At 43.6% G+C, this 260,893-nt stretch overlaps 5 protein-coding genes and 1 long non-coding RNA gene across 17 annotated transcripts; 3 read left to right on the top strand and 3 right to left on the bottom strand.

The window, feature by feature from the left end:
- The first annotated feature begins 5,113 nt into the window (after positions 1-5,113).
- On the top strand, positions 5,114-128,630 carry GIGYF2 (GRB10 interacting GYF protein 2). 7 transcript variants are annotated; one of them, XM_084891747.1, is made up of 30 exons: positions 5,114-5,205; positions 8,905-8,966; positions 11,046-11,111; positions 23,374-23,455; positions 32,428-32,557; positions 36,016-36,111; positions 49,979-50,087; positions 55,392-55,503; positions 56,503-56,543; positions 80,637-80,816; positions 84,207-84,406; positions 84,499-84,661; positions 84,746-84,934; positions 88,028-88,224; positions 89,175-89,334; positions 91,685-91,851; positions 95,908-95,999; positions 97,255-97,362; positions 98,357-98,457; positions 100,008-100,108; positions 102,420-102,581; positions 105,507-105,665; positions 106,764-107,000; positions 111,642-111,764; positions 114,223-114,441; positions 114,566-114,768; positions 115,834-115,988; positions 117,420-117,619; positions 122,115-122,262; positions 127,593-128,630. In XM_084891747.1, exons 4-30 carry the CDS (start codon positions 23,415-23,417, stop codon positions 127,658-127,660), a joined length of 3,861 nt encoding a protein of 1,286 aa, XP_084747873.1. In that variant the 5' UTR covers positions 5,114-5,205; positions 8,905-8,966; positions 11,046-11,111; positions 23,374-23,414; the 3' UTR covers positions 127,661-128,630. The 7 variants fall into 7 exon arrangements, with proteins under 7 accessions (XP_084747873.1, XP_084747872.1, XP_084747871.1 ...); XM_084891746.1 differs by having other exon boundaries at positions 114,220-114,441; XM_084891745.1 differs by having other exon boundaries at positions 84,189-84,406.
- KCNJ13 (potassium inwardly rectifying channel subfamily J member 13) lies at positions 61,918-71,825 on the bottom strand. The gene is made up of 3 exons (XM_084891848.1): positions 71,715-71,825; positions 66,047-66,520; positions 61,918-64,312 (listed from the first exon to the last, which is right to left on the bottom strand). The coding sequence occupies exons 2-3, from the start codon at positions 66,504-66,506 to the stop codon at positions 63,690-63,692; spliced, it is 1,083 nt and encodes a 360-aa protein (XP_084747974.1). The 5' UTR covers positions 66,507-66,520; positions 71,715-71,825; the 3' UTR covers positions 61,918-63,689.
- An 11,809-nt stretch (positions 128,631-140,439) lies between the features above and the next one.
- SNORC (secondary ossification center associated regulator of chondrocyte maturation) lies at positions 140,440-147,039 on the top strand. The gene is made up of 3 exons (XM_084892470.1): positions 140,440-140,618; positions 146,503-146,688; positions 146,874-147,039. Exons 1-3 carry the CDS (start codon positions 140,546-140,548, stop codon positions 146,981-146,983), a joined length of 369 nt encoding a protein of 122 aa, XP_084748596.1. The 5' UTR covers positions 140,440-140,545; the 3' UTR covers positions 146,984-147,039.
- Positions 147,040-148,736: 1,697 nt separating this feature from the next.
- NGEF (neuronal guanine nucleotide exchange factor) lies at positions 148,737-241,581 on the bottom strand. Of its 2 annotated transcripts, XM_084891815.1 has the most exons (15): positions 241,235-241,581; positions 217,589-217,911; positions 213,342-213,456; positions 175,960-176,102; positions 170,143-170,444; positions 161,556-161,716; positions 159,968-160,120; positions 158,490-158,619; positions 157,816-157,890; positions 154,983-155,072; positions 153,582-153,745; positions 152,901-153,056; positions 151,860-151,939; positions 151,117-151,221; positions 148,737-149,706 (listed from the first exon to the last, which is right to left on the bottom strand). In XM_084891815.1, the coding sequence occupies exons 2-15, from the start codon at positions 217,833-217,835 to the stop codon at positions 149,516-149,518; spliced, it is 2,112 nt and encodes a 703-aa protein (XP_084747941.1). In that variant the 5' UTR covers positions 217,836-217,911; positions 241,235-241,581; the 3' UTR covers positions 148,737-149,515. The 2 variants fall into 2 exon arrangements, with proteins under 2 accessions (XP_084747941.1, XP_084747942.1); XM_084891816.1 differs by lacking the exons at positions 213,342-213,456; positions 217,589-217,911; positions 241,235-241,581 and adding an exon at positions 176,752-177,539.
- Positions 198,975-200,202, bottom strand: LOC311626476. Its single transcript, XR_014795692.1, has 2 exons — positions 199,160-200,202; positions 198,975-199,122 (listed from the first exon to the last, which is right to left on the bottom strand). It is a non-coding gene; the product is annotated as an uncharacterized lncRNA (long non-coding RNA).
- Positions 241,582-246,931: 5,350 nt separating the features above from the next.
- NEU2 (neuraminidase 2) lies at positions 246,932-259,623 on the top strand. 5 transcript variants are annotated; one of them, XM_084891844.1, is made up of 5 exons: positions 246,932-247,153; positions 249,755-250,224; positions 254,438-254,590; positions 255,376-255,581; positions 256,962-259,623. In XM_084891844.1, the coding sequence occupies exons 4-5, from the start codon at positions 255,381-255,383 to the stop codon at positions 257,904-257,906; spliced, it is 1,146 nt and encodes a 381-aa protein (XP_084747970.1). In that variant the 5' UTR covers positions 246,932-247,153; positions 249,755-250,224; positions 254,438-254,590; positions 255,376-255,380; the 3' UTR covers positions 257,907-259,623. The 5 variants fall into 5 exon arrangements, with proteins under 5 accessions (XP_084747970.1, XP_084747972.1, XP_084747969.1 ...); XM_084891846.1 differs by lacking the exon at positions 246,932-247,153 and adding an exon at positions 247,811-248,472 and having other exon boundaries at positions 249,758-250,224; XM_084891843.1 differs by lacking the exon at positions 246,932-247,153 and adding an exon at positions 247,811-248,472.
- Positions 259,624-260,893: the final 1,270 nt, after the last annotated feature.

The raw sequence follows: 260,893 nt of genomic DNA, 5'->3' as shown, positions 1-260,893 counted from the left end.
TGAGGTTGGGATGCCAATATGTCTTTTGGAGGGATGCAATCCAATCCATAAAGAGGATGTTCAAATTGCTGTGTAACAAATTACCCCAAAATGTAGTGGTTTAAAGCAACCATTTCATTATCCTCATAGATTTAGTGAATCAGGAATTCAGACACAGCACAATGAGGAAGTTTGTCCTTGCTTCATGATGTCTTGGGCATGTACCTGGGTTGCAGGTTTGATCCTCAGCTCAAGTTGGGATGTGTGTGGGAGGCTACCAATTGATATGTCTCTCTCCCATCCATGTTTCTCTCTCTCCTCCTTCCCTGCTTCCTTCTCTCCCTGCATCCCTCCCTCCCTCTCCTTCCCTTCTACTCTGTCTTTTAAAAAAATCAGTGGAAAAAATATCCTCAGGTGAGGATTAACAAAAAAATAAAATAGACTGAGCAGACAAGGTGGAAGCTCTACCCTCTTTATGATCTAGCATTGGAAGTCATCTTGTTTTTCTTCTAGCACATTCTATAGGTTACAAGGGTCCAAGGGAAGGGGAATTATACTCTATGTCTAGAAAGGATAATTACAAGGTTTTAGAGGAGTACAAGGCATGGAATACATTGTTGCTGCCATCTTTAGAAAAACAATCTCCCGTAGCTGGTTTGGCTCAGTGGATAGAGCGTCAGCCTGTGGATTGAAGGGTCCCAGGTTTGATTCCGGTCAAGGGCGCATGCTCGGGTTGCCAGCTTGATCCCCAGTAGGGGTCGTGCAGGAGGCAGCCGATCAATGATTCTCTTTCATCATTGATGTTTCTATCTCCTCTTTCCTTTCTCCTCTGAAATCAATAAAAATATATTAAAAAACGAAAAAACACAATCTGCTACAATTGATCAACCTGTGTTTGTTACAAATTAAACTTGTTTCGGACTAAACTCCTTACTTCCCTCTCCTCCTAATGATCTGCTAGTCTCAATTTCTGTTTCTATCACTGATACAACAAATCTGAAACTGTTATCTCTGACTAGGGCAGGAATAATCTGCGGTTAACTTTAAAAACCACTATTTAACAAAACATTGGAGAGACAGAAAATTAAATGAGAAGAGAAAAGCACCCTTCCTGAGGAGTATAAGAAAAAATTTATTGATTCTATAGGTATTTATTGAGTGTCTGCTGTGTGCTGGGACAATGCCAGCTGCTGAGGAAACAAAGTCAAAGAATGCAGCATGTGTAATGGTTAAAAGCAAGGGATGTTGTTAGCTTTCACCACCACCACCACCACCACCACCACCACCACCACCAGATCATCATCATCACTTGGATTCAGTTCCTGCTCTCTGGCTTATATTTTTGGGCTAAAAATATGGCTAAGGTACTCTGAAAAACAACTTGGCAGTTTCTAATAAAGTTAAGCAAACATCACATAACCACCAATCCTGTTTATAGGCATTTACCCAAGTGAAATAAAAACCTATGTCCAGCCCTGGCTGGTTTGGCTCAGTGGACAGAGTGTCAGCCTGCATATTGAAGGGTCCCGGGTTTGATTCTGGTCAAGGGCACATGTCCGGGTTGCAGGCTCAGTCCCCAGTAGATTGCCTATCAGTGATTCTCTCTCATCATTGATGTTTCTATCTCTCTCTCCCTCTCCCTTCCTGTCTGAAATTAATAAAAATATATGTAAACAACAACAACAAAACATTATGCTCATACAAATACCTGTATATGAATATTTATAGCAATTTTTATTAATAATCCTCCAAACTATAAACAGCCCAAATGTCCCTCAACTGGGCATGGATAAACAAATGTAGTGCATGAATCCAGTGAAATACTACTCAGCAATAAAAAAGAATAAAGTGCCCTGGCTAGTGGACTCAGTTGGTTGGAGCATTGTCCCATGTACTGAAGGGCCTTGGGTTCAATTTCCAGTCACAGCCCTAACTCAGCTTGTGGTTTCAATCCCTGGTCAGGCTGTGTACGGAGGACAACAAATTGATGGATGGTTTTCTCTCTCTCCATCCTTTCCCTTCCTCTGCCCCTCTAAAATCAATGGAAACAACACCTGTCAGAATGGCTATCATCAACAAATCAGCAAACGACAAGTGCTGGCGAGGATGCGGAGAAAAAGGAACCCTTGTGCACTGCTGGTGGGAATGCAGACTGGTGCAACCACTGTGGAGAACAGTATGGAATTTCCTCAAAAAACTGAAAATGGAACTCCCATTTGACCCAGTAATCCCATACCTAGGAATATGTCCTAAGAAACTAGAAACACCAATCAAAAAGGATATATGCACCCCTACGTTCATAGCAGCACAATTTAAAATAGCTAGGATTTGGAAACAGCCTAGATGCCCGTCAGCAGATGATTGGATCAAAAACCTGTGGTACATCTACACAATGGAATACTATGCTGCCATAAAAAAGAAGGAATTCTTATCATTTGCAGCGACCTGGATGGAATTGGAAATCATTATGCTGAGTGAAATAAGCCAGTCAATGAAAGGAAAACACACATGATCTCACTCATTTACGGATAATAAGGAACATTATAAACTGATGAACAAAAAGATAGATACAGAGACAGTAAAAGAAACAGACTGTCAAATTACAGCAGGAAGGGTAGGGAGATATGGGGGAGATAAGAGATCAACCGAAGGACTTGTATACATGCACGTAAGCATAACCAATGGACAAAAAACTCTGGGGAGGGAAGGCATGTATGGGAGTGGGGGTGGGGTGGGGATTGGTAAGGTATGTACACATATATGCCTTAATAAAAAAAATGAGGAAAAAAATTTCATCTTGTAAGAAATTTCATAGGATTTATCGAAAGAATTTTAAGTGTACCTGAATTGGTCTGTCTCAAATAAAGCACATTACAGTTTCTGGAAGAAAAAAAAAATCAATGGAAACATATCCTTGGATGAAAGAAGAAGAAGAGGAAGGAGTAGGAGTAGGAGTGGGAGGGGGAGGAGGAGGAAAAGGAAGAGGAGGAGGAGGAGAAGAAAAAGAAGGAGGAGGAGGAAGAGGAGGAGAAGAAGAAAAGGAAGAAAGGAAGAAAGAACCAGCCGAGACCGGTTTGGCTCAATGGATAGAGCGTCGGCTTGGGGACTGAAGGGTCCCGGGTTCGATTCCGGTCAAGGGCATGTACCTTGGTTGCAGGCATATCCCCAGTAGGGGGTATGCAAGAGGCAGCTGATCGATGACTCTCATCGATGTTTCCAACTCTCTATCTCTCTCCCTTCCTCTCTGTACAAAATCAATAAAATATATATTTTTTTAAAAAAAGTTAGAACCAAAGTACTAAAACACGAAACAGTATGGCTGAGTAAAAGAAGCCAGTCTCAAAAGGCCATATAATCTATAAATTTATTTATATGACATACTAGTAAGGCAAAACGATAAAGATGGAAACAGAATAGTGGCTTCAGGGGCTGGAAGTTTGGGAGGGGGGTTTTTAGGGCTACCTACAAAAGGTCATTGGGGGGAATTTTGGTGGGTGACGGGACTATTCTATACCTTGGTTTTAGTGGTAGTCACACACACCTGTATACATTAGCTAAAAGTTGCAGAACTAACTACACATACAAATGTTAAATTTTACTGTATGCAATATAATTACAGGCACCGGTTAGAAACACGAGCTCTGCAAGCAGCTAGCCTGAGCTAGGAAGTCCTTAGAAGCAATAGGTGGGTGGGTCAGGATAGAGACCACGTTGAAGTTGTTCATGATTGCTTACTAGGTATGGGAATTGAGAAAGTGCTTATAACTTTTTTTTTCCCTGTGTGTAGTTGGCATTGAAAGGGAACACAGAGGTAGGAGGTGGTTGGAAGAGGAAATGGAGTGAGAACATTAAATTTTAAGATGGAAGAACACTTGAGTATTTTAAAAAGTTGACAGCCTGGGCTAGTGTGGCTCAGTTGGTTGAAGGGTTGATCCATACAGCGAAAAGTCATGGGTTCCTGGCACATACCTGGGTTGTGAGTTCAGTCCCGGTTGGGAACTTAAGAAGGTGCAACCAACCAATGTTTCTCTCTCTCCCTTCCTCTTTCTTAAAATAAAATAAAATAAAATAAAATTCAATAAACATATACTCGGGTGAGAATTAAAAAAAAAAAAATCGCCGATGGGAAGAATCCTGCATAAGAGGGAGAGGTTGGAGCCGTAAGGAAAGAATGGGATGACCTGAGAAGGGTAGAATAGTCAGATTTAGCAAACAAAAATTTGCATTTCCGAAAACAACAAATACCTTTTTTTAAAATTTATTTAAATTTATTTAAAAAAATATATTTTATTGATTTTTTACAGAGGGGAAGAGAGAGGGATAGAGAGTTAGAAACATCGATGAGAGAGAGTCACTGATCAGCTGCCTCTTGCACACCCCCTACTGGGGATGTGCCCGCAACCAAGGTACATGCCCTTGACCGGAATCGAACCTGGGACCTTTCAGTCCGCAGACCGACGCTCTACCACTGAGCCAAACCGGTCTTGGCAACAAATACCTTTTTAATGCATGTCCCCCCCATATTGCTGGGCGTCCTCTATTTTACCTGAAACCCCCCAACGGGAGATTTCTGGGCAAAAGGGTTTTAGCCCCGATACAGCAAGAGGGGTGGGGGCTCTGAAGCGCTTTTCAGCTGTCACACCCCAAGACTCTAGAATGAGTTCCCAGTTCTACCAGAACCGTTAGTAAGCGGAGAAACTGCTCTGAATTGGAGCTTTCGCCGCTTCCCCCTTTCCTCTAGCTCGGACGGTGAGCGGTCAGGAAAAGGGCTGGACGAAAACCGGTGGAAAAGTTCTAGCTGGAACCTGAGCTCGTAAATGAGGCAGAGCGTTTTGAACTGTGACCAGGCTCGGGATTGGGCGCACTGGACGGTGAGTCACCGGGCGCCGGGCCCGGGGCCACGTCTGGACGCCAACTCTACTCAACTCAAGGGCAGGCGGGAGCCCCGCCGGGGACCGCGGCGCCTGCGCCCTGCCGCCCCGCCGCCGCGCCGCCCCGCCCCCTCGGCCCCACATCCGGGGCCCGGGCGGCGGCGTGTCCGGGAGGAGGGGCGGGCGGCGGCGGAAAGGAAGATGTCGTGGGAGGCTGGAGGAGCCGGAGGGCGGGGCGGCGGGGCGTGGCGAGCGCGCTGTCACGTGACGTGCGTGGCGACGTGTCGGCCATCTTGTGTTGTTGAGGCTGAGGACTGACTTGGGTTCTGAGAGACTCCCCTGTCCCGGACCGCAGGTAACCAGCGACTCCGTCTCGCTCCCCTGCCCGGCACCGCTCCGCGCTCCGTCGTCTCCGCTGATCCTCCGGGTGGTCCGGGCCTTCCGCCCACGCCCGCGTCCCCGCCGCCCGGGCACCCCTGGTCCAGCCGCATGGGTACCCATAGGCCGCCCTGGCAGCGGCCGCGGCTGGCTCGGGCGTCAAGCGAGGGGACAGGTCAGGTGCAGGGCCGGAGGCAGCTTCCTCCCCGGCCGGGGGCACGCCGGGCCCGGGCGTGTCTTGTCCTCGGAGCCGGGGAGCCCCCTCCTCCGGGGCCCGTTGGCACCGCGGTGGGAGCCGAGGAAGGGGGATGCGATGGGCAGTGTCAGGTCGGCTCGCTCCAGGGCCCGAGGGCTCGCCGTCCGCTACCTGCCCCTCGGGGCCAGCCCCCCGCCCAGCCTCGAGGTGCCCCGGGTAACAGCTGCTGCAGCGAGACAGCTGCTCCTGCCGGCCCCCCGCCCCACACCTGGCCGCTGGGAGGTGCGCCCTTGTCTTGCTCACGGAGTCTCCGCATCGGGAGACTCCTTCGCGGACAGGGCACTGGGTCTGGGCCAGGCCTGAGGCCAGGCGGAGCCGTGGTCGGAACCTGGGACAGAGGTTGGGAAAGGAGGAGAGAGCCCTCGGTAGCTCTGGGACCCGAACGTCCACTTCAGGTGAAAATGGGCATTATAGCCTTTAAGTGTCAGCAGTTTCCCACCAGGCATTTGAATACTTGAGTTTTGTGGCTGAAACATAAGTCAAGCGATCAGGGAATGGGGGTGAGGGGGTGGGGGGAAAGGTGAGTATGAAAGAAGCAGGTTGTATGACTGGTGTTTGGGAAGCAGTAACGTTGCTTTGCATTTACCCACTACTGTTTGCTTTTTTTTTTTTTTTTTTTTTTTTTAAACATTCTTCCATCTCTGAAAGTCAGAGCACTTAAGCACACCTAGTTTGTCTGATAGGAAGGTAAGTATCCCAATGTAATCTGCAAGCAATGGAGGAAGGGGCCGGAACCTGTAAACAGTTTCTTATCCGGTAATTCACACCTTGGGTTATAGGCAGTTTTGATTGCCAGTGTTCCGTGCAGGGAATATATTCTTACGTAGAATTTCCTTTTTAGACTTTTAGATTTAAAAAGAATTTTCTTGTCATTTTCTGTACATTAACTCATCCTTCTAATATTTGGTAGCTCTGGCCTTACAGAGTTTGTCCATTTTGGTTAGAATGTAAACGTGTTTTGTCATTCATTGATGTTTTTATGTTTCACTGGTTAGAGTAGCACCTTTTCGACTACTCAAACTGGAATGTGTGTTTTTCTGTTACATCAGATGTTGACATCAGTAGAGGACATTAGGAAAAAATTTTCAAGTGGCATGTATCTGGGAAAATGTCACACTGCCTTTCTTCCTTTGACTTTTTAACACAGAGGGATACACAGTTGTTGGTAGTGATTCACTAGCAAAGCAAGGGCTTCACAGCTTTTCTATACTTGACAGAGCATTTTACAATTTTGAGAATGAGGAGGGAGGAGGACCATGTGTCTTTATTCATTTATTTATTCATTCATCCATGCATTCATTTATTTGACAAATATTGAGACCTTGTTACACTGTTGGGTGCTGGGAGAAAAACAGACCAAAAATTCCTGTCTCCCAGGAGCCCATTTCTAGACAGATACATAAATACTTAGGTAAAATATATTGTGCAGTGGTAAATGATGTGGGGGGAAAAATGAGACAATGAAATAGGATAATAAAGAATTGGGGGAGGGATTAATTTTGAGTGTCCTGGGAAGGCTTCATGGAAAAGCTAATATTTGAGGGAAAACCTGACGGGGGAAGGAGCTATCCCTGTAGCTATGTGGAGGAAGAATGCTTCAGGCTAGGGAGGCCAGGCCAAATAGCCGGAGGCAGAAACTGAAGGGAGCTGATAGATTCTGGTGGCTGGGGGAAATGGAGGGTAGGCTAGCCAGAGAGGTACCAGTGAGAGATGGGCTCACTAGTAGGAAGTGTGTACATTGGTTCTGAGATGAGATGAGAGGAGTTATTCAGTGTCCTGGACTCTTCACATCTCTGACTCTTGGAAAGGGAAATCAGATTCTGGAAATGTGGGCCCCTGTGTTCAGACCCCTCTCTCTATATGACCCCCTTCCTCCTTTCCCTCCCCTTTTTAGAAAAATTCAGGATGCTCATAGAGCAAAGGTCATGAAATACCTTTCTCGAAAAGTTTTTAAAGAAGGTTGATGATAAACCACCGAAAGTGATTCTTCGAAAGGAATTGCTTTTTAAGAAGGGGATCTTTGTGATAATTCAAAATATTTGAAAATGTAGGGAAATAATGTCCTTTGAAGTTTAGATACAGATAGATCAATAAGGGACATGACCTAAAAGAAAGGTGAAATCAATATATTAACTCATGTTGTCCTTATGTGGTTAGCAAAGAATTCTTAATTATTTCTGTATTGTCCAGGCTAGTTTTAAATTACTCAGGGACTCTTCCATTAATTTGTTGGTTTATATTATAGCATTTTACATGTGCAGAACTTTGTGTGCTTTTTTTTTTTTTTTATTCTTTTACTTTATCTTTTAGAATAGGTCTTCAATTAATTTGATAATCAATAGACCTTTTCATTGGAAAATTTTTCTGATTTCCTTTCAGCTTATCTCCATATTCTTATTACTGAACTTTCATAAATGTCCTCTTTTGTTAAAAAAAAAATATTTGTATTGATTTCAGAGGGAGAGGGAGAGAGAGATAGAAACATCATTGATTGGCTGCCTCCTTCATGCCCTCCACTGGGGATCAAGCCCGCAATGCAACCCAACCCGGGCATGTGCCCTGATTGGTTCATAAGTCGACGCTCAACCATGAGCCACACCAGCCAGGCTGTCCTGTTTTATTTTAATTCACCTTAGGAATTTAATATTTTGGTTCTGAAATACTTTTGCTTGTGTGTTGCATATATGAAAAATAATTTGTCATAGGTTTGCCTGAAAATCATGAAAAGTTAAGAATTACAACTTCAGGATGTGAGTGCAGCTCCTTGGCTCAAAAGGAGACATAATGCCGGGACCGGTTTGGCTCAATGGATAGAGCGTCGGCTTGGGGACTGAAGGGTCCCGGGTTCGATTCCGGTCAAGGGCATGTACCTTGGTTGCGGGCATATCCCCAGTAGGGGGTGTGCAAGAGGCAGCTGATCGATGACTCTCTCTCATCGATTTTCTGGCTCTCTATCTCTCTCCCTTCCTCTCTGTACAAAATCAATAAAATATATTAAAAAAAAAAAAAAAAAAGGAGACATAATGATGATAGTGAGAATGGCAGTGTTTTCTTTTCCTCTGTTTTTGTTAGGGTAGTGTTTTAAGTGAATCACCTTTCTCCTTTTTCTCCATTGAATTTTGAAGTGACATTTCCAAATTATAATGTCTTTGATGTCATACAGTTCATTTGTTCTCATGACTCTGCATTTTAATACTCCATATGTCTGTTCTCTTTTTGTTGACCTTCATTGTGGAAGATGACAATATTGATTGTGATTACTATCTAGGAGAATCTTTTTGACGATTATTATTGTCCCTTCTTCCCTCCTAAAGGATCTTTGATTTGTGCCATTTTCAAAGACTGACTTCATTTGCAGTTTTCCATTAGTCCCAACTGAGTAAATTTTCAATACTTTTTGTTTTGTTCTCTTTCTTACAGATTAGAGTGGGACCAGATTCATGAGATTGAATCTACTACAGCCTATGTTGGTGTTAATCCAGGTATTTTAAAAGCAGGTTAAGTGTCCATTTTTCTTCAGCAATTTAAATTACCTAACATTATTTGGTTATTGTTGTAAAACTTTGAATACAAGCTTTTGTTCTCCCCTTTGACTCCCACTTGGATTTATGTTGAGAAAATCTTAGGATTTACATTCATGTTTAATTCCCTGAAGAAGTACATATCTTTAAAGTTATTGTTTTTTTAATTGTCACCAAAAGATATGTTTTTATTGATTTTTCTTGCCAGAGAGGAAGGGAGAGGGAGAGAGAGAAATGTCGATATTTTTGATTGGTTGTTTCTACAGACACCCCACCAGGGATCAAACTCAAAACCTAGATATGTGTTCTAACTGGGAATTGAACCCCAAATCTTTTCACGTATGGGAGGTCGCTCCAACTATCTGAGCCACCCAGCCAGGGCAAGAAATACATAGCTTCAAAAATATCAGTAGATTTTTTAATCCATAGGCAAGTTTACTTATAATTAGAATGCTAATATTTCTGGTCTGGATTAGCATTTGTTTTTTATTTTTTATGCTCTGTAGATGACTGAAAAATAGACAGATTAGTTTTGCAGGAATATAAAACGATGGCTTTGCTGAATTGCCCATAATTATCTGGGAGGTTGGAGAGGAGGGAAGAGGGTTGAAAAACAAAAGGGGATTCACTTAAATGGCCAAAATTAGTTTTATAAAAATATTTTCAAAGTATTACATGCTTTCCTACTTTAAGAAATTAAGTTAGGACCACAATTTTATATTAACTATAGTTTCACTGAACTTGAACTTAATTATAAAAGAAGATATTCTAGAGCTTGTTCTCTTGAGCCCAGAGGAAAGTTTGTTTATTATCTAGTTCTGCCCTCTTTTTCTTCTGCTTGCTTTTATAAAAAGTAGAGTGCATTGGGCAAAGTTGGATGACCTTTTGGACGATATAACACAGCTATTTTTTCATGCAAAATTAAAGGCGAAAGTGGCTTTCTCAGATTGCTTTCTTTTTGTTAGTAAAATTGTCAACTTTAATTATTGTTTTTTGACTCTTTAGAGCAGCATTCAAAACATTATTTGATGTTAGCTGAGAAACTATTGTGGTTCAGTCTACTCCTTGTCACTTGAAATATCACCATCTGGTGGATTTTTAAGATACTCTCTCAATAGAGCATTAAAAGAAGGTTGTGATTTTATAACTGAAAGCATATCTGGAGCTTTGCTCCTTGAACATTTTGGCAGTGGTTATACTTTTTGGGACTCACGGATTATTTGCATTATATTGCTTTCTTGTTGGCTGTCATTTTTCTATCAGATATGTTTAAAAAGTTAATACCAAATATCAGCATTATTATTATTATTTTTGTTTTTAATCCTAATTCAAGGATATATTTATTGATTTGAGAGAGAGAGGAAAGGAGAGAGCTAGAGAAAGAGAGAACAAAGCATCCTGTACACTCCCAGATCGGGAATTGAATGCAAAACGTAGGTATGTGCCCTGACCTGGAATCAAACCCATGACCAACAGAGCCACCTAGCCAGCGCACAGTGTGGTTTTGAATGAAAATTCCAAATAATCACTCTCCTGAAACCTTATAGTAGTACTCATTTGTTATCTTCATCAGAATCAGAACTTTTGTTAAGAAATTCTATGTGTATTTTTCTTCTTAGCCAGCATAGCTTAGCGGTTATAGTGTCGACCAGTGCCCTGAAGGGTTCTTGGGTTCGAGTCTTGGTAAGGGCACATACCCAGGTTGCGGGTTGGATTCCTGGTCTGGGTACCTGGGGGTGGGCAACCAATTGATCTTTCTCTTTCACATCTCTTCCCTTATCTAGAATCAATGAAAAAGTATAGCCTCAGGTGGGGACTAAAAATATGTATATTTTTCAGTCCCACTCCAGAAGTAGTGAGAGAGAGAGAGACTCTAGCTGTCAGGAAAGAGAATCTTGTTTATGAGTACACCATATGATTTTAATATTTTAACCAGGTTTGGAATTCATTTCCTATAAAACATTTTCATAATAAATTATGTTTTTGAAGTTTCTTAAGAGATTGCTAGGTGATTTTCTTTAATAATTTTATTATTTACAGTGTTAAAAGGGCCTGAACAAAATCTGCTCAAACCACCTGCTGTGAACCAGCAGAACTTTTGAACAGGTAAGTGTTGAAGGGAATACAAAGCTGAGGTGGGTTTATGCAAACAGATGGTTTTTGCTTTTAAAGGTTTTGGTTATTTTTGTCCTATTATTTCTCCTGAAGTTATAGACAATGAGTAAACTTCTCTAGTACTGCTCAGATCCTTTATGAACCATTAGAGTAATAATAAGTGCTGCTCAGATCCATGAACCATAAGAATAATAATATCCTTTCTGCATTGATCCTGGTACAAATTAAGTCTTAAACTGTCATAATGGTTTCTTTGATGCCATGAAACAGGAAGGGGAATGCTTTGGGGGCAGGGGGAGGTATCTTAAAGAACCCAAGAGCAGTTGGCTTCTTCATGAAGGACATGATTTGGAAACTGGGAAGCATTCAGGAACAAGGTTGTCCAGCTAGCACTTTTCTACCCTTTGACTAGTCAATGTCCTCTCTTGTTTCTTGTTATCCTGTTTCAGTTGTCTTTCCACAGTCTGGTCTTTTATGCTTTACAAACACATGAAAGAAAATTGTCACTTATTTTCTAGAGTCACAAATGAACTCAGGCTCTTGTGCCACTGGTTAAAATTGTGTCCACATTTCAGGTTCCTTTGAGGGAAAATTTGATTAGCTTGGTCCAGTTCTCCATCATTGATTCATTTAGTGTAGCCATGGGGTTGGGGTCCATAGTGCAACCTAGTTAGCTGAAAGATTCCTAAGACTCGCAATAGGCCTTGGAGAAGGTGGTATGTTGGCTATACTAATCAGACACCCACAGAAGTTTCTAGACATTTTTCCTTTCCTAGAGAAATTTTCTTATAGCTCAGCAGTTTCAGTTTATGTGTCCTGAGGAGTTAAAATATAGGGCATACACTTTAAAAAAAAAAAATATTTTATTGATTTTGTACAGAGAGGAAGGGAGAGAAATAGAGAGAAACATCGATGAGAGAGAGTCATCGATCAGCTGCCTCTTGCACACCCCCTACTGGGGATATGCCCACAACCAAGGTACATGCCCTTGACCGGAATCGAACCCGGGTCCCTTCAGTCCTCAAGCCGACGCTCTATCCATTGAGCCAAACCGGTTTCAGTGGCATACACTCTTTGAATACCATTATTTCAATGGGTTAAATCTGAAAAGAAACACCAATTGAACTATCAGCTGTTAAAGTGTGTATATATTTTGGGGGGGACCCCCTATATATGCATATCTCTTGGTGAATGAGGGCCAGTAGGTCTCACCAAGCATCTTTGTTGGAACTTCCTAGTGCAGAGTTTTAAAAAATTTAAAAAATATATATATTTATTGATTTTTTTTTACAGAGAGGAAGGGAAAAGGATAGAGAGTTAGAAATATCGATGAGAGAGAAACGACTATCTGCCTCTTGCACAATCCCTACTGTGGATGTGCCTGCAACCAAGGTACATGCTCTTGACCGGAATTGAACCTGGGACTCTTTAGTCCGCAGGCTGATGCTCTCTATTCACTGAGCCAAACTGGCTAGGGCTAAAAAAAAAATTTTTTTTAAATTGGTTTTTAGAGAGAGAAACATCTATGTAAGTGATCAGCTGCTTTCTGCATGCCCCCTACTGGAGATCGAGCCCACAAGCCTGAGCATGTTTCCTGACCTGGAATCGAACCAGGAATCAAAATGGCAAATCTTTTGGTGCATTGGATGATGCCCAACTCAACTGAGCCACACTGGCCAGGACCCTAGTGCAGAGTTTTAACTAAAGTCTTTAAAAATGTTTGTTTGTTTGTTTGTTTGTTTATTATTTATTTTGTTGATTTCAGAGAGGAAAGGGGAGGGGGAGAGAGAGAGAAATATTAATGATGAGAGAGAATCATTGATTGGCTGCCTCCCGCACACACCCACTGGGTTTGAGCTGCAGCCTGGGCATGTACCCGTGATGGGAATCGAACCTGGCATCCTTCAGATGATGCTCTGTCCACTGAGCCAAACTGGCTAGGGCGTAACTAAGGTGTTTGATTGAAGTGGAAAAGGAATGTGTGTGAGGTTCAAATGAACACATGGGATAAAGGTCTTTTTTTTTTTTTAATTTTTAGAGAGAAGAAGGGAGATTGAGGGAGAGAGGAAAAGAGGAAGGGAGAGAGAGCAGCATTAATGTGAGAGTGAAACATTGATCGGCTGCCTCCTGCACACTCCCTGTCAGGGATAGAGCCCACAACTCCAGGCATGTGCCCTCACCTAGAATTGAACCGGAAACCTTTCTGTGCACAGATGGCACCCAACCAACTGAGCCACATTGGCCAGAGTGGGATAAAGGTTTAAAAGAACATAAGCCAATGAGAGGCTTAGTGGAAATTCAGTGGTTACTTATTTATTTTTCATTGATTGCTTTTATGAATTTTAATCTCTGGGTACCTTTTACATTATTGAGCAGCATTTAAGTATTAGGAAGCAATAGAGAATTTGAAGGGTGAGACTTGTATAAGTGAACCTATAGTCAAGTTATTTGGGTGGTAGAAGGGACTTGTTACTGTTGGTAAAGGATCAGTGAGACAGAATAAACTTTTGTATTAAAATTTTTTTGTAATAATTCAGAAGCAAAATTGCTTAAATAATTTTTTTTATTGCTTAATCTTATATTAGTATATTAGTGTATCGAGATTTTTAAAAATTGATTTTTAGAATGAGGAAGACAGAGAGAGAGAGAGAGAGAGAGAAAGAGAGAGAGAGAGAGAGATATCAATTGGTTGCCTCCTAAAAGCACCCTAACCTGGATGGACCCCAAAACCTGGGTATGTATTTTGAAAGGGAATCAAACCCACCAGCTTTTGGTGTATAGGATGACACTCCAATCAACTGAAGCACACTGGCCAGGGCAGTATATTAAGATTTTTGATGCATAGCCTAGGGATTATTTATAAAAGTGATCTATTATAGAGTGGTGTATTGAATGACAGGTCACCGATGTGATTTCCTATGATACTTCTTTAGCCAAGGTTTCTTTAGTAAATTGATTGCAGCTGAATTCATTTTTAAGGTAGAAGAATCCATTCTCATATTGTACGTTTTCTTTAATCTGGATGTTGAGATAAGGGTTATTCAAGATTTTGTGAAGTTTGAAAAGATTTCCACATAACCTCTGTAAAGGTGTCAAAGGTGTTTTCTCTGGAAAACATTGGCTTTTAGTGAGATTATCAAATGAGATGGTAATATTTATGACATTGAAATTTTTCCTAGAATAGTTCACAGTTGCTAATTTTGTTCTTTCATCAAAAGGGGGAGAGAAAAGAAACATTTACATATTGTTCAGAAACAGTAGGGAGAATGATAGTAATATCTTTTCTTCTTATAGTGATATTGTGGTCAGTATGTTCTATTTGTTTTTGGGAACAAAGCTCCTTTTATTCAAGTTGTCCTGGGTCTGGAGGAAATCTCAAGAGCTCTGGTCTCTTCAGTATTGGTCCCATGAGTATAGACTGGCAAGGAATTAGCAGAGGTACTGTCTTGGTACTTTCTAAATGATAAATCATGGCTGAGGCCATGAAGACATGTCCATATCCAGGGGCTCTCACGATTAGCCCCTTGGGAGTTGAAGTGGTGCTGCCCAAACCATGGCCAGTTGAGTAAAGCCATCCTGAAAGATCAGTGGCACAGAGCCTTAATTCATGTTCTGGAGTCTGATCCTCTCCTTTAATCCTTTATACTACATCACCATAGTTAATGACCTTTGTAATAGTGTGTTATGAGAATACATACATTCCCTGTATTGCTTGCTTAATCAAGTGATGCAAAGGCAGGATAGAAGTTGGAGGAGAGTGGAATAGAATGGTAGATTGGGAAAGGCGAAAATGCATTCCACAAAATGAATTCCTCTGAAAATTACAAGGAAATGGGGGAGAAAAGGTAACCAAGCAAAACTGAGCAGTGTATTAGTATGTAGTGAAAAGCCTTTAAAAAATTTTTTTGTTAATCTTTACCCAAAAATGATTTTCCATTGACTTTTAGAGAGAGTGGAAGGGAAGGGGAGAGACAGAGAGAAACATTGATGTGAGTGACACATTGATTGGTTGCCTCCCACATGCCCCTGGGATTGTGTACCTATAACCAAGGTATGTGCCTTTAAACGGTATCAAACCCAGGACCCTTCAGTCCATGGGCTGATGCTCTATCCACTGAACCAAATTGGCTAGGGTGCCTTTGGCCTTTTAAACCGAGAAATGCGGGTTTAATTTTCTGTCACTTTAAAAATTTATATATGTATTTTAAAATATATATTGATTTCAGAAGGAAAGGAGAGGGAGAGAGAGAAACAATGATGATAATTATTGATAGGCTGCCTCCTGCATGCCCCCTACTGGGACCCAACCCGCAACCCAGGCATGTGCCCTGACCAGGAATTGAACAGTGACCTCCTGGTGGGTGCTCAGCCACTGAGCCACACCAATTGTGCTTCTGTCACTTATGACATGCCACTTTAGGTAAATAAGGTAACCATTTGCAGTTGTATTTTCCTTACCTGTATAAAGTATATCCCACGGTGGTTGTGGGAATTAAAAATCTAAAATGCCCAGTACAGCCGAAACCGGTTTGATAGAGCATTGGTCTGTAGACTGAAGGTCCCAGGTTTGATTCCGGTCAGGGGCATGTACCTTGGTTGCGGGTACATCCCCAGTGTGGGGTGTGCAGGAGGCAGCTGATCTATGATTCTCTCTCATTGATGTTTCTGGCTCTCTATCCCTCTCTCTTTCTCTCTGTAAAAAATCAATAAAATATATTTTAAAAACAAATAAAGTGCCCAGTACAATGCCTGACCCATAGTAAATAGGCTCTCATTGAGTGGTTGCTTGTCTGATTGTTGCTACTATGTAAGTTGGTCATTTTGATTATAAAATTTCATATTTATAATTTGAATAGAGAAGTCAGTGGGTTCTGATTGTAAGTCTTTTGTTTTTTTGTTTTGTTTTCAATCTAACAAATATTTGAATATCTTCTTTGTGACAGCCAGCTGCTGGGCTAGCCATAATGGTAAACTAAACATGAAAGTCTGTATTGTGGCCGAGGCAGTTAAAAAAATCATAGAATTAAATTTCAAAATGTGAAAAGTCTGTCCTTAGAAAAGATACATTTTTAAAACCCTAGATATGTTTTTAGTAAGTGTCACATTTTGGATCATGGTGTTCATGTCATTGGTATTTTATGCTCCTTGATATACTTTCTAGAGTATGTTCGTTTGTTCTGAGTTAATGGGTGTATTTCTTTTGTCATTTTCTTTCTCTGAGATAGACATTGTCACCTTTTTGATGTTAGGACTCCTTTACCCTCTTAAAAATTAGAGAACCCCAAAGAGCTTTTGGCTTTTTAGTTACATCTATATATACTTACCATATTAAGAAATTTAAAATAGTTCATGAATTTATTTTAAAATAATCTCATTACATGTTGACATAAATACATTTTTGAGAAAAATATCTAATTTCTAAAACATTTATAAGAAGTTTGGTGAGAAGAGTGGCATTGTTTTACCTTTCTTGTAAATTACTTTTGCCTTGCTTTAAGAAGGCAGCTGGATTCTCTTATCTGCTTCTGTATGCAATTCATTGTTTATTACTTTGGTTGAAGTATATGAAGGATATATATGTAGTTGGAAAAGGGAGGAGTATTTTTAAAACTTTTTCAGATAATTGAAGATTTTTTGATATACTAAAATTCAGCAATTATTCATTTGTAAAGATTAGCTTCAATGTGAAATCTGAATTATATCAATGCAGGCACCCCACCAAATATCAGCAATCGACTGTTACATTAAAATTCATTTGCTTTGAAATGTACTATTACATTAAAATTCATTGGTCTCACATATTTAATGGATATATATTATACATTATATTAAAAAATCACATTAATGTGAACACCCATCAAAAAAAAACCAAAAACCAACAAAAAACACCATCAGGTATTGAGAAAGTCTAAAAATACTGGAAAACCTGTCAAGCTCATGATGGTGAATAGGAGTTTTCCAAAATTTTAATTGTTGCTTGAAAGCTCAAATTTTATAATTGGTGACAATTGTACTGTCAATTATTTTCCGTGAAGTGACAATTTCACTTTGTTAGTTTAAATTTTTTTCCCATTGATTTCAGCGAGAGAAAGGAAGAGAGGTATAGAAACAACAATGATGAGAGAATCATTGATCAGCTGCCTCCTGCACGCCCCCTACTGGCCATCAAGCCCCAAAACCTGGCATGTGTCCTGATGGAGAATTGAACCGTGCATGACCTTGTTCATGGATTGATGCTAAACCACTGTGCCATACTGTCCGGGCATCAGTTCATTCATTAAAAAAAAAAAATGTTTGCTAAATATGTAGATCTAGATAATCATGTTTGTGTGTCAGCTCTTCTTTCAAGTTAAGATAATGTTCCATGAAAAAAACGAGTTCACAACTCAAAACAATCACCTAAGTGTCTTTGAGACCATGGTGTGCAGCAGAAGTGCTTTATGTATATTTTCTATTTCATTGCATAGAACATTGAAAAGATGTATACAAAGGGGTCAAGATGAATAAAATCAATCATTTTTACTGTTTTAGCTAGGGTTGTGGTTGGCAAACTGTGGCTCATGCGGCTTTTTGGCCCCTTGAGAATGGCTCTTCCACAAATACCATGGTCTGGGCGAGTCTATTTTTTAAAAATATTTTATTGATTTTTTATAGAGAGGAAGGGAGAGAGAGAGAGCTAGAAACATCGAGAGAGAAACATCGACCAGCTGCCTCTTGCACACCCCCTACTGGGGATGTGCCCGCAACCAATGTATATGCCCTTGACCGGAATTGAACCTGGGACCTTTCAGTCAGCAGACCGACACTCTGCCACTGAGCCAAACCAGTTTCAGCTGGGCGAGTCTATTTTGAAGAAGTGGTGTTAGAAGAAGTTTAAAAAATTTGGCTCTCAAAAGAAATTTTAATCGTTGTACTGTTGATATTTGGCTCTGTTGACTAATGAATTTGCTGACCTCTGGGCTAGGGCATTCTCAAGTAAAACAGGCTTTTTTTCTCTCCTGTGAGTATAACAGTGGTAGCCAAGAATACAATGCTTACCAGTACATTTTGGTGCCATTAATTTGAATGATGCCAAGGAGCCAGCAGCTTCCCTCATCATTGCTTTGCATGATCAGTACAGTGCTAACACAGTGAAAAAATGCAAATAATACTTTAATATTACTATAAAAATTGTTTTGGCATCGGGGATACCTTAAAGGAGTTCTATTGGAAGACTTTAATTTGAGGATTGTTGCTCTGGGGAATGGAGCAGTACTAAGGATGTCTGACTGCCAGCTTAGGCCCGCTCCCTGCGGGCTGAGGGACCTCCCAACCCCCCCACCAAGTGCATGAATTTTGTGTACTGAGCTTGGCCTCTAGTGTGTGCAGAAGGAAAAATTTTTCTGATTCCAAGAATTGATTTGTCCCCATCTGACACTTGCCTCCCATTTAAATTAATTCGAAGACAGTTTCCCATGATGCCAGCATTTGCCCCAACCTGTATGTATTTTAAAATGTATTTTAAAATTATATTCTCTGTATTACATAATCTGCCTTGGACACAATATATTGTTGACATCTTTTATGTCATTCAACATAGTTATCATCATCTCTTTCTTCTAGTGCTCTGGAGATCTGGCTTCTACAGTATCTGCTGGATTTCTAATACCCTATTTTCCCATTAGCTCTTGTTAATTCATTCTCCTCCTGGCATCCTGAGTGATCTTTCTGAAGGGCAGATTTCATCCTGGACTCTTCCTTGCCTGAATCTTTTTATATATTGTAGTAGTAGTTTTTCATTTCCCTTGGGGTATAAAATACAAAGACTTCTATGATATGGCCACTGCTATGTCAAGTTTCACTTTACTTGGTGGATCCGGTTAATAATGACGGATTTTGTAATTTAAAAAAACACGATAATTTCAAGAGAAGCATTGAAAGTCCTTTATTCAAAGTAATGTTCATAGCTAGCTACACATTTCCCCCATCTTTCAGGTAATTTGTGGATACCATCCCAATAGAACTTTTCTTGTCTTGAGGCAAACCATTCAGAGACCCAATTTTCCACTTTGTATGTTTTGAAGTGCTGCTCAAAAAGTGCATGTGACATTGATTGGAACAAGTGGTAATCAAAGGAGAAAGGACTTGTGAATACAGCGGGTGGGTTAATACTTCCCAGGCAAGATCTTTTAACGTGTCTTTAACTGTTTTTGAAGTGTGTGATGTGCGTTATCATGAAGCAAAATTACTTTGCCATGTCTCCTGGCCCATTCTTGTTGTTTTACCATCAAAGCATGGTTCAAATTGATTATTTGTTGTCGGTAGCTATCAGTATTAATGGTGTCATCTGGTTTTAGAAGCTCATAATACACTATACCTTCCTGATCCCACCAAACGCAGAGCATTGTCTTCTTTTTAAAGCAGTTTGGCCTTGCAGTCTATGTTGATGGTTTACCTGGATCAACCTATGATTCTGTGCATTAGGGATTCTCAAAATAAATCCACTTTTCATTGCCAGTCATTGTTCGATGCAAAAAAGACTTTCTTTCATGCTGTTGAAGCAGTATTTTACTGATGACTTTTTGGTTTTCCATTTGTCTTTCGTTCAGTTGATGTGGCATCCATTTTTCTTCCTTTAAAATATTTTCCATTGCTTGTAAACAATTGGAAATTGTTTGCTGAGCAACGTTTAATCTTTTTGCAAGTTGTTTTTGAGTTTGACATGCATCTTTACCCAATAATGCTTGTAATTGTTGGTCTTCAAGAGTTTGACACGCATCTTCATCCAAGAATGCTTATAATTGCTGGTCTTCAAACTTTTTCGGTTGACCTGGACATTCTTTGTCTTTCACATCTAAATCATCACTTTTAAAGCATTAAACCAGTGTTCACAAGTATCTTGAGCTGGAGCATGTTCACCATAAGCTTCCTGAAATTAGGATAACTTTTTCTTCAAAATAAAGTAATGAATTAAAACTTAGCTCAATTTTTTTTTGGCACAAAATTCAACATTTTTAGTGTAAAAATATTTATACTGTTTACAACTTCAACAAATTTGACATGAAGTTTTGAAGCTTGCTGTCAATACAACAAAATAGCATACATATCAAATCACGTATGTGTCAACATATGTGTAACTCAATCTATTGAAAACAATCTGCGTTATTAATTGGTACACCTAGTAGTAGTTTTTAGTCTTATTGGTGAAATGAAAATCTCGCAAAAGAATCTAGCTCTTCCCCCCTTTCTGTGTTTTATTTTATTTTATTTTTTTATTTTTTTATTTTTTATAGTGGATGTAAAATAGCTGAAATCAGTGAATTTGAGTTTAGGAGATAGGTTAGGGCCAGAGAGGTCTAGCTATATGCTTTTTCTCTTCTTTCGATTTTTGGTTGCTGTACTTAGATTTGGTTGCTGTACATAGATTTACTTTAAAATCTATGTCTCCATCCCTACTCTACACTGAAGTTCAAGGTCTTATATTTTGGTCTTTTAGATGCCTTTACTAGGAGTTTTAATGATGCACAGTAGGTTTAATTGTTTTAAAGAGGGGTAGGCATACCAGAGCAGTGGTTTAGAAAGGTTGATATTTTTGGATGTGAATATTTAGAGGCTGAGTCAAGAAAGCCAATTAGGAGTTTTATTCTAATAACCTAGACATGAGTTAAGGTTTCATTATAATGAAAAAAAATGCAAGAAGAATTTTGAAGGAGAAATTAACCAAAATTGAAACAAAATCATTGGGTATGAGAGAAGCAAAAGGAGTTTCAGATAACTCTGGGCTTTTGAAGCCTGGCTTACTGGTGAATTGTAAAAGCAGTGGTACCTTGATCAGTTGTTGATGAGATAGGTATCCAGGAGGAACAAGCATCTGGAAATGCTACACAGGTCATGGCAGAAAAGAAACCTGTAATTTACAATAGGGGTGAGGCATCTCCCCAGGAAGCTGGGCAATTTAGAAATTTGTGGGAGAATTTTTCATTGCTCCTGTTGTAACTATACCCCCACTCCCTGCATGGTATTCCCTGTGATTTAGTAGGCAGAGTTCTACCCAAAGTCTTAGTGGAGAAATAACAAAAAGTTCAAGACAATATCTAAACAGAATGTATAGTTGTTTTTTTTTTTTTTTTTTTTTTTATAATATATTTTATTGATTTTGTACAGAGAGGAAGGGAGATAGATAGAGAGTTAGAAACATCGATGAGAGTCATCGGATCAGCTGCCTCTTGCACACCCCCTACTGGGGATATGCCCGCAACCAAGGTACATGCCCTTGACCGGAATCGAACCTGGGACCCTTCAGTCCCCAAGCCGACGCTCTACCACTGAGCCAAACCGGTCTCGGCTAAACAGAATGTATAGTTAAGTAAAACATGGGTACATTGATGGAAGTTAGAAAAGAAGGGGAACTTTTGGGGAATGCTGACTAAATAGGAAGGAAACGGAGATAGAAAAAAGTAATAATATTGTTCTGATCTTGGCGGATAAAGGATGAAATAGTTTTAAGAAAAGGCAGTCTAAAGAGGCAGAAGAGGATGATCGGAGCAAAGCATCTAGAGTCTGGTTCAAATACTGCTGTCAAAATTCAGAGCTGTTTTCTAATCGTCACAAGTCTCCCAGGGGTTTGAGTTAACATTTAGTATGGTGGTGTTTAAATGGTGGTGAAGCCTATATTCATTTTAATACCTCACTGCATCTTTAGAAAGGACAGTTGAGGAAAAAAGCTCAGTTTCCATTCTGACTAATTTATAATTCAGAGGCATCATGTAAGACAATCCCTCCAGTACATATAAGTACATTACAACTGGGCTCATTTAGATTGATTTAGAAGGAGAAATCTGAGGTGTAGAATTTGGAATTAGTGATTACAGTACTTCAAGAATTTAATGAGATTTCTTCAGGAGTCATAACTCTTATATTTTTGCTTTAGTTCAGAAAGGAGAATGAGCAGAACTCCATTCTGAGTAATGTTGGTCTCTTTAGTTGATAATTAAATTGTTTGGATTATTATTTTTAGGTTCTTAAGAGTTCTAGGGAAATCTTTACATCTTATGAAAACCATGTTGTAAATGGTAGGGTCCCAGATCAAGGTATTTAAAAAACTTGTGAGCTTTTAATATTGGTACAGTATGGTAGTTTGGCATTACCTAAAGGTTCTTAGGTGGAATGATAAAGAGGACTGAAACAGGATTTCCTTTTTTTCTCTTTTGTGGTGAGAACCTTTAAGATCTACTTGCTCAGCAATTTACAGTATTATTAGCTATAGTCACCATGCTGTACAGTAGATCCTCAGAGTTTGTTAATCTTATAACTGAAAGTTTATATCCTTTGACCAATATCTCCCCATTTCCTTCACTCCTGCAGCCACTAATAACCACTACTCTCCTTACTTATTTTGGCATTTTAGATTCTACATATAAGTAATATCATACAGTATTTATCTTTGCCTATCTGACTTATTTCATTTTAAGCTCTGATATCTTTTAAAAAAAAATATTTTATTGATTTTGTACAGAGAGGAAGGGAGAGAGATAGAGAGTTAGAAACATCGATGAGAGAGAGTCATCGATCAGGTGCCTCTTGCACACCCCCTACTGGGGATATGCCTGCAACCAAGGTACATGCCCTTGACCGGAATCGAACCCGGGACCTTTCAGTCCCCAAGCCGACGCTCTATCCATTGAGCCAAACTGGTTTCGGCTAAGCTCTGATATCTTAAAATTGCTTTTGAAAGACTACTTATGAAATTCATTAGCTTACTGTTTTAACTTATGGTCCAAGATAATTTTTTAAAGAGTCACTAGAGTGTAAAGTGCTAAGCAGAAATTGGGGAGAGTTGTGGTGGAAGCTGTGAGATAGGTAAGGGGGGTGGTCCTTATTTTAAGAATATTTGCTGTATCTCATAGTGATGGGAGAGCCCTTAACAAGGGAGTAATATAAATTAAAATGGAAATCTATTATCCTTTACTCACTCCCCATTGTTCTAAGGTGAAAGTAGAAAATCCTTAATTTGGTTTCCAGTGCTCTGCCTGGTCTGTTCCCATCTATCATCTTATATCATGCCTTCTTTTTTTAGATAAACATAAAAAGATGGTGAATTGGAATGTAAGGGTGATTATATTAATCTCACTTTACCTACTATATTGTTATAAAAAGGGATTTAAAAATCTCATTCTGGTGACCATGTTTGAGAGGAGCATAAGCAATACTTTCTGGGCTGGAATTCTGCATTTAATCTTGACTCATTGTATGGAGATATTTTTCTCTTTAACAGGTTTCTCCACATACAGAAGTCTTGTAAACATACTGAAAAGAATGGCAGCGGAAACACAGACACTGAACTTTGGGCCTGAATGGTGAGTTTTCAAAATCTCATCTTTTTTATATTGGATGACTAGTATAGTAGTAAGGTATTTTTACAGGTGCTAGATGGTTTATAAATGTATGTTTTTGAGACTGCTTTATATGCCTAATTTAAAACAATGTATTTAGCCTAGGAATAAATTCTATTTGGTCAATGACTATATAATATACTTTATATTAAAATATTTCTTGGTCTGGTTATGTTAACAATAGTAGAATTAAAATATCTCACAGTCCCAAGAGCCTATCAGATTATTTATGTATATTTTTTGCTATACTGTTGTTTGTGAGTGTTGTTCATAGACTCATTTAAAAGTAGTTTTTGTTGAATTGTTATTTGAATTTTCTATTATTGATAGGGTAGGCAGGTGGTCCAGAATTATATTGGTTGTTAACAGAAGCCCATCTAGGATTGGGTTAGCATTTGCCATAATTATAACTGACATTTGAGTCTCTTACAGATGTGTTTGGACCCCGAATATGGAATTCTCATGGAATTTTGAGATCCATCACATTGTAGTGTGAACTTTTACCCCTTTCTTCCTTTGTCCCCAAAGTTGGTGATTGAAGATCCTCTCCTCAGTGCGTGAATAATGTAGTTGCTTTCAAACCTTGAACCAGAGGCATTTGGAATACATTGGAATAGTGTCTTAAACATTGTTGGTTGTTCGGGTGGTGGTGGTTTGATAAATGATGCAGACTCTTGTAGTAACTCTCTTTCTGAGGATTATTATTAACTTCCCTTTGTATATGCATTTCTTTATATATAATTTCTAAATTTTCTTGGCTCTTATAGCTTAGCATTTGGAGACTTAAGGAGAAAGTCTCAAAATTTGAAGTTCTAAGAACTGATGCAACTTCTGTACTTTGAGAATTTATTTTGAAAATGTTGATACAAGTAGTGCTGCACCTGTTTTAGTTCTTGTTTATATTAAAAAATAATTTTCTTATTAATTTAATATGAGTTTCTCCGACTCTCTGAAATTGGAGTGTTCCTGTGAAACCTTTCATAAGTTGAAATGGTATAAAGTGAAGAAGCAGTTACTTTAGGGATACATCTTGCTAGCAGATGCACAAAATAAAGGGAGATAAAACACAGATGTTCATAGACACAGCTTAAAGCCATGGTGTCTAATGCTGAGATGCTGAGAACAGTTCCTGGGGAGGTAGCTTGGGACCACTCTTGCTGCTCAATATTAACTGCTTAATAATAATAATTGCTTATTGCAAGACACATGCTGAATGCTATTTCACTTTTTGCCATTTTTCGTAAAAGTGAAAATCCTCTTTGGATTTCTTTTGGTTAGTGAAAACAGGTACTAATAGAGGTCTTTTGCAAAAGTGAAGTAGTGTAAAGTGAACTTTGAAAAGCGGAGGATATCTGTATGATTTTAGAAAAATGAGAAATTATAATAAGCTAGAAGAAGATATAATCACCATAATTTTACCAGCCGTGATAACCACTGTTAATAGGTTGATATATCTTAGCTGGTTTTATGTTTGCTTATTTGTGTATATATATGTTTATTTTCACAAATGGTGGAATCATACTGTACATTCAATTTTGTAACCTGCTTTAAAAAAATAACTATGCCCAAAATACCTTTTTATCAATAAATATTTTCTGTTACCTTAATTGGTTGCATTGTATGGATGTATCATTTATTTAATCTTTTAGATGTAGCATATAGGGGCTGTTCTCAGTTTTTCATTATTATAAAAATATTGCTGATGAACATTCTTATAGTTAACTCTTTATTCACATTTTAGAAACTTTACCAGGTGGATTTTAATTTTATTGTTGTTTCACTCTTTGTGCCCTCTTCTATCTTTATCTAGAGTTTATAAATGCTCTTTTATTTTTTTAAGATAATATATATTTTTAAAGGTTACATGCAATAAACATTATCTCAAAAAATGATTTTAAATATGATCTTACATGCAATAAACACCAATTATTCAAGAAAAATGACCTTACATATAGTAATATTACATGCAATAAACATGAATATTTTAGGATTAAAAGGATTTTAAGTGTAATAATACCAAAACTGTACTAAAATAGTATGATATCACAGAAGTTGTAGGAAATATTAAAATTTTGCAAATAACAGGATTACTTCTATTCTAGTATATATTTTTTCTCTCTGTCTCTATAATTGTTCATCAGTTTATGTTGTTCATTATATTCCATAAATGGGTGAGATCATATGATATTTATCTTTCTCAGTTATTTCGATTAGCATGATGCTTTTAAAATCTATTTTGTCAGATGTAAATATTGCTACTCCAGCTTTTTTTTTTTCCATTTGCGTGGAAAAATTTTTTCCATCCCTTTATTTTCATCCTGTGTGTGTCTTTTGTTTTGAGGTGGACCTCTTGTAGACAACATATAGTTGGGTTGTGTCTGAAACAGAGTTTAGAGTAATGATGTTAAAAATAATGCTCAACAGTATGGAAAAAGATATAGTAACTATGAATTCAGCTACCCTACACCTTTTGATTGGATCATTTAATCTGTTTACATTTAGGGTTATTATTAAGAGGTACTTATTTATAGCCATTTATATTCTGTATGGCTAGGTTTCTCTCTGTTTCTTCTCAGCAAATCCCTTTAGTATTTGTTGTAATGCTGGCATGGTGGTGATGAACTCCTTTAGCATTTTTTTATTTGACCATCTATTTTGAATGATAACCTTGCTGGATATAGTAATCTTGGTCTCAGATCCTTGCTTTCCGTTACCTTAAGTACTTCATGCCATTCCCTTTTGGCTTGTATAGTTTCTGATGAGAAATCAGGTGTCAGCCTTATGGGAACTCGTTTATAGGTAACATTTTCTTTTCTCTTGCTGCCTTTAAGATTCTCTGATTGTTTTTAATTTTTGCCATTTTAATTATTGTGTGTCTTGGTGTGAGTCTGTTTGGGTTCTTCTTGTTTGGGGTTCTCTGTGCCTCATGAACTTGTGTGACTTTCCTTTATCAGGATAGGGAAGTTTTCTACCATTATTTCTTCAAGCACCTTCTCTATTCTTTTCTCCTTTTCTGCCTCTTCTGGCATACCTTCTATTCTAACATTGTCATGTTTCACATTGTCTCACAGCTCCCTTAAGCTGTCCTGTTTTTTAATTGTCTTTTTCTTTTTGATTCTGTAATTGAGTGATATTTTCAACTCTGTCTTCTAATTAATTCACTGATTTGATCCTCAGCTTCCCATAATCTGCTGTGTATTCCTTCCATTGTGTTTTTTATTTGTGTTATGTCATTCTTTATCTCAAACTTTTTTTTCCCATAGTTATTATCTTTTTTCATACTGTTGAGCATTTTTAACATCATTGCTCTGAACTCTGTTTCAGATAAATTTCTTCCCCCCCCCCCCAAGATAAATTTCTTATTTCTGCTTCGTTTATCTCTTCAGGAGCATTCTCTAATTCTTTCATTTGGGGATTGTTTCTTTGTTTCCTCATTTTGATCGTCTGTCTGGGTTTCTGGCAATGTTTTAGGTAGGTCCTCTATACCAGTGGTTCATGAGGTCTAAAAGGTTGGTGACTACTACTCTATTCCTCTCAATCTCTAGTGCAAGACAGTGTTAAAGGCTGTTTCTGACTAATTGGATCAGGCTAAGACTTAAAGGCTCCAGAGACCTCCTCAGTCTACAGACTAATAGAATCTCAACTTGAATTGCCCCCAAGCAATCATCAGGTATAGCAAAAGTTTTTTCAACGTGGTGGGGTAGTTGCTTATGCCCGGAGGCTAATTGTTACTTTAATCTCTTAAGTGGTCTCAGGGTAAGATGTTTTCAAATAGGATGTGTGGACTGTCTTCTCCCCAGGCAAGGTAGATGTCTATGTGGGAAACATGTCCTTTGCTGTGTGAGGGAATAACCCAGCCCAGGAAACTGGGGGTGTCTGCCTTCTGAGCTTTATCCTCCAAGTCCCCAGTCCTGGGTTCTGTTCTCACAGCTCCAGTCCACTTCACCCTCCCTCTGCCAGAGCACAAGGTGGGTGGCTCCACAGGGAATTTCTGTGCGTTGGCCCTTTAAGAGGGTGCTTGAACTTTCAGCTGCCACTCCTTGGCAGACAACACCCCACTGTTTTTCACAGCTAGGTATTATGTGGGTACACTCCTCAGGTTTGGTGCTCTCTATTGGGGGGCCCAGCTAGGGGATTAGATCCCAGAGTTCTTGGAGACACCCCGCTACAGCTGAGATACCTCTTTTGGACTTCATTTGTCGTCTGTGGGTGCCCAGCCAGCCCTTTCGTGCCTCCGCCCCTCCAATCAGTTTCTATGCATTCTCCACCTTTGGTTCTTGGGTACCAGGGTTCTCTCCTGTGAGTTTTCCATTGATTATTCAGGAAACTTTTCCATATTTCAGTTGTAATTCCAGCTTGTTCCTGGGATCATGCTCATGCAGCTTACTCCTACTCTGCCGCCATTTTTAATCTCTTTGCAAATCCTCTTTTGTATTTACATTCTCATATCTCTGTAAAAACATGATTAAAATCATCAATAAATTTGAGAAAACATTTTTCCCCCTGGATCCCTTTATTAAGGGATAACAATGAGAGAAAACACCAGGAATTTAGCTAAAACAAAAGAAATAAACCTAGTGATATTCTGGAGTCATTATACATTTTGAGCCCTATACCACAGGTTGGCCTGTGAGACTGTAAATAAAGTTTTTGTAAGTAAAGTTTTATTGGAACACAACCACACCTATTTGTATCTATGTTACCTGCCTGTTTTCATACTGCAGTGTCAGGCTTGAGTAGTTAAAACAGAAATATTTACTCTCTAGCTCTTTACAGAAAAATGTTTGTTGGCTCTTGGCATAAATCATGGATGAATTCCTAAAGTCATTTCAGTGTGTCATTGATCCAGTCTATGGATAATTTTTTATGTCCTTTTCATTGTTACACTCAAGTTTTGTTTGATGAGCCCAGTGTTTTTATATAAAATTTGAATTGAGGTAACTTTAGCAGAGGACAGGAATTGTCCCATGCTTAAGCAGTAGCTTTACCTAATTGCTACTTCTGTTATCCTCAGGCGTTAGAGTTTAGGAGCCTTCCCTTAGTCATCTGTAATGCTGATAAACTGAGGAGTGGAGGTTTTAATAGGCAGCTGCCTTCTTTGTACCATCTATCAAAATTTCTTCTGGCACCCTACCAGGTTTGGCTCAGTGGATAGAGCATCAGTTTGCGGACTGAAGGGTCCCAGGTTCGATTCGGGCCAAGGGCACATGCCTGGGTTATGGGCTCTATCCCCAGTGGGGTCGTGCAGGAGGCAGCCAATCAATGACTCTCATCATTGATGTTTCTATCTTTCTCTTCCTCTTTCTTCCTCTCTGCAATCAATAAAAACATATTTTTTTTTCCTTCTGGCAAAGGGAATATATAAGAATATATAAGACCCTTAAGTAACTCAAGTGACCCTGAGCTAGAAAGTTGCTATGTTTTTCTGCATGTTACATTACATTCATTGTGAAGCTTGAGGTAAGAAGCTGTGTCCAGAATACTTGAGAATCAAAGTTTTCACACTGAATCAGTGTATAACTCTGGATCATACAGAAATATTTAGTGATACTATATTCTATTTACTAAGATCATGATTTTTATAATGATGTAAAACTGTGTTCAATAAGAGGTGGGTAAAATGAAGAAATAAAAACATCTCAAAATTAAAATATTCTTATTTCCCGTACAATTTCTCAGAGGCAACAGATATCACCTCAGAGTACAATTTTTCCCCCTTTCTTAGTGGTGAATATGGCTTTTATATTTTTCTCCTTGTACTAGTCACTGCATTTTCAAATTCTCTACATTAATTGCTTTTATTAAAAGTGACATGAGTCCTGGCCGATTTTGCTCAATGGTTAGAGCATTGGCCTGGTCAAGGGCATGTACCTGGCCACCATCAGGTGCTAGAGGGAAGCAACCAATAGATGTCTCTCTCACATTAGTGTTTCTTTCTATTCTTTTCCTCCTTCCAACCCTCCCTCCCTCTAACCCCCACTCTGTTCCACTCTAAAATTGGATGGAAAATATTCCTAGCTGGTTTGGCTCAGCCTGCGACTAAAGGGTCCTGGGTTTGATCCTGGTCAAGGGCACATGCTTGAGATGTGGGTTTGATCCCCAGTAGGGGGCATGCAGGAGATAACTGATCAATGATTCTCTCTCATCATTGATGTTTCTATCTCCTTCCTCTCTGAAATCAATAGAAATGGATTTTAAAAAATTAAAAATGGAAGGAAAATAAATAAAATGAATTATGAAGTATTACAGGTATATACAAGTGTAAATTGTAACAAACCCCTACGTACTTGGCGCCAAATTGAAAAAATAAAACACTGCAGGTATAATTAAGCAATAATTAATTAATTATTTTCTTCACCTCAGGATATGTTTGTTGCTTTTATTTATTTATTTATTTATTTTTTAAAATATATTTTATTGATTTTTATATAGAGAGGAAGGGAGAGAGATAGAGAGTTAGAAACATCGATGAGAGAGAGTCATTGATCAGCTGCCTCCTGCACACCCCCTACTGGGGATATGCCCGCAACCAAGGTACATGCCCTTGACCGGAATCGAACCCGGGACCCTTCAGTCCCCAAGCTGATGCTCTATCCATTGAGCCAAACTGGTCCCGGCTGTTTGTTGCTTTTAAAAAGAGGGAAGGAAGAGAGAAGAGAGAGAGAAACATTGATGTGAGAGAGAGACATTGGTTGTCTCCAGTACATGCCCTGACTGGGTATCAAACCCACAGCCTGGGTATGTGCCCTGACTGGGACTCAAACCCTTGACCTTTTGGTGTACAGGACGATGCTCCAACTAGCTGACCTACCCAGCTAGGGCTAGAGCACCCTTTATACCCTACATTCTTTTGCAGTTGAACCTTATCTCGGATTTTATATTTGTCAACTCATTTTGTGTCTATGCTTTTGCTATATTTTGTATGTGTTCTTAAACAGCAAGTTTATATGAATTATATAACTTTTTTTTTATAACCTTTGTATTTTTCTTTTGTGTAGCATACTTTATTACGTATTTTATTAAATATTAGCACATCATTCTTTGGAATGGTTGTTCTAATTTATAATCCTACAAATACTGCATGGGAATTGTTTTACATTCTTTTTAAAAAATATATATTTTATTGATTTCTTACAGAGAGGAAGGGAGAGGGAGAGAGAGTTAGAAACGTCAATGAGAGAGATACATCGACCAGCTGCCTCTTGCACACCCCCCACCGGGGATGTGCCTGCAACCAATGTACATGTCCTTGACCGGAATCAAACCCGGGACCCTTCAGTCCGTAGACCGATGCTCTATTACTGAGCCAAACCAGTTTCGGCTGTTTTACATTCTTACCAACAACTGGTATTATCAGATTTATTCATTTATTGAATAAATCTGATATTGGTAATTTATCCATATTACCAACTATCCATCTTATGGGTGAAATATAATGAGATATCACTTTTTTTTTTTAATCATGTGTTTCTTTTATAATTTGGAGAAAAGCTTTTCAAGGATGTGCCATGATACCCTGATACCTTTTAGATTAAGTAATTGCCCATGTGGTTGTCTAATTATTTCTCAGTGAACTACTCTCTCAGACAGCAGGTTTTATTGAAGTTAAAATCTTGGATACCTTGAGATAATGGGATTTCTTTCTGTTTTAAAGAACTAAAATGAAAATTTTAATAGTATCTACTAGGGGTCCAGTGCACAAATTCATGCATCTTGAAAGGAACTGTGGGCCTCGAGATTGCAGTGGGCATAGGGGTGGGTCTCAGCCCATCCTCCGCGCCCCTGCCTGGCCCCTTCTGTCACGGCCCTGGTTTCCTATCTGCTGGCAGCCCCACTCCCACTGCTGCTCCCATGTGCTGATGGTGCTGGGCCCTGCTTGCACTCACTGATAGTATGGAGCTGTTGGGGTCAGCACTGGCAGTGGGTGCGAGCGGCGGCGGCTGCTGACCCCAGACACCCCTCAGGAGCTGGGGGAGGTGGAGAAGTCCTTCAGGGCCAGCAGCTGCCGCTAGCATCCACTGAAAGCACTGAGTAGTCAGGGCTGGTGCCGGGCACTGTCAGTGGGTGCAAGCAGCGGCTCTGGCATCAGCAGTGGGTGCGAGCACCAGGCAGAACCACGGCGTATGGGAGCAAAGACTTCAGTAACCATCAGAGGCTTGCCTCGATGATTGCAACTGCCTCCCCCTGGTCTGGCGCACACCCTACCTTTACCTGCTCCACCATTCTCCTGTGATCAACGCCTGCCATGTTCTTACAAACGTCTACCATGTTCCACGCACATCATAGTGAATGTTTATTTGAGTTTTCTACTGTTCAGTCTATTTTGTATATTAGGGCTTTATGTATAAAGATATCTCTCTATATAAAAGCCTAAGCGACTGTTGCCACCCGTCAACCGGTCGCTATGATGCACACTGACTATCGGGTCAGATGCTCAGTGCAGGAGCTGCCCCCTGGTGGTCGGTGCACTCCCACAGAGGGAGCTCTGCTTAGCTGATCAACGTGATCTAGACACGAGGCTCACGGCTGGCTAGTGCAGCTGCGGCGGAGCAAGCTTCTCCTACCTCTGTGGCAGTGGCAGGCACAATGTGCGGGAGCTGCGCAGTGCCTGGCCTGGCCTTGAGCGGGAGCTGAGCGGGAGCTGCGCAGTGCCTGGCCTGGCCTTGCCTGGGTTTGGGCTCATCCCTGGCCGCCTGTTGCTTTGTGCACTACTACATCCCTTGGATAATGTCGGACTGCTGGAGATGGGGCTGAAATCGGCAGTCTGACATCCCCCCAAGGGGTTCCGGATTGCAAGAGGGTCCAGGCCAGGCTAAGGGACCCCACCAGTACATGAATCTGTGCACCGGGCTTCTAGTTGTATATAAAAGTAAAAAGTTTATATTGGCAGAATATTTGACATTTCATTATTGTATTCTGTGTGTTTCCTTTTCTAGGCTCCGAGCACTGTCCAGTGGTGGGAGTATTACATCCCCTCCTCTTTCTCCAGCTTTGCCAAAATATAAATTAGCAGATTATCGTTATGGCAGAGAAGAAATGTTAGCACTTTTCCTTAAAGACAACAAGGTAAGAAAGAATTAAGAATTATTCTGAATGAGTTGTTGGGAGTATTTACAGTGATGTATTGATATATGAAAGATACATGGTTTTTCTCTCTACCTCCTTTTTTCTGCTTTTGAAACTAAAATTATTAACAAGTTGATGTGTTTTAATCCTCACCTAGGATATTTTTTCCATTGATTTTCAGAGAAAGTGGAAAAAGGAGGGTTGGGATGGGGTGGAGAGAGGAGGGAGGGAGGGAGGGAGGGAGGGAGGGAGGGAGGGAGAGAGAGAGAGAGAGAGAGAGAGAGAGAGAGAGAGAGAGAGAGAGAGAGAGAGAGAGAGAGAGAGAAAGAAAGGGAGAGAGAGAAAGAAAGAGAAAGATATCAATTGGTTGTCTCCTGCACATGCCCCCCAACTGGGGCCTGGGATTGAGCATGTAACCCAGGTACGTGCCTTTGATCAGAATCAAACCCATGACCCTTCGGTGCTCAAGCTGACCTTCTAACACTGGCCAGGGCAACATAGGCTCTTCTAAGTGTAATGTTATCTATTTTTTTTAAAGAGAAGGCCTAAGATTTCAGTATATGACTGACAGTTTCATGCAAACAGGAAGAACAGTCAACACTTAATGTTTTGTCTAACTAGTTTCCTTTTAAATCTTTATTGTTCAGATTATTACAATTGTTTCTCCTTCTCTCCCCCGCCCCCAGTTCCCATCCATCCAGTTTCCACCTGACTCTCTACCCTTACCTTCCCTCCTTCCCCTACTGTTCTTATCCATAAATGTATGATTTTTGTCCAGTCTCTTCCCGTACCCCAGACACCCCTTTCTCCCTGAGAATTATCAATCCACTTCCATTCTATGTCCCTGATTCTATTATATTCACCAGTTTATTCTGTTCCTCAGATTTTTAATTCACTTGATTTTTAGATTAACTTGTTGATAAATATGTATTTGTTCATAATTTTTATCTTTATACTTCTTTTTTCTTTTTCCTCTTTTTAAAGAATACCTTTCAGCATTTCATATATAATACTGGTTTGGTAGTAATGTACTCCTTTAGCTTTTTCTTATCTGTGAAGCTCTTTCTCTGCCCTTCAATTCTGAATGATAACTTTGCTGGGTAGAGTAACCTTGGTTATAGGTTCTTGCTATTCATTACCTTGAATATTTCTTGCCACTCCCATCTGGCCTGCATAGTTTCTGTTGAGAAATCAGCTGATAATCATATGGTTGCTCCCTTGTAGGTAACTAACTGTTTTTCTCTTGCTGCTTGTAAGATTCTCTCTTTGTCTTTTGCCCTTGGCATTTTATTTATTTATTTAAATATATTTTATTGATTTTTTTACAGAGAGGAAGAGAGAGAGATAGAGAGCTAGAAACGTCGATGAGAGAGTAACATCGACCAGCTGCCTCTTGCACACCCCTTACCGGGGATGTGCCCTCAACCAATGTACATGCCCTTGACCGGAATCGAACCCGGGACCCTTCAGTCCACAGACCGACGCTCTACCACTGAGCCAAACTGGTTTCGGGTTGGCATTTTAACCCTTTGCACTCCGCTGTCCCCTCTCAGGGGACATCGGAATTCTAGCATATCACTTGGATGTCCCCTCTCAGGGGACATTGCAGTTTATTAGTGATTACGGGGAATTGAGTTATTTCAACGCACTCCGCCGCAAAGTAGTGTCGAGTAGCTGGAAGCCAATATCCAGAATGGTTCGGAGTGCAAAGGGTTAATTATGATTTGTCTTGGTGTGGTCATCTTTGGATTTCTTTTGTTTGGGGTTCTGTGCGCTTCCTGGACTTGTAGTCTTATTTCTTTCACCAGGTGGGGGAAGTTTTCGGTCATTTCTTTAAATAGGTTTTCAGTTCTTGTTCTCTCTCTTCTTCTGGCATCTCCATAATTCTGATGTTCGTAAGCTTGATGTTGTCCCAGAGGCTTCTTACACTATCTTCAACTCTCTGGATTCTCTTCTCTCCTTGCTTCTCCGGAGGAGTGTCCTTCGCCTCTTTGTATTCCAAATCTTTGACTTGATTTTTGCGTTCCTCTAGTCTGCTTTTGGGTCTCAGTATAACATTTTTTATTTCAGTTAATGTATGTTTAATTTCTAGTTGGTCCTTTTTCATATCCTCGAGGGTCTCATTAAATTTATCGGCCTTTTCTAGGAAATTCTTGAAAAACCTTATAACCGTGGTTTTGTACTCTATGTCCAATCATTTGGTCTCCTCCATTTCTGTTGTTTGTGATCTGTTTCCTTGTCTCCTCATTTTCGCTGCTTCCCCGAGTTGGTAGGTTGACTTTGTAATGCCAGGTGTCCTATATGGTTCAATGGATCAGTCTCCCGGTTACCTGAGATGGATACTCTTGGTGTAACTAGTTTCCGTTTAACCTTTCTTTCATCTCTTTTCTACTCCAGTTTGATGGCTGAGAGAGGAAGAATTTCTCCCTTCTTTTTATTGCACCTCTTATTCTTCTTTCCAATTAGAAAGAAGAGCATTTTTTTCTCTTTTTCTTTCCCTTTTGAGCTAAATGTAAAATTTTTAGTGGAGAGAAAATCTTAAAATGTAATGCCACAGTTGTGTAAAAAAAAGATCAAAACTCAGACAGTATTAACTGTGCTTTTATTATTTGACTAGTGAAAGATCATATTTTCTATTTCAAAGCATACTTGTTTTTAATTTATTAAATGATTGAATCTCAGATGTTAATGGTTGCTACGGACAGACAACAGTTGCTAGTAAAATTCTTCTTACCACCTTGTGCCTTGAATTCAATGTAGGAATTTTTATTCTCCTACTATGTATTCTGGGTTAACAGTTATTACTGTATCAAATCTGAAAGTGGTGGCTCTATGGGAGGGTTGGGAGGATAACTGGGGTTTTTATATTTGATCCCTGAGAATGTGTAAGTACCACTAAAGTTAATTGTGGCCAAGTAAGCTTTTTATTCATATCCTATATAATAAAAGCCTAATATGCTAAGTGTCCAGTTGACCAGTTTGCTGTTCAACCAATTAAAGCATAATGTGCTAATAATATGCTAGGGCCACTCAACTGCTTGCTATGACATGCACTGACCACCATGGGGCAGACACTCCAACTGGTAGGTTAGCTTGCTACTGGGTTCCAGCTGATCAGGACTGAGTAAGACCAGGCAGATACACCCTGGAACCCTCCCACAGTCTCTCTCCAGTTGGCCAACCTCCTGTGTCTCTCCCCAACCCCAGTTGTGCATTGGTGGGGTCCCTCACCCCAGCTTGTGCCCTCTCGCAATTCAGGACCCCTTGGGGGATTTCAGAAAGCTGATTTCGGCCCAATCCCACAGGCCAGGCTGAGGGACCTCACTGGTGCCTGAATTCATGCACTGGGCCTCTAGTTTATAATAATTACCAACAGATTAAAACAGTAGAGTTCTTGTTTTATTTTCTTGACTTGGAGGGGTAGCATTAATCTCATGATCATGTGTTTGGTCATACAGATACCTTCAGACCTTCTGGATAAAGAATTTCTGCCTATCCTACAGGAGGAGCCCCTGCCACCGTTGGCTCTTGTACCCTTTACAGAAGAAGAACAGGTTTGTGCCTAGCTTTGAGCCTCAAGTCAAACCCTTGTTTCTTTCCAGTGAGGTATGAACATAGGTGGTTACTATTTAGACTCTGTGGAGTATACTTGGTCCCCACAGGCTTGCTTCCTTCTTACTGATTTCTTGGCATGTGGATGCTTGTCTTACTTGACTAGATTCTGCTTAAATCTGAAGCTGGTGAGTATTATATAGAGATAAGGAAATGTTTCTATATCCTTAAGGACTTTGGAAACCATCCTTTAGAATTTATTCGAGTACAGAAAAAGTTATTTTTTGGGGTGGACAGGTTTTCAGAAGTAATTGGCAACCTGAATTTTCACAAGTACATTCTACCATTAAAGAAAAATGTAGATCTTTAGCTTAAAATGTGCTTAAAAGTACTCTACGGTCACTATCATTAAAAAAAAAGTTTTTGTTCATTTTGGAGAGAGACAGAGAGGGAGAGAATGATAGAAACATCGATTAGAGTAGGGGTGTCGAACTCAATCAGAGAAGGGGCCAAAATCTAAAATCCAGCCTAAATCGCGGGCCGAATGGTTTACTGAACAGTCATAAACTGACAATGTCATAAACTGACAGCGGAGTGCAGTGATGACAGCGCAGTGCGGGCCACATTGCAAGGCCTGGCGGGCTGGATTTGGCCCGCGGGCCGTGTGTTTGACACATGTGGATTAGAGAGAAATATGGGTTGGCTGCCTCTTTCATTCTCCCCACTAGGGATTGAGCCTGCAACCTGGGCATGTGCCCTGACTGGGAATTCAAACCTGACCTCCTGGTCCATAAGTTGATGCTCAACTACTGAGCCACACAGGCCTTGCCAGCAACATTTTAAATTATACTGTGAGAAAATTTAATTTACAGGTTGTAGAGTAACAGATTTTTTGTTGCCCCATTATAGTCCAAAGATATAGTCCAAAGATAAAGAGTTTCTGATTTTCAGGACTATGGAGATTGTAGTAAAACAGAGAGGTAAGAGCTTTTTGGAATGTTGGAATGCCACTTTAATGAAGAATCATTACTTTATTGAGGCATAATTCACATGACATAACATTTAACCTCTAAAGTATACAATTCAGTAGTTTTCGCATTTTCAAAGAGTTGTGTAACCATCACCACTCTCTAATTCCAGAACATTTTTATAATTTTGTGACAATCCTGAAAGCTCAATACCAAGCATGTAAAACTCACGGCTTGCAGGCCCCTTTGTGGCATGGAGATTGCCAACCATGAATTTGACATGCTTGTCTACACGCTTGCCATTTTGTATATGAGGAAGTCACTCTATTAAGAATGAAAAGCTTATTAAAAGAACTCTATTCCAATTCTGTTAAATTCTAAACAAGGTGTGATGTTGATCTTTAGTTATTTTCAGCACCATACTTTATAAGCAATTAAAAATTTGTGTGTGTGTGTGTGTGTGTGTGTGTGTGTGTGTTGTGTGTGTGAATCCTTACCCAAGGATATTTTTTCCATTTATTTATTTTTTTTCTTTTAGAGAGAGTGGAAGGGAAGGGGAGGGACAAGAGAGAGAGAAACATTGATGTGAGATACATCTGTTGCCTGCCGCAGGTGCTCCAGCTGAGGCTGGGGATTGAGCCTGCAACCTAGGCACGTACCCCTGACAGGAATCAAACCCAAGCCCTTCAGTTCTTGGGCTGATGCTCTATCCACTGAACCAAACTGTCTAGAATTGATTAATAAGCAATTTTTGTTTTGTTCATGGTTTCTTCCAAATCAGGTTAGTTTTGTGTTTATTTTTGAAATCCAGTATTTATCATCTAGGGTCATCTGCAGATATTTTCATTGACCAAATGGTATTTATTACTGTAAAAATTACACAGGAAAGCAAAGGTCCTGTCTTGAGCTATTGGTGAAAAGTTCCTTGTTAAAAAAAGAAAGAAAAAAAATTGACATTTGGCTCCACAGAGTGGCTCAAAAGTATATTTACAGTTGTGAGTACATAACACACAGAGTTTATTCTTATATTATTTATTAATTAATGTATTATTTTCCATAAGAACAACTGTAAATATACTTTATTCTATCCTGTATTTTCGTTTTTATTTTTCTTAAAAATATTTTTTTATGAAGTATTTCAAATAGGTAAGTATAGAGCATAATATTACAAACACCAGTGTATTATAATTCAAATATAGCAAATCATAAAATTATGACATATTTGTATCTTTGTTTTAAGAAATAAGATTTTTCTTGTAGTTGAGATGCCTGGGGTATACCCCTTTCTTCCTTCACAGAGATTACTATGAATTGAGTTACTTTTCTCCTTGATGTTTTAATCTTCTCATTACATATTTGTATGTCCATAGTCTCTAAACATTTTATTTTATAGGGTTTTAAATTTTATTTCGAAGATAGTATATTGTAGTTTTTATTTTTCAGTTTTTTTTTTTTTTTTTAAACCCTCACTGAAAGATATTTTTTTCTATTGATTTCTAGATAGAGTAGAAGAGAGGGAGGAGGGGGGCAGAGAGAGAGAGACAGAGAAACGGTGACATGAGAGACACATATCGATTAGTTGTGTCCCGCCTTCACCTCTTACTGGGGCTGGGAACTTGTCACCAAGGTATGTGTCCTTGACCAGGACTCGAATCCTGGACCTTTTGGTCATCAGGCTGATGCTGTAACCACTGAGCAAAAACAGCCAGGGTCTTCCACTTGATTTTTATTCAGTAATGATTTTTAGATTTGTGTTAATAAACATAGCTTTAGTTCATTCATCTCTACTGTATAGTATTCTGTCTGCAAGAAAATCCAGTTTTTAAAATCTTCCCAGGTTGAATATTTAGGTTGTTTTGAGTATTTGCTATTATAAATTATGTTGCTGTAAACATTTTTTTTTTTTTTTTTTTTTTTTTTTTTTTTTTTTGCTGTAAACATTTTTATAATATGTTGTAAAAATGAAATCTTTGGGCTTTGGTATTTTACACTTTTTAAAAATGTTACTGGATATCATCACATTACTTTCTATAGAGATTTAGGTCAATTTGCACTCTCACCAGCAGTGAAGGTGAGGTCTTATTCATTGTATTTTATTTTTTTGTTAATCCTCATCTGAGGATATTTTTTCAGTGATTTTTTTTTTTTTTTTTTTAAGAGAGAGTAGGAGGGAGGAGGCCCTGCACACGCTCTGAATGGGGTTGGGGATTGAATTTATAAGCCAAGTACATGCCCTTGACTGGGAATTGAACCTGAGACTCATTGGTGCTCAGGCCAATGCTCTAACTATTCAGAAACACCAGGCAAGTCAAGAGGTCATTTTTATGCAACCCCTCAGTTGTTGGTTTTTAAATTTGGCCTAAATGATGGCTGTGATAGTTGTCTTTAATTTGTATTTCACTGATTACTCATGAGGTTGAATATCTTTTCATATGCGTAGGGGCCATTATCATTTTTTATTTGTCTGTTTCCTATGCCCAAAGAACATTAGATTATTTTTCTTACTGATTTTATAATTTTTTTATATATTCATTAAAACCAATAAAATACTTATTTTTATTATAAAAGGTACTAAAATTCATTGCAGAAAGGTATAAAATAGAAAATCTCATCTATAAACTTGCAATGTAGGATATTTGTTAATATTTAATTTGTTTTATTGCCATCTGTGTTCTTTGTTTATCTTTAGTTGTCAAAATATACTAATAGGATCCAACAACATATTTGAAGGGTTATACACTATGACCAAGTAGGATTTATTCCTTGAGTGCAAGGGTGATGGAACATAAGAATATCAACATAAAGCATCACATTAATAAAATGAAGGAGAAAAACTCATTTGATCATCATAATTGATGCAGAAAAACATTTAACAAAAATTCAACAAACTTTCATGATAAAACAGTGATTTAAGAATAGAAGAGAACTTCATCAATATGATTAAGGTCTTTTATGAAAACCCACAACTGATATTATGCAGTCATATATCACTTAATGGTGGGAACATGTTCTGAGAAATGCATTGTTAGGTGATCTTTGTCATTATGGGAACATCATGGAGTGTATTTACACAACCTAGGTGGTGAAGCCTACTACATTCGTAGGTGTATAGACTAGCCTATTGCTCAGCTCAGAGCCTACACAAACCTGTACAGCATTTTACTGTACTAAATACTGCAGGCAATTGTAACACAATTTTTTTTTTTTTTTTATCTAAACAGAAATGTTATAGTAAAAGTACATAAGCTAGGACCATAGTCATTTATAATATTATTAGCAAGTATTCTGTACTGTACATTATTGTATGTAGTATACTTTTATTTATTTTTAATATATTGATTTTTTACAGAGAAGAAGGGAGAGGGATAGAGAGTTAGAAACATCAATGAGAGAAACATCGATCAGCTGTCTCCTGCACACTCCCTACTGGGGATGTGCCTGCAGCCAAGGTACATGCTCTTGACTGGAATCAAACCTAGGACTCTTGAGTCTGTAGGCCGATGCTCTATCCATTGAGCCAAACTGGTTAGGGCTGTATGTGGTATACTTTTATATGACTGGCAGCACAGTAGGTTTGTTGACACCAGCATAATCATAAACACGAGTAATGCTTTACACTATGACTATAGCATTACAACAAACACCTAGGCCCATGGTCGGCAAACTGTGGCTCGTGAGCCACATGCGGCTCTTTGGCCCCTTGAATATGGCTCTTCTACAAAATACCATGGCCTGAGCAAGTCTATTTTGAAGAAGTGGCATTAGAAGAAGTTTAAGTTTGAAAAATTTGGCTCTCAAAAGAAATTTCAATTGTACTAGTGATATTTGGCTCTGTTGACTAATGAGTTTGCCTACCACTGACGTAGGCGATAGGGATTTTTCAGCTTTACTATCATCTTATGGGACCACCATATATGCATTTTGTTTTTGACTGAAATGTCGTTATGTGGTATATGATTGCACTTATTCAGTGAAAGACTGAAAGAATAGACATGGATGCCCACTTTCACTACTATCCAGCATTATCTTGGAAGTTCTAGACATAGCAGTTAGGTGGGAAAAAGAAATAAAAGACATTCAAATTGGAAGCTAATAAGTAAAACTATATTTATAGATGACATGATCCTAGATACAGGAAATTCTAAGAAACCACAAGAAAACTATTAGCACTAATAAATGAATTCAGTACAGTTGTAGAGCACAGAATCAACACATAAGAATCAGTTGTATTTTTATACACAAGCAATGGACAATTTGCAAAGGCAGTTAAGAAAACAATTCCAGTTATAATAGCATCAAAACCAATAAAATACTTAGGAATAGATTTAACTAAGGAGGTGTAAGACTAAAAATTATAAAACATTTGAAAGAAATTAAAGAAGACCTAAGTAAATGGGAAGGCACCAGTATTCATTAAAACTTGGAAGATTTAATGGTTAATCTATCTATTGGAATCCATCAAAATCCCATTGGCTTTTTAGGTAGAAATTGAAAAGCTGATTCTAAACTTCATATGGGATTGCAAGGGACCTTATGTAAACTATAGTAAAAAATAGTTTTGGAAAAGAACATAGTGGGAGGACTCCATACTTCCCGATTTCAGAACTTACTGTAAAGCCACTGTAATATAAACTGTAACATAAGGATAGACATACAGGTCTGTGGAATAGAATTGAAAGTCCAAAAAGAAAACCCAGTTGCTCGATACGGTTAAATTGCTTTTAAGAGACTTTGTATAACGATAGTAGTGTGTTTGTTTTACTACTGTCAAAACTGTAACATTTACCATTACTTTTTTGCCCTGACAAGTATTATTTTTCTTAATCCTTACCCACGGATATGTTTTTATAGATTCTTAGAGAGAGATAAATGGTGGAGTCGGAGAGAGATCGGTTGCCTCAGGTGTGCGCTCTGATCAGGATGGAACCCAAAACCTAGGTATATATCCTGACCTGGAATCTAAACTGCAGCCTTTCAGTGCACAGCACGATGCTCCAACTAACTGAGCCACGTGGCCAGGGCCCATGTTCAGTTTTTTTTTTTTTTTTAATTATTTTTTAAAATAAATAATCACATGGTTTACAAATAAAAATTTAAAATATAGTAAATAATAGAAAATCTCTCCCATTTTGTTCCTCAGTCACCAGTTTCCCTTTCCCCAAAACAGCCAGTATTAGCAGTTTCTTATGTATTTTTCCAAGTAAATATTACATACCCCACTTTTGTACAAGTGATGGTGTACACGGAGCGTTCTTCTGTACTACCAACTTTGAATATTTTTATTGCAAAAATTTTCTGTATATTTGGGGAAAATGTCCTTCAATTATTTTAGTTTATATCCTTTCCCTCCATCCCTCAGTGCAGTGCAGAATTATTCAAACGTTTCTATTTATATTTCTTTAGTTTTTTTGTTCTTTGCCAATTTTTCTTTTGTATATTAGTCTTTTTCTTGTTGATTTATATTATATGAGCTAATCCTAACATGTTTTCTAAATTTTTAAATTTCATTTATGATTCTTTTTTAAATACAGAAGCTAACTTTAACATAGTGTGGTCCAGTTTTAATCTTTCTTTGTATTTTTCCTTGAATGATTTCCTAGATTGCTTGGAGATTAAATGAGTTAGAAAAACTTTTAGTAATTAGGGAGGCTTATTGAAAGTTGCCAGCTTTCTGGATCCTGGTCTTCTCAAGCCACACATACACTCAAGCAATATTGTATAAGGCACCTGCAGGTGGCATTGATTTTGGTACCTCCCAGCTCTTGTGTGGGTGTCTCAAGTGTGAAAAAGTGAAAATAATTGGCAATGATCAGGGAAACTGAACCACACCAAGTTATTTGATACTGAATGATTTATTGGTGGCGCTGCAGAATCAAATTGCAGTGAATCTACCAACATGGTTTGATGCCAATCACTTGATTGGACATAGTTTTGATGCTATTGTCTAATCTGAGAATGCCCAACATCCGAGTAGAATACAACGGAGAGATAAAAAGTTTCTATCCTATTCATAAGAGGCATCATCTATGATTTTGACAAAAATGAAGGAAATGGCAAAAGCCTGCCAACCTTGGGAAGCCCGCTACTGAAATGTTATTGTTATGGTACCTGCTTACTTCAGTGATTCAGTGTTAGGCTACCAAGGATGCTGGAACTGTTGTTGGTCTTAGTGTATTTTTGAGTTATCAGTGAGCCAACTGCTGCTGCTATTGTTTATGTATGTCTTAGACAAAAGGCTGGAGCTGAAAGAAATGGGCTAATATTTGACTTGGGAGGAGGCACGTTAAATTTTTTTTATTTTTTTATTGATTTCAGAGAGGAAAAAAGAGGGAGAGAGAGAAACATCAATGATTGGAGAGAGTTATCGATCAGTTGCTCCTGCATGCCCCCTACTGGGGATTGAGCCTGCAACCTGGGCATGTGCTGGAATCGAACCCAGGACCTTTCAGTCCGCAGGCTGACGCTCTACCCACTGAGCCAAACTAGCCAGGCAAGGTGGCACTTTTGATGTGTCACTTCTTACAATTCATGATGGAATTTTTGAGGTCAAGTCAGCAGTTGGGGATACCTACTGAGGTGGAGAAGACAACTTGATGGTCAACCATTTTATTACACAGTTCAAGCAAGCATAAGGACATCAGTAAGAAGAAGAGGGCTATCTTGTTGTTTTCGTACTGCTTGTAAACATGCTTAGTGTACTCTCCCAGCACCCAGGCCAATATTGAGATTGATTGATTTGTTCAATGAAGAATTCGACTTCTATACCTGTGTCATTGGTGCCCGATTTGAAGAATTGAAGATTGACCTTTTTTATGATACCCTGTGCCCTGTAGAGAAAGCCCTTCGGGATGCCAAGCTTGACAAGTCCCAAATCCACACTAGTGTCCTGATGGGTGGTTCTACCCACATCTCTAAGATTCAGAAACTCCTACATGATTTTTTCAGTGGAAAAGAATTGAATAAGAGTTGATTTCTGATGAGTCTGTTGCTTATGGTGCAGCTGTCCTATCTGTAGACAAATTAAAAAATGTTCAATATTTGCTGTTGATGTCATTTATCTTTCCCTTGGCATTAAAACGACTGATGGAGTCATAGCCGTCCTCATCAAGTACAATACTACCATTTCTCCCAATTAGACCCAGATCTTCATGATCAACTCTTGACAACCAGCCTGGTGTGCTCATTCAGGTTTATGAAAGTGGGTGTGCCATGACCAAGGATAACAATGTGCGTGGCAAGTTTGAACTCACAGGAATACACCCTGCACCTCGTGGTGTTTCTTAGATTGAGCTTACTTTTGATATCGATGCCAGTGGCAAGCACAGTGTCTCTGATGTGGCTTAGAATACAGGAAAGAGAACAAGATTGCCTTCGCTAACAACAAGGGTCATTTGAACAAGGAAGACATTGAGCGCAGGTCCAGGAAGCTGAGAAGGATAAAGCTGAAGATCAGAAGCAGCGGAACTAGGTGTCTTCCAAGAATTCACTTGAATCTTATGCATGCAACATGGTTCAACCATTGAAGATGAAAAACTTCACGGCAAGATCAATGATGAGGATAAACGAAAGATTCTTCACAAGTATGAGGAAATTGACTGGCTCAGTAACCAGACTGCACAGAAGGAAGAATGGGAACATCAGCAGAAAGAGCTGGAAAACGAACGGATGCAACCCATCATGAGCAAGCTGTACCATCATGCAGGAGGAATGCCTGGGGGCATCCCTGTGGTGGTGCCTCCTGGGCCCACCATGGAAGGGGTTGATTAAGCCAACCTTGAGCATAGATTTAGCATTATTCCACACAAAATATTGAAGGACCCAAATTTGTAGCAAATTCTATGGGAGTTCTAAAAGTTGAGCTGCTGTAGAGTAAATGGGCATTCTTGATACTTGAACATGGAATCTGTGCACAGGGAAAGGAAATAACTGTATTGTAAACTGAAAATATGGTCTTAAATAAAACTGTTTAAAATTGATACCTCCCAAGGGAGGAGCAGTAACCAAAACATAATAGACTTAACATAATTAGTAATTGAATCATTTAGAAACATCTGTAACATTTGTAAGAAAATAGTATTTAGTAAGTGGCTACACAAATTATTTGGAAAATTAAAGATTATTCAACAGATGCTATTAGGAATGGTTAAAAATTTGAAAAATAAAGTTAGGTATGCAGTACACTTACACATCAAAACTAGTTCTAGAATGACTAAAGGAGCAAGCCTTCTTTCTTTATTTATTTTTTATTGATTTCAGATCAGGAATTATTTAGATCTTTGCAGACTAAAGTTTTGCATACTTTTTTACTCATTATCCCTATGGTGCCTCTCTTAAAGTTTCCTGAAGTTATCTGAAGTAAATCTTTTATCTTTAAAATGAAAGTTAATTTTAACTTTCTATCTGCTTCCTTCCCTCTCTCCTTCCTTCTCTTCCCCTCTCCCCCACCCCCCCCATGTGTGTGCATGCATGTACCTATAAAATATAACTAGGGAAAAACTTGTTTTAAAACAAAATTGATGCTCAAAGAAGATCTAGTTGATTTTTTTTTTTTTCCATGTCTAGTTGAATTTTTGGCATTTCCCTTAAATATATATTTCATTTTGAGAAGCATGACTCTGTACTTTATACCTAAAATTTAGGTACCTGTTACCAGATTGGTGTATTTTATTTATTTGCTAGCAAAGAAAGATACTTTGTGTGTGTGTGTGTGTGTGTGTGTGTATACATATGTTTTTATTGATTTCAGAGAGGAGGGGAGAGGGAGAGAGAGATAGAAACATCAATGATGAGAGAGAATCATTGATCAGCTGCCTCTTGCACGCTCCCTATTGGGAATCGAGCCCAAAACCCAGGCATGTGCCCTTGACCAGCATTGAACCCAGGACCTTTCAGTCTGCAGGCCAACAATCTATCCACTGAGCCAAACCGGCTAGGGCAGTGGTCGGCAAACTCATTAGTCAACAAAGCCAAATCTGCACACAATACAATGATTGAAATTTCTTTTTCTTTTTAAAAAAATATATTTTATTGATTTTTCACAGAGAGGAAGAGAGAGGGATAGAGAATTAGAAACATCGATAAGAGAGAATCATTGATCAGCTGCCTCCTTGTACACCTCCTACTGGGGATGTATCGCATCCTGCAACCAAGGTACATGCCCTTGACTGGAATCGAACCCGGGACCTTCTAGTCTGCAGGCCGACACTCTATCCACTGAGCCAAACCGGTTTTGGCTGAAATTTCTTTGGAGAGCCAAATTTTTTAAACTTAAACTTTTTCTAATGCCACTTCTTCAAAATAGACTCGCCCAGGCTGTGGTATTTTGTGGTAGAGCCACACTCAAGGGGCCAAAGAGCCGCATGTGGCTCACAAGCCGTAGTTTGCTGACCATGGGCTAGGGCCGTGTGTGTGTGTGTGGGGGGGGGGGGGGGGGGCCGGGGGGGGTGGAGGGGGCGGGGGGGGGTGGTTAGTTTTTTTTTTGTTTGTTTTTTAATTTTAGTGATTTTAGAGAGAGGGAGGAAGAGGGGGAGAGAGAGGTTGATTTGTTGTTCCACTTACTTATGCATTTGTTAGTTGATTCTTGTATATTCCCTGACTTGAAATTGAACCCTCAACCTTGGTGTATTGGGATAATGCCCTAAGCAACTGAGCTACCAGGCTAGGGCCTTATGTATGTGTTTTTGAATAGTTAATTATTTCATGTATGTGTTTTTGAATAGATAATACATACATAAAATTTTTAAAAAAAGCAAGTGTAGTGAAAAACAAGTCTGTGAGTCATCCAAACTCTGCCATTTATTTTTCCTCAGGCATAACCACTGTTTTTATTTTCTTGTTCCCTTCCAGGAACAAGTTACACCTGCAACTAACTGTTCATACAGTTGACCCTTGAACAATGTGGGAGTTAAGAATACTTACCTCCTCTGCAAGCTAAAAATCTACATATAACTTTTGACTCTCCCAAAACTTAGCTATGAGTAGAATCCTTATTGATAACATAAGTAGTTGATCAACACGTATTTTTTATATGTATATATTATATACTGAATCATAACAATAAAGTGAGCTAGAGAAAAGAAAACTGTTAAATCATGAGAAAGAGAAAATATATTTATTACATTGGAAATAATCCACCTGTAAACGAACCTGTGCAATTCACACCATGTTGTTCAAGGATCAGCTGTAAATCAATTCCTTTAAACACACATATACATAAATGATAGCATGTTCTGCACACAGTTCTATACTTGACCTATTTCACCTAAGCATCTGCTTAGGAGATAATGGCAAATATTTGTTTAGTATTTAATAAGTGTCAGACACTGTTCTAAGCACTTGCAGGTTTTTAAAATTTTTAAAATATATATATTTTTTAGCACTTGCAGTTTAATGCAATAAATGTTTCCACAACCCATAGCACTTGCAGTTTAATGCATTAAATGTTTGCAACAACCCATGAAGTAGATAGAAATATCATTCCTATTCACATCATATAGACGAGGAAAGTGAGATACAGAGAAGCTGAGTAAAGGAATCAAAATTCAGTTTCAGGCAATCTGATTTCTCCAAGCTCCCAAATACAACTGTGCTTTATATTTTCATAAACTAGGTTGACCATATGAAATTGCAGTTTTGTTGATCAGAAATAGCTGAATTTTAGCAATTTCATATGATCCAACCTAATAAATAGTTACCTAATTCTTTAAAACAACTGCATAGAATTCCATATATAGATGACCATGATTTTTCGATTAGTTTTATTGGTTGATAGTAAGCTGGTTTCTATATTTTGCTTTTACAAAAATACAGTGCTGCAGTTAAAAATCTTTCTGCTTATATAATTTTTCACAAATGTAAAAAGAGCAATTGTGTCAAAGGTTATGGACATTTAAATATACTTTGAGAAATTGCCTTGCAGAGATTATACCATTTTGCACTTTCAGGGGCAATGTATGAGGATGTGTGTAAACATATGAGAGTTTCCCCCACTCCCTATGGATGGGTGCATTTGAGTTTTATATATGTTATAGTTTGGTAGTAAGGTGAATCCTGGCATACATAATGCAGTTAGCCCTGATTTCTGTTTTTCCAGTATTAGAATATATTAATTTAGATTTGAGACTTAATAATATAGCTTAATTGTGATCTTAGAGGCATTATTCAACAATTTAATGGGTTACTTGGTGGTGAAAGATAAGTTAATGCATTGTTTCAACCAGCTTTTTAAAAACACAGTTAGAAATAAGTGTTTTCAAGTTGGGTGTCTTACTGTAATTTTTAGTTATTGGTTAAATCTTAAATTTTCAGTTTTGAAATTACATGTTAATAGATTGTATACCTCTCAAATGCAAAGAAAAAAAGTAATTACATTAATAAGTATATAAAATTTACCTGAGACAAGTAATGAGACAGGTAGTGAGAAAGTGACCCATATATTAAAACAAGAAATTCAATAATGCAAATAGAAATTTTCCACCAACTACATGTCAATTTCCTTAATAGGTATAGCTATCACATAATTGAGTTTGAATCAAAATAGCAAATTAGGACTTAATAGTGGAAAACAATTAGGGTGAAAAATACTAATTGGGAAAAAAAACACGTTTCAACCCTTTTCTTAAGTCTCACTTTTTGCCCTTCTCCAGGAGTGTCCTTGGCAATAGCCATGCCCAAGTTGCATTTTCCTCAGTGCACCACACGTCTGAACTTGTGCACAAATGTCTTTTAGGTTCTAAGGATATAGGAAGTATTCATGTAGGGATATATTCCAACATTTTCTGTGCTTAAAATTGTTGTGAAATCTTCAAATTAAATTAAAATTGGTCCTTGAACGATGTAGATGTTAGAGGTGCCCACTACCCATGCATTTGAAAATCTGCTTATAACTGCTGTATTTTTTAAAAAATATTTTATTGATTTTTTTACAGAGAGGAAGAGAGAGGTATAGAGAGAAACATCAATGAGAGAGAATCATCGATCAGCTGCCTCTTGTACACCCCTTACTGGGGATGTGCCGCAACCAAGGTACATGCCCTCGACTGGAATCGAACCTGGGACCTTTCAGTCCACAGGCCGACACTCTATCCACTGAGCCAAACCGGTTTTGGCTAACTGCTGTATTTTATAGACCATTTTTCAAGGTTACTATACTCTTGCTTTATTTTTTTCCTAAGTCCTATAAACATATTTTTGATTTCCCAGACCTCCTGTCTTCTTCTTGTTTGTGAAGGATGCCCACCCATCACTGTCTTACTGTACTGGACCTTATTCCAGATTGGCTGTGGGTTCAAGTGTAGGTGAAGACTGATTGGGGTTTTGTTTATTTTTTTCAAGCATTTCCTCCCTCTCTCCATTAAGGTAGTTGGTCTTAAGTAGATTCTTTTTTGGCCCTTCACCAATTACATCCGATTCATTCATTCTATTAACTAATAGTTGGAGTTGCTGATTCACTTTGGTGAGCAGAATGAGGCAAAAATGATCATTCATTTTGCTCTTTATGCTACTCTTGATTCAGACCTTTTTGTGACTCCCTCTTATTTCTACTTTTCACTAATTGAAGGACCCTTTCAAATCAAATTTCTTACCAAGTTTTCTCTATTATAATGCATATTCACCATGTCTGCTTTGGATATACACAGATTTAGAGTTTAATATTTCTTCACAGAATCTAGCATAGTGCAAGGCTTTGGTTGCCAGTGTTTGTTGATCTGAAATGTTTATTTGAAATTTTTAACTAAAATCAGGATTTAGATCATCTTAGTATGTTGTGTAGTTAGGGTTTCCCATTATTATTAGTAATTATATGCATTTTATAGATGCGATGGGAGACGGGGAGAAGCACCATGTAGTTTTATCTGTTTTATCCATTTTTTCCTTTCTTTTTAATTTTTTTTTTTGGCAGAGAAACTTTTCCATGTCTGTAAATAGTGCCGCTGTCCTGCGATTGACAGGACGAGGAGGAGGAACAGTGGTGGGGGCTCCTAGAGGTCGAAGTTCTTCAAGAGGGCGAGGTGAGCTTTTATATGAAAAAGTAATAATGGAGGAGGAGGTGGAGGATAGGAAACCACTTAAAAAATATTTTAATATTTGATTTATAAAAAAACAACCTGCTCTTTGACATTAACTGCATACTAAATGTCCTGAACATTTGCTTTCTAAACTATTTTAAAAAAATGTATTTTTATTGATTTCAGAGAGGAAGGGAGAATGTGAGAGAGATAGAAACATCAATGATGAGAGAGAATCATTGATTGGCTGCCTCCTGTACACCCCCTACTGAGGAATGAACCTGCAATCCATGCATGTGCCCTGACTGGGAATCGAGCCATGACCTCCTGGTTCAAAGGTTGACACTCAACCACTGAGCCATATTTGCCAGGCCTGAGTTATTTCTTGATGTGTCTGCTTCACAACCCCTGATGTGGAACAGAGGAGGGTAATTCTAGCTTAGAGATCTGAGTGTGAAGCATTCAAGATGGTCCTAGTTAACTTTTGCAAATCTTTGTCCCCAGGGAGTTTTGCACTTGGAGAGCCAGAGTTTCTGAAGTGCCTTGCTGCTGGAGCAGCACCAAAGTCCCTGCAGGCCTCTGTGATGCAGGGTTTCTATGTAAGGCCACCTGTCACGGGTGTCCCAGTCCCAGAGAGACTTTAGTAAAAGTTGTCTCATCAAAACTAGGGCTGTTTTAGGGGGTAGAATAAAAAAATAGTTATGTAGCAGTTACTTAACCTACATTTTACAGATTTGTGTCTTGTCTTAGAAGAACAATTCCTATTTCAACATTACTTGTTTTTTTTTTTTTATATCTGTTCTCTATTTTGGGTTTGTTGATTTTCTGCTACTTAAGGACATTCTTGATGTTTATAATATAAATATTTACTTGAGCATTTACCTATAAGTTGGTTAAACGTCCCTTTAGTAGTAGTCTAAATGCCCCTTGTCATTTTATTTAAGAATGCTTTAGAAACGCAAGAATTGGGTATCTGCAATGGCAGAGGACATTGTGTCTGCATATCGCACCAGCCAGATTGACATGATTATGTGTGTGGAGGATCTAAATTCTTTTTAATAATTTTTTAAAATTCATTTTAGAGAGGATGGGAGAGGGAAAAAGGGATAGAAACATCAATCATAAGAGAGAATCATTGATAGGCTTCCTCCTGCAGGCCCCCTAATGGAGATTGAGCCCACAACCCAGGTATATGCCCTTGACTGGAATCGAACCTGAGACCTTTCAGTCCGAAGACTGATGCTCTATCCACTGAGCCACACTAGCTAGGCTAAATTATTTTTTTCTTAAAGTTGTGTCTTATGAATAGAGTAATTTATACTCAGTCTTTATAGAGACTGGATTCAATTGTGCATTCCTGTGAAGAGGTTTATTTTAGTAGTCCATTCAGAATCTGGAATGCGGATATTATAAATAATGTAAAGGTTAATAAAAACTCAACTTGTAGGCTTGTTACTATTACTGAGTTATATTTGTTGTACATGATTTTTTCTTCTGAATTATTTGTCAGTCTCTAGAATGGTGGTTTTTAACCTGGGGAGTTGTTAGAATCATCTGTAAAACTTAAAGAAACACTTCTGTGAGAGAAATTAAGGTGTGTGTGTGCTTCAAAAGCTCCACACACCATTGAGATTTCCAAGTGTATTTAGGTTCCTTTGATCTAGAATTCGACTTGAGATGTGTGTATCTATTTTGGTGTGTGATAGTGTTTTGGAGATGGCTCCAATCTGCTATGGGGTGTTTCCTGTATTTCTCTGCAGTGGGCTGGCAGCAAGGAGAGGTTGCCTGTTCTCAGCTTTGTCTCCAAGTGCTTTTCAGGGCGTGACATAGAGAGTTCTTATTAATCAAGAAGTGTGGCCCACAAGCCAGCTGTTTAATGTGCCTCAAAAGTGACTATCAACTGTGTGTGCTGCAAATACCAGCCAGTCTCTCTAAACAGGTTAAACAAAATTCCATATTGAGGAACAAGTGAGGGAGTGATAAATTTATCATTTCTCCCTGCTTTCTGGTATCTTTGAAGTGTAGGGTTATCACACAGGATAGAAGTCTTTCGTTCACAATTTAAACAGGGCATGCACAAAAGATAGGTACCACGATGAAAGCTGTGAATTAATATTAGTGTAAAAGAATGGCTTGAAACTTAGTCAAATGAATGAACTGACTGTGAAAAATACTTCTAACACCACTGTCCCAATTGTGATTCTTTTTAATGGATATGGTTTTATCATCACTCATTACTTAATTTTAACTTGGTTAAATCATGATTATTGTGGCTTTCTCCCCCCATCCCCCCCTTTTTTTTTATTTTGCATGGGCAGAGATAATATTAGATGATAATCCTGCCTCTTTCCAACTTGAGGGAACTTTGACTTGGAAATTGACTGATTTCCCAACTTCTAAAGATTACGAACTAGTAAAATTTAAACAAACATAAGGGGTGGGGGGAAACAATATAGTTATCATCTTTCTATTTTATCTGGTTAAGATGTTTAATAATAAAGCAGATTCACACAACTGTCAACCATTGTCTTCATTAAAAGAAAATAATACTTTAATCCCTCAAAAGAATAGTGTGAAATCTCAGGTAATAGGTCAGTCCTTCAAATTGAACTTTATGAAAGATTCATGTTATATTTACTTGCTCCTTCTTATCTGGGAAGTACACTTATAAAGGATTACGGACCTTGTGCACTTTGAAGGTTATTTCTACTTTCTACAAGCTGGGAAGCTCTAGAGTCAATTGTTTTTTGCCTTAGTCTCATAAGGAGTTCCAGTACTTGCCCAAGTCATAACTGGCAGAAAATTTTTCATCTGTGTTTTGCTTGTTTTTTGGGCAACCTGGAGGCTATTTCTCCTATTCGTACTGGTATGTTTTTTAGAATAAAATACTTTTTTCAAGGTGATACATACTTAATGGCTTTCCAGAGAAAATTGTTCTCTAAAAGGACACGGTACTGTTTTCCTTTTACCCTCAATATTATTGTAGGGATCATCCCAGTACTGTATAACAGTTTGTATTACACTGTTTTAGGAGGACCTTAAATAAACTGTATATATTTCCTAAGGAGAGAGTTACTGAAATTGGGAGTTGACTTTCAGTTGACTTAAGGTTGACACAACTAGAAGGTAAGTTTAAGATAACTACAGTTCAGCCCTAGTCCTCATCTTTGTTTTACAAATGAAGACATGGATAGTTGGACTAAATAGGAAGTATACATTGTTCCTAAAATTGCCCACATACAATCCTGTCCATTATTTTTGTATTTCTTAGTAAGATGTTAAAGTACAACTGTATTCTGAGTCAATTCTTGAGAAATTATAACCAAAATATAGAAATACTGCCTGGATATTTGAAGTAATTATTTAACTCAAATTGTATTTAGCTCTGGAATGCATCCATACTTTTATTCAAGATTCAACATCACTTTTCTTTGGGTGATTTTACCCTGTTGGAGAAGTTGAGCTAGGGATGATGGCTTAGATTTCATCTAGGTATAAATACATCCCTAGAACCCCACCCTCCTTCCATTTTCAAGCCTGTATGTTGGAAACATTTAGTACACATTAGTTGGGGAATCCTCACACTGTATAGAAAGTATAAAGTTCACAATTTATACTCTTGCCTCTAAATCCAGCAATTGTATATATAACCTTCCTGACCCAAACTATGCAGCTATGTTATTTATATAAGTGGAATCACTTTTATGTGCATTGTTCTTTGGCATGCTTTTGTCTTTCAACAGAATAATGTTGTTTTTAAAAAACTGTATTGATTTTCAGAGAGAAAGGAAGAGAGAGATATAGAAACATCAATGATGAATCGTTGATTGGCTGCCTCCTGCACATCCCTCCTGGGGATTGAGCCCGCAACCCAGGCATATGCCCTTGACTGGAATTGAACCTGGGACTCTTCAGTCCAAAGGCAAGCGCTCTATCCACTGAGCCAAACTAGCGAGAGCAATAATGTAGATTTTTTTTAAGTTGCAGTACTTTATCTTTTGTGCCTTCTCTAGTGTTCTTCTGAATTTTGTCAGAATTTATTTAGCCAGTCCTTATTGATTATATTTTGTGTTTTTTTTTATTATACTAACCATTTTTATATGTGTGCGTTTACATATTTTTTAAAAATAATTTTTAAAATATATTTTATTGATTTTTCACAGAGAGGAAGGGAGAGGGATAGAGAGTTAGAAACATCGATCAGCTGCCTCCTGCACACCCCCCACTGGGGATGTGCCCACAACCAAGGTACGTGCCCTTGACAGGAATAGAACCTGGGACCTTTCAGTCTGCAGGCCAACACTCTATCCACTGAGCCAAACCAGTTTCAGCTGCATTCACATATTTATGAGATTATTTCTATTAGGATAAATTCTAAGTTAGAATTTGTTGAGTCAGTTTTATTTTTATTTTTTATGTATTTTATTGATTTTTTACAGAAAGGTGTAGAGAGGGTTAGAGAGTTAGAAACATCGATGAGAGAGAATGATCGATCAGCTGCCTCTTGCACACCCCCTACTGGGGATGTGCCCATAACCAAGGTACATGCCCTTGATCAGAATCGAACCCGAGACCTTTCAGTCCACGGGCTGATGCTCTATCCATTGAGCCAAACCGGTTTCGGCTTGAGTCAGATTTTTATAGATCTAACCAATTGCCTTTAGTAAAAGCCAGTTTACACTTAAACCACTAGAGTTCCTAAATTCTTACATCCACACATTCCTATTAGCTCTGTGGCTTGAATTTCTTTGTGATACTTTTCTTTAAGGTTTGAGCAAAAAGGAAAGTACCTTTGATTTCTGTGGAATATCCTTTAAGGAGTTAATTTATAAAACGTATGGTTTAAAGTTGACCCTGTTAAATTATTATTTCTCAGGAGTTGTATTATTTTTATATTTGTTCTTGGCTTTTTTACTTTATCTGCTTTCTTTGTAAACTCTCAAAAATCTTCCATTTTTGTTGAAAATAATAAAAGTTTTAACTTCTAATAATTGTTTAGTAATCACTTTAGAATTTCACTATTGGACTTTTTATTAAAGAGCTTAATATTGACACTGTTTCTTGTTCAGGACTGGGACTGGGACTCTTACACCAGTTTACTAACTTGTTTCTTTCAACCTCCTGTGGTCTAGCTACTTCAGTGCCATCGTTGGTCTCACAGGTAAAGATCCATTGGGCCTCACTAAATATTTAAATGTATACATTTTGCTTTTTATAGAGACAGAACTTCCAAGATTAATCTTTGGTGTTAAACATATGCCAAATGTTGACATTTGATTATCATTTTTTCTATTTTCTTATTTTCAGGCAGAGGCAGAGGTGAATGCGGTTTTTACCAAAGAAGCTTTGATGAAGTAGAGGGTGTGTTTGGCCGAGGAGGTAGCAGGGAAATGCATAGGTCGCAGAGCTGGGAGGAAAGGTAACTAAATATTCCACATCTTGGTATAAAGGTTATTTGGTGTGAAAAACTTCTGTTCTGCTTTTTGTAGAGGAGAAGCCACTTTGTACAATTACATGTTTTCTTCTTTTTTTAATCCTCACTTGAGGATATGCCCATTGATTTGAGAGAGAGAGAGAGAGAGAGAGAGAGAGAGATTGATCTGTTGCCTCCTGTAAACACAACCTAGGTATGTGCCCTGACTGGGTATTGAACCTGAAACCTTTTAGTGTAATGGGCAGTGCTCCAACTGAGCCACCCTGCCAGGGCACAAGTTTTCATTTTTTAAAAATGCTGTTAATTATTGGATGTCAAGCTATATGTAAGAAAAATTTAAATGATCTTTATTTAAAAAGGAGTATTTTAGGTAAATAGGTTATTTATGTGCTTAGATATTTAATAGTTAATAGCATTTGTTATTTGACAAACGTTCATGGGATGCATTGATATTTTCTCATTTGTTGCATTTAAAGCATCTTCTCTATATTGTTTGTAAAAAAGATGTAAGTGCACAGAAGTCCACCGTGGTGATATTTATAATATGAAATAACTGGAAGCAAGTCAAACAGCAATACCAGCATGGTTTTTAATATAATGGTGTATCTACCCAATTAATTCTTTATAACCATTAAAGTTAGGTTGATTTTAAAAATATTTAATGATGTGGAAAACACTTTGTTAAACATCTAAAAACTGTACAGCATGTATTTAAAATAAGCATATATCTAATTTAAAAATATGTATAATTAAAAAATAACATTTCTGTGGCAGTAGAAGCTAACTATTGTATGTGAGATGATGGATATTTTTATTTTCATACTTGCTTTTCTATAGTTTCCAAATGTTAAGGCAATAACCATTTATTTGTTTTATAATTTGAAAGAGAAAAAAATGCTACTAAAGAAACATAGGAAAGTGCGTGTTGTAGATGGGAAATCTATATATTACTCTCAAATCTTGTTTGAAACTTATCTTTTCTAGGGGTGACAGACGTTTTGAAAAACCAGGACGAAAAGATGTAGGTAAGCCTTTCTTACTGTTGTGAAGTATTTTTATTTGTATTTCCATGATACTAGTTTTTATTTATTTATTTGTTTGTTTTCTTCTTCTTATTAAGAATTTTAGTAGTTTTTATTTTATTTTACTATTAGAGGCCCAATGCATGAAATTTGTGCAAGAGTAGGCCTTCCTTCCCCCAGCTGCTGGCACTGGCTTCCCTCGAAACCCTGGATTCATCCCGAAGTTCGTCCGCTCTAATTAGCATATTATGCTTTAGTTATTATAGATTATTATTTTTATTGATTTCAGAGAGGAGGGGAGAGGGAGAGAGAGAGAAACATCAACGATGAGAGAGAATTATTTATCGGCTGCCTCCTGCACGACCCCCACTGGGGATCAAGCCTACAACCAGGCATGTGCCTTGACTGGGAATCAAACTGTGACCTCCTGGTTCATAGGTTGATGCTCAATCACTGAGCCGCACTGGCTGGGCCATGATACGGGTTTTTAACATGGCTCCCACATAGGATACATTTATTAAAAATTAACTCAGTTACCTACACCTCTCCAGTAGATGGGGTTGTAGCATTGTTACATTGAAATTTCACGGTCACTTAAGAGCTCTGTTGTATGGAACCAGCGCTATAACATACAATCATTAGGATTTATTTGATTTTACTTTTTAAGTCTGTGTGTTCTCTGCTAGGCATACGTTTTTTTTTTTTTGTTTTTTTTTATTAAGGCTATGTTGTGAACTGAAATTTCAAGTTAGGAATCAGTCTATTCTAGCATCTCAAACGTGAAAAGAGAGAAAATGCTAGAATGTTGGCTTTTGTATAAGAGAGCAAAAGCTAAGATTATGAATGTTCTTACTTTAGTCACTTATTTGTCTGGTCTTTTTTTTTTTTATTAATATATTTTATTGATTTTTTACAGAGAGGAAGGGAGAGAGATAGAGAGTTAGAAACATCGATGAGAGAGAGTCATCAATAAGCTGCCTCTTGCATGCCCCCTACTGGGGATGTGCCCACAACCAAGGTACATGCCCTTGACCAGAATCAAACCCGGGACCTTTCAGTCCGCAGACCGACGCTCTATCCACTGAGCCAAACCGGTTTTCGGCTTGTCTGGTCTTTTTGATATATAATCTTTTTTTCTTGTTTTGAAATGAGAGCAGTCAAAATAAATTGTATATTTAAGTTAGCCACTGAATTAAGACAAACACAGTAAGAGAACAGAATTTCATTATTTATGGTGAATTAATGAGTTTATATTAAAGATCTATAATGTTAAGATGGGCTTTCTGACTGATTAAAGGTACTGTCTTACACACTGCCATTGGTATTATTAATATCAGAGAAAAATTCCAATTCATAGTAACATTATAGTTACAAAAATTACTATACAAATTCCAAATTCCTAGAAATACCAGGCAAGTTCTTCAGGGCATGATTCTGATAGTGGTAAAACATTTCTCAAAAATATATGTTAGATATGCAAATATCATTCACAGACTGATTTACAGAATTTTTTTTTAAAAAAACGAAGTAGTTTTTTAAAACAGTACCACTTTTGCCTCACTGTTTCCATATCAAAACTCATTTTAACATCAGATATTTAAGTTTCTCATTTATTATGATGGCATTAGGAATATAAATAAGGAGCCATTAAATGAGTGTAGCATGAAGAAGTTTGGAACAGACTGGGTAGATAACTTATTGGTAGTTGAATGGCATTACTCATATTGTAGAACAGGGGTGTGCAACATCCGGTGCCCATGAAATCATTTGGTCAGGCCCTGCCAAGGCATTAGGGGTGAGTTAATTAAATGTTTGACCAAAAATAGCAGACTGATTTTAAGTTGATAATTTTGCATGGCCTGAGAATGATGTTAGAAATATCCAAATGGCCCCTTGCAGAAAAAAAGGTTCCCCGCTCTGTTGTAGACTATTGTTGGATAGGTACTATTTTGAGGGATTTTCAGGACCTCTGCTCCCATCCTTGTTTGATTCAATACCTTTCCCAGTGAATGAAGAGAGGTAATGAAGAACAGTTTAGAAAGTACAGGGTTGGGAGTCAGAACATCATGAGTAATCTGAGCTCACAGATATTCAGTAGTATCATAATAAATGGAGCTGGAAATGTTTTACATAATTATTGGGATTAAATAAGTGTGTGAACTAATTTATTCAGTTAATGATTATTGAGTTCCTACTCATATAGTCCTTGTGCTAATGGTAAATAATTATTTCTTTTCACTGGATGACAGTGTTGGTGTGTGATCAGATTTTCAAGTCATTTATGTCTAGAGGGATAGCTATAGAGAGGAATAGTTGGGACTTGGGGTCAGAATTAAGGTGGAACAAAAGACCAGATTTAACAACAGAAAATGCAGTTTTGCATAAACTTCACAATTTAATATCAAGAACAGTTGTATAACAGCAGCCTTCTGGGGAAAGGCACAGCCCTTTTAGCTAACTGCTTGATGTTAATCAGTAGTGCCAGTGTGTCCAAGTACAGCATTTACTAGAACTAAAGTGTCCTCAATGAATCAGGTGATAGAGAGACCCTCTGTATTTTATGATGTCGAGGAAAACTTAAGTATTGTGTTCAGTACTGGAGCCACACCTTGAAAGGATCTATACATTGAAATAGGATCATTGGGCATTTGAAGCCCCGTGGTGGGGAATGCATGAAGGAAATGCGTCTGTTTACATGCGAGGCAAAATTGTGGACAGGACAGAGTAGAGGAGAGTTTATAGGATCACTTTCTGCAAATATTTGTGTTAAGAGAGAAATTTGACTTGATTTGTATGAATCTAATGGGTAGATTTAAGGAGGCAGATATTTGACAGTCTTAAAAAGATCTAATAGAGTTGTCTGAAAATGACTTGGATTGCCTAGTAGTAAGTTCCCTGTCATGGGAATAGCTTGATTTTAATGCTTGAGAGTCATACTTTGGTGGTTTGGACTAGATGAGTATAAAGATCTTTTTATTATTATTTGCCTTTATCACATTTTAACTCTTTAATTCAGTATGGTGATTTTCTCAATCATCCACTGTTAAGAATATAGCCTCTTTTCTTTGCAGAGGCTAAGAAAAAGTATATTTATAAAAAGGTTCCATAAAACTAAGTTGATGTGAAGTGGTTAAGAATATTAAAGAGAGTGCTTCCTACTAAAATATCGGCATCTTCTACAAATACATATTCAAATATATAATAGTGGCTTTTTGATAAGATACTCACTTTCAAGTTATTAACTGTGTTAATTATTTTGAGCTCTTTTTGTAAGAAATCCACTTTTGTTGAAAATATTGTAGATGAAAATATTTGCTCATAATTGTATTTTATACTGTTCAGAAACACAGTACTAAACTAGTTTGTTGGGATACTAATATACTATTGATAAATTGTGAGGTGTCCTATGACATTAAATTAAGATAATTTGAGTACTGAAGATTCCAGAATGATTTTTTAAAAAATTGAAGTTGCTTCTTATTTATGTATTTGCTTCTTATGTGGAAAGAAATGGGTGTAATTAGAGATAACCGGGTAAGAATCAGGCATAACCCTTGTGAACACCCATGGGAGAATGTGGAAAGAAGCCTGTGATAATGGATTCCTATTCAATGGGAATTGATTGCTCCATAGGGGGAGATCAGTTCCAGTGATCATCTTGTATGATTCTGTGAGGATGAAATGAAAAGATGATTAAAAAATATGAAATGGTCCAAATGATACCAATATGTTCACAGCCCAATGTGACACCAGTTAGTGCATTTGGTGTGAAATACTTTGAAGAAGACCAAAAGCAGTTTTTGGTTATTAGGTCTCTGCTGGCATTTCATAATATGGACTTGTATGTAAATAAAACTAGGCCTTATGATTTTCAGTATCTTCTTGTCTTCAATTTGTTGGCACTATCATGGTATATGCATTGATTTCCAGAAGCATGATTTAAGTTGATCTAACATGATCTTCCTGATAATGTATCCAAGATACATTTCTGAGCTCCCAGGTGGTCCAGGTTAGTGAGCTGTGCAGCCAGGAAGTATGAGCTACTATTTCCATCTCCCAGTAATTTCCGCCCTCTTTCTGTTTGCACTCCATTCTCCTGAAATGATAACAGTACCTTTGCAGAAAACTTAATCCTTTATTTATTTATTTTTTTTTGCTAATCCTCACGCAAGGATATTTTTTTCTTTTTTCTTTTTAGGGAGAGTGGCAAAGAGAGGGAAAGACAGAGAGAAACATCGATGTGAGAGAAACACATTGATTGGTTGCCTCCTGTATGAGCCCTGACTAGGGCCTGTGCCAGGGAGAAGCCTGCAACCGAGGTATGTGCCCTTGACTAGAATTGAACCCAGGACCCTTTGGTTCTCAGGCTGACGCTCTTAGAAAACTTAATCCTTAATGTAAAAACCAGTTCTTTTAAGTGAAAGAATTATGATCTGTACTTTTGGAAGCTTTCAACCCCCTAGACCAGTGATTTTCAACTGATGTGCTATGCCATACTGGTGTGCTGCAAGAATTTTTGAAACATGCAATTCTTGACTACTTAGTCAGGGGCACTGACCTCTTTTTGCTTACTTAGATTGTCAAAAGTAAAAAAGACAACTGCTCTAGCCAGGTGACTTGGCTAGTTGGATCATTATCCCATACACCACAAGGTTATGGGTTTGATTTCCAAACAGGGCACATATCTGGGTTGTGGGTTTGATCCCTAGTTGGGGGTCATATGGGAGGCAACTGCTTGATATTTCTCTCCCACATTGATGTTTCTCTCTCCCTTTCTATCTCTCTCTCTCTCTCTCAAAAAAACAAAACAAACAAACAAAAAAACCTAACAGTATAAACATAGGTGAAGATTTAAAAAAAAAAGAAGCAGAAAGAAGAGACACAACAAGACACAGAGAAATGACAACAAGCCAATACAACAGTAGTCATCAGTGCGAATGAATCAGAACTACACCGTTGTGGGATGTTTTTTTTTGTCAGATTGGCAAAAAATATAATACTTTTTTTTTGGTGTGCCTTAGAATTTTAGTAATTAGTTTATGTATGCCATGAAATTAAAAAGGTAGATAAAAGTTTTTTATTGCAGTTCTTAGTTGTCTATTTTTAAAATATTTTAAAAATAGCGTTAGTGTACCAACTAGAGAGGTTTTTTTTTTTTGGTCAGGGTGGGTGCAGGGGTAAGTCATTCTAGTTTTCAGATACAAAGTTAATGTGTAAATAGTGTACTTCAGTGGAGAATTTACTGCATTTATAAGGGAGACTTAGATCCCAGATCTTTCTCATTCCCTTTGTTTTGTCATTTTGGGAAATTTTACTAAACTGTTGTAATTGTGATCTATGAAAGTGACATAGAGCACTTAGGAAAAAACATACCATGTAAATCTTGATATAACTTTTATTTTCACAGGTCAGGTGAATCTTATTACTTTATTATAGAAATAGGAATTACTGCTGTCTAATTGTTACAATAATTTTGGGTCGAAAAAAAATCTGTTGGTCTGGCTAGTACTTAAATTAAGAATACCTAAGATGTTCAAAGAGCCAAAGTTCACAATAATAAGTTTCTGCATCCTTGATATTCTTCTGCTATTACCAGTCTTAGACACTCCAAAATTCTTCTTAATTTCTTTTCCTTTTGGTCAAAGAGGAAAATGTGACTTGCTGCTGGGCCCTGCTCTTCACAACTGCTTGCTTTTACTCAGCTAATATTTATTTCAAGAGCTTATTGCTGCGTGGGTCATCACCAGGAGGGAGGGTTAATCTTTCACTTTTCCCACATAAACCTGAATAAGGGAAATTTCAGAATAGAAGAGCAATCACATCTATTTGAAATTTGATAGGGTGACTTATTTGGTTCTTGTTTTGTTTGAGGACAGTTGGATTTTTTATTGAAATGAAAAGTATATAAAGGAAAGTCTTAAACTGGAAGTGTAAGGAAAAGGGCTATAAAGTAAAAATTGAAGCAGAGAAAGCATAATTTTCAGGGGTATTAGATTTGGAAATAAATAATAGATTTATCTAGTCCAACCTCCTACTGGTGAATAAACACTCATTTTTTGTTTATAGAAAAAACTATTTCAAGTTGGAAACAGGAATTTGGGGTAGAAAATACTTCATTGCCTAATTATTTTTTGCTTTATCTATTGGATACTTTTTCCTAGTTGAATTACATCTAACTAAACCTTTATGTTTATAAAACCTTAAAATATAAATATGTACATTTATGAGTTACTTAGAGCTGTCATTTTTTTATATATGTGTATATATACCATTGAATGGATCATAAGTAGGAAGGGAATATTTTTACTTAGGTTGCAAGCCACTTAGTGAGCATTTTATTATACTTTTTAAATTATTTTATTGTTATGCAGTTAGCTTTAACGTAGATATAATTTTGAATCTCCTTATCAAAAGTACCCCCACAGGTTCCATTTGAGCTGGTGCTTATTTTTTCTAAGCACATTCTTTTTTTCTAATCACATATTCTGCCGCAAATGTATGAACATGTGATTGGGTGTCATGCTCAAATGTCTATGGAGCTATGCATAAATCTATATTTTTGCTGTTTTTCTTATAGAGTTTTGTTATTAGTTGTTAAAATCTAAGGGGATATTATTTCCCCAGTTTTGTAGTATAAAGAACCAAAGGAATGATCTTTGTTGTCTTGAAAAAATAAGTTTTAAAAGGATGTTCACTAAATACTGTGAAATCATCTATCTACTTAGGAAGCTAGGTTTGAAACTAGACTGTTGCTTCAACTTGCAGATGAAAATGAGAGATTCATGGTTGATTTTCTTAGAGCTTAGCTATGTTAAACTTCACTGTCCATTTTACCTCCACCATTGGTATCATACCACATCTTTATAAATTCACCAACATTTCTGTATAAATATGTCATGTTGAGATAACACTGATTTCAGAAGATAACCACAGATACAATCTTTGTAAAGTAGAATGCTATATTTCCAGAATGTGTATTGTTAGATTAGCCATTTTTTATGGGCTTAGGCTCGATGTAATCAGAGAAATGTAATCAGCATTGGAAAAAAAAAAAAAAAAAAAGAACATGAGATAAGATGAAGGAAAAGTAGCTGCATAACTGGCTGGATATATTTAATACATTAAAAAATAGGGTGCTGTGAATACATCTTATTCTGTTAGCCCTGTTTCCGAGATCTGAAAATTGTCAGTGCTTTGTCCATTGATACGGATATCCAGGTCAGTCCTGTTTGGGCTCTTAGAGACCAGAGGAGTTGGGAATTCAGGAACAGTCTTGTCAAAATTCTCCATCTTGATTTGATACTCACCTTTGGAACCTCGGGTCAACAGAGATGCAAAACAGTGGTGTAACATGATCTCAGAGGGTAAGTAGGATGTTCTCCTTTGGCATATTTCTCCAGTGCCTTCTTGCATTGCTGAGAGGAACACAACTAATTCAAAATGGGGAGGATTTTCATGCTGGAGCAGAGTAGCCAGAGGACTCGAAGGTATAATGGAGTGATAGTAGGTTAGTGGGAAGATAAAGAATGGACATTCCTCAGAACTGATGCCGTCAAGGTGGAAGTCCACACTAGTTTGGTAGAGTTCTCCATTTTCTCTTTCCTGATAGAGTATAGCTGAGACCCGAACACTGGTTAGAGGGCTAGGTCGAGTATTGGCCACTTGAAAAATAAGATTAGGTTTGCCATCTAAATGAGTCACTACTGCCATGTCAGTGAAGCGAATTGAGAACGCTCGATTTTTTGGGCGGGCAATCTTCGCCACAAAGGCACCTAAATTAGAAACCATTAAGTTTTTTTTTAGAATGATTACTTTACATGCCAATATGTTTTCTGCATGAGAGTGGTATATCAAATGGGTAATACATTTCTTGGTGCCATGCATTCCAAATAAGTCAGGAATTGAACTCATTAATTTGGATAGTCTTATTTGCCTGAAGAAATTTTGAAAGTGTTCATACACTTTTTTTAAAAAAAAATTATGATTTCAAAATAAATAAGCAAAATTCATTTTGTTACACAGAAATGTAAAACTTTATCCTCTAGTATGTTTCAAAGTCAAAGAATAGTTATTTCCTATATTCCTGCCCTTTAAAAAAAAAAAGTGACAAATTCAGTTTAAGTGCAAACAAATTACCTCAAGCCTACATAGAGATTAATTTCAAAGTAGAATGATTTGGGGTGGGGAAGGGACCATAGATACACTAAAGAATTTTTAACTTTGAAATTTATCTCCATACACATTTTTTTTAAAAAGAAGACTCTGTCTCTAAGGTTATTTCAGAGCATCTTTCAGATGCATCCTTCTTGTTCCTACGAGCTATAGATTAAAGCTTCTTAATTAACTGCTTTTGTGTCACAGGTCTTCTTGGCAGGGAGGTTTATGGAATTATGCTTTAAATTCATACAAATAAGATATGTACCAAAAAATTCAAATATACTGAAATCTGGTTGAGTGTGTTTAAAAAATGTGTTATAGTGCTATGTGTGATTTACTAGTACATTAAATAACAAAATAGTGGTGGATTTAGTACTGTAATGTTGAAGTATTATATAATAGTGTGAATATGAAAATATCTGTGATTTCTGTTTGCATCAAAGTTCTTATTGATGTTATTGTTTTTTTGTTGCCTATATTTATAATCAAAGGAAATACCAAATTTCAGTTAGAAGTTAGTGAAAAAAGATGCAAGTTTTTCTTACCTAAGTTCATAAATCCTCTAAATTTTATCTAATGACTAACCCAGTGTATGAACTCTTATTGTAAAGGTTAAGTGATTTGTTACAGATTGTGGAGCCATTTGTTGGCACACTGGGACTTCATTCTATATCACCCTGCATATAGCCATTGCTTACCTTCTCAGATTATTACCGGGTAGCTTGTTAAGACCAAGGTTTCTTTCTTTTTTTAAAAATTTTTTACTTGTATATATACCACTTATAAAAAGTACATATGCTCTACTTGTTGCTGCATTCTAAGCAAAATTTCATAACCTCTGTGTCTATATTTCTTAGCATTTGCTAAGAATTTGTATACTTATATGTATGTACATACAATGTTGACTTTGGTGCTCTGGACTCACTAGTATTTAATAAACGTTAAAAAAAGGGAACCTAAAGGAGAAAATTCTAGCCAAGTTTAAAATATCAAATTTTTCCATTAGGTAAAATGTCAAAATATGTGCTGATATTTATTCATTTATTTAATGAAATATTTAGCTTCTCTGAAAAGTTTTTCTTAGAGTTGTGTGTGTGTTTTGTGGTTTGTTTGTTTTTGCATAACATGTTGCTGCAAGTTAGTGTCTTTTTTCTTAAGAAGTTCCAATAGGTAAAATTTAGAGTCATATTTTTTATAGTTCCCCCTCTCATTTGTCCCTAGATTCTCTTTTCAATCTCAGACATTACCTGCTAACAATGCAAAGAAATGATTCTAAAGCACAGTTGCTAATTACTGACTATACCCTTTCTAGAACTTTCATACATTTTTTTAAGAACAAAAACAATTACCTGTGATAAAAGCCTCTAGCATGAGGCCTAGGAGCATTTGTATGGCAAGGAGGGCGATTGCACTTGGACAGTCACCACTGGGGAACATGGTACCATAACCAATTGTGAGTTGTGTCTCCAGGGAGAAGGAGAACGCAGCTGTGAAACTGGTGATGTACTTGACACAGATAGTGTGGTTTTCAGGTGGGGCATCATGATCTAGTTCCAGATCACCATTCATCTCAGCTAGCACATACCAGAGCACTGCAAAGACAAGCCAGTGGACAACAAAAGAAGCAGAAAAGACCAACATCATCCAACGCCAGCGCATGTCCATTAGGATTCCCCAAGCATCTCGAAGATAGACAAGACCTCTTTGAGCGCCATCCATTTGAAGTGTGCTGTGGCCATCCTTGGTGACCATCCTTCGGTATCTCTGATTTAGGAGAGGAGCATTAACCTTGCAATTGCTGCCATCCATCTCAGGCTGTAAATCTTTGAAATCAAGGGATTTACAGTTAATGTTAATACATTCTGAGACTCATTCGCTATGCAATTTCTTTGGAATGCTTTCTTGACTGTTGGACAGGCTTTTCCAATCTGCAACTGTCTCTTTTCATAAAGTGGTTAATAATGGTTTGCCTTAGGACCGTGGTTGGCAAACTGTGGTTCGCGAGCTACATGCGGCTCTTTGGCCCCTTAAGTGTGGCTCTTCCACAAAAATACCATGGCCTGGGTAAGTCTACTCTGAAGAAGTGGGATTAGAAGAGGTTTAAGTTTAAAAAATTTGGCTCTCAAAAGAAATTTCAATCGTTGTACTGTTGATGTTTGACTCTTGACTAATGAGTTTGCCGACCATTGCCTTAGGATATCTCTTATTGTTTCCTAGAGTAATTGCTAAAATATTGCTTGGCATTTTAACATTTTCAAATTTCTGAAGGTTGGGATTATGGTTCATGGCTTATTGACACCCCTGTAACTTTCTTACATACTTTTAGACATTGAGTATTTATTAACTTGACTAAAAATTATGTGTAAATAACTACTTTACATAATTATGTAATGATTTATAATTATGGAAAATTCATAATTATAAGAAATGTTAAATATATGTGTTTCTCTGTGTAAATAAATAGAAATCATTTAGAAGTTAAACTGTCTACAAATGTGTTGACACCAAACTTAGTGCTAGGACAAAATTAAACTTTTAACTTTTAAAGTCATAGTTCTAATAAATGCTTTTTAGTTAAAGTTTTACTTGTTTTTGCCACTATGAACTCTTCTTTCCTGGCTGATTAATTGATGCCCTCTTAAAATATTCTCAATGCTGATCATAGGGTAGAGAATTTTTTCTTGGCAAAATAAGGAATTCTAGGTAGATTCCTAGATAATATTAATTTTGAAAGCAAGTAAAGCTTCAAGTTTAATGAACTAAAGTAATCATTACTACATGAAATGGTAATTTAAAAAAGATAATATAGTTAGTTTTTAGCTGTAAACAGTATTTATCAGTGGTTACTCTTCTCTGTGTGGTGAATAGAAATATACTGTATATTTTCTATGTGACCATCTTCGCATCTTGAGACTTGTGTAGAGAGGCTACCAGGAATTGAATGGGAAATGCTGCTTTGCTCCTTGAATACTCCTCTCTTTTTTGCTATAGTTCAGTAGTAGGTATTATATTTGACTCCTTTCTTTGCTTTTTCCTTTAGAAGTAGATGCCCTTGGAAGTATTGCAAGGCACTGTCCTTCTATCTTTTGATTTTTAATGCTTAAGTGGACTAGAGGCATATATACTACTAGACTTAGCTTGCTGTTTAGGTTTACTGGATCCTTTCTATCCTGTGTTGTTGGAATTGAACATTGCCCAGCTGGGTATATACTTTCTCTTTTGTCTTAAGGCTCATTTATCGTTTATTGGTGATATTAGAGACAGTCTCTTATATTTTTTCCATATTTTAGTTACTGATGGAACACTAAAATGACTGATAAACTTATTTAGATTAGGTAGCCATTTCAATTTCATATTATAAATTTTTTTAAAATGTAGGCATTAATGTTTTGTAATTTTTTATTCCTAACAAGTTATCATCATTTTACTTAGTATATATATTTTCCTTGCCACAGCTATTTAATGACTCATTTTGCTAGATTCTTTAAATGTTTTAGGAGTCCTGCTCTCTGCCTTTTTGAAAATAATACAACAACTGTGAATAGGCATTCTGCTACAGGCTTTTGTAATTAGAATTATCTCTAATTCTTTGGTATTTCAGCAAGATAGACATTATTATCCCATTTTACAGATGAAGTCACAAGGAGCAGGCAGATAAAAGAAATGTACACAGGCAGATGGGGGCCTTGGATTATTTGAATTATTAACCAAATCTGTCTAATTTCACAGCTGGTGGTTTTTTGTGTGTGGTTTGTTTTTTTTTTTCTACAAGATCTCTATTTAGAAAGTTTGGTGAAATGAAAGTCTCCCAAGTTAATTGGTATTACATTCACAAAAAGTCTGACAGCAGATGTTTTATTATCTTTAGTAGATGCTCTGTTTGTTGTGTGCCCGGAATCATATCTAACACTTCACTTGTATTAACTTATATGAAGCCAATAGCCAATGCCTGGCCAGAGTACCTTCTCTGTGTGGGGAACGCCCAGACTGTGGGCCATGTAAGCTCTGCCAAGGCATTAGGGGTGAGTTAATTAAATGTTTGACCAAATTAGTATTATTTGCTTTACTGTAATTAATAAATTTTTTTACTTTCACAGTAAAAGTACCATTAGTATGCACATTTTACAGATAATGAAACTAAGGCACAGTTAGTTTCCTAAGATCACCAAAGTAGTAAGTAATGGTGAATCCTATACCAAGTCCATAGTTCAGAGTTAGTGCTATATTGCCTCTTTGGCCCTGGTTAGCCTTCATAAAGAAACACAATGTTTTATTTAACAAATTTTGAGCCACTACAGAATATTTGTTTTTCAGGAATGTTTGCTTAGGTTCAGACCTATGATTTGCAGGCAAAAAAATATATTTTCATTTAAGGAAGACACATTGCAAGATTTGTAGATTAGTACAATCAGAATTACTGCATAGTCAGTCTAGGATTCTGCAGACTAGTAGAATTAAAGCAAAATGTGGAGAGGAGAGTTTTTTTTTTATATGGCATTGCCAAATTTGTGTTTTGCCAGATAAGAAAATAATTTTAAAAATATATTATAATTTTATTAAAGACATTTTGACACTTGAAGAATGTCAGAACCATTGCATGGTTCTGTATCGTCCATGGCATTGTTCTTTACTCTTTCTTCCTGCCTGTGTGAAAATGTCCATTGAGGAACTTTACACTAGTGCTTATTCCACTTGGGGAATCACTGATTGCTTTTTGTTTCACAGTAATTTTTGGGTAGGGAGAAATCTACATGATTCTTTTTGATTTTCTTAAAAAGTTTTTTTTTTTTTTTTTTTTTTTTTACTTCAGAGAGAGAGGGATAGAAGCATCAATGAGGAGAGAGAATCATTGATCAGCTGCCTCCTACACACCCTACACTGAGGATCAAGCCCACAACATGGGCATGTGCCCTGACTGTGAATCAAACAGTGACTTCCTAATTCATAGGTCGATGCTCAACCACTAAGACGTGCAGGCCAAGCAGTTCTTTTTAATTTTCAACCTGCTTTGTTCTAAAATTCATTACCTGGGAGATAGCCTTTCTATTCATACTATAGCTAATAATTATTCTCATTTCGGCCTTTTCAGAATTGTTACGTATAGCACTCATGCTCTAGGCCAGTGTTGGGGAATGCCCAATCTGTGGGCCATGTAAGCCCTGTGAAGTCATTTGGTCTGGTCCTGCCAAAACATTAGGGGTGAGTTAATTAGATGTTTGACCAAATATAGCAGGCTAATTTTTAAGTTGGTAATTTTATATGGCCCATGAATGATGATATAAATATCCAAATGGCCTTTGGCAGAAAAGAAGTTTCCTACCCCTGCTCTAGGCTTTTATAATTTTATTTTTTCTCTCTTGCAGCTAAATAACTATACATACATTGAAAAATCTTTGGAAAGGAAAATCAAAAAGCTAATATCAGAGCAGCAAAGCAATCTTGCTAGATCGTGTTGCAGAGTGGAATAGTTGAGGAAGTAAGATTTTCATTTCTGCCTAACAGATTACCCTGTATGACTCCATTCTTTGGACTCATGTATTCACTAAGTGTAGTACAAGGAAGACAAGATGGGGAATCTAGCTGGCCAGTTTCTGGCTGTGTTGATTACATAGCTTTGTCAGTGTGGGAAAGCCACCCAATTTCCTTGGCCAGGATTCTTTATATTAAAAAGGGAAAGAAGAGGGTATTAAATAACATGATACTTAAAAACCCTACATGTTTGTAAACTTATTACCATTTCCCTAGGCTGATAGGTTTTCTCTATTAGTGTCTGATGGATAGATGTTATGTTTATGCTATTAAATTCCAAGTAATTTTCATATCCCTATAAGCACACAATGTGTTTTTTAAATTTTATTTTTAAATTATATTAGTTTTAGGTATACAACATAGAGATTAGGCATTTATATACCTTACGAAGTGATGACCACAATAAGGTTAGTAACCATCTGTCACCCACCAAACATTATTACAGTATTATTGACTACAATATACTTATTCCCTATGCTGCGTTATTATATCCCCGTGACTAACTTTGTAATTGGCAGTTTGTACTTCTTAATCTCTTCACCTTTTTGCCCATTTCCCCCACATGCTTCCCTCCTGGTAACCATCAGTTTGTTCTCTGTATCTATGAATTTGTTCATTTGTTTTGATTGTATTTATCTTGATCCCAGTAGGAAGTAAAATTGGAGATTGGGAAGGTTTGCTTGTGTTGCTGTCTGCGGCTGTAACATTTGTGCCCACTCTTTGGTGGAAAAATACAGTGCTTTATACAAATGGTAGTTTGGCTGCTTCATTGGTCATCAAAATAATGGATTTATTCTACTCATTAGATTATAGCTTTAAAAACTGTCTTTTATTAACATGTTGTAATGTAGTAGTATAATTCCTATTAAACAGTGTAGATGCAGGCTATAACAACAAATGTTAAATGATTACAGTATTACTATGTATTTTTTCACATCTGGTAGAAACACTTTAAGACCTTATAGGGAGTCTTAAAATTGTCTTTCTTGTCCCTCCATAATTAGGGCAAACAGTGTGAGTTCTAACTCTATTATATAAGCCCTGAGAGTCTTTTAAATTCTTATTTGCAGAAACATCTACTTCCAGTAATCCATGCTTAAAACATGGATTAAAAAATTAAAAACAAAGTTTTTCTTTTTGTCATTTGTTTTTATATGCTCATTTGGGTTTCTTTAATCCCTTTCAAAAGAAAAAGATACATTTTGTTAAAAGTTGCTAAAATTTTTTTAGGGTTTTTCCTCTTCTCATTTCTATATTATAATGGAGAATTATTATACATTTAATAAAACAATTAAGAAAATTTACAGTAATGCTTTCAGTCGGATCTATTATTCCATTTCAAAAATTTAAGGAAAAAGAATAAATAACCTTAATGTATGTTTTAAAACTCTTTTGGCAATATCTAGCTCTGTCCCTATTTGCCAGATTTTCTTTCTCTGTTTCCCTTTAAAGAAAGAAATAAGAATGAATATTATTTCATGTACTCACCAGTTGTTTTGTTGGGTCAGACTATATGCACAGGTAGGTCTTGAGGAAACAAAGTCAGCCTTTTTGATGAGGTAATTTACAAGTCTAGTTTGTAGGTTCTCTTCTTGGACTGGGTTTACAGTTCACATTCCTCTTGTTTATAATGTGTGGGGGTTGGTTTCAGCTGAAGCTGATGTGATTGGTCACTTAGTCTGCAGGGGGGCCAATTAGTTCTGATCATGTGGAAAAGAATGCTGGTTTATTAGGAGGTCTTTCTTTACTCAACACAAACCTTAACAACTCTGGTTAAAGCCTCCAGAACTGACTTGGAGAAGGGGTGCATTTTTTCCCTCTAATCTGGACCGGTTTTTAGTAAGTTTGCATAATCTTACTTAAGAATTTATTTAAAAGTTCAAAGGGATAAAATTCCCTACAAGATTTCCTTTCAGACGTCTTTCCTTATATAGCATGTGGAAGTGTGAGGTATTTCCTTTACTAATCGTTTTCCCCCTCCATTTCTTTGGGGAAGATATCCTTGGATAGGGACTTTTAGGTATGAACTAATTAATTTATTTTTACCAGTTTTCATATACCATCTCATCAGATTGGCTGTCACTAACTCTAGAACTAGTAATACAGGTAATTTAGTTACCTGAAATCTTTCTTGGGTGTGGCAAGGAGGCAGACTTTTTTTTTTCTTTTTAAGGCTATGTACAGAGACCTTGAATAAGAATAAACTTTTCTGGTGCATTGTACTTATCTGTAAAAAACACATCTGTGTGAAAAACTGAAAAATTGTCTTAAGGCATGCTTTAGTGATGTTTAGGAGATGTTTCCCTGAGAAATATGATGACATGCATTAAGTCATAGTATTCGGAGTTCAGAAAATTTAATTTAACATCTATATAATGTTTAACTGAAAGCATCTGTGAGATTTAAACTTTAAAATAAGCTGTGGGATGGCTTTGTATAATATAATACCTTACTGAGCAATACTTTTCTCCACTTCCATTAGCTGCTGATTTAAAAACTTTGATCAAATGTCACATGTAAGAGGATATTAGAAACAAAGGCTGCGATTATTCAAAGTAAAATCATGGAAGGCCTGCTGGGAAAATTAATAATGTAGACCAATATAATGCTACTTAGAAAGTAAAATCCGCCTTTGTAGATTCCTTCCCCGCTCCTCACAACTAAAAAAATATATTAATTCCTTCTTTGTTTTATTAATGCCAAACATTTCAATACAAGTTCAGACACAGCATTGGAAACTATGACCTTCAGAACTAGAGAAGGTAAAGCATAAAGGAATGACTTGTGATGTGATGTTGGTTTCCTGTCTGTGCTGGTAGGAATTATACTTGATATCAATTGCCAGTTAATGGTGTCCTTTTTGGGGGGGGAGGAGGGGAGGGAAAAAAGAGGGGAGGTAAGCCAGAGTAAATACAGTGTAACATTGCCTTTCAAAAAGGCGAAGTATTAGTGTATGTATCTGCCATGTGTTTTGAATAGCGGTTATAGCAAGCAAGATAGTTAAGGATTTTACCAAACTTAGAAGCCTCTTTCCATAATAAAGGAGTGAGCAAAAGTAGGTTTACAATTGTTTATATGGAGAATGATACAATTAATAACACAAGAATGAACTTGTGTATACTCACAAATATGAGCCTACTTTTGCCCACCCCTATATTGAGGGGAAAAAAATGATTTGGTAAAATGATCATCAAGAACTGTCTTAAGTGAAAAACTGTATTAGTTTCTGGATTTTTATAATTTGAGTTTGCTATGGTCTGTACACAGTGATTCCTAATTGCTAACTGTATGGATAATGTAATCAGTTTTGGAGTTCTACTCAGGAGCACAGCACTCCCATTATAATAGCCTGAGCAGTTAAATTCATTTCTGATTGAGTTGCCAGATTAGCTGAGATGAAACTGATTTTGGAACAGATGATATGCCAGTTTCATTCTAATACAGGGCCCTCTCTTCCAGTCAGAATTAGTCATTCTCATTGGTGATAGCTCTGAAACATTTATGAATGAACAAATGCTAGTTATCTGTTGATTTATTTTTTATTCAAATTTTAATGATTAAGCAAGGTGCCAAGACCAGGCAGGTTATTCTTTATTAAATTCAGTTCTCTATCCCTGAAGGTGTTGGATTTTTTTCTTTTTCTTTTTTTGGCTGAAGTAATTCAGGATATAATCCCAAACCATGCCACCTTGTTCTTGAAAACAACAAAATCTTTAGTGGAGTGCAGTGTTCTGCTTGTATGCAAATAATCTCCCAACTTCAAAACTTTCGTAGCCCTGGCTCCAATGTTCCTTCTTACGTAGGGCACTTAGCTTTTTTAAAAGGTGCCTCCTGTCTTTCCAGCTCTGCATTCTCGCTCACCTGATTGTCTCCCCAGATAGTTCAGGCTGTGTCTGCGTGTACACCAGCAGGGGACTAAGCAAGAAGATTTTAGGGATATGGAACACATTCAAACCACATGAGATGCCTTTTCAAAGAGATTCTGAGAATGCTGCAGCCCCTTCTGTTTATTCCTTCTAGCAAGGAGCTGCTGTGTCTCCAGGACCCATGCTCACCAGTGAAGCAGATGGTTTCCTTTCGGGGGTTAAGATGGGAAAAAAGTTGCAAATCTTTGAATATAGAATTTAACCTACTCACTTCTAGCCACCATGAGTTTTATTTACAAGTAATTGTGAGGGGGGAAAGTAGATACTAACACCTGGGTGGGATTCCCTTTCACTGTTTCTCTAGCATTAGAAAATATTTTTAGTGTTGATCAGAGACTATACATCTGAATAGAGGAATACAAAGTTACTCGCTAGAAAAATTTGCACATAAACAAGCTTCAAAGTCTGTCCCATAATTCCACTTTTGCTTTTGGAGTTTGGGCACTTGTAAGTTCCAAGTCTCACAGCTGTAGATTTTGTTGGCTGAGAGCCTCCTTGCTCCATCTGAAGTTTTCCATAAACACCATGTTTGGCCGTGTGTCAAACATGCACACAGGTGCCCTTTTACTGCTCTTTCTCCTTAGGAAGTCTATTCAATCAGACCAGACTAAAACCAATAGTGTGTTTTAATTTAATCTTATTTTTAGAAGAATCCTGTTGAGAATACTTTAAAACAGAAACAAGTATTCATTGCCATTGGGGAAACTATTTAGAAACGAAGTACCTTTGTATTTTAGTACCTTTTATACATCTTGAATTACTGTGATGTAAGAACAAACATGTATTGCACAATACAGTTTGCTCACAAAAATGGTCGTGTTTGTTACGTTGAATAGAAAATACACATTTTAAATTTGTGCTTACCTTTTGGAAGTCATAGATACCCTTATGACTGACAAAAACCTTGGACCCTTTTCCCTGAAAAAAGAAAAAACATGCTAGCGCAAATGTGCTTTCAGTTCAAGGATTCATAGCCCCAAGCTCATGTACTGACTCGAACTTAGCAATACTTGGTTCAGGCATTAATTTTCAAATTATTAAATTGCATTTACTTTAAGATCTTGTTTAAAAATTAATCTGTTAAGATTTTTAAAAGAAGCCAACTAAAATATTGTTACTCAATTTTGTCATTTAGGGTCTGTATGCACAAGTGTCTCAGTGAAACCACCTGATTTTACTAGTACATAACACTAGCCCAACATCCTTTGATGTTGTAAAAGGAGGAAAACTTTGATTTTAAATGCTAAGGCCATGTTGGTGCCCCTCACTCTTTTTAGCCCTGGTCACTATGAAATCTTAGAATAATTTAGACATAAAGGAACTTTAGATATTATCTTCTAAGTTGCCCATGAATGACTTTAATATTTATCCTAATTTAAAGTTGTATCAGTAATATACAGGGATGGGCAAAAGTAGGTTTATTATTGTGAGTACACAAAACAGAGTTAATAAAGCTGTTGTAATAATCATAACCTATATGTCTTCTTCCATCTCTACTTTTGCCCATTCCTGTACAAATATATATATATTTTTTAACTCAAATTATACAGGTGAAGTTCTCTTTGATACCTCCACTCTCCACCCAGATTTATACAAGTACAAGTCTCTTGTAATCATTTAGGTTATAAAGGACTTATTTTAATGTTTTAGATAAATTGGAAAGTATATTTTAATTTCTAAAAATACATTTTTATTGATTTTTAGAGAGATAGGAAGGGAGAAGGAATCTCTCTTAATGTCCAATGAAAGAAGTTAGAGAGAGAGAGAAATACCAATGAGAGAGAAATATTGTAGATCAACTGCCTCTTGCATGTCCCCTACTGGGTATCGAGCCCACAAACCTGGGCATGTGTCCTGACTGGGAATCCAACTGGTGTTCTCTTGGTTCCTGGGTTGACGCTCCTGTTTATTCCTTAGCCACACCGGCCGGACTGGAAAGTATATTTTATTAGATGGTGCTTGAAGTTATTTTTTCCTTTCAAAATAATTTCTAGAGTGAAGTGTTTACATTGAATAAGTTGGACTTAATATTTTTTCAGAGGTATATATTATTTCTGCTAGAACATTTAATAAGTTTAGTTCCATCTTCTCCCTTTTAGAGATGTTAACTGTCCCCACATTGTTCTATGCATAGTATATTTATTGCCCTTTTAGAGTTCATTAGATTTAGATCTAAGATATTTCTCTTCCTACTTTAGTTTTTCTAGAATTTCTGACTGCTTCTGATGGGTTTAACTTGTGAGTAAACCATGGATTAGGAGTTTTGACACCTATGTTCTATTTCTGATTTGGTCACTACTCAGCTCTGTGACTTTGGGAATCTTCCTATAGGTATCCTTTTCTTATAGGAATTAGAGGTGACAATGTTTGACTTAAACTCTGTGTTTACTTATAAGGATCAGTGTATTTTGTAAACTGTAATGTAAATGTCATTTATTTACTGTGTGTTCTTGGACTGTAGACCAGGAGGCTAGATGCCATGTCTAAGTCTCTTCTTTATTTTCAGTCCTATATCTTCATTTATGTTTGTCCACAGAGAAGGTACTCATATTAATGTTTATGGAGGTTTAAGTAAAACACACCAAAAAATGGTAAAGTGTATTATTTCTCTGGAAAAATATTTGGTACTACTTATTGAAGTTGAATATACCTATGACACGGCAATTTCACTACTAGGTAAATACCAACAGAATGCAAATGTATGCTCATCAAATTTCATATCTATAAATGTTCATAGCAGCACAATTCATAATAACAAAAAACAAGAAACAACCTAAATCAGCAGTATAGAAGAATAATATATTGTGGTCTATTTATACACTGAGATCCTTTACAGCAGCACAAAAGAACAAGCTTCTGTTGTCTGTGGCAATGTGGATGAATCTCTCTTAATATCCAATGGAAGAAGCTTCACATTAAGAAATATTCTATTTTTATAAAAAGTTTTAAAACTGGCAAAATTAATTTTTGGGTATAGAAATCAAACTAGTGCTTAATTTGGGAAGAGCTAACTGGATGGTTGGGAGGAGATGAAGGCTTTTGAGAGTCCCTGGTATTCTTTTGCTTTTTAAAAATCTTAGGTGGCAGTTATGTGGATATATTTGCTTTATGAAAACTTTCAGTTGTACATTTATGATGTGTGTACTTTTTTTTTTTTAAATATATTTTATTGATTTTTTACAGAGAGGAAGGGGGAGAGATAGAGAGTTAGAAACTTTGGTGAGAGAGAGTCATCGATCAGCTGCCTCTTGCACACTCCCTACTGGGGATGTGCCCGCAACAAGGTACATACATGCCCTTGACCAGAATCGAACCCGGGACCCTTCAGTCCCCAAGCCGACGCTCTATCCATTGAGCCAAACTGGTTTCGGCTGATGTGTTTACTTTTTGATAAGAATGTTATTCTTTAATAATGAGTTTTTTAAAAAAGATAGGGGGAGGAGATAGTCGAGTCCATTTAAAAGTTCTTGAATCTTTTTCACTCTTCTATTTAAAAAAAAATAAATATATATATATATATATTATTGATTTTTCACAGAGAGGAAGAGAGAGGGATAGAGAGTTAGAAACATCAATGAGAGAGAATCATCGATCAGCTGCCTCTTGCACACCCCCTATTGGGGATGTGCCCGCAACCAACGTACATGCCCTTGACCGGAATCGAACCTGGGACCCTTCAGTCCACAGGCTGACGCTCTATCCACTGAGCCAAACCGGTTCCGGCCTCACCCTTCTATTTTGAAAATGACAGTAATCTCTGAAGGTGGAAATCCACCTACTTTGCACTTACATATGGGGTTGTTTTGGCATGTCAGAATTATATTATTCTGGTTTTCTTTTGCTTACCAGAAAAGTTGTCATGTAGATCTTTCTATGACTTTTAGTCCTTATGTAATATTTGAAATACCAAAACAGTGTAGTACGGTTTTTAAGAGTTATTTTGTGGAAACAGGCACTCTGTAACAAAATCTGAATTTCTTTGTTACAGAATTTTTACAAAGCTAGTGTTTATGTACTAGTAAAATCAGGTGGTTTCACTGAGATACTTGTGCATACAGACCCTCTTTCAAATTAGGAGTTGGGTTTTCTGTACTCAAGGTGTAGAGATCAGAATTAGAGTCAGAATTCAAAAACAGGTCTAGCCCTAGCCTGTTTGGCTCAGTGGGTAGAGCATCAGCCTACAGACAGAAAGATCCTGGGTTTGATTCTGGTCAAGGGCACATGCCCAAGTTGCGGGCTCGATCCCCAGTGCGGGGCATGCAGGAGGCAGGCGATCAATGATTCTCTCATCATTGATGTTTCTATCTCTCTCTCTTCCTCTCTGATTAAAAAAAAAGTAAAAATAATAAGATAAAATCAGGTCTAGTGACTCCCAGATCTCCTTTTTTTTTTTTTGGTAGCGTGCTTCAGAATTTCCCCTCAAATCCATTTTGGTACGAGAAATGGCATAAGTAGCCAATAAACTTTATGTGATATAGGTTTCCCTACAGGTTAAGAATTATAAGATAGTAAGTAGAAAAGCTAGATTTTTTTTTGTCCTGTCGTTTCCCTACTTTTTTTTTTTTTTTTTAACCTATTCTGTCTTTATATTTTTCTTATTCCTAGATACAAATATGAAAAGTATATTTAGGACTTGACAGTTACAAAGGTAAAGAAGCTGTTAGTTTAGAAAAAAGTGCAAACAATTCACATAAAAGGAAATAAAGTCAGTACATAATATGAAAAATTCCTATTTGAGCCACATTAGCATATCATTTTACAGCTATTTTGGAGAAGAAATAGTTTAAAAAAAAGAAAAAGAAAAAGTAGAACACGTATATACACAAGCCCTGGCTGGGTGGCTCAGTTGGTAGTGTTTTGCCTAGCAAATAATTGTACCCCCATTCCAAGTTATTTTATCCTTTAAAATAATCTTAATTCTTAATTAAGAATTATTAGAAACATAACAACCATTTGGACAAATAGGATGTTGAATCTTAATCTAAATGCACTGTAAGAGGATGACCAAAAATGAAATTTCTTCATTTTCAGAGGCCACTGTACAGTCCCCACTCTCCCCTCCCCCCACCCCACACACCGCTTTTAGTATGGTTCAATGAAAAGAATTAAAGTTGTCACTGAGAGAATATGTAACTCTTTTTTCTTTTTTTTAATATGAACAATAAGAATTTATTTAAAAAAAGAAATGATTAGTATCATCAAAACAAGTATAAACTTCATAAATTGTTTCTAGTTAACAGCAATAATTTTGATTATCTGTTTTTAATTGGTTGATTAGCACAGTATGTGCTAAAGCCTCAGGTACAACATGAAAGCTGTAATAAAATCTGTAAGCCATCCATTAAGGGGACTTTGTAACTCTTATTGTTATAAACTGAGAACATCTGTGTATGTTCTGGATTTTCTTTAAAAAATATATATATTTTATTGATTTTTTTACAGAGAGGAAGGGAGAGGGAGAGTTAGAAACATCAGTGAGAGAGAAACATCGATCAGCTGCCTCTTGAACACACCCTACAGGGATGTGCCTGCAACCAAGGTATATGTCCTTGACTAGAATCGAACCTGGGATCCTTCAGTCTGCAGGCCAATGCTCTGTCCACTGCGCCAAACCTGTTAGGGCTATGTTCTGGATTTTCAACTAAATTTCAGATTTTATGTAATCTGTTGTGAATTAATATGTTAGTGCACGTGGGATAGTGCTAAGAATTTGCGCGATTTAGAATTGTCTTTTGAAAGTACCAATTTAGTTTACTTAGTATTGTCTTTTATCCTTAATGTAGCTCTTGAATTGCATAAAGTTAGACATAGCTTAGCTTTGAATTCTATTCAAAAGCAATTTGTTGTATGTCTGTAATATATGAGGTGCTAGAATAAATGAAATCTTATATGTAGCTCATAGTCTCTACTTTTGAGTTTACAATCTGTTTTGGATATTTACAGTTATCTTGTTTGGGCAGAATCACCAGAAGAAGTTGGTTAAATTAAGTTATAGCATATAATTAAAAATATTATATGACTTAAAAAGAACACCTATATGCTGGTTAAGGAAGGATTGCCAATCTACACAGTTTGTGCAAACAGCAAGAGTATAAGACAACATGCATAACATTCTAAGGGGATTGGTATGTAGTGTGAATGAGGGATCTTATATATGTGCAAAAGTATAGCTGTGGACAGTTTTGGTAGCACTTTATAAAAAACTTGAAGGAGGTGTCTTATGTAGGGGAAGGTTGATTTACTTTTCATTGCATGCCCTGTTTTTAATGCATGCATTTATTTTTGTTTAAGAAATATTTGCCCTATCTATGAACATTCAGCTTTAAGAAATGTGCCTAATAATTCATGCATATATCCATATTTATTTTATTTACACTGCCTAAACATTGCAATGGACATATTTGCAGAAAAGCTTTTTTTGAGCAGCCAAGTCTGTTTTCAAATTCTCACTGGCTGAGGCTCATGTTTCTTATTTTCTTTACAGGGAGACCAAACTTTGAGGAAGGTGGGCCAACGTCAGTGGGGAGGAAGCATGAATTTATACGTTCAGAAAGTGACAATTGGCGTATTTTTAGAGAAGAACAAAACGGAGAAGATGAAGATGGAGGTTGGCGATTAGCTGGATCAAGAAGGGATGGAGAGAGGTGGCGGCCTCATAGTCCTGGTAAGAATTCTATTGAGGATTTGGTGGAAATTGTTAGGATGTTAGTGGGAAAGATAAACTGTTTTTTTGTTTGTTTGTTTGTTTGTTTGTTTTTAAATGGAGTCATTATTTATGTCATCACACTCAGTTTTAGTATTACAAAAATTTCAACATAAAAATATTCCAGATCTATTTATTTGATTAAAATCACTCTTATTTTTCTGGGGCAAATAATGTGGTTTCACAGGAAGCATTTGCCCTTAATTGCACAACTGAGAGAGGGTTTCATTTGGTTCTGTCTAACTCTAAATCTCTTAGTCCTTTTTCATCATGCTTTAAAACTCAATAAATGTATAATTAGGGACATGTGCTCCCCCTAAATTTTTTTTTTCTTTCTGTGCAAGAAAGGATTTATTCTTTGAAATTTTTTTTGTCCTGCAAATGTGTTCATGCTTATTTAAAGAATAAACTTTAAACCCAGGTCAAAAACATCAAAAGTTCATTCTTTTGTCCCTCTAATTTAAAAAAAAGAGAGAGAATAGTAGTGATTAGTGGTTTTATAAGTTCTTCTGTTTGACTCCTAAGAATGCTTCCAACTGTTCTTCCCTGACATTAGATATGCTGGTAACTGAAGACACTGGTGCTTTGTGTCAGAGTTCATCCCCTGCCAAAGTGCTGATTCCACACCTCATGATAATCAGATGCCACTGTAGTTTGAATCGTGGGGTCATGCAGAACTGAAGCATACAAAGACTGTGTACATGTCTTTTGAATTTCACGTGCATAACATAATATTTTATTAACCATATGCCAAGAGAGCTTACCTGTAATAGAGAACATTATAATAATGTAAATTGTTTCCATTTACTTTTTAAAATCAAGTAGCAAAACCACTAGTCTTGGTCTAAGTAAATATTCGAACAGGCGTTTAGAGTGCTTTATGGAGTTGTGTGGGTAGGTAGAAACTTGACAAAGTTAATCTTTGGATAAAGTTGGGATGCTATACCTTAGCTCTTCATGACTGCCTCTTGGGTGCATTTTCTGTCATCAGTGGGCATTGTTTACATCATAATTTTCTAGGCACTTCTCATCAGTCTGTGTCCTGGGCAACCAATGTTACTGTTCTCTTCAGGGCATAACTGCATTTTGTGCTGAGCTTGCCTGTTAGCAGAGGGTTTGTAGACTATGTTCCCAACAAGCTTTCAGTGAGAATGAACAGGATCTGGGCTGAGCGAGAAGAAAAATTCCAGCTGATCAAAAACAAACAAGGTGAATGTTTTGGAAGATGAACAGTGTTTCTGAGCTCAAAAGAATGATGTTGATTCTATTAAAGGGAGTTGAACAAAGTAAAATTTTAGTGTTATATTATACCATCAAACCTCCTCAACCAATAACTAAGATTTTGAATATATATTGTCTTTTTCTAAATCTTTCTCCTAATATTTGACTTTCACGTTAATTTTATTTGTAATTAACTTGACAGTTTTCCAAAATTTTTTATTTACATATTTTTAAAATATAGTTTGGGGGATATAAAGATTTTGGGATATAAAAACAAAACAAAACAACCAGTCTAAATATGCATTTTAAAAAATGAATAATATCACTTTTTCAAATCAGCATATTAAATCTGATTGTATCAATTGTAAGTTACTCTTAACAATTCTTGGATTTTAGTTAATCTTTCATTAAGATTTTATTAAAAATTTAAATATAGTGATTTTTACTTATTTTATCTTGTTAAAATACTATCAAATTAGTTCTAATGGAAGGTCTTTAAAGCAGTTGTTAGTCTTAAGCTATAGATGTACCTTATCTGCTATATTAGCTTTCATGAATAAAGTGTTTTTTTTACTATTGATAAATCAACATTATGGAATCTAGTTTTATTAACGTAGGGTTCACAACTGGATATGTGTGGAGATGATGGTGCATTAGGCCAGCTAAGCATTCACTCTGAGAGCTGAACTTAGGAAACACAGTAAGAGGGAAATGTGAGCCAGAGATCTGGAAGTATATATTCCTATCATGGTGCATATTTATTTACAGACAGTGTAGTGCAGTAAACAGAGTACTCTGGAAATCAGCATTTGATCATGAACACATCTTCTGAGCAATGACTATTGGTTTACATTGAAGCGATCTGGGTATAAAATTCCTTCATTTTCATAGAAGGTCGTAAATAGTGTTTTGTTTTAAGTAAAGGGTGGGAATGTGGAATAATGTGGTCTTACCATTTTGTGAGTGGCTTACAGAATGCTACCCATATTTGGCATTTTAACATTTTGCCCTTTGGTTTTCAGTTTGAATTTTAGATAGCTAGGTTTAGCAAATTAAGCTTCAGTGTTAAGAACATTTTGCTTTGGCCTCATTTTTTTGTGTATCTCCCACAGAGAAAGCAGTCAAGTATAGAAAATTCTAATATGTTAAAAACTGCCCCTCCTTCCCCCCCCCCCTTTTTTTTTTTTTTACTTTAACTCTCTTAGACTCAGGTTTGTCAGACTTTACCAAGGCTTCTCATTCTTTTTTAGAAAAATATGTTTCAACTAGAATCTTTTATTTTTAGGCATTCTTATTCTGCTGGACAATGGATGTAATAAACAGTATGCTAGGGTGAATTTAGGAATGTCCCTGGGGATATTATACGGAAATAACTCCTTAGGGAGCAAGAAGACATGAGAGAAGGGAAAGGAAAGTAAGCATGTTATTGTGGAAAAAGCAGTAGAGGATGCAGAATTGGATTCTAATTCTGCTTTGCCATTTGCAAATTATTTCTGTTATCAGAAGTTTTGTTTTTTTAAATTACGAAATTGTGATAGTGGGCTATATAAAATCTCTCTGAAAGCTGACAGTGCTTTAATTCCATGACTTTTTGTTGGGAATCAGAATTACAAATGGGATGTTTGCACTAGCAGGTAGGAATGATGATTTTGATGTGAACTGTCATAGGGAGCTGGTCTTATTCAGAGAGAACAATACTTTCAAGAGAATAAAGAAAATGCTTCACAGACTTGCCAGAAGGAAGGCATAGTCTTCAATATGGAAAGATATGCAGTGCTCACGTCTGGTCAAGGAGTAGGGTAATCAACATTTCAGTCAGATACCTAAAGCTCATTAAAAGTCTATACTTTGAATAGAGCGTCCTTTAAAAGTTATTTGTTTTAAATGTATTTTTAAAAGCTTCAGAGTTTATTGTGTCTTGGTACTTAATGAAGATAACTACATGTGCTGAGCTCTGAACTTCATGTAATTTGCCTACTTTTAAGTTAGTAGGTTGATGTATTTGAATTTGCTTTTAGTTGTAGTTTTCTCCTTTATTTCCTATCTATTATTTTCTTTTTCCAATGTTGTCACAAAACTTTTCTAAGGTTTATGTCCTCCTCCTGATCCCAGATGGCCCTCGTTCTGCAGGCTGGCGGGAACATATGGAACGACGGCGAAGGTTTGAGTTTGATTTTCGAGATCGGGATGAAGAACGGGGTTACCGAAGGGTGCGCACTGGCAGTGGCAGCATTGATGATGACAGGGACAGCTTGCCTGAATGGTGCTTGGAGGATGCTGAGGAAGAAATGGGCACATTTGACTCCTCTGGAGCATTCCTCTCTCTAAAGGTAAGAAGTTGATTTAAATGTCATAACAGGCACTGACCTTCTACCAAATCCAAATATGCTGTTAACCTTTTTGACTTTATTTTTTGCTACAGAAAGTACAGAAAGAGCCTATTCCAGAAGAGCAGGAGATGGACTTCCGGCCTGTAGAAGAAGGGGAGGAGTGCTCTGACTCTGAGGGTAGCCATAATGAAGAAGCCAAAGAACCTGATAAGACAACTAAGAAAGAGGGAGAGAAGTCAGAGAGAATAGGAGTTGGTAAGGTGCAGTTTTGTCTTTACTTTTTATCTGTCACACCAGAAATTTTCTAAATTGTTAATTTAAGATTACTTCATGTTACAGAAGCTAGTGAGGAAACACCTCAAATCTTAACATCATCTGCTAGACCAGGTACTCCTTCAGATCGTCCACCTCAGGAAGCATCGCAGTTTGAGAGGAAAGAGGATCCCAAAACTGAGCAGATGGAAAAAACTGAAGAAGAGAGTCGGACGGAAAATAGTCTGCCAACCAAAATGCCCAGCAGAGGGGATGGTATGTATTTGTGAGTCATTAAGCTAAAGTAGGATTTTGCTTTAAAGTAGGGATTCGATCACTGACTTGTAAGATAGGTTTCTGCTTATGCCTCCTAGAACTGCTTCTAATGGTAGGTTATTAAAACACATTATTTTACTGGTAAACCTAGTCAAACTCTGCTTCCCATATGTGTCCATTCCAGAATTACCAAAACATAAGAGTTAGAGGAAGCAAAGGTGGAACTCAGGAGTCTCAGTGCCCAGGGTGTTATGACATAGCCACCCTAGTACCAGTTGAGCATACTGGGTTTGTGATCCTCTGCGGTAATTTGATTCTGATAATCAGACAGTACCTTCCTTTTATGTAAAGGCTATGTGTGTTTCTAGATGACATACCACATTGCTATTGTTCCAAAAGAGGCCAGAAAGAACAAGGATGAATCTATGGGATTCCCATAAATTTTGCTGTAGAATAAGCTTAAAATATATCTCCTCCACTGTTACTATATTGATTTTAAGTTGCTCATATACCTTAGTAAGCAATATTAATATTTCCATGTTTCTTGTACATACTAAAATATGACATTGTAAGGCCTGGTGTTGAAGGGTTAATTGATTCATTCACCATAAAGATGCCACCTTTTTTTAATTTTAAATACGTTTTTATTGATTTTTAGGGAGAGGAAAAGAGAGGGATAGAAAGAAACATTGATGAGAGAATCATCATTGATTGGCTGTCTATTGCTTGCCCCCTGCTGGGGATTGAGCCTGCAACCCGGGCATGTGCCCTGTCTGGGAATCAAACTGGAGAACTCTTGGTTCATAGGTCAACACTTAACCACTGGGCAACACCAGCGGGTGAAAAATTCACACCTTTCAATATGGTCTTTGATATCTTGCATGATTGGGCTTCTGCCTTACTTCATGCAGTTTTAGCACCAGTCTGTCTCCTTTGTATACTATTCACCATAGCCTGTTAGGTTCTGAAATGTGCCGTTGTTCTCTTAGCACATGCTGTTCTCTGAACCTGACACTCTCTCCCACCTCATCTTCCCAAGCCTTGTTTCTTAAACATTTCTAAAATAGCAATATAGTATTATAAAGACCTTTTTGTCTTTTTTTGCTCAATGAACTAGTATTTTGAGGGCTTGAACCAAGGATTTCCTTATAGTGTTTTATGTCTAGAACAAATGTGAATGAATGAATTCAGCACATATTTGAATCTTTGCTATATATATCAGGCACTGTGGGACTTGTACATTTTGAAATTTTAGGATGGGGTCAAATGTGTATTTTGAGAAAGCTTCATAGATAGGCATTAAAGATTGAAACTCTGGATCTTGGGGAGATAAACTATGTGTATTATTAATAATCTAGGGCAAAAAGGAATTGTATGAGTTCATGACTGGTAAACTGCAGTGCTTCAGGAAGCAAGTGTCTTGAGTTTGTCTTGGAATAATAAGTAGAATTTGGAGGTAGGTATAGGTGGATGAATTAGGAAAGAGCATACTAGTACAGTGAAAGCTGTACTTAATTTCCCATCAACACCTCAGAATCAGTAAAAGCTAAAGCGAGGAAGCCGGGCTGGTCCAGGCATGGGCAGGAACCAGCTCCTGTTTTTATTTAGATGGATCATGAGGTGTAAAAGGAGAATGGTGGGAAACATGTTTGGAACATGGATTTGACAGATGTATGTAGGGTAGATTGTTTTGATGACAGGTGGGTTCAGTGTGACCTGTTGGGCTCCTAAGTAGTCATTATGATGGAGGCAGTGCACATGTAAAGGGAGGTAGTCGCAGATGAGATTTCAAAGTAGAATTTGGCAGGACATAATCAATGCTTGTGTATCAGGGCAAGGAAAAGGGAAGAGTCAAAGATGAGTGAGTTGTCTGAGAGGATTATGCTACCATTAATAGAAAAAGAGCAGAAATTGAGCACATTTGAAGGGAAGAGGATAAATTAGTTTTGAATATTGATTCTGAGGTTTGAGAAAAAGGCTGAGATGGCCAGAGAGCAATTGAGTAAGGGACTGCAAAGATAGGAAGAGTTTAGGGCTAGAGAGAGAATTAAAATTAAAATTAAAATAGGGTTGAAAAGAAAAGTGGACAGAGAACAGAACTTGGGGTAATTTCAGTTTTTCCCCCAGCTACAATTCCAATTTTTAGAGAATAAAGAGGAGCCAGAGAAAAGTCTTCAGAGGCAAGAGTAGCATGCAGGAAAATGAAGGAAGGAGAATGTTTTCAGCTTGGAATAGGGTCGATAATGTCAGACACTACTATGAGATTGGGTGATGAGGATGAGGAAAACACTGGTTTTGGGGACTTCATGTCACCGCCTGTCATTGGAAGAGAAGCTTGACTGGAGGGGTGGGAGTGGAAGTCACAGTGTAGCAGGTGTAGATGGTGGTGAAGTGGACACAACTTGTATAGACTGTCTTTTGGAAAAAAATTGGCAAAGGAAGGAAAGAGTGAGAGGAACAGGAATTTAGAGAAGCTATCTATAATTGATCAAACAAGGTTTCAAAGGGGAAACTGCAATCGTTTCTAATTAGTTCCATCCCCCTTTTCCTTCTTAAGAGCCTGTATACTAATATGTTAGAAACAGGAACCAACATAGAACCTCTTTTGCTATTCTTACTGAGAACTTCCTGCATTGCACAGGTAGATTCCAAGTATTTTTCAGTATCCTACAATATATAATGTATTGAGTTACATTAATTATGACTTGAAAAGGAACTTATTCAAGATAATTGCAGAGATTTTTAATAAAGGTTTTAGTGATGAGATATGCAATCTTTGAGAAGATTTACAATGCTTTGTTAACTTTCTCTACTATTCTGAGACTTGATATTAGGAATAGACTGACTCTTTCAAGAGGTAAACGCATATCCATTGGGTGGGTAGATGCTCTAGTGACACAGGTAGGTACTGTAGAAGGCCCTTCTGGATACCTTTTAATCCTTATATTTTGTCATTCTGGGGAGAAATACTGTACTTCTTCAGAAGTAGCTGAGCCATTTAACAAGCTGCTCAACTTGATATAGACTTATTCTTCATAAGATTCTCTATATTTTAAAGGGTTTTTATCTGTCTACATATTTTTTCCCCTCTAGAAATGATTCCTGATGCCCAGCAGCCCCTGCCTCAGATTCCTTCAGACACAGCCTCTCCTCTCCTCATACTTCCACCTCCTCTTCCTAATCCTAGTGCTGCCCTCCGGCTAGGTGAAGCGCAGGTCGTAGGTGCTCCTGGTATGGGCAGTGTTTCCACAGAGCCAGATGATGAAGAGGGTCTCAAGCATTTGGAGCAGGTAAAAATCATGTAATTCTTTTTTTTCTCCAACAGCTATAAATATTAGAAAGCATTAATGAATATTCAAAAATGGGACTTTTGTGCACCAGATTTTATGTACTGGAAAAGTTTGTATTTGTAGTATTTATTTGTATGAAATTTTTCTTTCAAATCATTTCATGCTTATAAGTTTCTGCTATGTAGTAGTCATGTCCGGTTATTTTTTGCTCTTCTGAGGTTGCCTTTAGCTATTTGCTTTTCTTTTTTCTTTGTAAATTAATGGAATGCCAAAAATGGTGAATACAAGCAGCTGTGGATAGGTACTGTGTCTTCTGTATATTATACCTAAAGTATAACAGGGAAAATAGTAAAACTCCCAGGATATTAATATCTTAATCATGTTTCTAGATTTCCCTAAGTTTGTACATGCAAAGTAAATAATAGCTTGCTTTCTACAGAAGAACTTCTCTTGCCTTCAGGTAGGGGATTGTTAGTGACAAGCAATGTTGAAGAAAGGAAGAAAGGAGGCAGTGTCTTAGTAAAACGTGCAAAAGATTTTATTGGTGATTGTACTATTGGAGCCTTTTGTTCTGTTAACATGCATGTATTTAAAGGTTTATACAATATAAGATTGAACAGTAGCTTATAAATTTAAAAAAATATTATTATTAGTGTGTTGATTAGAAGCCTGGGCTTTGATCCATATCAGTTGGTGTATGAGAGAGAATCATTGATTAACTGCTTCTAATCTTCAGTTTGCTTAATAATTTTGAGACCCTGAATAAGACTTCCCCTTTGTGAAATGGGGGGTAGTACCTGTTTTCATGGCATTGTAGTAAAAATTAAATCATTGTCTACTGTGTTCCTTGCATAATGTCTTTAGTAGTCCAAAAGAGGTAGGCATTTTTTTTTTATCTGTACAAGTATTAATTTAGGATCTTTTCTTTCCATTTTTTGTTTTTCTGTTAGCAAGCTGAGAAGATGGTGGCATATCTCCAAGACAGTGCACTAGATGATGAGAGACTGGCATCAAAACTGCAAGAGCACAGAGCTAAGGGTGTCTCGGGTCCATCAATGCATGAAGCAATGCAGAAGTGGTATTACAAAGATCCTCAGGGAGAAATTCAGGGTAGGTGGTTTTGTTCTACTTTAATATAGAAGTGTCTGATGTTACCTCCAGATTTTGTAAGATGGTGGTGATTAATGTTAATTTTCATGCTATTGGCTTTCTTTATATATAGAAGGCATTTTTATAGGCTTCTCCCATAGTACTTTACTATTTCAGTGAGGGGAAGGGAAGTCCAATGAAAATAATTTGAATATAGGGCAGAATGTCATGCTAATTTGATAAGGATGTAAGCAAAATGCTTAAGACCCCCCTCAATTCTGGCATCCCACCTGATGTATTAGGCAGGTGAGTTACTTACCTTCTCTATATTCCAGTCTTCTTTCCATAAAAAGGTAATGAGAGCGATTTTGGAAGACTGCTTTAATATTTCACTAAAGTGGAGTTGATATTAAGTGATAAAAACTATTTAAAATGTCTGAGAAATAGTGTCATGTTATAAACCAATTCCTTAAAAGATTTGTATGATGCATAAGTTAAATTAGAATAGGGAGAGCCTGGCCAGTGTTGATCTATGAATCAGGAGATCAATGTTTGAATCCTGGTCAGGGCACACACTGGGTTGTAGGCTGGATCACCAGTAGGGATGTAGGAGCAGCCGATCAGTGAGCCTCTGTTGTAGGTTTCTGTGTTTTTTCCCCCTCTCCCTTTCTCTCTGAAATTCATAAAAATATATTTTAAAAAATAAAAATTAGAATGCAGAGAGAATGCTGTAAAGGATATTTGCTGATTCTTCATTTCTGCTTTTGAAATCTTTGCTAATAACTTGAAATTGGTTATTGACAGTATTAGTGTCATTTTCATGGTAGTGTTCAACCAAGTGACCTCTCTCCAATGTAATAACTCCTTTCCCACTCTCAGTACTCTTAACCTGCTTCATTCTTCTTCATAGCATCTATCGCTACCTGTATATATTTGTCATGATCTATAGAATGTAAAGTATGTAAGAGCAGGGTTTTAATTAAAATACATATGGATGTGTGTTTTAATTAAATTTACTTAGAGATAATTGTTGCTTCACATGCGCTTGTAAGAAATAAAATGGAGATTCCACATACCTTTCACTGGTTTCCCCAGTGTAACCTCTTGCAAAACTGTAGTACACAATCAAGGCAAAGACACAGATAGTCAAGATTCAGTGTTTCTGTCTCAACAGTAGCATCCCTTCTGTTACCCTTTTATAGCAATATCCATTCCCCTCCCATCCACACCCCCTTCTCCTCCTTCTTAATCCCCGGAAACTACTGATCAGTTCCCCATTTCTATATTTTGTCATTTCAAGAATGTTATATAAATGGAATCATACAGTATTTAAACTTTTGGCGTTGTCATTTCTCAATATAATTCTCTGGAGATTCATTCAGTTTGTTGCATGTATCAATAGTTTGTTTCTTTTAGTGTTCTATCTCGATGTATCATAGTTTAATGTGAATGGCATCTGGGTTCTGATTTTGGCTATTATAATAAAGGTTTTAAAACATTCATGGATAGGTTTTTATGTGAACATACGTTTTAATCCTATGAGATAAAATATGTTCACTAGTGCAATTGCTGGATTATATGGTGATTGCATGTTTAGGTTTTGTTTAATTTTTAAAGAAATTGCCAAACTGGTTTCCAGAAGGGCTGTACCATTTTATATTTCCACCAGCAATCTATGAATGACTCATATTTTCTTTACAGAAAATAATTTTATTACTTTAAAATATTTTTATTGATTTCTAGGGATGAAAAGAGAGGCATGTATGTGAGAGCAAAACATCAATAGGTTGCCTACTGCAAGCCCTCTACTGAGGACTGAGCCTGAAACCTGGGCATGTACCCTGACTGGGAATCGAATCAGCAACTTTTTGGTGCACAGTATGATGCCCAACCACCTGGGCCATACCTGCCAATGCATGATGTGGCTATTTTTAATGATAATCATTCTGCCAAGTGTGTCATGATACCTCATAGTTTTCAACTTGCATTTCCCTAATGGCTAGATCTCTGGCAGAAAATGAAAATTTAGAAAAGCATGTATATCTGTATTCTCTATTACAAAGTGACATAGAGTCTAACAAATACTCTTTCCAGTTTTATTAATATACTTCTTTGACAAATGAATTATAGAGATTGAGTGAGATGGAGACTATTATGTTCTTTAAAATCTCAGCACTGCTTATTTTGAAATCTTTTTGGTTTTATTTTATTAGAAGCCTTTGGAGAGAAATTAAGTTTATCTTACAAATTATTTGACAGGCACCACCTGAAACAAGTTGTTACCTCTGGATGAGGTTCAAACACAAAGTATTTTTTTCCTCTTTAGCCTGAAAGGATTCTTATTGCCTTTCTGTTTTAATTGGTGTTGTAGGTCCCTTCAATAATCAGGAGATGGCAGAATGGTTTCAGGCGGGCTATTTTACTATGTCTTTATTGGTGAAGAGAGCATGTGATGAAAGCTTCCAACCTCTTGGTGATATCATGAAAATGTGGGGAAGGGTTCCCTTCTCTTCTGGTCCTGCACCCCCTTCTCATATGGTAAGTACCTTACAGTTCACCTAGAACATGTATTAAATACAGATTCACTTCCTTTCCTATGGAAAAAATATCTTTGGGTGAGGATTTAAAAAAAAAAAAAAAGCTACTGGTATTGTAACTAAAAACTGGATCATAAGGTAGCCCTTTTGTATAGTGGCCCTGGAGTACCTTTGAATGGGAAATGATACACCCACTAATTTTACAGTTAAAACATAGGTTTTGGCCTATATTCGCTGTATAAGACTACCTCCCACTTCAAAGAAAAGACTTACTTTGCCGTCAAGATCTGCAGGTAATTTTTGTGCAATTTTGGTCTTTTGCCCCCGATTTTTGGTTGACTTTTTTTTGTTTCAAAAGTCGTCTTATACGCCGGAAAATACGACTTCTTTTCAGCTGTTCCCGACCTTCTCCCCAAAGAGTTCCTCTTGGAGAGCTTTGTATCTGTGCCTTACTTTTCCTCCTCCAAATATAGGAGTATCTGGTTCCTGGCCATAGTCAAAAGTAACCATAGTTAGAAACCTCATTGTGAACACAGGATTTCTACGATGCAAACACCATTGACTTATTCATTAACTCTAAGTTGAGGGCCTGTGCCAGGCCTTGTAGTAGGTTCTGAAGAGATGAGGATGAATAATATATAATCTCTTATCAAGGGCATTCATAGGTGAAAATAGTGGCTATCAAACATTTTTGACCATGGCCTGTAGTAAAAAATAAAAAAAGTTACTTTGTGCATTTTACAAAACATTTTGTCCTGCACATATCTTCTGTTCTATTTTTTTTATTTTTATTCAAATGTTGAACTTGACCCAGTCATTTATTTTACAATCCACTGATGGGTTGAGACCTATAATTTGGAAAGCAGTAAATATTTATTTACTGGGAATTTATTTCTGTTATAAATTCAAAGAAAAATTATAGTGTATTATTGTGTATAAATTTAACTTACGTACCAAGTTTGAGCTTTATTTTCCCTTTCTGAATTGGGATGAGTTTTTATCTTGCATGTTTCAAAGCTGAAAGATCATTACTTGGAGCTTAGCAAACTTTCTGTAGTCCATTTCCTGACTTCTAATGATAGGGCTGAGCCTCAGTCAGATTCACTTAGGGGAAAAACCATGGGAAGCTCTGCTTCCTGTCAGCTGTTGCCTTTGCACTGATAAATGAGTTCATCTTTATGATGAATACTAGTGACCCGGTACCCAAAATTCCTGCACATTAAAAGGGAATTAGAGGAAATATTTTAATATTGTTATTTGCCCTTTCTCTATAATAGAAGTGTCAGAGATGAAAAATGTATATGAAAATCTTCCTCTTGTCAGAGTCTGGGGCACATCACAGGAACCAGAGTCAAGTCTATGCCCACCCCCATGCGCCTCAAAATCGTGCAAGACCCAGACCTGGCTGACCCCACCCCCATTGGGCTAGATCCAGACCCAGCTGGCCTCACCCCCATCAAGCCCCACTGGGCAGGGGGCATGGCCTGGGGGCACGCCTGAGGTGCCTGCTGATTGCTCGTTAAGGCTCCTTAAGGGCATTTGGCCTCTGCTGTGGGCGCAGCCATCTTGTTATGGCGTGACGATCAATTTGCATATTCCTTCGTTATTAGATAGGATTTTCATAAAAAAAATTTAGATGAACTTAGCATAGTTTTTATCTAGCTTTAATTTTAGATGATCCATAGCCCAAGAAATTATCACGTTTTATTGCAAACCATAAAGATATAAATATTCACTAATGATTTGCCTAAGTGTAGTCTATGTCACCCTTATACTTTTACAGTATTTCCCCCCTTATCTATAGGGAGTAATGTATACCTGAAACCGCAGAAAATGCCAAGCCCTGTATTTGTTATGTTTATTTTTCCTATACATACATATCAATGATAAAGCTTAATTTATAAATTGGGCACAGTAAGTGATTAACAACAATAACTAATCAAATAGATCAGTTGTAGTAATACTAGGGGTCTAGTGCATGAATTCGTGAAAGGAACTGTGGGCCACAAGGCTGTGGTTGGCAAGATTTGGGTCTTGGCTCATTCTCTGCGCTCCTGCCCGGCCCCTCATGCCACAGCCCCATGTCCCCCGTCTGCCAACAGCCCTGCCTCTGCTGCCACCGCTCCCATGCACTGATGACAGCACCAGCCCCACTTGCACCTGCTGATGGCGAAGAGCAATTGGGGCTGGCTACAGCAGCGGTTCAAGTGGGGCTGGCGCCATCAGTGGGTACGAGCAGCAGCTGCTGCCCCAATTGCTCCTCAGGAGCAGGGGGAGGTGGAGAAACCCTCAAGGGCTATCGGGCCAGTACCTGCTGCTCACATCAACTGATGGCACCAAGTGATCGGGACCAGCACTGGGCATGGGCAGTGGGTGCGAGTGGGTTGGCACCAGCAGCAGATGTGAGCGCCGGGCAGGACTGCCACGTGTGGGAACAAAGAATTTTTAGTAACCACCAGAGGTTCACGTTGACAGCAACCGGCTTCCTGCCTTGGTCTGGCGCTTCTACTCACCTGCTCCACCCTCCTGCCATGGCCAACACCCACCATTTCCGCACATGCCCCTTGGTAGTCAGCACACATCATAGCAATTGGTTGTTCTACCGTTTGGTCTATTTGCATATTAGCCTTTTATTATATGGGAATACTATAATAAAAGTGATGTGAATGTGATACCCTTCTCTCCCCACCTCCCAACGGATCTGATAAGCAGGACGTCTACTAAGTGACTTAACTTGGAGGGTAGTATCTGCCTTGTGGGCACTCTGGACAGAGGGAAGATTTATACCTTGGGGAGGGTAATGGGGATAGTTTGAGATTTTATCATACTAAAGTAGCTACTTTAAGTAGCACACAGTTTAAAACTTGTAAGTTATTTCTGGAATTTTTTATTTACTATTTTTGGTCCATGTTTGATTGTAGGTAACTGAAACTGCAGGAAGTGAAACTATGAATAAGGGGGACTACTATATTTTTCTTATACTTCCCTTATTTTTCTCATTTTAAGCTTTTCAAATTTAAATTTCAGACCATGTTATTTGAAATATAAGCTAAAAATCCAGGGTTTTACTACAGCTTGTTTTTGTAAAACTTATGATGTATTAGTAGCAGTAGTGAAACCTAATTTTGGGGTAGGAAATTTTACTTTTCTGAGGTCTTTTATACTGTGTTTAGCTTAAAATTTCTCATTATCTCCTGGCTGGTGTGGCTCAGATGGTTGAGCATCAACCTGTGAACCAGGAGGTCATGGTTTAATTCCCAGTCAGGGCACATGCCCAGGTTGCTGGCTTGATCCCCGGTAGGGGTCATGTAGGAGGCAGCTGATCAGTGATTCTCTCTTAGCATTGGCGTTTTTATCTCTCCCTCCCTCTCCCTTCCTCTTTGAAGTCAATAAAAAATAGTAAGACATTTTTTTCTCATTATCTTAAGAAGACATACTTACATATAGGCACCCTGTGTTATGTGCCATTTCCTTTAACCTTTAGATAACGTCCCATTTCTATAATTTCTGATTATATAACATATTTATAAATCACTTTTAATATTAGGAGAATTATACATTTTTTAGTTATAGTAATAACTGGAGTATAGTATAACATTCAGCTTCAAGGGCAGGAGAGAGGGTGAACAGCATCTGAAATAAGAACCCTGCCCCACACCTTAGGGAATCCTATATAATAAAAGCTCAGTATGCTAAGTATCCGACCATTAGGTTGGGACACTAGGAGCAGACGCTTCCACCAGTAGGTTACCTTCCTGTTGTGGTCCCGCTGATTGGACTGGGCAAGATGGGCCGGACACACCTTGCAGCCCTCTCTAATTAATTTCCTTTCAATGTGCACAAATTCATGCACCCAGCTTCTAGTCTTCCATTAGATGGGACTGTTTAGTTTTTACAAATGCCTGAGGTTTTTATAAGTTGTGCATTTTGGATGTAAAGGTGGAGCGGGAACTGAAGACCTGGGATTCATTTTGCTTTTAGATATAGGTACTAAATGGCTTTTAGGTTCTTTGCAATTTATTCAGTGGTATTTCTTCCCCCATTTCTTTACTCTCAGGGAGAGTTGGACCAGGAGCGACTGACCAGGCAGCAAGAACTCACAGCCTTATATCAGATGCAGCACCTTCAATACCAGCAGTTCTTAATACAGTAAGAACAGTACTATAGAGGGTGTACTGTAGCTCCAAAAGGGCCTTTGATATCATCTGCTCACAAGTTTCACCTTTTACAGCAGAAAACTAAAAGTTTTAGGATATTTCAGTCACCCTTCTAGTGGCATGTTATCACTAAGTTTTGTTTTCTTAAATACCAGAAGTTTGTAGAAGATGACACAGTATTGTAATTTTGCAAGCTCATTAGCTCCAAAAGCAATAATCAACAAGCATTTTAAGAACTACGTGCCTCCTAAAAAGCTCAACTTTGAATGCTACAGAGAAAAAACATAGACCAGAGGACAGAAAAGAATTAAAATTTATACTGTTAGAAGTGGTGTGGAATTATGGCAGAATCACTTAGCTTGTGTGTTCCTTTTGTAGAAAAGCTAAGATTGCCTGTCATCTGTGCAGAGGTTGGCAGCCTGCTACCTGTTTTATAAAACAGAGTTTTATGGACACACGGCCACACCAATTTGTGTGTGTATTATTTGTGGCTGCTTTTGAACAAAGATGGCAGCATTGAGTAATGCATATGGTCTGCAAAGCCAGAAATATTTACTGTCTGGCGCTTTACTGAAAAATTTGTCTACCTCTGATCTAGCGGAAAATAATTTTCCCTAAAATTTTCCCAGCTGAGACAAATTTGAGAATTTTTTATAACAGTGATTTTATTTTTGCAAAGGGTGCTTTATGTGGAAATAGCTATTTGATTTTGTTTTATTTTTAACTTGTTTTCTGATATAAGACTATTAAAGTATTAAAAAAAAAAAACAAACTAGCAAATCTCTTCATCATTTTGAAGGAGTTTGCCAGTTTTTTATGTTTGTTATCCCCCCTTCCAGAAGCATGTCATCTATAAGTTCAGTTCTTTCTAGAAGTATAGAATTTTCTGTGTGACTATTGTTCTCATGAAGAATTATAAAATACTAGAGGCCCGATGCATAAAATTTATGCAAGAGTGGGCCTTCCTTCCCCCGACTGCCAGAAATAGCTTCCCTCTGGCACCCGAGACCCGGGCTTCCCTCGGGCCGCCAGCAGGCACCCGAGACCCGGGCTTCCCTCGCAGCCCTGGCTTCATCCGGAAGGTCGTCCACTCTAATTAGCATATTTTGCTTTTATTATTATAGATATTTCTTAGCTGTTTCTGATGGCGGTTTTGGGAAAGGGGTAGATTAAACCATGTCTTTCATTGTCTCAGTAAAGTGAACTAAATATGAATAGACAGGTTACACTTTTTCTACTTTTTAAAGACAACAGTATGCACAGGTTTTGGCTCAACAGCAGAAAGCAGCCTTGTCTTCCCAGCAGCAGCAACAGTTGGCACTTCTTCTCCAACAGTTTCAGGCTCTGAAGATGAGGTTAGTGGTCATTCCATGATATGTCCGTGTGTGTGTGTGTGTGTGTGTGTGTGTGTGTGTGTGTGTGTCTCAGATAAAGAGAAAAAATATGGGTATGTGTGAACTCAGGTATCAAAAACCCACATACCACAGAAAACTGTGTGATGATGTGTGTTAAAATAGAATATAGTTTTTAAAAAGAACTAGACTGGGGGTAAAGCATTTACTTGCTCTTTTTATGCAGAGAATAAATTGCAAAGGATAACACCTGAGAGGCAATGTAGTCTTATGGAACCAGCAACCAAAAAAGTTGTAGTCTAAAAGCTTAATCTCATTTTTACATGTGCTAGCTACCTCAAAATATTAGCAATGTCACACAGGGTTATCATTTTCCAGAACCTAAGTGCTATTAAGATCATTCAAAAAACAAAAGGAAATTGTGCTAGAAATTATGTTAATTTTCTGCTGTTTCTGATTATTATTCAGGGTAATATTTATTTTATCTTCTGCAAAGATAAGATCTTTAAAAATCTTACTGTCTAGTTTAATTAAAACCTTTTACACTTCTCTTTTGAGCTGTAACCCATCATGTTAAGTGATAAAGTGTCCATTTTACAGATGGGCAAACTGGGACACTGAGAGGCTCGAGGTCTTAGTTGACATAATATACAGAAAACTTCAGAGATAGAACTAAAATACAGACCTTTTGACTTAGAGTCTGTGGGGTTTTTTGGGTGTGTTTTTTCCATTATAACATGCCTCTGTTTATTGAGATGTTGTGGATTTTGAAGCTAGTAGGTATATTCATTATTTGGAAATCAGTGTTTGCTAAGATCTTAGTAGTCCAGAGAGTGATTATTCTTCCATTTCTCCCAGATGCTGTAGTAGTGTTACCATTTAGTTAAAACAATGGGGTTTCTGGCCAAATAATCTGGAAAATCTACAAGTAATATAGAAGTTTCTCCTTATTTTGGCAAAATAACAAAAACAAGTTCTTTTTATTTCCCTTTTGCAGAATATCTGATCAGAGTGTCATTTCCTCAGTGACTAGATCTGTGTCAGTGCCAGATACTGGGTCTATCTGGGAGCTTCAAACAACAGCTTCACAGCCTACAGGTACCCAGGAATTTGGAGAAGAGAAAAGCTTGCTTTGAAGTGAACATCTTAACCTCATTCTCTGTTTTCCCCCTTTGCCGTAAATTAGAACATTTTTGGGGCTGGGATTTTTTAAAAGTTGCCATTGGTGGAGTACTTCTTTTTCTTAAGATCTGATTTCTGCAAAAAGTGGGTAGTCCTTACAAGAGGTTATAGTATATGTTGAAAATTCTCAGGAACATGGGCATTGATGGATTTTTCTTAAGAGTAATTGAGCTATGCAGGTCATAGTTCTCTCACTAACAGTGACTCTGAGGATTATGGCAGAAAGTCTGATTATCCTCCCTCTTCTTCATCAACTTCCCATGCTATATATACCTTTTTTTTGGCAGCCATTTATAGTTAGGATGTTAAAATACTCTCCAGTTTTGGGGAAATTGTTAATACCTTATTAAACAACTTCTTTCTTTGATATGATGCAGTTAAGGTCCTTTACAAATACTCCGTTTTATATAGACAATAATTTATAGTCCATAAATAGACTATAATAGGAATGTAGGAAATAGAGAATGCTGAAAAGTGGTGTCAGCAAATGTTGCTGACAATAGGAAAACAGACTCAGAAACCTACTCCTGTTTATTTACTTCCACATCTGACTCTTCTCAGGTCAGTAGGACCAAGTGTTGTTTGTGAGACTTGCTAGCCTTTCCAAAGGCCTGCCCCGGCTCCAGCTATTCCTTTCTCTTCTTTCCTCTCTCTTACTGAACTGAAATCTTATAACATAGAATTAACTGTTTTAAAATAAATAATTAATGCATGCATTTACAATATTGTACAACCACTTAGTTTTCTCTAGTTCCATAGCTATGCCCTTCTTAACCCTATTCCCCATTTAGTGCATGTAGTAAGAGGTGGTGTGGTTATTAGAAATATGATGGACTTTGGGATCTGATTCACAGAGTGGGATTTCAGTCCTAGCATGGCCACATCCTTGTCCTGTATTCTTGGGGATGTTACAGAATTACCTCTGGCCCTTAGCTTGTTCATCAGTAAAAATGGGGGGGAGTGAACAGGTGTTTTTTTTGTGTGTGTGCATTTTAAAAATATATTTTATTTTACAGAGAGGAAGAGAGAGGGATATAAGCTAGAAACATTGATGAGAGAGATACATCGAACAGCTGCCCCTTTCCCATTCACACCCCCCCCCCCCCCATCCCCTCACCCCGCCACTGAGAATGTGCCCGCAACCAAGGCACATGCCCTTGACCAGAATCGAACCTGGGACCCTTCAGTCTACAGGCCGATGCTCTATCCACTGAGCCAAACCGATTTAGGCTGAACAGGGTTTTTTGAGGATGAATGCCTGGTACCTATCTTTCCCTCTAGATGTGTTGACGGTTATTGATATAAATTTGAGCACACTGGCAGTTCAGTTGACTTCGATGCAGAACAGATATAGTTTACAGATGGAGCTTATTCAGGGACAGGGGATAGCTTCTTTTGTTATGCTCCTAGATATGTGACTGTGCTTGTAAGCCCTGAAATCCCTCACTTTTTTTGTTGTCTTATAGGTTGGGAAGGTAGTAGTGTATGGGATCTTCCCCTTGATACGACGACTCCAGGACCTGCCCTTGAACAGCTTCAGCAGATGGAGAAGGCCAAAGCTGCAAAGGTCTGAACTCATTTTTCCACAACTGTGCATTCTTTCCAGTTATTCGACACAGGCAAAAATTTACTGATGTCTGTATCTTTAGCTAGCTATATATTTTTTCTCTTCTAGTTTACTGCTACTTAGCTGGTATAAGCACTTTCATATTCTGTGAATATATATATACCAAAAAAAGACCTTGAACAGAATTAAAATTATAAGTGAAAATGAATTCAATTAAAAATTATTGGTTGGTTGACAACATTAATGATCATGGTCATCTATATATTTAATTTCATGATTCATGTTAGATACATTTGTTATAAATACTAAAAACTTAAGAAAATATTTACTACATGGCTTATTAGACCCTTGACCTGTAACTTGAGTTCCCATCTAGAATTTTTATAGTGATTTTTATTTATATGTCTTAGTGCCCCCAGACATAGTTGAAAGACTCCACATTAACATTAGATGCTGTGATTCATTCACGTTTTCTGTAGGAGCTAGAAATCTTGAATTTTGGTTTTAGTACTTGCCAGAAGAGGATGTCTGTCAGTACTTAGTATCACTGCCATGATTTCCAGGTACTCATGCCTCTGAGAGACTTTTTTCTATTTTATACTTAATGCAGTCTTATCCTCTGAGGTAATGAAATACAGGAGCTTGCAGTCAGTCGTGTGTGTGTGTGTGTGTGTGTGGCGGGCAATGGGGGAGTATGATGACACACAAACAAGCAGGTCAAGAAAAGCATTATGGGTCAGCTACTTAGTTGGATAGGTGAGGAATCAGAAATTGGGCAGCATTTTCAATGAACAGTAATACCTGAGTTAATTTTCACTTGAAGGATGGTAAGATTTAACCCTGTTGAAGGGTTTTGGATTGACAGAGTAGGAAGAGAAAACATTTCAATCTGAATTGAAGGAAACAACCCTGTAAAGGTTCACAAATGCAGAAAAACATACTGGCTAAGGAAACAGCTGAGTACTTTGATTTAGTCTGGACCCTTGATGCGTCTGAGGAATGAATGATGAGAGAGGAAACTAAAGAAGAGGCAGGCCAGTCCTGAGCATCCTTGTACATGCTATGTTAGTTAGGTTTTATTTTCTGGGTGAAGGATAGTTTAAATCAGTTGTTCTCAACATTTTTTTGGCCATGCCCTACATAAGCATCTCTAAAATGCTGATGCTCCCTCCTACCCCCCCCCTCCCAGTGACATATAATTCTTATTCAAAGAGTGAACTCCTATATTCACATGGAGGAAGCCTAAAAGACCATTAGCTTGGTCTAAACAAGCTTCCAAAGAACATGACATCCATCAAAGAGAAAAAAGAACAAAAGGACAGTTGAAGTACTGAGGAAGAAATCACTAAGAAACTGTTAAAAAAAATAATATGAAGTGATATGAAAAAATAGCAAATAAAGTTTCAAAACAATAGAGAACTGAAATGTATAAATGTCACAATATGTACTTATATACTGTATATGAGATCCTAAAACCATAAGAAATGCAAAAAATTAATAATTCGTGTGTCAAATTGAGTATGTTTTTCTTAGTACCTGCAGACAAAATCATATTGTCCCCCTGTGGGCCTGTGACTCATGTTGGGAACCACTCATTTAAATGGGAGTGATTTTTTTTTTTTTTTTTTTTTTTTGTGTGTGTGTGTGTGTGTGTGTGTGTGTGTGTGTGTGTGTGTGGAGGTTAGGTGTTGAGCTGGGGAACGTGGGCACAACTGGATTCTGGGAAACCAGATAAGGAGACTCTTAGGTATGTGGGTGAGAAAAGGAAAACCAGAACTATACTTGTGGCAATAGAACTGGAAACTGGGTGCTGGATTTGACTAGTATTTAGGGACTATGAAGGATAGAATTTGTCAAATGGTTTATCTTCAGATTTTAAAGAATCATATAATTTTTTACATTAGTAGCTTTACAAAATTGCTTTTGAAATTTTGGAGCTACTTTGTTAGATCTTCAATCAGAAAACCTTTTTGTGGAATGAGCAAAGAAATGCCCGCCCCCCGCCAAGAAAATGGTGTTCCTCTCCTCTTGGCTACTTCTCTTCCTCATGCAGAAAGCATGGTGCAGAGGTGGTATGAAGCAAGGGAAAAGTGGGCTGAGAGTGCACTCAATTTAGAAGAGCATAAAGCTGTTCTGATTACTGCGACAAATCAGAACTTAGAGCTCTTACAGAACTGTTTTCATCACCCTGTTGCAGTGGAAGTAACTGAGTGACTGGTGGTGCCTGCTTCTCCCCATTGTACTGGTCAGTGATTTTGGGGTGTTGCTGTGCATGCGTCAAGTGTCTAAGAATACTCTTGTGTAATCACAGCTAGAGCAGGAGAGAAGAGAGGCAGAAATGAGGGCAAAACGGGAAGAGGAAGAGCGAAAGAGGCAAGAAGAACTCCGGAGACAACAGGAGGAAATTCTCCGAAGGCAGCAGGAGGAAGAAAGAAAAAGGCGGGAAGAAGAAGAACTTGCCCGAAGGAAGCAGGTAATCCTATCTCTGACCATAGGATTAGTGCTGAAGGAGGGCATTCAGGGTAGCTCCCTCACTCCTATTACTTCACAAGAGATGGTTTATCCAAGGTCAAAACTGGATTGGAACCTTAGAAGATTCACTTTCCTTTAGAAAGAGTGTCTTGTCCACTAGCACCCACTGGAGGTAGAGTCCTCAGTCCAAGTGAAACATTAGAATTTATTTCTTTTGCGTATTTCCTGGGGTTTTATAAATCAGATATCAGAAGTAACCAAATCTTTGTCTAAGTATTTATAACCAGTATCATTGAATATTTTTCATGAATTTTTGGTCATTGTATTTGGAAGGGGTGGGTTGTAGAATTTTCTATTCGTGTGCTTGGCCTATTTTTTACTGGGATTTTTAAAGATCCCAATGGAAAGTATCCTCTTTGTAATAGTCCCAGAGTCTAGATTTTACCTCACATTTTCTACTTTTTGTTGGCCACAAGGAGGTACTCCGTGAAAAACAAAAGGGTCTATGCTGAGATTAGATTAGAACTACTAATGTTTCTTAGAGCCATACTATATTAGCATTTAAGGACTCTTAAGAAATATTGCAGTAAGGAAGTCTGTTTAATTCTGTGATACTCAGTATTTCCTTAATTACTTAACAATGGGACCCTTTTCTGTATATTTAATATCTGTGGGACTTTTGTTCTGGGAGACATAACTTTATTCAGTACTGCTGACTGGAGAACTTATTCCTACCTCACCAAATATTTTTGGTAGCTATGGTATGTTGATTTGATCTGACTATGCCTTAGGTTCTGAGCTGATGGTCCCAGTGGAGAAAACTAAGACCAAGTCCTAATAGACCCTTTCTTTCTAGGGGTAATAAGTAAATATATATAGCTAATGTGGAACCAAGGTAGAATTCAGAGTATAATGCTATTTATATTCTAAATACAAATTATTTTAACTCTTTTTAAAAAAATCCTCTCCCAAGGATGTTTTTATTGATTTCAGAGAGATAATGGAGGGAGAGAGGGAAGGAGGAGGAAGGGAGGGAGGGAAAAAGAAACAATGATCAGTTGTCTCCCATACTCACCCCAAATGGGGATCGAACCTGCAACTTAGGTATGTCCCTTTAACTGGGAATTGAACCCACTAACTGGGAATTGAACCCACAACCTTTTTGGTGCATGGGACAGTGCTCCAATCAACAACTACCAGGTCAGGGCACAAATTATTTTAACTCTTAATGTATCTTTTTTTTTCAACTTACATATATACTGTTTACTCTGCATACTTTTTAATATATATATTTTATTTCAGAGAGGAAGGGAGAAGGGGAGAGAGAGAAACATCAATGATGACAGAGATTTATTGATTAGCTGTCTACTGCGAGCCCCAGATAAGTGCCCTGACCAGGAATCAAACCATGACCTCCGGTCCATAGGTCAACACTCAACCACTGAACCACTGTGACTGGGCTACTCTGTATACTTTTTATGTTTGCTCTTAACAGAGTTTTTGCAGCATACAGCCTATTCTTTTTCAAATTATGATGTGTAATATTAGGTCTAGTAATAATTAATGTCGTTTTCTAATACTTTTTTTAAATCGAATTTATTTAAACAATACAACAAAATTTAGTCAACAATATAGTTGCCGTTGTTTTCTACTACTTGTGCCCAACGCTCAGGAAGCATTTTAATCCCTCTGTTGTAAAATTCTTGTGATTTTGATGCAAAAAATTCGGTCAATGGATTTTTGAGGCATTCTTCATTATTAAATTTTTTTCCAAGAAGAAAGTTTTGCAGAGAACGAAACAAATGGTAATCGGAAGGGGCAATATCAGGAGAATATGCAGGTTGAGGGAGAACTTCCCATTCCAACTGGCGCAGTTTTTCAGCAGTGATTCTTGCAGTATGCGGTCGTGCGTTATCGTGGTGAAGAATTACGCCCTTCCGATTAATCAGCGCGGGTTCTTTTTCTCTTAAAGCTTGGGCTAACCTTTCCAATTGGGCACTATACACTGCACTTGCAATGGTTTGGGTAGATGGTAAAAGTTCATAATGAAGAATTCCTTTAAAATTCCACCAAACACACAACATCACTTTTTTCGCATGCAAATCAGGTTTTGGCGTGGGCTGCGGAGCCTCATTTTTGTCCAACCATTGAGGCCGCCTTTTCAAATTAACATACAGCACCCATTCTTCATCTCCGGTAACAATTTGCTCTAAAAACGGCAAACGGTTTTGACGAGAGAGGAGCGAACTGCAAATTGTGACTCTTTGATTACGGTTGTTGTCGGTCAACTCATGAAGAACCCATTTTTCAAACTTTTGGACTTTGCCAAGTGCACGCAATTGATTGGAAATTGTTTTTTGTGAACAATTTAAAGTTGTCGCAAGCTCTTGTTGGGTAATTTGAGGATTTTCCACCAAAAGAGCTTGAAGAGCTTCTTGATCAAAATTGGACACACGGCCTCGACCACTCTTATCATCTAATGAAAAATTTCCGTCGCGAAATTTCTCAAACCAACGCTGGCATTTTCTGGCGCTAACTGCATCTTGACCAAGAGCACTACAGATGTTTTTTGCAGCCTCACTTGCTTTTCTTCCTAATTGGAACTCGTAAAGCATGCAGTGCCGAATATGCTCTTCATCCGCCATCTTCTTAGCCCTAGTTTTGCAACAAAAACCAAACCAAACACAAACTTTTTCAAGCAAAACTTGTTGATTGCACTTCACACGTTCTGTAGATACCACGTGTTTGAAGGTTATGTCAATACAAGTCAACGCCAAGCAAGATTTTAAACGAATGTTAAAAACGACATTAATTATTACTAGACCCGATATATTAATTGAGTCCCATAGTTTCTCTCTCTCTCTCTCTTTCTCTCTCTCTCTCTCTCATATACATACACACACACAAACCTTTTTTATTACTATAGGAAGAGGCCCTGCGACGCCAGAGGGAGCAAGAGATTGCATTAAGGCGACAGCGAGAAGAGGAAGAAAGGCAGCAGCAAGAAGAAGCTCTTAGGAGACTGGAGGAGAGGAGAAGAGAAGAGGAAGAAAGGCGGAAGCAGGAAGAATTGTTACGCAAGCAGGTGACTGATGTTTTACTCTTCTCATTGCTACTTGAAGCTGGGGATTAGTGACACTAATATGATATTGGGGTGTTCTTCAAAGTGTTTAGATAGCCTGTCTTTTTCAGGTTGCTGAAAATTACCAAGAGACCTAACTGGCTCTTATTTTCGTAATAACAGTCCCACATGTAATTATAAAAGCTGAGCTACATATCAGAGAAGCAAAACAAACAAAAAATAGACTACCAGTGAAGAAATCCGAAGACATACTCTTTAAAAACCAAAAGTGAGATCTGCAAGTGACAGCTTTTGCCTGAGGGTGTTCTTCAATTCATTCTTTGAAAGTGTACAATTCATTGCTTCTTAATATAGTCCCAAGATTCTGCAACAATTAGCACTGTCTAATTCTAGTCCAACCATGTCATTCTGCCATTAGCAGCAGCCAGAGGGGTAGAGGGTGGGTCAAGGAGAGTTTGTCCAAGGAACCTGTGGGCCACAATGGGTGAGAGCCAGGGACTGAATGAAGTGCTCTTGTGAAGTTGCTCTGGTTCCAGCCCTGGCTGAGACTTTCTTGGTCGTCAGCATCCCTGCAAGGTCCTGGAAGCAGTTTGCCTCAGTGTTGGAACAGTTTCCAAGAGACTTCCCTGCAGTTGGCGGTGATTTCTTAGAGATCAGTACTTATCACAAATAAAAGTGGCATTCCTTTTATGTAGCAAGCCAATGAAAATTTATCCTGTAAGCATGCTAGGCTTTTGTGGCTACTATAAATATATTTTAAAAGAATATTTAGCCCTAGCCGGTTTGGCTCGGTGGATAGAGCGTTGATTGGCCTGTGGACTGAAGGGTTCCAGCTTCGATTCCTCAGGTTGCAGGCACATCCCCAGTAGGGGGTGTGCAGGAGGCAGCTGATCAAAGTTTCTCTCCCATAGATGTTTCTAACTCTATCTTCCTTCCTCTCTGTAAAAAAAATAAATAAATAAATTTAAAAAAAAGAGTATTTAACTCTACCTTATATTATCATAAATAAAGTTTCTGCCTTTCTCTGTTACTTCAGAAGTGATTCAGATTTTAAAAAACCACACCACACAAATTTTATTCTCTTTTGTTCTTCCTTGGAAGGAAGAGGAGGCTGCAAAATGGGCCCGGGAAGAAGAAGAAGCCCAGCGTCGATTAGAGGAGAACCGGCTGCGAATGGAAGAGGAGGCAGCCAGGCTGCGGCAGGAGGAGGAAGAGCGGAAGAGGAAAGAGCTGGAGCTCCAGCGGCACAAGGAGTTGATGCGCCAGCGGCAGCAGCAGCAGGAGGCTCTGCGGAGGCTGCAGCAGCAGCAGCAACAGCAGCAGCTGGCGCAGATGAAGGTAAAGCCTGATGCTGGCAGTAAAATAGTGCTTTCTTCAATGTTAAATTTACTGCAATGATTTTTTTGATCAATAAAATATAATATGCATGTACTTTGTGTAGGCCTTTAAACAAGAGAGGAATAAATAAAAGGATAGGACATTAGCAGTGATACAGGCAAAATTAAATATTTGGTTCATAAATTTTTTTTTAATTTTTAAAAATCGATTTTAGAGAGGGGAGAGAGAGAGACATTAATCAGTTGCCTCCCATACATGCCCAGACGGGGAATTGAACCGGCCACCTTTTGGTGCTCTAGGACAGTGTTTCCCAACCTTCTCTCATGATGAGAATCACCTGGTGGAGTTGTTAAAACACAGATTCCTGAATCCCAACTAAGAAGTGCTAAACTAGAATTTTTGGGAACATATAGGTAAAATTGTATACTTAACTAGTGCTCTAACACAGATGTTATATACAGAGCACTAAGTTAGGTATGCAATTTTACCTATATGTTCTCAAAAATTCTAGTTTAGCACTTCTTAGTTGGGATTCAGGAATCTGTGTTTTAACAACTCCACCAGGTGATTCTCATCATGAGAGAAGGTTGGGAAACACTGCTCTAGGAGATGCTCTAATCAACTGGGCCACCTGGCCAGGGCATGTGTTTCATAAATTTAATGCAGCTCATTGGAGTATCTACTGTAGTAGTAAAGCACTGCTGAGGTAAAGGTAAATAAGAGGAGGAACCTGCCTCACTGAGCTCCCAGCCTTATGTGAACAGGAGATATAAACATTTGGATGTGTAAATAGGAACCATCATTTGGGCTTAAAAGGCAGCGGACTTGAAGTTATGTATGCAAAGTGTTGCTTTATGAGTATTCAAAGCATTATTTGAAGTTGTAGAAAGAGAAGACTGAGAGATCAGTAAAGATAATATGATGGTGGGAGTGAGAATGAATAGGAAGGGCTAGCAGAACAGACTTGTATTAATAGCAATCAGCAAGACTTAGTGACTGTCTGGATCTGAGGGTCAAAGCTGGGTGGCTGCTAGTTTGTAAGCTTCAAGTGACTGGGAAAGCAGTGGGACTGTTGATGAAGCTGGAGTGATTGGGAGCAGACAAGCAGGTTTATGGCAGGGTCTGCACAACTTCACATGGGGTCTGTAGTTAGTAATAAGGCTCAGTGTCCCCTGTCTTCAAGGGGTTTACAGGATAGACATACACAAGGAAATTAGAATACCGATGGTGAGAGACAAGTGGCCTTCGGCATTACTATTTTGTGACTGGCTAGAATAGTTGGTGAAGTCCCATTCTCCCCAACTGTGTGAAGCCTCTGCTGCTGCTCTTCTGGGACACAGCCCTGGGTGTATCACTCTGGGATAATACTGATTTGAATAGGCCTTTCTTTTTTCACATCCAGCTGTTCAGCTCTAATAGTTGCCAGTTTGATTGCTCTATTGTTCTCAAAAGTGTCCTGGGGCACAAGTTGCTTTTTGCTGGTCCAAACTGATACAATCAAATTCTGCCTCTTTGAAGAGCTACTTCCTGAGGTCAATATTTGAAGTTTGTTCTGATCCCAGGATAACTTCTTCAGCTCTTTCATTGGTTCTCTGAGACCAAGTAGTGTTAGACAGACAGTTCAGCCTATATCTCCAGTAAATCTTCCCATTTCCTCCCAGTTGCCTTTCTCCTTGTCCTTCATTTTTTTTTTTTTTTTTTTTTTTAAAGTGTTCCTGGCCCAAACTCCTCATTCTCCATGCTGTTGCAAATGAAGTCAGTTCCTTTGGGAAGAGGCCTGGAGCTCTCCATATTCCAATTTATTCCTCCCACCTTCATTCCCAAGCAAAACTCTTAAGTCACAGCTCTGGGCTGGGAACAATGCTGTGCTTTTCTCGAATGACACTATTTAGGAGTTGAGCTCTTGAATCTCAGGTCTTTTTGGCTTGCCTTTTCTGGTGGCATGGTGGCCTTTCCAGTGAAGGCAGTGGCAATCAGAGCCCTACTAGTCTCAGTAGTTTTCATTTTACGAAGAGGGGTAAACATGAAGAGGGAGCCCACACTTCTCAGCTGTATTGCCCCTATAACTGCCTTTGCATCATGTAGGTGGAGCTAGGATTAGAAGGGCTGAAGTGCTTTCCAGGAAGCCAGCCAGCAGACTGGCAGCTGAGGGGGAGAGGGAAGCCTGTGTCCCTGACTCCACTCATTTGGAGTGGAGTTTCTCTCTGACTGAGTTGGGAGAGAAGGGTATTGGTAGAAGTACCACAGACTCTGTTCTTAACCAGGTTTTAGCAGCTTTTCTTGAAATGTTTCCTTTGCTGTATTCCCTTGGGAGCATTTCCAGAATCTTTAAGTTATTTTGAAAAAATACTTTCCACCATTTTTGCTGAAGAATTAGGTCTACAGAGCTGCTTGTGCTATCATACTGGATGTGGAACACAATTTTTTTTTTGAAAATAAAAAATAGTGTCGAAAATAAGATAGCAATGTCAGGGCAGAAAAAAGTAAATAAAACAAATCGACAAAGGATAGTAGGCTTTCAAGGGTTACAAAATGTGCCCAATTCCTTACTATTTACTGATGATTTGGAAGAGAATTGTTCTGAAAAGCATGATTAATAAAATGCAGTTCTGAGTGGACTGTACAGGATGTTGGTTGAACTGGAAAATGTCCTGGAGTGATGGGATATTATTTCCTATGTACAGATAAGATTTAAGGAAAATGATAGTTATCTGCAGACATTTGTCTGTCATGTGAAATTTTAGATTTGTTCTGCTTTACTCCAGAGAGCAGACCTGTGAATCACGAGCAAAAAGTACACTGAAGTATATTTTGGCACAGCAGTGGAAAGGATCTCAGAGGTGCCTAAAAGGAAAATAGGCCATATCAGGAGGTTGTGCATCTCTTCCTGGTGTGGGCCTAGGTTCTGCGGAAGAGGAGGGAAGGGGGTGTGGGGCTGGTTCCAGGGTACTATGGAGTGACACATCCACTGGGATTTTATTTTTTAATATGTTGTTACTGATTTTAGGTTGAGAGGAAGGGAGAGGAAGAGAAAGAGAAACATCGATCGGTTGCCTCCCATATGCATCCCCACCCGGTATTGAATCCACAACCCAGGCATATGCCCTGATTGGGAATCTAATCTGTGGTCTTTCATTGCAGGGTAGAATTTTAGACATTAGTGGTTACGGCTATTATCTAATTGCAAAAGTATGCAAATTTTCTGGCCTGACCTTCTGATTAATCAAGTGTGGGGCCAGGGTGTCTACATTTTTACAGGCCTCCCATGTGATGCTACCAGCTTTGAGATCTAATGCCTTATTTGATCTTGATAGCACCTTCCAAGTGGGTCATTTCCTGTGGAGAAAAAACATTTGTTTGTGTTCAACTTTGTTTACCTAGTGTACCATCTTTCTCTCTCTCTCAGTTTCCCTCTGCACTTCTCCCACACCCCAGGACTGGTGCATTTTTTAGAGAAATGCCACTACTACCTATAACATTGGTCAAAAATTGTTACGAATTGACTCATGTTGTTCAGTAGTGTTAAGGCTATGCATTTGGAGAGCTCTTTGGTAATATCAATGACAATTGTAACTGTTTATACCCTTATCCTATAAGCTCCGATTTTAGAGATTTCTGCTGTGGAGCCATTATTGGGGGGGAAGGGAGGGTTTTGGGGCATTTTGTTCATTTTTATCCATGCTCACATATTATTTTTATTAAATGTTTTAAGTCTGGTTAGATTTGCATTTTATTTTTAAGATCCATAAGATGTCTCACAATTTGAATTCACAATTTTATCGCCTAGGAGACCAAGGGATTCTCTTAGAATAATCAGGCTTTTTTCCTTTTTTAATCTTCACTTGAAGACATGCTTAGAGAGAGGAAGGGAGAGACAGAGAGACAGACATTGATGTGATAGAGAAACATTGATCAGTTGCCTTCTGTATACTCCCAGAGTGGGGATCAAACCTGCTATCCAGGTATGTGCCCTGACAGGAATCAAACTGGCAACCTTTCGGTGCATGGGACGACACTCAACCAATTGAACCACTCTGGCTGGGCAGTAATCAGGCTTTTGAGAATGCTAAGGTATTTAGAACCTAGATATTTACACTCTTATTTTATTCCATAATTTTAAGGGATAGGAACATAGAGTTTCTGATTAAAAGCTGCTTAGTGCTCAGGACTAGGAGCTGCAGTTTGGTTAATGGTTACTTTCATAAAAGACTGAAAACTATGCCTGGTGTCTTCCATTAGCTGTCCACTTCAGCTCCTCCTGCAGAAATCTGTCCTTAATCCTTTCACTGGAAAGTCTCTCATCATGAACTAATTGCTTCCTTGGATTAAAAATTTAGTGTTACCTTTGTTTGTTTGTTTTCCTTTATGTCTGTATATTACTGTATTTGTCAATGCTAGATATAACAAATTGGCAACCCCCCAAATAGAGCAAATAAAAGTATTGCATATATTTTAAGTTGTTTTGAAATAACCTTAGGTTTGGAGTAGTGACAGAAAATTTAAGTAAAAGAAACCAACTTGGGGAATAGCGTGTAAAAGTATTGCATGGGGAGTCTGAATGTTCTGCTTGTATACGATACATTAGTGCCTATTTCCTGTCCACATTTCCTCATGCACTATTCTGATTTCCTTTTCTGTTAGCTTCCCTCTTCTTCAACGTGGGGCCAGCAGTCTAATGCAACAGCATGTCAGTCCCAGGCAACACTGTCATTGGCTGAAATCCAAAAACTGGAAGAGGAACGAGAACGGCAACTTCGGGAAGAGGTAAATTTAAAAAATAAATGTTGTCGAGCCTAAGTCCAGTGGAAAACACAGATATTTACGTTACGATTCATTAACAGTAGCAAATTTACAGTTAGGAAGTAGCAATGAAAATAATTTTATGGTTGGGGATCACCATAACATGAGGACTCTATTAAAGGGTAATGGCATTAGAAAGGTTGAGAACCACTGCTCTAAAATATGCCAATATGAGAAATTAAGTCTCTGCTTAAGTCTGTATCCCGTAGTAGTTGTAAATTGATATCTTTAGGATAGTAAGGATACAAAAGAATGAAAGAAGAAATGGAGGTGGGAGGGATACAGTTCTTTATATAAGAGAAAATGAAGTAAAATGGTTCAGTATGCCATATATTCATTCATCCCTCCCAGTCCGGGAATATAGCTGAAACCGAAACAGGCAAAATTACCTGCTTTTATTTTATTTTTAATATATTTTTATTGATTTCAGAGAGAGAGAAACATTAATGATGAGAGAGAATTATTGATCAGCTGCCTGCCCTGTACTGGGGATCGAGCCCCAACCCAGGTATGTGCCCTTGACCAGAATTGAACCTGGAATCTTTCAGGCTGCAGGCCGATGCTCTATCCATTGAGCCAAATGTACCCCATTTTCTCTGCTTTTATAAAGCTTACCCTCTAATTGAGAGGAGATGACAATAAAAGTTATTAGTGGTCATGATTGGTTGTCTAATTTTAGCTAGTGCAATCTGGGAAAGCCTCTGAAAAGGTAGCATAAAGTACATAATCTTAAAGAGTGTATGTGGATATGATTGGAGGCAAAGTAGTCAATCAATTTGTTACAATGTAAGCTGTCATTTAGAACTGGGTCCTGTCGTTCACTGAAGGTCATGGGTGCACAAAGAAAAGTGAGAGTTGTTTCTACATATTCACCATGTAGTGTGCTTGACCTCATCAAATGGGTTAAAATGTTTCATCTTTAAAATTACCTTATTTCCCACCCTCTTCAAATAGAGAAAGACAGAATTTACCCTGAAATAACTTCTTCTTTAAAAAGCTCATCAATAGCCCTAGCTGTTTTGGCTCAGTGGATAGAGCCTTGGCCTGCGGATTGAAGGATGCCAGGTTTGATTCCGGCCAAGGGCACATGCCTGGGTTGCTGGCTCGATCCCCACTGTGGCAGGAGGCAGCCAATCAATGATTCTCCCTCATCATTAATGTATCTATCTCTTCCTCTCCTTTCCTTTCTGAAATCAATAAAAAATAAATAAAAATTTAAAAAGCTTATTAACAAACAGATACATAGCAGAGTATATCATCTTTCATGGCTAGAAATCATTCCATAATTTTGGTCTCTGCTGAATGAAAGATAATAGAGAATCACAGGTCTTGGTCATCTTTTTGTCACAATTTAGGCATTGCCTCATTTATATATTTTTTGAACCATAAATCTTCGTTTACTCTAAAAGATAGGAAATATTCCTCAATAGATTTTTCTCATGTAAGGAGACTTAAGATAATTTTATTGTACTCTTTCCTGGGAGGTAGCCTTTTCAGGACCCTCCCAACCTATTCATATTTGGATGCTCAGGGCTTAATGTGCGGCAATTCTGTTTTTCTTTTCTTACTTTTTTAAATTGATTTTTGAGAGGAAGGGAGAAGGAGAGAGAGCTGCCCAATTGTAATGGGTGGGGCAGGCAGTCTGGAGCCTCACTACTGCTTTTTATAGATCTTCAGCCAGTCTTCCTCTGTTTGAGATATCCATGCCTCATTTCTGAGCTTCCTTTACTTAATTTTTAACTTTTTGGGTCTTTTACATTGGCTATCATGAATTGACTCATTTCTTTTTTTTAATATATTTTATTGATTTTTTTACAGAGAGGAAGGGAGAGAGATAGAGTTAGAAACATCGTTGAGAGACAACCATCGATCAGCTGCCTCTTGCACGCCCCCTACTGGGGATGTGCCCGCAGCCAAGGTACATGTCCTTGACCAGAATCGAACCTGGGACCTTTCAGTCCGCAGACGGATGCTCTATCCACTGAGCCAAACCGGTTTCGGCAAATTGACTCATTTTCTGAGCTTCCTTTACTTTTCAACCTTTCGAGTCTTTTACATTGACTGTCATTATTTACCTGCTTTCCAGCTTTTTAATTGATTCTGTTTTCTTTGTCCTTATAATTTGTACTTAAAAAATTTTTTTCCCCTGTCATTTTGGTAGGGCTTAGGAAGTAAGCATGTATTTCATTTCTATGCTTAACCAGAAGCCCTACTTAATTTTTAAGAAGTAATTCTGCATTTTATATTTCCTCTTAGTAGCTTTAGCAGTCTATGTCTTTATTTGCAGCAAAGGAGTTAACCCAGTTAGGTGTTTAATTTGGTATTGCTACTATATATTTGCACTCCAGTTAGTATACTGGGCATATGTAACTGTTATTTTTGCAACTGGAATCTTGAGCTGGCTTCCATTTATGTGCAGCAGCAGAGGCGCCAGCAGAGGGAGCTGATGAAGGCTCTGCAGCAACAGCAGCAGCAGCAGCAACAGCAGCAGCAACAGAAACTCTCAGGCTGGGGGAATGTCAGCAAACCCGCAGGCACAGCTAAGTCGCTCCTAGAGATACAACAGGAGGAAGCCAGGCAAATGCAGAAGCAACAGCAGCAGCAGCAGCACCAGCAACCAAACAGAGCCCGGAATAGTACGGTGGGTTCATTTTCCTGAGCAATCATTCTGAGGATGGTTGTTCTCTTTTCTGGCTTTTTTGTACTCTCTTTTTATCTTTTTAATATTAACTGTAATCATTTGTATCTCTCTCTTTTTTTAACAGCATTCCAACCTGCACACCAGCATTGGGAACTCTGTTTGGGGCTCTATAAATACTGGTCCCCCCAACCAGTGGGCATCTGACCTAGTTAGTAGTATCTGGAGTAATGCTGACACTAAAAACTCCAACATGGGATTCTGGGACGATGCAGTGAAAGAGGTGGGACCTAGGAACTCAAATAAAAACAAAAACAACGCCAGTCTCAGGTAGGGCCCAAAATGATCAAACTTACGCTCCTTGATGGGTTGGGCGAAGGGACACTTGGGAATTGGGATATTGGGTGGGCAGAGAAAGGTAGTTATTTAGTTTCTGCTTATTTTCATCTGTGTCTAAGCACATGAGGTCATAGTTTGGCTACCTAGGGGCTCCTACTACTGGGCACTTAGTCCATTGCCTATCACTTGGTAACCACTTAATAAATATTAGGTATAGTATATTTTTGTTGTTATTGAACATTTCCCCAAGATATTCTCTAGATCTTAACATTTTTTTCTAAATATATATTTTTAAGTTACTTATACTAAGTATAATGAACACTTCTGTAATGACCTTAAACCTGTTTAATTTTTATGATGTTAGTTACCTTTCACCTTCAGCTTTCCTCAGTATACAGAGTTTTATGAGCATGGATTTTAAGTGAAACATGAACTGAAATCCCAGCACTATCATTTATTAGCTGTGTGACCTTGAACCTCAGTTCCCTCATCTGTAAAATGAAGATAAGAATAACTTCATGAATATAGTTGTAAAGACTAAATAAATACCCATAAAATAGTAAGGTGCCTGGCACATAGCAGGTACTTAATAAATGGTAGTGTTGTCATATTGTTTCTTATGTCATATTGTTACCTCAATTATTAATTGAGGGCATAATAAATTACGAATAGGATGCTAAATATCTGCCAGTTCATAGAGCACTATGCTTTTAGGCCTTTGTGTGCAATATCTTTATTCCCTTTGATAACCAAAGAGATATTAGTATTTTACAGATGAGAAAACTGAGGCTTAGCAAAACTTAAAAAATTAACAAAGTACACACAGGAAGAATTGAATCATTTCTCTGAAAAGAAACCCTGTATTCACAAACTAGAATGTATTTGCTGAGACTAGATTTTAAAGAGCTATTGAGTAAACCCCAAATCCAAATATTTGAGTGTTCGGAGCCAAGCATTGGATTATTGGATAGCCGTCCACATTATTTATGGTGTTGTAGTATAATCATATAGTAACATTTTCTGGGAATATAATATTGCCCTATTGTTTTGCTTTAGTAAATCTGTAGGTGTGTCTAACCGGCAGAATAAGAAAGTAGAAGAAGAAGAAAAGTTGCTGAAGCTCTTTCAGGGAGTAAATAAAGCCCAAGATGGATTTACGCAATGGTGTGAACAGATGCTTCATGCCCTTAATACGGCAAATAACTTGGATGGTAAGAATTGGGGAGGGAAACATAGCATGTGGATTGCAGAGCAGGGCCCACAAAGAGGTTGGCAAACTGGAATCGTCTAATAGAGGTCCTGCACCTGCCATAAAACTTGGCTCTTTAATCATATATAACTTGTGATAGAAGCCCATAATACTGTGCTCAAATTATCAGAGGCTGCCAAAAAGTAAATGCTATCTCTGGCTGTCATACGATGTATAAGACAGAGGTGGTCATAGTTCCTTACTGATCCTGTTATGAAGGACAGTGCCAAGCATGAAGGAAGGAACTGCCGTGGTGGGGACAAAGGTCAACCTGGGCAAGAGGTTGAGGTAGTTGTATAAGCTCTTCTCTTACTGCTTTGGGGGTGGGAATTGTGTGACAGAGTAAGTAGACTTAATTTTGTATAGCATAAAACTAGGACCAGTATGTGGACGTGAAAAGGTTTCAGAACAATTTGAAGAAAAACTTGCTACTTGTTAGCTGACACAAAGAGAACTTTCTGTCTTAGATAGAAATGAGTTGCTCCCTCACCCACAAATGTTGAACGGAGACTGGTCAGCTAGGTGTTGGGAATTCCCATAGCTAATAGACCATGTTGAACCAGTCCACCTCTAATGTGTTTTATCTAAAACATAGCATTAAAGGATTGACTAGGTCTTTGCCACATTGTAATAATACCTAATGTTCTAAATAGAGCCAGAAAAAACAATAGTAAATAACAGTAACGGCCACCATTCATTAAGCACCTATGATATGCTAGGCACTCTCTCAGGGTTAACGTATATTATCCCAATTATTTAATTTTTGCAGCAATTTTATAAGCTACCTTTACAATGTAAATGATGTTACCTACATTTTATAAATTAGGAAACGGAGGCTCAGAATGGCTACGGCACTCATCAAGGTCACACAGCCAGCAAGTTCCCTAGTCAATTTTAAACCCATGTCTGTGTAACTCTGACACTTGTGCTTTTCTCCTACACTACACTGCTTGATTTCTCTCTAAACATATGACATCTCAGTGATCTGAAAGGAGGAGATGGCTATATCTTTAGTACCTATTGAAGTGTCTGGTACATATCATGGCACTTATAAGTATTATTTGATTTAAAAAAAAATGAATACCCAGATGACTTCAGATATAGGCAAGCAGTTGTTTCAATTGAAATAATGTTTGGTAAAACTAAGCATGTGATATGTCTTTATTTGACTCTAGTCCATTTCAGATAATTTGAGATAATGCAATGATAGTGTTTTGTTTTGTTTTTAATTTCTAAGGTGGATTAAGGACTTTAATACAATAGCTATGTACCTTTTAAGTTTCCATCATCAATGTCTGTGTAGAATTGACAATATATTAAAAACTGAAGCTAATTTTTTGTTATGTGGTGTTTCATTATTACTCTTTACCTCTTTCCCCCTTTCATGTTGCAGTCCCCACTTTTGTTTCTTTCCTGAAAGAAGTAGAATCTCCTTATGACGTCCATGATTATATTAAGAGCTATTTTGGAGACACATCTGAGGCCAAGGAGTTTGCCAAGCAGTTCCTCGAGCGTCGTGCCAAACAGAAAGCCAGCCAGCGGCAGCAGCAGCAACAGCCGCAGCCGCAGTCACAGCCACAGCAGCCGCAGCAGGTAGGAGGCAGTAGGGATTGCAGCCCTGAGCCTGAGCATTTATTCATACCTTGAAATTCTGAGCAGCCAGAAAGATGAAAAGTAAAACAAGGATACAATTTTTGTATGTTTAATGATCAAAGCTGTAGTAGATGTGATATTTTTAAATTACATATCCAGAGATCTTGATGAATTTCTCAAATAGCAAATATAACTATTCATTCACTGTTAGGCACACGACCAGCCCCATTATTAGTTAATATACATACCTCAGTCAAATTGCAAATTTTAACTTGTCATAGACCCATACATTTGGTTTAGAACAGTTAAAACCTACAAATGTTAAATCTCCAGTGCTCAGAAACCATTTAACCGAGTATTGACAATTTCCTATGTCTTTGGTGGGGATATTAAAGGTACAATTAGATCTTGCTATTCATAGTAGTGTGTTCTGTGAAGTTGCTGCCAAGACTGAATTAGTGAATACTGAATCATTGTTCCTAGGGGAAATAAAGGGTTAACTTTTTGCAAACCTTTGGTTACAACTGTTTTGTCAGTTGATCAGTATGTAACCTTATTTTATGTGAGTTTCTGTTTCAAGATGCTTTATTTAATACTAGAGGCTCAGTGCACAAAATTTGCGCACAGGGTGGAGGGGGTGTCCCTCAGCCCAGCCTGCACCCTCTCCAATCTAGGACTCCTCAAGGAATGTTAAACTGCCCGTTTAAACCCGATCTAAATGGGTCTAAATGGGCAGTCGGATATCCCTCGCACAATCCAGGACTGCTGGCTCCCAACTGCTCGCCTGCCTGCCTTCCTGATTGCCCCTAACCGCTTCTGCCTGCCAGCCTGATCACCCCCTAACCAATCCCATGCCAACATGATTGATGTCTAACTGCTCCCCTGCCAGCCTGTTTGCCCCCAACTTCCCTCCTCTGCTGGCCTGGTCACCCCTAACTGCCCTCCCCTTTAGTATTGATTGCCTCCAACAGCCCTCCTTTGCTGTCCTGTTCCCTCTCAACTGCCCTTCCTTGCAGGCCTGGTCTCTCCCAAGTGCCCTCCTCTGCTGGCCATCTTGTGGCCATCTTGTGTCCACATGGGGGCAGGATCTTTGACCACATGGGGGGAGCCATCTTCTGTGTTGGAATGATGGTCAATCTGCATATTACGCTTTTATTAGATAGGATAGAGGCCTGGTGCACGGGTAGGGGCCAGCTGGTTTGTCCTGAATGGTGTCCTGGATCAGGGTGGGGGTTCCTTTGGGGTGTGGGGCGGCCTGGGTGAGGGACCTGTGGTGATCTACAGGCCAGCCATACCCCCCAGTGACCTAAGTGGAGGCCCGGGTATCTGGAATTTATCTTCTACAGTTGAAACTTTGTAGCCTGGAGCGAAGCCAAGCCCCTGCTCACTCTGTAGCTTCCGCCATTTCTGTTGGGATTTATTTACCTTTTATAATTGAAACTTTATAACCTTGAGTGGAGGCCTAGTCCTGCCAGGGCATGTGGAAACCTGGGCTTCCTCTATTGAAACCCAAGCCTCTCAACTGCTCTCTGTGGCTGCAGCCATCTTGGTTGGGGTTAATTTGCATACTCGCTCTGATGGATTGGTGGGTGTGGCTTGAGCAGAGAGATGGTTAATTTGCATATTACTCTTTTATTAGGTAGGACTAGACCCATTGCAGGAAGATTCCTGCAATAGGGCTTCCTGCTGCTGTCACTGCCCTGCCTGCTTCCCTCCCTTCTCTACAGCCCTGCCTGCTTCCCTCCCTTCTCCCTCACCCCACTTGCTTGTTTCTCGCTCCTTTCTGTGGTGCTTGGCTTCTTTCTACACTGTCCTCATCAGTCTTTGCTCTGGCCTGGATATGCAAATTAACCACCATCTTGGTTTGGTTAATTTGCGTAGTTGCCCTGATTGGCTGATGGGCATAGCGAAGGTACAGTCAATTTGCATGTTTCTCTTTTATTAGGCAGGATAAAGGGATGGGCAAAAGTAGGTTTACAGTTGTGATTGTGAAATAGGTTATTATATTCTTATTAATTATTGTGTTATTTGTAAAACTTTTGCCTACCCCTTTATTGTTGTTTTTTAAAAATATATATATTTTATTGATTTTTTACAGAGAGGAAGAGAGAGGGATAGAGAGTTAGAAACATCAATGAGAGAGAATCATCTATCAACTGCCTCTTTCACACCCCCTATTAGGGATGTGCCCAGAACCAAGGTACTTGCCCTTGACCGGAATCGAACCCGGGACCTTTCAGTCCGCAGGCTGACGCTCTATCCACTGAGCCAAACTGGTTTTGGCCCCCTTTATTGTTGATTCCTTAATATTGAACTCACAGCCAGCACACTCTAACTCATGCCTGAATGAAGCTTACCTAACACATATATTTTCTATAAGGCACATCACAGACTCCTTGTGCTTAGGAACACTAGACAGCACTTAACACTTGGGGGCTATTTTAAGCAATGAAATCATCAACAAAAAAGGACAAAAATGTGGGAAACATGACACTAAATAGGCTAAAAAAGATGCTTGTTTACAATATGAGAGCTGAGATAGGTAGGTAGAGTATTGCTCTGATCTGCCTCAACTGTAAATGTGTACCTCGAGCAACTCAGACTTTTCACTGCTCTGGACATATACATGTCCAAAATGACCACAAAAGCACTTCTGATATTGATTTGAGGGTTACAAATAAATTACAATGAATACAGTAGTCCCACCTTATCCACAGCGGACATGTTGTAAGACCCTGTGGATGCCTGAAATTGTGGGTAGTACTGAATCCTATATGTTTTTTCCTGTACATACATACTTAATATGAAGTTTAATTTATAAATTGGCCACAATAAATGATTAACAACACTAAACAATTATAACAATATACTGTAATAGAAGTTAGGTGAATGTGGTGTCTTTAGCTCTCTGATAACAGGCCCGATACCAAGGTAGCTACTAAATGTCTAATGGGCAGGTAGCAAGTACACAGACAGCATGGTGATGCTGGACTAAGGGATGATTCATGTCCAGGGTGGCACTGAGTGGGGTGGTACAAAATATCATCATGCTACTCAGAGCAGTGCACAATTTAAAACTCATGAATTGTTTATTATTGGAATTTTCCATTTCATATTTTTGGGCTCTGATTGCTGAAACCAAGGAAGACAAAACCATCGATAAGGGCAGACTATTGTAGTGATTTTATTAATGTGGAATCCATGAATAATGAAGATTTGTTGTATAAGTTTTTTGAAAGACTAACTGGCATAATTAAGGGAGAGGCTTTAGAATATTCATATTCTTTAATCACATAATTTTACTAGAGATAATGTTTGTTTTATAGGTCACTTCTGGGAACATGCAATATACAGTGAAGTATAGGGCATTTGAAATCCATTTGAGTAGAGGACTGACAGGGATCAACTGAAGGAAAAGTGAAAGGATGTAAATATGAACAGTACTAGGAAAAATATTTTGGAGAATTACAAGAGAAGAGACATTCTGTAGCAATGCAGAAGGCCCTTTGCATTTGTGAAGTGGCTGACTTTGCTGACGTATTATAGGAAGACAAAGATCCTGGGCAAATGCATCCAGGCTCATCCTTCCGCAGGGCTTTCTCCACCCACCCTGCCTTCAGCTAGCTCACTAAATCTTTATCTCAGTGTTTTTTGTTTGTTTGTTTTGTTAATTCTCACCTGAGGACTTTTTTCCATTGAGTTTTAGGGGGAGAGAGAGATTGGTTGACGTACACATCGATTGGCTGCCTCCTGCACACGCCCCGATGGAGCCTGGATTGAACCTGCAACCCAGGTGTATGCCCTTAACCGGGAGACTCTTCGGTGTGCAGGCCAATGCTGTAAGCACCAAGCTACATCAGTCAGGGCTTGGTCCCAGTTTTGAATAAATTGCTCTAATAAGTGCAACAAGTAAGTGCGAAATATCTGGTAGATCATTTTGTAGTTGAACCAGTTGGTAGAAGTGTGGAGAATGTTTTAAGACTAGACCCCTCCTGGGTTGTCAATAGAAATGAAGTGCAGGGCATTTACTTTATTTGATATGATGGTACCAGTTCGTTTGCAGCCTAGACTCTCTGTCTAGGGGCCCAGAGAATAAAGGAACCTTCCACTTTGGATATGTGAGGCATGTAAATTGCCAAATTCATAGGTCTGCTGGTGATTTTATCTGCTGTATATTGAATTTCCTAGTGGATTGTACAGACTCAGTGCAGACCTGAGAGGTTTTGACCACTGTGCTGTCATAGCAGGGTGACACCTGGAGTTACCAAGATAGGCTTTGTGGAGGCATATCTCTTAAATAGGATGTCCAAATCTAAATGAAGGAGAAGGGTGGCTCAGTGGACTACTGTGGGATTCATAATTACCAAAATCTGTGGTATGCTTTTTCTTTGAAACTCATAGTTGATAATGTGAGGGAGGGCAATCAACCATTCTCTGAGGGTGGGCCAAGCCTACGTGCACTGTGTAACTTCACTTGTACCGTCTTGTTTCACAGGACTCCGTGTGGGGGATGAACCACAGTGCACTCCATTCAGTATTTCAGACCAATCAAAGCAACAACCAACAATCCAATTTTGAGGCCGTACAGAGTGGGAAGAAGAAGAAAAAACAGAAGATGGTTCGAGCAGATCCCAGTTTATTAGGTGAGCACAGGTCTTAAGTCTCGGCTGGGCATTGAGAGAATAGCATGTTATAGCAGTCCCATGGTAGGATTTTTTTCAGGAAGAGAAATAATTCATCTACCAAATTGATTCTTTTAACCATTCAAAATAAGTAGTAAGTATTTACTGGGTGTCTCAACGCAAGAGCTGTGCCTCATGTGCTATAGGGTCTAGATTGTATGGTGCTTTATACTTCAAAGCCTGTTTTATATTTAATATTAATTTCCCTAGAAAGCCTTTTCATTTATTTGGAAATAATGATAATGGAGAATGGTAAAAGTTATTTATAAACTTTAATGCTAATGTGTGTGGAAACTGACTATAAATCCAATTAGGTTTCAGAGAAAAGAGCCAGTGTTTGTTGATCATGTGTATCATGTGATTCTCAGAATGATTGCTTTATGAGGTGATGTTCCTTTTCCCAATGAGAAAACCCCAGCCTAGAGGATTCAGAACATTTCCCAGTCACCCAGCTGTCAGCATGGCCTGGGATTGCAGAGCAGACCTGTTTTCTTTCTACTCTTCTGTGTTACCAATAGCTGTTCTTGTCCTGTAATGAGGATCAGTGTCTTCGCACAAGGCAGCTTCCTGGAAAAGGTGACACACCTGAATTGGGGCTTTGAAAGACTAGCAGGAAGGATGGGGACTGGTGTTTCTGGGGTAATAAACAGCATAGGCAAAGCTGATGCGCTGCTAGTGTTCCTTAAATTGGCCTAACAACCTACATACAAGGATAAAATTATTAATTCATTTATGAATGTAAAATAGACTATTATAAATCATGCTGTCTGGAATAGAATGGTATGGGATGTTGGCTTGGTTAGGAGGCTGTAATATAGACCAGGTGAGTAGGGTTTTGGAATGGGAGATAGATTTGAGGAATTTTAAGGATCTCAAACTTTAAAGGAATTGTATGAGAGGCAGCCTGTTGTTTTGAACCTAAGAGAACGTGGGCTTTAGAGCTAGGAATCCTAGGGGATAGAATTGGCTGGATAAAAAGACCGGAAAGGTTTGATAGCAGGAAGGATAGTGTTGGCTTTTGCTAAAATGATAAGCAAGCACTGTGAAGTGGAGAGAGCTTTAGGGGAAATGATAGGGCATTTAAGTGTTGGATGAGTTGAGTAGGAAATGGCTATGAGACTCCAATGGAGAGACCTTCATGAGAGAGCGAATAGCACAGCAGGAGGGAAGTTTCAACCCCACTCTGCCTTGAACAGAATCCACTTTCCTCCAGAGGTTTCCTGCCCTTGGGAAAGCAAATGTTAGTAACAAAAACTAAACTTTGAGCATTGCCATTGGAGCTAATTCCTGAATGCTGGCTTTAGGAGCATGGAGATCTGGTGAAATTCTGTTCTTTCTGCCTGTCTTGAAAATTTATGTTAAGGATGGATAGAATAGTCCAAAATTTTATTTAGTTTTGACAGAGATGAATATAAATTTAAAAGTGTTCCTAAAAGTCTGATTGTGAGTTCTAGCTCAGAATCCCATGCTACTTAGCTGTAGCATTTAAAGGCTAGGCTGTCAGGAAAAAGATTCTTTTGAAAAATGAGGCTTAAGTATTGCGTTAAGTGTTTGATCTGACCCCATCTCCTATTACAGATGTAAGAAAAAAACAGGACTTAAAATCTCTGTGTAGGGGAATGAGAGGTCATTTAGAAATAGAGTTTAAGGAATCTGAATATCTTAAAGGGGAAGAAAAAAATCAACAAAGTATTAAGGAAACTCACTTGGGTAGTCTCTTAGGCCATTTTATGAAAATTTCTGTTCAACTGAACCTCATTCTGGAAATTCTTTGAGAATTACTAATTTCTGCCCTTTACCTACTCACTTTCACATATTATTGTTTTAACTTATATATGCCTTATTGATTTACATATTAAGAAAATTAATATCCGCCAGTTACAAGTTTCCCATCACAGAGAAGGAAACAGGATTTAATTTGATCCAAAAGTATCCATTGAAAAAGTAGATCAGAAGAGAGCCATGCTTCTAAAACAAACCATCAGAAGGGGGCCCAGTCTCATTTTTAAAAAATTTTTTTTTAATTTAATTTTTAAAAAATATATTTTATTGATTTTTTTACAGAGAGGAAGGGGGAGAGATAGAGAGCTAGAAACGTCAATGAGAGAGAAACATCGACCAGCCGCCTCTTGCACACCCCCTACCGAGGATGTGCCCGCAACCAATGAACATGCCCTTGACCAGAATCGAACCTGGGACCTTTCAGTCCGCAGACCGACGCTCTACCACTGAGCCAAACCGGCTTCGGCTCAGTCTCATTTTAATATCTTCCATTGTCTAACAGCTGCCATTGTGAGCCAGAATCCTGTACTTAAATATGTCAAATACAGTTGACCCTTGAATAACATGGGTTAGGGTCGTAGACCTCCTGCACAATCACAAGTCTGAGTATAATTTTTACTTCCCCAAAACTTAACTTCATTCATCCCTTGCATCTGTGGGGGATTGGTTCCAGGACTGGTACGGATACCAAAATCTGAGGATTCTCAAGTTCCTTATATAAATTGCCGTACAACAATGTATATAGTCTGCCTTCTGCATCCATTGATTCCCAGTTTCCAGTTAAAAATACTGTTTTCCATCAAGGTTGGCTGAATTTATAGATGTGAAATCCTGGGATACAAAGGGCCAACTGCATACTTATTGAAAAAAAATCCACCTATAAATTAAGTGAACCCGTGCAATTTAAACACACACAGTTATACTTTCCTTATAAAAACAGGCTCTCAACTCAGCCAGTGTGGCTCAGTGGTTGAATGTTCAACTTATGAACCAGGAGGTCATGGTTCGATTTGTGGTTAGGGCATATGCCTGGGTTGCGGGTGCGATCCCCTGTGTGGGGGTGTGCAGGAGGCAGCCAGTTAGTGATTCTCTCTCATCATTGATGTTTCTATCTCTCTCCCTCTCCCTTCCTCTCTGGAATCAGTAAAAGTATGTTTTAAAAATAAAATAAAAACAGGCTCTTGAACCTTAAAGAAATTGTGTGAGTGAGAGGCAGCCTGTTGTTCTGAACCTAAGGGAATGTGTCTTTAGAGCTAGGCTTCTTGGGCTTAAATCCTCGTTTGCATTTCCTTGGGCGTCCTGGTGTTCCAGAGCTTTCCTTTTTATCAAACGGGGAAAGTGTCCACCTTACTAGTTTTCTATGGCAAGTAAATAAGACCATGTCTGCAAAAAGCCTGGTTATCGGGTAATAGATAAATAACTTTTTTTTTTGGTCTCAGGCTTCTTCTCCTTCCTGTCTTTTTTATGGTTAAGAAATAATTTAGTTTGTGTTATTACATTTTCACTTTTATTGCCTGTAGTTCATTATTGTTTTTATCACATTTTATCTTTTCTCGAGATATAAGTGACATCAAAGAAAAACCTGCTTCAGAGTAGATTAATAGCTCATTTCATAGACTTGTTTGGTGTTTAGGTGTTTATACTTACCTAATTAAACTGTTATTTAAAAATACAAACACTAAGCCTTTCATTATTTTTAAGGGAGAAAGTCTTGTGGGCTGTGGGAACACAGTTGATGGGTAGAGCTCAGGTTGGGGTTTGGAGACCTTGATTCTCCCAGACTCAGGCCTATAAGCAGCTTGTACCACAGCTTCCCTGGTTAATAAACAGACATGCTTATGTTTTCAATTCATGATATTTTTGAGTCAAGAATGTAATATAATTAAGCTGTTTTTATTATGTAGAGCATTTTTGGTTTATTATTGGTACCTTTAAAAAGTGTATTTGTTTGAAAACTTGAACATTAGGAATAAAAAGGAGGAGGCTAAAAACTCAAATAATATTAACAGAACTGCTTTTAGACTGGAGAACATGGCTTGTTTACTTTTTGATACTCAAATAGCAGTTAAACAGTTTGGGATTTCATTTAGGGTGGATGAACTGAAAGCTTTTTGGGAGTCACTCCTTCCAAAGAGGCCCTGTAAATAACTCTATTTATCAATCTCTGATTATGGAGTTTATGGGAAAATTACATACATGTGGCTGGTGGCATTAGGTTTTCAAATGTTAGTAGTATTTGTGAGTACTGCTTGCTGCCTTCAGTGCTAGTACTCATTCTATTTTCGTTGTTATTGTTGTTGGTAAACCTCACCCAAGTATATTTTTTCCATTTTTTAGAGAGAGTGGAAGGGAAGGAGGGAGAAAAACATCAGTTGGTTGCCTCCCACACCATGACCAAACTAGGTATATGCCTTTAATCAGGAACTTAATTTGAGACCCTTTAGTGAATGAGCTGATGCACTGAGAAACACTGTCCAGGGCAGTTCTGCTATTCTAAAACAAATTCCATTTTACTTACTCAGTATTGCTAACTGAAATTCTTTCCTTTGCAGGTCTACTTAAAATAGATTGAGTTGAATAAAATACTTGAATATTTTTGTGATCTATTCTATGTGATAGAAATAATTTCTGAGGGCCCTAGGTATTTTGTAGTGGATCTATCCTGAAGCCGCCTACCTCTGAATTGCAAAAGCTCTTGGCCAGAATTTGATAGAGTTTTTGAATTAAGGGTGGTGCTGTTCCCAATAGTGAGTGGGGCTGAAGTAGTATTACTCTCACTCAGAATGTGTTACCTCTGCTTTCCTGCCCCCATTTCTTATTTTTTGTTAATCCTTACCCAAGGATTTTTTTTTTTCCCCATTGATTTTTAGAGAGAGTGGAAGGGAGGATGAGAGAGAGAAACATTGATATGAGACACATTGATTGGTTGCTTCCTGCATGCGCCAAACTCAGGCCAAGGATTGAGCCTGCAACCAAGGTACGTGCCCTTAACCAGAATCGAACCTGGGACCCTTCAGTCCACATGTCAACACTATGTCCGCTGAGCCAAACAGGCTAGGGCCCCAAATGCAGCTAAGGCCCCATTTCTTTTAAGGTATATAACCTGAATGAATTTCCCCTCTCCCTCAGGGACCAGCCTGGCCTGGCCTAGCCTGAACACACACTTATACCCCAGGTTCCTTTCCGGACTCTCTAAGGCAGTGGTTTGTAATTCTGTTTAAGCAGTAATGCTGGTATTTTTTTGTTTTTTGTTTTTTTCTCCCTAATTAAATTATATTAGAACCTTAAGAAATAAGACAAAAACAAAAATCTCTTATTTGAAGGGCAGAAAACAAAACCACTGCTCTAACCTTTATCCTTCTTTCTTCTTCCCCTGATTATTCCACCCTTATGGTGTGCTCAAAAATAAGAGACTCATATTCCAGCCTACTGCCCAGAATTGCAGCCCATTGCCTTTGAGACACATAGTTGTCTGGGTGTTGGTCACTCATTGTCAATTTTTCCTGCAGGGTTTTCAGTCAATGCTTCGTCGGAGCGACTCAATATGGGTGAAATTGAAACTTTGGATGACTACTGAGCACCTGCCAGTGGACTGGCCTTCCCCCTCCTCTCTGCTGACCATGGATTCTTCACCTCTGGACACAACACTTACCATTTACTCTTATCACTCTGCAACAAATCACAGAATCCATCATCTCAGGCTTTCTCTTCTAGCCTTTTGTGTCCAAAATCCTTTAAACCATTTCTGTTGGTGAGCATCTCAGACTGTAGATAAGTGGACCAGACCCTGTGTCTTGGGGGTGGCAGTTGGGATTACTCTCCAACAAGGCTGATTTTGGGCAGCACGTGTTTACTGTGCCGTGATTTCATCTACTGTCTCCCAGAAAGTGTGTTGGGATCTGCCAATAGCAATTTACTTTCTCTTGTCATTTTTTTCCTTTTGTTTTTCTTCTTCATTTTATTCCCCCAATAAGTGCAAGGGGTCTAGCTGGTGCAATCATGAAGAGAGTTAATGGTAACAGACATTGGCCAGCTACAAAGCGCCCATGGACTGTGACTGAGTGTCCGACAGAGACCGTCAGCGCTCTGCAGTCTGAAGGCCGCATTGCTAACTTTGGGATTGCATCAAAGAGGCCCTGAGTCGGGTGGAGTTTAGATTGGATTAGTTTGATGTTACACACCCCTCGCCTGTTCTTTCTGAGCATCCTTTCGGAGGAAGGATTCATGTTTTCTTCATTAGATAGTGACTTCCACGCAAGCTGACTTCTCCCCTGGCATACTCCAACCTGATTGGACAAAGGAGACCCTGTGGCCTGGGAGAGGGACTTACTCTTAATTTTTCTTTCTTACAAAACTGATTTTTTCCATAAATATTTTTACTTCAGAGGACTAGGACCAGTTTGTTTTTGGGCCTTTCTGCTGAAAATTGTCTCGTTTAAGAGGCAGCTAGGATCTTTACCATATGTATGAATTTGTATAATTTCATTTTGAATAGGGATAAACTTTTGCATCAGATAAAAGCTCGGAAATTCATCTGGTTCCTCAGACATTGCGTGTTTGTCTTGCTGTGGCCCTGAAAAGGTTTTGTTTAAAGATTCTGGAATGGCAAGTTGGTTGCCTTTTCTGGGGAGGATGGGAGGGGGGAAGAAGAAACATATAAAACCTGACCATCTGTAAGACCTTCATCCATGGAAACCACTATACAAGAGAATGCAGTGGGACGGAGGGATGGGATAGGATGAAGAGAAGCCTGGTGCTGGCTTCTGGTTATGGTCTCAGCATACCCTTCCCTTCAGATATAAATGTATTCAAGCCCTATTTATAAACAAATACTCTTCCTGCCTCCACCAGCCCCTCCTCCCCCACCCTCCCACGTCCCACCCCACCCCACGACACCATCTGGAATTGCCAGTCACACTTTGGTCAGGAACCATTGGACCATCCATCCCTGTGCAAGAAGTGCTGTTTGGTGGCTCCTGGTAGAGCACCTTTTCTTCCTGTCATTGCCTGAAGAGGCTGGAGTTGCTCTGAGAGCAGTTTGGTTTTGAATGATTATATTTGGTTTCTATTTTTATTATTTTGGATCACCATTCTCCCTATCCCTTCTTGCCTCCCTCCCTCCTAAACATGTACAATAACTATACAGAGACTGGTATAAACTTGTATATAGTTTTTGGATCAAATAGCATGAGGAGATGGGGAACCATTTAAAATTGAGACTCCTGCTCTCCTTTGCTTTGTAAATTCAAAAGTGGGGCGGGGGGAATGGGGTGGGGAAGAAGAATAGTTAAAATGTTTACAAAACTTTAAGCTCCCTCGGAACTTTTGCCAGTGTGGAGGAAAATAAAAAAGAACTTAAATAAAAGCTGGTAGTATTCTCTCGCCTTGTCGAGGCTGCGCTTTGCACAAAATCGTTCCCTTGGTGCCATGGAAAAACTTCAGTGCTCCTGTGAGCACCGAAGACGTGGAGGCAGCCAGAGCTTTCTCTACCAGGCTGTGAAAGTAGCTGGTTCTTGACTTGAAAATGTAGGGGTCAGGATAAACATGGGTAAGTTTGACCAAAGGGCTTTCCTTCCTTTGTATGTCCCTTCTGCCGCTCCATGGATGTCTGTTTCTCGGCCCTGCCACACCTTCCGAACCAGACTCTGCTGTATACTTGTTCAGGGAATAAATAAGGGGTGGGGGAAGGCAGATTAGAAGGGACAAAGTCGTTTTAGTCATGGAACATTCCATTTGCCTAGCTCCTACCTGTGGAATTTCCCACTTGGTGGAAAGAAACTGCTCTTCCCTAGGAATTTTTCAGTTCTCTCTTTTTCACATTTTGATTTGCTCACTCTCACTTCCAGCTGCCACGTTCTTAATCCTTTCTATAAACATATTTGCAAATTTTCTGAACTTTCTGTAAATTTCTGAACTCTTTCTGAGAGTTAAAGTATTTGTTTTGTACACTGTTTGCTTTTAGTTATTTTAACTTAAGAGATTTTAAAAACATACCCAGATAAAATAGTTTTAATTATGGAGACTTTCTCCAAGATAGTCGGGGCTGTGGTTACTGTCGCTGCATAACAAATTACCCCAGGCTGGCTTACAGCAGCCCCTTCGTTTTGTTAGTAGCTTTGTGAGTTGGGACTTGGGGAGGACTCAGCTGGGCAGTTCTGTGTTATCTCCTGGCACGCTCACATGTCTGCTGGGCTGCAGGTGTAGGAAGGCCCAGTTAAGTTGGCTGGCCAACATGGCTCACTGTGTGACTGGCAGTTGATGCTGGCTGTTGTGTGAGAACTTGACTGAGTTATGGCTGAAGGCACTCCACGTCCTCTCTAGCACAGCAGCTTCAGGTAGATAGGCTTCTTATTTGGCAGTTGACTTCCCTCAGAGAACCAGGCAGAAGTTTACTTCTGTGACACAAGCCCACTCAGATATCAGGGACTGGGATCATCCCACCCGCCTTGATGGAAGAAGTGCAAAGGTCATATTATAGATGTGTGTGTGGAATAGAGAGACGGTTGTGGTCATTTGGGGGAACAACTGTATAAAATGAGTTGATGCATATACACCAAGGAACTTGAACTTTCTCTATTGGCTCTAAGTTGAGGGCTTATTTTTTTAATGGGGAGATATTAATACCTCTGGCTTTATTTTATACTAGAGGCCCGATGCACGAAATTTGTACAAGGATAGGCCTTCCTTCTCCTGGCTCCTGACACCAGCTTCCCTCTGGCATCTGGGACCCAGGCTTCCCTCCAGCCACCAGCAGACACCCGGGATCCTGGCTTCTCTCGCAGCCCCAGCTCCGTCCGGATAGTTGTCCTGAAGGACGTCTGGTCTTATTAGCATATTGTGCTTTTATTATAGATAATGAATTTCTCTTAGGGGAACCATTTTATAAATAATATAGTGGGTATTTTAAATACATTAAAGTTGATCAGGTAGAGGAGTTAAAATTTATTTTTTACAAAATGCTCCTTTCTCCTCTATTAATAAAAATAGGAAGACTGTATGACTGATTACACAATTGTGAAATGAACCTCTTTCTCCTGTGTGTCCACTATGGGAAATAGAAATTCCCCAAAAGAACAGCAGGCATGCACATCCTATAATTTTTGTTGATTTTTGAGAGAGAGAAACATGGATTTATTCCACTTATTTATGCATCATTCATTGCTTCTTGTATATGCCCTAACTGGGAACTAAATTCACAACCGTGGTGAATCAGGATGATGCTCTAACCAACTTAACCACACACATTCTAAACACAAAGACACAATCACTACTAGCACTAATGGAAGTTGGCTTCATTGATGAGTTTCTTGGAACAAAAAGGAAGGGGGTAATCTCTGGATGATGGCTTTGGTCCTGGTGTGGCTGATGGGATGTGGGGAGCCGGACACCTGGAAATAGCTAGTTAGATGTGTGATGTTCAGCTTACTGATGTTTATTTTTTTAAATGTATTTTATTGATTTTTTTTCAGAGAGGAAGGGACAGGAATAGAGTGTGAAACATCGATGAGAGAGAACCACCGGACACCTGGAAATAGCTAGTTAGATGTGTGATGTTCAGCTTACTGATGTTTATTTTTTTAAATGTATTTTATTGATTTTTTTTCAGAGAGGAAGGGACAGGAATAGAGTGTGAAACATCGATGAGAGAGAACTGTCGATCAGCTGCCTCCTGCACACCCCCTACTGGGGATGTGCCTGCAACCAAGGTACATGCCTTCTACCGGAATCGAACCCGGGACCCTTCTGTCCTCAGGCTGACACTCTATCCACTGAGACAAACCATTTTGGCCAGCTTATTGATGTTGCTGGGTTTCCAGAGTGTGAGGAACCTATGCAGCTTTTGGTAGCATCACTTCCAAACTGGGAACCCTAGCCTTCAAGAGGAGAATTTGCCACCAGGGATTATCAGTGAGGATGTTTGCAACTAAAGAAACATGGGAGAAGCAGCATATTGATGCAGGGGAATGAGAGAAGTGGGCTTGTTCCCTCATGGCTGCCCTGTAGCCTAAGAGCTGGCATCGCCTCCCTTCATTGCTAGCAAGATGATGACATTAGAGGTGGAACTCAGGATCACCTCAACACTCAGTTCAGTCCAGGCAGTCTTCCAACGCTGAGACATCATGTCCTAAAGATTGTTTACTTGTCCCCCCAAATGCAGGTGTGATGATTAGTTTCCCCTGACAGTACTTTACTTTTTCCTGTGACGACTTCTTTTAGCCTGAGAAACGGTCCTTCAAATGGTCTGTGGATCAGTAGTGGTTGCATATAGTAAACGAGTAGCAATGACTTAACCAAAATAGTTTCTTTCTCAGGTGAAATCCAGAGGTTAGTTAGCGATCCAGCTTCTTTCTGTTCACTTGTGTCTTCCATCCTCAAGGTCACTCGTGGTACCAGGTGACTGCTAGAGCACCAATGCTTATGTTCATATGCCAGACTGGAGAAAGGAGTGGGACAAGGCAAAGGCAGCACACCTCTGCTCAGCCCCCTTTAAGGTACTTTTTTGGGAACCCTACCCAACTTTTAACTCTAGACACACAGCTACAATTAGTTGTAGGAAAGTCTAGGAGAGGGGTTTTGCTTGAGGGCTTTGCTACCCCAAATTTTACTGTGGTCCTGATTCTACAGTCACACTCTCTAGTCTTGTTTTGAGATGGGAGAAGTTGGGGAGAGGTAAGTTTGTGCACGAGGGGCTCCAAACAGGCTCTGGTTTCTATTCTTGCACAGAGTCCGGAACCCAGAGCCATTTCCAAGGGCCTAGCCTTGCCATGCCTAGCTTCTCCCAGTTCACAGAATCTAGGTTTTTGGTGTGTGTTTTTAAGGTTCCCTGTGGAGTAACCCTGTGAGTGGTGTTATAAGTGGAGGCCCTGGAGTCCAGCTGTCAGATTTGAAAGTTGGTCCCACCTACTTTAGGCAAGTACTTGTTTCCCCATCTGTGACATGGGAACTGCCAGGTAGTTGTGATCAGTAACTGAAAATGTAATTGCATCGTGCCATGTCCAGCACATAAAAGCTTGATAAATTCCATTTGTAGACTATTTTGCAAGGGAAAAGAGAGCTTGTGGGAGCAAGTATAAGTATAGTAGAGCATATTAAATAGGGGTGCTCTTCCTCTTAGATGTCTTAAAATTAGTGCAAAGACATATCCCTCAGGGTTCCAGGATATGGGACAATACATCAACCTTGATATTAACCAGTCCTTCCTGTCCTGTCTTGGCCTCGGTTTGCTTGCCTGTCAGGTGAAGGGGTTGGTCCGGATCATCTGAGGAACTTGAAACAAAAATCAGTCCCTGTTCTCCATGTCCCAGAGTCTAATTTGGGGTAATTCCAGCATGAGATTATTTTTATTTTTTTATTTTATTTTAAAAAAATATATTTTATTGATTTTTTACAGAGAGGAAGAGAGAATGATAGAGAGTTAGAAACATCGATGAGAGAGGATCATCAATTAGCTGCCACCAAGGTACATACCCTTGACCCGGATCGAACCCGGGACCTTTCAGTCCTCAGGCTAACACTCTATCCACTGAACCAAACCGGTTTCGGCATGAGATTATTTTTAAGTGGCTCAAGTAATTCTGAATGGAGAGCCAGAATGGGGAACCAGCGGCCTAGCTGACATCTGAGGTTTCCTTTAGCTTCTGCCACCTGAGTGCTGGTGTGCGCTATGTGGGCACCTGTCCACCCTTGTGAGATCCTGCTGACACTCGGTTTTGCAGTGTGGTCCTTGCTGATGCTTGACAAGTATCCTTTGAAGTTCTGCTTAAGCAGACTCCAGTCAGAATGTAAGCATGGTGAGCTCATGTGGGGAACAGAAACACTCACATGGATTTTCTGACTCTCTGGAAGCACGAAATTAAGCTTTACGTAGGTCAGTCCATCAAGAAACAGACACCACCAGTTCCCCCTGAGAAAGAGAAAAAGTTGATAAAACAATCATTTGTCCACGTAACATCCCATATTCTGGATTCGGCAGGGAGCATCTTTATGGTATTGCTTCTTTCACCTTCACATTTTCTGTACTGTGTCAGATCTAAAGGCTTGACTAAATTCAGGTTCTTCCCTCCCCTCCAAGAATACTAATCGGTGGTGTGGTATACACCCTGCTGAACACAATGGTCACACTGGCTGGCAGTATTGTCTGGTAGTCCCGTTTTTACTTACATTAAATTCATCAGTTATGCTGCGGTTAGTTGATTCACCCACTAGAAAAGTTCTGTCGATCTTGCTGTAGTTTTTTGTAACATTCATTGATGGTCACCTACCCTGTTACCCCAAAAATAAGACAGTGTCTTATATAAATTTTTGCTCCCAAAGAGGTGCTAGGTCTTATTTTCAGGGGATGTCTTATTTTTCCATGAAGAAGAATGCGGTACACATTTATTGGTAAATGAAAATACAGGAAATTTATTATCTGTATACAGTACGGTAGTATGGTAGTTGTCAACACAAACCAGACAAACTGAATCCTACAGTATCAAAAATTTACTCATTTATTCAATGACAATCATGTCATCATCTTCTGGAACATCATCATAACAATCCAATTCCTGAATTTCCTGGTGAATTTCTTGTGACTCCATTTCTTTCAGAATCAGTGGACCAAATCTCTCATGTTTAGCAATAGCACTGTCTTTAAATGAGTACTTCTTATCAAGGTAGCCTGCTTGCAGTGCATTTGCAATGCAACTGTCAGTGATTTTCTCCCATGAATTCTTCACCCAAGTCACAGCTTCTTGCAGTTTAGGTTTCACAAAGTTTCCACGCTGATTTCTCTCCATTCTATTTTCAATGTAGTTATTAATTACCATGTGCAAATTGTCTTTGAATGGCTTGTTTATTGCAATATCAAGAGTCTGGAGATAGGCTGTCATTCCTGCCGGAATCATTATCTGATCTATTTTTATTTCTATTTATTTATTTATTTATTTATTTATTTTAAAAATATATATTTTATTGATTTTGTACAGATAGGAAGGGAGAGAGAGATAGAGAGTTAGAAACATCGATGAGTGAGAGTCATCGATCAGCTGCCTCTTGCACACCCCCTACTGGGGATATGCCCGCAACCAAGGTACATGCCCTTGACCGGAATCGAACCCGGGACCCTTCAGTCCCCAAGCCAACGCTCTATCCATTGAGCCAAACCGGTTTCGGCTGATCTATTTTTCTTTAGTGAAGTAATGTCTTCATGTCTTTAGCGCGGTGAGTGCTGGCTGCATCCCAGACTAGCAGACCTCTTTGGCTCCCTCGCATAACAAGCAGCAGCATTAAATCGACCCACTTCCTTATAACTGCTTGTGTGGCCCAGGCTTTTTCAGTTTCAAGAATAAAAAACGTCCAAAACACATTCAATCTTTTCCTTCTTGCCCTTAGAAATGATTAAAGGTGGGATTTTAGTGCCATCCAGACGAATTGCCAAAATACAGGAAACACGTGCACTTTCGTAAGCAGTGGAGGGAATGTACACTAAGGAGGCACCCCGCTGTTCAATTGTTTGAGATGATTGGCCCATAAACACTGCAGTTTCATCCATAGCAATCATGTCGGAAAGATTGTATTTAGAGAAGTTAGCATCATCAGTAAAGGACTTGAATGCAAGTGCTCGCTTAATAACTCGAGTATCTTCCAACCTAAACAATGTTGTAGATCTTCTTAAAGACAGTTCACTTTGCTGAAGGAAATTATCCAGCCAGTGTTGTGATGTTTTGAAGTCTTCCGGGGCTATGTCACACTGTGGTGCCATTGCAAGGGCAAATTCTTGAATCTGAGCTCTATTCACAACCAAAGCCTCTGCTCTCCTGTCAACAACCCATTCACAGATCAGGTCTTCCAGCTCGGAAAACAATGGTTGCCGACCTGATCCACACTTGTGCTTTTTAGCATTTCCCTTGTCCACTTTTTCAATAAGGTTACCATACTCTGCTCGCCATTTCCGGACCAATCAGATACTCAACATCTTCTCTTTGCAGAAAGCAGTAAGATTTTGGCCCCAAGAGTCTTTCAAGATTCCTTTCTTGTACTCCACGGAGTAGCTTTTTCTTTTTGCGCTCATTTCTAGGGGTAAAAAAAAAGGAATTGGGGTATCAAGGTGGGGGGAGGGAAATCACTTAAAATGACACGGGGAATCAGGGGGGGGGGAATCAAAATGGCACAGGAGAATCAGGGGGGGATTACCATTTTAGTAACCCCTTTGATCCTCATGTCATTTTGATTGCCCCCTCTGATCCTGTGTCATTTTAAGTGATCCCCCTTCCCCCACCCCTGTGCCACTGAACACTTTCACCAGACTTCCCCCCTACCCCTTTATCAGACATTTACACCCTGGGGCCTGCCTGGGGACTGTCACTGGGCTTGTTGGGGCCTGGATCTGGGCTGGAGCAGGGTCTGCCAGTGACTGAGAACCTTTAGTCATCATGAGAGCGGCCGCGAGCATCAGGTAGTGTCACCAGAGACAGACCAGCACTCACCACCTTTGCCGCATCCCTTCTGCTCTAATCCTCCTGTTCTTCTACACGCATCTGCGAAAGTCTCCTCCCCTCTCCCGCCCTGCGCTCGCTCCGATCTTCGCTCAGCCTCCACACAGCAGTGAGATCAGGACTCCGTGTAACGGCACTGGTTGCTAGACGCCAGTCGGGCCAGTCCTAGTGACCAGTTTACGGTAAATTAATTTTCATTCTGAGAGCCAGGATGTTTTATTTTCTGGAAAACATGGTATTGAGTTTGGTCTTATTCAAGATGTTAGAGCTATTTCTAAATGTTTGAGCTAAACATTGAGTTCAGAATCTCTGCTAAACACACCAATACATGTGACCTGATCTAAGATCCCTCACATCCTATCCATTTAGTCCAATACTTAGAATTTATTCCCACACACATTCTCCAGGTTTTATTATAAATTAGCAAAATCTTACTTAGTACTTAATTATTAATTTGTTGCTGGAATAATTAGCAATTGTTTTAGAGTGTACCGATTTCCTTCTGTCTCAGACCCTGTACCTTAGTTCTAGTTATGGGTATGAGGACAATGAGGGTGTTGTCAGGGTGGGTGTTGAGAATAGGCATCCTCTTGAAAGGGTACTTAACAGGTGAGGTTATTATTCAGACAAGAAAAGACACTCTTCACACTGGAGAAGGGCCCTATGCCTGGGGATTTGTCTGAGTCTATCCAGGGATCCTCAATCAGACCTCAAGTCTCACTCATTCCCAATCAATGCCGTGAATATCAGCTAAGAGAATTGGCATGGCTATGAATTAAATTTAAGATTAGTATAATTCTGTAACCCATATACATATTTTGGTCCTGACCTTATGCCCCATATCTATAAGAAATGAGAGATTCTTTTAAAAGACTAACAAATGCTCTAGTTCTCTGATCATGCCCTGACCTTAGAATTCAAATCCTTGAAATTATCCTTTTTGCGAACACCCAGCACAGTAAAAAGGAGCCAGTTTGCGTACTGTCGTCATCCCTTCCATAACTATCAAGTGCATATCTACCTGGTCCTGTAAGCCTTGTGTTCAATAAGCACTTCATGCTAAACAATTGAATCCTAACATGCAGTGGACCATGTGTTACAGCTCTCACCAGGAAACAGTCCCCTGCAGGTGTTTCAAGCAGAAGAGATTTAACATGGGGATTTCTTATAAAGATTCCTGAAGGGGTAATAGAGCAAGAGACACAAGGCAAGGTTCCTCATCTAATGGTAACTGCGACTTGGAGGTTAATACCAGCCTGGGCTGGAGGAGCAGAAAGATTGCTGAGATGCTGGAGCACTGTCCAGTAAGGCTGCTAAGGTTGGGGATCCAGGAGCTTGCACTTCCAGCCTTCTCTCCTGCAGCCACTTCCATCTGACCCGTCACTGTTCCTGTAGCCAATGCTCTGCTGCTGCTGCCAGGGACACTGTCAGAAACCTGAAGCAGCAGGAAGCCACTTCTCCCCTCCCACCTCTATCTCCCTGCAGTGCTGCCATGGCAAAATGCTGGCAGGACGGCCTCAGAAGTGTGATTTGGGGTCTGATGGTACGTACGTTACTACATAACATTGCAGGGTACAGAAAGATGAAGATGGGGCACAGCAATCAAGCAGCACAAATGAGTGAACAGAAGATGCTCACGGTTAAATCTGTCCCCCAAATCCCAGCTGACTAAATTAAAATATTAAGCCCCTGCTATGTGCTGGGACAGGGCTAGGTCCAGGAAAGGTACTGGTGAACAACAACAGTCCCTGCTGTATTGGGACTTAACAGGGTGGGCACAGACAACCTATGAATACTTCATCTAGAGACGCTATTACATATATCTGACATGTTTTTTATCTGGGACACAAAAAACCCTAAAAAGATAGACCACCCCATAAGTATATGGAGGCAAAAATAATCAAGCAGATCCTTCACAAAAGGGGATAGTCCTGTGCTCAATAAATATGGAAAACTGCTCAACTTTATTAGTCATGGAAATATAACCCAGCAGGCGACTAGAAATGAAAAGATAGGCAATACCAGGATGTGGTGAGGATGTAGGGCAACTGCTGATGAGAGTGTAAATGGGAACAAACACTGGAAAACTGCTGGGCAGCATCTTCAGAACCTAAACACTATCTACCCTCTGACCCTTAGAGTTAGTGCACATGTTCACCAGAAGACGTGTGCAAGAATAGTCATAGGCGCTGTATTCATGAAAGTTCACCCCAGAAATAACCCAAATGGACATAGATAGATAAATGGATGAAATGGATAAAGGAATGGATAAGTTGTGTCATATTCAGCAACAAGAATGAATGAGCTATTGCCACATGCAACAAGGTGGATGAATTTCACAGGATGTTGAACAAAAAAAGTTCATCTCATATGGTTCCATTTATTTGAAGTTCAAGTGTAGACAAAATGAATCTGGTGGTAGAAGATAGAATGGCCCTTTGGGGATACTGACTGGTGATGGGGATGGGTAGTGTTTACATAGGTGTATGTATCTTTAATAATAAAAGTATAATATGCTAATTAAACTGGACAGCCGAAGGATCTTTCGGATGTCCTTCCAGACAGACGACCTTCCAGACAATCCGGGGCTTCGAGGGCCCAGGCAAGCCATGGCAGCTGCGAGGGCTGAGCCCTTGGCACGGATTTCATGCATCGGGCCTCTAGTATCTGTATAAAAGTTTATCAAGTTGTAAACGTAAGATTTGCATACTTCACACTAGGTTAGTCCTCACAAAAACAAAACAATAAAACCAAAACCAAGAAATTTTAATGTAAATATAAGTTTTAAGAAATTAAAGTGAGTGGACCAGGGGCTAACTGATCAGAACTGAGATGGGAGTGCTGATGAGAAGGGAGCCAACTGAGGGGCTGCTTTCTGGGAGAGGGGAGGCAGGATCAGGCTTGAGCAGGGGGGGAGGGGAGCAGGACCAAGGCAAGCCCTGAGGTTGACTTTTTTAAGAGCAGTGGGAAACCAGGAATGTGAGGGAGGAGGGTGATGGCAGTATTTTCTGAGCTATTGGGGGGGGGGGGGGGGGGTGTTAAGGGTAGTAAGATAAAAAAGGACTTTTGGTGACTTTTAATTGTGTGGCTAAGATATCTGAAAGGCGGGGGCAGCTCCCTGGTGAGCAGGGCTGGGAAAGGCAGGGCAGCAAGGGCGTGTGTGGGACATGTTATGTTAGAGATGCTTATTAGGCACCCGTGATGCTATCAGCAAGGCAGTGGGCCATGGGGCCAGACTTGGCCCCAACACATTACGGGCATTTAGGTGGCATGTCAAGTCCAGGCTTTGAGGCCAGCCTGGGCCAGCCCAGCAGAGAGCAAGACAAGGACATTTAATGAGAAGCTTTTCTGGAAGGAGATGAGCACAGACAGGCGGTTTGGATTGAAACTGCCTAAAAGTGCTTCCTTAACAAGCCCACTCCCAGCCGGGCATCCAGAGCCCGAAAGTGAGCAGAGCCTGCTGCTCAGTGCCGACGACAGCCCAGGGCGAGTCTCCTCGCCTGGCCCTGGGCACTGGGCATAGATTCATGGGCCCAAATACAACCCACTGAAACAGAGTGCCCAAGACATCTGCATTTTCCAGTTCCCATGGAGGAGAGGGGGCGGGGGGGGGGGGGAGTTGGGAGAGTGAGGAGGGAGAGAGGAGAGAGAGAGGAGAGAGAGAGAGAGAGAGAGAGAGAGAGAGAGAGAGAGAGAGAGAGAGGAGAGAGAAAGGGTGCAATTTCCTCTTTCCCCTCTGAGGGTGGAGCTGCTCCAGAATTCAGGAAAGCGGTCTGTTCTGTTAGCTCTGCTGTGTGTGTGTGTGTGTGTGTGTGTGTGTGTGTGTGTTGGCATGCATGGGGGGCGGGCACGGTGTCCCAGGAGGACAGAGTTTGCATTGATGAAAACCCTTCCCAGCCCTTTGATACCTCTTTCCCGCCGTCCTGAAGTTAACCAGCTCAGTCCTCGGTGCATCCCGCTCGCTGGCCACACTCATTCGGCCCAGGATGGCATTCGGTCTAACCCTGCGCATGGCGCTACTGCTCCTCTTCGGGGTCCTAGCCCCTGCGGTGCTCACAGGTAAGGGTGCTCCCTGGCTCTGCTGCCAGAAGTCTCCATGGCCAAGAATCACCTCGAGCCCGGTTCCCTGGTGCCCAGGGGGCAGACGCCCTGCACAGAAGATGGGGCAGCCTCCGGGGCGAGTCGGCGGAGGCTCCTGTGAGACAGATGGCCGCAGCTGGGAACTGGTGTCCATGGGACGACGGCCCTGAAGTGGGCCAGGAACGTTAGTTGCTTGGGGGACAAGGGGATCACTCCTGTACCTAAAATCTGAAGGCTCCCAGGTCGAGGAGTGAGGAGGGGGCACCAGGCCCGGGGTAAGAGTGAGGAGGGGGCACCAGGCCCGGGGTAAGAGTGAGGAGGGGGCACCAGGCCCGGGGCAAGAGTGAAGAGGGAGCACCAGGCCCGGGGCAAGAGTGAGGAGGGGGCACCAGGCCCGGGGCAAGTGGCTGAGAAGCCAGACCCCCCCGGCCCCTGGACAGAAGACCCGGTCCCTGCCGTTTACTTTTCAAACCCTGCATGCCTCTCCCTGGCTGGCTTTCTTTTAAGAGCGAAGCCCCAGGAGCTAGTCCTGTATCAGGAAATAGTTCGGGGTTAGTTCATGGCCGGAGACTCCTCAGAAAACCGTGAGGACGTGGGACTTAGGCTCTGCACGGAGGCCAAGCTGTCTGGGTCTGGTGTCCAGAGAGGATAGCACGACAGTCTTGGGTGGCAGGCTCTCAGGCCTCAGCCCAGGCTGGGCATGGCTGTGGGGCCCCGAGCTGGGCTGGCCCAGGCTGGCCTCAAAGCCTGAAAGGAAAGGCACACCTGGGTTCCGGGTGGTCTTTCTCCTGGAAGAAAGTGATCTCTGCTGGCCACGGCGTGGCCAGAGAGCAGTGCTTCAGAGCCCCGGGTGAGGGTCCTGGGGTGGAGACCCTCCCTGCAGCGTGGGCTCTGGGGGAAAGTCCACGGGTCTGTGGGGAGGCACCTGGAGAGCAGGTGAGTGAGCAGGGCCCTGGGGAGAGCCCTGTGGGGACGGCCCATTCTCAGGCACCAACGGGGGAGTCCCGAGTGATGGCGAGGAGCCTCAGATGCCTTGGGGAGAACCTAGCAGCCTGGCTTTGCTTCCTGTCCCCCCTCATCTGTACAGGGTGACAGCCACGGTGCCTCTGCCTCCCTCACTTTCAGACACCAGCTTTCAGGATGGGCCAGGCACAGGGGGTGCTTAGTTCCCGTCACTGACCGCATGTAAACGTCCCCAGCCTTCCACTGGGTGCAGGGTGGTCTCAGGGCAGAAGCACCCCTTCACACCTCAGGGGTGGTGGGAAAGGTGCTTGGGGGAGTGACCGAAAGTGCCAGTGGCATCTCCCATGGTCTGATCTTCTTGCAGACTCTATACCCCACCCCAGTGAAATGCTGCTCCCACGGGCGGGTCCGGGCCCGCCTGGGCGCTCTTGTCCAGGTTCCTGCACTCCGTGTGGCCAATGCTGCCGGCCCAGGCTGCCGGCCAGAAGCTCTGGGCCACGCTGTGCGTCCACAGCCTGGGTCCTCCACCACAGGAATGCTGGAGGGGACAGCCTCATGTTGAGTGTCACCGGGATCTCGCGTGGCCTCACCTCCTTCCACATGTCCTACCAAGAGGGACAGGCCGACTCCTCTCGGGGTTCTGGCTGGCTGTCCTCCCTCCTGCCATCCTGGGAGGCGTGTACCAGGCCTAGCAGCCCACTGCCCGCTGCTCGCTGGGTGGGGGGTCCTGGAAGGAGCGGCCCGCTGCCCTCCCCACTGGTCGCCTGTGGCCACAGCTACTGGGGCAAGGGGGGCAGGCCAGGTTGAGCGGGCGGGAGGCCAGGGCAGGGATGAAAAGGCCCTTCATGGCCGTACAAAGGCCGTCTGTGAGCACGGGCGCCTGGCCTCGGGGCCCTGTGGTCAGAGTGAGCACTAAACAAACTTATTTACCGAAAGGCAGGGCGGCCGGGGCGGCGGGGCTGGGGGAGAGCCCACAGTGCCCAGGCCTGTGTCACGAGGCCCCAGCCTCCTGGTTTCCTTGGTCGGAGCACGAAGTCGCAGAGCCCTGTTTACTCCGGGCCTTGCCGTGTGGGCCCTCACATCACCGTGGCTGACTCACAGCTCTCCCCACAGGCCCCTGGGTCCCCTTTCCGTGCCTTTGCCATGCCGGTCCCCTGCCTGGCATTCCTTCACCCCTGCTCAGACGGGGCAGTTGCTGGCATACTCCTGAGGACTGCTTGGGGGTGCCAGGTGGGAGTGTGGGTTATTGCCTTTAAACCTTGTTTTCCCCTAATATGACAGCAAACTGAGAAAATTCAGAGGCACAGAGATGAAGATGAGAAAGTGAGCTGGCCCTTCCCTGGCAGCTGCACCTCCTTCGCTGGGGCCTTAGTGCAGACTGCCCCTGGGGCTTCCGCCTGCGTGGGCAGGGAGCTGGCTAGCCCTGGGGCTCTGCTGCTTTGGCACAGAGGAGCCCTGGAGCAGCTTTGGGGGGTCTCCCGAGAGAGTCCGCTGCAGCAGGCAGAGCACATGGAGCGGCCTGGCCTGTGTCCGGCCATGTAACTCGTGCCAGAGGGAGGCATCCTGATGATGACAATGACAGCATAGTTACTGTGTGGCTGTGAGAGGCACAGTCCAGCCCTGCTCCTCAGGTCGGGAAAGTGAAGCAGATGGTGAAGTCAGCCCGTTCCCTGGGGGAGAGCATGAAGGGGCAGGGTTTGGAAGCTCCTGGAGCTTCAGGGACTCTTAGGCTTAGCTCCTGGGGCCTCAGGGACTGGTTGGTCTTGGTGAAGAGGCTGGAGCAGGGACGAGGCAGCCTGAGCCAGTGTGTCCGACAGGGAGGAGCCAGCCTCTGTGGGGAGCAGCAGAGTGAGGCTGGCCACTGGGGAGAAAGGGAGAAGTTCTGGGTGCACAGCCCAGCCCAGCCGCCCTGCTCAGGGGGCCCACTCTTCCCAGAGATGGCTCCTGGGCTCTGGCAAAGGGCAGGGGTGGCTAGCTCCAGGGAGTAAGCCATAGGGCCTGCACTTCTTCTGAGCTCAGAGTTGGTTCCCCTGATGCCACCCAGGTTGGCTGGGCCAGGTACCCAGGAGCCCTGTGGTGGCATCCCTGGCCCGGTGCCCAGCAGTCAGAGGTGAGCTTCGGCCAGCAGCGGTGGGACAGGGCGGTGCCTGCCTGCCGCCCTGTCTGTGGGGAGCTAGTGGGAGCCAGTGGTTTCTCCATTTATCTGGGGAGACAGACATTTTTCAAGCCCTAGACCTCACTGTCTGCCAAGCAGTGGGTACTCTCGGGCCTTTTCTCTGCCTGCCCCCAGGAGCCTGGGTCAGCATCCTGGAGCCTGGAGCCACCTGGCGCCTGGGACCTTTCCTGGCAGCTTCAAGGCTATAGGCCCCTGACCTTCCAGACAGGGACAAAGGAGGCCTGACAGGGTCGCTCTGTCCCCCTCACAGAAATAACGTCACAGTTGGTGGGGCCAGGGTGGCCCCAGACCCAGTGCTGTAGGTGAGCCTTGGGCCCCGCTTTGTTGCCACACCAATGGGTGCTGGGGCCTTTTGTCCCCGGAGGCCTCCCTGCCAGGGGCATTTCCTGAAAAGGGGCACCAGCGTGGGCAAGCGTTGGGGAGTGGGACAGTTGGTTCCTGCCTGCAGTCCAAGCCCCTGAACTGAACCCAAGCTCCCGGGTCTGGGAGAGGCTGCAGGGGCAGGGCTGGGGGGCCTTATACAATTTTATTGGGAGAAGACTTTAAGTTACAGAAAAGTTGCAAGAATAATCCAATGACCAGTATACTCTGCACTTAGATTCACCAGTTTCCAACAGTTTGCCATATTTGCTCTTCCTGTCTCTCTCTCCCCACCTGCCTATCTGTCTAGATGCTGAACCATTTCAGAGTTAAGTTGCAGACACGCCCCTTTGCGGGGGCCTGATGCGGTGGGGGCCAGACATGGTGGGGAACTCTCTTTTCCGTGTCCTGCACGGAAAGAGAGATGGACGAACCGGTTCTAAGTGGAGGCGGCCAGGGATTGAGAAATATTAGAAATAAAGAGAGAAGACACAGAGACAGATTTTAAGCTGGGAGCTGGGTGGGCCGCCATCCTGTCTGCTGGAGAGGCAGGAAGAAGACAAGGACCAGGATGACGACGACCCCTCCCAGTGCATTTATTTTATACCCCCCAATACCAGGAAGTATCACCAACTTATTTGCATTCCTAAGCAGGCCCTAGCATGCCTGGATTTACATATGTAGTCCCGCCCCTGCTGACACCTGGGCTGATATGAAGGCCAAGCTGACAACTTGTCCACCATCTTGGGGAAACATGTTCCCAAGGTGTGGCTCTGTCTACACCTTGAGTTCAGATAACGTAATTAAGGAAAATTGCCCAGGTGCCTTCCCAGGCAGCCCTCTACACCCCTTTGCGCCTAAATTCGCCCAAGAACAAGGGGATTCTCTCACTTGTCCATATGGGGAAATGAAACAGATGCAGTGCTGATATCTAAACCACAGCCTTACTCAGATTTCACCAATGGACCCGAGCTATCCTTTATAACAGCCCCTAAATGCAGTGTATGTTCTGGCCCATCCGGAACATACACTGCATTTAGCTGTCACCTATCCTTTGTCTCTAATCTGAAACAATGCCTCAGTCTTCCTTTGTCTTTCATGACCTTGACATTTTTGAAAACCCAGTTATGTTATAACTGACTCCAAATGTGGGCTTCCTTACGAATTGCCCCAGGTGGGCACTGTTGGCGGGAAAGGCCCGGAACTAGCCTGCATCTTCCCAGAGCATCCCTGGGTCGGTCAGGATCAGGATGGCGGGAGCCTGGAGCCCGCCTGCCGACCTGGTCCTGGGTGGCTGGGGCCGCCTGTTCAGGAAGGATGGATGGGCCCAGGAATGGGTGGTGCTGTGGGGCTCCTCACCAAGATCCTTGGGCGGAGGGTGGGTGGGTATTGGCATGAACCGCCTGGGGCCGAGCTAGGGTATAAGGCTGGTGTTATCACACAGACCTCTCAGCCTTGTCCCTTCAGTTCTTTGGGGCCCCTGGGTACCCGAACCCTTGCTAACCCCCACCCATCTATACCAATAAAAGGGTAATATGCTAATTAGTCCAGGAGACTGGACATCTTCCTATAGTCTGACTTCCTTCTGGACAAAGCCATGGTGGTGGGGGCCGAGGCACAGGCAGTTGGGAGCCATGAGGCCAGCAGGGGAGGGTAGTTGGGGGCCATCAGGCCAGAAGGGGAGTGGTTAGGCAGCAATCAAGCCGGTAGGCAGGCAAGTGGTTAGGAGCCAACAGTCCCGGATTGCGAGAGGGATGTCTGACTGCTGGTTTAGGCCCGATCCCCAGGATGGGGCCTAAACAGGCAGTCGGACATTCCCCAAGGGGTCCTGGATTGGAGAGGGTGCAGGCTGGGCTGAGGGACCCCTTTCCTCCCTCCCATTCCCCACTCCCCCCGCCCCCCCCTTCCCCCCCCCCCATGTATAAATTTCATGCACCAGGCCTCTAGTGAGCAAAGAAGGGCTCCTGCAGAAAGGGCTGCCCAGACTCTGAGGTGCTTATTGAGTCTCAGCTTGTATGGGGCAGGGGGATACCACCCTTTCCTGGGGTTTCCCTTACAGACCACCACCTGTTCTGTCTGCAGACAGTCATGTGCTGGGCTTAGTTCCTTGGGGTAGAGAGGCCCCTTGGGCTTTGAGTCTCAGACACACGTGGCAGTATGTGGGTGCTGGGCCCCATGTCCTGTGGGCTGCATGGCTTCACCCAGGTGAGGGCCAAGGAGCAGCAGGGCTCTCAGTTGCCTCGCCTGTGACATGGGAGGGCTAGAGTCGTGCTGAGCCCCAGGCCCCCGAGGACAGTGCCACCTCCCCGTGGGGAGACATTCCTGGAGGCAGCCTGCGCCCAGCGCCTGTTCTTGGCCTTGCAGCCGAGGGCCCGCAGGAGCCCGTGCCCACCCTGTGGAACGAGCCGGCAGACCTGCCCTCGGGAGAAGGCCCCGTGGAGGGCACCAGCCCTGCCCTGGAGCCCGCAGCCACCGGCGCCCCGGCCCCCACCGCCCCGGCCAGCCCGGAGGACAGCACGGCGCGGGAGCACCTGGACCCCAGCGGCGGCGGTAGGAGGCGGCCCAGGCTGCGGAGGGGGCCTGGGAGGGAGGGGCGGAGGGAAACAGGGAGGGAGGGACGGAGGGACGGAGGGAAACAGGGAGGGAGGGACGCAGAGGGTCCCGGAGGGAGGGACGGAGGGGAAGGCGGGGAGCCAGAGGCCGGCGGCCGGGCTGACCCTCGTTCTGTCCTGCAGGCTCGCTGGGGCCCGGCGCCATCGCGGCCATCGTCATCGCCGCGCTGCTGGCCACCTGCGTGGTGCTGGCGCTCGTGGTCGTGGCGCTGAGGAAGTTTTCCGCCTCCTGAAGCGAATAAAGGGGCCGCGGTCCTGCGGGCGCGCCCGTGTCCTCCGTGTGTCCCAGTGTGCGTGTGTGGCGGGCGGGCGGGCGGGGGCGACCTGTGACGCGCCTGGGTGCACGCGGCCGGGCGCCCGCAGGAGCCCGCGTGCAAGCGGAGCGGAGCGGGGTGCACCCTCCCGGCCGCCCCGGCAAGTGGGAGGCCAGGCGGGGGAGGGCGGCCATCACGGGGACGCCTAGTCTACCCCAAGGAGCTCCAGGAGCTGGAAGGGCCGAGAAGTGAAGCCCAGGCGCTGTCACCCTGGCCTGGCCCCCCACCCCCAGCCCCAGGTGGCCCCCAGGCCGAGCTTCACCGCAGCCTAGGGCCTCCAGGCGCCCCACCCCCACCCGCCTCCTTCCCCCTCCTCCCCAGCTGGGCCCTGGCTCTCCGACCTTGCTCATGCTCTGTCCCCGCGCTCCCCAGGAAGCCCAGCGTTTATAATTTGGAGAGAGATTGTAAATACTGGCAGACCAGCCCTGGGCGCAGCAGGGAAGCCAGAACTGTGACCTGCCCCTGCTCCCGCCCCAGGGGCCTTTGGGAGTGAGGAGACCCGGAGGAGAGACTGCAGACACCCTGGGCCCTGGGCGGTCCCCAGCAGGTGCTGGTGGCAGGGAGCTGTCCCTCCTCCTCTTCCCACCGTTCTCTCTTCAAGTATTGGGCCTCTTTGGTTTCCCTGATCTCCTGGCCACACCTGTTCCTGGGTACTCACTCCAGAGGAGCTCACCAGGTCCCCACAACACTCTCCCCAAAACACTTCATGGGAAACAAGTTTCTGCTTATAAGGCTGTTATGAAACAGACCAGTTTTCATGAAACTGTTTAAATCACATAACCTCCAGTGGCTAAAGCCCTCCTTAGAGCAGAGGATCCAAGTCAGCACACGGCTTCCCAGCTTCAAAGAGAGCTGGACAAGGGCCAGGACCACTGGAAGACTCCGCCACTCCTTACCCCCTCCCCCCCCCCCCCCAGCAGCATGGGGCTCAGAAACGGCCCCTCTTACCCTTCCCTCAGTCCCGGGGCCTCAGGTGTGGCTCCGGGACCAGGCGTGCAGCACAGAGCATCAGTCCCTCCCCAGGTGAACAAATGTGTTACGAGCGTGTGCGTCCTTCAGGATTCATGCGATTCTCAAAGGACCTGAGGTCTCAAGAGCGCAGAGTCATGCCCGTGGGAAGAAGCCACGAAGCCCCACTGGATCAAAGCCTCCGGCTTCCAATCAAGGCCCTGTTCTGGTGCAGAGGGAGGTGTGTCCTGGCAGAAAGAGCATGGTCCTAGGCGAGGGCTGGGTGGAGTCAGATTCAGGCCGGTCCACACTCCAGGACCGAACCAGGGGTGATGGTGGGGTGACTGTGGGGCCAGCTGGGCTGGCGGAGGAGCTGCAGCCTCTGGCGGGAAGAAGTGCCCAAGGGCACGGACTGGCCGGCTGGGAAGCCCCAGCCCTGTGCCTGGTGTCCGCTTCCCTGTGGGACTGCCACACAACACCTCAGGCCACTGCGGTCTTCCCATCCCCTGTTCTCACTTCCTCGGCAGCAGAAGGGCGTCTCCCACGCCCTCAGACGCCCTTTTCTGTTTCTGGAGTTCTTGAACAGGTGAAGGGAGGCCCTTCCCCTGGCCGCTCCCTTCTCCCCTAGAGGCCTCCTCAGCCCCCTCCTTCAGGGCATACCTCCCCCACGGGCCTCTCTCCCTGCCCAACACCGAACGCCTCATTCCTGTGTGCAGCAGGGAAATAAAGAGAGCGTCACCTCCTTTATTTTATACATGATGCTTCTTTTAATGCAGCCAAAACATGGTATTTGCTTTTCTTAGGACCACAACTGATCAGGATGCAGTGACTAGTTTATTTCTTATAATACCTGGGCTCCTTAAGGGGCCAGAAGACACGTTACATCCAGCCCATCAGGGAGCCAGAGGGGGCCTGGGGCCTCCGCCACGCGCTGGTAGGCCTGCCACGAGGCAGGGTCTGGCCGCGCACCGGAGGCCGGAAGAGGCCGAGGAGGCAGTTGGTCTCTTAGTCTTGTAAATTGGGGACCAGAGGCCGCTCATCAAGCTCATCAGGCAAGGGCAGCCCATCTGCATGCCTGGCGGATTCTAACGGCTTCCAGGGCAGAGAAGGGCACGTGCAGGGGTTCTTTGCACCTGCCCTGGGCCAGGGACACCCGGGGTCTGGGGCTTCTTCCAGGGCTGGGGGCAGGCCCCTGGAGCATGCCAGTCCCCGCCCACCCCCTCTCAGAGACAAGAGGGAGAGGAGGTGTAATACTGTTTAAAATACATTTCTCATTTACAAATGCATCAGAGGAGAGACGTGGGCACCGTTTTTCCAGTTTGCAAGCAGGGGGCTGAGACATGTGCACGGTCACCACGTGGCAGGGGTGAGGGGCCAGGGTGACCCCTGCACAAGGTCACCTCCCTCCAGAGCCCCTCCACGGCCAGTGCGTCTGCCCGCCAGGCCCAGCTCCCACCTGCGAACCCACGTCCCCCTGCTGGCCCGGGGGCTGGGGGAGGGGTGTCACTGCCGGTTTCGGCTGCCCAGCCTCCTGCGGTCCTTATTCTGACTGCGCTGAGGGTCGTCCATCTTGTGCACCCGGAAACATTCCTTGAGGTTTTGGGACCGAATCTTGGGATTCAAGATCTCCTCAGTCATGTTGCTGGGGAACCAGCCTCTCTCCTGGTCGTGCAGACGCTCACCGAAGATCCATCCTGCACGGGGAGGGCACGGGGAGGGTCAGGAGCTCCCGCAGGGGCCCGGCTGAGCCCTCCTGCTGGCACAGGAGTCCAGTGGGCCTTCCCAGAGGAGCCTGCTCCAAGAGCCCCTGCCGGAGACCTCAGATTGGGTTTGTCCCCCATAGTCTGGAGCGGCACTGCCCGGACTCCCTCCTAGGGAGCACGGTATGTGGGTACCGCTGTGACGGAACCAGCTAGCTCTGTGCCCCAGTACGTCCCAAACGTATTGCCTTTGGAGCCCACTCCCAAGCACTCAGTCACCCTAAGCTGTCCCACAGGAGGTCGGGGGTCCCCAAGGGTTTTCCCCGTAGCAAGAGGCATCCCAGGGGCCGGTGGGGGTGATGACCGGCTGGTGGTTTCCGGGCCTGGAATGTCACATCGCCCTCTTGCTGGGCATCCCTCTCTGAGCCTCCCGAGGGTCGGGTGGTCAGCGGAAGGTGGCTGTCAGGAACCGGCCAACCCCAGCACAGGGCCCTGGCTCTCCCCCTCCCGCAGAAATCACCTGCAGGGCGGGGTTCCTGGCAGGTCCCAGTGCGGGGCCAGGACCTGGGTTCTGAGGGCCTGGCGCCACCCTCTGCAGGCCACCTGGGGAGGCTGTTGGGCTGTTTTGTGCTGGGGGAGCAGCGGAGGGGAACACTGCTCTTTCGATGCCAGGGAGGCCCTGGCGTGTGGGACCAGCAGGAACGGCCTCCCCGGGAGGTCACCAGCCCGAGGCCTTCTAGCCAGGACCTCCAAGGGGAGGAGCTGGGGAGGGGACGTGCTGTTTTGGGGGTTCTGATGAAGAACACCTGATGTCGCAACAGGCATCAGTTTTTGAGGGGAGGGGCGTGAACCTCATTTGATACTAAGGCAAGGTGACCAGACGTCCCGATTTTTAAAACGCCGAGGGACACGGAACAAATTGTTAAAAAGCGGGACTGTCTCGCCAAAAGCGGGGCGTCTGGTCACCTTATACGAAGGCCATTGACTGGGCTGGGCGGGTGGCTTCTGGGCCCACACACGGCTCTGAGCCCGGTGGTCGGGGCTCACCTGGAAGCTTGTGGCAACTATGGAGCTTAGAGTCAGGGTCACAGGTGGGGCGAGGGTGGTGGGCCCAGCCCAGGGCCATCGAGGGAAGGCGAGGCACGGGTGCTCAGGCTGGGCCTGGTGTGAGGGGGAGGCGGGCCTTGTGGGTTGGGGGGAGAAGCACCTTCTCTGGGCTGAGGAAAAGCTGGGGAAGCCAGGACGGGCAGAGCGGTCTAGGGGAGCAGAGACGTGCCAGCTCCCGGGCTCGCCTACCCGTCCGCCAGCTCCTCCCCCCGGGGCCGAGCCTCATCCTCAGGCTGGGGCCCGTGGGGGCAGAGTCCGGGGTGCCTGAGTGAGCGCCACGCCCGGCCCCTGCCTTACCGTCTTCCGTCTTGTCCAGGATGTTCAGGATGTCCGCCAGCTCCAGTGTCAGCTCGTCTGGCTGCTGGGCCACGTACGGGTGCACGCACTGGACCTGGGGGCAGTCTGAAGGGAGGGAGGGGGGAGGGAGGTGGCACATCCTCCTCTCCCACCACCGCCCTGCCCCCACCCAGCCACCTGGGCACGGCCCAGCAGCTCGTAGGGACGTGCTACCTGTCTCGCGGCAACTGGAGAGAGGTCATTTGAGGAAGGGGGCTTGGCTCCAAAGGAAATGAGAGGACAGTGGCTGGGCCTCGGGTAAAACATCACACCCATGAAGGGAGGGACAGGCAGGGGGCTCCTGTTCGAGGCTTCAGAAGGACTTCTTGAACCCAGACGGGGTCCTGAGAGCACGTGTGGGATGCCCAGGACACAGTGGACCCTGTCAGGGCAGCGGCTAGCGGGCAGCTGGGCTGGTGCCGTTTTACATTTTGTATGGTTTCCAGACGACTGGCGACCCCAAAGAACACTGGCGTCCGCCTTCTGGGCCCAGACTCCTCCTGGTTTCCCAGGGGTCAGCGCACTGATATCCCCCACTGGGCGCTGAGCCAGCAGCTGGCTCTTGGGACCATCGCCAGTCAAAGCGGGCATCCTGGAGGCCGCGCAGGCCTCTGGGAACATGGGCCCGGGAAGCATCTGGGGCTGATGCCACGGAGGCCCCTCCTGTCCTGCCCAGCGGTGCCCTGGTCCCAGGGGCCCCTTACCCAGCAGCCGGGACGTGAAGGAAACAAACTTGGTCCTCCGGTTGGGGGCCAGAGAGGTCATCCAGCGCTTCATCTCACTCCTGGGACAGGGAAGAGGACAGATGCCCCAACCGCAGAGCCATGGCCCCACAGAGGTGTGGCGTCGAGCGTCCGGCAAGCCCGCGCCTGTCCCGAGCTTGGCCCCGGGCTCCAGCGGGATGGGTGCCCAGAAACCAGCCAGAGGCTGGGGGGCCTGACAGAACCTCCCCCGGGACTTTACGAGGTCAGCTGGTGAAGGTGAGCCCTGTGCAAACCCCAAAGTTCACTCATGGAAGTGCGCTCGGCAGGGTCAGCTGCCCAGAGGCCATGACCTGTCAGCAGTGTCCGCTGGGGGGGACTGGAGCAAAGAAGGTGAAGGGATTCTCCCAAAGGGGAGGGGGTAGGTGGAGGTGGGCAAAGTGGGGGGGGGGGGGGACGGAAAGGGACTGCTTGGGGTGGTGGGAGCATGATGCCGCGTGCAGAGGGTGTTTTGTTGGATTGTGCACTGGAGACCTGTATGGTTTTGCAAACCCATGTCATCCCAACAAATGTTATAAAAAGAGTCAGCTGGAGAAGGTCAATGCCATGCGGTGGGGACTGGTCCTAGATGGACTGGGTGGCACCTGTGACTCTGGGGTGAGAGGGTGTCTCCCCACATGGATCGCGGATGAGCCTCTCAGAGCCCTGGGCTGCAGGGCAGGTAGCCTGGCTGCTCAGAGGGTGATGAGATGGGCCTCAGGACACACAGCAATGTCTGCCTGGCCCAAGGGTTCTAGAACATCTCATTGGAAAAGAGGGCCCGCCCCCATCTGAGTCCCTGAGGGAACACACGTGTATACACACACGCGCACGCACATGCACACACACACGCAGCAATGTGCTACACCTGACTAACCCGGGACAGAAACGCTCACCACAGGTCTGGGATGGGAGGGACAGGAACTGGGCGGGCTGAGTGCAGAGCCCTGGAGCCGGGCTCCGCCTGGGATGGTGACACGAGGGGGCTTGGCCCAGGGCACTCACTGAGAGGACGCCTTCAGCATGTAGGTGGCCTCCCGGTCGTCCGCGTTCTCCAGCAGCCGCAGAATGAACACGTTGGCCAGCGTCTGGCCCTGGTCCTCCAGCTCCTCCACGCGGAGCAGGCCTCGAGGGGCCGAGTCAAACACCTGGTACTTGTCTCTGGGGACAAGGGTGGCAGGCGGGCATATGGGTCCCGAGGAAGCCTAGGGGTCCCAGGGGACTCCTCACCCTGGCCCCCAGGAGGACCAGCCCCCTCCCCACACCGCCACTCCTCACCCCCATCTTGGGGCCCCGCCTGAACTCCTGTCCGCTCCCCGTCATCTCCTCACCGGCCCCCCCGCCCCACACCCAAACCGCCCCTCTCATGGTGTGGCTGGGGGACTGACACCACCACTCAGCTGCTCTGCTGAGCACTCACTGTGTGTCAGGCACTGAGCTGGCCTCTCCATATCCCTAAAAGCTCATTCAACCGAAGGGGGTCTGAGCCAGAGTTTTACATTAACTTGCCCAAAGGCCCAAGGCTTGACAAGAACGGAGCTGACTTAACCCTGACTGAAAGCCTGAGCTCCATGCACATCTTCCGGCCACCCTGGGCCACAGGGAACCGTCTCCCGTGTGCCCTCCCTGGGCTGCCCCCCACAGCTCACCCCTCCCCACCCCGGGCCAGCAGTGCCCGGTGCTCACCCAGGGATCTGCCGGCAGATGACCAGCAGGTCGTTGAAGAGGAAGAGGTAAATTTCCTGGAAGAGCTTCTTGGTCCGCAGGGTGCGGGAGGTCTTGGGGCCTGACATCTGCTGCAGCTCGCCCTGCTTCAGCAGCCAGCGCGAGTGGGAGATGATGGGCACCGACTGGGCGGGGGAGAGGGGGCATGTGAGGCGGCGGTGCCCACGCCTGCCCGAGGCTCCCCGGGGGCCCTCATTGGAGCAGTGAGCACGAGGAACAGTGTGCAAGGGCTGTGCTGGGCCCAGAGCACACGCAGTGCCCGTGGGAGGAAGGGGTGAGTCCTAGGCAAACGTGGAGGGTGTGTGTGTGTGTTTGTGTGTGTGTGTGTGTCCATGTACGCATGTGCAGCTGTGCCTGTGTGTGCAATTGTGAGTTATCTGTTGCATACGTATCTGTGCGTGCTTCTATATGTATGTGTTAGTGTCTAAGTGTATCTACGTGTAACTCCTGGCTGAGGCTGGTGAGGGGATCACACACACACAGTTGCCCACATGAACACGTGTGTGTGTGTGTGTGTGTGTGTGTGTGTGTGATCCCCTCGCCAGCCTCAGCCGGTGTGATGCAGAGTCAGAGCAGGGGCCAAATTCGGAGGGAGAGGAGAGGGCTGGGTTGTGTGAGGTCCCGGCTTGGTGGCTCAGGCTCCTGGCCCCTGGCTCAGCCTGGCAGGTGAGATATGTAGGGGTCCGCAAGGCCATGTCTGCACCTCGACTGGGGCTCAGCCCCCAAACCCAGCATGACCTCAGGGGCCCTCGGTGGGGGCCCCTGTGTCCCCAGCACCAAAATGCAGGCCCCGAGGTTCACTGATGCCTGAATCCTTATGCAAAGTTGAGGAGAAGGTAGGTAACTTCCCTCGGAATTTCCAATCCTCCAGCTCTAAGAATCCCTGGCAGCTCCCTGTCAGGTACTTGGTGTAAACACACAGGATATGAGAGCAGGCGGCGGCAAGCTCCTTGCCCACCGTCTCTCAGAAGGCAGTTTAGACTAAGGTGACCAGACGTCCCGCTTTTGGCGGGACAGTCCCGATTTTAAACAATTGGTCCCGCGTCCTGTGGTGTTTTGAAAAAGTCCCCAATCTTTAAAAAAATCAGGACTTTTTAAAAACGCCTTGGGAAGCAGGACAAACTGTTTAAAATCGGGACTGTCCCACCAAAAGCGGGACTTCTGGTCACCGTAGTCTAGGCCCATGTGGTGGCCTGGCCACAAGGGGGCTGAGGAGTGCCCTCCAGTCAGGGGCTCAGAGTCGGCTTCTGAGAGGTGACCCTGCACTGAGGCCCGGGGGTGGCCGTTTGAGGATCCTGGTCAGCGATCCAGGCTCCAGACCAACTGGGCTAGATGGGGACACGCAGATGGGTGAGGGCTCACCTTGATCTTAAACTCCATCTTCTTCTGAATGCTGATCATCTGCTCCGTGCGGCTCATTTTCCTGACGCCCTCATTGCATGCTTTTACCACCTGGGACGAAAAGCAGGACACATCAGGCCCCCTGCAGCCTGCTGTCCCCAGCCACTTCCTGCTGCCCCCTCAGGCCCCAGAGGGTCAGACAGTGCACCTCAGCTGGGTGGAGCCCCCTTCTCTAGCATCTTCTGGGACAAAGGCAAAGTGGGAAAACTTGTCAGGCTGTTAGAAAGCAAATTTAAACAATAATATGTCCTTAGTCTAAGGCAGGGGTCCTCAAACTTTTTAAAGTGGGGGCCAGATCACGGTCCCTCAGAGAGTTGGAGGGCCGGACTATATGAACTACTAATTCCTACTGTAACACCTCGGCTGCGCTCACTGCCCAAAAAACCTGGCGGGCCGGATCAGACTCCTCTGCGGGCCGCATGTGGCCCGCGGGCCATAGTTTGAAAACCCCTGGCTTAGTGGATAGAGCGTTGGCTGCGGACTGAAGGGTCCCAGGTTCGATTCCAGTCAAGGGCATGTACCTTGGTTGCGGGCACATCCCCAGTAGGAGGTGTACAGGAGGCAGCTGGATCGATGATTCTCTCTCATCGATGTTTCTAACTCTCTATCCCTCTCTCTTCCTCTCTGTAAAAAATCAATAAAATATATTATAAAAAAAAAATACAATAGTGCGTGCACATGCCTGTGTGGAAAGAGGTCTGGAAGGGCGGGCACCAGCGTGTCAGCAGTGGGTGTGGGATAGCTGGTGTGGTCTTTACCTTCCTCTTGCTTTCGAGCACATTCTGAAATGTTTTATATCGAGCATCAACTGCATTTATACAATAGACAAAAACGTGGTAAAAAAAAAAAGTAGTTTATGAGAAATAGGGGAATAACTTGCGTTACAAGCACAAGGGAGAGGACAGCAGAAAGGAACTGAGGCGGTAGAACGTCGTCTCTGAGCGTAGGGAGACCCCCGAGGGCACGGGGGCCTCTCACAGGCCTCGGTGGTCCCTGGACTCCTCTCCTGTGACCCAGGGCGGCCAGCTGCCTGTGCGGGCTGATCAGGTACGAACGCTCAGAGTGAGCAGAGGGCCTGAAGGATGCCGCCTGACCCACAGGTCACCGCCCTCCCCAACCGCCTGCTCAAGGCCCCCACCTTTCCCCACTCGGAGAAAGCACTGTTCTCTGATATGCAAAGGGGTCAACTGCCAGAGGATTTGTGGGGCCAACTGGTCTGAAAAGCACATAAGGAGAGTTGGGAGAAACTGAAGCATAGTACCCTCCATCTTGCATTAAAAAAAACCTGCTGTTTGAATTCTCTGCTGTTGTTAGATAGCCCCTAGTCCTGTAAACTCGGTCATTATAAATGGTGCCACTTTAAGATAGTCTGTTATTCTGTAAAATGACTTTTGTTTTTTAGTTCAAATAATAGAAAAAGATAAACTTAACTGCCCGATTAATTTAACCTTGCAAGCTAGCCATCTAATGTAATAGACTAATACTGATAATAATTAGGCCAAGTACAAACTCATTATGTATTCAAGGTTACAGCTGCCTGTGACAATAACTCACACAGAGCCCTTTGGAATATCTGCAAACAGAGAGGCTCGAAAAGTATAAATACGGAAAACTTCCTGTATGGTTTGCTCAGAGATTTGAAAAAAGACACAATAAACAACTCCTAATTGATGGGCTCGTTAAGGTGTTGTATCTCATCCGCTGATTTACGAAACAACAAAACCACTGCATTAAGGTCCAAAGTCCTGGTGGCTCAGAATGGCTTCAGGGGTCCTCAAACTTTTTAAAGTGGGGGCCAGATCACGGTCCCTCAGAGAGCTGGAGGGCCGGACTATATGAACTACTAATTCCTACTGTAACACCTCGGCTGCGCTCACTGCCCAAAAAACCTGGCGGGCCGGATCAGACTCCTCTGCGGGCCGCATGTGGCCCGCGGGCCGTAGTTTGAAGACCCCTGGTTAGAACCACCATCAGCCGCTCCCCGAGGCTCTTCCTTTGACGGAGCTGCTGTCTCTGGTACAAGGAGTGGAAAGGACTTCCCAGCACCCATGCTTACCCCGGCGGGGTCTCCGCATGACAGAGTGGCCACCCCGGCCCCACACAGCTGCAAAGAACTGGCCCGCGGCTCTAGCAGACACACCCGAGACAGCAGTTCAGACAAGAGGGAGCCACAGGAGCCCAGCTGGAGAGACCGAGCATCCGAGAGACCGGCACGTGCATGGGCTCCTCCGGCACACGCTCTGCTCTGTGGGCAGCTGCCGGGAGGAAGTGCTCTCTCCAGGGTCCGGAGCAGAGATGGTTTCTCCACTCCCAGGCCTGGCAGGGCCCCTGAGTCCTCTCATAGAGCGAGGGCAGCTGCAGCTGGAGGGACGGGGAAGCCGTGGAGGCAGGGGCTCAGGAGAGCCAGACCAGCCTCTGAGAGTCACAGGAGCGAAGACATGGGAAACAGGCAAGGACAAGCGTGGGGTTGCTCAGGGCCCAGACGCCTGCACGAGGGAGCTGCCGAGGTGCCCCAGGCCTGTGGGTGGCGCAGAGAACGGCATGGGGAGAGCGCCGGGCGGGCAGCTGCCGAGGCCACCCCGCACGTCATCAACAGTCGGGGTGGAGAAGGAAGACAGCTCACTCTCTGCGCTGGGCACACCTGACCCAGGGACTCTTCTGGATTCCAAAGCCAAATACTAAAATGAATATTCATCTTCCAAAGACACACCGGCATGTGAGGGAGCAGGAGCAGGAGGGCGGGTGTGGACGAGGAAGCAATTTATTGGGAAAAACAGAGAGAACGCATGCTCACCTGTTCCAGCTCTTTGTGGGCGTCCAAGGCAGTGCATTCCCGCTCAGACCGCTCCTCCACTCTCTTCAGGATGTTCTGAGCACAGGAGAGTCGGCATGAATTCTCATAACGGCCATTCCTCCCCTGTCTGCCCCGCCCTCCCTTTGCAGTGGCGGCCACATTGCTGCACCAGTCCGCACAGCCTCTTGTTGCTGTGACATCCATGAACAACAGAGGTGACAACAGAGAGCAGAACCCTCAGCGGGACTGGGGGCCGAGCATCCTGACTCAAAGCCTTGCCTGGCTCTAACCTGGTAACCACGAGTCAGTCTCCTATGAGGATTAACCCTGAGGGCCAATCCAGAACCTGACACCTCTCTGCACAGCAAACATCAACGCAAAGGAGGTGACCATGTGCTGGTGGGGAGGCAGGTGCTGGCGGGAGGGGAGTGGCCATTTCACTGTCCTCACAGCCATGACCACTTCCTGGCTGTGTGTGTGCTGATCTCTCCTTCCCAAGCTCCTTGGAAGAGGTGAGCCCCCTGCTGCTTGGCACACAGTAGGCGTTTAATTAGGATTGGTGGAGCAGGCTCCCTAGAAAGCCAGCAGAGACCTGACTGCCCGAAGGAAACAGATGTGCAGCGGCAGTATACACAAGCCCGGCCCGCCTGCCTGCGGGGTGGGAGAGGCGGTACCTGCACCAACAGCTTGAGGCGTGTGATCCTCTGGAAAGGCAGGATGAGGAAGGAGGAGAGGGGCAGCCCCCTGCACTTGGGGTCGAGCTCCAGCTGCGCGATCAGCTCCCGGAAGGCCGCCTTCTCCTGGCTGGGGGCACAGACACAGGAGTAAGCCTCTGGCTCCCCACCCACAGCCTCAGAGGTACCGGACAGCCCAGGGGCTCCCAACGCCCATTGCTTGATTGACTGATTCATTTTCATGTAAAGTAGCGGCTTCACATGCCTGGCCCAAGGAGACTTGGCCGAATATGCTGCGTGTGGGAGGGCAAGTCTGTGAGTCAGAGGCACAGCCGATGGTTTGCCCAGCAGGAACCCGTGGCGAGGTAAACCCACGTAGTGACAGGAACAGGCAGCAGCTGGAGGCAACCGCCAGGAGCCTGCCCTCTTCCTGCCAGGCGGAGGCTCCTCATCTGCGGATGGGCTCAGCCCGGGGCCGGCCGGGTCCACAGCTGGCCCGCAGCTGGCTCAGCCCAGAAACTGCCGCTGGAGTTAGACACGGGCCCTCACGTCAGCAGGGACACGGGGCCTCTGCCCAGACAGTCTGCTCTTGCAGCCACGCCAGTGCACTCGAGGGCACTGTGATACCTGGATTCCTGTCCTTCTGTATGCCTGTCTTCTCAGGTCGGTTCTCAAAGCTGGCTTCCGAGTCCCTCCAATCCCAAACATAAAACACTCCCCCTCCCTGAACACTCCAGCTTTAAAACATCCACAGGGGATGACAGGGTTTGACAGGCCCAGGGAAGTAAGTGTGGCAATCACATGTCACTACGTGGGAAATTCTTGCATGCCCCATCTAAGAACACATCCCTGGTTACACTGCCATGACGCCCAACACAGAAATGCAAAGGACTTAAAAGAGGCAAGCTGAGCCCTAGCTGGTTTGGCTCAGTGGGTAGAGCGTCGGCCTGCAGACTGAAGAATCCTGGGTTCATTTCCCAGTCAGAGCACAGGCCCAGTTTGCAGGCTTGATCCCCAGTGCGGGGTGTGCAGGAGGCGGCCGATCAATGATTCTCATTATTGATGTTCCCACCTCTTTCTCCCTCTCCCTTTCTCTTTGAAATCAATATATATATATTAAAAGGCAAGTTGACTGAAAAAGTATCTTGTCAACTGAAATTCCAAGAAAGTTTCCTAAATGGGTAGATTAGCAAGAAATTCAAGGGCATTGCTGGGTAGCTACCAACGAGACTTCCTCCTGCCTATCTTTGTTTTGTCTCTAGTTAATCTTGATTTCCTGCCATTCTGGCCTCAAGCTGTCCTCTTGGCCTCAAACTCCCTTTTCTACACCCGAGCTCTGCACGGCTGACCATCTCAGGATCAATATTTCTCTAGTGACATGGAACCCCTCCTCCCCCACCCCCCTTCCCGGGAAAGCCAAGGTCCAAGGGCCAGGGCTCTGTGTCCCCGTGAAGTATGGCCCGCGGCCGCGCACTCACAGCAGCTGCTTGTAGGTCCTCTCCTGGTAGGTCTGGTTGCTGACGTAGGTGATGTAGACCGAGAAGTGGTTGGCTGCATAATGGTGCACGATGTCACACACGTCCGAGATGACAATGTTCTCCTCCATCCGGCGCTCCAGCTCCAGGAGGAACCTGCAGAAGGCAGCGGTGGGGTTAAGGGGGCCTGGGTGGAAACTCAAAACACACCTTCGCCATTGGGTCTTCCCCGGACAAACCAACAAACACTATGAGATGAGATCCCAATGCCGGTGGCACAGCTGATAACATCAAGGAATTACTGTCTAGTTTTTTAGGTGGAAATAGCATTAGGACTACAGTATTATTGAGAAAGAGAGAGAGAGAGAGAGAGAGAGGGGGGGGGGGGACCTTATCTTTAAGACGTATACTGATAGACTTACAGGTGAAATGAAATGATGACAAGGATTTCTATCAGCCCAGCTGGCATTGCTCAGTGGTTGAACATCGACTTATGAACCAGGAGGTCATAGTTCGATTCCCGGTCAGGGCATATGCCCGGGTTGTGTGGGGTGTGCAGGAGGCAGCCAATCAACGAACCGCTCTCATCATTGATGTTTCTATCTCTCCCTCTTCCTTTCTCTCTGAAATCAATTTAAAATTTTTTTTTTTAAGGATTTGTATCAGATCCCCTGGGTGTCAGGCAGGGGTGGGGACATGCTGAATCTAGGTGCTGAAGTACGGGCTCGCTACAGGGGTGTCTCTATTCCGCATGTTTGGAATCTTTCCTAAAAAAATATAAAGAAATGCATAAATAAAAAGACCCTTCTCCTTCCAGCGAAGGTGAAGCAGCTGAGGCTGAGGGCATCGCACAGCTGTTTGGGCCGAGGGCTCTCGGCCTCCCACACCCTGTGCAAACGGAAAGGTGAGGCATCAGTGCTGGGCAGGGACCTGCTCGGGGTCACCGGGAACCAGCAGCTCTTTCACACCTGGACGCTCGGGTTGGACCACATGATCCAAAGCCGAGTTCTTCACTTTTCTCTGTAAAACTCCATGGCCTGCAGTGAAAATGGTAAGTGGTTCTTTTACCCTAGCAATAGGATTGGAGTTCATTCTTCTTTGCAGAAATCAGTTGGTAGATGCCTGCTCCTCCCCGCTAAGCATGTCCCATCCTTCCTAGGGGCTGAGATATAATCACAGTTCTGGGAAACACTGCTAAACGGGCAAACACCCTCCCATGGGTGAGGTGGAGGCACTAACCGAAGGCTGCGCTCCACATGGCTCCGAGGGTCTAACCCCACAGGCACCAGGCAGGGGTTATGACTCTGTCAGCATAAAGAACAGCTTACACAGACACCCTGACCTGCCAGGACACCACCGCACACCCTCCTGACTTGGGATGCACAGACACTTGTGCTCATGGAAGGACCTACAGCCACAGTCCAGGGGGACGTGATTGATTGCCCTGCTAGGAGGGAGGCGGATCTTTGGATTAAATTATTTATTCCTGTCCTATCATAGAAAATTCCAAGCCTACAGAAGTAGAGAAGCCCAGGTAAGGAGCACTGGCCACTTGCTCCAGCTGCCCCTGGCGAGAGGGCAGGGTGCTCACCGTTGGCTGACGGCCATGACGTCCAGGACGTTGGAGAAGAGGATGTGTGCCTCGGACGGGTGCAGGATCTTCTTCAGCCGCTCGTTCTCCATGAAGTGGGACACGAGCAGGTTCAGGCTTTTGTAGTAGGAGGCCTCAGAGGTGACCAGCTCGAACATGGCCTTCACCAGAGACACAGGGAGGAGGAGACAAGAGACAGTGGTGGGACTCAGTAAGGAAAAACACCAATCGCCAAAACTGGTTTGGCTCAGTAGATAGAGCATGGGCCTGCGGACTGAAAGGTCCTGGGTTCAATTCTGGTCAAGGGCATGTACCTTGGTTGTGGGCACATCCCCAGTAGGGGATGTACAAGGGGCAGCTGATCGATGATTCTCTCTCATAGATGTTTCTAACTCTCTATCCCTCTCTTTTCCTCTCTGTAAAAAATCAATAAAAACATATTTAGCCGAAACCGGTTTGGCTCAATGGATAGAGCGTCGGCCTGCGAACTGAAAGGTCCTGGGTTCGATTCCCGTCAAGGGCATGTACCTTGGTTGCAGGCACATCCCCAGTAGGGGATGTACAAGAGGCAGCTGATCGATGATTCTCTCTCATCGATGTTTCTAACTCTCTATCCCTCTCTCTTTCTCTCTGTAAAAAAAAAAAAAAAAAAAAAAAAATCAATAAAATATATTAAAAAAAAACATTTTTTTTTTTTTTTAAAAAAGAAAAAACACCAATCAACCAACCAGTCAACAAACCAACAAACATCTATACATATAAAAGGCTAATATGGTAAGTGTCCGAACAGTTGCTATGACATGCACTGACCACCAGGGGGCAGACACTCAACACAGGAGCTGCTGTTATGTGCACTGGCCATTTACAGAGAAACGGCACCATGGACCTGGCACTGACAAAGCAACACTTGGCTTCCTCCAAGTGGGACACAGGCCCTGTCACCATTCCGGAGCGACACCTCACTAAATCGCAGCTGACACTGCTGAGACCCCATGGCACAAAATGCAGCCCACAGCCCAGCCCAGCCCAGAAATGGTTGCTGTGGGCGCTGGGCAATGACGTCCCTAGCAACGTCCACTTCCTCTCCCTAGCGACTAGTCTCCTTGGTGTTTCTTCAGTCCAGGAACACAACTTGCTTTATAGCCAGGTGGAAATATTTTACACTTTAACCAAGTGTCTGAAGCGTTTTTCTGTGCCTCATCTCATTTGATCCTCACAGAAGTCCTGGAGTAGGTAGATAGGAGACTCAATGGAATCCTATTTTCTTTTCATTAGCCCAAAAAGCAGAGATTTAGAAAGCTTAGAAACTTGATCCCACCAAAAAGAAGTAAGAAATGGTGGACCTTAAAAATGACTGCAGGTTTTTGCACTGTACAGAATATGGTCAAACACTGCTGCAGTTAAATATTTTACCCTTTGTTCTCCCTGTGTGATCTACAATAATAATCTGCTTTGTGTTGATATTTACTGCTGTGTTGCTGACAATTACCTGAAAGAGAAGTTGGGTGTTTCACTGGGCTGAAAAAAGCTTAGCTAAATCAGAAAGCAGATCTAATTAAGCATATATATATATATATATATATATATATATATATGGCTCTCGCTGGTGCCAATTGCATGCGTGTGTTTCTGTCATTGTTGATTGTGAATTTAGTTGACAGTTCTATTATAGAGAAAGGGCAAATACCGATATTAAAATATTTCTTCTAATTAATTTCCTTTCAATGTGCAAGAATTCGAGCACGGGGCCTCTAGTATCTATATAAAACACATTGACACAGATAGCCAGAGGGAGAGGGGGTAAGGGGTAGGTAGAGGTGGGCAAAAGAGGGGAAAATGGGGCTGGAAAGAGACTGCTTTGGGCAATGGGCTCACAATGCAGTGTAAAGAGGAGTTTACTGAGTTGTACACTTGAAATCTGTATGGTTTTATGAACCAATGCCACCTCAATAAACTCAACTTTTAAAAAAAAGGAGACAGTGGTTACCACTGCAGACTGCACCCTCAGGAGAGTGCCCACCTGGTTTTCAGACAGACACCCAGGGGCTTGGCCAGGGTCTCCAAAGGGAAAATGAGTGCTGATGCCCAGGGCCAGTGGAGGGAGGTGAGAAAGTCAACCTCTGCCATCATCCAGGGGTGGCCACCAATCACAGACCCTGAGCCACCAGCAGCGGTGGGAGCCGTCCCCACCCCCCAGGTCCATGGCATCTGCTGCCGACCTGAGACAGTGACAGTGAGAAGAGGTGCTGAAGCAGGCCCTGGCCACAACACGCAGGCTGTACTGACCAAAGAGCTGCGGGCCCAGCACTGAGCGAGGACCCACCCACCCTCCGCTCTGCCAGCATCCGCCCAGGGCCCAGCCCATGTCTCACTCCCTCAAGCCCTGCCTGGCAAGACGAGACTAGAGGGGCTGAGCCTGAATCACGGCTAACTGGTATCAGCTGAGCCCATTTCCCACAACACTCACCCCCTCTTTCTCTGTTTATAGGCGATTAGTCATCTGGAATTTGTTTTCCCGGGTGTTTTGTCTTCATTTTATATGTCAAAGTATTTGCCACATCAATAAAGTTGTTTTTTCCTTATCAGTATTATTTTTATTCTCAATCATTCAAGACTTTCCATGGCAGCATGGAGCTGACAGGGATCCAGGCCCTGCTCTTTCTTCATTCATTCATTCATTCATTCACTCACTCACTCATTCATCCATTTGTTGCAGATTTACTGAGCATGACTGGGGGGTAAGCGCCGACCTTCAGTGAACACCGCAAACTCACTGCAGCCATGAAGCTGACACCCAGGGGAGGGGGCCAGGCAGAGAGGAGGACCAGGCACCGGGGCAGGAGGAGAGCAGAGGAAGAATGTGTGTGAGTGAGAGTGATGTGTGTCGCCTGCTACAGGGAAGCCCCCCTGGATGAAACAGGCACCTATGACCCAATCCCAGGGCCCTCTGTCCCCACCATCAGGCTCACACCTCTCTGCGGGGCTCATGCATGATGGCTGTCTCCAAGGAACACTCAGCTAGGCTGACCTGAATTTTATGAATCACGGCTGGGTCACCCAGGGGTGCTCTTAGCACCCGACTATTCCAGTCATCACATCACTCCTGGTACGTCCCACCCCTGCGGCGGCAGAGCCCACTCCCGTGTGGCGTCTTTGCGAAGGGCAGGTCCTCAGTGTTAGTGGGCCACAGGTCAACGCGGCCATTCCCTCAGAGGGGTCAGCCCAGGTCATGTGCCGTCAGCGAGGGCTGTGGTGGGCCTGGTGTCCCCCAGGGGCCTCAGAGCAGCAGAGTGTCCCAGGCCTTGGCCTTGCCGTCGGCCAGACCTCTGCTGTGAGGGGGAATGGCTTCGCCCGCGGAGCCCCAGGTCCCAGCAGGAAGTGCTCAGCCTGGAGCAGGCCCATCTCAGAGCACCCGCAGAGCTGTCGGGTCACTATGGGTCCAACCTCGGGGCGTTGCCTTCTCAGGACCACGCTCCGTGGATGGTGCCCCAGTCAGGGAGGGCCTGGCCGAGGACGTGGCACTGGGGCTGCGTCCCACCTTCGGCAAGAAGGCCCATCCCAGGGGCGCCCGTGCAGGGAAGGCGTGAGGGCTCCAGGAGGAGGCGGCCAGTGAGGCGGCGGGGCTGGCCCCAGGCCCCTGGAAGGTGTCAAGTGGGGATCAACAGGCTGCCGGGAACATGTTGCGTAACATGTTGAGCCCGTGCCCTCTGTGGCCTGGGCCAGAGACACAGCCTGTGCCCACAGGGCCACGGGGGCTGCTGCCTGGGCTCTGAAGCCATGCCCACCCCCCACAGGCCTCCCCTGCCACACTCAGGAGGCACTAGAACATATTTTTTTCCAGTAAATTTAGATTTCCCTCCAAAGGAAGGAAGCAGCACACCAGAGAAATCACTGGCGCTCAGCTGCAGGGTGAGCTTCAGGCAGGAGGCATCTCCCTCCTCGGGGACTGCAGACCGGGCTGGCACCACAGCAGCTGCCCGGAGACACCCACAGGTGTGCAGAGCCAGGATTTCCGCGCCCCCGTCCCACAACACACACACACACACACACACACACACACACACGGCAGCACAGCACTGGGGTCCGCCTGGGGTTCAGAGGCCTCAGGCAGCCTCCGGACTGGCAGCCTACCAGCAAGGGGGGTGATAGAGGAAGCAGGGATGGGGAGACCGCCTGGAGGAAAATAACCTGCTTCTGACCCAGGAGGGCCGACTGCCAGCCCCAAAGCAGAGCCCTGGTCCTTAGGAACGTGGGTGACTGACCCAGAATTGCCTGTGAGCTGACACAGTTTGGCTGTGTTGTATTTCCCCGTGGGCCCGGCTGTCACATGGGGACAACTACCTCCTGGCATTGCTGTGGGACTAGGGATCGCATGTTAAATGTAAGCCACACATGAAAGCATTGGGGTGCCCAGTGCATGCCACACACCACCAGCAGCCCAAACCCAAGCCTTAGCAAGCTCCCACAGCTGAGCGCCAACTGCTATGTTTGCGCAAGGTGATCTGGTTAATGAGTCACAAAAAAGTACATAGTAAAAAAGTTTCAGTTTTAAAAGACACAGGTGTGCACAGCAGCAGAAGTGCCAGTTAAAAGCACAACGAGATACCATCGGGGACGTGGCACATCGGTCACGATAAACTCCCTGGAGGACAGTATAGGGAGGAGCCAGCACCCTCACACACGGCTAAAGTGTGAAGGTAAGTTGGCTGTATCTCCTCAAAATTTTAAAAACATGTAATCTTCAAACCAACAATTCCCCCTAGCATTCCCCACGGTATAGGTCTCAGCATCTTATTATTATACTACAAATAATGCTGCAACGAACACTTATTGCAATTGTCCAGCAACATCATAAACCATGGTTCCTCATAAAGCTACCAAGAGAGAGAAAGGGAAGACGGAGGAGGAGGAAGAAGAGGAGGAGGAGGAGGGGAGAGAAAAAAGAGTGAGGTTCTCGACTCAGACTGACATGGCAAGATTTAGAACAACGTACATAGTATTTCACCGCACGCGCGCGCTCGGGCCCTGACCAGGCTGGGGGTGGGGAGACTCCCCTTCACGATAAATGTGTGCTCTTTTTGAACCTTATATCAGTGCATCAAATACTTACCCAAAGGCTTCAACCTTAAAAACGACAAAGGCGCCGACACCGGTTTGGCTCAATGGATAGAGCGTCGGCTTGGGGACTGAAAGGACACGGGTTCGATTCCGGTCAAGGGCATGTACCTTGGTTGCGGGCATATCCCGAGTAGGGGGTGTGCAAGAGGCAGCTGATCGATGACTCTCTCTCATTGATGTTTCTAACTCTGTATCTCTCTCCCTTCCTCTCTGTACAAAATCAATAAAATATATTTAAAAAAACCCAACCAAACAAACAAAAAAAAACAACAACAAATGCTAACACTGTCACTTTGTTAAATTGTTATAGTGTCTCTGCCTGGAGTCATAGGTGCTTGCTTCCTGGTGAAACCCAACAGGAGCTCTCTGGGGTTCGGGGCGATGGCTACTGTCCACCTTAAGTTAAGGTGCAAACACCCCTGTTCCCTCCCAATGTGGATTAATTTGCTGAATTGTCCCAAAGAGACAAATACATGATTTAGTGAGGGTTGCTAAATAAAATAACAATCACAATTTAATTTTTGATGAAAATTCTCAGTAACTTCCTTCTAACCGGGATAGTTTTCTTTTGGAAAAAAGAAAAAGGAAATAGATTTAAGTTCTACGCTGTGAAAATAAGTTGACAAGCAATGGAAACGCAGCCCTGATGTCAGAGGCCGCGGGGACAGAGGGTGAGTTGTACCCTAACTGGCCAGCTCCCCTGGGGAGACCCAGGGGCACCCCGCGCAGGTCTCCTCCCTTCTGGCCCCCGGCGGGGCGAAGCTGGAGTCTGGGCCTGTTGGGGCTGTGCTGCCACACTGTCAGCTGGGCAGGACACCCCACGTGAGTGTATGTGTGTCCCTGTTTTCTTGGAGACGCTCAAAATATTCCCTGCTCATTTTTCAAAATCTACACACCCCGCTCCCCAGACCAGGGCTGTGGCGAGCCGTCCAGGGCTGGTGAGGATGCACCTCGAATGAGAATGCCTATGTGAACTGAACCCGACGGGCAACTGGGACCGGGAAAGATGTGGCCTAAGGAGCACCGTGCAGCCCGAGCCCTGGCCTCCCACTTTGGAAACTACCTCGAAACAACCTATGATACGAGCTACAACAACAAAATGCCACTTTCAACCCACAAATTTAAGGGAGAGCCTCGCTGGTTCCCAGGACATCAGCCTGAGCTGGGTCCTCCTGGTACAAATGCACAGGACAGACCACGTAGACGAGCAGGCATTCAAAACTCCTTGTGTGTTCCACCCACCCATGTCAGGGTCTCGGACCCCAAGGAAGAATCAGATGCTTCATTTTTCCCGGGTAGAATACAGGAGGGGGCACATTCTAAGCACAACCAACAAGTCTCTCTCTGTCCCTCCCTCTCCCTCTCAATCTCTAAAAATCAATGGGAAAATATCCTTGGGTGAGGATTAACAAAATAATAATAATAATAATAATAATAATAATAATAATAAAATTAAATTAAAAAAAATAAAGTGATGCGTTTGACAATACAAAAGGATTCATCGTCCCCTGTGGTAACTTTCCTTGCCCTGAATTCTGTGCTGTCTGGTAACACAGCGGGTTCAGTTTTCCAACCTTGCCCTCCAGGGTCGGAGTTAAGCAATCCGCAGTTATTGTTGTACCTTACGCCTTGGCCATGAACTCTGCTTCCTTATCTTGTGCTGTTTGGTTTTGTGCTTCTCCCCTGTTTGCTTTCCTTTATTGCAAGGGCCCTGCTTCCTCTACATTTAGCTTCGCTCATGTGGTGGGAGGTTTATATCCTTTTTAAAGTTCTACTAGGATTTATCTCTAAACTTTCCAAAATATTAAAAACCTTCTCAAATTATCCAGGTAAAAAAAGACTCAGCTCCCCTCCCCAGAACACAACCGGTCTCTTTCCCTGGCTCTGAGGATCAAAAGGGGAGAAAAAGGCCCCAGGGTGGTAATATCGAGTGAAAGAAACCAAAAGCAAAATTGTGTGATATGATTCCTTCAACACGCAAGTCAGGGACAGCGGCCTGCCTGTGGCTGACGTAGCCCTGGGGTCTCCTGGGGAGGAGGGACAGCCACATGGAGGGGGTTCCTCCGTGTCTCCCCGCACCTTCCACCAGGTTGCTTCCGTGGGCAAAGAGTGGTGGGCTCTCCTCTGTCCAGCCTCCTCTCCACCCCCACCCCACCCGCCTCAGTGGAATGCCTCTGATGACCAGACGTCATTCACATCAGAAGGTGCATATAAAACTCTCGATGCAGCCATTTTCAAACCACTGCTCATGGCCCCAGGGATGTCAGAGTTTAAAACAAATTTTCCTGAATGGTGAATGGTGGGCGGCCCTTCAAAAATCAGCTTCCTCCAGCTCTCCCAGGGAGCGGAGCGGGAGCACAGGGGCTGAGTGAGCAGCCCTGGGCAGGAAGAGTCTCAGTCCTGGTCACTAACTGTGTGCCTAGTTTGCAGAATAAATGAGAAGAGCAAATGTGTCTGCAGAATCTGGCATAAGAGTAAGTAACGGGTCAGAGAAGGCAGAAGGTATGGTGTCAGTACTGCAACCAGCAACCAACACAAACGGGTTCAAGTGCAGCTTCAAGGAGTAGATGAGTGCAAGGGGCAGAGGAGGGTGGGGGGTCAGGGCAGCCCAAGAGGGATGCGAGAGAATAGATAGGATGGGGTTTGGATTGAACCAGTGGAAAAAGCCAATCTCTTCTTTTTCCCCCCTTCTGTACCCACTTTTTAAATTTCACAACGGACACACACTTGCACTTGCACACTCACCATTTCTCCCGCCCATTGTCTCACCAATAAGTCTCTCTCTTTGCTATTGACCAGACCCCATACTCTTGTCTCCCTATTCCACAGACTTTTTCCCTTTATACCAAACTACCTTTGTGCAACTAAAGGGAACACTTACATTTCTTAGCTACTCCTTACCATTACTGCTCATTTGTAACTGATTATTTCTGCCTGGTGGCCCCAAACCAGGAGGCACCTCAGCGATACCTCAGCCTAATGCATGATGGGCAGTCTGCCTGGACCACCCAATGGGAGGGCAGAGAAGCAAGTGCCAGTTCAAGAGAGGGAGCGGGGGGCATGCTAGGGCTTCCTTTCAGAGCCTCCCCACCCGAGCTTCAAGCGACAGCGCAATCAAGTAGTGGGCTCAGGCTGAGTGAGAAGCCAAGCGCCAACGGAAGTGATTTCACAGTCGCAGTTTGCTCCGCACCACAGGTGCCAGGAAACTCCCAACAATAACCGGCGGGTTTAAAGAATGCGATCTTGCGATGTAATGAAACCACTATGCTGAGAACACTCGGTGTTGGGATTGAGCTATCCTACAAGGTAACGAGCTGTTTTTTTGTTGCCTGTGAAATAAGGGAATTTTCCTGCATGTTCTGGGTGCGTGAACCCTGCCAGGACTTCTCAGGGTGAGCCTGCTGGGCAGCCTCACGGCACATGGGTTAAAACACCCCTCTGCCCACCACCCCGCCCCAGGCGCCCTCACCTCCTGCAGTTTAACCTCTTCCGGCTGGAGGAGGTCCAGCACCCCGCTGCTCTGGATCTCGGGGAGGTCCTGCCAGAGGTTGAACCTGGAGTGCGGGTTGCTGAGCAGGCAGATCTGGGGCAGAGCCCTCCGCTCAGGTGGGCTTGCCAGCTCCTCCGGCTCCTCCTCCTCCTCCTCCTCCTCAGGCGCCTCCTCGCTGGACGGGGAGCGGAGGTCATCGGCTTGTATTTCTGCATCCTGTTGCCTCCTGGTTTCAATTTCCTGGAGAGTTGATTTGTCTCGGTATTCCTGATATAGGAGCCCTGAAATCGATAGAATTGGAATGAAGAGCAGAAAAAATATTTCAGATGAAGATCTTTCTGAGTCACGAAGGCAAGGCTTTGTCTTCTCCTCAGAGCCAGGGCCCCAGGAATACACCAAGACAGACCCTGGGCCAACTACCGCCAGGCCTTCCCTCCCCGGGAAGGATCAGCCCTTGTGAGTTTGTTTCAAAGAAGGCTAAAGAAACCCCTGAACTGATTTAAAATCCAATCACACAAATATGTGCTTTCCCCACACATGATCCCTGCTGGGAACCCTGCTTGGCAAACAAGAATCCACAACATGATGTGTTAATAGCCAACGTGTGCAGAGAGGATGGAAATGCCCCAATTACGCTTCAATATCCCCACAGGATGCTTTCAAGACCTTAAACGCTTCCATATTAAAACTCGAGCTCGCTCATTTGTGAACTGGGAGCAGTTGTCAGTTCTCATTTTGAAGGAAAAAACATTTTACCATCCTTAGGATTCAAGGGGGAAACATCCCTTTTTTGCTCTTGCAATTTCAGCTCACTTCCCTGACAAACTGCACTTGAAGTAACTGCATTCTGAGTCTCCAAGGAGACTTGAGGGTGCCTATGAGTCAGCACAGAGGTGGCACCTCCTCCACAGGGAGAAACCCATTTCAGACATCCTGGCTTCGGGGCGGGGCTGTCTCCTCACACAGGGGCGGCAGGAAGCTTCTGCAGTAAAGGGGTCCTAGCTTAGGGAGAGGGGAAGCTGAGTGGGGCGGGTGCGGGGGAATGTGAGGCTGGAGGCAGGGCATCAGACTCCAAGGGTCTTGTCTGCCTGCCATACCACGGAGGTGGCAGGCTATCCTCTGGGCAAGAGAGAGGCCCCAAGAGACCTCTGGCAAGCAGCTCTGTCTGTTTTAGGAGGCCCGATGGGAAGAGGCTGAGATGGTTCTGCAGGAGTGATGATGGAGGCAGGCCTGAGCTGTCGTGGGTGGAGGATGGAGCCCACCTGTCGGGGCACAGTGATAAAGTGGAAGACGTGTTCTGGGCTGCTGGGTCACGAATGATGTCCAGGTTTTCAGACTGGCAACAAGGTCGGTTGGCCTCATTCAAAGAGATGAGGGACACAGGACAGTCTGGCCAGGGAAGGGGATGGTGGAGGGATCCAGCGGGCAGCTGAGGGGCACCTAGGTGGAGAGGTCCAGTGAGCAGCTGGACATACTGGTTTTGTAAATTGTCTATTCACAAAACAAAGATGATTCTCCCAGGAAAGTTCTGATAGGATAAATGAACCACTTCTATAACACTGACTCTTATAATGCAGTACAAACATTGCCTATTATCCTTCTTTTTCATAAAAAATACTTTTATTGATTTCAGATAGAAACATCATTGATGAGAGAGAATCATTGGCTGGCTGCCTCCTGCACACCCCACACTGGGAATTGAGCCCACAACCTGGGCATGTGCCCTGACTGGGAATTGAACCCTGACATCCATGATCATAGGTCAACATTCAACCACTGAGCCACGCCAGCCGAGCTAAATCCATTCTTTGGATTAAACTACTTGCCTGGACTATGGACTATGGACTACCCCTGGACTATGTCGCATGACACTAAATGATAAAGCCTTTATGCAAAGTGTAGAATTTGTTTTAAAAAATTAAGATCCTGTGATTGTACAAGGTTACATTCCAGCAGAATACAACATGGAGTTAATCTGACAAAGGAATGAAAAAGAAAACCTAGTCTACCCTGAATGCAATCTGGACTGAAGATCTATAAAGACAGAGGTTTAATGTCACCACGTAAACTGGTTCAGTCGTGAGCACAACATCTCTATTGTTGTCAACAGTAAACCAATTATTCTGTGACTCTGAGACTGAGTTTATGGAGGTTTAAAGAAACTAGGTTCCCACAGATAACTTGGAGTCACTTTCCAATGCTTAGCACAGTGCCTACCCCACATAGTAGGTACATACTTATTTGTTGAATTGAACACCATTTAAAAATGCAGTTCCAAGCTTTGCAAAAATGCCTAATTTGTCATCCTTTTGAAAGTTCAAAAATACATATCATGTACGCTACAGTCATGGGTAAAAATGAGTAAAAAATCATGGGTTAAAAACTATCTCCAGCCCAACTGGCGTGGCTCAGCAGTTGAGTGTCTACCTATGAACAAAGAGATCACAGTTTGAGTCCTGGTCAGGGCACATGCCTGGGTTGTGGGCTCGACCCCCAGCCGGGGGGTGTGCAGGAAACATCAGATCAATGATTCTCACCACTGATGTCTCTATCTCCATCTCTTTTCCTCTCTGAAATGAATAAAAAATATATATCCAATATCATATGCTAAGAAGAGGAAGAAATACGAGGAGGAGGAGGAGGAGGAGGAGAAGAGCAGCAGCAGCAATATTAGCAGGGTGAGTAGTTGGATTGAAAACAAAGGAATCTGTTTTCTGAAATCATATCATGGCCGACACCATTGGCTGCCTCTCCCCAGTCTCCTCACAGCCCTTCTTCCCAGCTGACAGGGGAGGCGTTTGAGTGCTGACCCATTCTGTGCTCAGGGAAGAGAGTGATTGTTGATTGATCAAAACTTTCTGTGGTAGTTCCATCTCCTTGCCAGTGGAGGGTTTAGACATAAGCAAATGACACAATCTGGTTGAGGAGAGTAAGGGGGACAGCTTCTTAAAGAGATGTCCCTCCCCAGCAGGCACTTGAAGACAGACTGCCCCTTTTTGCTTTTATACAATACATGGCTGCTTGAGGATGTAATGTCTGGAGCTGTGACATGAATTAACCAATTGCCGAACATCCTACCCCTGGACTCATTAACTGAGATAGAATACTTACATTGTTTAAGATTATTTTATTTTATTTTATTTTGCTGGCTATTCTGCTACTTTCAACCAAAGATTTCCAATACAGTGCTTTTAGAATATTCTTAAAATGTCATATTTTTGTAGTATTTAAATATGTATTTAAAAATGTCCCCATTTTTCATATCCTGTTTATTTCTATTTTTAGCTTTAAAATTCAGATTACAATAGAGAGTACTATTATTGATTAAATTTCTGTGCTCAATGTACTGTTAATATATGATGTTTTCCTACTTTATATTTTGTACATTTAGCAAGCACAACTTTACATGGAAATTAATTTTACCTGTAAAACCCTGCACCTGACATTCTATCCATGCAGAATTAGAAGGCTCTGCTCCCGTCTCTCCTCATTAAAATGATTTATACCTGGCTGGCTCTGCCGCCCTGCACATGAGGGCAGGTTCCCAGCTCTTCTTCAAAGTCATTAGTCATTCAAAACCTCACTTTCTGAACAGAATACCTTTGTTCCTTGAATGCTTCAAATGGAAACGTCTAAGGGACAGAGAGTCTTTTATTTTTTTTTTACTGAGCACCTTCTATATGCCAAGCATTTACTAGGTATCATAAACAACAGTAATGCATGCACATACATGTACACACACACACACACACACACACAAAATCTCAGAGTCCCAGGGCCCACCATCTGTAATGATGGTTGCATACCATATCATGCATAATCCTGTCATAATTCTGTCCTGGCCTCCGTGGAGCCACTGCAAAATCCAACAGTGTGGTCTGCAAAGTCCCCACATAGTCATTCCACCTTCCCCCCGCCCCTCAATTACACTGTGTGTTTGGGAATCTGTTGTCCTCTCCTGATCCCTGGCAAAGAATTCACTTCATTCACAGGGCTACCCGCAGGCAGGCTGGTGTAGGCTCCGTAAGGGTCAATGTGAGAAGGCAGCAACAGCTCTGTGCTGACACTCAACACATCTGTCGAGCACCTACTATGGACCTAGCCCAGGAGCCAGAAAAAGACAGTTACCATGCCAGTCTCTGCTGTTTGGCACACGAGGAAACTGGGGGCAAAGAGGGGCAGGCGCCACCGCTCAAGGCCCCTGACTCCCAGCTTCAGGTCTGTGCATTGGCTCAGCAGGTCCAGCGGTCTCCAGGAGAGGAGTCTCCACATGCCCGTGGCACAGACAGGAGCCTCCCAGCCCCACCCGAGGTGCTTCTCAGTCATGGCATCGAGCTTAGCCTTTCGAGAGGGTAGAAGTCTAGGCTTCCAGCCTCTGCCAGGGCAGGGGCGGCCCTCCCCATTAGGAAGGACAGTGTGGCAGGAGTGGGGAGAGAGGCGTTTTCAGGAGTCTGTTCTCAGATCAGGCCCTCTCCATTCCGCCAGCAAACAAAGGGAAAAGCAGGCCTCGGCCGCCACCACCATCCCACTGGGCCTGACACTCAGGGGGCCTGCTGGAAACAAAATTTCTGGAGTCAGCAGCTTCTCAGCGTGCAGTGCGAGCTCCACCCCCTCAGCTCTGCAAGGGCTCAGCGCCTCGCAGGGCTCAGTTTGGAAAAACCCTGCCAGCGAAGAGTGGGCCGCCCCCAAAGTCTCCCAAACACAGGGTCCCCTGGGGCCGCGGATGCTCCACTTCCATCGGGACACCTCCTGCCTGCCTGAGCATTTGGGACAAAAGGCAACGATGATGTTTAGGGAGCAAATTTTCCAAACCTAGGATTTCAATTGAACAAATAGACTGCTGCTCTGACGACACTGAAAAACAAGGCTTACTAAGCAGCCGGTACCATTTTCTGAATAAGGGAACCCACATGGTGAGAACTAGTTTGATATTATTAGCAATTGTTGACTTTGAAATGCAAGGGCTCACGTGCATGGGACTCCTCAATCCACTTTCTGCAGCAACAGGGCTTCAGCGGCAGCTGTGCTGTGCTGGACATAAACGGCCGCACCCCCACCTCTCGGCCACAGTCCTGGACAGGCCGGTGGAACGACGCTTCCTTAACCCCGGGGCTGGGAGGGGGTTCCCATTTTCTCTCTACTTCACCTGTCCCTGTGCAAAGTCTGCCATTGCCTCCTCTTCCTGGATTGCAGCGGTGAGCCTGGCTCTCTCCAGAGCGCCCCCCCCCCCTTTTTTTTTTTTCCAGATTCTCTCTCTTTCCAGGTCTTCCCCAGACCTCATCCTGGGCTCCCCCCGCCCTCCTGGGGGGTCTTTCTCACAGAAGTGACAAGGGCCTGGGCAGGTAGAATGCATTTGCTAAAGCCCAGTTATGCAGCATCATTAAAATGGGGCAGTTCTGCCTATAGAACAATTTAGAATCAAACACGTCCAAACGTTCGCTAGGCCCAGCCGGCATGGCTCAGTGGTTGAGCATCCACCCAAGAACCAGGAGGTCATGGTTCAGTTTCTCGACAGGGGACATGCCTGGGCTGTGAGCTCCATCCCTAGTGTGGGGCGAGCAGGGGGCAGCCAATCAATGAATCTCTCTCATCACTGATCTTTCTCTCTCCTCACTCTCTCTCTCTCCCCCTTCATTTCTGAAATCAATAAAAAACATATTCAAAACCACCACAACAAAAACGTTCCCTAGCCTCCTCACAGAAACGCAAGGGTATCCCAGTAGCAGGGGGGCCCTCAGAATCCACCAGGAGCCCCCATTTGCCCCGTGAAGCGCGGCCACCGCTCAGAGCACCCACCTATTTGTTCGATGAGGTTCCTCCAGGAGTCGGCGGGAATGGGGTGGATCCTCTGCAGGGCCTCGGTGAGGGTGGTGGGGCTGTCGGCCAGAGCGGGGCACTCCTCGGGCGTGGCCCCATTTCCCGGGGTGGAGGATGACTCACTGCCAGAAAGAAGCAGGGGCAGGACCAGTTATTTTTTTAAGCAACGACACACCTTGGCGAGCTGGCGAGGGACGCGGCAGGGGCCAGCGGACCCGCCCGGGACCGTCCAGGCGGGCCCCACAGGCCCTTTCTGTCACAGCACCAGGGCGCGACGGAGTGATTCATCCCTACCCCAGCCCGTCCCAAGCCTCCATGGTTCGGAGCCCGCGGGCAGGCATCGGAAACTTGGCGCACCCGCTCCCTCCTCGGCGGCGCCGCCCGGACGCCCCACCGGGTCCCGCGGCCGAGAGCCCAGCCGCGCCGCGCACCCCGCACCCCGCGCCGCCCGCTGTCACCGGCCCCCAGTCCCTTTCGGGCGTGGGTCCTCCCGTCCCAGGGCCCCTCGACGTGGAGAAGGGGACGCCTAGCCCGAGAGGGCGCGGGGGGCGGCCCGGGGCAGGGACCAGGGGCGCCAGCGGCCGGGCTACTCATCTCATCACTAACCCCAGGCGGGGGCGGGTGCGGGTGCGGGCAGGTCAAGGGCCGGGGGTGCAGTGGGGGCCGACGGAGCCCACGGAGCCAAGGCCACGGGAGGCAGGAGTGGGGCGCGAGCCGGGGCCAGAGGATCGCGGGGGCGCCGCGCGGGCCCGGGCGCCGGCCAGTCCTCACCTGCCGGGCAGGTGTCCCGCCGCCGAGTCGCGCGTGTCGCTCTCCGAGGCGGAGCTGTCGTGGTCCACGGCGCAGGCGGCGCTGAAAGCCGCGGCCAGCAGCTCCATGGGGCCGGCGGCCGGCCGGCGCGGGGCCGGCGGAGGGGCGCGCGGGGGCCCGCAGCCCGGCCGGGGGCCAGGGGCGAGGAGCGGGCTCGGGGTCCGGGGCGCACGGCGCGCTGCTCGAGCCGGAGCTGCAGCCGCCGCCGCCGCCGCCGAGCGCTCCCGCGGGCGGGCGGACGGGCGGACGCGCGCCCGGAGGATCCCGGAGTTGCCGTGGCAACGGGGGAGGCGGGAGGGGCGCGCTCGGCGGGGGCGAGTCCCGGCGGCGCGGCGCGGCGTGGGGAGCGGGGCTGGGCGCGACCCTGGCGGCGGACCGGACCTCCCGCGGGGCTGACGCCTCGCGCTCCCGCCGCCGCCACCGCACGGGGCTCGGGGTGCGGAGGAGGGCGGGATGCGTGGGGGCCGGCGGACTGCGCCCCCCGCCTACCGCCCCTCCTCCTGGCCGCGGGCTCGGGAGGAGCACTTGGAAGGTCCGGGCGAGGTGACCCTCTGCCCTTCGCGCCCGGCGACTCCGCGCATCCTCTGCGGTATCCCGCGGGGAATCCTGCCTCTGTCCATCCAGAAATGCCTCTGTCTGCGGGAGTCCGAGGCCGGGACTGGGGTCTTGGGGAGACCCTGCGCCGTGGCTGCGGAGAGGGGGCTGGCCGCCCCCAGCGACCCGCTGGCCCTGCCCTGGCCGCCCGGCCCAGGGTGCGGATCGTGGGGCTGGAGGAGGAGAGACAAAGTGCCCCAAACCTGCACCCAGCGTCCCTGCTCCATCACGCTGACTCTAGGAATCTGCATCCTCGTGTTAACTAGTTGAATCCACTTCTGGATACAGAAAGCAAATAAAAACGGGAGCCCAGTGGAGTGTGAGTGATCGCGTGGCCCCCAGGGATCTATAGGGGTTTCATCCAGCTGGCACACTGCCCGGTGTCCTCTCCGAGGCTGCGGGCCAGGGCCAGGGCGAGAGGGTACCTGCGGACAGGGGTGGGGAGTGCAGGGCGCAGGGGGGCTCTAAGTGTGTTTAAAGGAACAAATTCCTTGTTTGGGGATGCACATGCTGGTGGGAGGGTGCTAGTTAGCTTTACTAGGCTCCTTAGCCAGTCGTACAGTGTTTCCCAAACTTTTGAATATGTGTACCCCTTCTATAATTTTCGTAACTCCGAGTACCCCTCGTACTCATGAGAACATAGAATTAGGCGCAGCTAAGCACGGTGCAGTGCATATCCCCACCAAACTCCGGTGCAACGTGTACCCCCACCAAACTCTTCCCGTACCCCCAGGAGGTATGCGTACCACACTTTGGGAAACACTGCTCTAGAACATGGCAGTTGTGTAAAAGTTAGTTTCCTCTAGGGTCCAGAATGGACAGTTCCCATCTCCTCGTGCCCTTCAGGCCTCAGAATATCTCTGTGACGGCCATCTGGTCCCCTCTTTTCCCAAGCCGAGCTCCTCTCTTGCTCGGCTCTCTCCACATGTCTCCAGACAGACAGCCTCCTGTTGAGTTCTACATTTCTATCTGCTCTCTGGCCATCTCTTTCCGATGTGCCAAACACTCCACCAGGACACTCACATCTCCCCCTGCCACCAGCAGGAGGCCATCAGACGGTGAGAGCTGGCCTCCACTTCTCCTGCTCCTCCCGCCACCTCCATGTCAATCAGTGCCTCACTGAGCACCCTGCGCCCCCAGTCCTTCAAAGCAGGACCCCAATCCTTGGGCCTGTCCCCACCCAGCTCATCCTCTCTCTGTCCTCTTTCTAAAGTACAGGGCTACTTGCGTCCCTCCCATGCTTAACAACCTGCCTTGGGGTACCATCACCTGGGGGGGGGGGGGCAGTTCCTTGCCAGCTTCCTAGAGCCATTGTCCTTGCTGACTCCTCGGAGGCTTTGGTTTCACACACTTCCCCAGGCTCGGGGCTCTCTGCTCCAGGGGTCAAGTAATTACTCTGGTGGGTGGAGGCACGCTGGGCCGCCCCTCCCCTAAGCCATCTCCTTTGTGTAACCAGCAGCATTGGCGACACTGTAATTCTCTGTGAAGAGGGCTATTTTTCCATGAAGCCACGGGCTCCTCCGGGCTGGGCACTACCATGTCCTACTCATTTTTCATCAGGGTCCGAGGAAGAGCATGTGTGGCAGTCACTAGAACCTCCTGCTTTGCAGGGTTTCACCACCTCTCAATCTCGGAGCAGCATTCAGTGAAGCTGTTACTTTTACACTTTGCTGCACCAAGGGAAAAAGATTAAAAATTTTTTTTTTTTAAAAAATCAGAAAATATTCAAGTGAAATTACATACAGGGTGGGCAAAAGTAGGCTTATAGTTGTTTGTACAATAATTAATAAACAATAATACAAGAATAAACTGTGTTTCATATACAACCGTTAGCCAGCTGTGGGTGTGAAGGTGAGCGTAATAAAACCTTCCAGTTGAAAAATAAGCTAAAAATATCTTTCTAATTATAAAATCAGTTTAGAAAGTCACTGAGTTCTGAAGGCATATAACCTTAAGCTGAATTCCCCATGTTCTATTTTCTGTCATAGTTTAGTGCTTATTTGGCAGGAAATTATAACATCTCCATTTAACTGACATTTTATTCACAATATACTTTAGTCACAAAATGTAGATAGATTTTTCAAATATGCCTGATTAGCATACTGTAAGTACTAGTATTTGTTAAGGAAGTAATGGTATTTTGTTTGCTTTTTTAAAATATATTTTTATTGGTTTCAGAGAGGAATGGAGAGAGATAGAGACATCAATGATGAGAGAGAATCATTGATCGGCTGGCTCCTGCATGCCCCCTACTGGGGATCGAGCCAGCAACCTGGGTTCATAGATTGATGCTCAACCACTGGTCCATGCCAGCCAAGTAGTAATGGTATGTTTTTAAAAATATTTAGTGTTTTAAAAAAGGATCAGTGGATGGGAGAGAAAAGGGGGCATATGTAATACTTTCAACAATAAAGATTAAAAAAAAAAAAAAAGGAAAGAAAAATCAATGGGCCAAAAGGGAGTCCCTTTTGACAAGCCACATCACCAAAACAAAACTTTAATGACTCATCTAACGCAGTCTCAGACTTTGCCAGGCATGGAATTTTAAGCCAATCGGTATTGAATTTCCTGGTCCTCACTAGTGGGGTTCATCTGCTTGATAAGACCCCACCTTCCCTAAGGAAGGTGTCCTTGGCTGAAATAACTCAACTCCTCTAACTTCTTAGTCCCACCCTCTTTCTGCAGTTAAAGAACCTTCCATTTGGAGGGAATCAATGAAACACGCTTCCAATTGCTAGATGGGATGTCGCCTGACTCATGAATTACTTAGGAAAACCAATTAGATCTTCAAATTTACTCAGCTGAGCTCCGTTTTTGAACATTAGTTAGTTTATATATTTTATCTAAAGATTGTTTATTTTTTCCTTTGAATTACAAAGAGTAAATGTTGGGAGAAAGTAGATTCTTATTTATATAGCCATCTCAGCCTTCAGGAATCTGAATTTATAAAATGGTACCTTACTCTGAGGGAGAATTGCTAGAAGCAGAAGGAGGTTTAGAAATGATCTGTTCCAACACATTTAATTGACAGAAAAGAGGAACAGAGCCAGAGGGTTCAAATGACAAGGTCGCACAGCTGGCTAATGGAAGATTTTGGAAGAATATGCTACTAAGTCAAGAATGTGTTGTGTGGGATAAGGAACTGCACATTTCTATTTAATTATTCTAAATATTTTTGGGGTTACATGATCTGACAACAGACAATCAAAAGTTAAAATAGATTTGTAGTCTTCAATCTAGTAGGAAAAAGGACATAGAATTGTTTTTTGTAGTGAGGAGATAATCCTCAAATATATATTGGAAACATCTAGAAACAGGTGTGAGGTAATGTTTAATTAGCTGCATCTTTCACATCCATAAACAATTTATTTTTATCACTCTCAAAAGACTTTATTCAGTTGCTTTGAAAATCAACAAATTTAAACCACGTAGGCAGCCCCAGCAATAAACCCAGGAAAAGCTAGAAGAGATAGTGCCAAGAAACCTGAAAACCCATACTGGATGGGTACAAAGATTTCTCCATAAGGAGAGGGGTCCCAAGTAGACTTGTCCTGTTGCATGGTTGGAAGTACTTTTCTGGAGAGGGGGAGGTGGATGTCTTTCCTTAGTTTTGATGGTAAGGGTAATTTGTAAATGTGGGATTGTAACATGCTGGAAATAAGTTAAGCACTTATTTACATGTGGAAATAAATTAAGCACAATCAGTTTAACCCTGCATTATTTGTGCCCAAAGAGAGGCCTGGGCTTTGCCCTGGTTTCCTGGGAGGTGATCGCTAAGCCCTCAGAATGTTAGGTCTGTTAAGAGTATCTTTGCTGCCAAAACCGGTTTGGCTCAATGGATAGAGCGTTGGCCTGTGGACTGAAAGGTCCCAGGTTTGATTCCGGTCAAGGGCATGTACCTTAGTTACAGGCACATCCCCAGTAGGGGGTGTGCAAGAGGCAGCTGATCGATGATTCTCTCTCATCGATGTTTCTAACTCTCTATCCCTCTCTCTTCCTCTCTGTAAAAAATCAATAAAATATATTAAAAAAAAAAAAAAAAAAAAAAAGGGTATCTTTGCTTATCTGGGATCCTGGGGCCATACGGAAAAGGTAGGGATTTGGGGCCATATGGTAATAGTTTAATCTCCAGAGGAGCTAAAGACTGAGATCAGCCACCTGGGTGGCCACCCAGTTCTAGCTGACCAGGCTCCAATAAAAACTCCGGACACGAAGGCTCAAGCGAGTTTCCCTAGTTGGCAATATCATCACAGATTGTTGCAGGAGAATGTTAGTGCTGGCCACAGTACCACAGGGACAAGGTAACTAGAAGCTCTGAGTAGACCTCTATGCATCTCTGCCTTTGGCTGATATAAATTTGCAGCTTTTCAGCCTTGGCTGATGTGGCTCAGTTGATTGGAGGATTGTCCCGTACACTGAAAGGTCTCAGGTTTGATTCCTGTCAGGACACACACCTAGTTTTTGGGTTATCCCATCAGGGCACATGCTGGGACAAAGGGTAGCCATATCTTCAATTATGAGATGCAGACAATTGTATGGCCTTGGTAGAAATGTATTCTCAAAACAGCTCCCCCCAAATAACACATGGATAAGAGGCTATAATGCTGGTGTGTTTATCTGAAACTGTGGGAAATGAGACAAGTGCCTGGGGCTATGGGTTTCTTTGGAATATCCCTTACCACGGAGTCTGAGATACCCAAGGTTTAAGGATTATGGCTTTTGACCAACAGAAGCATTCTGAAACAAGGGGACCTAAGGAAAAATACTACTGAGGATAAAATGTGGAGAAAATTAGATAAAGAGTTGTCTGGGCACACATACTTGACATTTTAGGTTGTGGCTATGGGAGTTCAGATACTCTTAGTTGGAATTCAAACTGTAAAGGAACCAATAGCTTTTCATAACCTCCTTCCACTTAGCTTACTTATTTTAAATCACCTTGTAAACTATTGATATATAGTTAGATCTTATTTAGTCCTATGTATAGTGAGTCCTATAATGTAGCACACAAATAGAAAATGATATTATTATTAATTATTATTTAGGAAGCCAGCATTTAGCACTAAAATACATTCACTATTATAATAGAGAATGTCTTGTCTTAACCAATAGCAAAACATACAAATGTAGCAACTGCTTACAGTATAAAATGAGAAAGAAAATGGTGTCCATTCATAAACCAAGTTGACTTGAAGAAATAGCATCTAGTTAAAATTAATAACCAGCTATTATTCACACATTGTTCCTTGAAAATTGCAAGTAACTGGATTCTAAAAAAGTATTTTTTATAAAAAGAAGTAATATGACAACTTTCATTCTCTATTGAAACAAATCCCTTACCCACCCTTAATATCCAGTAGGAAGAATATTCTTCATTGAGTCACTAGGATGAAGCATTCAGGGACATAGGGTCCTGTAAAAAGAGCAGTATGTCTTTGGCAGAGACCAATCGCTTCATGAGGGCCATCTGAGACATGAGAGAAGTGTGTCCCCCGACCAGGGGCCCGTTCTGGGTCCTTGACTGCTCATCATGTTGACAAGACCTGTCTTCCCAGGAATTCAAAGCTTTTAACCACTATTGATACTTCTATTTTAAAGACTTTAACAGGGAAACTGGCGACCGCTGCGGAGAAATTAGCACCAAACAAATGAATATTATCCTAGAGAGAAAGCACATCATTTCAAAAACATACCAAGTGCACGGCCATCAAAGAGGTTTAAAAATGAACAGGCACTTAGCAAGGCTTGGAAACAGTCATTGGCCTCCGTGAATGGAAAGGACCTCTCTGGAGGGTAGTCTGCACCACCTATATCATAAATGTTTATACTTTTAGTGAAGAGATGCTACTTTTAGGAATATAAAATCCATGGGGAAAAATTAGCCACAAGATTGTTTATTACAGCGTTATTTATAATAGTGACACATTAGGAGCAACCTGATGTCCAATAATAGAAGATTGATTATTTAAATTATGACAAATATCTAAAATGGAATATCGCTTTAGTGACTTTTAACGTATTTAATAATCTAGAAAGATGTCTATAATGTATTGAATAGACAAGCAGATTCCCAAATGAAATGGTAGTATGATCTTATTTCATTTATAAATGATCTAATTTTGTTTATAAATAGACTTATCGAGATGGAAGTTTAAGCATACACTCATTTGAAAAAAGATTGGAAGAATGATCAGCAAAAACGTTTCTCTGTACTTGAAGTTGGAATCTGAGAGTATTTTCTTCTTTTTACTCATCTGTGTTAAAAATATTTTCTACAATCAAAGTGTCACTTATGTAAGGGGGAAATTACTTCAAAAAACAACATCAGTCCCTTAATGTGCATAAATTTAGAGCTGAGTTGAAAGCATTCACTTAACAGGAGAGAGCCTAAGGAACTTGACGAATTGGGTTGAGCTGTTTTGTATTCTCTAGATTTACTTTGAGGAAAAACACCTCAATTCGTTACATAAATCTATCTTTTCAAAAGCTCTTCAGAGTCAATTCAATGGTCCTTAAAGAATCACAAATTCAAATTTTATAGTAGACGAGAGGCCTGATGCACAAAATTCGTGCACTTGGAGGGGGTTTCCTCAGCCTGCTTAGGGTCGCTCCTAAGCCAGCAGTCAGACATCCTTAGCGCTGCTGCAGAGACAGGAGAGACTCCCACCATTGCTGCTGCCCTTGCCAGCCAGCCAGCCAGCCATGAGCGTGGCTCAGTGCTTCTGGCTGAGTGGCACTCCCCCAGTGAGAGCACACTGACCACCAGGGGGCAGTTCCTGCATTGAGCATCTGCCCCCTGGTGGTCAGTGAACATCATAGCAACCAGTTGTTCCACAGGTTGGTCAATTTTCATATTAGCCTTTTAGTATATAAGATGACTTCCTGGCATCTCTAAAACTAAAGCATTTACCTGCTTTTCTAATTTGCCCCGTGATAAAAACAATCCTTTTCCAGAAATTCCCCCTTTCCTTCCATAAATTGGCATTTACAAATGCTAACCAGAATGCTTCTTCCTTTTCTATTGAAGTCAAGGTCCCATTGAAGGAGTCATCACAGAATTCACTGCCTCCCATCAAAGGCAAGTCTCCCTCATACCACAGCCCTTTTCACACCCTTCCCCCTCCAGTAGCATGAAGACATCCCACCTATGCAGGCTCAATGCCACCTCCTCTGTGAAGCCCACCCCCTGTTCCAACCTATAACTGGCTGCATTCACTCCCTTTTGGGATCTCCACAGCCTTCCCCAGGGCTTCTCTTAAGATTTGATCACTTCCTCGAGGAGGAGGAGTCTGACTGATGTTGCCCCCCTGCCTGTGCGGGCAGAGAGCTTGCACATCCCAGAGGCTCAGGACATGTTTGCCACGTGGAGGCGGAGTTGAAAGAGGCTTGAAAGCTCAGGCATTCCTTTGGTATCATCCTAGCGCCTCTGGGTAAATTACAGCCCAGAAACATCTCACAAACCCTTTCCTTTTATTCACTAAATACAAACCTCCTCTCCTTGCTTCTCCTTTAAAAGGTGAGTGCACCTTCAGCTGAAGTACCATTATTAGCTGGGGAAAAAGAGTCAGGCTACCAGCAAAGAAGTGTAATTTCTGTACCTCTTGACTGTTCAGCCCTCCCCCGAGCTGACCAGTGGATGTTTCTTTCCCTAATTTTAAACTTATGTCTCATTTTTTCCATGCGGTGAAGATTGCATGCTAAATGATTGCTATTTCTAAAATGTTGCTCAGCCTTTGGAGTGGCTTTTATTTGTCACAGTCAGCAGGATCTCTAGGCTGTTTGTTTTTTTTCCCCCCTCAGGCTCAGGGTAAAACAATGGTCCTTAGTAGGTCTCTCTTTTCTGCTTAACAACGAGGGGATTTCATGAGGGTCTCAGAGGAGGGTCCAAAGCTCAACCGAAGTACATTCTTCCATTTGAAAATAGCATTTGTTCTAAAAAAAAAAAAAGAAGAAGAAGAAAAGAAAGATAGGAAGAGAAAAGAAAAGAGGCTCTAACCTGTCATCATCAACTGTTTTCTCTAAGTGATGGATTCTTACCAGGAGGGGAAAACTCTTCTCGACAGAATGAGTCAGAGAAATGACAGAAGCGAGTGGAAAATTTCCTTCCTGTTGAGAGCACCTTAGAATATACCTTCCTTAACCCACGGCTTTCAGTTTCAGCACTTCACACGCTGTGAATCTCAATCAATTGTGTGCTTGTCTTTAGGATGGAGTGCTTTGAATTTTCTGCATTGAAATACACTGTTATTAACCAAGTTGAAAATCTTCTGGGGAAACAGGCACTCATATACATTGCTGATGGGAGAGCAAAGTTGTCCAACTTCAGATAGGGGGTGAGGGGTTGACTATAACAGAACAGCATGTATGCAATGGACTGAAGGTTTGTGTCTCCCCAAATTCTATGCTGAAATCCTTGGGCCTTTGGGAGGTGATTAGGTCAGGAGGCAGGAGCCCTCATGAAGGAGATTAGTGTCCTTATAAAGGAGACCCCAAAGAAAGCCCTCACTTTTCTTGGATTTCACAGCCTCCAGAACTGTGAGAAATTCATTTGTTGTTCATAAGCCACCTAGTTTAGGGTATACTGTTATAGCAGCCCAATCTAAGACAACATGCATTTACCCTTTGACCTAGCAATTCCATTTCTAAGAATTTATCCCAAAGATATCCTGAAACATGAAATAAGATATGTGCAAGGACCTTCATTATGACATTATTATTTTTAAGTATATTTTTATTTCATTTACTTTTGTTAATCCTCACCTGAGGATTATTTTCCAATGGTTTTTAGAGAGTGGAAAGGAGGACAAGAGAAAGGAACATTGATGTGAGAGAGACACATCGATTGGTTGCCTCCTGCACATGCCCAGCCAAGGGCTAGGAATTGAACCCACAATCCAGGTATATACCCTTGACCGGAATTGAATCCGAGATCCTTCAGTCCTCGGGCTGACACTCTACCTACTGAGCCAAACCAGCTAGGGCAAAAAATAATAATTATTTTTTTTATTGATTTCAGAGAGAGGAAGGGAAAGGAAGAGAGAGACAGAAACATCAATGATGAGAATTATTGATTGCCTGTCTCCTGCATGCCCGCTATCGAGCCCACTGCATGCCGGGTATCGAGCCCACAACCTAGGCATGTGCTCTGACTGAGAGTTGAACCATGACCTCCTGGTTCATAGGTTGACGTTCAACCACTGACCACCCCTGGTGGGCATTGATAGCAAGATATTGGAAGCAAACTCCATACTCATCAAAGATTGGTTGACTAGGATGTGAGGGCGATCTGGCTGCAACATCTGTCACCCCATTGATTGCCAGGGTTGATTCGGCTGATCTGGCTGGCTAGGCGGGTGTCCCCCTCCTCCCTCACCGATCCATGTGCATCCCTCCCGAAGCTGCGCGCTCGGTCGAAGAGGACGACTTTCCCCCCAGAGGAGAGGACCAGTCTTTGGTCAAGGGTATAAGAGTAGCTGCGCTCCCCTGCTAGAACCTCCAAACAAGCTCTCAAAGATTGATTGACTAGACTATGGGATAGCCACATAACGGAGTTCTTTGCAGCTGGAGGACGAGGATGAGGACAATGCCTAAATTAACACTGAGTAGTCCAGTGTTGGGAACTAAAGGAGGCGAAGGTATACAATTATACATACACTTTCCCTCCTGACAAGAAATAGAAGAAGGAAAAAAGAGAAACTAGTAAAGATGATTTTTTTCCACAGTTGGGATAGAAGGTAAGCCCTTTCTCTATAGTTTTGACTTGAATTCTATGTAGATGTTTTACATATTCAAATGATTTTTAAAAATCTAAAAAAATGGGGGGGGGCGGTTTATAAAAACCTAGAGTTAAAAAAAAAACAACCTGAAACAAGTGAAACTAATTATCAAATTGATAACATAACCACATACAGAGAAAAATTTGGGTGGGGCCTCACCCAATAACTGGTATCTTTATAAGAAGAGGGGGAATTAGGACCGAGAGACTCAGAAACTAACTAACAGGAAAATGCTATGTGAAGACGTTGGCAGAGGTTGTAATGATGTATCTACTAGTTAAGGGATGCCAAGTATTGCCAGCAACCCCCACAACCTAGGAGAGAGGCAAATCTGCTCCTACAGCCTTCCGGGGGACCTGCCAATGCTGGGTTTTGGACTTCTCATCTCAGTTTTGTGAGAGAACCAATTTCTGCTCTTTTTAAGCTGTCCAGTTCATGGTACTTTGTTATAGCAGCCATGGGAAACTAATACGCGAGATTCATCGTTGGTTATGGTTCAAGTGAAGTAATGGTGAAATTGTTCTGTGTGGATTTGTAGACTAGAGAAATAGACTACAGTGTTGTATATTGATGTTGAGGGTCCTCACTGTTAGAAAACGGAGATGGAAACATGGAATGAGGAGAGGGAAGAGGACTGCTGTGTGTTGAGTTGGAATCAAAGGTATTTGTATGAACTCAGCCACATGTCTCTTAGCTCTGTCCACTGCAAAGTCTTAGAAGCAATGACCTTCCAGTATTAATGAGCACATATCACCCCCAGATCTTGGATTCCAAATACCATTCTGCACTCAGAGGAACTAGGACTTCTGGGAGAAATAGCTGACTCCAGATCTCGGATATAGAAAGTATTATTATTATTATTTTTTTAAAAGTATTTTGCTGTGTCAGAAGGCAAAAAAAAAAAAAAAAAAAAATACTTAAAGGCAGGAAGGGATATATCAAAGGGACATAGGAAACAGCTTAAAAGGGACACCTACTGGCCAAATTTGTGACAATTTGGGCATCAAAAGGAATATGACAGTAATGAACTAAAACACATTGAACTAGACAATCACAAGCCACCACCATGAATCCCTAGTGATACTCACAATGAAACAAAAAAATCAAGGAGGGGTCGTCTTCACAGGAGACAAACCAATGAATAAAAGAAGGAGGGATAATACAACTCTCCCATTTTGCGGTTCCCATTGTAATAGTGGTTTCAGGAAGGAACATCAATGGGTGTTAAAAGCCCTATGTGAAAGGTTAATAGAAAGAGGATCATTATATGATGTCAAACTAGCACTTGTTAGTTGCTAAAAAGGAAAATTGTACCTTTACTTCAGAGCAACCTGGCAGTTTCTAAATTAACCAAACGCTGAAACTTAGCACCAGGAACAGTGGGCCCGCTGATATGAATGCCTCACGATGAGGATGCAGTTTGAAGTACATATCACCTGGATTCATCCTTGCTATAATAGAAATGTTTATCTATTCAATCTTTTGATTGGAATATTGAACCCATTTGCATTCTAAGTAATTGTTGATAGATAATGTATTTATTACCATTTATTATTCATATTTTTTATCTTTTTAAATTTCTTTTTTAAATGTTGATCTTTTTAAAAATATATTTTTTAATTGATTTAAGAAGGAAGGGAGAGGGGGAGAAAAATAGACACATCAATGGTGAGAGAGAATAATTGATTGGCTATCTCCTGCATGCTCCCGATCAAGCTCACATTCTGGCATATGCCTTGACTGGGAATCGAATCCTGACCTTCTGGTTCATAGGTCAATGGTCAACCACTGAGCCATGCTGGCCTGGCTTATTTCTTCTTCTTAAAGAAGACCCTTTTACATTTCTTGTAATACTGGTGGATGGTGATAAACTCTTAGCTTTTTCTTGTCTGGGAAGCTCTTTATCAATCCTTCAATTTAAATGATAGCTTTGTTGGGTAGGGTAATCTTGTTTGTAGGCCCTTTTTATCACTTTCAGTTTGTGCCAATCCATTCAGGCCTGCAAAGTTTCTGTTGAGAAATCAGCTGACAACCTAAGGAAGCTTTCTTGTAGGTAAATAACTGCTTTTTTTCTTTCTGCTTTTAAGACTCTCTCCTTGTCTTTAATCTTGGCATTTTAATTATAATGTGTTTTGGTATAGGCCTATTTTGGTCCTTCTTGTCTGGTACTCTCTGCACTTCCTGGACTTCTATGTCTATTTCCTTCACCAACTTAGGGAAGTTTTCTGTCACTATTTTTTCAAATAGGTTTTCAATTTCTTGCTCTCTCTTCTCCTTCTGGCACCCCCATGATGCAAACGTTGGTATCTTGAAGTTGTTCCAGAGTTTCCTTATACTATCCTCATTTCTTTGGATTTGTTTTTTTTCTTTTTGCTGTTCTGATTAGGAGTTTTCTGCTTTCTTATCTTCTAAATCTCTGATTTGATCCTCTACTTCATCGACTCTACTGTTGATTCCCCGTAATGTATTCTTCATTTCAGTTGGTGTTTCCTTCATTTCTGACTGGTTTTTAAAAATGGTTTCCTTTTTATGCTGTTCTTACTATGTTTCTTGAGCGTGCTATAACCATTGTTTTGAATTCTGTAGCTGGTTGTTTGCTTGCCTCCATTTTGTTTCATTCTTTTACTGGAGATTTCTCCTGTTCTTTCATTCGGGACCTTTTTCTTTGTCTCCCCATTTTGGCTCCCTCCTTTGGCTCCATCATCTGTATATTAGGTAGAGCTGCTATGTCTCCCAGCCTTGGTAGAGTGGCCTTAGGCAGTAGGTGTCCTGCACAGCCTTCCCAGTCACCTGCGCTGGGTGCTCCAGGTGTGCACGGTTCTGTTGTAGGCCAACCTTGATTGCTGTCAGCACATTCCTGGGAGGGATTGGCCCCAGGCTGATCAGCTGTGAGACCTGGCAGTGACTAACGAGAAGGAGCTGCTGCGCAGGGGCTGACCCCATGGAGCTATCTACAGATGGCTGCTACTTGTGCTGGGATCGGAGCTGCCCAGGAGAGGCTTAGCTGTGAGGCGGGAGCCACTTAGTGAGAGTAATGGGGTAGCAGGGGCCAGATGCTTCGTATTTGAAAGATTTTAGGTACGTCCAAGCATGAACCAAAAGAGGTCATTTGTGTGGAGAAACCACTGGCAATGGTGTGGGTGGGCCTGCAAGCTGGGTGGGACGGGCCTCAGGGAATCACCACGGTGAGGCCAAGAGCTCTGAGTCAGGAGGGCTCAGCAAAAGGAACCATGGTCTCTGCCAGCACTTCTGTCTGGGAGAAAGCTGCACACCACCCCCAGCTCTCACCCTGAAGCTAGACTTCCTCCCACTTTGTCCCTGGTCCCAAGTCTGAGTAAGCCTGTGTGTGTGCCCTTTAAGAGGAATACCTGGGAATCTTAGCAGCTGTGTCTTCCTCTGTCTAAGAGTCCTCGCTGGTTTTACAGCCAGAAGTTATGGGAACTTCTCTTCTGGCCCTGGAACCCTGGGCTGGGGGCCTAGTGTGGCTGGAACACCTAGGACTTCCAAAGGTGAGATATCCCTCCTGATTTTTATCAGCCACAGGTGGCTATGGGGCCAGCCAGTTCTGGGGCTCCACCCCTCCTATCAGCCAGTGGCTTCTTCTTTAAATCAGTAGTTGTAGGACTTCCGTTTAGCCAGATTTCAGTCGGTTCTGAATGACAGTTGTTCTGTAGTTTAGTTGTAATTTTGATGTGGTTGTGGGAGGTTCTGAGTACTGAATTTACCTTCATGACCTCTTGACCTGAAGCTGCAAGGTGTTTTAATAATTTATTGAACTAAGTTCAGGATACATGGGAGTTCATTGCATTATTCTTTCCATTTTTCTATATGTTTAAAAAATTTAAAATAAGAAGTTGGGGAAAGGAAAAAATAATATTTAGAGAACTACCTCATTTGGATTAAGAAATAGATAAGTTAACAATGAAAAACAAATAATTGGGGAAGGGCATTATGATTTAGCATTTTTTCAGTGACTTATGTATCTAAATAATTATCCTAATAAAATTATATTTTATAATGGCAAAAAAAAAAAAAAGGTATAGACAACCAAATTGAAATGCAGTCAGATGTAAAGTACAGAGTATTGAGTGTGGGATCCTTGCTAAGCGGGGCGCCTTGGGGTGCCAGCACCCTTGGGGATGTGAGCCTCGTAAGGTAAAACTTGTGTTTCCCTGTGTTCACTGCTGCAGGCCCAGAGCAAAGCTATGTAAATAGCTTAGTGTTAAATATTTTTGTATGATTTTTTAATTATTATTATTTTTTAGGATAGACTCTTGGTCGGAGATTAAGAGCATTTTTATTGCTTTTCGCATATTTTACAAAATTACAAAAGGTGCCCAGCCGGGGTGGTTGAGCATTGACCTATGAACCAGGAGGTTACGGTTCAATTCCCGGTCAGGGCACATACCTGGGTTTCAGGCCTGATCTGCAGTGTGGTACAGGAAGCAGCTGACCAATGATTCTCTCTCATCACTGATGTTTCTCTCCCCCTCCCTCTCCCCTCCTCTCTGACACCAATAAAATATATTTAAAAATTACCAAAGGTGATAGTGGTTTACACCAAACCAGTATCTCTTCTCCGCACTCTTTCCAGTACTCAGATTAGAATTTCAAGCCATTTGCCAATTTGATACACAAAGAGAAGTCTTCTCTGTTTTGCATTTCTTTACTAGTGACTTTGATTTTTTTGTTTATTTTATGAAAGTTTTGTAGTTGTTCATGAGTAATCTTTTCATGTCTTTTGCTTGCTTTAATTTTAGAATGTATACGTATGTCCTTCTAACTGATTTGCAAATATAGTACGCAATGGTGTTTGTAGGAGTATATTTTTAGAACATGGCTCACTTTGTAGGTTTTCCTACAAAAACAGGAACCCTAAAATGAGTTATTTTAATTTATATCTAAAGGGTGTATGAATCAAAGTATCCGTGAGGGCTGACCGGTGCTCAGTGAGGGCAGTGGTTGGCTCTGCAGCCACTGGCCCCTGGACCCACCAGAGACGGGGAGCTGGGGGTCAGAGAGGAGCCTCTCAGGGTCCTTTGGCCCAGCTCCACAACAGATGTCCTGCGGTCTTATAGAAAGGGCAGCAAGGGGCAGGCCTCTCTCCTTGGACACACCTGGTACAGGTCCCCGTGGGCGGAGGTTCCTCAGTCCTGACTGACAGTTCCTGTGATCTCAGGGCCCTTTCAGGAGGTCGCCTCTCCCTGAAGAGATAGTTTGACCTGAAACTATCACCATCCAAAGCAGACTTGCCTGTCTGCCCGCTTCGTCTCTCTTCACTGACATGTGACCGACTTCACCATGTGCAGCAGGAGACTGTGGAAGGAAGAACAGCTAACAAATTTATACCAACTGCTAGTTGTTCAGGAATTAATTTATTCCTCGAGTGACTATTGAGCATCCACTGTCGACAGAGCCCCTGTGGATGATCAGGCCTCAGCGCCTGCTGTGGCCTCTGGCGTGTGGCCGGCTGCTACTCACTTAAAACGATGGTGACGTGGGAATCCCCAAATGTCCAACAATGAGATGCTGACCACGTTCCTAAAAGGATTGTGCTGTTGGAGGGTACATTATCTCACTGTTACAGTCTCTGGAGGATTTATTTTATTCTTCCCCTTAATAGAGGCCTTGTGAATAATTTTTGAAAAATTACTGGGTACATTACATATTTAAAGTTGCAAACCTATATGTTCTTTGTTTAGAAGTTATGGTACTGAATGGAAGACTTGAAGGATCTGATAGCTTTAAGGGGACATTTCAGTAACACCAGGGAGAGGTGTCAGCTGAGCTCTAGCCTCAGCTGCACCTGCTGGGGGCTCTGGAGCAGAAACAACCTCTTGGCAGGGACGCCCTGTGACAGGAAGCTGGAATTGTGTACTTTGGCAGCGGTCCGTCATCGCCTAAGGGCTGTGTGGAATGTGTGTGTGTATCGGGGGAGTGGGGGTAGGAGGGGAGGCAGGTAGACTCGCAGGCATGTGAATGGAGGAAAGGCAGGAGGGATGAGAGGGACCTGGTGCCAAGCATTTTGTCCAGCGTCTGATGTGTATAGGTTTATAGAAGGTCCCCGATGTTTTAGTTATCTATTGCTGTGCGACAAGCGACCCTGAGACTTCACAGCGTACAGCCGCATTTGTCCTCGCACGTGGCAACCTCGGGTCAGGAGTCCTGTGGCTCCGGCTTGGGGTCTCAGGGTCTCACTCGAGGCTGCAGCCCAGCTCACTCATGCCCCTGTGGGCAGGAACCGCGGCTTCTTGCCACCTGGGCCTTTCCTTGGGCTGCCTACCAAGTGTCCTTATACGTGGATGACGGCTTCCCCAGAGCGAGGGATCCATGGGAGACAGGCGCCCACTGCCTTCTGTGACCTGCCTCCAGTGCACACACCGTCACATCGACTGAAGTGCCCCCGAAAACCAGCCCAGCCCACGCTCCACGGGAGGGCAGGGCGTGAGTTCTGGTGGACGGGGCCACTGGGCGCCACCCTGGAGGCGGACTAGCACACGTTCCTTCAGCTTTCTTGCTTGCAAATTGCTGAGGACAATAAGGGCCGCTGTCCCATTTGTTAACTTTGACACCCGCCAAAGCAAAGACTCCAACATGGACAAAGACACCGGGCCCTGGCTGGGTCCTTCTGGGTCCCTTCAGCTGTCTGCCGTGGGCTCCTTGCCCCGGCCCTTCTGGGCGCCCTCTTTAGACACCGCAGACCCTTTCTGTGAGACAGGGCACCTGGGATCTGACACTCCGTCCGGTACCAAATGCAGCCGTCTCATTTCTCTGGCTCCAATACAGGTTCTTGGCTCTGTCTCCCCAGTTCAGGCATGCCAGCCTTCTCTTGGCAACCTGCAAAGGCCTGACTCCTGCCGCAGTAATTAGACTTGACCAAAATAGAGCATGCTATTATTCTGCAGCGCGGAGTCCATCTGAATTTGGAGGTTTTATAGATGCATGATTGGTAGTGTTTGGATTTGAGGTTGACAGCACTGACTGCCCACGTCCGGGAGAAAGAAGGAACTGGGGAGGTCTGACACTCCCTCTCAGGGTACTGTGTGCCTGGCTGCTTTGGGGTGCCACCACAGGGCCACATCACCCCCTTTTCTTCTCTGTAGCCTGCATCTCCCCTCCCTTGTCTCCTATATGCAATAGAAACCCGGTACATTGTTTATGGGTAAATCAAGTCATTTCTCTCACGAGTTACATCCTCAGTGGTATTGAGTATGACCATGGTCAGTGTAACAGGAAAATTTGGGTGGGAGTTTTTTACAGCAGCTCTTAACAGAAGCCAGAGATGGGATATGGAGATGAAGCTCAGTGAGTGAAAGTTGGACGAAAAGCACAGAGCCCTGTGGGATTCTGGGGCAGTCCAGAGATAAACACCCGGACTACGGGGAAGATGGAAGGATGAATGGGTTTCAAAGCCTTCAGCTGCCCTTCGGAGGGCTCTGTGAGAGAGAGGTAGGGCTCAGCCCCAAGCAGGAACCTGGAAGGTGCATGCTCCCCACAGTGACTGAGGCAGGTCCTTAATAAGAAGGCCAGAGCTCCATAGCTTAGTGGTAGCATCGACCTATGAGCCAGGAGGTCATGGTTCCATCCTGGTCATGGCACATGCCCAGGTTGTGGGCTCTATCCCCAGTGTGGGGCATGTAGGAGGCATCTGATCAATGATTCTCTTTCCTCATTGGTGTTTCTATCTCTCCCTTCACCTCTGAAATCAATAATCTATATATTCCAGAGGAATGCTAATGGAACTGAAATATAAATACAAACTCCAAGAGCAATATATATGAATATATAATATAAGAATTGCTAATATAGAAAGCCCTGGTTGATGTGGCTCAGTTGATTGGGCATTGCTCTGTGCACCAAAAGGTTGCTGGTTTGATTCCCAGTCAGGGCACATGCCTGAGTTGCAGGATCAGTCACCAGTAGGGGATGTGCAGGAAGCATCCAAGTGAATGTTTCACTCTCTCCCTTCCTCTCTAAAAATCAATAAAAATATTTTTAATAAAGAATCATAAGAAATTCATTGATTTCTCACAAGTCTGTGGAGTAAGGTAATACTTATAAATTCTAGGACTGTTTTTGCTCCTTGGCATTCACTTTATTTTCTTGAACATGCTTTCTCCATGTGGACCAAAAAGGGGTTTCTAAAAAAAAGAGACAAGTCCAGCTCTAGCTGGGATGGCTCAGTGAATCAACCTGTGGACTAAAGGGTTCAATTCCAGTCAAGGTCATATGCCCGATTGTGGGCTCCATCCCCAGTCTGGGGTGTGAGCCCCAAAGGAAGGGAGAGAGCGAAACTCGATCCCCAGGTTGGGGTTCATAGGAGGTAGCAGATCAATGATTCTCTCTCATCATTGATGTTTCTATCTCTTTCTCCCTCTCCCTTCCTCTGTAATATCAATAAAAATACGTTTTTAAAAAATAGAGACAAGTCCAGTGCTGGAAAGTAACCACAGGGTGATTAGATCTTAAATCCCTTACTGGGCAGGTCTGGTGGACAGTCATGAGCCAGGTCTATAACTTTTTTAGTAAAACCCTCAGTAAGTCCTGTCCATTGTTTCCATGCATCCAGGTTAACACACCTTTGAAATAACTGCCCTCAAGGGAGTTTGTAATCTTGGTAACTGTCCCGCAATCCAGTACCTGCTTTGCTTTCTCCCACTTTCGTATAATTGCATCTGATACCTTTTTAATTGATTAATCACACAGAAATTGCCAAGTTTTTCTAATGGTAGATTAGTTAACTTCATGGGTCAGTTACTATCAGGAAACAGTGTTATTTGTTGTGGAAGAAAAGGGGCCACAAGTTACCCCGACTAGCTCAGGGAAGGCTGCACGGCGGCCTTGAAAACTCAGAGACCTGAAGTAACCACAAAGCATGGCCTGAGATCAAAGCTTTTGAACTAAAACCAATTTATGGCAGATAGTCAGGTCCTAGATTAGATTCTTCCCTGACAAAAGCCGATCTTTACTTTAACTATGCCAGTCTGTTGTCTTTTGCATCTAAGATAACGTATCTTTGGAATGTCAGGGTAACTTGTAACTTTCCTTTTCCTGGACCTCTGAAGGCACAACCAATGCACAGGGCAAAGACCACAAATTCCCTTATTGTTATTGTTGTTGTGCTTATTGTTGACTGTTCGCCGTCCTAAGTAAAGGAACTGAGTGTCAATCATTTTACTTTTTTTCCAATCCCAGAGGTTTCCTCGCTGTGCTTTCTCCTGCCTCCCTAATCTATCCCCAAACGGATTTCATGACCCACTCATGTCTCCTCTTTTTATGGTGATTTTTAAAAATAGGTGAAAACCCACCATTTTCTGGAGCATTATCTTAACTCATTGAGATTCAGCTCCCTGGCAATTGTTGACATTGTGGCTCAAATAAACAGGTTTGAATGTTTCTTATGTTAACATTGCCAAACAACATTTTAAGTGTTTGTATTTTCTTGTCTTGCCATCTTTTTGCTGGAAGGTCTTAGAAACATGACCCATTGCCTTGATCAATCTACCTTGGAAAAGTGGTCAGTGTATTTACCTCTTGACACTGATAGTTTGTCTGAGACAACTGCTCCTACAGCCCACGTACTTGAATGAATGAATGAATGAATGAATGAGTGAGTGAGTGAATGAGTGAATGAGTGAGAAATTACATAAGAAATAAATAGGGCCAAAGAATGGCTGACTTACATCCTTATAAAAATTAGTAAGTAGGATAAGATTCTCAGTATCCATGTCCCCTGCATAGAGGCGATCTGCTCAGAGACAGAATCATCCCTAGAGGAGCAGTTCTGGGTTTATTCTAGGACAGTGATCGGCAAACTCATTAGTCAACAGAGCCAAGTATCAACAGTACAACAATTGAAATTTCTTTTGAGAGCCAAATTTTTTAAACTTAAACCTCTTCTAACGCCACTTCTTCAAAATAGACTTGCCCAGGCCGTGGTATGTTGTGGAAGAGCCACACTCAAGGGGCCAAAGAGCCGCATGTGGCTCTCAAGCCGCAGTTTGTGGGCCACGGCTCTAGGACATGTGCAGTCAAGGCCATGGAGCATGACAGGTGACGGGGACCAACAGGAGTGCATGTGAGCCTCACAGCTAAGGCCAGCAGTGGGCCAAAGGACACTGTGGCTTTCTGGGAAGCTTCCAGGGGGGCATGATTGCTAAATGTCTCCAAGTGACCACGTAAGGCGTTTTCTGATAGAAATCAGCTTTCAGGACAGTGGAAGTGCTCAGTTAATATTCGTTAAATGAATAAACACGGATTCCTCCAGTTTGCTGGGGTGAAACACCAGCCAAGAGTAGTGATTTTTGTTTTAGAACATCTAACCACAAAAATGATTAATTCTTCCTATCGATGTATAAATAACAGCCGATCGTGTACAGCGCTCAGGCTGTGTGCCCAGCGCTCAGGGACACCTTTTACATAGAAGACATGTGAGTGGTGCCCTCTAGAGTTGGGCCCTGGAACCACATCCTAGTGTCCTTTGCTTATGGTCCACAGACTGTTACAGGGGTCTTCAAACTACCGCCCGCGGGCCACATGCAGCCCCCAGGGGAGTCTGATCCTGCCCGCCAGGTTTTTTGCGCAGTGAGCGCAGCCAAGGTGTTACAGTAGGAATTAGTAGTTCATATAGTCCGGCCCTCCAGCTCTCTGAGGGACCATGATCTGGCCCCCACTTTAAAAAGTTTGAGGACCCCTGGCTAGGCCTTGTCAGAGCCTCTGCCCGAGCCCAGGCGGAGGGATGCCAGAGAGGAAACTGATTTGTGTTGCTCCATTTACTTTTTTTTAATTTATTTTTTATTGCTGAGAGCACTGGGTTGTCTCCTGTCTGACTCGGGAGGTGGGGAAGTGAGTTATCACCAAAAGGCAGCTGGGCAGGCAAACCCCTCCCAGTTAGAGACACTGCATTCCTGACAGGGCTGCAGAGAGGTTTACCTGCCCCATGCAACATTGTGTCCTGGCTTTGCAAGAGCCTGTTCTTCTCTGTCCTGGGCCACCACTGGACTAGGCTGCACAGGTGTGCCTTCAAGAGGTATTTAAGTTCCCAGGTTCAACCTCTGCCCAGGGAATTTGTATTCATTCCATCCATCCATCCATCCACCCACCCACCTACCCACCTGCCCATCCATTCATGAATCAATCATTTGCAAATATTGAATGCTTCTAGTGTATCAGCTGTGTGCCAAGTGCTCAAGAGAAAACAAAACTTGGTATGATCCTGCCTCTGAGGAGCCACCACGATGGGAACTGGTCATTCTGCCCAACCTCCTGGAACAGGAGACACAGCAGAGGGGTGCGGGTGGGGCTGAGGGTCTCTTTACTTCAGCTCCTGCATTTTCTTTTTATTTTTTTAATTGTTTTTAAAAAGAGATTTTAGAGAGAGAGGAAGGGAGAGAAAGAGAGAGAAACTGGGGCATGTACCCTGTCCAGGAATCAAAACAGTGACCTTTTGGTGAATGGGACAATACTCAACCAACTGAGCCACACCAGTCAGGGCTTGCCTTTTCATTTTTACAAGAATTATTTTAAAAAAAGCAAGCAGCAACAGCCGAAACCGGTTTTGCTTAGTGGCTACTAGCTAGAGCATCGGCCTGTGGACTGAAAGGTCCCGGGTTCGGTTCTAGTCAAGGGCATGTACCTTGGTTTGCGGGCACATCCCCAGTAGGGGGTGTGCAAGAGGCAGCTGATCGATGTTTCTCCCTCATCGATGTTCCTAACTCCCTATCTCATTCTCTTCCTCTCTGTAAAAACTCAATAAAATATTAAAAAAATAAAAATAAAAAATAAATAAAAATAGGAAAAAACAACAGGCAAACATAAAAATTAAACTTTTATTATGGAAAATTTCAAACATACACTAAAGTTGACAGAAAATTATAATGAACTCATCGAATACTTTTCACCAACTTCAACAATTAAAGACTCTCACCTGTCTTCTTTCATCTCTTTTCCCACATACTCCTTCCTGGGTTAGAATATTTTAAGTAAGTCCCAGACATCACACCATTTTATACAAAATATTTCAGAATGTATCTTTAAAAGATGTGTACTTAAAAAAATAGCCATAATACTATTAATACTCTTAAAATTAACAATTTTGTAACATCATCAAATAACTGATCCATGTTCAAATTTCCCTGATTATTTCTTCAATCTTCCCTCCCAGAAGGAACGTTGAAGGCCTTTCTTGAAATAGGATTCAAGTAAGGTCTGCACGTAGCACTTGATGTTGCTTTAGTCTCTTTGAATTGCCCCCTCCCTTTCTTGTTTTCTCCTTGCACTTTGATGAGAAATTGAGTCATTCATCCTGTCTGGATTTTGCTAATGGCATCTGCACGGCTTACCCGTTCCTCTCTCGCCTGTGGTTTCCTGTGAATCAGTAGATCTAGAGACTGATTAGAGCCGGACTGCATTTCTTCAGCTCCCATATTGCCTCAAACGACTAAGTGGATGGCAGGACCCGAAAACAGCTTTCTTGAGTAGAAGAGGCAGTGCCCAACCAATCTTGCATTTCCAGATTGTAAAGACTAAGACTCTCCTAGTAACAATTCAACCTAGCATTTATGAACAACTGATAAGCTGCCCCTGAGGTTATGGTACATGGAACTGGTATATCTCCATGGGAAAACATATAGTTTCCAATACAGAAACTGGTTCTTGCCCTGAGTCAGTATTCAAAGATTCAGTGCACGCATGAATGAGTCTTTGGTGGCAATGACCATTTTGGAGATGGATCCAGGAGGACAGTTGTGGGCGATCAGGCCAGCAGGGAGAGGTGACTGGGCCAGCAGAGGAGGGTAGTTGGGGGAGACCAGGCCTGCAGGGGAGGACTGTTAGGGGCAATCAGGCTGGCTGGGGTGCAGCAGTTAGGCATTGATCAGGCTGGCAGGCAGCAGCGGTTAGGGGCAATCAGGCAGAGGCAGGTGAGGGGTTTAGAGCCAGCAGTCCTGGATTGTAAGAGGGATGTCCAACCTACTGGGATCAGGCCTAAACAGGTGGTTGGACATCCCTCAAGGGGTCCCAGATTGGAGAGGGTGCAGGCTGGGCTGAGGGACCCCCTTCCCATTCACGAATTTCATGCACCAGGCCTCTAGAATATATATATATATATAATCAATTTGGTATTTTTGTGTGTTTATTTATTTTATAATTTTATTAATTTCAGAGAGGGAAAGAAAGACACACAGAAATATCAATGATGAGAATCATTGATCAGCTGCCTCCTGCAGGCCCCACCCTGGGATCGAGCCCCCAACCGGAGCATATGACCTGACCGGGAATTGAACCATAACCTCTTGATTCATAGGTCGATGATTAACCCCTGAGCCATGCTGGCTGGGCTCAATTTGGTATTTTTGAGATATGAAATAATTTCTGGGACTAGCACCCTGATTTGTGACATTGTATCTATAGTAGAGATCCAATTTAGAAATCTTGACTTGAGAGGACCTGTAAGGGACCAGTGTGGCAATGGACTAGGGCTGGGGGCCCCCTGTGCCTCTGGGCTTTAACTCCAGTCAACAGGTTAACAGGAAAATCTCCTTCTCAAGTTTACTCTGGCAATATCTCTATCTGGGGCTGCCTGAGGTGTAGGAGATCATGGGATAGGGAGTTGAAGCCTCAGGGTTTGTGGTCTACTGTCTCACTAGTTGTGCAACCTCAGGCTAGTTGCTAACTTTTGTTGGGTCTTAGTTTTCTTATCTGTGAAATAGGCATAATGATAAGAGAATTTAAAGAGATAGTTCACACAAAGGTACTCCACAAAATGAGGTTAGTTCCCTCCCTGTACTCCTGTATGTGGCACATCAGCCAGTAGTAACTGTACTTCCCTCGGCTCCACTGCCCAACAGCACTGTGACCCCCTCTCCCCGCTGTTGGCATACGGAAGAGAACCTGCAGAACACCTTGGATGAGCTATAGATGATTGTAGAACCTCTGGGGACAAACACTGACCACCAAGAAGAACGTCACACGCTCCATATCAGCACCTGCCAAGCTTGTTTCAGATGGAGGGCTGGTTCCTGGGCCCATTCCAGGTCTGGGGAAACCTCACTCCAACCTATTGCTTCTAATCCCTACTGCTTTTACTTCCATTCTGCTGCTTCTCACTTCTCCAAGTGCCCTTTGTTTGTTTGTTTGTTTGTTTTTTCAAATGGGAACTTTATTTTTTATTTCAAGAAAAATGATTTTTTTTTAATTTTTAATTTTTAAATATATTTTATTGATTTTTTACAGAGAGGAAGGGAGAGAGATAGAGAGCTGGAAACATTGACCAGCTGCCTCCTGCACACTCCTTACTGGGAATGTGCCCACAATCAATGTACATGCCCTTGACCGGAATCGAACCTGGGACCTTTCAGTCCGCAGGTCGATGCTCTATCTATCCACTGAGCAAAACCGGTTTTGGCAAGAAAAATGATTTTAAATATAATAATGCTACATGCAATAAACGTCATGTTTTAAGAAAAACTATCTTAAATATAATAATACATGCAATAAACTGTATTATTATATTTAAGATAGTTTTTCTTAATATCTTAAGAAAAGTGATTTTAAATATAATAATGTTACATGCAGTAAACACCAATTATTCAAGAAAAACTATCTTACATATAATATTATGTGCAATAGACATTAATATTTCAAGAAAAAGAGGATTTTAAGTATAAAAATAGTACCAAAATTGTACTAACATAGTATGACATCACAAAAGTTGTAGGAAATATTAAAAATCTGCAAATAACAGGATTACTCCTATTATATTCTAAAATATTATTTTTCCCCTCAGGCTCTATTTTTGTTCATCAGTTTATGTTGTTCATTATATTCTACAAATGAGTGAGATCGTGTGATATATATTTTTCTCTGACTGGCTTATTTTGCTTAGTGAGCGTAATGCTCTCCAGGTGAATCCATGCTGTTGCAAATGGTAAGAGTTCTTTCTTTTTTTTGCAGCAGCAGCAGCGTAGTATTCCATTGTATAGATGTACCACTGTTTTTTTCATCCACTCATCTACTAGTGGGTACTAAGGCTGTTTCCAAATCTTAGCTATTGTAAATTGTGCTGCTATGAACATAGGGGTGCAAATGTCCTTCTGATTGGTGTTTCTGATGTCTTTGGATATATTTCTAGAAGTAGAATTATTGGGTCAAATGAGAGTCCCTTTTTTAATTTTTTGAGGAAACTCCATACTTTTTCCCCCAGTAGTTGCACCAGTCTGCATTCCCACCAGCAGTGCAAGAGGGTTCCCTTTTATCCACATTCTCCAACACTTGTCATTTGTTGATTTGTTGATGATAGTCATTCTGACAGGTGTGAGATGGTACCTCATTCTCATTTTGATTTGCATCTCTTGGATGATTAGTGACTATGAGCATGTTCATTTCATATGTATCTTGGCCTTCTGTATGTCTTCTTTTGAAAAGTGTCTATTTAGGTCCTTTGTCCATTTTTTTTTTTTATTTATTTATTTATTTATTTTTTTTTTAAATCAATCTTTATTGTTCATATTATTACAAAGGTTCCTCATTTCTTCCCCTCTCCACCAGGTTCCCACCCCACCCTCCGCCCCCTCCCCATCCCCCATTGTCCTCATCCATAGGTGCACAGTTTATGTTCAGTCTCTTCCTCCCTCCCTTTCCCCGATAGTAAATCCCTTTTCAGATAGTAAATCTGTTACTTAGCATTATCTCATATCAATAATACCTCCACATGCCCAATGATACACTTCACACAAAAGACATTTCCAAATAGGTCAACCAGCCTCATCCAGGCCCCACCCAAGGCACTTACAGATCAACACCCCAGCGCTATACTAACTCAACACATCCAGATCTAAGCCTTCATCACTTGATTCAGCAGACCCTCAAGTTCCCGCAAAAGTTTCCAGCCATGTCTGAGAGGCAGCCGTGGGCAGGTACAGGCGAGGAGCGAGCTGTTTCGGGCCTGGCTGCTCCGGGCCTGGCCTCTGTTGCTCTGGTTCGTTCCACAACCAGCTGCTCCGGGTCTGGTCACTGCCGCTCCCGACCTAGTTGCTCTGGACTTGGCTGTTGCTGCTACAGGCCTGGCCGCACCCGACCCGGCTGCTCTGGGACCGGTTGCTCCGATCCCGGCCGCTCCAGGCCTGGCCGCTCCCAGCCTGACAGCCGCTGCTCCGGGCCTGGCCGCTCCCAGCCTGGCAGCCATTGCTCCTGGCCTGGCCGCACCAGACCCGGCTGCTCCGGGCCTGGCCGCTCCCAGCCTGGCAGCCGCTGCTCCTGGCCTGGCCGCACCAGACCCGGCTGCTCCGGGCCTGGCCGCTCCCAGCCTGGCAGCCGCTGCTCCTGGCCTGGCCGCACCAGACCCGGCTGCTCCGGGCCTGGCCGCTCCCAGCCTGGCAGCTGCTGCTCCGGGCCTGGCCGTACAAGACCCGGCTGCTCCGGGCCTGGCCGCTCCCAGCCTGGCAGTCGCTGCTCCGGGCCTGGCCGCACCAGACCCGGCTGCTCCGGGCCTGGCCGCTCCCAGCCTGGCAGCTGCTGCTCCGGGCCTGGCCGCTCCCAGCCTAGCAGCCGCTGCTCCTGGCCTGGCCGCACCAGACCCGGCTGCTCCGGGCCTGGCCGCTCCCAGCCTGGCAGCCGCTGCTCCAGGCCTGGCCGCACCAGACCCGGCTGCTCCGGGCCTGGCCGCTCCCAGCCTGGCAGCCGCTTCTCCAGGCCTGGCCACTCCCAGCCTGGCAGCCACTGCTCCGGGCCTGGCCACACCAGACCCGGCTGCTCCGGGCCTGGCCGCTCCCAGCCTGGCAGCCGCTGCTCCGGGCCTGGCCGCACCAGACCCGGCTGCTCCGGGCCTGGCCGCTCCCAGCCTGGCAGCCACTGCTCCTGGCCTGGCCGCACCAGACCCGGCTGCTCCGGGCCTGGCCGCTCCCAGCCTGGCAGCCGCTGCTCCTGGCCTGGCTGCACCAGACCCGGCTGCTCCGGGCCTGGCCGCTCCCAGCCTGGCAGCCGCTGCTCCGGGCCTGGCCGCTCCCAGCCTGGCCGCCGCTGCTCCTGGCCTGGCCGCACCAGACCCGGCTGCTCCGGGCCTGGCCGCTCCCAGCCTGGCAGCCGCTGCTCCTGGCCTGGCCGCACCAGACCCGGCTGCTCCGGGCCTGGTCGCTCCCAGCCTGGCAGCCGCTGCTCCGGGCCTGGCCGCTCCCAGCCTGGCAGCCGCTGCTCCGGGCCTGGCCGCACCAGACCTGGCTGCTCCGGGCCTGGCCGCTCCCAGCCTGGCAGCCGCTGCTCCGGGCCTGGCCGCTCCCAGCCTGGCAGCCGCTGCTCCGGGCCTGGCCGCACCAGACCCGGCTGCTCCGGGCCTGGCCGCTCCCAGCCTGGCAGCCGCTGCTCCGGGCCTGGCCGCACCAGACCCGGCTGCTCCGGGCCTGGCCGCTCCCAGCCTGGCAGCTGCTGCTCCGGGCCTGGCCGCTCCCAGCCTGGCAGCCGCTGCTCCGGGCCTGGCCACACCAGACCCGGCTGCTCCGGACCTGGCTGCTCCCAGCCTGGCAGCTGCTGCTCCGGGCCTGGCTGCTCCTAGCCTGGCAGCCGCTGCTCCAGGCCTGGCCACACCAGACCCAGCTGCTCCGGGCCTGGCCGCTCCCAGCCTGGATTCTTCGTGGTTGTCTACTGCTGTTCTGGGCCTGGCTGCTCCCAACCCGGCTGCTCTGGGCCGGGCTTCTCCGGGCCCAGCCACTCCGTGTCTGGGTGTTCCTGGACTGGCCACCCTGGGCTTGGCCGCCTCTGCCTCAGGCCTGGCTGCCACTGCCCCAGGTCTGGCTGCTCCAGTGCTGGCCGTTGATGCTCTTGTTCTGGCTGCTGCTGTTCTGGGGCCTGGCCACTGCTGCTCCGGGCCCAGCTGCCACTGCCTTGTGCCTGGCCACTCTAGGCCTGGTCGCCGCTGTTCCAACATTCTGTCCCTTTTTTCTCTTCTTTTTTTTTTTCTTTTTTTAAAAAAAACAACAAAACGCATTTATGTTGCAATGTTGGCTGGTGCGTTGAGTTCTGACTTAGTCTTTGATTTTTCAAGATCTTCTTTGTATTCTTTCTTAAGTAATTTTACTATCATTTGCTCTCACTTGATTTCTTCACATTGAGAACTTCTTTGGTTTCTTCCTCCTTGTCCTGGGAGCTCAGCAGGTTGGCCTGTGGCACCCCTTTGTTCTCCGCGGGCTCCCGCGCTGCTCCAGCCTGTTGCCGGGGTCGGCGCCGCCCAGGAAGCAGCCCCCGTCCTTGGCTCCGTTGCCAGCGCTCAGCAGTCGAAGGCTCAGGGGCACCCCCCCCACTGGGGGCCCCGTCGCCCGGCTCCTTGCTGGCGCCCAGCTGGCCGGTGTCCGGCAGGGGCTCCTGCTCCTCGTGGCGTTCCTCCAGTCTGGAGCTTTCTTTCTCCCTCCCACTAGGGAAGTCCAGGATCAGAGTCAACAGACTGTCCTCTGCGCACAGTGTGCACGACTCCGGGGGCTCGGCCTTTCGCCGCGCTCCCAGGACTCCACCTCACAGCCCCGTCTCCCCCTGCCCGAGCCTGGGTCCCCAGGGACTGGCCCAGACCTGGAGTTCGGGGAGGTCTGGACTGAGGCTCAGAGCTGCCGCCGGAGGCTTTGTTTCTTCCGGCTAGGGTAATCCAGCATCAGAGTCAACATTCAGTCCTCTGCGCGCCATGTGCGCGCGACTCCGGGGCCCCCGCATTTCGCCGTCCCCCGGGATTGTCTCCCCCTGCCGGAGCCTGGGTCCCCAGGGTCTGGCACATAACTTGGGGCTCAGCGCTGCCGGTTCGGGGGTTCAGCCCAGGCTGGGGGTTCTATTTCCTTCCTGCTAGGGAACGCCAGGCAGCACCCAGCCCTCTCCTCCTCTCCGGCTGCGACCTCTCCGCGCGCGCGTGCGTGCGAGCGCGCAGCATGTCTCCGTACCTTAGGCTTTTTTTCAGCTCCTCTGATTTTCCTTCTGGTTTTCTCCCTCCTTCCTATTGTAGAGTTTTCAGTCAGTCGACTACCTGTAGCTCTGGGCAATGTCCACTCTACATTTTAGTTGTATTCCTTTGAAATTGTTGTGAGCTGCTGCGGCTAGGTGTATACCCGAGCAGCCATCTTGGATCCTCCGATTTGTCTTCACTTCTGTCCATTTTTTTTTATTGGATTGTTTATCTTCCTTTTGTTAGGTTGTATGAGTTCCCTATAAATTTTGGGGATTAAATCCTTAACGGAGATAACATTGGCAAATATGTTCTCCTATGCAGTGGGCTTTCTTGTTGTTTTGTTGATGGTTTCTTTTGCTGTGCAGAAGCTTTTTATTTTGATGTAGTCCCATTTGTTTATTTTTTCTTTTGTTTCCATTGCCCTAGGAGCTGTATCAGTATGTCTGGTATTTTGCTGCTTCTGGATTCTTCTAAGATTTTTATGGTTTTCTGTCTTACATTTAAGTCCTTTATCCATTTTGAGTTTATTTTTGTGTATGGTGCAAATTGGTGATCTAGTTTCATTTTTTTTTTTTTTTTTTTGCTTGTATCTGTCCAATTTTCCCAACACCATTTATTGAAGAGACTATCTTGACTCCATTGTATGCTCTTGCCTCCTTTGTCAAGCTTGAGTCGATTTCTGGGTTCTCTGCTTGGTTCCATTGGTCTATATATCTATTCTTGTGCCAATACTAGACAGTTTTAACAACAGTGGCTTTGTAATATAGCTTGGTATCTGGTATTATGATCGCTCCAACTTTGTTCTTCTTTCTCAGATTTGCTGCAGCTATTTGGGATCTTTTTTTATTCCAGATGAATTTTTGGAGAGTTTTTTCTAGGTCTGTGAAATATCCCATTGGTACCTTAATTGGGATTGCATTGAATCTATAAGTTGCTTTGGGTAGTATGGACATTTTAATGATGTTAATTCTACCAATCCATGAACATGGTATATGCATCCATTTGTTTATGTCTACCTCTCTCTCTTTTTTCAATGTCCTGCAGTTTTCTGAGTATAGATCTTTTATATTCTTCATTAACTTTATTCCTAGATATATTAATTTTAATTTTTTGTTGCAATGGTAAAGAAGATTGTTTGTTTAGTTTCTTTCTGTGAATTCATTATTGGTGTATAAAAAAGCCATAGATTTCTGGGTGTTAATTTTGTATCCTGGTACATTACCAAATTTATTTATAAAGATGGAGTCTTTGGGGTTTTCTATGTACAATATCATGTCATCTGCAAATAATGACAGTTTTACTTCTTCTTTTCCAATTTGGATGCCTCTTATTTCTTCTTGTCTGATCGCTATGGCTAGCACTTACAGTACTATGTCGAACAGGAGTGATGAAAGTGGGCATCCCTGTCTTGTTATTACTTGTTATTATTCTTTGCGGAAAGGGTTTTCGTTTTTGCCCGTTGAGTATGATGTATGGCCTTTATCATGTTAAGGTATGCTCCCTCTATTCCAACTTTTCTGAGAGTTTTTTTTTTTTTTTTTTTTTTTTACCAAAAATGGGTGTAGGATTTTGTTGAATGCTTTTACTATGTCTATTGATATGTTCATGTGATTTAAAAAAATATATTTTATTGATTTTTTACAGAGAGGAAGAGAGAGGGATAGAGAGTTAGAAACATCGATGAGAGAGAATCATCGATCAGCTGCCTCTTGCACACCCCCTACTGGGGATGTGCCCACAACCAAGGTACATCCCCTTGACCAGAATCGAACCTGGGACCCTTCAGTCCACAGGCTGACGCTTTATCCATTGAGCCAAATCGGTTTCAGCTGTTCATGTGATTTTTGTCTTTCAATTTGTTTGTGATGTATCACATTTATTGATTTGCAAATATTGTACCAGCCTTTCATCCCTGGAATAAATTCCACTTGATCATGGTGTATGATCTTTTTAATATACTGCTGGATGTGATTTGCTAATATTTTGATGAGGATTTTAGCATCTATGTTCATTAGGAAGATTGGCCTGTAATTCTCTTTCTTTGTAGTGTCTTTACCTGGTTTTGGAATTAGAATAATGCTGGCCTCATAAAAAGAGTTTAGAATGTTCCCTCCTCTTGGATTTTCTGAAATAGTTTGAGGAGTATAGGTGTTAGTTCTTCTTTGAATGTTTGGAAAAACTCTCCTGTAAAGTTGCCCAGACTTGGGCTTTTGTTTGGGGGGAGTTTTTTTTTTTTTTTTTTTTTTTTTATATTTTTATTACTGCTTCTATTTCATCAGTGGTTATTGGCCTATTCAGATTTTCTGATTCTTCCTGATTCAGTTTTGGGAGATTGTATTTTTCTAGGAATTGTCTATTTCATCCACATTGTCCAGATTGTTGGTATATAGTTGTTCATAGTATTTTCTTACAATCCTTTGTATTTCTGTGGTATCCAGGGTTACTTCTCCATTTTCATTTCTGATTTTATTTATTTGGGTCCTCTCTCTTTGTATCTTGATGAGTCTGGCTAATGGTTTATCAATTCTTTTTATCCTTTCAAAGAACCAGCTCTTGGTTTCATTGATTTATTTTTATTTATTTATTTTTTAGTCTCTATGTTCTTTCTTTCTCAAAGCCTCCAGAGACCATCTCTGTCTACAGGCTAATAGGATTCCAACTTGAATTGCCCCCAGAAAAAATTGTCCTCAAGTGTATCAAGATATTCTTCAACAGGGTAGAGCAGTTGCTTCTGCCTGGAGGCCAATTGTTACTTTTAATCTCTTACCTGGCCTTGAGGCAAGGTGTTTTCCAATAGGGTGTGTCAAATGTCTTCCCCCAGGCAAGGCAAATGTTTATGTGGGAAAGATGTTCTCAGCTGTCTGAGGGAATGACTTGTGGTGTCTGCCTTCTGTGCTTTATCCCTTTATGCCCCAATCCTGGGTTCTGCTCTCACAGCTCTAGTCCACTTCACCCTCCTTCTGCTAGAGCACAAGGTGGGTGGCTCCACAGGGAATTTTTATGCATTAGCCCTTCAAGAAGTTGCCTGAACTTTCAGCTGCCACACCCTGGCTGACAGCTAGATATTATGTGGGTACCCTCCTCATATTTGGTGCTCTCTATTGGGGAGCCCAGCTTGGGGATTATATCCCAGAGTTCTGAGTTGGCACCTCCTCTCCCCAACTGAGATATCTCTCTGGGACTTCAGTTGCTGTTGGTGGGTGCCCAGCCAGCCCCTTCGAGCCTCTGCCCCGCCTTCCAGTCTCTATGCATCTCCATCTTTGGTCCCTGGATATCAGGGTACTCTCTTGTGAGTCTTCTGTGGATTATTCAGGAAGCTTTTCCGTATTTCAGTTGTAATTCCGTATTGTTCCTGGGAGCATGTCCATGCAGCACCCGCCACTCTGCCGCCATTTTAATGTTCACACCAAGTTCCTTTTGTCATTCTCTTGTATGGGAGACCCAGACTCTAAATGAGATATGTTTTGGGTGCCTTCTTCACAAACTTCTCAAAGACTCTCCCAAACACAGCTCTCACTGATGAAGTTAGAATGGCCCCATTAATCCTGCCACCTTTTATTTTAGCTGATTGGACCAGAGATAAACACTTAACCCAAGGATGGCCAACCAGATTCTTTTCCTTAGAATTTTTCTTTCTCTAAGAGGTACAGAAAGAAGTCCTAATTGGCTGTGGTGAGCCAAGCTGAATGGTGACTCTGGTTAAGGTTGCCAATCTAGGTCATGTGCAAGCACACAGACAGAAATGCTGTTCTGAGGAGAACAGGAGAACAGAGTGATCCATAAAGAGGGTCCTGTGACCCTGAGAAAAGGAGAAAGTGGCTCTGGTTCCTGTAAAGCTGGGCTTCTCTTATACTTAGGTTCTGTGGGATTTCAGCATCCTTCACTTGACCAAATTTGAGTAACTTTCTGATCTCTGTTATCAAAAGCAACTGACCAGTGATTGAGATAAGGATATCTACTCTTGTCACTTCTGTTCAACATTATAATAGAAGTCCTCGCCAGTTCAATAAAAGAAGAAAAAAACAAAACAAAACAAAACAAAACAAGGCATGAAGATTAAAAGGACTAAAACTGTCTTTATTCACAGATGGCAAAATTAGTTGTGTGCTTAGTAAATCCAAAGGAATAAACAAACAATTACAACTAATAAATGAATATCAAGATCAAAGGATGCAAAAAGTAATTGATTTTAAACATCCTACTTATAAACAGTTGAAAATGAAGTGAATAAACATCGACTTTAAAATAGGATAAAAAAAAACATTAGATACTTGTGAACAAATGTAATTAGAATATGTGTAAATCCTCTATACTAAAAACAACAAATCATTGCTGGATTAATTTAAATGGAAAGCTAGGATATGTTCAAAGATTGAACAATTTAAGGTGCCAATATTCAGATGTTGATCTCCAAATTTATCTCTAGTGACAATGTAATCTTAACCAAAATCCTAACAGACTTTTTTTTTTGGACATTGACGAACTGATCTAAAATTTATATAGAAATGCAAAAGACTTCAAATAGCCAAGACAATCTTAAAAAAGAACAGAGTAGGAGGGTTTTACTAGCAGATTTTAAGAGTTAGCATAAAGCTACAGATATTCAAGACAGTGTGAAATAGGCATAAGTAAAAACAAGTAGATCAATGAAACAGAATAAAAGTCTGAAAAGACCCACTTGTCTGCATCAGTGGATTTCAAAAAATAGCACCAATGCAATTTATTGGGAGGAATGGGAATTCTTTTTAATAAATGACATTAGAGCAAATCTTATGCATGTGGACCACAAACCTAAAAGGGAAAGATAAATTATAAAACTTCTATGAGAACAGCATAGGAGAATATTTTTATAACCTTGAAATAATCATATATTTCTTTAATTTTTTTAAAAAATATAAATTTTTATTGATTTCAGAGAGGAAGGGAGAGGGAAAGAGAGATAGAAACATCAATGATGAGAGAGAATCATTGATTGGCTGCCTCCTGCTCGCCCCCTACTGGGAATCGAGCCGGCAATCCGGGCATGTGGCCTTGACCAAAATCAAACTATGGGGCCCTTCAGTCCGCAGGCCGACACTCTATCCACTGAGCCAAACCAGCTAGGGCCATATATTTCTTAGGTTGGAAAAGAACAAATAATAAAAGAAAAACATTGATAAATTAGTCTTCAACAAAATTTTAAAAATTCTGCTCATTAAAAGACAAAAAAATTAAGAAACAATTTACAGATTGATAGGAGGCATTTGCTATATATATCTGACCAAGAACTTGTACTCAAGATATATAAGAAATATTTCAAATTAAAATAAAAAATAATAGGCAAAAGACTTAAATGGGAACTTCACAAAAGAAGACGAATGGCCAATAAACATATGAAATGGCACTCAAAATCACTAGTCATCAAGGAAACACAAATTAAAGCTGCAGTTGACACAATATCTAGAATGGATATAGGTACAAAGATTGGCAATCCCAAGCACTGGTCAGGATCTGCAGCAACTGGAACCTTGATACCTTGCTGGTAGGAGTGTGAAATAGTATAATCTTTTTGAGAAATTATTTGCCTGTCTCTAATAAAGTTAAATATACCCTTCCACTCCTGGGTACAAACCCAGATAAATGAGTGCATACGTCCACAGAAAGACTCCTCTAAGTATGTTCATGGCAACTTTATTTATAATAGTCAAAAACTGAAGACCACCCAAATATGTATCAACCCAAGGGTGGATAAGCATATTATAATACTTCTCAGCAATAAAAAGAACACACATCCATTAATGAGTCTCAAAAATATTGTGTTGAATAAATAAGCCAGACACAATAGAGTTCATACTGTATGGTCCCATTTACATAAAGTTCAAGAGCCAGCAAGATTCATTTAATGGTGACAAAAGTCAGGAGATGGTTATGTCTGAGAGGGTAGGACATTGACTGGAAAAGGGTGTTAAGGAGCCTCAGGGCACAATGGAAATGTTCTATGTCTTGGTCTGCTTGATGGTCAGTGGATGGATATGTATTTAAAAATTCATTGCTAGAGACAAATTTCGCCCTCCCCATCTCAAATTCATAAGTTGACGCCCTAACCTTCAATGCAATGATATCAATAATTAGGTTTAGATGAGGTCCCTTTATGGGACCCACATAAAGAAAAAAAGACAGAGCTTCTTTCTTTCTCTGTCTGCCATGTGAAGACACAGTGAGAAGACAGCCATCTGCAAGCCAAAACAAGAGCCCTCCCAAACACTACCATGTTAACACCCTGATTGCTGCTGCCTCCCTGTATTCTTCTTTCTTTCTTACTATGGAACCAATTTATTAGAGGGTCAGAAACAGACCTGGTCTAAACAACACATGCATTTCCTAGCTTCTCTTGTAGGTGTAGATGGCCTCCATGTGACCTGGTTTGGCCAATGAAATATAAGCACTAATTGGTGGGTGGGCTTCAGGGAAGCTCCTTAAAAGACTAGGCTGGCAAATGTCCTCTCTCCCTCTCCCCCCACTTCCTTGGCTTTCCTTTTCTCTTCCACCTGAACTGTGGCTGTGATGGCTGGAACTCTGGTAGTCATCTTGTCAGATTTCAGAGTAGAAACTAGAAGGAGCCTTGGTCCCTGAAGGCTGTCACAACCCTCTAGACTTCTTCACACAAGAGCCAAATAGGCCTGTGTCTTGTTCAGTTGTGCTATTTGGGTCTGTTGTTGTTGATACAAGCAGCTAAATTTATTCCTAACCAATATAATACCCAAATGTCTAACAACAGGAGCATGATTAACAAACCACAATCCAATCATACTGCAGATCATTTTATAGCCACTACACGATTATGTAGAAAAACATGTAGTAACATGGAGAGATGTTTGTGACATATCATTAAGTAATTTGCAAGACTGGATGTATAGTATGATCCTGTTTTATGAGGAGAAAATATGTATAAGGAATATAGAAAAATAGAAAACAAGACTTGAACCCAATACAATAGATTAAAACCTCTCTCAGTGGTGGTGATATAGTGATTTTTCTTTTTTTTCTGCTTCTCAATGTATGTAATATCTATAATTTCCTAGTTTTGTGATAGAAGAATAACATTGAGGTTATTTTTTAAAAAGAAAATTGTGTATTTTTAAAACATGAACAACTAAAAGTTAGGCCTCTCCCCCCCCCCCCCCCTTTTTTAAACACAAGACACCCTTGTCTCCCACCAAGACTTTGCACAATATCCCTGCTCCAGCTTGTCATGAACCAGCTCCTCATGGCTCCCTGAATCTCACCTCGTTCTCTTGGCTCCTGGGTCCGTTTGAATTTCTATTGGCCAAAGGGGCGTTCTGCTCTGGGAGAAATTCAAAACCGAGGGCTCTTTTACAGATTTTCCATTTCCCAGTGAATCTGTGACATTTAAGAAATGTGTCAAGTTAGAAAATGTGCATTTCCCCCTTTCAGGCAATAATCTCTGACTAGCTGAGTAACAATTATCACCCTAACAGGGGCGGGAGGGGAAGTGAAGAGGGGTGTCCTTCCTCTCCTCACACCCCCGGGGGAAGGGGGATGTGATCGTAGGGTTGCCTCCTGCCCCTAAGGGCTCCGGGACTGTGAGAGGCAGGCTTAGCTGAGGGACCCCCCTCCAGCGCATGAATTTTCATGCACTGAGCCTCTACTATTAAATAATTTACTTTCTGCCAAAACTGGTTTGGCTCAGTGGTAGAGCGTTGGTCTGTGGACTGAAAGGTCCCAGGTTCGATTCCGGTCAAGGGCATGTATGTTGGTTGCGGGCACATCCCCAGGAGGGGGTGTGCAAGAGGCAGCTGGTCAATGTTTCTCTCTCATCGATGTTTCTAGCTCTCTATCTCTCTCCCTTCCTCTCTGTAAATAATCAATAAAATATATTTAAAAAAAAAAAAAAAAGAAAGAAAAAAGAAACTTGGGAAACTTTCCAAAGTCTGAGGAAACAAGTTTAAAAAAATAATAATAATAATTTACTTTCTGCAGAGTGTCCAATCACTCATAGGTGCCAATATTCAGATGTCAATGCACTAGGGTGATTTCAAAGGGGGCCCATTTAGCAGGTGAAACTGGGAATGTCCTCACCTCTTAGAGGCCCAAATCACGAAACGTGAACCCAGAGTGCAAGTGTGTCTGCTTTTATTGTTAGGGAATTAGGAAGTGACTCACTTTTTTTTGGTAAATAAAAATCAAAACTGCTTCACATGTTTTCTTTTGTCATGGGTTCATTTAGAACTGGGTTCATTTTTTCCAGTTTTGTAGAAAAATAGACCAATCCATATGTCCCAGGAAGATGAGTAAGTCTCATGACTAACTCATATTCCTAAAATTACTTAAGACAAAGACATATGTTTTACTCCCAAAGCACAGCATTCCCACAGCAGGCTGATGCCAGGAGGCTGTTAGTCTGCTCCCCTTGGACGCTGGGTCAGGCATTGCTGGGCTGTCTTGGGGAGGTAATTTCTGGGGTGAGGGTGGGGTCGAGGGGGGAAGGGATAGGAGGAGAGGGTGAAAAGAGGGAGTCACTTTAAAAATAAAACTGTGAGTCTGCTGAAAATTTCTGGTCTGTACATACTAGTAAATGGCATCTTTGGGGCTGTTACAGTCTACCCAGGCTCCAGCATTCTCCACTCGGCTTGGAGGCCACAAACGTGAGGCTCTTTCTCCAGTGACTCCATTTCCTTCTCCAGCCTCATCTCACACACAGCCCCATACCCATCTTTTCTCCCGCTCAGAAAGCCCTACCCCTGACCCTAGGCAGCTGTATAGCTCTTTCCTCTGATGTCATGCTGTCCAATGGGGCAGCCGCTAGCTATTACACACTTGAAACGTGGCTAGTGTGACCGAGGAAGTAGATTCTTCATTTTTAAAACTTAAATGAACTTAAACATAAAAACTGGTACTTCAGTCAGCTATTGGAAAACTTTGAAGGATATGTGGAACAATCTGGGTATGTAAATCACTTTTCCAGCTGTACATTTTATGAAATCTAAATCCCGATCAAGCCTTTCCAATGAAAATGAGAGGGGCGGTAAGTATAAATGACTCACCGGATTTCAAAGACATACTGCAAAAAAAATTACAAAACGCCTCACTACTAATTCTTATATTGATTATTGACTATGTGATGAAATAATATTTTGGATTTATTACATTAAGTAAAATGCATTGTTAAAAAGAATTTTACCCACTTCCTTTTACTTTATTAATGTCACTGGAACATTAAAAAAAATAAAATAAAATGACATGTGGCTCGCATTATATTTCTGATGGCCAGAGCTGCTTTACCGGTTTCTCCATCTGCACAGGCTTTGGGACTAGGAGAATCTGAACTCCAGTTCAAGCTGCAGCTCACTAGCTGTGTGCTTTAGGGTAAGTGTTTCAATCTTTCTGGGCCTCAGTTGATCTTTTTAAAAAATCTGTAAAATGGGTATGGTAAGGATACCCTTGAAATGCTAGCCTGACATAGTAACTATACCTAAAAGTGCGTAGCCAAGTTGGCTCCCATTGTTCTCTCTGGCTATGTCCTTACTCATCCTTTAAGACTCATCTTTCCTAATCCCACCAGAAGGGTCTAATTCTTTGCCTTTTCCTCTCGTAAACGTTGACACATTGTTTGCCATAAAATGACATCATCACAATCTTGTGAATTCCTCCTGGGCAGAGACTCCAACTTCCTTTTAAGTTTTTTAATTTATGGAAATTTTCCAACAAAAATTGGGGGAATAATATAATGTACCTCCACGACTGTAATGTTTCAATCATTGTATTTCTCTTGCTGGCACGGTACTTGACATGTGACTCTGTTAGTGTTTTTGGCAGATGGCAAGTAACCACAAATTCTATGCTATTCCTCCCATCAAACAGTGGAGTGAGTTTCTCCATCTGGTTTTATCTGGGCTGGTCCCATTAGCTGCTGGGACCCAAAGAATGTGGTAGAAGTGACTGTGCAGGACCTCAGGCCAGGTCTCAAGGCCTGGTAGCTTCCACTCTTGCTCTCTGGGAAGCCTGTTGCTATGTGAACAGAACAAGCTAGCCTGTTGGAGGATGAGAGACCATATGAAACAGAGTCAAGCAGTCCCAGCTGAGTTCCCCCTTGGGCCAACCAGCTCACTAGCCACCAGAGGCCAACAAGGCTTTCCTTCATCTTCCAAACCCAGATAAGCCAAAGCCACTAGCTGACTGCAAATGTCAAAGTGGCCCAGACAGAGGAGCCACCCTACCAACCCCCAGAATCATCTTACCTAACAATAGACAAACATGTAAATCAACCACACCTCTGCTATGTCCACAGCCAATCAGGAGTGAGTATGCAAATTAACACCCATGGGAGGGGCCGGGACACTTGCTATGAGTGGGACGGAGGGTGGCAGAAGGAGCGGTTTATTCTATTTATAGCTATAGGAGTGGTCTCAGAGGGAGCTACAGGAGTGGTGCTCTGGCTGGGAGTGAAGACTTGCAGGCTCCTGGGCGGCCGGGAGCAAAGCCAGGGGAAGGAAGGCCTAGTCTTTTTTTTTTTTTTTTTTTAAATATATTTTATTGATTTTTGTACAGAGAGGAAGGGAGAGAGATAGAGAGCTAGAAACATCGATGAGAGAGAGTCATCAATCAGCTGCCTCTTGCACACCCCCTACTGGGGATATGCCCGCAACCAAGGTACATGCCCTTGACCGGAATCGAACCCGGGTCCCTTCAGTCCCCAAGCCGACGCTCTATCCATTGAGCCAAACCAGTCTCGGCCAGGAAGGCCTATTCTTGCACAAATATCGTGCGACGGGCCTCTAGTGAGAAATAATAAACATTGTTTTGTCCCTGTGGTTTGAGGGTGGTTTATCATGTAGCAGAAGGCTACCGGGTAGAGTTTAAGTAAGGAGTCATTGGTTGAGTTAGTGAAGCCACTGGATTTAACACAGGGGTTGCCATACTGTCCATTTAGTGGCAGTTGCCACCCCCCAGGTACAACACCAGCATGCTGCCCACTCAGCCATGTGAACCAGTCACAAGGAAGGGAGTCCGTAGCTCTCACACCCCCATTTGTAAATGTTGCTGAACTTTATTCTGCTCAACACACAGTATTTGAGCAGATAGAACTGTGCAAAAACTGGATTAAAAGATTAAGGGTTCCTGCTGCAAACTCTTCTCAAGGTATTCGCCTCACGTATTTTCAGAACAGCAGAAACTCTGGTGACAGCGAAAAGACAGGACAGAACCTCATGCTCCCAGATGTCCCTAAACATAGATAGCTCCAAGACTCGCTCCAGGTATGTTTTGTTGAGTCCTAAAACCAAATGCCTTTTAAAAATCTATTGTATCACTTGGGTCAACACTTTCTCCTAAAGTATTCACATCAGACTATTGGAGGTATTTGAATTCTTTAGATAATGGCTTCGAAATGTTGGGCCTGTCCTGGATCATTTTCATTGCCTCTTATGCTCCTTTCCTCTAATTATGGCTGCTCAGCCCCGGTGATCCCAGCGGGTGTCAGGGAGCAGCTGTGACAGCTGCCCCTCGTACTGACCTGCCAGGTGCCCAGCGTTTGGCTCGGGGGTGTCTCTGGCTTTGCCTTTGCTTCTGCGTATCACGGTGCGATTGAATATGGAGTTTCTCTGAATTGGGTTGTAGTAAAGGGGTCCTTTGTCTTGGATCAGGTTGGCTTGGGGCATTTTCTCTTCTGAGAGTAACTCAGGTCTCACCTTGGCTGCTCCATTAGCAATTTCCCATGGACCATCCGCTGGTTTTTTCTGGTCAAAGTCCTTGGTCTCCATGGAAATAGAGCTGGTTGTTTCTCAATAGAACGACAGGAGATCAGTAAGCTCCCCAAACTTCACCAGTTGTTGAGTCCTTTAGAATGGAAAGAGAACGGTTCTTTTCAGTTAGGATCATCAGATTAACCATTCCATTCAGGGTATGTTTTCCACTCCTATTCAAATTTGATGAAATTTGGGATAATTTGCACATCTTGGGAGCTGCATCTTTGTCAATGAAAATTACAGTTTAAACCATTGCAATTTGGATGCATTCATGTATCATTTTATAATTGAGGCTTGTTTATTCTATTCATAGGATGCACTTTGGGGAAAAATGCTTAGAGTGGCTTATAAAACTAATTTTCAAGTAAACATGTTCTGAATAATTCAGGAGAAAAGGAGTAACAAAAAAAACCCCAACAACAACAACAAGGAGGGGAACTCCAGGAAGCCAACGCCAAGGAAAGGAAGCTGTGCAGACACGAAAGGAAAGAGTTTGGGGAAGAACAGAAAGGGCTGTCGGTGAGGGACAGGTCCTGCCACCCCAGTCGGCAGGAGGATGTGGTTACCGTAAAAGCAAAATTGTTCTTGGGCCACACAGTAGAATGAGAGAGAGTGAGGGGTTTCTGTTCTGGCCAAATGACTGGGGGACCCCTTGCCCCGAGTTCAGATAGTGGCTGAGCGAACAGCAGAGAGCACCCGGGAGGGAGGAAGTCAAGGTCATCACATATCTGCTCTCTGGAGCCTGAGGAGGGGGTTGGCTGTGGGCCATGGGAGAGGGTGGACTTCAGCTTGGAATTTAGAGCTGTCCCAAGGTGCAACGGCTGCTCTGGGGGCCAGTGAATTTCCCTTCAGGGCCATGAGGGGTCCAGACAGGGCCATGGGGAATTAGGAGTGAATGATTACAACATCTCCTCCTCTCTCTTTTCCCTTGCTGTCTATGCCTCCCACCAGGGTTGACTCTGATTCTGATACTGAGGCTCTTTTCAGCTGAGAGCTGGTCTGGGGTCAGCAAGTGAGCAGGGGTCCTGTGGTGGTGGGGGAGGGCGGGCAATGTAGGAGTGAATTGTGGGTTGGGGCTGGTCTGTGGGGGTCTCTGAACCAGGTCAGGGAGTTCCTGCCACATCTTTTTTTTTTTTTTTTTTTTTTTTTTTTTTTTTTTTTATCAATCTTTATTGTTCATATTATTACAAAGGTTCCTCATTTCTTCCCCCCTCCACCAGGTTCCCACCCCACCCTCTGCCCTTTCCCCACCCCCCATTGTCCTGCCACATCATTGATGACCATGAATGAGGAGGTGGCAGGATTCTGGAACTCTGGGCAGGCTGGGCTGAGGGGCCGAGGCCAGAGGGCCGGTATCACAGTAGTATCATCAGGTGTGGCAGGTGAGTACCTAAGACAGGGTGGAGGTTGGGCTGGGGACCTTGTGCCAGAGGAATGACAGGATCGGTGAGTCACAGTGGGTTATGAAGGAGCACGGAGGGGCTGTCCCCACATCGGGTGGTGGCCATGGTGACTGGGCAGGCCACTGCCAGTCGGGGAAGTGGGCACAAAGCTGGCTTGGGGTTGGAGCGTAGGGACGTGCAGGCGGAAAGCCTCCCAGCAGAGTCTGTAGTGGGAAGTGCAGGCGGAAAGCCTCCCAGCAGAGTCTGTAGTGGGAAGTTCTAGACTGAAGCCGGCTGACTGTTACAAACAGGGCAACTTCCTGCTCTGACCACAGCATCTCAAAAACCTCCCTGAAGTAGCCACAAACATGACTGCCTCTTGGCATTTAAGGTTATCGTTACCATTATTCATCACCATTTTGATTTTAGGCTGCTTTAAAAAAAAAAAAAATTCAGGTATAATTTACACCAGTAGAACTTGCCCTTGATAGTGTCCAGGTCTTTGAGATATGACAAACACATACAGTTCATGTAACCAGCACCACAGCCTAAATACAGGACATTCCTTCTTCCCAAAGTTCCCCAGTGTCCTGCTGTAGCCAGCCCTTCCCCCACCCCTTGGGTTGGCGTGATGTCTTTCAGACTCAGCCCAGTGTATCGTGCTGATGGCCAGTGTTGACCGTGCGGTACTATGAACTCATGGAGGCCTGTTCAGTGTAGTGTGAAGGGCACTGGGCTGGGAGTGAAGGGACTGGGTTTGAATCCCCATATCCCGCTGCCTGTAATCCCTTATTTAACTTGAAGTCAGGGCCTCATTTTCCGCCCAGGAACCATGGGGTGGGGATGAGGATAGGGGTGGGGAAGGGATGTCTCTGAGCTCCCTAGCTGACTCTCAAATTCTGGATCAAAGGCGGCCCAGAGAGCCCACAGAGGGAATATCTAGAGAGAGCCCTGGGAGCTGCTCTCAAACCTTCTCTGTCATTTTCTTTAAATGAGTGGCTCTGAAACCTTGAGAAAATGTATTCTAAATCATACCATTTTAAAGGCCGTTACAAACACACACACATGCGCGCGCGCACACACACACACATACACACACACACACACACACACACGAATTTGTGAAACACTCTGGAAAACAACTCTAATTCCACCTCACTTATTGCCTTTATCAGGCAAATGTGTTCTAAATCTGAAACGTTTTTTTATAATCGCTCCATTTCTTCTATATCCATTAACTGCTGGAAGCCAGACAGCCCTACCCCAAATCTAATGAAACTCCTTGGGAGCTTTATGCCCACGTGTTTCTATCCCGGGAGCTTCAGGGTGGAAGTCCGTAGAGTCAGCCTTGTGATTGGAAGGGGGAGGGCTGATGGCAAAGTGGCACCGGCATACCATTCATTCATTCGCTACTCACACAACAAGCTTGGCTGGCTTACTGTCCGTGTCTGTGCCCCACATCTGCCCACATTCCCTCGTTAGGACACTCCAAAAGGGCAGGGCTTCGTCTGTTTTGTTCCTATGTCCCTGGTGCCAGGCATCCACAGCACTCTGTAGACGGATTCATTCCAGGAGGCCGATGTGCCAATCATCCCCATCTTACAGATGAGGGAGCTGCGGGACTGGAGCTCTGGTAACTTGCCCAGGATCACGCAGCTGGCAAAGGGTAAAGCTGGAATCACACCTCATCGGTCTGACTTGTTTGTTGGGGGGAACTGAGACGCATGGGATGTGGTCAGAAGACGCTGTTAAGAAAACTGACTGAAGACTGCCTGGGTGCATCAGGCAGAAGCAGGGCTCTAGGCTGCTCTCTCAGTCCTAGCTCTGTGGCTTTGGGCGTAGGAGCCAGGAGTGACTATTAAACCTCCTGGGGCTGGGCTGAGGGCCAGGGACCTCCCTGCATGAGTCAGTGGCAGTCTGGGAGGTCAGGACACGAGAGAAGGTGGTGGGGCGGAGCGGGAAGCTGCCAGAAACCCAGCTCCGGCAATCCAAGCCAGCTGCTTGGGGTGGGGGGACAATGCATGGTGGGCACAGGGCGGTCCGTGTCTTCAGGTAGGAGGCCCAGGGCAACGCGACTGTGGGGTATGTTAGCCATCCAGCTGGGGGGTGGGAGCATGGTCCAGAAATGTGGCCTGAAAGTCACCCTAGCTGTGACTGACAGCAGGAGGGCTTGAATGCCTGCAGGCAGGTCTCCATGGCAAGATGGCCCCCTAAGAGGGAGGCAGGCCTGGATGACCCCAAGTCACCTGTATATCTCAGCTTTCTTTTTTTTTTTTCCTTTTTCATATTTTTAATTAAAAAAATATATATTTTATTGATTTTTTACAGAGAGGAAGGGAGAGAGAGAGCTAGAAACGTCGATGAGAGAGAGACATCGACCAGCTGCCTCTTGCACACCCCCTACTGGGGATGTGCCCGCAACCAATGTACATGCCCTTGACTGGAATCGAACCCGGGACCTTTCAGTCCGCAGACCGAAGCTCTACCACTGAGCCAAACCAGTTTCGGCACTTTTTAAAATTTTTAAAAATTAAATTATTATCTTTGTACATATACCATTGCCCCCCTCCCCCCTCCCATGCAGCTTTTATTCCTGCTCCTAGCATTGGCACCTTAGGCCCCCCCGCCCCCCCCCCAGGTGAACGGCAGTGTTTACGAGGCTGTAAACAACAAAGGCTTTAAAAACAGGCGGTGGGGAGGGGTGAGGTGAGGTAGAGTCGGGCTGTAGAGGAGAAAGTTAGGTAGCAGAGGGGAAAACAGATGAAGTTTATGGTTTGGGAGAAAAGCCCCAGCGAGGAATGGAGCTCGGAGAGCTGCCACGGAAGGCGCTCTGCTGTGGGGAGGACCTGTGTTGTGAGAATCATGTGACCACTGGGCAAAGGATGACAGCCGGTGCCCTGCCCTGGGGAGGCCCTGGGAACATTTCGGTGTTCTCAGCATGAACAAAGGAGGGAAGAAATGGGATACCCAAAGAGAGGGAGAGGATCCCAAAAGAATTTGAAGTGGAAATTTGAAAATTGGGGAGCAAGGGTGGAGAGGGACAGGATCAAAAAGGCAGCAGGAGGGGAATTCAGGGCAAGGCCCAGACCCCCACTGGCTCTCAACATTGGGGTGAAACCCCACCTGCATCATGGCCATGTGGGGCCAGCATGGGCTTCAGGAAAGGGAAGGGGGGGTTCCCAGGCTGAGGGAAGGGGTGGAGGTCCTTGTAGAACCAAGACTGTGGCCGAATGCAGAAAGTGACCTGCTTGGGGCCTAAAGGGCTGGATGGAGGGTCTCTTCCCAGTGAGCAGGAGAGAGGACTGTACAGAAATAACTGAGTGGGGAAGGGAGTGTGAGAGTGAGCAAAGGGGGTGGGGCTTCTAGGTTCAGCAGGGCGCTTAGAGAGAGGAGGTCTGAGCTGAGGCCTGAAGTCAGCCAGAGAGCCAGCCCAGTAGGCAAAGTTCCAAACTGATGTATCTGTTGGCTTCTGTTCAAGAGGGAGAAAGGGAAACATGAGCTCCAGGCGGTTTTCCTTCAGGCTGTTGATACACTGAGAAAGGATGTGGGGTTTGAGGGAGAAGTTGGGCCTGAGGTCAGAGGGGGAGCAGCATTTGGCAGGAAGCTGGACTTGAAATGGCCCATTGTGACAAGGCCCGAACTAGCCAGAATGCACCCTGGAAGGCTGGCTACTAATTACGGTATTAGCTAAAGGAGCACGGACTGAATAATAGTTTCTAATCCCAACAACGTCTCTTTAGGGGTGAGAGCGCTCTAACACGGTGAGACAGGGCCAGGCGGAAGAGTCCGGGCCTACAGACGCTGGAGCCCCTCTCCTCGCCATGTGGTGCCACCAGCAGTTATACGTCCCGGCAGGCAGGGTCAGACACGGTGACCAAATTCATCCAAAAGACAAAATAGGCTGTGATCGATCAAGTGTGAACAGCCCCCTTTCCTGACGAGGCAATAGAAATCTGTGAAATTAATTTTAAACCAGGGAATTAGACAGTGGTAGAGAGGGGCTGAGCACATTTCTTTCTTTCCTGAAGATATTCTGATGCCAGAGAGTGGTGGCATATACACTACATTTATCTATTTATATATATATAATTTGCAATAGGAAGAAAGCCTGCGAGGAAGGAAGAAATCAGAGGCTCAAAGAACAAACTAGATATTCCTGTTGGCACACGGTCATTGCCAAGCACAGGGAGAGGAGGGACAAAGGCAAAGCACGCTGGAGGTACATAGCCGCCGGGGATGGAGGAGGAGAGGTCACCTGAAGGCACTCCAGGTGATGGCGGGCACAGGAGGGCGGAGAGACTTTAACGGCGGGGCTTTCCCCAGGAACCTCATGTCTCATAAGAGGAATGAAAATCCAAAACACACTGAGCCCCTTTTTCACTTAACACATTGGCCCAAAAACAGAAGCTTGAAAGGTGATCGGTGAAGCTGAGGGGCAACAGGCAGCTCTCTCCCCTTCCCTTCCCCCAATCAATGTCTATCAAAGTGAAAACAACTATACTTTAGCCCAGCAATGTCATTGGCAGGACGTTGGTCCATGGATCTGCTTACACACGTGGGGAGTGGTCTGTGGGCAGGTGACGCAAGTAATCAAAGACAAGATATGCCTCTCGGCCAGAACTGGTAACACCAATTAGACCATTCTAAACATTTCCACAAACGGAATAAAATTCAGGTGTAAAAGCAAGAAAGAGGAAGCTCTATATAGTGGCTAAGGAAGCCGCAGGGGTCCTCAAACTTTTTAAAGTGGGGGCCAGATCACGGTCCCTCAGAGAGCTGGAGGGCTGGACTATATGAACTACTAATTCCTACTGTAACACCTTGGCTGCGCTCACTGCCCAAAAAACCTGGCGGGCCGGATCAGACTCCCCTGGGGGCTGCATGTGGCCCGCGGGCTGTAGTTTGAAGACCCCTGGATTATAGGATATCTCAAGATTAAAAGAAACACAGGATAGAAGAGTATGTATTAAGTTTCCATCAGGGAACAAGGAGAAAATATATTCAAATTTATTTGGATATGCCTAAAAACTGTTAGAGAAGTTAAAAGAAATTAGTTACATATATACACATACGTTTTTAAAATTATTGTGTAAAACCTAAGCAGATGGAGAGTAAGATTGGGAGGGAAAGAGACTTTAACATACTTTTTAATATATATTTTATTTTTTAAAAGTCATGCAATGTATTAAGCTATTCAAAAATAAATAGGTAAATCTCTTGAAAAAGTTGAGTAGGACAGAATCTTCAGGAAGGAAATGAGTCACTTCTGAAAACTGAAGGAGAGGAATTATGTGAAATAACCAAGAAGCACCAAGGGCCTTACCAGGCATCAGTGAAGAGTTTAGCCAGGGGAAACCGAGAGCCAGGAAGGAGAAAAGAAAGCTATGTTGTTTATATCTTCAAAAATCAAGATAACCTCCCCCACCAAATCAGACAGAATAAGAAGGAGCTGTTAAATGAGGTGTTTTAATTCCCTGATTAAAATGTTCTCAGAGTGATTTAAATAAAACAGAGGCAATTTTATAATCCTGAGGCCATCTTAATACAATATAGCACATCAGTGGGTTAGCGACAAAATTAAATACCAATCTTCAGGAAAGACCTTTAAAAGTGAGACTAGAAGAAAACGCATAATGATGAAGAGTACTGTGCACATCACAAATACAGGGATGCTGGAATATCGGAACGAGATCCTGCTCTCATTATTATTAACATGTTTCTTGGGCTTTAGCCAACATAATGAGACATAAAGCAAGCATTATCAGAAAGGAAGATGAACTAATCACAATTTGCAGCTGATATGATTTGAGTGCCTAGATAATCCAAAAGAACCAATTGAGACTATTGGAATATAAAGAATTCAGCCCAGGCCCAGAATAGGATAGATTTACTACCTGTCAACAGTAACAAGAAAGTAGAAAGTAGTAGTAACAAACCCAGAAAACACGGGGTAACCATGTGAATAAACACAAACACCTTAAAAAAAGGAAAAACTTGAAAGATGGAAGGTTTTTCCTTTTTTTAAGGTGTTTGTGTTTAGAGAGGCATGGGTTTTTCTTGGATGGCAAAAATTAAATATATATTCTCCCCAAGTTAATATATAATTTCAGTGCTATTTCAATTTAAAAAACCCAATGAAAAAAACTCACTGGAATGTTTTGATAAAATGATTTTTAAGTTTATTTGCAGGCACTTTGGAAAATAGTTTGGCAGTTCCTCAAAAGGCTAATCATAAAATGACTTAGCAGTTCCATTCCTAAGTATATTCCCCAGAGAAATGAAAATATGTGTCCACATAAAAAGTTGCACATGAATGTTCATAGTCACATTATTCATAATTGACAAAAAAGTGGAAACAACCTGAATGTCTAATTACTGATAAACGAGTAAGTAAACTGGAGTGTATCCATACAATGGAATATTACTCAGTCCTAAAAAGGAATTAAGTATTGGCATGTGCTACAACATAAGGGAGCTCTGAAAGCACTTAGCTAAGTAAAAAAAAGTCAGTCCCAAAGGACCATATAGTGTGTGATTTCATTTGTATGACTTCCCAGAATAGGCAAATCCATAGAGGCAGAAAGTAGATTAGCGGTGGCCTAGGGCTGGAAGGGCTATGGGGAGTGAGTGTCTGCTAATGGGGACAAGGTTTTCTTTTGGTGAGATGTTGACAGTGTTCTAAAATTGGTAGTGGTGATGATTGCATGTTGGGAGCCAGCAGAGTTGAGGCAAGCAACTCAGTCTTAAGGAAATAGAATTAAGTTCCTTCTAGCAGAAGTTATGCGGTGCCCTGAGGGCTTGGCCAGAAGATAAAGATTAACTTGCAGCTTAGCATCTTCCTGCTTAGCATCTTCCTGCCACTTCCCCTTCCTGATCCTCCCCCCTAGATAGCCCAGCCTTGGAATGTTGCACCTTGGAATGTCACACCGCCCCTGGCAGTTAGCCAATCCTGTGTTGCCAGATACCAAAGACCCCCCTGCATAGGCAACCCTGTCCCCCTTTGTCTCTGCTGTATAAATACAGCCATTTCAGAGAATAAAAATCGGAGCTTGATCAGAACCTTGTCTTGCTCCCATTCTTTCACGTTCCTTGTTTGTTCATTCTCTTAGGTGGTTCCTGTGTGCCCCCGTTGTTGCCCCGCAGGTCGGGACAATTGCACTACTCTGTGAATACTAAAAACCATTGGATGTGTACTCTAAAAGGGTGAATTGTTAGAATGTGAATTATATCTCCATAAAGTTGGTATTATGAAAAAGGAGGGGTAGTAATAACACTTTGGAATACTGGTTCGCAGTTTGGGAAAAATATCAGTTTAGATCCTCAAAGTAAACTCCCTAAATAAACTCCAAAGGAATTAAAGCATTAAATATTTTATTTAGACTACAGAACATTCTAAAGAATGTTTTTCCTATGGTTTTATTACCTTTTCCTCCCATTAAACAATGTTTTGTGAGATGTTCTATTTCAATGAGGTAAGATGTATAAATTCACTTTTAATCTACACTAATAAAAGAGAAAGATGCAAATTGACCATACCTTTGTGATGCCCACCAGCCAATCAGGAGTGGGTATGCAAGTTAACCCAACAAAGATGGTGGCTTAATTTGCACACACAGGCACTAAGTGGCTGGGGGCTGGACACTTGCATCATCATCATGGTGAAAATGCAGGCACTCTGCACTGCCCCAGCCACTTCAGGCTTCTGGGTAGCATGGGAAGGCAGAAAGGCGGTTCTGGACCAGAGCAAAGGCGGTGCCCGCAGCCAGGGGAAGGAAGGCCCATTCTTGCATGAATCTTCGTGCATCAGGCCTCTAGTATTTGCATAATATTCTACAGTCGGTCCTCAGGTTATGACAGAGATTTGTTCCCACAGCGAGATGTAATGTGATTTTCACCTTAAGTTGGAACCCACCTACGTAAGCACCTACGTCACTCACATGGAGTATACAGCAGTAATGAAGTGAAACAGTAAAAAAAAAATTAAAAGAAAAATAATAATTCCTGACCTTTACTTGTGGTAAATAAATAATAAAAAACATAAAGCACATATGTACATATGTCGAAATGATGGAACTTTTTTTTTTTTTTTTAAATAAATAAACTATAGGCCTGGTGCATGAAATTCATGCATTGGGGGTTGTCCCTCAGCCTAGCCTGCACCCTCTCCAATCCGGGACCCCTTGGGGGATGTCCGACTGCTGGTTGAGGGATCAGACATCCCTCTCACAATCCAGGACCACTGGCTCCTAACCATTCACCTGCCTGACTGCCTGATTGCCCCTAACCACTCTGCCTACCAGCCTGATAGCCCCCTATCAACTCCACTGCTGGCTTGATTGACACCTAACTGCTCCCTTGCCACCATAATTGACACCTAACTGCTTTTCTGCCAGACCAATCACTCCCACCTGCCCTCCCTTGCAGGCATGGTCCCCCCAACTGCCCTCCCCGCAGGTCTGGTTGCCCCCAACTGCCCTCCCCTGACGGCCATCTTATGACAATGTGGGGGCGGCCATCTTGTGATTACATGGGGGTGGCCATCTTGTGGTGACCATCTTGTGATAATGTGGGAGTGGCCATCTTGTGATGCAAGGGTGTGGGGGTCAATTTGCATATCACCTCTTTATTATATAGGATAGGAGATGATGACACAACCATGAAATGACTTACATCAACAGAGTCCAATGTAACCCGAGGACTGCCTGTATAATATGTCATTTAGAGTTCCATTATTTTATCTTATTTGTTTCCATTGTCTCTTTTAATGTGCATGTAAGTTAGGTTCTTTTTGATTGTAAGAAGAGACAATCATTTGGGGAAAGGAGCCTGAAAAAAAGACAGGAGGTCTAGACTAGGCCAAGGCACTCTGGGGACCAGCCCCTCCATTTCTGTTGGGGTGAAAAATAGGATATTTTAAGAAGGAATTAAATGGTTCCTAAGTCTTTCCAGAGGACCCTGCAGGAAGCAGTACAGGTGTTTAGAACTGGAGGGTAGAGCCAGGCAAGCATGGGCTGTCAACCCTGCATCCTCCTCGCTGACTACATGAGCTGAGCATGTGGCTTTCTCTTGGGACCCCATGCTCCTCAACTGTCATGTAGGGTGCACAAGCATTACCTAAGTATTGATTCATGGAAGCTGTTTGTGCATTATTGTGCAAATTAATACACAGTGATAATATTTCCATCTATAAATATAAAGCATGTTTATTCTTATATTGCACTTATTCAACACAGCATAAATTAAAAAGAGGACAAAAGAAAGAAGAATAAAAAGGTGGGGCCTTAAACTCAATGGGTTAGAGAAAGCACTCAGATGTTTGTTTTTTTCCTAATAAATAATTATAAACATTTAAAAAGTAAAACAAAAACAAATTCAATGGGAGATAAAGTTTAAAAATTTCCATTACAAAGACTTGTTATGGATGGGCCCAAATCGCCCCTGAGCTTCCTAGCAGCCAATGTGAAAAGGGAAATGTGTCAGGGACCCATTCTATTGTGTTCAGGGATAAAAATCACCAGTCACTCAGGAGAAAATATGTTAGTAGTTAGTGCTAAGGTTGGCTAAGGGATTTCTCTTTTGGGGTTTTGCGGAAGTGCAGTGCAGTGATTTTCAAACTTTTAAGAGCTTATTAAATATATAAATCCCTAGACCCCATGCCCAGAATTTGGACTAAGGCTGAAGTGGGTCCCAGAAACATGCATTTTAGAGATTGTCCCTCCCAGGTGATGCTACTCGTTCTATTAGGTGGTCTGTCTCCTGAATACAAGGGTTGTACATGCTCATGCAAACAGGTGTCTGAAGACCCTTCCTCTGTGTCCTTCAGTGTAGACTGATGGCTTCACACAGACACAGCTAGCAGAAGTCACTCTACAGGTGACACCATGCAGGCTTCTGCCTGACAGCGGGGATTTCAGAGGGGACATGGACTCTGATCTTCCTCTCGGTGGAGGGTTTGGTAGATGTTTGGTAGATGTTTGTTTAAGACCATGTTGAGATTGAGCTCCTAGATGGCTCATATAGCTATGGCTCATCTGTTTTGCCTGCTAACTACCTGCTTGGAGTAGGGGATTAGGGAGGGTGAACAGCCCTAAGAAAAATGAGAGGATTGGGAGGACCAAGATGATCTCATTAAGAACATTGTTTTGACTGTAGACAGGGGATGGAGCCCAGAGTTCAGTTCTAGGATGTCAAAGCCCTGAACCGTCTAGCCTGGAAAATTCCTTGGTGAGGCGAGATTCTCCTTTTGGCTCTCAACTCACCCCCACCACCACCAGCGGAGTAAAACATCCACAGAGTGTTTTCTTGTGCAATATTGCTTCCTGGTGTCCCCTCCAAGATAAACTCTCTGTAACATCCACCAAAGCAACTGAATGAGGCCTTTTGTTCTCTGTAAATGTATCTACAAACCAGGGAAGAAGTGGGAACAGCAGCTTTTACCAAAAATGGCGACATGATTTAGATGGGACAACCAACAGCTCTTCTTTCTTGCTTTCATTAGCCGCCATCTGTTGACGCCATTTTTAGGTCGAGTTCACGAAACCCTTTTGGCCAAGGATGAAAGAGTGCCTAACTTTTTACTCTCTGGAGCAGGGGCACAGACCCCCAGGTCTTTCCCACGTGATTTCAACCACTTATTAGGCTATGCAATGACGAGGGAGCTGGCACTTCTATTTTACCCTTTCATATAGTAAAAAAAAATTTTTTTTAATTATGTTTGTAAAATATTTAAGTGTCCATATCTTAAGTGCTAAATGGTACTACACCGTGTAACAGCATCCAGCCCCAGAAAGAACATCCCCAGTACTCCAGAAAGCCTCTGTGCACCTTCCCCTCCCCGGCCCAAGGGTAGCTTCTGACTTCCAACAGCAGGGATTAGTTTTGCCTGTGTTGGTCCTTGATGTAAATGGAATCCTTTAGAATGTTCTCTTTTGTGTCTGACTTCTTCCCAAGACCACAGGCTTGTAAGATCCATCCATGCTGTTCCATGCTGTTCCAGGCTCTTCTGCACTGTTCCATGCTAGTCCACATTGTTCCATGCTGTTCCGTGTTGTTCAGTGCTATTCCATGCTGTTGCAGGCTGTTCCACATGGTTGTAGAGTTTGTTCCCATTCATCGAAAACAAAGGTTCTCTACCCCGGCGTGGGTCTCAGAACCACCTGCAGAGTTTAAAGCACAGATTGCTGAGCCCCACCCTCGGAGTGTCTGATGCAGGAGGCCTGAGTTGGCCCAACAGTTTGTATTTCTAACAGATTCTCAGCTGCTACTGCTGCTGCTGGTCTGGGGACCACGCCATGACAACCGCTTCTTGAGTCTGGCAAACTCCCTTTCCTTTGGGAAAGGCATCTAGGCTTGTTGTTATGGTTGCTTCCAGAACCGCCGAGGGACAGCACTGACCCGCAGGCTGGTGAGGGATGGGCAGTGTAGAGGCCATGTCCAGGGCGGGGGAAGACCAGACCCTGCCCGAGCTGACACCGGCCTCTGCCGGTCAGCGAGGGTCAGATGGTGGGTTTAGCTTCTGGGCCGTCCCCTTCCTGATAGGGACTCCTGCACTTTGAATCCTTGGAGCTTCTGGGCTTATGAGCTGGGCACGTCTGAGCCCGGCTTTCTGTCTCCTTCAGGAGTGGGTAGGATCTGGTGGAAATTTCCGGAACATAAACTGGTTCCCAGAGTCCTGCTGCATGCACATAGCACCAACCGGCTCCTTCCCTCCCCCACCCCTGATGCTGTCACCACTGGGACACCAGCCACTCCCAGCCCTCAGAGGGGGCTCCGGTGAGGGGCTCACTGGCTCCTCCTCATTCCAATCTCTGTTTCCCAGGCTTCAGATGCGTGTGAGCCACCAGCCTCTCCGTTGCCTCCTGTGTCCCTGCTAATGTATCACGTCCCCTCCTCCCTCAGTCTCCGTCCCCCCCCCCCCCCCCCCCCCGCCCCTGCGCCCGGGTCTCATCTGTTGCCAGGGCTTGAACTGGCTGTTCTTTCCAGATGGCCTTGCTCTCCCTCTGAGCTGTGGCTGACGGTCCAGTCTCCGCCTGACACCACTGGGCAGCTGCCCACAGGCCACAAGTCCGCCACTGTGTCGAGACAGGGTGTCCTGAACGGATAGACGGAGGCTCCTGGCCACCCACAGCCACCCTCCCAGTGGTTTCTGAAGAGGACAGGATGGGGGCGGGCCAGCCTGAAGTGCTGGGAGAACAGCAGTGCCTTGGGCCACAGCTGGTGACGGAGGCCACCCCGCCCAGAGAGGAACTGCCCTGAGCTGCAGACACAGTTCTTGCTCCTGGATGGAACCAGCAAGGGGGTTGTGTCAGGCACGTTCCCTTTTAGATCCTCATAGAGCCCTTGGGGAGGAGGAAAGGAAGGGACTGTTGTCCGTCACATTTTAGAGAAACCTAGTCACTTGCTCGAGATGCAGCTGGGCAGTGGCTGAGGCAGAATTTGAACCTGGGTCTTGTGGTCCCAGAGCCCTCCTTGCTGCTGGGAGGACAGGAATGGCCAGTGTCGGAGGGAAGGGGAGAGACTGGCTGTGGCGATGGAGATGGCTTAGGAGGCAATGCAGCCCTTATCAAAGAGCAGCGACCAGGATCTGAGCACTCGGGGCACAGAGCCTGAGCCAGGACAGCCCAGCCCTGTCCTTTCTGGGGGCCCAGCCACCAGGCTCCCCAGGGACTCCCTGTTCAGAGAACCTCCCTCCACACTGTGCGGAAGCTTCTTTATGGGGAGACCTGGGTAGTTTGGGGGCAGGGGCTCAAGCCAGGTGCAGAAGTGTCCCCCCCAAAGTGGCTGAGGCCCACAGCTGCCCAGGTTTCTTAGTGAGGGGGTGGGTGGGGTGGTGGAGAGAGGCCTCTCACCAGCTCCCTGCCTCTTATTCTTAGTCAGGCTGAGACTGTGGGGCCCCGGGCGCAGAGGGGAAGACATGGTGTCCACCTAAACATGTCCTGACTGGACTCTGGGGATGGGTCTCCCCCAGTCCTTGATACAACTTGATCCTCAGGTGATGATCTGGAGGGTGATGCCCACTTAGCTCACATGGAGCTGCACCGGTCCGCTGTGTCCACAGTGGGTTGAAGCTACACGCGGAGTAAGGCTGAGCCCACCCTGTGTTAGGCCCAGGGTTGTCAGACAGACGTGGTCCCCAGTGCAGGGTCCCGGAAAGCAGACAGGAGGGAATTTCCTAATATCCCCTGTCATCCCAAACGTGAGTGACCTTCCTGTGGCTTCCCTTTCCTTGGAAGGGGCTCTCACGTGTGCAGGGATGGAGCGAGGATGGAATGAGCTCACGGGCCTGGCATCCCATCAACACACTGTAAACGACACGCCTGCTGCTGCTCTTTTTACTCTTTGCAACTCAATGAGTGGCCACTTGTTTAAATTGTTTTTCCTTTTTGATGTAAAAAGAAACCATATGATGAAGGTGCCATATGATGTCCAATATAAAAAGCAGGTTTAAAAATTTGAAAACCAATGGAAGGTCCATCAGAGGGCCTCGGCTAGGTCCCAGTGAGCGAATCTATGCCTTGTCCCCAGGGACTGGCTGGTGGCACCCCTGAGAGCCCCATCCCCTCTGATCGTATCAGTGACAGCAGCCACCCTCATCTGGGTTGGGGAAGAGAAGGCTCAGCCTACTTTCTCAAAGTGAAGCCAGAGCTAGCTGTGCCACCTTCCCAGTAAGAGAACTTTTACCTACTTATTGGTAGCTGAGCCTCTTTCGTGTCCTGGCCATCGTGTCCAGGCGGTGAGCAACAGCAGGGAGTGAGCTGGGGACAAGGACCACTCCTTCTGGGTGAGCCTCCACCAGCACCGCCCTTGGCAAGCTCCCACCCTCCTGTGGTCCAAGGTCCCAGCCCACGGGAGGCTGGGCAGGGCTCCTGAGCTCCGAGTCACCGGGCAGAGCAGACGCTACACAAAAGCAGGCAATGTCATTCCCACAGCCAAACGGGGATCGTTATAGGCAGGAAGCTGCACACCAACACTGAGTCTTTGTTGGGCTCCAGTGGTGGGACCGTTTGCATGTCGGAGTTGCTGTGAGCTCATCACTCAACCCCTAGCCTGGCGGGTATAAAAAGGCCTGCTGCAATGACAGGGCCAATACTGGTCTTAGTCAGCTCAGGCTGCCCTAACAAACTGCCATAGATAGGGTGGCTTGAACAAGACAGTTGTTTTCACACAGCTCTGGAGACTGGGAGTCTGAGGTCAGGGTGAAGCATGGTCAGGTTCTGGTGAGGGCCCTCTTCCTGCCCTGTAGACGGCTACCTGGTTGTGCCCTTACGTGGCCTTTTCTGGGTGTCTATGTGAGCAGAGAAGGAGGGAGGAAGACACGGGGAGGGAGAGAGGGGAAGACGGAGGGTGGACGAGGGAGAGGAAGGAAAAGAGGGGACTAATCCCATCATAAGGACCCCCACCCTTATGATCTTGACTAACCTGAATTACCTACCAAAGGTCCTTCTCCAAATGCCATCACATTGGGGCTTTGGGCTTGAACATATGAATTGGTGTGTGTATGTGTGTGTATGTGTGTGTATGTGTGTGTGTGTGTGTGTGTGTGTGTGTGTGTGTGTGTGTGTGTGATATGTGCATTCAGTTCATAACAATTGGCAAAGGAATGGAGGGGGTACTGGGGTTTCTGGTTGGGAAATCTGAATCCCAACCAGATTTCTCAGAATGGCTCTGGGCAGTCAGAACTTGACCTGGAAGGCAGCATCCTTCCTTCCTGCTCCAGAATCTTCCTAGAGGGTTTGCTTCACCCTTAGCCCTGGAAGAGGAGGTCTCTGAGAGCCATGACCCCAGCCTCCTGGTCATAACTGACCAGACAGAGTGGACTTTTGACCCAGGAGGAGTCAACCCAGAGGCTGGGCTGAGCCAATCAGATTCTCTCTCTCAGGTGAGGATTGAGACAGAGGCCAGGCCAGTGAGCAGGCTCTGGGCTGAATGGTCATGGGATTGGGGAGGTATTTTGAAATGGCCAGGATGGGCCAGATATACGTGTAGTAGGGCCAGCTCTGTGTATGGTGGGGAGAGGGGAGGTAGAGAGGGACGAGGGGTAGGGGCGAGAGAGAGAACAGAGCAGAAGAATGAGAGGAAGAGAGAGATGTGTAGCGTTACCATTTCCTGTCCTTGGTTTTCGCCCTCAGCAGGCCTAGGTGTTCATAGCGCCCTTTAGCTCCAGTGTTTTCTTCAATAGTGTCTCTTAAAAACTTTTCTTACGGTCTGAAGGGACTCCTATGCATACTTCCCAGTGGTCTGAAGCTGGACTTCCCAATTAGTGGTCTATCTAGGTTTTCAACACTCTGATTTAGACATGAGGTTGACCTGATCAGTCATGTCCTCGGTGGGCTCTGTCCACTCACAGTCTGAGCCTGGCTGTGTTCACCCTCTGAAGGCCCCAGGTCATGAGACAAGAGGTGGCCCCCTCGCTCAGGCCCCAGAGAGCAGGCAGGAGGAAATTTGGTGATGTTCCCCCATCATCCTAAATGTGAGCACCCCTCCTCCGGCCTTTCTTTCCCTTCTGGAACTTTCTGTCATCTGTGCGGTGCTGGAAGCATTCCAAGAGCCTTTGTGCCCCTCCTGGTGTGATCCTGTGCTCTCCCTGCAGGTGGGAGGGAGGTGACTCTGGCCCTGGGGAGAGTATATGGAGGCACACGGTGAAGTGAGACATACAGAGGCACCGGCTCTGGGGTCAAGACTCATGGAGTGTGCCTGGGCCTAGAAGGTGGGTGGAGAGGGGAGTGGGAGCAACCAGAGAGAATGGGACGCTGGAGAGAGGTGGAACGTCATGGGGAGTTGTGGGGCTGGGATTTTGGATTTGGTTTGGGTGAACAAGTTATGCAAGAGGGAGATACAATACTTGCAGAGATGTTGAGGGGCTGTGATTTCTTAAATTATCCATAGGGTTTAGAGTCTAAACTTTAGACGAACCCAGAGAGCTCCCTGTTCCCCTCCAGTGTGGGATGTGAGCCTGGAATGGGAGTTTATTATAGGAGGTACATCAACCATTCCAAACATTAATATTATTTATTTTAGAAAAATCCAATTAGCACATCGAACCTGCAACTTCACAGATGTCAATGCTTAGGATGAAAATAAATAGAGAATTTAATTGGAAGCCAATCTGTGGGAAGTATTGACAGCATAGGTGGCATGTGCATACCTTAAAAATGGCAAATGGGGAAAGTAATTGACAGCCCAGAAACAATGCCGAGAAATCACCTGGAGGAGCCAGACTCGCTGAGTCTCCTTCTCTCCTGAACTAAGGCTTTCTCCGGCTCTGTGCCAGCGGTGCCCTTGGGCCCTACACCCGACCTGCTCACCCAGGTGCCCTGGGGAGGGGGCGGCGGTGACATCTTGTCACAAGGCCAGCAGGGGTTTGGATGACTCACTGCTCCACTCAGCTTTCTGGAACTGACCTCAGCGAGTCTGAAGATTTTCTGAGATTGTGTGCAGGGTGCATGCTTGCTTTCACCACAGCCCAAGAGGGTCAAGGCCACTGCCCGCTGCCTGCCATCCCATTTCTTGTGTTCACAAATCCATGTGCTTTTAATTATAAATTAACCCAAACCTTGCCACATGGTTGGCAGGGCATAGTCAACGGGCACAAAACTGCAGTGGCAGGGGTTTGAGTCCTGCCCCCACCAAAGACACCCTCCGGGAGGCAGCTGGGGGCTTCCCCACGAGGCTGCCCAACCCGAAGACAGCAGCACGGGGTTAATTAGAAATATTATTCACTAGAGGACGGATGCACGAAATTTGTACAAGGGGCTCAGCCCTCGCAGCTGCCCCTTTGCCCTGAAGATCATCTGGAAGGACATCCAGAAGGTCATTCAGCTATCCGGCCTAATTAGCATATTATGCTTTTATTATTATAGGTTGGAGGGAAGTGGTCATCAGGTCCGCTGAGGCAACACCTAGAGGGATGTTGGTGGACATCAGGCCTGAATGGCCCATCGAGAGGAGTTTCTCAGAGTTGGCTGCTCAGAGCGCTTGAATGCTTCAAGAGAGTTCTCTGGCCCTGCCGGTATGGCTCAGTGCTTGAACATTAACCTATGAACAAGGAGGTCATGGTTCGATTCCCAGTCAGAGCACATCCCCAGGGTTTCAGACTCAGGTTTCAGGCTCAATCCCATGGGGGGAAAGAGGGGGCATGCAGGAGGCAGCCGATCAATGATTCTTTCTAATCATTGGTGTTTCTCTCTCTCTCTCCCTCTCCTTTCCTCTCTGAAATCTATCTATCTATCTATCTATCTATCTATCTATCTATCTATCTATCTATATTTTAAAGAGAGTTCTCTGTATACACTCCTATAGGAGCTAAATACTCAATGTAAAATGATAAATTCTTTCCTTTCTGCTCAAAGTCAACTTTTATATTGAAAAGAAGAATCTGTTTTATTTCTCAAGGCCTACTGGGATACAATATTTGAAACTGAGTGTAAGCACCTTATAATCATCACCTCATTGAATACTAGGAGTGATCCTATATGAATTGTTACTGTCCTGTCCCATTTCCCCCCTTTTTTACAGAGGAGGACATGGAGATTCAGAGAGGTTAACTGACTCAGCCAAGGTCACACAGCCAGCCAGAGGTGGAGGCAGCCTGGCTGTGGACAAGCAGTTAAGAGCATGATTGCTAAGCTATTTCTCACCCCCTTTAATTCAGAATGTTCTGACTCACGGCAAACAGCCTTTACTGAGAACACAGTCTTATAAGGTCATGGAGATTCAGAGAGGAATAAAAGGAGACACAAACAGCCTGGTCTAAGCAGTAACAGGAAGGCCACCTTAGCCGCCTCAGTCTGTGCCTGTGGTTAAAAGATGTTTTCTATTATTTTTATAATTTCTGTGATATTCCTCCAGTGAATACACAAATTGGTGATAATAATGTTTCTCCAAACATTAGCCAGGTCTGTTTATCATAGACTAAACATCAGATGGCTTCTTTCTGGCCCCAAGTTAGAATCTCTTCATGTCTTAACCTTGACCTAGAACCCAAGTTAGCCAATAGCAAGTGGCTTGATTTCGACACTGAACTGACTCCAAAGAGGCCAGAGAACAGTAGAAAGTCCAAGGCTCTGCTATCCGAGGCACTAGGAAAAAATTCCCATGTGCCAGATGCCTTTTTAATCCAGAAACAAAGAACCTTAACATCATTTCAAAGTTCAAAGCTAACATCTTTACAAAGGTACTCTCAGCAGGAAACAAGTCTCCCTCCAATAAAGCATCCAAGGACCCACCAAGAAATGTTTTTGTCATTCAGATGAGAGCAGAAAACTGTTTATAGACGTATTCCCTTTCTTGAATGGATTTATGTCTATAGAGCATCATGGAAGAGCCCATTATGCCAGCGTTTTTATCATCTTAGAAAACTTGGAAGTTGGTGTGTTTTTTTTCATCTTCACCCGAGGATATGATGTGTGTGTTTTTTGTTTGTTTGTTATAATCCTCACCTGAAGATATTTTTCTATTCATTTTTTAGAGAGAGTGGAAGAGAGAGAAATATTGATGTGAGAGAAAGACATAGATTGATTGTACCAGTGCCTGGGCCAGGGAGCAGCCTGCAACTGAAGTACATGCCCTTGACTGGGAATCAAACCTGGGACCCTTTGGTCTGCAAGCCGATGCTTTATCCACTGAGCAAACTAGCTTGGGCTATGTTGCTTTTTTTCACTGTGTAGAGAGAGAGAGGGAGAGAGAGAGAGAAACATCAACCCATGGCCTCCCACAACCTAGGTATGTGCTTTGACTAGGAATTGAACCCACAACTATTTTGGTGTAAGGGACGATGCTCCAAGCAACGTAGCACCCAGCCAGGGAATACTTGGGGAAAAAATTTTTTTTTATCCCATTAGTGAGAATTAATGGGAACCTGCTTTGGCTTGGGAAGGCCGAATGAAGCAGCTGTGAGTGGAAGCTAGCTTTTCTTACTCTGCTTATCTGGGCAGCAGCAAAGAGGGCGAGGCAGCTGAGGGGCTGGAATGAAGGTGGGGAGCTTGGGAGAGGGACAGTGAGATCACCCATCTTATCACATCTTATCGCTGCTGGCTCAGAGCAAGTGTGCAGCCAATACTGACTGGCTGAATGTGTTCTCTAAGCAGCCAGTCCGCAGGGAGCCCACGGTCATGATGGATTGAAATACTGAGACAGCAGGTCATATTGTATGTGAACTGAGCAGCCCTTCCGCCAGCCGCTCAGGACTGACTCTTGCCACTTCCCGGCAGAGCCCGGGGACATCAAAGTCCTCAGGCCCAGCTTGTCTTTCTTCCTTGTCCCTGCCCCAGGGGCTCCCAAGCTCCTCCAAGTCTTTTAAGCTGCTCATCCTCTGGAGAGGCTATGTTTTGAAGGGTTTGTCTCTGGTAGGAAACATGGTCGTTAATTAATAACGAATCAGCACCCCATTTTACAATGCATCAGACCCCTAGTTAATTGATGGTCAGAGCTGAGGCAGACACCAAGGCCTGAGCCGGAACCTCAGCCAGGAGTGAAAAGGAAAGGGAGAATCTGAGGCCAAGCCAGCCAGCGCTGGATTACAGAAGTGCAGGGAAGTGTGCCCTGTTGGTCATATGGTGTGATCTCGGGGAGCCTTTGGGGTCCCGTGCACGCTTCCACCTTGTTAAAACCCTGCTGCCCCTTTCCTGGGAGGTGCCCTCTATGTGCTATTTAAAGAACCTTCAACACCCAACTAGGGTAAGTGTGAAAAATTACTACCTTATTTTCAAGTTACAGAACCTTACTTTACACAAAGCCATGTCCCTCAGCCTTCTCCTCTTGCAAAAGAATTAATAAGTGATGTGAGATCATTTAATAACGTCTAGCTCAAAGGTCACCGCCTCCATGCTGGCCTCCCTGATACCTCTTTGAAGAGCCCCCCACTCATTCGAACATGCAATTTTATGTTTCCATTCCAAAAGTAAGGTGAGTAGAAGTAGAAAGACTGAGAGATGGCTGACCCAGGTCCCCAGATACCTAGGTCCTTAATGAAGGCTGTTCTCAGAAAAAGCCCCCTCTTTAGTGCTCAAAATCTTTGCCCAGACCCAGGGCAGACTTCCCCAGAGCGGGGCCTCAACGACTGCTGTCAACCAAGGAAAGGAATGCCAGTCCATTGGCTTCTCTGGGCATTTCCTCGAGGTCCAGGAGCAGAGCTCTGCCCACGGGGGGAGCGGGGAAGCTGAGCCCAAGGTGACTAGAAAGAAAATTCCTTCCGAGGCCTAGTCTGCTCTGCCCCGAGAACCCCCAAAGATGCCAAGGGCAGTTCTGAATAAGGCAGCGCATACTCTCAGAGATGTACCTCCTGCTCAGCCAGTCCTAATGCCTCTCAGCTCCCCCACAACCTTCTCTAGATGAGGACGGTGTTCTGGGCCTCCTTCATGAAGAAAGGGCCTCAGGGTGTTCTGGCCTCTGGTTTCTGCCTCTCCCATGTGTGTCCAGCGCCTCTTCAAAGCCTCACCCTCCAGGTGCTCAGCAATGATTTTTTGGGGGGAGACGGGGGCAATGATTTGATGAAGGAGTAAAGGAAGGAACCTGTGCCGCTTTAGGGTGGTGCTGGTGGTGACCTCAGAGTCAGCGCTGAACCTCTGCTGGGTTGGCATTGGCTCGTGGAGAGGAGAAAGGACCCCTTCCTGGGAGGTGGGCTGTCTGGTTCAATAGTGGCTGTTGAGATCAATAGTGACCCCAGTGTCCCCAGTGGAGCCAGCAGGTGGCAGAGCCAGCCGTGGGCGGGTAGATTTTGCCTCCTCTGCTGAGTCTCCGGGCTGTTTTGCCACTGGGGTAGGTTTCCTGGGCTGCCCCTGCCTGGGCCAGTGCCAGAGGCAAACACGTGTCTCCTTCCACCTCTGGCTGCTGCGGTCACCTCGTCTCTCCTGGGGGGAGCCCCTCCAACGGTGGGTTTTCAAGACAATTTGGACTCCAGTGAGGAGTCAAGGGAAGTGGTTATTGTCTGCTTTCAAGGACCGGAAAGTGTAAGACACTCATAGAGACATTGGTTTCTACTACTTAAGGCCAAACTATGCTGGGGCAGCTGGAGATGTGGTGGGAGAGAAGAGGAAAGGGAAAATCTGGGCAGAAAGTGGAGAAGGGAGAAGGGAAGGGCGACCAAGGGGACAGGGGGATTCCACCAGTGGTCTGGCTACATCAACAGAAGCACTTTTCCAAAAGCTGAACATGAGTTGGTCATCATCAGAACAGGGCAGAACTGGCCGAAGGGCGGGAACCACAGCCCGGGTCTGTTCAGCCAAGTGACTGTGAGCATCCCAATCTTTACATCAAGACAGAAAAGAGGAGCCTCCCCCACACATCCAAGAAAGCCGGGTCCCCCGACATGGAGTCGCACCAGGCTTTGGCTTGATGCCAGACAGGTGCACCCGTCTGGAAGGTTCAGAGGGGGGACCCTGAGCGGCAGGGGCAATGTGGCAGGCTGGCCTTGCAGGGAGCTGTCACCTCATGGCTCCCCTCTTCACATCGCAAGAGCCAAGTTCCACAGGTGTGCTTCCGGACCCTGGGACCGGAGCCAGGAGCTCGGAGCAATCAGGGTTTGTCTGTCACTTCGCAGTTTCCTGGAGGCAGGTTTATCATTCGGGCTGGTGGCATGGGTGGTGGCCTGCGCCGTTGCACAGGGCCCATCACTTAAGGCTCTGATGCTGCCATTCTTAATAATTTTAACATTCTCAATTCTTGAAATTCGGAATAACGTTTGAACAAGGGGCCCCACATATTCCCTTTGCTCGGGGCACTGCAAAATTTGTAGCCAGTCCTGTTTATTGTCGCCCTTGCCCCCACAGCCGACACAGGAGAGGAGCCGGAGGGAGACACTGCCCCAGTTCAAAGACGGTGAAACTGGGTCCTGGCTGGAAGTGTGGAGCATGAAGCCGAGAGGAGACGGGAACTGGAGAGGTCTGGGCTGTTCTCTCTCGGAGCTGCCTCTCAGTGAGCCGGGGTAGATGGTCTCCCCTCCTTCACCCACGTGCCTGTCCTGTCCTGGCTACAACCTCCATGCCATCTCTTATTTCATCGTATTTCATTTAAAAAATACCGAAACTGTTTACTCACCTGCCAGTGAGGAGCTCCTGGGGCTGGCTTCCCTGACGGCTCTTCCTGCTATGTCCTCTGTCCTGCCCGTTGGCCTGTCCCCAGCAGGATCCACACGCCCTCCGCTCTGTCGCGGAGAGCCCACAGACAGACGCTTTGTTCTCTCCTGCAGAAGGCTCCCTGGGAAGCATTTCTGACCTTCAGACCTGCCTCGGCCCAGAGCTGGCCCCATGCCCGTGACAATCACTTCCTGGCTGGGTGTTTACCTTCCCGGGCCCCGTGGGCCCAGCTAGGGTGGTGGCCACATACCTGACCCAGAGGCTGTGCAGGAGGGAAGGCATCACCCTTGCTGGAGGCTGGTGGCAGCTGGTACTGTGCCCTGGTGCAAGGTAACTCCAATGGTTCCTTGGATCACCTGATCACCCCGCCCCTTGGCCTTGGCCAGGCAGACACACAGCTCTTGAATCTGAGGTTTGGGAAAGAGCTTGGGGTCCTCTAGGGTTCCTTTCGCTTCCTGCACGTGGCCATCATGCCTCAGCTTGATCACTTCCAGGAATGGGACACTCTGCTTTGGGAGGGAACTTGCTCCATTATTATTATTGTTTTCTAAAATCTACCTTCTATTCAGTGACAAGTACTGGGCTTAGTATTTTATAAAGTCACTTCATGTAATCCTTTTGTAATCTCTATGAGAAGAGAATTATGCCCGTTTTAAAAATGCAGAAACAGAGGCTCAGAAGTTGATGATCTTGCCAAAGCCGCACAGCTAGGAAGTGGGGGGTTCAAAATTCAAACTCAGCCCAATTGGTACCAAAACCTAGGCTCTTCACCACTACCGTCACTTGCAGAGTTTAATGGCACAGGATATCCATTTTTATGTTAAACTCAAATCAGCTGCTGTATTAGTGACTGATTGCTGGCAACAAATTAACACAAACACCGTGGCTCAAACAACACACATTTGTTTCTTACAGTTTCTTTTTTTTTTTTTTTAATATATATATATATATATATTATTGATTTTGTACATAGAAGAAGGGAGAGAGATAGTTAGAAACATCAATGAGAGAGAGTCATCGATCAGCTGCCTCTTGCACACCCCCTACTGGGGATGTGCCCACAACCAAGGTACATGCCCTTGACCGGAATCGAACCCGGGACCCTTCAGTCCCCAAGCCGACGCTCTATCCATTGAGCCAAACCGGTCCCGGCATGTTTCTTACAGTTTCTGTGATCAGGATCTGGCACAACTAACTGGGTTCTCTGCTCAGGGTCTTTCACAGGCCAAAGTCAAGGTGCTGGGAGGTCTGGGCCAAGTCTGAGCCCCACTGGGGAAGGTTCTCCTTCCATACAAGGTTGTTGGCAACATTCAGTTCCTTGTGTGCCATAGTACTTAGCTCCTCACTGACTGTTGGCCCAAGGCTGACACAGAGGCCTCTCCACTATGACAGCCTGTCACTGAGGTGAGCAACAGAGAGAGTCCAGGAAGACAGAAACCCATTGTCCTTTGTAATCTTCTCACAGAAGTTATATCCCATCATGTTTGCTGTATTCTACTCATTGGGAGTGAGTCATCAAGTATAGCCACACTCAGAGGTAGAGGAATACACACAGATGTGAACACCGGGAGGTAGGATTGCTGAGGTCCATCTTTGAAAGCTGTCCATCACAGCCATCTGATTGCCATAAAACAATGGTTTCAGTTTTGCCTCTGAAAGCCAGATAGAGTTAGTCTTTCATGTACCCATCCATTCATTAATTCATCCATTCATTGATCCATTCATCTGTCTACCCACCCACCCATCCATCCATTCATTAATCCATCCATCCAACAAACATTTGAGCAGGACACTATAAGCCAGACCCCACATTAGGCACAGAAGATACCATTCACTCTCCCTGCCACCAAGATATTCCAGCTGAATCTTCACATATGAAGGTTTTGTTTTTTTTTTAAATATATTTTATTGATTTTTCACAGAGAGGAAGAGAGAGGGATAGAGAGTTAGAAACATCAATGAGAGAGAATCATCGATCAGCTGCCTCTTGCACACCCCCTACTGGGGATGTGCCCGCAACCAAGGTACATGCCCTTGACCGGAATCGAACCCGGGACCTTTTAGTCCGCAGGCCGACGCTCTATCCACTGAGCCAAACCCTTCCCGGCTGAAGGTTTGAGGTGGTGTCCACTGAATACTGTTTTTCAGGGGCATAAATTCTCTTCCTTCCAACCAGTCTTCAAATGTCACACTCCTGAAATTCCTTTTCTTCCTGCTCACTCCCCTGTCTTGGTCTCATTTTTTAAAACAGCAGTTGCCAACCTTTCGGACTTCATGGACCACCAGTGTCCATGGACCACTGGTTGGTGACCACTACAAAAACTTATTTTAAGCACCCCCTAAGTGCAAGGACTAATGGTAGCTGATGTGTGCATGCATGTGTGTGCATTGTTTATAGAGTTAGATCTGATTTGGGGGGTTGATTTTCTCCCTTTCTCATTTGTAATTTTCCTGTCTCTTCTTGGCTCCCAAGGAAAGCAGGGCCACAGCTTTTTGGAGACAAGCATCTTGCCATGTGCAAACAGGACCAGCTCAGAGTTGTGCCTGCATTTCCCTCACCCCAGCCTCACCCTCCTGTGGATCCCGCCCTGCACAGGGCCTGGGCTGGGTGAGTGAACTCTGAGAAGAAGGTGAAAAGGTCTGCGGAGTTTGGCTCTTAAGGTGTGCAGAAGGATGTCTTTGAGACCTGGTATTGTAAGCCTTTATATGGGAGACTATTCATTTCATGCATTTGTTGAGCACCTGGTAGGTGTAGATATTGTGCTAGGCCCTGAGGGTACCACTGGGAGTACCTTGAAAGTGAATCTCATTTCTTTTTTTCTCCTCCACTCCATCTCTGCTTCAGAACAGGTCCCCCTCAACTCTACCTGGATAATTGCAATGTCCTTTAAATGGGCTCCTGGATTCATTCTCTCCCACTCAATATGCCATGTGAACATGCTGACACAGTCCTGAACCTGTCACTTTCTTCTCAAAAACATCTTATGTAACCTCTGTTAACAGCTTCCTGAGTATTCTAGAAATGTTCTCTCTACATACTCTCTCTCTCCCCCCCTGGCACCCCCACACCTACATCCTTTTGTTTTATTTAGGCAGAACCACAGCATGTATGTACTATTCTGTATCTATTGTCTCGGTACTTTTCCAATTCAGCACACCTTAAAGTCCTTCCCTCTTCTTAATGATGGTCTGTTGTTCTGCTATAGGAATATTCTGGGGTGAGACTGGGTGCCGTAGACTGAGTGTTAGTGTTCTCTCAGAATTTATATGTTGAGACCTAACTCCCAAGGTGATGTATTAGGAAGTGGGGCCTGTGGGAGGTGATTAGGGCATAAAGGTGGACTCCTCATGAACAGGTTAGTGCCTTATAAGGGAGACCCCAGAGAGCTTCCCCTTCCACTAGAGGGAAGACGGCTCTCACCAGATACTGAATCTGCCAGTGCTTTGATCTTGGACTTCACAGACCCCGGAACTGTGAGAAATAAATTTCTGTTGTTTATAAGCCCCCCAGTCTGAGGTATTTTGTTACAGCAGTCTGAATGGACACGAAATGAGAAACCATTACAAGAGCTGAGATGCTCTTGACCAGAAGCTTTTGTGATGTTTTCTGAGTGATATGTTTTGATAGATCATTAATGGACTTAATAATCATAAACCAGCTATTTTAAGGTGATTGTTACAATTGCACATTGGTGGGAATTGAATGGTCAAGTGTATTAAGCTTAATTCATTATAAGAGACTAGTAGCCCTGCTCATGAATCCGTGTGCCATTAGCTCACCAGTAGATTGTTGCCCTGCCCTCCTGTAGCTCCCCTCACCCCTCCCTCAAAGCTTTCTGCCCTACCCACTCCTGTAGCTCTCCGCCACCTGCTTGTATCGTGCTGCCCCACCTTCCTGCTGATTTGTGATCCGGTCGTTACACAGTCAGTCATGTTTCACAGTATAATGACCATTTGCACATTACATCTTTATTATATAAGATTTAAAAAAATTTTTCTACTAACTTTCAGTATAAAGTTTGCTGTTAGGAGTGAGAAGAGGAGAGAAATATAAATGTTTAAAATGTTTTTAAAATTGCATTTTTACTTTTAAAAATGTATTTTAAATATATAATGATAAGGGACCAGGCCTGGTCAAGAAAAATAACTGAGCAGAAGCCAGAATGGTTGCCATAACATCTATTGACAACCTTTGGGTCAGCCTATATTCTAAGAACTTTACATGAATTAACTTGTTTAACCATCACTACAGACTTATGATGAAGAAACCAGACATAGAGAGGTTATGGTTTCTTCATAACAGGGTCATGGTCACATGAAATTTGAGAGATAAAAAGGTCACACCACCCCTGCGAGATAATTCCCATAGAGGATGAGCTTTGCCCACAGAAATTATAAAACATTTAAGGAAGACCAATATGAAGAATATAAACAATTATGAATTATTTTTTAATAGATTCTAACAAGTTATATAGCATTTGAGGGAATCCAATTGAAGAAAAGCATCCCACAAAAAATGGGAAAACAGAAACAATGGAGAAATATAAAAAGAGACTTAAAAAATAAGTATATTTAAGGTGTTTAGAAAGATAAAGGAGTAAAAATCTGTAAAAACAAAAATAGAAAGTCATTTTTTTTAGAATTAAAAAAAAAATTTTAGAGCAGTTTTAGGTTCACAGCCAAATTTAGGGGAAGGTACAGCAATTTCCCATATACTCCCTGTCCCCACATATGTATAGCCTCCCCCCTTACTAATATTACTTTTTAAAAAAATATATATTTTATTGATTTTTTATAGAGAGGAAGGGAGAGAGATAGAGAGCTAGAAATGTCGATGAAAGAGAAACATTGACCAGCTGCCTCCTGCACAACCCCTACCGGGGATGTGCCCGCAACCAATGTACATGCCCTTGACCGGAATTGAACCTGGGACCTTTCAGTCTGCAGACCGACGCTCTACCACTGAGCCAAACCGGCTTCGGCACCCTTACTAATATTTCCACCAGAGCAGTACACCTATAATATTAAAAGGGTAATATGCTAATTAGACCAGACATCCTTCAGGCCATCATTTTGGACGAAGCTGGGACCAGAGGGAAGCCTGGGTCCCGGGTGCCAGAGGAAAGCTGGTACCAGCAGCCGGGGTAAGGAAGGCCTACTCTTGCACAAATTTCATGCATTGGGCCTCTAGTTTGTTATAATTTATGAACCTACATTGATACATCATTATCACCCAAATCCATAGTTTACATTAGGGTTCAGTCAGTGTTGTATGTTTGTACATATGTATTTTCACTGCCCTAAAAATTGTCTATATTTCTCCTATTCACCCTCCCATCTCAACCCATAGGAATCACTGATTTTTCACTCACTTTGCAGGATGTCATAGAGTTAGAATCATGCAGTGTGCAGCCTTAGCAGTTGGCGTCTTTCACTTTGTAATATGCTTTTAAGGTTTCTCCATGTCTTTCCATAGCTTAATAGCTCATTGCTTTTTAATGCTGAGGAAATTAGTTTTTTTTAAAGGTAAATTCAAAGAGGACTAAGTAGAAATTGTAGAAATAAAAACCCCAAAACATTGCATTAGAAAAAAATAAAAACATACCTTTTAGGTAGACACAACTCTAGATTTTGTGATTTGGAAGATATATCAGGTGAAACACCCAGAATGAAGCACCAGGAGGCAAAGAGATGGGAAACATGAAAGATAAGTCAAAAGACATCTGAAGAACAAATCAAGAAAACCAAGTATACATTGAAGATGCTGTTCTAAAGGAGAGCGGGAAGGAGAGGCAATGTTCAAGAGTTAATGACTGAGAAATTTTCACAATTGAAGAAAGACATGTCCTCTGAATTTGGAAAAGCATTCTGAGTCCACAAGGTAAATAAAAATGAATTCAAACCTGACCAACCCCTAGTGAGACTGCAGAACATCAAAGGTAAGGAAAATAATAAAGGTGAGAAAACAGATTACTATCAAAGTAATGATGATCCTGGCCAGCCAGCACTGTCCTGGTTCCTTGCTTCCTCACACTCAAACTTTGCACCCACTACATGCTACTGAAATGTTCTACCTCTGCTTCTCTAAATTTTACTTTTCTTCCTGGTCTAGCTCAGATCATAAGCCTTCATCCAGGAAGTCTTCCTAACTACCCCTGTTCTTACCACTTCCCCTTGCTCTTAATCACTGTCACCATTACAGTCCACCCCTGACTCCTGGGTGAGACTGGCTTCTATTCCTTGGATGTTTGTCTTTCCCACACACACAAATAATAAACACGTGAAGTTCTGGGACCTCATCCAGGATCTTTCCTCCTTCCAAGTTAGTATGGTGTTGGCTACATGTATGTGTTCGGTGAAAATATGTATATATATATATATATATATATATATATATATATATATATATATATATGTTTTTATTAATTTTAGAGAGAGAGGAAAGAAAAGGGAGAGACAGAAACATCGATTGGCTGCCTCCCACATGCTTCCTTCTGGTTATCGAGCCTGAAACCTGGACATGTTCCCTGATGGGGAATTAAACCGGTTACCTTTTGGTCAACCAACTGAGCCATACCAGCCAGCTCAGTGAACATTTTTTAACACAATATATTAATCCTTTGGAGTCAAAAATAAATTTTCATGCTGAGTCAAGCTCAGTTTTATAAGCTCTTTGGGCCTTTTTGAAAGCCCTTTTGATGATTTATTTGGCCAGGATAAAGTGAGTAGCCACTCTTAGTTCACATATTGTTACTTATCATCATTTTAAAAATAATGTATTTTTTTTTCCTGGCTGGTGTGGCTCAGTAGTTGTGTATTGACCTATGAACCAGGAGGTCACAATTTGAGTCCCGGTCATGGCACATGCCCTGGTTGTGAGCTCAGTCCCCAGGAGGGAGCATGCAGGAGGTAACTGATCAATGATTCTCTTTCATCATTGATGTTTATATATCTCTCTCTCTTCCTTCCTCTCTGAAATCAATAAAAACTTATTTTTTAAATGTCTTTTTAAACTAATAATTAAATCATATGTGTCTGAAGAGTACTGAAAATAAATAAATATCATTTGTAATTCCACGAGTTAAAATTGACTACTAATAGTATTTATTTATTCATTCTATGTTCATTGGATATTTGCTGAGTATCTATTTTGTCACCGGCACTGTGCTAAGTTTCGGGAGATGCAGCAATGCATACATGGTATAATTTTTGTTTATTTTTAATATAGATTTCTGAGTATATAATATGCAGATTTACAAAAGTAGGTTTCTAGTTCATATGCTATCTTGTACCCCAACATTATCTTTAAAACATGGTTTTAATTAATCAGCTGCCTAATACTCCATTTTATGGATGTGTTATGATTTCCTTAATGAGTCACCACCCAACACTTAGCTTGCTTTTAAAATACCCCTTCTATGGCCCATTGAACTAGTTGGAACATAGCCAGAATGTAACAGCATCGACTTCAAGGTGATTCCTAGGCCTCCAGGGGGTGTAAGTCAGAGCTGGGGTCTGGGTTTACTAAGGTGTTCACATGGACTGGCTTTTTTCTTTTTTTCTTTTTTTTCTTTCTTTCTTTTCAGAGATGAACAGAGAGTCAGAAATATTGATCAGCTGCCTCTTGCACACCCCCTTCTGGGGATGTGCCTGCAACCAAGTTACATGCCCTTGCCTGGAATCGAACCTGGGACCTTTCAGTCCACAGGTCAACGCTCTATCCACTGAGCCAAGCCAGTTTCGGCATGGACTGGCTTTTGCATGGGACTTTCAAACATAAATTCTAAGGCTAGACCATAAACCTTTCTCTGAAAACTGATGAGAGGGTTAGACCAGAGCAGGAACAAGGGGCCCCAGAACTGGCCATCCAGGGGTCACTCTGACCTGGGGGGACAGCCAAGGAGAGATGAACTTGGGTCTGAGCCACAGGGACCACCTCGAGCTGAAGATAATCATGGGGGAACTATGGCCAGTGCAGGGAAGGGAAATAAGTTAGGGAGGCCTCCCTCATCCCTCAGATCTAGACTAAGCCAACAAGTGCACTTTGAAGTGAATGGACTGCCTTCAGGTTTTTCCAGCTCCTGAGGCCTCACCCACACTGGCAGTGGGCTGGATGAGCTGGGTTATATTTTCTGACAGTGTGCCAGCTCCTGACTCGTCTGCCTGAGAATGAACTTGGGGCCCATGGAAGGTGCGGTTTAGACATGTTGTAATGGGTTCAGAAGAAAAGGGCTTGTTGCCATGGCAGTCCTTATCGAGAGCTGATGCTGGGTGAAGAGATTTAGACAGGTTATCTAAAGTCTCACACTGTCAGCCCGGCCTGGAAAGGCGGCCTCATCTATTCGTTCACTCAATTGATGAGTATGGATAGAGCACTGATGATTATCTGAAACGCCATTGGTACTGGGTTATAGATAGGTGAGTCATATAGTCTGCTCCAGGCAGCTTGGTCTACGGTGATGTATTTGTTCCCATTTTTCAGCAGAGGAAACTGAGGTCTCAAGAGATCAAGAAGGCTGCCCTGCTCACCTGGCTGCCCCAGACAGAACCCAAAGATGGAGTTGCACCCTGAGTGGCTCCAGGTCCTCCTGCACGTCCAGACCCTCCCAGGCCCTTAAGGTCTGTTCTCCGATATGCACACACTTTGCCCGCTGCATCCGTTTAAGAGGCCAGCCTGACTCAGGTGGCCTGCGGCTCACCCTGATTCAGCGTGACTTGTAGATAAGTCCTTCCCCGGATGATGAGAGGCAGTGCCCTCCAGGGCTGGGCCTGTACACCGACACTGTCTGGGGCCTCCCTCAGGTGTTTATAAGCACAGGCTGTGAGACTCGTGGTTAAGCCAGAGGAAAACAGGAGCTGTGCTGACCTTCTCAAAGCTGGTTCCCGCTGCCTCTTCTCAGCACTCTGACGTTCAATCCAGGCCCCGGGGTCCCACCTGGAGCGCTCCCTGAGGTAAGGCTTCTCTTGGAATTGACCCACCTGTTCCTTTGTTGATCTCCTCTACCAGGTAATTAGGGGGTGATGGTGCCATACTTGGGAATGCCTCAGACAGAGGCCATTTTTTTTTTAAGTGTACTAGCTCATGGCACCTCAACCCCCGATATAGTGCTCACTCTGTTTGGGGGGTATCCAGGGGAGATGTTGGATGGGAAATGCGGGAGAAGGCTCAGATCAGCCAGTTCAGGAAAACTCCTCATTCTGCCCCCGAGTTATTGCTGGTCTGAGCTTCCAAAAGGTTGCTAGGGCTCCTGTCCTGGCGTGGGAGTCGGGAGAGCTCTTCTCAGCTGCGTTGAGCCCATGGAAATGGGGTTTTCAGGGTGGGGGAGAGCGCTTTGGGCTTGCTGCCACACACATGTGCTTTGCTGGAACTGATGGCAGACCACATGCGGGCCCCTGTCTGCTCTTTGGAGAGATGCTGGTATTTCAACGTGGTAGTCAACAGGCCAACATTCCATCCAAAACTGGCCCCATGAACAAGGGCTATTCCTCTGGGGAAAGCTGCAAAGTGCGCCTTTCTTGCTCCCAGAAGCACTGGCTGTCACTTATGGCGGGCTTCTGAAGGGCAGGGACCAGGCACCAGGTGTGTGCACCTGTTTCCAGGCACATGGAAGGTGTCCAGTACAGATTTGAGTTGGCAACGATGCCTCCTGAAGTGGGTGAGCCCCAGCAGCCAGCGTGCTCCCAACAGGAGAGAGAGAGGAGGTGGGCAGGGGCCCTCCACCGCTTGCCTGCGGTTAAGAAGCATTCAGACCTCAGGGTCCCAGCTGTGGGTCTGTGGTGGGAGGAGAATCCAGTGGTTCGGGGCGTGCGTTCTGAAATAAGGCAGATCCAGGCTCAAATCCGCCCACCTTCACCGACGTAAGGAAGTCGTCCACCGCCTCCCTGACTCACTCCTCGGTGTCCCCACATCGGAGATGGGAGCACGGGAGCCGACCTTGGAGGCAGAGAAGTAAGATGCTTTGCTCCAGGTGTGGCGCCCACAAGACTACAAGCCATGCCAGCTGCTGGTAGCCTTCGGGGGGACCGCCTGGAATCGTAACTACTCAATCACTTTGACCTACCACATGGCAGTTTTTCTTGGTGCAAACTGACTTTATCGTCTCTCTGGTTGTCTTTGTGCTGCCGTTTGGGACTGGGTTGTGTTGGGGCCCCTGCTCAGCCTCCCCCAAGGAGTCAGGGCCTAACTCCGTGCCTGCTCTGGAGATGAAGAGGCCTACGCAACCACCTTCTTCAGCCCCTTTCTTGCCAGGTGGGGAGCTGGACCTCCAAGAGGAAGGTTCTTGCCCAAAGATGCACAACTTGCTGGACATGAACCTAGGCCCAGGATCTGATTCCTAATTCAGTTTTCCTTCCACTGCCTTAGCCTGAAGCTGCTGCCACATTTGGAGCTAGGGCTGGGGCCAAGTGGGCCAGCTAGCTACCTGCATGCGGTGCTAAGGCATCGTGTGACAAGGGGCAGCGGGATGGCACCTTCCAGAACTGCCCTGAGAGGCAAGCTGTGTGGGTCAGAAGAGTCTGTAGTCCCAGCTCTGACATTGAAGGGCTGGGTGAGCTCAGTTTCCTCATCTGTACAATGGGCAATGATAGCATCAACTTCGTGGGGTTGTTGTGGGGATGAAATGAGTACATATTTGTGAATCATATTGTAAAATAATGTAATTTGTAAATATAACTTTCGAAAAAAAACTTTTCTAATATTATAGAGCACTTAAAGAGTGCCCAGCATTGGTAAGGGCCACTTTTGTGTTTGCTATTATTATTCTGAAGACATTTGGGGATTGGTATTGCTGGTGTGTGTGTGTGTTTGGGCCGGTGCTGAGTTACTGTGAATAGAGAAGAGCTCTCCAGAATGGACCCCAAGATCCCCCTTTCCTCTACCCCACCCCTCCTGCATCAGCTGTGGCTCTAAATATTTAAGAGGCAAATAGTTTTTATATTAACAGCCTGTGGGGGACTGGGGTTAGTGTGTCTTACTCATAAAGCATCCCAAGTTGCTAAACAATGTAGGGCACAAAGTAAAAGCACATGAGCCGAAACCGGTTTGGCTCAGTGGTAGAGCGTCAGTCTGCGGACTGAAAGTCCCAGGTTCGATTCCGGTCAAGGGCATGTACATTGGTTGCGGGCACATCCCCGGTAGGGGGTGTGCAAGAGGCAGCTGGTTGATGTTTCTCTCTCATTGACTTTTCTAGCTCTCTATCCCTCTCTCCTCCTCTCTGTAAAAAAAAAATCAATAAAATATATTAAAAAAAAAAAAAAAAAAAGCACATGAGTCTTTGCTATATGAGTGAATTCATTTGTTCCCACTCTAAAGGATTTGAGTCTAAAGGAGGAATCTGGAAAACAATCAGAGTTGCTCTGGAAATCAATTCAGAATACTTTAAACTCGGCATTCTTTTTTTCTTTTAATATATTCTTATTGATTTCAGAGAGGAAGGAAGAGGGAGAGAAAGAAACATCAATGATGAGAGAGAATCATTGATTGGCTGCTTCCTGCACGTCCCCTACCAGGGATCGAGCCTGCAACCCAGGCATGTGCCCCTGACCAGAATCGAACCTGGGACCCTTCAGTCTGCAGGCCGATGCTCTATCCACTGAGCTAAACCGGCTAGAGCCAGCATTCTTAAATCCTCCCTAATTTGTCCTCCAAATCGTATGAATTGCTGTTTTCTATCTCTAAGAGCCAGGCTCCCCTCTCCATTATCACAACTCTACTCCATGCTTTTATTTTATCTCACCTGGAAAATTGCAACAGACTCACCTTCTGCCCTTGTCCCCAGAAGCCAAAAGAAGGACTACCTTAAAAATAAATTAGATCAGACCCCTCTCCTGCCCAAACACATCGGAACTCTTCCCTTTGCCTCCAGGTCAAACCCAAGCCCAGTGGTCAATAAGCTCATACAAAGATGCTCAGCATCACTAATCACCAGGGAAATGCAAATCACCACCACAGTGAGACAGCACTGCACACCCACGCTGATGGCTATCATCAAAAGGACACAATCTGCAGTGTTGAGGAGGATGTGGAGAGACTGGAGCAGTGGTGGGCAAACTCATCAGTCAACAGAGCCAGATATCAACAGTTCAATGATTGAAATTTCTTTTGAGAGCCAAAATTTTTAAACTTAAACGTCTTCTAACGCCACTTCTTCAAAATAGACTCGCCCAGGCCATGGTATTTTGTGGAAGAGCCACATTCAAGGGGCCAAAGAGCCGCATGTGGCTCGCGAGCCGCAGTTTGCCGACCACGGGACTGGAGCGCTCATATATTGCTGGTGAACCGTAAACCACTGCAGCTGCTATGGGAACAGCCTGCAGCTCCTCAAACGGGTTAAACATAGGATTACCACATGGCCCAGCAATTCCACTCCTAGGTGAATACCCAAGAGCTAAATAAATCCTGATCAATTTTCTAGAAAACACTATTAATGCTGAATCTTCTCCCCGTTTTCATTTCAATTTTGAATCCTATTTGATTCTTTCCCATCTATATTTCATAACAAAGTTTCTGGCTATCAAGCATGTATTCTTGGACTACAATTTCCACGTGGAGATTTTATCACAACGCCTTCGTTCTCTCCCCCTCCCCTGGTTTAGGCAGACACACATTTTTACCTTGTGTAGTATTTGCCCTTATTAGTCTTATTTTGCTATATTGTCTTAACAAAAATGTCATTATGGGTTTAATGAAATACTGATAGATTGCATAGATTTCTCAAACATATTAAATAAGTTTTAAATAAATAATAATGTACACAGTAGGGAAAAAATGCAGGCAAGAGGAACAGGTATACAGTGGAGAGGTGGTGTGTCTCCTAGGGCAGCTGCAGTTGATCCACGGGAGCCCTGGACCTGTGCTGGCTGGCCCTCAGAGATCCAGAGAGGTCATGGGGCCAGGTCCTCAGGTTCTGGGCCAGCCAGCCATCAGATGCAGGCAATCTCATCCCTCCTGCTCAGTGGAGAGCCATCTGCTCTGCAGCCAGCACTCCCTGTAGCTGGGGGTACATCCCCCTGAAGGAGACCCCAGGTGGTCCAGCATGGAGACCATTGTCACACATAGTCACCAAGTTATCTCGGTGACTACCCTTTTTGATCAAATGCTTTTTTTTTTCTTTTCTGAAAAGCAGCCATGTGTAAAAATTATTCATTGTCATTATATCTCCAATAGCCCAACAGATTGCCAAACTTCCAAAAGCTGAAGGAATTGAGTCGTCTGCTAATCCAAGCTGGGTCTTCAGTCCCTTCAGAATCACTTCTCTCTTGGACATCTTTAACCTGTTGATATATTTCCATCTGATCAAGCATTTTTTTTAGGCTGTGAGTAAGTGAATAGAGCAATGCTTTCTATCCGGTCATCTCCCCTAGCCTGTGTTTCAATGTCCCAAAGTCTAATTAACAGAACAGGGACATTGCCCTGAACTGAACTCAACACTTTGGAAGCTTATTTTTAACTTTTTTTTTTTTTTTTTTTTTTTTACCTCTGGAGTAACCTCCAGCCTGAGTGTGCTGTTAGGAGCCTGTCTCTTCCATTCCAGATGTTTCTCCCTCCCCCAGGGGTGGGGTCCCCACACTAGCTGCAGCTGGGAACTCGGCCTCAGGCAGCCTGGAGAGCAAGCCTGCAAAATCAAGGCCTCCCCCACCTTTTTCCTTTTTTCTAAGGTGACTTCCAGGCCTGCAGAGTTATAAAAAGTTCTTATGTGTCCTTTTCTGGCAGTTGGACAGCTGCAGAATGCCACTTGGCAAACACTTTTATCCAACCCAAGGCTTGGCATTTGATGGGCAAATGCAGCTGAATGTTATCACAGATTTGTCCTAGCAAGGTTTGTTAACTCATAATAAAAATTCAACACAAAATGTGCTTTGCCAAATACCCCTTCCCTGAAGTGTCATGGACAGAGCACCGCCAAACTCCATGACAGGCATGTGTAGCATCAGAGACAGGCTCTTGGAAGGTAATTAGGGGGATGAACCCCATGGGGAAGGAGGACAAGCCACCAACCTTAGCCACCCCGCCCTTGGAGTGGGCACCCCCTGCCTGGGAGGATAGCTCAGCCCCGTCTCAGGATGTGACTTCAGGGAACTCATTTCTTTCTGCGCCTCCCCTAGACCCCATGGCATCCCTCCCAGGCCTGCAGAAGGAGACACTGTTCAAGTCGGGAGCACTGGCCTGCAGAATCCCTGCTCTGCTCTACCTGCCGCAGCAGAAGACTCTGCTGGCCTTCGCAGAAAGGCGCAAGAGCAAAAAGGATGAGGACTCGGATGTGATTGTCATGCACAGGGGCAGCTACAATGAGTCCACCTACCAGGTCCAGGTAAGGCAAGATGAGGCTACACCAGCTCTGCTGGGAATATAGGGACCATGACTCTCTTAGATGGCGGGGTTCTGGGGACAGACGGAAAGGAGACATTGTATCCCAGGAGGGATTCAGGGCCCTACCATGGGTGGGGCAGAGAAAGTTCCCCAAAGTGGTCACCCAGAAAATGTGGGTTCACTGGGACCAAGTCCAGTTGGCCTGGCAGCATCGGCTTCAGTGCAGGATGGGTCAAGTCCAGGGAAACTGACGCTCGGAAAGGTTTTCCTGTGTGATTGAGGATCCAGGGAGGACTAGTTTAGAATTCCGTAACTGGGGTTGTATCCTTTGAGTAAAATTAACCTGGGGAGTGGGACCTGGGAATGGTTGGAGTGATTGCTGTGTTCTATAAACCCAGCATGTAGATCAAGTAATTGATTTTGACAAAGACATCCAAGACTGGCATATCACATATTACTATTAGTATTATCATTACTCTGTGGTCATTATTACATAGCAGCTGTTTAGAGCATGGGGTTTGAAGCAGATGGACCTGGATTCAAGTCCTGGTTTTATGGCCTTGGGCTACTCACCTTCCTTATCTAAGCCTTCCATTCTCCAGATGTAAGCTGGAGCTAATGATACCTGTTCCCCAAAAATTAGGGGTTAGGCTCTGGGCCCAGTATCTGCCTTTAGAAGGCTCACTGGGGGACAGGTATTAATGAGTGGGGGTAGATGGCAGAGCTGCCGCCTATATGACATAGACTTTGGGATTCTGGGAGTCCTAGTGTCATGTAGTTGCCCCTCCTAGGCTATATTAATACCCTGTTTCCCCGAAAATAAGACAGTGTCTTATATTATTTTTTTCTCCCAAAGTTGCGCTAGGTCTTATTTTCAGGGGATGTCTTATCTTTCCATGCGCTAGGTCTTATTTTCGGAGGATGTCTTATTTTCGGGGAAACACGGTAGAGTATGGTGTATAAAAGATGGGAAGTGATTGTCATATTCTGTCCCACACAGGTCAGACTATTGTGGTTACTACTAGGCTTTACTTTTAAAGAATGGGAAGCTGGCCTGGGAACCAGGATGAAGCTGGGAATGGCTCGTGCCCAAAGGATCTCTGATCTGAGGTCTAGCCCACCGTAGGAGCCCTGATACATGTTGGTGGGAATGAGGCAGCAGACATTCAGGAGGAGTGGGCTGCTGTGCAGGGGGTGAGGTGGAGCCTGGCTCCCACAGCTCTGGGAGGTGATGTGAGTTGAACGAGTGGTAGGTGAACACTTCCTCCATGACCTTTGACCTAACCCCATAAGACACCTCCCCCCACCCAGAGTGCAACTCTGTCACTGTCACTGGTCATTTCAAGGCAGTGCTTGTCTTTCTTCCTCTCCTCACATTCAGTGGCAGGCTCAGGAAGTGATTAACAATGCCCAGCTGGAGGGCCACCGGTCCATGAACCCATGTCCCTTGTATGATGAGAGCACGGGGACCCTCTTCCTCTTCTTCATTGCCATCCCAGGTAATGTCTCTGAGCAACACCAACTCCGCACCAGGGTCAATGTGACGCGCCTGTGCCATGTCATCAGCACTGACCATGGCAGGTCCTGGGGCCCCACCAAGGACCTCACCGACTCTGCCATTGGCTCGGCCCACGAGGAATGGGCCACCTTTGCAGTGGGCCCAGGGCACTGTCTGCAGCTGCACAATGAGGAACAGAGCCTGGTGGTGCCAGCCTATGCCTACCGGAAAATTCGTGACGATGCGCCACCCAGCCCCGCCGCTTTCTGCTTCATCAGCAACGACCACGGGCTCACATGGGAAAGAGGCAACTTTGTGGCCCCAGAATCGGTGGAGTGTCAAGTGGCTGAGATCGGGAGTGCAACACAGAGGATGCTATATATCAATGCTAGGAGCCCCCGTGGGTACAGGATTCAGGCCGAGAGTGTTGATGACGGGCTTAATTTCAGGGAGGCCCAACTGGTACAGAAGCTTGTGGAGCCTCCCTATGGCTGCCATGGGAGTGTGATCGCCTTCCCCAGCCCCAGCGAGGGAGCAGAACCCTCAGACAAGTGGCTGCTCTACACTCACCCGACTGACTCCCGGCAGAGAATCAACCTAGGTGTCTACCTCAATACACGGCCCCCGGCCTCTAACGCCTGGTCCCACCCGGTCCTGCTGGCTGAGGGCAGCTGCACCTACTCAGACCTTCAGAGCCTGGGTGCCGGCCCTGATGGCTCACCCCTGTTTGGGTGTCTGTACGAATATGATAACTATGAGGAGATCATCTTCCTCATGTTCACCCTGAAACAAGCCTTCCCAACTGAATTTCCGGCTACCTCCCTGTGAGCCTGCCATGTGCTACCTCCTATTCTTGCCCCCCTAATCATGCAAATACCCTGTGACCCAGCAATTCCACTCAGAAGTATACATCCAAGAGAAATGCATGCATGTAGCTGCCAAATACATCCCATACCGAGTTTCTCCCAATGTTAGTATCTTACATAACTGGTATATTAGTCAAAGCTAAGAGATAAACATTGCTCCATTACTATTCCCTGAACTACAGAATTTATTTGGATTTCACCAGTTTTTCCACTAATACCCCTTTTCTGTCCTAGGATCTAATTCAGGATATATTTCGTGCACTGAGCGAAACTGAATTTTTACTATAATTTGTGTCCATAGAGATATTCACATTCCCAGAGATTGGTGGACAGCTACAACAGGCCCCTCCACTTCACCCACCTTCTCCTAAAAACTGCTTGTTGAACCTATAAATAAGCAAGCAAACGCCAAGAAAATGTGCTTCAGGCCTGGACTGCTGGATTGCTGGACTGCAAATGTCAGAAGTTCAGCCTTTAAAGGCTCTAAAAGGTAACCCCCAGATCAATTAAATTAGAGCTCCAGGTCTAGGCTGTGGCACATTTTCAGAGGGACTTGCCAGTTTTGAGCCCAATGCTAACTAAACATTTTCCTTCATGACATTGCCTGGGACATGGAGGACTGGTTTGGAAACTGTGGGTGTGTGTGGTACATGGTATCGAGAGCTTCATGCTGAAATCTCACCTATTGCCTCAAGTATTACAAAGACTTTGCAGAGCTAGTCTACTAAGGACCCTCGGAATAGATTGGAGTCCACACCACCCACTGCAGGCACCAAGAGTTCAGTTTGTTCCCTGGGATGGCTGAAGGCCACCAGACCAGATGTTGCTCTAGGAGATGAGAATTCAACAGTGACAAGACACCCTCAAGAAATCCTCATCTCATGGAATAAAGTGGAAAATAAACACATAAGCAACTAAATAGGAAATGCAACTCTACTCATTAGTGATAAAAATAATATAGAAGGGAACAATATGATCAAGAGCAGTGGCTACTGTACCTGGATCATCAGAGACTGAATCTCTGAGGAAGTGACATCTTAACAAAGGTTCCGAAGAGATAATACATTTGATTGTTCTCCTCAAGGAGTCATCACCATGGACTGAGGACCTGGCTGGATGTGGGTCCACGGGACATATTCTCCTACCTTTTCCCCTGTGGTTTCCCTTGGAGCCCACTCCCTGGGTTTCTACCTGTACTTAGAGTGGCCCCTGGAGCACAGCATCACTGGGGAAGTTGTGAGAAATGCAAGTCCTTGGGTCAGCCTGAGTCCTACAGACCCTTAGAACCTGAAACTCAGGGCCCAGCAATTTGTCTTAACAAGCCTTCCAGGTGATCTGGTGTATGCAAGATTTGAGAACCTGGAGAAACCCTGGTGTAAACCCCAACCTGGCCAAGACTTTGCTCAAGATGTGGTATGCTCCTCCCAGTTCTGTAAGACCACCCTGACCACCCTGATGGTCTTACTGATACGATGGCTGCCTGTGGGACTCAAGACCTATTAGAAACTCTGGGGACCTCAGGTGAAAGTGGTTGATAACTGGGCTAGGAGTAAGAGGCCAGCAGCATATGTGGATGGAGCAGGAAGAATGTACTGCTGGAGACATCCTTCTAATTTGGTCAAAAGCATTAGAAGAGGATGTGTTCTGGGTCTGGAATAAAGATCTTTGGGGAACCTTCCCTTGGTAACAGTGGGCGTGCATACCTCTTGTTTTCTGCTGGTCTTTTACTGCCTTACTGCACCCCCCGCCCCCCTGTAAGATGTGGTTCACTCCTGACATGACTCTGTCATACATCTATGCAATGAACTACAACATCAGTGGGCTCTCGGAAGGTAAATCTGGGTCCTTCTTGGCCATTCTGTAACAAACATATGTTTCTAATTGACATAACTCAATAGGAAGGCTGGTAATGACTTTTTACAGGATTCCAAAGTCCTAAAGCTACACAAAGAACTTCTTCAGCCTTTGTGTGTTCAGAGTCCTCAGCTGGGGCCACCTCTGTCTGCTCTTGGCAACTCCACCACCTGCCTTTGTTCCTCTGACAGATGCATGTGCCAGGTGCATGATGACATGGGACATGCACATACACAAAGTTAGCCATTGGACAGCTGTCCCATGACAGCGGAAACTGAAGTTTGTTTATTGATCAAGAAAAAGTCATTTTCAATTGAGAAATTTGAAGAGCCACCTTTAGACCAGGTCCACTATAATTATATTAGATTCTGTCTCCTCCCCTAAGAATCGTAACCATGCCAAAGCCACACACACATGTGCACATACACATGTGCACACATGTGCACATGTATGCATATATTCACATAGAGTTTCTGCTCCTATCCTCTCCTCCTCCAGGGACCAGTTTGTCATGTTGATTTATGCCACAAAAGACTGTGCCTCCTAAACAGATGCCCTGGATGGACACTAAGATTCCTTGCAATTCCTCCCAGGAGACACCCTCCTCTTCATTGGACACCTAGGATAGGGTGATGGTGGAGGTCAAGAAGGCCCCTGCTAGAAGTGCATGTGAGGCTTAAGAGAGGAGAGAGAGGGCTGGGGCTTTGTTCAGGGTGCTCGCCTTAGAAGGCCCAGAGCCTGCCCCTGTGGAGAGACCGGGGAGGTGGTCTGCTAAACCCAGTGGTGCTGATAGGTAGGGTCTGCCTCTCTCAGGACAGACCCTCTTTCTGCACAGCTGAAATTAATTGGGACAACATGTGGCCAAATAGACTAGCTGAAACGTGTTCATTCTTAGAAGTAAGGTCACACATAACAGCAAGACACACTTTAGAGATGAAAAGTGACCTTGGATCAAAGTCCATCTGAAGTTTGGTGACTTCCTCAAGACCACATAGCCAGGTAGAAGCAGGGCCAGGAGAGCAACTGGGTTTTCTGAGCCCAGATCAATGTTCCTGCCTCTCTTCTGAGTTGTCTCTATTGTCTGTGCCTGGACAT

This window comes from Pipistrellus hanaki, assembly GCF_964339955.1.
Source record: "Pipistrellus hanaki genome assembly, chromosome: 8".
Taxonomy (NCBI): Eukaryota; Metazoa; Chordata; class Mammalia; order Chiroptera; family Vespertilionidae; genus Pipistrellus; species Pipistrellus hanaki.
The sequence above is the reverse complement of the archived record's forward strand: the minus strand, read 5'-3'. Positions and strand labels throughout refer to the sequence as shown.

Excerpts from the sequence above, each read along its gene's own strand:
- GIGYF2 (XM_084891743.1), top strand. The coding sequence starts at position 23,415 with ATGGCAGCGGAAACACAGACACTGAACTTTGGGCCTGAATG. Across the intron at positions 88,225-89,174 it reads GTCTCAAGCATTTGGAGCAG|CAAGCTGAGAAGATGGTGGC; the intron begins GTAAAAATCATG and ends TTTTTCTGTTAG. Across the intron at positions 107,001-111,641 it reads AGCAGCTGGCGCAGATGAAG|CTTCCCTCTTCTTCAACGTG; the intron begins GTAAAGCCTGAT and ends CTTTTCTGTTAG.
- KCNJ13 (XM_084891848.1), bottom strand. The coding sequence starts at position 66,506 with ATGGATGGCAGCAATTGCAAGGTTAATGCTCCTCTCCTAAATCAGAGA. Across the intron at positions 64,313-66,046 it reads GCTAGAGGCTTTTATCACAG|GTGCCTTTGTGGCGAAGATT; the intron begins GTAATTGTTTTT and ends TTTCTAATTTAG.
- SNORC (XM_084892470.1), top strand. The coding sequence starts at position 140,546 with ATGGCATTCGGTCTAACCCTGCGCATGGCGCTACTGCTCCTCTTCGGG. Across the intron at positions 140,619-146,502 it reads AGCCCCTGCGGTGCTCACAG|CCGAGGGCCCGCAGGAGCCC; the intron begins GTAAGGGTGCTC and ends TTGGCCTTGCAG. Across the intron at positions 146,689-146,873 it reads CCTGGACCCCAGCGGCGGCG|GCTCGCTGGGGCCCGGCGCC; the intron begins GTAGGAGGCGGC and ends TCTGTCCTGCAG.
- NGEF (XM_084891815.1), bottom strand. The coding sequence starts at position 217,835 with ATGGAGACCAAGGACTTTGACCAGAAAAAACCAGCGGATGGTCCATGG. Across the intron at positions 176,103-213,341 it reads CCAGGAGCCAAGAGAACGAG|TGAGTCATCCTCCACCCCGG; the intron begins GTGAGATTCAGG and ends TCTTTCTGGCAG. Across the intron at positions 151,222-151,859 it reads CTTCACGTCCCGGCTGCTGG|ACTGCCCCCAGGTCCAGTGC; the intron begins GTAAGGGGCCCC and ends CCCTCCCTTCAG.
- NEU2 (XM_084891844.1), top strand. The coding sequence starts at position 255,381 with ATGGCATCCCTCCCAGGCCTGCAGAAGGAGACACTGTTCAAGTCGGGA. Across the intron at positions 255,582-256,961 it reads AGTCCACCTACCAGGTCCAG|TGGCAGGCTCAGGAAGTGAT; the intron begins GTAAGGCAAGAT and ends CCTCACATTCAG.